General features: G+C 39.2%; 1 protein-coding gene and 1 non-coding gene across 5 annotated transcripts; both read left to right on the top strand.

Moving 5' to 3' along the window:
- The first annotated feature begins 49950 nt into the window (after window positions 1-49950).
- Window positions 49951-50056, top strand: LOC118898640. The gene has a single exon (XR_005020783.1). It is a non-coding gene; the product is annotated as a U6 spliceosomal RNA (small nuclear RNA).
- A 34932-nt stretch (window positions 50057-84988) lies between these two features.
- Window positions 84989-275274, top strand: SATB2 (SATB homeobox 2). 4 transcript variants are annotated; one of them, XM_036858940.1, is made up of 12 exons: window positions 84989-85206; window positions 87278-90496; window positions 91724-91951; window positions 113553-113729; window positions 163033-163159; window positions 164292-164415; window positions 176243-176345; window positions 197069-197541; window positions 218701-218913; window positions 223413-223568; window positions 239686-239883; window positions 274062-275274. In XM_036858940.1, exons 3-12 carry the CDS (start codon window positions 91783-91785, stop codon window positions 274521-274523), a joined length of 2202 nt encoding a protein of 733 aa, XP_036714835.1. In that variant the 5' UTR covers window positions 84989-85206; window positions 87278-90496; window positions 91724-91782; the 3' UTR covers window positions 274524-275274. The 4 variants fall into 4 exon arrangements, with proteins under 4 accessions (XP_036714835.1, XP_036714837.1, XP_036714836.1 ...); XM_036858942.1 differs by lacking the exon at window positions 84989-85206 and having other exon boundaries at window positions 86467-90142; window positions 90329-90496; XM_036858941.1 differs by lacking the exon at window positions 84989-85206 and adding an exon at window positions 90598-90816 and having other exon boundaries at window positions 86467-90496.
- The last annotated feature ends 13084 nt before the right edge of the window (window positions 275275-288358 follow it).

Below are 288358 nucleotides of genomic sequence, written 5' to 3'. Positions count from 1 at the left end.
CTATATTAGAGAAGAGAAAGCAAGCTCAGAGAAGTAGAGACTTGCCCAAAACTACACAGATGATAAGGGGGAAAGCCAGAAATGAATGCATCTTGTGATTCAAGTTTGTTGCTCTTTCTATTAAACTCAGATTGAGTCAGAGAAAGCGTTGGTAGAAAGAAAACCAGATTGAGGAAGCTGTTAGCTCAGGATTAACATGTCTGTCCTCTGGGACTCCCAGACTTAATGCGAATAAAAACCCAAGAACACACATTCGCCACTTCTTCCACAGTGCAGTGGCCCTAAGGCTTTGGTGAATTACCACATCAACTTGCAGCCAACTCAGGATTTGGGGAAATCTCTAGTTAGCTCATTATTCCCACCTACACTGATGAAAAGAAGATGTGATTTGTGCTTTATTAATGCTTTAGAAGGCTGAGCACGGAAGTGATAGTTTAGGTCCCAGGAACATACTCCGAGATACCTTGGATTGACGAAGTTAGGAGAGCAACAACTGTTCGTTTCCTCAGCCTGCCAACAGGAGTCCAAGCAATGAAATACAACAGAATTGTTTGGAAAGACACGTTAACTCAACTTGTGTGGCCCAGAGGCTAATCAGCATCTACATCATAAAGACTAGGCAAAGGTACATATGGGACTCATTCCTGCATTTTTATGGGTTAGAGACATGAACTGTGTATCCCGTTACACAGCAGAATGGCACCAGTATGGGAGAGATAAGGTCCAAAAAATACAGTAACTTTATGAATTATATTGTGATATCTTTTTCACTAAACATCATAGGCAAGAACTGTTCATGATATTTATTTCTTGATTTGGGTTTTTTATTTGCTGTTTCCTATATTTAAAAGTGCCTGTCGCTCTGTTACACTTATTAAATGAGTGTTACCAGAGTGCTGTGACCACTTGTGGGTTCTGCAACTTGAAAATGTGGAAAGGTTGGAGAAGGTTCAGAAAAGACTATGAAAAATAAAAGTGCTAGGAAAATAAAGCCTGAGAGGCAGGGTTAAAGGGATTTATTTCTGCTGAGTTTTAAAAAAGCTTAAGGGTGACTGATGCTGTGATTAGTGATCACAATGAAGATTTTTTTACGTAGAAGGTACAGAGCAATCGTTTTCTCTTTCTATTCAGAAAAAGAATGCAAGAGCATAATCTAGAACTTTGATTTCCAATTTGTGGACTTCAGACCTGGTGAGAAGGACAGAGAGGGAGGTTGCTACTGAATTATTTAAAGAGATCCTCAAATTTATTTTATTTTATTTTATTAAATACTAAATACAAAAAGTATAATGATCTTTTTTTTCTGGTGTGTAATGTTTGCCATTAAAAGGTGGCCTTTGTCTTCGAAAAGGTTGAGAATCACTGAGTTTGAATATAACATTGGGATGTGAGTGTGGTACAAAATGAATTTCTTAGCAATAAGAATCATTAACTGACAAGCATTGTAATGTACTTTGCTAGACCAATTAAATAATTGAGACCATTACTGTTTTAAGGTGACACAGGAATTTGTTCATTTATTTATTCCATTGTTATTCATCGAGCATCATCCACGTACCAATGCATCAAGCACTCTGCTAAACCAGGAGCTACGATAGGGGCAAGGCAGGTAGTGTTTCTGGAATCACGTCACTCACAGTCTCTCGGTGGCTAGTAATACAATATATATATTCATGCCCAGCATGTGAGATTGCTTCCATTCCTGTAATTCTATTATCTTCTATTTAATAGCAAGAATAACAGATTTTGAAAAGTAAAGATGAATATTTACTTGTGAGGCTTACTTCTGCACTCAACATACAATTATAACTAGTAATAAATAAAAGAGCTTCCTTTCAAAATCCTAAATTTTATTTCCCATTTCTGGAACAGCTAAAGAATATTCACTTTTCCTGCACAAATGTCACATGAATGTTTCCTGTAGTCAACAGTTATCTCACACCCCTCCCTCTGTTTGATTTTTCTCTAGGATAAGGGTAAAGAGAGTTGTAGTTTTTTAGTAGTAAATTGGCGTCATTCCATAAGATGATGATTTAATCTCCAGTTACTCATTGAGCTTTCAATTCACTTAGAAGTCTTCGCGATGATAAATTTTCTTTAAAGAACATCTTAAATTTATATTAATGGACTTGCTACATAAAGTCTATGATTACAATATAGATAAGAGATATTCATCTCTTCTATTTAAGGGCTGGACCCCAGTAAACTAATTTTTCTTGAAGTTCATCCTTTTTCCTTTTTCTTTTTGGTCCATTTAACATTGTCTTTAATGGTGCGGACAGCACAAGAAAGAGACGAGATTTGTCATCTTTTCTTCAGGAGTATTAGGAACAGTGATTTTCTCTTTAGCTCATTAATTGAAAAGAGATGTGTTGCTGGCAATTCTGATAGCCAAAGAGACGCCATAAGTGCTTCCTTTAAGTGAAAAGGTGAAAGTGCTGGACTTAATAAGGAAAGAAAAAAAATCGTATGCTGAGGTTGCTAAGATCTATGGTCAGAACGAATCGTCTATCCATGAAATTGTGAAGAAGGAAAAAGAAGTTGCTAGTTTTGCTGTTGCACCTCAGACAGCAAAAGTTACAGCCATGGTGCATAACTGCTTAGTTAAGATGGAAAAGGCGTTAAATTTGCACAATAAGATATTCTGAGAGAGAGAGACCACATTCACATAACTTTTATTACATTATATTGTTATAATTGTTCTATTTTATTGCTAGTTATTATTGTTAATCTCTTACTGTACCTAATTTATAAATTAAGCTTTATCGTGAGTATGTATGTTAGGAAAAACATAGTAAATATCAGGGGCAGTACTATCCAAGATTTCAGGGCAATCACTGGTGGTCTTGGAAGTGTCCCCTGTGGATAAAGGGACACTACTGTTTATCAGCATAGCCGAACATCACAACTTAATGTAAAGTTTAAAAAAAAAACACAATAATTCAATTTATATAAAGTTCAAAACCATACAAGCCAAACAATATAACTTCTAAGGACATAGCTATATGATAAAACTTGAGGGAATCCTATAGACAAAATTCAGGAGAGAGAAAGGGGAATATAATTTGGGAAAGCTATGAAAGTACTGATAGTGGGTGCACAGGTGTTTTCGTTTATTATCATTTTAGCCATTCATATATGTTAATATTTTATATGTAGTATGCTTCCTAATCACATATTTTAAGGAAATAGTATTGTACAAATGCAAGGAAATATTTTAATATCAATACAAAGTGGATTGCAGCAAGATTTCATCTAGCATGCTATAACTAACACTTTTTTAGTTAGAATTTCTATAATGCCTTTTAGTCATTGTTAAGAATTTCTATAATGACTTTAAGTCATTGAAAAATCTTTTGAAAAGTAAATGAATAAATTATGCCTATTATTATAACTGAGGGCACACTTTCTGGTATTCACATTTTTGAAAAATTGTTTACCAGTATAAGAAGAATATGGTGACTATTAACAGCCGTACATGGATCATCACCATCACTCCTCAGTGCCACTGGATACCAGCATTTTCTGGGTAACACCAGAATTTCTGCCATCCTTAGGAAGGATAAACAATATTGTCTTATTTTTTTTGCGACACTTATTCTGAATCAGGGCAGAGTTCACTATTTTTAACTGACAGATTATGGATCATAGCAACAGACCTCAATATCAACCCCAGTCACTCATGCTGTCCCTTCTGGCTTTGGCTGATATAACTCTGACCAAAGGTAGCACCTCTGCCTCACTGCTTTTTCAGATATTCTCACGATCTTGGCTGACTGTTTTTTTTGTTTTTTGTTTTTTGCTTTAGAGTTTTTATATTCTGGGCAATGAACTCAGGTTGGTTTACTTTTTTTTCATGGACCTTTACTTTGTTCTGTAAAGGGAATTTGATAAATTCTAATACCATACTCCAAAGTACCATTTTACTTCATCTACAGATGTGGCAAAACTTTATCGTTCACTGGGGATTTCTAGGAAGCAGACTGAACAACATAAGGTGAGAATTGACAGGCTCTAGCAGGTAAGCTAGCCAAGGACTTAGCTAGTTGACATGGCTATCATGATAACCATTAATAGTATATAACTGGATTTTTAAAAACTTTTCTTTATTAAAGCAACAGATGTTTATTATAGAAAATTAAGATCACAGAAAAACAATTAAATTACCTGTAATTAATTCTATTGGTTGTGTTAACATTTTGTATTATATACTTCCAGTCTTTTCCTCTTCTTCCATTTTTATGAGTAGATGAATACAAAAATTATATCCATCTACAATAAGAACAAAAGAACAGAAGAAGCAGTATAATCCTATACAAGTAGGATTGTACTAAACATAAGATGTGCTACCTCTTCCAGACTTCTAAACTCCTATTCAGTACCCAAGAAAAGAACAGTTTTTAGATGCCATCAATTCTTGACTGTTACTTTTCAAGCATGAGTGTGAATTCAATAGCATAGGCGAACAACAGTGATCTAATCTTGCAAATGCCACATTAATGTTCATATGTGAGACCTGAGTTCTCTACATGTGACCTGAATCCCAAGATATGAGAGGACTCAGTGGCAGCAGTTCCTAGAACCCACTTCACTTGCCCCCATCTCTCACTTTCAGCCCCTCCCACTCTTTCTCCCCTGGCTATTTTCATGCTTGGAGACAAAAGACGTGGAGGTGGAAAAGACAGAAAAGTATAATTTTTTATTCTCTTCTCATTACTCTCCAAGTCCAATCCTGAAATCATCTATGTTGAGGGACACCGAGAAGCAGGAATGCACTTATTCACTCATTCCATCTCAATCAGTGAGTGTCTTTATTGAGCACCTGCTGGTGAGATTCTGGGCCCTTGTAGCCATGCACTGTGCTAGGTGCTAAGAGAAACCCAAAAGCTAGGTTAAATGTGATTCCTGCTGAAAGATGTATCATTTAATTGGAGGAGCAATACTAAATAAATTCTATAATTGAAAAACAATACAAACACACATGTATGTATGTATGCTTATGGAGAGGGGGAGGGGAGGAGAGGAAATGATAAGAAAAATGGAGCAAACATTTGGCAAATCTGGATAAAGAGTATACAGGAATCCCTTGTACTATTCTGCTACCTTTCTATAAGTTTACAATTATATTAAAATAGTTACCCCCCAAAAAAGTAAAAAAGAAAAAGAATGCATACAGTGTATAATTACTTAAAATGTGTAGTACAAATAATAAATGTTATAGGAGTTCAACATTAGCCTTTATTTTAAAAGAAATTTTTCTCTTGAAAGATTCTATGGATCCTATAGATTTTTGTGTTCTGAACCACTTGAGAATTAACCAAGGTACAAATTTTGTTTAAGATAGTGTATTTTAACAAAATAACATCATATTATTTAAAATAACACTTTTTTTGATAAGTAAAATGTAGTAGGTATATTTGCTTAATGCATTCCAAAAATAATGAAAATGAATGAACTACACCTACGTGCATCAATGTGGATAAATCTAAAAATCATAGCTTTGCGGAAGAAGGAGCACTTGCAGACTACACACCAAATATCATTCATATGACGTTTAGAAACAAGCAATAATCAATATATTATCTAGGGATATCAAGATTAAAAAGCATAAGAATGGTAAACACAAAATCAGAAGAGTGGTTATCCTTGGGAGGAAGAGGGTATCATTCAGAGGGTTGTCCAAGACATATATAATGATTTCTTCTTTCCTAATCTAGTGGTGGGTACATGAGTGTTGGTTTTTATTTCTACATAATATATGTTATATTCTTTTGTATGCATGAAACACCTTATGATAATTTTTTTATTGTGGTAAAATATATACAACATAAAATTTAGCATTTTAACCATTTTTAAGTACAGATACAATTCAGTGATATTAAGTACATTCACATTGTTGCACAACTATCCACCACTATCCGTCTCCAGAACTTTTTTAAAAAAATAAAGTTTATTTTTTAGAGAAGTTTTAGGTGCATCACAAAATTGAGTGGAAGATACAGAGACAGCCCTATACTCCCTGCTTCCACACATGCATAGCTTCCCCCATTATCAACATTCCCTGCTGGAGTGGTGTATTTGTTATAATCGATGAACCTACATTGACACAATATTATCACCCAAAGTCCATAGTTTATATTAGGGCTCACTCTTGGTATTGTACATTTTGTGGGTTTGGACAAATGTATAATGACATGTGTCCAACATTATAGTATTATACAGAGTAGTTTCCCTGCCCTAAAAATCCTCTGTGCTCTTCCTGTAACACTGTATTCTAAATAAAATTTTATCAAAACAAACCCAAGAATGTATAAACTGGATAATGTCTCATGACCATGTGGGGTTTATCCCAGGAATGCAAGGTTGTTTTCACATTTGAAAATCAAACAAACTAAAAAAGAATAACCATATGATCATCTCAATAAATCCAGAAAGAAATTTAACAAAATCCAATATCCATTTCCTGATCAGAAAACTAGGAATAGAAGGGAACTTCCTCAACCTGATAAAAAGCATCTTTAAAAAAACCTATAGCTAACATAAAACTTAATGGTGAAAGACTGAAAGCCTTCTCCTTAAGCTCAGGAACAAGCCAAGGATATTCACTTTCACCATTTCTATTCAACATCGTACTGAAGATTCCAGACAAGAATCTTCAAGATTAAACAAGAGAGAGAAATAACAGCCACCCATGTTGGAGAGGAAGAAATAAAATTGTCTTTATTCACAGACATGATCATCTTTGTAGAAAATGTAATGGAAATCTACAAAGAGCTAAGATAAGTGAATTCAGCAAGGTAATTGGTTAAAATCAATTGTATTTCTATATATTATCAACAGTCAGAACTTGAAATTAAAAAGCGATACTGGGCTTCCCTGGTGGCGCAGTGGTTGAGAATCTGCCTGCCAATGCAGGGGACACGGGTTCGAGCCCTGGTCTGGGAAGATCCCACATGCCGCAGAGCAACTAGGCCCGTGAGCCACAACTACTGAGCCTGCGCGTCTGGAGCCTGTGCTCCACAACAGGAGAGGCCGCGATAGTGAGAGGCCCGCGCACTGCGATGAAGAGTGGCCCCCGCTTGCCACAACTAGAGAAAGCCCTCGCACAGAAACGAAGACCCAACACAGCCAAAAATAAATAATAAATAAATAATAAATAAGTTAAAAAAAATTTGTAAAAAAAAAAAAAAAGCGATACTATTTACAATAACATCCAAAATATGAAATACTTAGAAATAAATTTGACAACAGATTTGAAAGATCAGCATACTGAAACTACACACATTGCTAAGAGAAATTAAAGAAGATCTAAATAAATAAAGAGATAAACCATTCATGGGGTTGAAGACTCAATATTGGTGTAAAGATAAGTAGATGAATAGAACAGAATAGAGTCCAGAAATAGGTGCACACATACATGAACAATTGATTATTTTTTACCACAGTGCAAAAGCAACAACTCAGTGGAGAAAATGTAGTTTTTTTCAACAAATCATTCTGAAACAACTGCAAATTCATATGCAAAATAATGAATTTCCATCCATACTCATACTACATACAAAAAAGTAACTAAAAATGGACCTCAGACCGCTAAAAGTAAAACATGAAATTATAAAAACTTCCAGAAAAATATCGTAAGAGAAAACCTTTGAATTTTCATCTTGAAAAACTTTCACCTTTGACCTTGAATTAGTCAAAGATTTCTTGGGTATAACACCCAAAGCATGACTTATAAAAGAAATAAAAGACAAGTAGTACTTCATCAAAATTAAGAACTTCTTTTTGAATGACACTAATAAAAGAATGAAAAGACAAACCCCAGACTGGGAGAAAATATTTGCAAAGTATACATCTGATAAAGGACTTGTATCCAGAATATTTAATGAAGAACTCTCTCAAAACTCAATAGTAAAAGAACAAGCAACCCTATTTTTTCAAATGGACAAAAGTATCAAACAGCCACTTCACCAAAGAAAATACATGGATGGCAAATAATCCTGTGAGAAGACGCTCAGCATCATTACCCATTAAGGAAATGCAAATTAAAACCAGAATAAGATATCACTATATACCTATAAATTGGCTAAAATTTAAAAGACCGACCATAATAAGTGTTGATGAGGTTGAGGAGAAACTTAAACTCAAATGGACCATGGTGGGAACATAAGATGGTACAACCACTTTGGAAAACGGTTTGCCAGTTTCTTAAAAATTTAAACAGCCACCTACCATATGAATCAACTATGACATTCCTAACTATTTACCCCAAAGAAAATAAAGCATATGTCCATATAGTGATTTGTACTTGAATGTCTGTAGCAGCTTTATTTGTAATAGCCAAAAACTGGAAATAATACAAATGTCCAGCAAGAAGTGAATGGATATTCAAATTGTGATACATCCATACAGTGGAAGAGCAATAAAAAGGAATGAGCTATTGGTACATAAGACGACAGGGATATATCTCAAAATAACTATGCTGAATGTTTGAAGCCAGAAAAAGAGTATATACTGTATGATCCCATTTAGGTAAAACTGTGGAAAATGCAAACTATAGTGACAGCTGTTAAGTTGCTACCTGGGTCAGAGTGTAGGGAGGAATGGAAAGGAGGGATTCAAAGGAAGGGGCACAAGAAAAGTTTGGGGGTTAACTATGTTCACTATTTTGATTGTGATTGTGGTGATGGTTTCACTACAGTGTATTTACATATATATCATATATTTATCAAATATATATACCAAAACTTATAAACATGTGCAATTTAAATACATGCCATTCATTGTGTGTCAATTATACATCAATAAAACCACTAAAAATTTTTATAGTTCCTATGACTTCATGCCCTTAATCATTCGAGTTAACCAAAGTCTCCAATTATGTTTAAAATCTCACAATTTCATCCCAATGACCCTAAGCATAATTGGAAAATTGAAAATTCATTAACTGCACTGTGAATTATTTTTAAGTACAGAGTTCAAATGAACATTTATTAAAAATGCCTTTAAAAAACAACTATAAAATAGTATACAGCCCTATCATAAAAATCTAATAGGAACAGCAGTATGTGAAACTCAAACTAGAATATAAAGTGAAAATTATGTACCTGTCCAAACAAAAAATATACATTGGGGCTCTGTATGAAATTCTGAAGGGGCTTTTCTCTTGGTGTGGTTCTAACCCTATGATGAAAAATATCTTTTTCTAAAGTGTATAATTACCCTCTGTCACTCTTAAATCTCCTCTGGTGTCTAAGCTCGCTTAATAATGGTGAATAGATGAGCAGAAATTAAAAATAAAGGCCTTCTACCAATTTAGCACCCTGCACATAATGTACCTATAATGATAGTTTGATTGCCAGTGCCCATTATTTTGTTGCTGCCTTTTTTTTCTATTACTGCACCAGAGCCCTGGGTTTCAAAAAGAATGAAGCATCCTCTTCTGTAAAACCAGAGCAATTTACATGAACATGAGCATTAGCCTGTATTAGAAAGATGCATAGAATAAAACAGAAAACATAATGTAATGCCACGAGGACCATTTAATGTCAGTGGCACTCTTCACTTAAAAATCATATTGCATTTTGGTTAATTTATTTTCCAAAACGGAAAAGTAAAAAGTATGAATTTTTTCCAATAGAATAGGGAAGAAAATGGAAGTGTTTATGATATTAAAATGCATAAGAAAAATATATTGAAATGAGGCTAGCGAGTCCCCCACCATCGTCCCCTCAGTGTATACAGAGCAATGAAAAAAAAAAAAAAAAAGACATTAAAGGAAAAAACAAGACATATGATTCAGCTCTGACACAAAGTAGAAGAGTCTTGAAATACTGTTAAAATTTTTATTATTTTTTGACTCTAAGAAACTCTTTCTTTAAAACTATTCCCTTTAATTACACGTATCCAATCACTTTTGGCATCTTATTCCTATTTACGTTTTTCCCAGGTCCCTGCACATTCATTCAGGAGAGAAGGCTGCCCTGAATCCACTTAACTAATTAGTGTGGTAAAAATAAGTTGTGTTTTGTGTTTTTTTCTTAATAGCTGAGAAGACTTCCCTCACTTTCTAGAACTAAACTGACCAGTCACTTTAGGAAAGGTTGACACAGGCTGAAACACCAGTGCCTCAGTTCCCCGGTCAGGAGAACATGCGTCCGCAGGACGCTGCGATCCGGGCTGAAGTGTGGACACGACTTCGAAGGCTTTGGGGTGAACTGTGCTCCAGCGGCGAAGGTGGACGGGGGAGTGAGGAGGCCGCTGACACGACTTCATTAAAATTCAGCCTCTGCAAAGTGCTGTGCGAAAATCCGCTCGGCAGAACCCCGGTCACCAGGAAACACAGCGTCTGAGCGCAGAGCTGAGGGCTCTATTATCGCTGCTCCCGCCGGGCGGCCGTGAAGGCTGCAGAGCAGCTTGTGGTAATCCTAGGGCCCTATCTAGTGCCAGTGAAAGCGCTCCCTCTCCACAGAGCGAGGGAAGCGCCCACGAGCACCGCGGACGGTTTCCGGTTACCGTGAAAACACGCCGCCCAGGCCCTTCTTGTGCGCGGACCAGCGGCCTGTACGGGTCATTTGTCCTTCCGCGTACGCTTATTCCCATCTGTGCCGGCAGCCCTAGAGCCCTCAGCGTGAATGTCTTCAACCCTCACAGCCTTCTCCCCAGTCACTTCCTTGATTGTATAGCAAGTTTTTCTCCATTTGGCCCCTTGGATGTTCTGGGGCTCGAATAGGAATTTGGATCAATTCTTTCGGGCTCTCTTCTGAGACCGATTCTGTGCGCGGCCCTTGCGCGCTGCTTGTCGGTGTGTGAGGCGATTCTGAGGGGATGGAAGCCCCCCTTGGCCCTCAGGCTCCCCGGTCGCCCGGTGGGGTTGCAGCAGAGAGCACGTATTGACACAGATTAAAGTGGCTCTGCGCGCCTGAGTCCCCTAGAGAAGTAGCCCTCGACTTCCGCATGAAACAAGGGCGCATAGGCTGCAGCTGGCGGGGTGCTGAGGAGGGCCGTTTAGCTGGAGGGCCTAGCGCGGGCGGCAGCCCTGTCTCTGTGGCTCCGAGGAGACCACCTTTCGGCTGCCAAGCGCTGCCCTGGTCTCTTCAGGACAGGTTCAGTGTCAGCGAGCTGGAAGTCATGCAGAGGGAAAACAGCAGAAAGGAAGGAGGCTCAGGGGGGAGCGCCTTGAGTAGGCCCGCCGAGAGGGGGCCGGCCTCTCGGTAGCAAGCAGCGGGGCATGCAGGCCCCTTGCAAAGGTCTGCCGAGCTTCAACTCCGAGGAGCCAGGCCTTACCCGGGAGAAGCCCTGAGCACAGGACGCAACCCATGAGAAGAAACCTCGCCGGCCTTCAGTGTGGCCTGTGCTGTGCGTCTGTCATAAATAGACAGCAGTGGAGACTTCAAGGAGGGGTTGGATTTCAACCTTTTGAAGAGAATCCGACAGCTTCCCGTGTTAGGCGTTGGTCAGTGCCTGGGACACAGGACCTTCTGTTTTTTTGTAGTGCATCTTGCTATCTTCTTTTATCTGCTCCTCGGCATTCACAGACCCAGTAAAGACCAAGAAGGGGCAAATAACCTGCTTTTCAGGTGCTGGGAGACAGGGACATGCCAAGTTGTTGTCATAGCTCTGTCTTCCAGGCCCAGCGGGGAGCCGGCCTACATAGTGGAAAGGATGGTCGAGCTGACCTAATAAATATTTTCCATCCCTAACCTCAGTAATTATTTTCATGTGTCACAGCTCAGCAAGGAATGATGAAAAATAAAGTTTCCCTGATTAGACGAGACCCGCAGATCACTGGTGGTAGAATCTGAAACTGTTCTCTGGGTTTGCTACAAAAGTGACTCTCCACGCTCTTCAGGGCCGTGACGTCTCCACTCCACCTCTGCTCAGTTATACAAAGTAAGTGAATTTGTTTCTTTCCTGATTACACTTCTGTCTTTTCTTTGTCATCTACCCCCGCCCCACTCAAAAAACTACAGTACTGAGATTTTTTTTCTCTGCTCCTTGCTCCCTCCAAGATGTGGAAATATACCTATTTCAATCTGAGAATCTCAGATATGATTCCGCTTGCAGCCACAATGCTTCTCTGTGGGGTGGGAAATGTGGTCGGATGAGTGGTAGGAAAATGCCTTTTGGAAAATTGTTTGATTTGCTACACTCTATTGAGTCCTAGTGGGAAGTCAGCATCCCTTTGCTATTTTGGAAAATTCTCGGAAATGATACTCAAAAAAAAAAAAAAGAAAGAAATTCAGCAAAACATTTTCCATCCTAATAACTTTTCTAGATTGTCTCAAGGTAAGAGAAGAGGGGCCGGGGGAAGGGGTCTGATGAACCAGGCCTCCCCCTCTCCCCACGCTGGCGCTGGGGAGATGCCATCGCAAAGCAAGGCTCTCTCAGCTTAGGGAAGCTTTTGGCCCAGTGAAGGATATGGTTAGCATAATAAAGAAAACCTCATTTAAACTATCTGCATTTAATTTCGGTTCAGACCTCCTCATTAGAATTTGGTTGGCAAGGGGAGGTTGATAACCCCTGTTTATTAGGAGGTCAGATGCAGTAGGCAATCAAAAATCCAAATGCTGGCATCTGGCAGCTTCAAGAACATAACCCCCCTCAGAAGAGCCTACTAAGGTCTTTAGGTTGATTGCCTCAAATCTAATTCTTACTTTAACCCTTTTCACTTCTATTAGGATTAAGGATAAATTCTCTTTAGAGGATTATTGCTTAATGAAACCCAACAGTGACAGGATACAGGCTACCAGAGAAAAAAATCTTTTTCTACAAATCTGTTCTAATGTAGTTTTTCATCAGAGTGTCCAAGAATCTATTTGAGGAAGAAGCAGCCTTCACCTTTGGGGAAACTTTAGAAACTGGGATCTGCCTGTTATCCAGTCTAGGCAGGCAATACGCTCGGTGGTGAAGTGCGCTGGTTCTAAGGTCACTCTGCTTTCATTAGAGCCAAGAGAAACCTTAGGGACCCTCTAGTGACATCCTCTGTCTTTCAAAAGAGGACAATAAGGCCAAGAGAAAAACAGCGATTTGTTCAAATGCTTTGATGGAACTCAGGTCCTCTGACCCTGCTTCTAACGTTCTTACTCAGAAAACCAGCAGAATTAGCAAAGCACATCTCCAAACTGTAGTCCACTTTTTTAGTCTTTGTACAAGAGACGGTTTTGTTTTGTTATATAAATTTTATTGAAATATAACATAGATGTACACGAAAGTGCACAAATCATAAGTGTACACTCAATGCATTTTCACAAAGGGTAACCCCATATAAGCCATACAACCAAACACCCAGGTCAAGAAACAAAATGTTACCAAGCACTCTTCTGCCTTGTGTCCCTTTCTGGTCATTATTTACACCAAGAGAGGCCACTCTTCTGGCTTCTGACGCAATGAATTAGTCTTGCCTGGTTTTGAACTTGAGGTAAGATGGATCAGATGGTGTGTGCTCTTTGGTGTCTGACTTCTTTCACTCAACGTTATGTTCATGAAATTCATATATTGTGTTGTGTGTAACAGTACGTTTTTGGGCATGTAGTATTTCATTGTATGAATACCACAATTTGTTCATTCTCCTGTTGCTGGACATCTGAGTTACTTTTAATTTTTGTCTATCATGCATAAAGGAGACATTTCTGTATGTGTTTTTGATGGGCATATGTGTACCTCACTGTTGGAGTAGAATTGCTGTGTCATAGGGTATGTGTAGTCTAGCTTTAGCAGAAAACGTCCAATGATTTTCCAAAGTGATTGCACCAATTTGTACCTCTACCACCAGTATACGAGAGTTCCAGTTGCTCAAAATCCTTGCCAACACTTGCCACTAATAATGCCTTTCTTAAGAAATGAATTTAGTTACTTTTCTTCCATTTGAATAAGAGCTGGAGGGAGAGGAAAGAAGGGGGGTTTGGATCTCTATTTCTTTTATATCTTTAAGTGTTCCTGAGGCCTCTCAGGCCCCACCCCTTACAGACTTTTTGCTCCAGTATTGCCAGCCTTAGGGAGATGACTACTGCAGTAGTAGCCACACACCTTCCAGGAACTACCTTCTTAGGACCCTGAATTATACTACTATAGTCATCTACCTAAGTTTGTTGCCCTTGAAGATGACTTCCATTGCCTCCTGAAGTCTTTGGCTCTTCAGGAGGGTTCTACTGAGAAACAAAGATTTATCGTCAGCTCACACCATAGCTGACTGTTCTGGGATGACTTGGTGGTTGAGAACTTGATTTTGATTTTGATTCCAGAGAGAGTCACAGAAAGGATATCAGGAGTAGGGATGAAGGAGAACACCACCATCTCGCCCTTGGGCCAACTGCCAGTCTATGGCTTCAACATTTTATTATTTTTTTTTAAATTATTTTTTATTTTTTTGGTCTCACCGTGTGGCATGTGGGATCTTAGTTCCCCAACCAGGGATCGAACCCATGCCCACTTAACCACTGGACCACCAGGGAAGTCACAGGCCTCAACATTTTATAGCTTAGTTTTTCCTAGAAAGTTTCCTTGGCCTATCAAGGTATGGTAAAATCAGAAAGAGGTAAATTGTTAAAGAACATAGCCTTGAAATTGATATTGTAAAAACAGAGTGAATTTTCTTGAAAACAAAACCTCTAGCTGCTAGGTCCAAAATTAAGGTTATATGGAAGACAGAAACAGGTGGCTGCCTGAGGGGAGGGAGGTGAGAGGAGGAAAGAAATAGGTGAGGGAGATTAAGAGGTACCAACTTCCAGTGGCAAAATAAATGAGTCATGGGTATGAAATGTAGAGCGTGAGGGATACAGACAGCAACTCTGTAAAAATCTTTGTATGGTGACATTGTAACTAGACTGATTGTGGTGATCGGTTTGAAGTATTTAGAAATATCAAATCACTAGGTTGTGTATCAGGAATGAACACAGCGGTGTAGGTCAATTATACTTCAAAAACAAGCAAACAAACAAACAGACTCATAGAAAAAGAGATCAGATTTTTGGTTACCAAAGGTGGAGGGTGGAGGGAGGGGGGATGGGATGAAGGTAGTCAAAAGGTACAAACTTCCAGTTATAAGATAAATAAGTGCTAGGGATGTAATGTACAACGTGATAAATATAATTAACACTGTAGGATGTTATATATGAAAGTTGTTAAGAGTAAATTCTAAGAGTTCTCATCACAAGAAAAGAATTTTTTTCCCATTTGTTTAATTTTGTATCTCTGTGAGATGATAGATATTCAGTAAACTTGTGATAATCACATCTTATGTATGTAAATCAAATCATTATCCTGTATACTTTAACCTTATACGGTGCAGTATGTCAGTTATATCTCAATAAAACTGCAAGGAAAAAAAATTAAGGTTATACCCCAGACAGAAACCAATTAATCCAGTGTTTTTATACTACATTAGCAGCACAATCTGGTGAGCCCCATCTCTGTTCCTACCAAAATCAGTAATATTTGAGGCAACACACTATAAAAATAATTTAATTTACATCTCTAATATCTGGGATAGATATAAACTCAGTTAACTTATATTTAACAGTATAAAGTTATTCATTGGGACACAGTGTAAAGTCAACATCAGTTGTAAAATAATCTCCTTATACACATTACCTCGCGTGGTCCTGACCTCTGGGAGAGCTGTGTTGTCCCCGTTTTATGCATCAGAAAATGGATGTGTAGAGAAGTTAAAGACCTTGCCCTTCTATAAGTGGCAGAACAGGGATTCAAGGTAAAGTCTTTTGGACTTTAGGTCTCTGATACTAACCACTCTTCTTCACTGGCTCCTGCAGGAAACCAGAGCAGGGCTTCAAGTTGGAAAGACCTTGAAGCTGTAATATCAGCCCTATGTTTATTCCCATCTCTCTCTTTTTGTCTGTACCCCATCCCTCCCTCCCTCTCTCTTTCTCTCTCTCTCTCTCCCTCCCTCTTCCAGGACCCGTCTAGTCACCTAGTTACTTGCATGGAAGGTGGGAAGGTGCGCGTAGTGCATTTGCTTCTCCTGATGAAACTCGACAGAGAAGGCCTCACAAACACATTTCTGTTTGAACAGACTGCCGAGCACCATCTGCCAGCCCGATAAAGACAATCCTCCTTTAATTAGGAATGTTGAAATGTTGGAAATCCAGGCCAACTTCTAGCATTACAGAGAAAACTTAGGTTATGGAATCCTCAGAGGAGCAAACCAAGAGTTGGGCCCAGATTTTCAGGGAAAACACATGACTTGCCGGAGTTCAGGAGAAATGGGGCCTGTACCCTGTCCTTGGGAGGCCTCCCTGCGCCCTCCAAAGTGGCCTCAGTGGTCACAGGGCCAGGGACCAGATGCACAGGGAGAACTTTTCAGTTATGTTCACGTGTTTCTAGCTTGTTTCTTTCTTTACGTATGTGTGTGGGGTTTTTTCATAATAAGGGCTTCGTCAAAACTAAGATTCCTCTTTTTGGATGTGCAGTTATTGAGCAGATACTAGACATTTCTCCAGCTCTCCCACCAAACTTAATTGCATATATAGTATATATAATATTTTAATTTGGCATCCATTATGGAGTTAAGACAATGTTATTTTCAGTCATAAAAAGAGAATGTTTATTTGAATGTAGTGTGGTTTTTTTTTTGTCAGCCATGCTCTTTCACATATTGTCCATGGCTGTTTTTTGTTTGTTTGTTTGTTTTTAATTGAACTATAATTGATTTACAATGTCGTGTTAGTTTCTGGTATACAGCAAAGTGATTCGGTTTTTTATATATATATTCTTTTTCATATTCTTTTCCATTGTAGCTTATTACAGGATGTTGAATAACGTTCCTTGTGCTATACAATAGGACCTTGTTGTTTATCTATTTATACATATAGTAGTTTGTACCTGCTAATCCCAAACTCCTAATTTATCCCTCCCCCACCCCCTTTCCCCTTTGGTAACCATAAGTTTGTTTTCTATGTCTGTGAGTCTGTTCCTGTTTCGTAAATAAGTTCACTTGTGTCATATTTTAGATTCCACATATAAATGATATCATATGATATTTGTGATAATCTCTAGGTCCATCCATGTTGCCGCAAATGGCATTATCTCATTCTTTTTATGGCTGAGTTATATTCCATTGTATATGTACACCACATCTTCTTTATCCATTCATCTGTCGATGGGCATGCAGGTTGCTTCCATGTTTTGGCTATTGCAAATAGTGCTGCAGTGAACATTGAGGTGCATGTATCGTTTCGAATTATAGTTTTCTCTTGATATATGCCCAGGAGTGGGATTGCTGGAGCATACGGCAAGCCTATTTTTAGTTTTTTAAGGGACCTCCATACTGTTTTGCATAGTGGTTGCACCAATTTACATTCCCACCACCAGTGTAGGAGGGTTCCATTTTCTCCACACCCTCTCCAGCATTTGTTATTTGTAGACTTTTTAATGATGGCCATTGAGACCAGTGTGAGGTGGTACTTCATTGTAGTTTGATTTGTATTTCTCTACTATTTAGCGATGTTGAGCATCTGTTCATGTGCCTCTTGGCCATCTGTATGTCTTCTTTGGAGAAATGTCTATTTAGATCTTTGATTGGGTTGTGAATGTAGTATATTTACTATAGCCAAACAGATTTTTTTCCATTGTGTTAAATAGATTTCAATATATTCATGCCTTCATGAAGAGAAAACAATTTGGTACATTAAAATGACAGATGCAGTTTATTTCAGCTTTTAATATTCCTCAGTGGTTAAGTGTTTTGTTGTTGTCGTTGCTATTGTTCCTAGATTTTAGCTATCTTTGATTAATTTAGGGAATAGTGTTACCTATTATTTAACCACCATGTAGATGAAGTATTTATTTTTTTTAAAAGTTTTTATAACATCATTTGATAGTAAGTGTCACTCAATTCTAAAAAGATCTGTGTCTTGGAATTTAAAATATAAGGCTATATGCAATATTATAATAATCAGAAGAGTAAATACATGGCAAATTTTACCTAATGGAAATTATATAATATCTCAGACAAAATTCTGTGAAAGGAAATCAGACAAGAACCTGACTATTTCAGCATTGCCATGTTCCATTATTGCTTAATGGAAGATTTAGTCATTCATGTCTCTTTAGCTAAAATCAGTGAAGAGCTAGAAATAAGGTGAACAAACAAAATTAATTTCACTTGACTGTAATGGACAATGTCATAAACACACTCACACATACTCTCTCCTAGATGGGCTCAAATACAAGAGGAATGAGGACATAGTTCCCAACGGATATAATACAGGTAGTATTAAGTTTAACTAGCCAGAATGTTGAAATAGAATTTTATTGATTCTTTTTATTCTCTGCATGCTGCAGCCACAAACACAAATACAAGATCCTAATTCAAAAGGATTCAATATCATGCTAGAAATAAACCACAGTAAAAGACAACCCCTATAATGGCATGTCTCCTTAAATTTGAGTCAGGGCTGACATTTTGTTTTTATGAAATGTGCTGTATTATGCATAATGATCATCTAAGACCATTGACCGTAATTACTTCTTGTTAATAACAGTATTCTGTTGTACCTGGTAGAATCCATACTTCCCTGATTTGTCAATGTCAGGCTTTCATGGGAAACATATTAAGTCAAAAGGACAATTTAGTCACCAGCACTGTACCTCCATGTACCAGTTTGATATTCTTGTTATCAAAATTAATCTGGCTTTTAAAAAATCATTTCATAGCTTCAAATGATAGCAACATAAAACATTTGTCATACAAATCAGAAAATCCTGCTTTATGTGTACTTCACAGCAGAAATATTGGGAAAAACTTTATGGTACAGTCCACGCAGTAAATGTCAAGTTTTTATATGTGCCTCTAGGTTATTAGCCCAAGCTATAAATTGTTTGTAAGAATGACATCAGATTTTTGCATACCCTGTCAAAAATCAATCTTATTATAACTGTTGCCATCATCATTTTTATCTTAGTAATCACTAACCCCTGTTGATTCTACCACCTACATTTTCTCTCTGAAATCACTACTTTTCATCTCCATTACCTCTGCTTTATTTATGTTGCTTTTGCAACAGTATCCACACCTATCTTCTGTATCTCTTCCTTACATACATCCTCTAAGCTACTACCTACCATACTGAACCACTAATCTGGTCATGCTAAACTCCTTTAATGACCCTCAGCCAAGCAATAATGGTCACACATTCACCTTTAATTTTCTAGAAATCAACTGTTAGTACCTGAGAGAAGAGTCAAGAGTGACAGACATTACAATTTAAATATTGGAACACTGCAGGCAAAACTTAGGTTCCATTTCACCAAATGAGACCGTGTCCCAGAGTGGGTGGGAGAGGGGAGACGTGACTCTTCTCTTCTTTCACTCGAGAGTTTCTTCCTGCTTTCATGGGGTGGACATCTCACCACGCTAAATGGGATGACAATGTTTAAATATACCTATTTCTTGTACAACATGAATTCAAAATGTAAGCCATTTTTGGGCTTCCTTGGTGGCACAGTGGTTAAGAATCCGCCTGCCAATGCAGGGGACACGGGTTTGAGCCCTGGTCTGGGAAGATCCCACATGCTGTAGAGCAACTAGGCCCGGGCACCACAACTACCGAGCATGCGCTCTAGAGCCCACGAGCCACAACTACTGAAGCCCGTGTGTCTAGAGCCCATGCTCTGCAACAAGAGAAGCCACCGCAATGAGAAGCCTGCGTACCGCAACGAAGAGTAGCCCCCGCTCGCCACAACCAGAGAAAAGCCCTCACGTAGCAACAAAGACCCAACGCAGCCAAAAATAAATAAATGAAATAAATTAATTAAAAAAACAAAACAACAACAACAACAACAAAAAAACAAAAACAAAATGTAAGCCATTTTTTTTTTATCTGGTACTCAATAGGAGAAACAGCCACCTCAATGAATTTATGGATTTTATGTCTAGGATGAATTTATGGGAGATGGCACATGGGCACCCACATGGTGCCTTTATAAAGGACCTCAAAGATGATGAAATCTGTTGAGATTTTTGCCTTGCTCTCTGGCTTTCAGCCTTAACCACTTGACTTTGGACTAAGTTGAGATTCTCTTGCAATGCTTCTCTGTTCCCTCCTTGTGTTTTGCCATTGCCTTCCAACATTCACTGTCTAGAACTTTATGAGCTATTTAGTGCCCCGTGTGCATGCTCTTTTCACGTTTCTGTTTGAGTCAATACAAGGCCTGGCAGGAAGTACATGTTTAATAAACACGTGACAATTTAGAGAAGACCAATTTTAGCTCTAGTGCTATGTCAATAATTTTTACTTAGCATTATGATCATTATATGCATGTGCAGTTGGAACTAAAAAATCACTCATTTGGCACCAAAGCATGACTAATATAATTTTGCAGGAAACGCCCCTAATTTCTCCAAGTACCATGTGGAGGCCTCATGGGCCCAGAGTTCCTGACTGGTCTGAAGGACAGCTGTAGACCCAAAGGAAGGGAACTGTATTATGGGGGCTTACAGGGGTCTCTTTACCAGGTACAAATGAGATTTCCCTGATTATCTTCTTTTCAGTGAAGGGTCTTGCTGCAGCGTTAAGACGAGCAGAAGCATCACCATTTCAGAAATACGAGGGCAAACAAGCAATCTGTCTGTCTGCATAACATTCCTTTAAAGTCAGATGAGTTTATTTAAAGCATAGTAGCCCTGGGAGGAGGGTGTAGACTGGCTGACCCTACCACAGAGCCGGCAGAAACCCAGTGGCCTGGCTAACTTTCCACAAAAGCCTGTGTCAGGCTTTGTTGGGACAGGGTAATGTTTCCTACCAAATAACTCAGACAGAGGATTAAACACATTTCTATGCAACTGTGGCAGATTTGGGTTTTATTTTTACCCTGCAGTCCTTAATTTACAATACCTCTTTTGATGTGGCATATGCACATTGTGTATTCTTAACTGCTCATTTAGATACATTTGGGACTTTCAGAAGTCCTTTTTTTTTTTTTTTTTTTTCATTGTAGATGCCAATAAATATGTCTGCAGAGGGAAAGGAATAAACTGTACTTTTATTCCTGGTTTGGGGATCCTAATAAGGTTTTAAAAATGTATAACCTAGTAACGAGCCATGTCTACCACTGTGTCATATCAAAAGATTTTTATTTTCCTTAAAAGGAAAGATGCAGGATTTTTTAGTTTAAAAATGACCTGCTATAGTTTCCCATCTGGAAATTCTAACTGCCTTCATTGTCGGTATTTCCCTATTGTCTCTGCAAATTAAAATTATGGACAAGCTCCACTGAATGACAGCACAAGATTCCTGGTTAAATTACTTTCCTTTGGACTTCCCTGGTGGCGCAGTGGTTAAGAATCCGCCTGCCAACACAGGGGACACGGGTTCCATCCCTGGTCCGGGCAGATCCCATATGCCGCGGAGTAACTAAGCCCGTGAGCCACAACTACTGAGCCTGTGTGCCACAACTACTGAAGCCCGCACGCTTAGAGCCTGTGCTTAGCAACAAGAGAAGCCACCACGTGAGAAGCCCGCACACCGCAGAGAAGAGTAGCTCCCACTCACCACAACTAGAGAAAGCCCATGCGCAGCAACGAAGACCCAACACAGCCAAAAATAAATTAAAAAAATAGATAAATTAAAAAAAAAGAAAAAGTACCTTCCTTTTTCACTGATAGCTAACTCCATCCTAGCACCACTACATCTTTGTTCTTTCTGCCCCTTGACTTGCAGGTACAGTATTATATTTTCTCTTTGACATTGTAAGTATTAGTGAATGTTTTTGCCATCACGGTGATTCCTGAAAATGCTCTATAATGAGTGAATAGGAATCAAGAAGAGCCAGAAGGGACAAGGAAGCTGCCAAGATGAAGCGTGGTGCACAGTGTATTAGGACAATGGACCCATCCTGGACAGGAGATAGGGGGGTGCGGGTGGGCAGAGCTTAGGAGAACCTGGAATCCATCAAACCCAAGCAATGGGGCCTGACCTCCCTGGCTTCAGGTTAGGAGCCCCGAGCTCTGAGAGCCTACATCTTAATCATGTTTGCATCCACAGAGACTATGAGAGAACGTAAACAAATGGGTAGGGCAATTGATGCTTAACGCTAGCCAGCGACCAAGGTCCCATCAGCTTTGAAGTTCAAGCTTCTGACCTTTGAGTTCATTGCCTAGTGCTTGCAGTTCCTCCTTCATTTGGATTCCTACTGTCTTGGAGACCGTTTAAGTTCATCGGTGACACTTTGATGACTTGGCATATTTGTAGCCTCTGGAGCTTTGTGTGTGAGGGCAGAGGAGGGAAATTGGGATTGTGGTTGGGCCTTACTGCCAAGCATAGCATCGTGTGTTACCCTGACCTTTTCCTGGAGTTCTCGAGACCCTAATCGAGTAATCCTATTAGTGGTATCTTTTAGGAGAAAATATAGCAGAGGAAAAAACAAATACTGTTCCATAATCATGTAGATTAAACTTAATATTATAATAATCTATTGTGAATCATCATGCAAAAATGATATATCTTACTGACTTGGAAAACAAATCATTTGGAAGGTTTATTCTTTTCATTTTTTGCTGTTTGGAATTTTCTACTTCACGAAGTTTAGTCATCCTTTGGGTCATGTCAGATTTGAACTGTCTTATTAAAGAAAAGATTTTGTCTTTTTTTTAAAACTGATTTTCTACTATCTTTGAACTTTTATAGAAATGTTAATAGTCATGATAAGGAGATATTCTTTCAAATCTTATTTGATTCAGCTAGTTAGTCAGCTCCTGAATAAGAGAGTTAATTTCTGTTGATAACTTTAGGAAAACATTTTGTCCTTTGTTCAAAACCCTTTCACATTTTCTGACAAGTTATGTCTGAATTCTAGAAAAAGTAGAAATTTCAGAAAAATAAAATAGACAAGTGTGTGGATTTATGGAGACAGGAGAATGCAATTTCTTAGTTAACATTTGAGTGCATCAAATTCCAGACAGGAAGTCTACTTTGAATATTATTGTGTAGACGGAATGACTGTATGTAACTTGCTTGGTATATTTCTCTGTTTATATGCATGTATGTGTATGGAATCTGTGGGCTTTTTTGTGTGGGTGGATATGTGGTCAAATTATGTGGATGGTCTTGTTTGTTGGGAAGTATGGGTGTATACAGGAAATTAGGAATTAGAAGCCCTTATGGTTTTACTTTAACAGAGGTAAGGATGGATCGGAGTGGCTTTCATTTTTCATATGAAATCTTTTAAGCTGGCATTATTCTCATAATATACCTCAACACGAATTCAAACCGGTTTTAAGAAATGAAATTCTCGCAAAGAAGGTAAGCTTACAAAACTGCGGAATTAGTGTGCATATTTTTTTAATTGGAACTATCTCACCCAGCATGTAATAATTTTATATCTATAAAACTGACTCCCCTGTCATTGAAGAACAACTCTTCTACACCTTAAGTTCTTGAAAACCAGTCTGAATAATTTAGCCCATTTCAGACAAATAGTTACATAGCCATCTGCCTAGATATGCTTTAACCCTAAGCCAATGAGTGTGGTAACCGTGCAGAGCTCCAAAAAGAGTACAGTCTGCACGTAGTGTAGAACTGAAAAAGGACACCAACATCCACAGATGGATTTGCCTACCACATTGAAATCAACATGGCAAAGAGGAGAGGAAATGAAAAGTGTTTATTTCCTCAGGAAATCACATATATTCACTCTGATGGGAACACATCCATGCAACAAACATTTACTGAGAGCCTACTATGTGCCAGACCCTATTCTGTGTGCCAGAGAAGATTCCTAAGAGAGCCCCTCCTGGTCTGTAAGGATCGCCATATACCTGGTATGTGTTATGACAGAGTCTGGGCAGAGCCTGATTGCACCTCCTCAGGCAAGGTGAACCTCCTCAGGGCTGGGTCCTGACGGATGAGTAGGAGTTTCCAAGTGGAGAATGAGGAGGGCATTCCTGGCAGCAAGGTCAGTGCTGAGGAGGGGTACAAAGCACATGGCATGTTTGGGGAATGGCAGGAAGTGTAGTGCGGGTAGAGCAAAAGGCTAGGTAGATAACACTTTCTGGCTCTTACCAAAGAGGTCACAGTCTCAGCTGGCAGACATTTTTTTTTTCTTTTTGGCCCACACAGTGTTTTAAAAATATTTTGAATTAGTTGCCAAGATTTAAAAATTGGAAGATTTCTCATAAAATTCCAGATTTCTGGCTTCTCTTGAAAAAAAAAATCAGAAGATCTGGCAACACTGGGCCCACATTCCCACATGGCAACAAATGACTGGAGCTGAGTAGCAGCTCCTATGGCTCCTCCCTCTGTGAAAGAGGCATGTGCTCGCCGGTTCACACCCCCGCCCCTGCTTCCCCCTCCACTGTCTCCTCTCTTTCGTGTTACGTGCCTGGCCATCTCTGAACCTGCTCTTCACTAGGGCAGAATGCTGAACAAAATGCCCATGATTCTTGTTTGCATGGAGCCCAGACAATAGAAGACTTTCTGGAGAAAAGTGACAGGACAAAGGGCCTTGTATATCTTCCTAAGGAATTGGGGTTTCATCCTATGGGCCCACAGGGAGACAAGAACTATTCTTAAAACAGTGATGCGGTTGTCTGTCCTTCTGAACTCTGACAGCAGAATGAAAGATGACATGGACAGAGAGAGTCCAGGGCAAGGAAACAAGTAAAAGGCCATCACAGCAGCCAAGAGGATTCCAAACTAGGCCATGATATCCTACTTATGACCCTAAAAAAGCTATAATCAAACTTTAAACCATTAAAGCATTCTCCAAAGAGAGGTCTCGTAAAACTTCAAATACAGTAAAACGTCAATGTATGTATTTTCAATGTTCGTATATAAAAAGGAAAAAGAAACTTGACCAGAGTAACATGGCAAAGAAATGCCAACCTTTGAAGTTTTGTAATGAGTAGCAAATGTAAAGCCTCAGGCCTTCAGATTGACCCCACTAAACAGTCTCTAGGCAGCCCCATGGGTCTTTTTTTGCAATTCATAATTCACAATTCATAATTCATATAATTCAGTATAGCATGATCTAGCCCTGCATGGAGGGATTTATATATTAGACCTAGTTGACCCAATTGCAGAGGGAAGTTTTAAAATGATAGACATATTCCTTATACTTTTTCTAGGATTCCCTCAATGAGAGAATATATACCTTTAAATTAGCTACTTACTTAAGAAGCCAGAATTCTGTTCATCTTAGAAACTCTTTAGGGCACAAGTAATTTAAATCTCTGCAAAACGTGCTCAATTTCATTCGTGTTCTGTGGATGAAAGTTCTACTTTCTTAGGGTTCTATTTACCTTTACCTGGAGTTGTCCTTTTATCATTCTCTTCATTATATTCTTTTTCTCAAACTTCTCTAAGTAAGGAAGGGGAAGAAGAAAGTTAGGAAGGAACAAAGAAAGATCGTGAGGCCAATGGATCTTCTACTTAGAAAACTGTGAAGTTTTACACAAATGTACAGTTCTGTGGTTAAAAGGGAAAACAGATTGCTGGAGATCTTTCTTGTAATAACTAAAAATTCTTCAAAACCCTAATGCTTCTACTCCAAGGGGCTCATTGTCAAATAAAGCGGCTCATAAACGCCTAAATCCTCCATCCATTCTGCCAAGCATTCCATCCTTTAAACAGCCTGAAACATGCTTCTTGTGTTTCCTGTCAATATTATTCCCAGAGAGATAAGTTCCATGTCTCCTGTGTAGATGCATGGATCCACCTTGAATGAATGAGATCTCAGAACATATAGCTACCCCAAGAAGAGGAGCAAAAATACCTTCTAAGGTGCCTTGTGACATTGTCAACACTCTGTGTTCTTTTAATAAGATAGTAAAGCCTTAGAATGTTTTATTATCAAATAGTTATTAGATCAACATTCCTTGACAGGCATGACACCAACAGGATATAATGCAAATCAGTGTTCAGATTCTTTTTCTAAGTTCTTGTGTGCAAAGGAATTATATGAGGCTTTTCAAAGTTGAAGCCTAGAGCATGATAATAGCAAATGCTTACTCTCTACCAGTAATATGCATGTATCAATTACTTAAACCTTACAACCCTATCAGATGAGGGTGCTATTAATACCATGATCCCCTTTAGCAGATGAGAAAACTGAGGCACAAGGAGTTTTAAGTAGCTTTCCCGAAGTCTTCCAGCTGGGAAAGCTGGGGTTTGAACCCATGCAGTTTGGCATTAAAGTCTGGGCTTGTAAGCACTGTACTTCACTTCCACGCTATACAGATGTGTCTGCTTAAACTTCCAAAGATATTGATGATGTACAAATGCCAACCCCACCACTCCCAAATCTCATCATTTTGGTTAATCTGGAGACAATTTCAAGGTCCCTAACATCTGTCGTATGAAGCTATGTTGCAAAACACAGTGAAATTTCTTATAAAAATACAAGATAAAAAATGCTCCTCACATATTTATATCTGGCATTGGTGCATCTAGTACAATGGGAAATAGCTTTGCCGTTAGTCTATTTAATGTGAAAGATCATGATAAATAATCTCTTCACTGTGCCATGGTCAAAATAAGCACCCATTAAGTATTTGCTGGATTTTATCCATAGTGAGGAAACGCAGGAGATTATCTCAACCTAGAGCAAAGTTTATCGTGGCTCCCAGAGTGATATGTTATCCTACATAGAAACTTAGTGGCATTCTCAACCTAATTATTTGTTTTCATTTATCTTTTTTTCCCTAAAGCCAGCATGTATTTTCCTTATTCTATATAGTGTCTTGAAATTTATATATTCAATTTAACATTTTTATTCAGAGTTAAAATACTTTCTTTTTAACTTAAGGTACTCAAACACAAGATTGTAAATCAATTAAAAGTGAAATTTCAGAAAAATAATCACTTGACTTTCAATAAGTATCTGTAGTAATAAGTATTCATTAGTGAAAAGAAAAATGCTACTTAAAATAAGACACGTGGTGTTTAACTTTTATCTCTGATAAATGATGATGCCTTTTAGTATATGTCAAGATAAATATACTTTCTTCAAAGAGGAGTCTGAAATGGGATTCTATAAGTGCTCAATATTAACTTCTGATGACATTAAGACTATCAGTGATTCAGATGACTTTGTGGAGGCAGTAAAGTATATTGAAAAAGCAAGGGTTTAGAAATTCAGATTCCTAATGAATAGCTCAGTTTTTTCATATGATAAATGAGAATAACAATGCCTACCTCAGAGAAATGTTGTGAGACTAAAGACACTGCAATGTGCTAGGAAGTCAATAAGTAGGGCTTATTATTATTATTATTATTATAATCATCATCATCATCATTATCTTTTGATCTGTCTGAGAGATGTTTGATTTTATTTCCAGTATGAAGTCATTAATTATATTAAACTGTTCACTAAAAGTGTGTGTTCTGTCTTTGGCAGCCATTGGGATCATCTAGGAAACTAAAACACACTAATGTCAGTGTCCCACACTCAGAAATTCTAAATTACTTGGTCTGGCATTCAGGAGTTTTAAAATATCCTCAGGCAATTCTAATATGCAGTCAAGATTGAGAATCAGCACTAAAATAATTCAACTCAAAATCAACATACAGAAATTAGTTGCATTTCTATACACTAACAACAAACATATCTGAAAAAGGAAACAATCCCATTTACAATTATATCAAAAACAAAATACTTAGGCATAAGCTTAACCAACAATGTGCACTGAAAACTATGACATTGATGAAAAAAATCAAAGAAGACACAAAGAAATGGAAAGATATTCTGTGTTTATGGATTGGAAGAATTAATACTGTTAAGATGTCCATACTACTCAAAGTCATCTGTAGACTCAATGCAATCCCTATCAATATTCCATTGTCATTTTTCACAGAAATAGAAAAAATAATCCTGAAGTTCGCGTAGAACCACAAAAGACCCCAAATAGCCAAAGCAATTCTGAGAAAGACGAACAAATCTGGAAGTATCACACTTCTTGATCAAAATATATTACAAAGCTATAGTAATCAGAACAGTATGGTACTGGCATAAAAATAGAAACATAGACCAGAATCAAGAGCCCAGAAATAAACCCTCACATATATGGTAACTAGTGTTTGACAAGGGAGCCAAGAATACTCTATGGGGAAAGGATAGTCTCTTCAATAAACGATGTTGGGAAAACTGGATAACCACATGCAGAAAAATGAAGTTGAATCCCTATCTTACACCACTAACAAAAATAAACTCGAAATGAATTAAAGACTTCAAAAAAGACCTGAAGCTGTAGAATTCCTAGAAGAAAACATAGAAAAAAGCTCCTTGACATTGACCTTGACAGTGATTTCCTGCATAAAATACCAAAGCACAAGCAACGAAAGCAAAAATAAATAAGCAGGACTACATCAAACTAAAAAGCATCTGTTCAGAAAAAGAAATGGTCAACAAAATGAAAAAGCAACCTATGGACTGAGAGAAAATATTTGTAAGCCATTTATCTAATAAGGGGTTAATATCCAAAATAAATAAGGAACTCATACAACTCAGTAGTGCAAAAATAAATAAATAAAAATGGGAAGAGGACCTGAATAGACATTTTTCCAAGAAAGACCTACAAATGGCCAACAGATACATGAAAATGTGCTCAACATCACTAATTATCAGGGAAACGTAAATCAAAGTCACAATGAGATATCACTCACCTCATACCTGTTAGAATGGCTGTTATCAAAAAGGCAAGAGATAACAAGTGTTGCAGAGGATATGGAGAAAAAGGAAACCTTGTGCATTGTTGTTGGGAATGCAAATTGGTACAACTACTATGAAAAAAGTAAAATATTAAAAATCGTATTATCCAGCAAACCCTCTTTTGGGTATATATCCAAAAGAAATGAAATCAGGATCTCAAAGAGATATATGTACTCCCATGTTCATTGCAACATTATTCACTATAGCCAGGATATGGAAACAACCTACATGTCCACCCACAGGTGAATGGATAAAGATGTGAGATATATATGATATTATTCAGCTATGAGAAAGAAGGAAACCCTGCCATTTATGACAACATGGATAAAACCTTGAGGGTATTATATTAGTAAAATAAGTCATACAGAAAAAGACAAATACTGTGTGATCTCACTTATATGTGGGATCTAAAAAAGCCAAACTCATAGAAACATAAAGTAGAATGGTGGTTGCCAGGGGCTGGGGGTAGGGGAAGTGGAGAGATGTTGGTTAAAAGATACAAAATTTCAGATAAGATGAATAAGTTCTGGAGATCTAATGTACAGCATGGTAACTATAGTTAGCAATACCATATTATATACTTGAAAGTTGCTAGGAGAGCAGATCTTAAACGTTCTCCCCGCACACACAAAAAGAAAATTACGTGAGGTGATGGAGGTGTTAGCTAACCTTATTGTGGCAATCATTTTATAATATACACTTGTATCAAATCTTCACATTGAATAGCTTAAACTTATACAATGTTACATGTCAATTATACCTCAATAAGGCTGGAAAAAAATACAGTAAAATAACTCGACTCAGCAATAGACATTCTTGTATACCATCAAACATTGCAATCAATATTCTAGTGACATTAGGACTTCTGGTTTAAGGTGGTGCCAACCTAAGCAGCCTCTGGTACACAATCCACCAACTGTCCATTTAAAATACCTATTTGGACATCTAAAATTATGCAAACTCATATTACAAAGGAAAATAAAAGTTTACCACATGCCAGAATCTTCCTGGAATTTTCACAAGTAAGAGTGCTGGGGGCCAAATTCACAAACACCGTGGCTTTCCCACTCTGTCCCACTTCTGAGTCAGAATAACACCTTTGGCTATTGAGTAGGTAGAAAAATGCTATATTGTTATTCTCTCTTCAGTGATGCAGAAGCTAGCTCTATCAGAAAATAAGGCAAAAACTACTTCCCCACAACCAAAACATTTCCCTTAAAAGACCAAAACTAAGTTTTACCTTCCCTCCAGCATCCGTGCATCGCGTTTTACGTCCATTCAGAGACCATTACATGGTTTTTGTAAAGAAGGGAAGTGATTAGGGTGCATTACTCTCTGAGAAGAATGTCCCTTTAGATGAAGTGTCCCAACAGGGCCAAGGAATGGTATGTGCTCTAAGACTACAATGCCCAGTATGAAGATCTCTAGTCACATGTGACTATTTAGATTTAAATTAATTAAAATTATACAAAGTTAAAACTTTAGTTCCTGAGTCATACTAGCCATATTTCCAGTACCCAATGGTCACACGTGACTAGTAGCTACTGTGCTCAGCAGTGCAGATTATAAACCATCTCTGTCATCAGAGGAAGTTCTGTTGGACAGTGCCACTCTAAGATAAAATCTTCAATAAAATATGGAATAGTAATAATACCAATTTCATAGAATTTTTAAAGCCTACCAAACAAAGACCACCAGGAACATAATTAAAGCCAATGTTTGTTGAGCTGGGTGCATAGGGAAGGAGGTATTTCAGAGGAACCCTGGGTTATTTCAAGAGGGAGCAGTTAAAGAGTACTTGCAGCATATGGGGGCTTGGATTAATCAAAGGATGGCCTTGACAGGGTAAGTTGCTGAAATAGTCCATGGCCTTTAAACACATGAGTTTGTGCAGAGATATTGCTCGATCGCTTTGTCCATGACCTTATCTCAGAACATACGGGTCTGAGTGAGCTCGTCATAAAAAAAGTTTGAACCTAGATCCCCTGTGATGCACAAGATGGTTCGGTGCAGTTTATTTGTTTTGCAGTTTTGAAAATTGTGCCTTCTGTCTCAGTTCTCAGTATCTCCCTCCCTCCACCACAGCCTAACTACCAGTAAGGACATTTTTCACTTTCTTGGCGATAGATCATTTTCTTTTGGGAATATGATCATTTTAGTTCTGCACCTCTTTTGAAAGTGTAGTACCTAACAAACTCTGAGGTAAAAAATGAATGAATTTTGAGGATCTAATGTACAGCATGGTGGCTATAGTTAATACCACTGTATTGTATATTTGAAATTTGCAAAAAACAAACAAACAAAAAAACCCAACAACTATATCTCAAAAGAAAAAGGGGAAGAAAAGAAATTTGCTAAGAGACTAAGAGAGTAGATAGATCTTGTGTTCTCACCAAAGAACAAAAACAAAAACAAAACAAAACTATGTGAAGTGATGAGTGAGTTAATTAACTTGACTGTGGTAATCATTTCACAATATGTATATATTACATACATATATAAAATCATTACACTGTACACTTTAAATATGTATAATTTTATTATATATCTCAATTTTAAAATAAAGTATGACAAAAATGATTTAAAATAAAAAAATAATAAAAAAGAAAGTATAGGATCTGAATCTATTAGAAAGGATTGAACATTTGTAATGGTAGTTGTTTTGAGAACTGTAGGCATTATACTTCCTAGCTATTTTTGTTGGATAATTATTTATTGAATCATCTGGTATGACAGTGACTATGCAGCAGTATTTAAGACTCTGGAGATTATGCACTTGGCAACTGTACCAGAGATAAACATGGACACAAGGATTATTATTAATGGTTGAAGCATGTTCCAAATGTCCCACAAACTACTTGGATTTTCCTTAGATGATCAAGTGTTTTTTCTCTTTAATTTGGATATGGGTTGTTTAGCTTTGCCAGTGACTAGAGAAGTGGTCCAGTATCTGGAAATTATCAAGGATAAGGGTGTTGGCATGAATGAGGGAGTAGAACCAGCAAGGGAGAATGAGATGGCTTAGAGGATAAAAAACAAATGTGCGAAGAAGCACAGTACTAGTGGCTTCTGGCCCCTGGTTTGGTGGGGAGGGATGGTTTTGAACCAAATCTGTTTACTTTATGAAGCCATATGCTTGTTCTAAGGATCTTGAGCTAGCTAGCTATTCCCATGAACCATCTGCTTCTGGAGATTCTTCAGCTTAATGTTTCCATTAAGTGTGGAAAAAATTTTAATGCTGGAGAATGGATGATGTTGTTTTATCTGGAAAACCTATCATTGGAATCTTAGTGCTGTGTTAGATGTTAACAGCACATGATAAGTTCTTTTCCGGTGAGGTTTAAGTGAAGTCTTTATGGTGATGGTGTTTCCAAAATACCTAAACACCTGATCTAATATGTTGAAGCTGATTAGATAGCTGGCAAGGAAGGCTGTTCATATCTTTTGGTGATAAAAATGAACATTTCATGATAATTTATTATATTACACTACAGTATTTGAATAGAGGAGAGTAGAATTCTCTTTTGAGGTATCACACAAAATTAACCTATAGCGATTTAGTCTTCTTCCTAGGAAGAAGAACATATGAACAGTGAGAACAGTGATAAATATCCAGTGTTTTAATTTATCCAAAAATATATACTATGAAAATCACCAATTGACATTTCCTATGTAAATCTGACAAAATCTTTATGTAGGCTGTTATTGTATCTATGTGTACCTATAGATACATACATCTACATTGTATCTGTATGGTTTCTTTAATATGAAGAGTACACAGTAATTGATACATATTTAGAACACATTTTATTTATACTTAACATAAAAATGCTGAATTTCTCTTTGAATTAGTCAACTTAAAAGAAATTTATCCTAATTTTAATGAAGAAAAAAGTTCTCATAATAATTTTGAGTTAATTAAAATTAAAATTGGCAGACAAATGGAGTCATTCCTATTACCCTTTCCTTTATAAAGGAGAAAATCTTTATGTTACCTGTATCTGTTGATGAATGCAAAGGTATTTCAGGGGTAAAAGCTATCATGACATTTTTATTATTCTAACTTTGGTGTCTAAATTTGAAAATGACAAAATCAAATAGAGTCATCATAGGAGACGAGATATGCTTAAGGCAAGCAATAGTTAAAGCAGTAAGTGTAAAACATCAGTTAGTGAAGGTCATCATTAAGAACTTAAACTTTTTCAAAAGTGAAAAGCTTTTTAAATTATTTAGAATACGTCAAAAGCAAAGATAGTTAGAATAATTTATTTTATTAAATAATTTTATTATCTAGGCACAGAATAATTTAGACATTTTTAACGGAAAGAAAATCCATTCTAGTTCAAGCTTTTAAAAATATCATCCATGATCAATTTGCAGATAAAGACCTGTAAATCTTTTTCTCTTTTGAATAAACCCATCAGTTTAAACAGCTTGGTAAAATTTTTAGCACATTTTTTTCCAACTCCTTTCTTATAGATATTCTAATCCCAAGCTAATAAAGTTTACTCTTCAGGAGAGATTTTCTACACTTTTAAAATATGCTAAAAATCTGTCTTTTATTATTTTTTTATTCTGACATAACCAGATATTTTTTACTTTAGGACAAAATTATTTCTTTTTTAAAAAAATAGTAAACCAAAATATATCCATTACTCTGTGGAAACATCCTCCACTATCACATACTTTTATTTTAAAATGAACACATATGTTAAAATAAATCAAATGTATTTGTGTTTTTTAACCTCTTAATTAAAGACTGCTCTACATGTATTAAATAATAACACAAATGTATTAAAATTATATGCTCAAGTATCTAAAGATTATTTCTCAGTAAAATCAAAATAATATTAAGATTTTAAACTGAGGGTCTTGACAAATCTTATGGTTTATAGCTTTATATAAATTTATCTCTTTTCATAAAGCCTCTACCTATTATGATACAATATACTTAAATATATAATATTCAATTTTATATCTTAAGGGATTAACTAGCAAAACCAATAAAGTAAATTTAGGGAATTCAAATTAGACTTTTTATGAAAAATAAAATCTAGCATAAACTAGAATATTTTGTTAACATTGTTTTTAATATGGTGGTGAAATCAAGGGAAAAACATAAAGCAGTACTTTTTAAAATTTTTTATTGGAGTATAGTTTATTTACAATGTTGTGTTAGTTTCAGGTGTACAGCAAAGTGAATCAGTTATACGTATACCTATATCCACTCTTTTTTTTTTTTTAGATTCTTTTCCCATATAGGCCATTACAGAGTATTAAGTAGAGTTCCCTGTGCTATAGAGCGGGTTCTTATTAGTTATCTCTTTTATATGTAGTAGTGTGTGTATGTCAGCCCCAATCTCCCAAGTTACCCTCCCTCCCAACCCCCATCTCCTGGTAACCATAAGTTTGTTTTCTACATCTGTGACTCTACTCCTGTTTTGTAAATAAGTTCATTTGTACCCTTTTTTTTTAGATTCCACATATAAGCAATATCATATGATGTTTGTCTTTCTGTGTCTGATTTACTTCACTCAGTATGACAATCTCTAAGTCCATCCATGTTGCTGCAAATGGCAATGGAATATTACTCAGCCATAAAAAAGAACAAAATGTAAAGCAGTTTTGAAACCTGAAATGATTAAATCAGCTATTTGCCCAAGGAATCATTTTGATAAGAATATTATATGAAATTTTAAAAAATATAATTTATAAATGTGTATACTTATAAGCCAAAAATTTAAATATTGTAAATCATAGATAAAAGCTCTTGGCGTTTTGCTTTCCTTCTTGTCTTGTTACCCAGAAACTAAGGCCACGTAGTTTGGGGTTTTTTTCAAGACCTAAATATATTGATGTTGTTTTTAAAAGTCAGCAAGAACTTGTTCCATTAAACCTGATTTCTGATATCTTTCCCTTTTGGTTAGATCTATCTAAATTAAACATTCCTAGAGTGACATATAGTGACAACTTTTTAAAGTAATTAGTGTTTAAAGTTTCCAATGAGATGGGGAAAAAATTAAATGAGCCAGCTACAAATATGGAAGGAGTCATTATAGATTGGGTGAAAGGGAGAGTCTGAGGGGTTTAAATACCCCTGTCAGCTAAGTGTAGACACCATGGCAGGACTTCTAGTTGAAAGTGCAGTGTCTAAATCTACTAAAAAGGTTTGTTTCTGTCCTCCTATCATTAGAGATAATTTTCCTTGCTGGTTTAAGGGGTTCGTTGGAAATTAGGTGCTGAAGTCTTGCTTGAAGCCTCTTTATTTTCCCACAGAAGCTTCAAGTTCCTTTTTCTTTTTGGTAGAGTTCAGGGCAGCCTAAAGAATGTATCCATGATAAGTCTAAACTTTTTTTAAAAAATAAATTTATTTATTTATTTATTTTTTGGGTGTGTTGGGTCTTCGTTTCTGTGCGAGGGCTTTCTCTAGTTGCGGCGAGCGGGGACCACTCTTCATCGCGGTGCGCGGGCCTCTCACTGTCGCGGCCTCTCTTGTTGCGGAGCACAGGCTCCAGACGCGCAGGCTCAGTAGTTGTGGCTCACGGGCCTAGTTGCTCCACGGCATGTGGGATCTTCCCAGGCCAGGGCTCGAACCCGTGTCCCCTGCATTGGCAGGCAGATTCTGAACCACTGCGCCACCAGGGAAGCCCAAGTCTAAACTTTTAAATAAACTTTTCTTTTAAAATTGTAGCTATTGGCAAATCTTTTAGGGGGACCGTTTTAGAATCCTAATTGCATTTGGAAGTTTTCCTATGTCAATTAAAAAAAATAAAGACCGATGGATAGTTAAGATTTTGTTTCCTTTTCTGTTCATGTCCAAAGTTCTCCAAAGTGGCCACTGTAAGTACAAATTGTCTTTGATTAAATTATGGGAGTAGGATTGACATATACACACTACCAAATGTAAAATAGATAGCTAGTGGGAAGCAGCTGCAGGGCACAGGAAGATCAGCTTGGTGCTTTGGGACCACCTAGAGAGGTGGGATAAGGAGGATGGGACAGAGACGCAAGAGGGAGGGGATATGGGGATATACGTATGCATATAGCTGATTCACTTTGTTATACAGCAGAAACTAACACAACACTGTAAAGCAATTATACTCCAATAAAGATGTTAAAATAAATAAATAAATAAATAAATAAATAAATAAATAAATAAATAAATAAATAAATAAAAAGACCAATGGATAGTTAAGATTTTATTTCCTTTTCGGTTCATGTCCAAAGTTCTCCAAAGTGGCCACTGTAAGTACAAACTGTCTTCGATTAAATTATGCCATTTTGAAAGATGTACATGAGTTAAAAGTATAATTCAAAAAATACTAAGAAATCAGACGTTTGACCCAAAGCGACCAGCGACTTAGATCGAGACCACCCCATGTGCACTGCAAGAGTCAGTAAGAATGGTGTTTCTACAATCTCAGGTTTCTGGAATGTAAACAAAGGCCAGCCATCACTAGTGGTGAGATTGACAAATCCATAGCTCTGGGCAGATGAAACTGAATAAAATAGTTCTCAGGGGCACAAAGACAAGACTGAAGAAGCCCTTATAAAGGTTTTGAAGGATGACTCAAGGCAAAGTTTGTCCAAAGGATGCCAATGTGATGACAGCTTCTGAACTCCTCAGCCTTGGAGCCATCTCAAATATGAATGCATTGGGCCTACATCTGTCGTGGCTGCTGGGCCTAATGTGACTGACCCAATTCTAATAAATCAAAGACCTTTCTTCCTGGACGGTTAGAAAAGATCCATTCAGGAAAAAGCAGAGACCAAAGATCAAATTTCTGCTCAGGCATATTGACATTGGAAATTTGCCACATAGGTTTATACTCCAAATGTCCAATATTTGAATTGCAATGTAACAACAGATGAGAAATCCATTTGAACCGGGAGTGAATTATATCCATAAATGGATATAAAAATCAGGGTCCCCACGTGTTGCTTTTTAGGCTACCTGAATAGCAGTTACTGTGTCCTCTTGTTTGGAATTTGTCTTTTAGTCTTAGGTGGTATACGATTCATTGTGCTTGACCGAAGTGGAGGAAAGAATTGCAGTAAATCTTAGTATCTCAACCTAAAGACTTATGGAGTAATTATTTTTTTAGAGTCTGAGTGCTATTTAAATTTACTCTTGGAAGATCTGTTTTCATGTACCTGTGATCTGTTTGTACTCCGGGTCATGTGGGCTGGCCTCTGACTCACATGCTGAGCCAGACATCTCCGGATTCCCAGGGTAAGAAGGGGAAAGTTAACTACTCTCCTAACAGCACACATATAGCAGCCACTGCCTGTGTCAGTTACATGTCATAAGTCTGAGCTGGAAGTCTTTGAGAGCAGAGTTTTTGGCATCCTTGACCGATCTGTTCCAGATGTCTCAATGGTCAACACTACCTCTACAGTGCTGCACTGAGGGTCAGGTCAGGGGATTCCAGTCTTATTTCCTCTTCACTCTCTGTGACCTTGAACTTACCAAAGGGAAAAGAAAATAATCGTGCACCCTCACCAAGCCCCCACTGAGTGACTGCTGGTTTCCCAAGTTTCCCAGCCTGGATAGGCAAATTCTTCACCTATCACCTTGGCTTGTTGGGATGTTTATTTAGCAAGAATGAGACCAGCTTCCTAAACGGCTATTATTTCTCTGCACAGGAGGAAACAGAAAGTTGATTAGGAGCAGTTATTAACCTATTGTTATAGGTTGTTATAACAATAGGTTGTATATATTGTTATATACAATAGACTATTACTCAACCATAAAAAAGAATGAAATATTGCCATTTGCAGCTACATGGATGAACCTAGGGAATATTATACTTAGTCAAGTAAGTCAGACAGAGAAAGACAAATGCTGTATATCACTTATATGTGGAATCTAAAAAATGATACAAATGAATCTATATACAAAACAGAAACAGACTCACAGACATAGACAACAAATTTATGGTTACCAAAGGGGAAAAGGAGGGAAGGAGGGACAAATTAGGAGTATGGGATTAACAGATAACAAACTACTACACATAAAATAGATAAGCAGCAAGTATTTACTGTATAGCACAGGGAATTGTATTCAATATCTTGTAATAACCTATAATGGAATATAATCTGAAAATATATATATATATAAATCACTTTGTTGTACACGTGAAACTAATATAATATTGTAAATAACTATGCTTCAATTAAAAAAATAACTAAGAAACCAAAAAAAAAAAAAATCCCCGAACAACAAAAAAAAAACCAAAGAGCATATCTTGCTCTGAAGCCAGTGACCTTCACTGTAATCACCACTGTGGCCCCTGTCCCACGTGCAGAAGGTATGGAGACCTAGACTGGAGGTTAACTCTGGCTTCTCTTCTCTACGTCATGAAGGAAGCAGCACAGTCTTGTCACAGTGGATGGCTGATGGGCCCTGGAGTCAAGGAGCTTGAACTTGGAGCCATCTCCAGCCTCCTCAGATTTTGGATTTGGAGTTCCAGGGTGAGTGTTCCAGTTGTCCCTTCCCAGTGGAGTTATGCAACAGTGTCTATTTCTTGTAGCAAGAAACAACAGTCTGTGGTAGCACACACAGACTGTTGCCAACCAGAGAAGCTCACTTGAGCTTTGGTGTCCACAGATTTTACTAGGGATCAGTCACATAGACATGGTTGACTGGCTCCATCACTGACCTTAGCCTCTAGCCCTTTCAGAGGTTGAGCTGATACTGCATGACTGTATGGTGAGCTGATACCCCACCATAAATTACATTGTTAGCATAGACTGTTGCGGCTCAAGGGACCAAATAAACAAAAACACTTATCAAGCAGGACATTCCGAGGACTTAGAGGTTGCTTCCCAAGAGCTGGGTACAAAGGCCAAACCTCTCTTAGGGCAAAGTTAATCCTTTACTACAGACTATTGATAACCAGACCTCTTTTGCACTATCCGTAAAACACTAAAATAAGACTTCAAATACAAAAATTAATTAATAATTATTTCTTCTGATAAAAGTTATGTTTTTAGCACTTACTATGATCCATATACCCTGATGGGCAATGGAGATTAAAAAAAAAAAAAACTCACTAAGCCAGTGCCTCCCTTAATGAACTAGTGGGAGAGAAAGATGTCAAGACAAATAATTACAATATAATCCACCAAAGTGTTCTAGGAGTCCAATGAAGAAAACACTTAATTTTGCTTGGAATTGTAGGGAAAAGCTACTTATTTCCCTTTGAGAGAATTTTATTTTGATGTTTTTATCTTGAAAATTCGCTCTTTCTACCTTGAAAAATGGCTTAACTCTGAATTATATTCCTAATCTGTAAGCGAGGACTGACAACTATACTCCAGTGATTGATGTGGGTAGTCCCAACTTTTCAAAGCTTCTCACTTCATTGCTTCACCTATTGAAAACTCTAATTAATTCCTGTGCTTCACTTCCCAATATTTTTATGAACTGCTTCAGCCAAGTCCTTTGCTTCTGCTCTTGGGTAGTGGCTCAGGAATAGAACAGGAAGAAACAGTATTTGTTATATGTTTAGGAGGAAGTGATCCTCACAAAATACAAACATTTGCTCCTTTTTATATATTGACTATCTGGATCAAGGATCAGCAAACTCTTTCAGTAAAGGGCCAGATAGTAAATAGTTTAGACTTTGCAAGCCAGATGGTCTCCGTTGCAGCTACTCAGCTCTGCTCTGGCAGTGTGAAAGCAGCCGTCTGCAAACATAAAGGAATGGGCACGGCTATGCTCTAAGAAAACTTTATTTACAAAAATGCAGCTGGCCAGGTTTGACTATGGGCTCTAGGTGGCAGACCCCTAATCTAGGTCATTCATTATCACATGAGTATTCGTGGACTTACCTGATGTAGAAACACTGAGGGATAAAGAAGGGTTTTCTAACAAACGCAGAAACATAAGTAGGCCAGAAATTAGGGGTGTAGTTATCAGCTTTCAGTGTGTTGTGCTAAATGAGATGGGATTCAGGCTATGTGAGTGAAAAGAATGACTAAGGCAGAAGAGCCCAAATCATCTTTTTGACCCATTCTGGCAAGCTCTGACCTTTCTGCAAACTCCATAGGAAACACATGAGAAGTTCCTGAGGCTGTGTCTAGGCCTGCAGGAAAGAATGGAGGATTTGAGAGCTAAAGCTTGTTGTTGTGATATAAATTGTTTTTGGATCTTCTGATTATAGCAGGTCATATTTGAGGCTGAATCTATACAACATGAACGAAGTAAAGTAGAAAATGGGTCATTTATTTGGTCACCATAATGAGCCACATCAGGCGTTTCAAGCACTCTTACTTGTCTACCCAATTTCTTTTTTCCTCCCTTCATCCTTACCAATGGAGAATTGATTTTATTGGGGGAAGCAAAGTACTCAACAAAAAGGAAGTTGATTTTCCAAGCTACCCTTTCAGCTAGTGGTGGCCTATGTGAGACGGTTATGGCCATTGAGACATAAGCAGAATTCTACCGGCAGAGCTTCTAGGAATGCTATGTTTTCCTTGTTAAAAAGGGGCAGACTCAGCTGGCATGCACTTCCCTCTTCCAGCTAAGGCCACAGATATTATGCCTAGAGAGGGAGCCACCATCTTGTAATCATGGAAATCAAACACCATGGAAGATGGAGCAGGAAACTAGAAGGAACCTCGATCTTTGGTGATTTCTTTAATGCTTGTAATGCTTCCTTCTGGACTTCTAATTTATTTGAGAAACAAAACTTCATTGCTTAAGCCACTGTTGGTGGGGTTCTGTTAAATTTAGCCAAATACAACTCTAATTGGATTAATTAGCTTCCAGTTTTTCAAAGCCATGAAAATTAGTCCATTGTCAGTGTTGAAATGCTGTCAAGGACAAAGCATAAAATCTTGACCTTGCTTTGTGTAGTATAGACAGTAGAGTTAAGAGCAGGAGAGTACTGGATTGATCAACGCTCTGGTTCACATCTTGTTACTCGTCATCAGCTCATTAGCAGCAGTTTCGGGATTCCTGGTGGCTACTGAGAAAGGCATTTATGATGGTGGAGTGAGGCCCATTAAGGAGTCTGGTTGGCTAAACACAATCCAGGCGCTACATGTCTAATACAGGCAGTTTCATAAAAACGTGGGGAAAAAGTAGAAAATCTCGGTGCTTGGGAATTAGTACATCACCCCCAAGAGTGTTCCCATATTTTTTGCTGTTATCTATGAGTTAACCATTTCATATAAAAGGAAAACATTTTTTAAAAGTTTTAATTATACATTCCTTTTTCTGTACTCAGCTTTATAAACAAATTCTATTGAAACCATGTTTATGATGAGTAATTCTTTGAAAATTTTCTCTTAAAAGCCTTTTGTCATTAATATTTTAGTTTATTAAAAATGCATTATGCATTAATCCTTTGTTAAACGTACAACAGAATTAAACAGCATATAATATTGAAGTTGAAAGTTTCTTTGGAACTGGATGATGGTTTATTAATGTAAACCTATTGGGGGGTAAGCCAATGAACATTTCATGTTCTGATGTTTGCAAAAGAGATCAAATTTACAAGGACATTATTTTTTTCCTACTGAATTCCTAAACATTACTATTAAAAGACATAGAATATGTATAATACAAACATGTGTATCCCAAGGGACAGTTCAAAAAGATTGCTAAACATGGAAAGTTTATGGAGGAATCCAAAATCAAATTAATATCCCAGAGCCTGGATACTAACTTGGATTTTGGAAATGTTTTCCCAGATTAAAAAGGAGTTTTGGTGTAGGGCCACATATGGAAAACATACATAATTTATTTAAAAGACCAAAGCAAAAGTGAATTCACAGTTTGAAATCTGGTAATTATGCTATAATTAAAGGACTAGTTTGTTTTTTGTTTTAAAATTATTGTCTTCGGAGTTTCTACCAACCCCCTTCCCGCTATTCAGGGATTCAAAAGTTTAGAAAGAATTTTCTTCATAGAACTGAAAGTTTTCATCTTTTCGCTACAGTACAGTAATGAAAATCTTTCCATCTCTTCACTCATTTTGACTTTCCACTTTATAGATTATATTTAAATAAGGCTGCAAAATCAATGACATTGAGTAAACTGGTTTGGTTGGCTACTTGAGTAAATGAATCAATTCCATACAGAGTCATTATACAAAATCATTCATTCAAAAAATATTTCCTATTTTAGATATAGCAGTGTGTACGTGTGTACACTGCTATATTTAAAATAGATAAATGGACTTCCCTGGAGGTCCAGTGGTTAAGACTCTGCACTCCCAATGCAGGGGGCACAGGTTTGATCCCTGGCCGGGGAACTAAGATCCTGCATGCCGCATGCCATGGCCAAAAAAAAAAAAAGTTAAAAAAATAGATAACCAACATGGACCTACTATATAGCGCAGGGAACTCTGATCAATATTCTGTAATAACCTAAATGGGAAAAGAATTTGAAAAAGAATAGATACATGTATATGTATAACTGAATCACTTTGCTGAACACCTGAAACTAACACACCGTTGTTAATCAGCTATATTCCAATATAAAATAAAAATTTTAAAAAATTTCCTGAAATACTTTTGTATGTTGGCTCCAATGGCTATGCATTAAGGATCCAATCCTTGAGCCCAGGAACTTTACAGCCATAGTTGCATAAAAATTCCAAAATACTTCATCAATCACACAACACATCTTAAGAAGCACAATAGATCTTCAGCAGAGACTAAACCCTCAACTTATCTTCTCCCCACATTTTATTAAATGACAAGCAAACAAAAATGCAGTTATGTGAAGGAGGAATAGGAAAATTTTTTCCCAATATTTTAAGATTCTGTGTAATAGATTCCAATGATTAAACATATATTTTAAAATTCTTCCACAACCATAAAGAAATGGAAGTAATTATATATTCAAAGGTAAAAACTAGTTTTGAGGATAAATATCCAAGACTCAAGAAAGTTTAGGCCATATACAGTTGTGGTAGCAAATGAATTTTGGTTTCCACACTTCCACACTCCTTTCTCTCTTCTACATATGTATGTCCAGTGCATATGTACTCAAATCATACAACAATTCTTTATCTATGAGAGTAGGTATTCTGTTAAATGCCCACACAAGTAAATTTTACCTAGAAGGAGTAGTTCATATATTCTTTCTTTTGACATAAATCCTGGAAGAGTTTCTTTTCAGAGAACCAAACCAAGAATATAAAATATATTATTCTGTGGTAACTATTCCTGAAATCAATTTGATCTAATGCACTATAGACTAATGTCCCGTCTCATTGTTCAAACTTGAGTACAAAAGCATGCTACATGAGTAAAAAGTCTGATGATTGAGCATAGGAGAATATAGTTGAGAGATGAAATAAAATATAACATATAAATAATGTTAGTCTGCCACATATTTAATGGTATGCATAAATCTTTGTACTGCATACAGTACAGTGCATAATGCATAAGCAGTTCTTGTAAGGGACAGTAATTAGTATTTTAAAAAACCAAACCTAGCATTTTGGGGGTCAACTGAGAACAGGGAGGAAGACAAAGAGCTAAGAGGTGGACGTTGGAGGATGTCCTGAGATTCCTATGAGGACCTCAAGACTCAACCCCCACGTGGAGTCCACATTCTCCCTTCTCTTGGCTGAGAGCTTCCAGGGAGATGGTATTTCCATCGTTGCTAGTTGGAAGATTCCACCAAGCTGATTATATTGGACTGGGGGAGGCAACCCCATTCTCTCTCTCTCTTAAACAGAGAGAGCCTGAGAACTGCTCAAGGACAGCGCAGTTATCCTGTACGACCCCTAACAGCTTGGTTCACAGTGGGCACTTGAAACATTTTTGCTAAAGGTTTGAATGAATGCAGAGTTGCCTCTTTTCACAGAGAAGCTGATTACCCTGAGCAGCCCAGTTTCAAGTTCCAGACAGGAACCTAAGGAGAAACATGCACTGGAGCGATGAACCATCCCTCCTTAGCCCCAAGACAGAGACCTGAGTTCTTAAACTCCTGCTTCTTCATCCCCATTCACAATACCCACATGGAGATTGAAAAGGTTGTCTGCCAAATTGCTTTATCCTATAGTGCCAAAAAGTCCTCTCGTTAAGGGACCAAACCACCTGTCTTTATATCTGAACAAGGGAAGTAGATTGCTGGTTGGGGGTCTTAGGACTTGAGATAAGGGCCTGGAGTTAGGCTGGGGTTGTATTAAGGATCAGGCAAGGGCTCTGTCTGCCAAAAAACACCAAGGTAAGAGGAGACCAGGAGGGAGATGAGGGGCAGAGCAAGTGAAGAAGCGAACAAAGGGAAGAGGAAGGGAAATTTAAGAAATCAAGAAGAAACAAGAAAAAAAAGTACAAAGAGAGACAAAGTAAGTAATGAAGGAATGGATGTAGGGGCAGCATGGAAACAAAGGAGGTGAGAACAAGGAGAGCGAAGAAAATAGGAGATACTGAAACAGGCCAGTCCTGGATTATGAGTAGCAAGAGAAGGTATCCTCTGAGTCTACATTGTATGTATCTGCTTGAATGAAATTGTTATTGCATTTGACCTTACCCCTTTCATATGACTACTATTTGCTCCCATTATATTACTTTAATAATATAAAAACTCAGAACTTAAATAATTTTTAAAGCTGATTTTAAACTTTCCTACATTTTCTGAATGCTGCTGCTTTCTTATCAGTTGCAGATTGGATTTTAAAAGCTATGTAAACCAGCCTTTTAGGTCCTGCCAAAGTTTAAAAAACAAAACAAAACAAACAAACAAACAAAAAACTAAACTAAAATACCCAGCTCAAATGTTTCACACATTATACTGGTGGATTTAATTACATTTCTAGTCTCAGAAATATAAATGTTTAATAAGCTCATGTTGATAGAATGACATAATCTTTGCCATTTATCAAGCTTTGTTTAAAAGCAACACAGGTGATATTATACTATAGTGTTTATATTATAAACGGGGCATCAGCAAAGTAATTCCAAATTGAAATTAAGAATAAGAACCCTTTCAGATTGAAATTAGAAAGGATCAAATTGTAAAAGATGAGCTGAATCATTGATAACGCAGTCCCAAAGCAAGTCAGTAAATATGTGATTAAAAGAGCAAGCAAAACATAATCAAATTGACCTCAAGAAGGCAGAACTAAAGTGTGATTATAATCAAGAAAGCTTGAAGCAAAATAATTGCATTGTATTCCATCTGAGTACAAGTAAGTTAATCTGGCATATTAATGCACTGAACCCTGCAAATCTCTGAGTCCTAATAAAGATGAAATTCCTGCAAAGCCCTCCTAGGAGGTTCCTCTCAGTTCTCTCAGGCATATTCAGAAATAATTTTTGTTTGAAGATATGTTCACAGATACCCTTCTGTTTGGTATTTTAAAGCATCTCAGACTGGAGATCAGGACCTAGGTTTTAGGCATGTGTCAAAAGGTGGGCTCTCTATGCATTCTGGACTTTATTTTTCCATCTGTGGAATGGGCAGGTAGAGCTAAAAATCACAAAGACACCTTCCAGAGGTGTTGACTCTCCTTCCTTCCTTTTGCTTTTCTGGACTCTTGGAGCTGTCTTCCTTTCCTTACTGCCAACTTTTCTTTTATTCTATTCTGTCTGTTCTGAATGCATCTCATTAATTCATAACAAAAGTGGCTGTTGGATATTAGATGAGTACTTGCAATGTGCCAGGGAGCACTTTGTCTGCTCTATTTCATTTAATCTTCCCAGTAACCAATTACATTGTTTTATACCAATAGGTATTCATCAAAATCATTTCCTATATTGTATCACAACAATATTCCATATTCTTAAATGCCCAAATGTTGGCTAGTTAATCAATTTCCAGTATTATAATATTAGAAGGATAAATATTGACACATATATATTTGTGTGTGTGTGTATATATATATAAACAATGCTATAATAAATGTATATATACATGTGTGTATACATATATATATGTGTATGTGTATATATCTATATATATATACACACACACACACACACAGTTCATTCATTCAACAAATATTTGATAAGTGCCTGCTATGTGCCAGTCATTCAAGTTATGATGATGATCAAAAAAATCCTATCTCTTGGCTTCGAGGACCTTACAGTGCATTGGAAAATGTAAGTAAACAGACAATTACATGACAGAGTGAGTAAATAAATGGAGTATAAAAGAGGGGTGATCAGGAAATGCTTCCTGGAGTGGAGCCCTGAAAGATGAGAGACTACTCATAGAGATATATGACAAAAGGTTCCTGGAGAGGAGAAATGAAGGGTTTTACAGAAACTGAAAGATCTATAGTAGAGCTAATATGCTTTACAAAGTGCTGGTTGCAACCCATTAGTTATAAAACCAATTCCTTTAGTCATGGCCAATATTTCATGTAAAATGAGATAGAATAAAAGAGAATGGAAAATACCAGAGTGTATCACTGTAGAAAGGTTAAATCTTGTTTTAAAAACTTTTATTTCATTATGTGTAGGAACCAAGTCAAAAATATTTGAGAAACACTGAGGTAGATAGAATGTCAAGAATGTGTAGGGGAGACAGCTTAAGGAGTGTCAAAGATGTGATCTGAAATGAATCTTACTATATCCTGAAGACAATGGAAGCCATTAAAGAGTAATTCAGGGAATCTTGTGATCACATTTGTGTTTTGGAAGGATCCCTCTAGAGAAAAGATGAAAGAGGAGCCAGGAGACTGCTCAGGTGGCTATTGCAGTAATGCACAAGAGATCAAGATGGGCTGGCCTGGGAGAGCAGCAATGGGGGTGGAGAGAGAGCCCACTTGAGGTTGACCCTCAATGTATAAAGATACCAATCTGTACTGCTGCATAATTAATTCACTTCAGGTGTAAACAGTAGGTGATGTGCAAGGCAGAGAAGTCAGAATGATTGATCTGCACTGGGGATTTGACCAATAAGTAAGATGAGATGACACTGGGGCTTGGGACTCTTAAGAGAGAACTGGAAGTATTAGGCTGTAAAATCTAACCTGGATTTTAAAAGAAATTAAATCCAGAAGCTGATTTAAATTAAAAATAGTGAGAACAAGACACCTACCAAAATAGCTTAAATTAAAAAGACTAGTATTGGTGAGGATGTGGAACAAGTGAAGTTCTCATATACTGCTGGTGGAAGTAAAAATTGGTACAATTTGGAAAACTGGTTGGCAGTATCTACTAAAGCTTATCATATACAAATCTTATGACCCAACTATTCTACTCCTTGGTCCTCCTCTTCCCCAAAGAGAAAAGCATGCATTTGTCCAAAAAGACATGGATAAGAATGTTCATAGCAGCCTTATTCATAATAATAAAAAACTGAGAGCAACTTGAAGTTCATCAATAGTAGAATGAATAAATTGTGATGTTTGAACATTAAAATATTATACTGTCTCTCTCCCCATTAAGTGTGATTACCAGTTATTAACTGACAACAGTATAGCAATCTGTAGTGCCTCAGTGCATGGAACTGCAGAGGATTACTTTTGTAACATGAGTAGTACAAGATTACTATTCTGTTTCTTTTGATGAGTTAATTTTGCCATTAAAAAGTCATTGTATTGTGGTTCCTTACCAATGTACACTTTTTGATGGCATAGAGTCAGCAATTCAGTGAAGCAAAGTGAGGATTAGAAGGTCATTCACACAAGCAGAAGAAGAAGATGCACTTAAGTAGAAGAAATAGGCCTGTGCCTTTGCTGAGCCTGACACTATGGTCCGGAACAGAAGAGACTTTTAAGGCAAACATTTAAAATCTATATACTCATTGCGTGAACGAGTGACCTCAGTCAGCGTAGATACTCTTATTGAATCAAGTAGGGTTTGAAAATAGAAATCTAGAAAAAAGCATGGACTTGTTCTTTGTTCTTCCATTACTGTAAATATTAACTGGTTTCGGTCTTCAGTTGTAAAACAACCGAGTAATGTAGCACCTGCAACCAGAGGGAGGTTACATATGACGTCTGTGTTGAAAGAAGCCTGGTTTGCATGTTATTGTCATGAGATCACTTTGGGCCACAAGTTCTTTGAGTCTAGAGGCTATGTGTTGTCTTTGTATCACCCCATGGTCTGTTACAGAATATCTAGCATAGTCTCATTAACTGTAGGCACTAAAGCTGTTATGTTAGTCTTAGCGACTTCTTTATTAGAAGTACTTGCATTTTCAGGATTCAAAGGTTGTTTTTAAAAACTGGCTATTATATACTGTGCTGGGTTTTAGTGACAATATAAGAACTATTTGTAATTGATATGTTAGGTGTCCAAAACACATTAACATACCTAAGAACCTTTGGAAAGTTTCTTGACTATTTTAAACATACTCAAAGTAATCCAGTTTACACGGTTAAAAAAAAAATTATGGGCTTCCCTGGTGGCGCAGTGGTTGGGAGTCTGCCTGCTAATGCAGGGGACACGGGTTCGAGCCCTGGTATGGGAGGATCCCACATGCTGCGGAGCGATTGGGCCCGTGAGCCACAGCTGCTGAGCCTGCCCGTCTGGAGCCTGTGCTCCGCAACGAGAGAGGCCGCGATGGTGAGGGGCCCGTGCACCGCGATGAGGAGTGGCCCCCACTTGCCGCAACTGGGGAGAGCCCTGGCACAGAAACGAAGATCCAACATAGCAATCAATCAATCAATTAATCAATCAATAAATAAAAATCTTTAAAAAAAAATTTTACTGTCTCTTGCAAAAACATGGGTTAATCTCACATAATAGAGAAAGAAAGAAGCAGACACAAAAGAGATACCATTTATAGGAAGGTTAAACAGATAAAACTAATCTGTGGTGTGGGAGATCAGAATAGTGGTTACCTTTGATGGAGACCAGTAATGGCTCAAAAAACTTCAAGGAATTGAAAATGTTCTATTTCTTGATCTGGGAGTTGATTATATGAGTGTGTTCACTGTGTGGAAAACCATCAGGCTTTACGTTTAATCTTTGATCAAAATCAAAGATTTTTGATTGTGAAATATGTTTTACTTCAGGTTTTTAAAAAGTAGAAAGTCAACAAAGACTAACTATTGTCATAGAATAAATTCTAGCAGAAGTACAATTTCTGGTTCCATGGACAGGCACCTCAGCTGCCCCAAGTTGAGTTTCTCACACACTTCAGTTCATGGCTTAGTAGTCCAAGTAAGACTTCTCTTATATGTTATTTCATGCTATTTTTATTCTCTTTATCCCCCATCTTCCTCTCTCCCAGGTACCCATTCTAGTGTATTTAATATCTATCCTTTAAATTCACTGTCCATTCTTCTATGTAGAAATATGTGTATCTGAAGAACTCATCGTGGTGGTGTATATATGTGCTTTTAAGATATACAAGTGATGCTGCTCTAAAAATCTCATTTTGTTTCTTACATGTTAACCTTAAGTACTATGAATTTGAGACAGGATCATGTTATATGAAAATATAGCTAATTTATTATAATTGCTGCATGACATTCCACTGTATGCATGCATTTTACTTCTTCATTCCCTAATAATGGACCTCCACGTTGCTTCCCACTCCTCACCCCATCCCACAGACTATACAGGTTTACTCATGGATCTGTGTGAGAGTTAATGAAGCACATTGTACAAGCTTTTCATCTTTATCATCAATTTTTTTTCCAGGAAGATTCAATCACATTCCTATCAGGTTTTATAATTCTTTTTAATTTTTTCCCCCAATCTGATAAGCAAAAATTCTCAATATATCTTAATTTGTATTTAAAAATAACTTAAAAAATTTAAAATAAAAAAAAACTAGTAAGATTAAATCTTTTTTTCATATGTGTTTTGTTCATTTGTATTCTTCTTAGTCAACTGCTCATTCATGCCTTTAATTCATTTTTCTTCTGGGATTATTTTTTTTCTCATTGATTCTTAAGAAAGATTCATATATTAACAAAATTGACCTATGTTCATACATTGCAGGTATTTTTCTCATTTCATTTTGTCTTCTAACTCTGTTTATTATGGTGCTGCTCGTGGTAATTGGGGAGTTTATTTTGGTTTTTTTGCTGTTTTGTTGTTTAGTTTGGTTTGGTTTTGCCCTTATAGCTGCCTTTTTGTTTCCTTTAAAAAAATTTTTTTTTGTATTTGTATTTGTATAATGCCTTTTTATGGTTTTGGTTTGGGGGTAATACTCAAGAAGAGCAAAAAAAACCTTCTAATTCAGTTATACGTTAAGAGGTAAGGGAAATATAAGCGAGGGAGACTAAGGTTGAGAGGAACGTTAATCCTATCAAGACACATCAGGGAAGAAAGTAACCAACCAAACCAAAAGGAACTGTATTTGCAAAACAAATTTTTGATGTTAGAACCCACTTGGAATGTTTAAGATAAACCAAAATAGTGCTCGCTTTAGCAGCATATATACCAAAATTGGAATAATACAGAGAAGATTAGCATGGCCCTGTTCAAGGATGACGTGCAAATTCGTGAAGTGTTCCATATTTGGGGGGAAAAAGGTATTTGGACCACAGTAAGAATTCAATAAATGGCAGCAGTTGTTAAGACAAAAAAAGAAAAGATAGACCAAAATATATCCAGGATGTTGTTTTGATTGTACCTACCCTCTACTCACCTATACAATATGATAGTCTTGTTAGGCACTGAAGTCAGGGTAGGTTCCAACTGTCGTGACTGAGATCCTGGGTCCTGTGTCATGCAGTGTCAAGAAGCAGAAGTGGCAGCCTCTTGCCACATTGGCTGCCTAGCATTGGTGGGAATTTTAGACCACCAGGCTGATATCATCTGCAGTGTGTCACATGGTGAAGAAAGCAATGGTTCTTCTCTGGTCAGCATAACTGCTGAAGAAGTACAGTTACTTCTTTTTCTAGATACTTCAGTTAGAAATTCAAACCACGCCTTATTGAAAAGGGGATTTGAGATTGCTTACATGCAAAAATATAGTGCAAGATTAAAAGAGTAGATGAAGAAATTATGGAAAAGGAAAAATTAGAGTAGGAAAAATAAGATAAAACCAGGGATAACATTATTACGCAAAATGTATACCTAAAAGTTCAGTACAAGTTGTGAAATAAGGGCAGGAATTTGAGCTGCCTCGCATTAAAAGCAAAAAGAGTGAAGCCTTTTCATGAAAGTTGTTAATGAAAATTACAATCATTCCTGATACTGAGTTCTGAGAGAAATTTCTCCATTGAGTAACCATAAAGAGAATACTGCCCCATGACCTAGTTGATAAGACCCTCAGCAACATATAAGCAGCGAACAGTATAAGCCCTCCGTGTAGGCAACTAAGGGGAGTACTTGATATTTTTACATCCAGTGAGTCACATACAAAAAGAGTTGAAAATGTCTCCCCTTTCTTGATTAGCAGATTCTCTTAGATAAGGAAGAAAGATGTTATGAATGTTCATAACATTCGGTTCAAAATACACGTGGCAAATTTTGTTCCTTTGAATTCCTGTAGTCACATTTTCAATGTTGCAGGGCAGGCTTGGATAGGAATTTTGTAGCAAAAAAGGACTTTCACATTAAACCGTGTAATTCCTTGCTGGCTTTTTATTCCTACCCAGTGCAAGCTATCCTTTTTATAACTCTGCAGGGTACTTAATAAACAAAATTTTATTGTAATAATGATTTGAACTACACAGTTGATTTGCTACCCACATGACTACTTTTCTCTTCCTTCTATTAAGAGTGGTTTTGTATGTGTTTTCAAATAAGTCGATTGAGCAATAAGCGTGATGAAGAGGGTAGCTCTAGAGGAAAAGAGTTAACAGGAACTAAAGGGAGGATGCGGCACGCGTTTTTATGGCATCTTACTTTTGTCCTGGTGCTCTTACAGACAGAAGTGGAGCGAATGCACACTTTATGGAACACAATCGGCCTGGGCAAAAACTGTCCTGTATTTGGAATGAGTTTTGGAAGCAGAACAGAGGTGTGTTTTTCATTATGCCACATTGGATTTTTGCATTCGAGAGTATAATTACCAAACCCAGCCCTCAAACCACTGCAAAAACATCACATGTTTCTTACACACATTTTTTCCCTTCAAACTAGCACTCAAGTGCCCACCAAGGGCCCTGCCCACAGTAGGGTTCGTTTAAAATTCTTTTCAAACACAGTTGTAACATGGCCCTCATCCACAAAACAAGTATTATCAGCAGTTAAATCATAGGATTATTCTTACATTACAGATAACTAGGTACATTCAATGTATAATAGTTGTTATATTAAGACCTTGGGCCAGGCTCTCCCTGTGTATAAAATTGCCATCCAGAGGGCAAGCTCTCATCAATGCACCAGTATCTCTTTCAAGCTTGTAATGAACCCGTGCTATAAACTTGAAGTTTAGAAAGTCAATTCAGTTTGGAGTTTAACTTATATTTAAAGTTTAGAAGCAGTGCTAAGGAGAAATAAAGACAGAAAGAGGTAGATATTTTATGCTTCTTTTTTTCCCAGAGAGCTCTTTTGGGGTCAGTGAGAAATTCTAAGCATCAAGTTCTCTTACGATCCCCCTTCCTTACTGCATATTGCAAACCCATGATTCTCCCCACTCACCCCTGCAGGCTGGGGGACAGCAGTTACTGAGGCTTCCTGGGCAGGAGGAGTTTCTAACTGAATTGTGTTCTAGCAGCTTAAAGATTTAATGCAGCTTTTTGAAGAACCTTAGTCAAGAGGACTAGCATGGGAAAGGGAGTCATTTATCACCTATGGGTTTGTGTGGAATATACACTAATATAATGCAAGAAGTTTACAGGTGTTACATTAGCAAACACATCATTTTAATAGTTAAGTGTTTACAATAATAATAATTATTGCATTTAAATAGTACTTACTATGGGCTAGACATTATGCCTTATCTCTACTAACTCATTTAGTCCTCAGAACAACTCTAGGAAGAGGGTTGGTGATATTATTGTCCCCTGTTACAGATGAGGAGACCAAAGCACAGAAAGATCAAGTGATTTGTCCCTGGTTGTTTAGGAAGTTACAGGTAAAGCCTGGATCTGAACCTATATAATCTAGCTCCAATGTCTATGCAGTTAAGCCCTCTCCAGCTCTTCTCAGCCATATCGAGGGCATCCATTGTGTGTAATGAATTGCCTCCTCACCTATGCGTCTAGAATAGTAATAGCTATGTACCATCCTTGGGTGCATAGTGTATATCTAATGACTTCAGAAAAATAGTCGCTTAAATAACTTTCTGCTTAATTCTCTCACATAACCCCAATTGGAAAAAGCCATTTGATTATACAGTATAACACGTATTAGAGAAATACATAACTAGCTGTATTAATTATTGCTATGGACTGAATGGTGCTCCCCCTTCATATGTTGAAGCCTAATCCTTAATTTGATAGTATTTAGATGTGGGGCTATGGAAGGTAATTAGGTTTGGATGAGATCATGGGAGTGGAGCTCCCATGATTGTATTAGTGCTCTTGTAACAAAGAGCCCAGCGCTCTCTCTCTCTCTCTCTCCCTCTCTCTCTTTCTCTCTATCTCTATCTCTGCCATGTGAGGACACAGCAAGAAGATGGCCATCTGTGAAGCAGAGAGTAGCCCTCACCAGACACCAAATCTGCTGGCACCTTGATCTCAGACTTCCCAGCCTCCAGAACTGTAAGAAATAGATTTGTTGCTGAAGCCACCCAGCCTATAGTATTTCTGTTATAGCAGTCCAAACTAACAAAGACATTTATCCATTATTGTATTAAAGATTACTCCAAAACTTAATGGCCAAAACAGCAAATATTTATTATCTCATAATTTATATGGGTCAGAAATGAAAACTTATGTTTACACAACTTATGTTTACACAAAAACCCATACACAAATGTTCCAAAAACTGGAAATAACTCAAATATTCTTCAAAAGGTGAATGGTTAAGCAAACTGTGGTAAATCCATATTATTGAGTACTACTGAGCAACAAAAAGGAGCAGACTACGGATACACGCAGCAACTTGGGTGGGTATCAAGGGAGTTATGCTAAGTAAAAAAAGCCAATTTCAAACGGTTACATGACTTCATTTACATAACATTTTCAAAATGACAAAATTATAGAGGCATTTGAGAACAGATTGGTGGTTGTCAAGGTCTAGGGAGGGCGAGGAAGAATGGTGGCTGTGCCTGTAAAAGGGTAGCACGAGAGATCTGTGTGATGGAACTGTTCTGCTTCTTGATGTGACGGTAGTCACATGCATCTACACATGTGATTCCAATTACACAGAATGAAATACACACAAAAGGAGTGCATGCAAATCTGGTGGATGATATCAATGTCAATTTCTTGTTTGGGATATTATTCTATAGTTATGCAAAATATTGTCGTTGGGGGAAACTGGGTGAAGGGTATATAGCATTTCTCTGTATTATTTCTTACAACTGCATGTATAGCTCATTTAAATTAAAAATACAACAGTCAACTTATTTTTTTAATCAATAAAATGAATAGGACGAGTACATTCTGAGAAAATCTACAGAAAGTAGGACAAAAAAAGTAAAGATGCAAAATATAAGAGACAAGAAAAATGATTATAGAATCAATCCAGGTGGGGAATAAGGAATGGCTGTTATTATTATGTGGTTTCTTTAGGGGGTGATGAAAATGTTCTAAAGTTAGTTTATGGTGGTGGTTGCAGAATTCTATGAATATACTAAAAAACGATGAATTATACACTTTAAATGGGTGAATTTTATGGTATGTGATGCTTTTAAAAATAAAGAAAAAAGAATCAATACAGGAGCGTTAAGACCAGACTAATAGAAGTTCCACAAAAAGAGAACATGAAAATACTAGGGAGGGAATTTTCAAATAAATATTTCAAGAAAATTTCATGGAATTAAAAGATATGCTTTTATAGATTTAAAAGACCTATGTAAAAGACTTAGAACAATGAAAATAATATGCATACCAATGCACAACAATGTGAAATTTTAGAATACTAGGCACAAAGAGAAAATTCTAAGTTTCCCAAAAGAAAAAAAGTCACAGACAATGGATATGGAGTAAGGATGTTAACCAGATTTGTTTAAATTTATTTTTTTTAATTTACATACAGTAAAATTTGCTCCTCTTGGAGTATAGTTCAATGAATATTGACAAATGCAGAGTCATGTAACCACCACCACAAATGAGATACAGTTCTATCACCTCAAAAATTTCCTTGTGCTGCCCCATTGTAGTCAGACCCTCCTTCACCAGTATGCTCTGACAAGCACTGATCTGTTCTCTAACACTATAGCTCTGCCTTTCCCAAAATGCTATGTAAGTGGCATAATGCAGTATGTAGCCTTTTGAAATTCATCCATGTTATTGCATGCATCAATAGTTGCTTCCTTGGGGCTTCCCTGGTGGCACAGTGGTTGAGAGTCTGCCTGCCAATGCAGGGGACACGGGTTCGAGCCCTGGCCTGGGAGGATCCCACATGCCGCGGAGCGACTGGGCCCGTGAGCCACAATTGCTGAGCCTGCGCGTCTGGAGCCTGTGCTCCGCAGCGGGAGAGGCCATGATGGTGAGAGGCCCGCGCACCGCGATGAAGAGAGGCCCCCACTTGCAGCAACTGGAGAAAGCCCTCGCACAGAAACGAAGACCCAACACAGCCATAAATAAATTTAAAAAAAAAAAATAGTTGCTTCCTTTATGGGGCTGAGTTGTAATGCACCATATAGATGTACCATAGTTTGCTTATCCATTCACCAGGTGAAGGATATATGGCTTCTTTACAGTTTTGGCTAGTATGAATAAAGCTGCTGAAAACATTCACCTATGGGCTTCTGTGAAAATATAAGTTTTCGTTTCTCTTGAGTAAATACCTAGGAGTGGGATTACTGGGTCCTATGATAAGTGATTGCTTGTAAGAGACTGACAAACTGTTTTCCAAAGTGGTATTATATATTTCCACCAATAGCGTAAAAGAATTCTAGTTGTTTCCCATCATCTCTGTCACTTGGTTTTCTCTCTTTGTTCTGTTTTGTTAAATTGAGTCATTCTAAAAGATGTGTACTAGTTTCTCAGTGTGGTTTTGATTGGTATTTCCCCAATGACTATTGATGATCAGCATCTACTTTGAGGAAATGTCTCTGCAACTATTGCCCATTTTTTACCAGGTTGTTTGGTTTTTATAGTAGAGTGTTGAGTTCTTTTTATATTCTGGGCACAAATTTTCTGTCAGATGTATGTTTTGCAAATATTTTATTCCAGTCAAGAAGTTGTCTTTTCATTCTCTTGTGTACTGCATGAAGTAAAGATCTAAGTTTTGCATATGGATAGTCCATTGTCTCTGCTCAGTATATTGAAAAGATTATCCTTTCCCCATTCCATTGTTTTGGCATGTTTGTTGAAAATTGACCAATCATAACTGTAAGCATTTATTTCTGGACCTTTTATTCCATTCCACTGGTCTATATTTTTATCCTCATGCACTATCTTGAATATATAGCTTTATAGTAAGTTCAGGTAGTGTACCTCTTCCAACTTTATTCTTTTTCAAAATGGCTTTGGTTATTTTAAATTCTTTGCATTTCATGTAAATTATAGGATTAGCTTGCCAATTTCTTAAAGAAACAAAAAACAAAAACAAACAAGCCTGCTGGGATTTTTATTGGGATTGTGTTGAATCTATACATCAATTTGGGAAGAATTGACACCTTAACAATATTTCATGAACATGGAACATTTCTCCAGTTATTTAAATCTTCTTTCATTTGTCTTAGCAAAGTTTTGTAGTTTTTAGTATACAGGTCTTGCACTTTGTTAAATTTATTCCGGAGTATTTTATTCTTTTTGATGCTATGGTGAATGAAATTGTTTTCTTATTTTCACTTTCAGATTGTTTGTTGCTAGCATAAAACAATTGACTATTTATATTAATCTTGCATGCCATGACCTTGTTAATCTAGTTTATATAAGTTCTAATTGTTTCACAGATTCCCTAGGATTTTCTACCCAAAGGATCATATTGTTTGTGAATGAGGATGGTTTTATTTCTTTCATTTCATCTGCATGCCTTTAGCTTTCTCTTACCTTATTATACTGGCTAGAACCTCTAGTACAATATTGAATTTAAGCAGTGAGAGTGGAAATCCCTGCCTTGTTCTTGATATCAAGGAAAAGCATGTGGTCTTTCACCAGTAAATATAATGCTAAGTGTAGGTTTTTCATAGATGCTTTTTATCTGGCTGAGGAAGTTCTCTACTATTCCTTGTTTGCTTGTAATTAAGAGAGGGCATCCTAGCTATATATGGGAGCTCTTTTCTCTCTCTCTCTGGATTCAACATAATTTTTCTGCCTGTTGTCATTTGCCCACAGTTATTCATGAGAATTCAACCTGAAGTGCTAAATTCAAAGAAACAGTCAAGACATGTTTAGTCTCTTCACTGTGGACAACATGGGCTTCTAAAGCAAATACAGTCTGTTCTTCTACAGCTTATTTTTCTTTAACAAAAACTAGCTTGTATGCAATTAGTAATTAGGATATCAATATAATGCAGAAGCTGTGTTCACTTAAATGTAATTTTTCCTAGGATGTTAACATTTTGTGCCAACAAGTAACAGCAATTGAAAATAAAGCACTTAATACAACTGAAGACAGGAAAGCCATGGGGGTACAATCGCCCCACAGTCTTCTCCTTGGCTCAGTTTTACCTGATTGCCTGTTTCTCCCCATCACGGCGTATTTTTCATTCTTTGCTATAGTTCAGCAACCTCAACAATTCCTTTCAGATATGTTTCATTTATCTATTGCTGTATAACAAGCCACCCCAAAACTTAGTGGTTTAAAACAACATAAATGTTTAAATTACCATTGTTCGGGCAATTTTGGTGAGGCTTGGAAGGAACATCTTCTCTTTGTTTCACAGTACCTGGGGCCTCAAGATGACTCCAGTGGATTGGAGGCTGGAAGAGCTGAGAGCTGGCTGGGTTTCTCTATTTCTGTCTCTTTTTCTCTCTCTCTTCCCTTTCCACATGAATAGTTCAGACTTCCTCATAGCATGTTGACTTCAGGGTGGTTGCACTTCTTACAGAGCAGTTGACTTCTCCCAGCAGCAGCATTCCCAAAGTCCGTGGTGGAAGCTCCAAGTTTTCTTATGATCTAACCTCAGAAGTACTAGAACATCACTTTTGCTGCATTCTGTTGGTCAAGCAAGTCACTAGGGCCAGCTCAGATTCCAGGAGAGGGAACTAGACTCTGCTTCTCAATGGGAGGAATAGCAAAAAAACTGTAACCATCTTGCATCTACCTAAAGCCCCTTTCATCAAAACTATTTGACTTTTTTTTAAGTTTAAATTCCATATTTACTAGAATACTTTTTATTAGGAATTTATCATATCTTTTGAAATTTGGCTAGTATATTCATTTTAAATTGTGCTAGTTATTCATTTAGATGGTGCTCTAATTATCAAGTTCCATAGATTTTGGGTGGTTTGTGCCAACTATATTTTGTCCACAAACTTTGTTGTTTTGAGTGCAAGATTTCACAGAACTCAACATTTTCAGGAATACATATATCATGTATACCCCATTACAGCAGAAACACCTGTAAATGCATGTGCTTACAGTCCTAGGGTCTTCATTGAGTGTTCCAGGCCTCTGCTTAGACCCAAAATTTCTTAAGAAGCCCCAATTTCTTATTTTACCCCTTGATCCCAATGCAGAAGGACATTGTTACATCAAACAACACTCATTCTTCAAGCAGAAACTGCCACAAAGAGGCAGTAATAAAACTGATCTTCTGTGATGAAAATGCAGGTTGACTTCAAGGCAAAACTGGGAAAGTGATTTTTTTCAGATTATTGTTGTTTCTGTTTTAGTCATTTAGCACATTGTTATGTATGTGGCATGGCAGAGAATCTCATGCAAGATTAGCTGAAGACATGTAAGGCATTCAGTGGGCATAATGCCCAGAGGAATTTGTGTGTGTGTGTGTGTGTGTGTGTGTATGTGTGAGAGAGAGAGAGACAGAGAGAGAGAGACAGAGACAGAGACAGACAGAGACACAGAGAGACACAGAGAGAGGGAGAGAGAGACAGGCTGGCTGATTTGTCATTCAGAGCTCTGCTGAATTCTTTCCATGCCTACTTGCATCTTCATCACTTTTTTTTAAGTACTTTTCAAAACACAGGAACACTGTAAGGAAACCAAATACCATTTACAACTAAAGCTAAGATTGATTTTTCTTCCGGCCACATTCTCTGTGGAAATAAAACCACACGCACGTACATGCACATGTGCGGTCGCGTGCACGCACACACACACACAGAGCTTAGAGCTCAGAACTTGAGCACCACCGATGAAGGGTAGGTCCTAGCACCAGATTTCTGACATAAAATTCCATATCAAGATAAGAGCGTTCATAAAAATGCCATATGATTGACTAAATTAGTAGCACTATTGAGATGAAAGTCATGACATCTTATAGTGGCAGACCAAATTTCAACAAAAATTTCTTGACAACCTGCTGTATGTTAAGCACCATATGAGAAGGATGTACGAAAAGAAACAAGAATTCATTTCCTATTACTCAGTTGCTGAGGCCGAAAACCTAGACTCCCCTTTGACTTCTCTCTTTTCAAAGCTCTCGGTAACTGCTGTAGAATCTACCGTTCCGAACATATCTAATCCGGACGCTCCCCACCACCTTCTTGTGCTGCCTTCTTAGTTCAAACCACCACCTTCTCTTCCATGGACTATAGCAAGAGCCTTCTAATTGTTCTTCCTTCTCCCACCCAACTTGGACCACATACTGTCTACTCTCCCCACAGCAGCCAGGATGTCCTTCTTAAAAACGAAATCAGAGGGACTTCCCTGGTGGCGCAGTGGATAAGAATCCGCCTGCCAATGCAGGGGACACGGGTTCGAGCCCTGGTCCAGGTAGATCCCACATGCCGCGGAGCAACTAAGCCCGTGCGCCACAACTACTGAAGCCCATGCGCCTAGAGCCCGTGCTCTGCAACAATGAGAAGCCCATGCACTGCAACGAAGAGTAGACCCCGCTCGCGGCAACTAGAGAAAGCCCGCTCGCAGCAACGAAGACCCAACGCAGCCAAAAATAAATAAAATTAAATCTTTAAAAAAAACGAAATCAGAAGGCTCCAACAACACTCAGAATAAAATCCCAACTTCTTACCATGTCCTTCAAGGCCTCTGTCTCTCTCCTACCTCATCTTTTGTACTTTGCTCCTAGCTCACTCCAGCACACTGACCTGCTCGCTGTACTCTGAACACACCTAGTTCATGTTCAGTTCAGGCCCTTTGCACTAAGCTGTTTCTTCTGCTTAGAGCCCTCCTCCCCTCACCCTACCTCCTGCCCCCAGACATTCACTTGATTTGAGTCTCTACTCAAATGTCACTTCCTCAGAGAGGCCTTCACTGACCTAAAATACCATAGCTTAAAATAGGAGAGACTGCCAACTCCTCGCTCTGTCCCCTTACCCTGGATTGTTTTTGTCTTCCTAGCCCTTCATGTTAAATATTTCTCTTTGTTGTCGTTTTTCTTCCCCACTAAAATGAAACCCCAAGAGCTTCGTCTATCTTAACTGCTATCATCCCAATGCCTAGAACAGTGCCTGCCACATAGTAAATACTTAATAAATCTTTGTTGAATGAATGCATGCATGAGTGAAAACCTGTCCTGGCAGAGCTCTGATCTGTACTGGAAGGCAATCTTGGAGACAGCCATGGTCATACGATGTGATTGTGCTGTGACAGGTGCATGTGCAAGGTGTTTGGGGAGCTCAGAGGACTGAGTCACTGGCTGCTTAGGGAGGGAAGGGCCAGAGTTTTTTCACCTGGATCTTAAGGATGCGTAAGGGTTCACCAGAGGAAGTCTGCAGAGGACATTTCAAGCAGAAGAAATAGTGGATGCAAAGGCCTGGATATAAAAACATAACACGCAGGGAAGCTCATCATTTCGTTGTGCCTGGAAAGCAGGATGTGCAAACATGCCACAGAGGGAGATGAGAGAGAAAGTCGCAGAGGTGAGTTGATTAGCTCAGAGCCAGAAATGACTTTGCAAGGAACCTGGAAGGGCCATTGGATTTGAGGAAGATAAAATGATCCTCAGTGTTTCAGAGAGAGTTTACTGGCCGCTATGTGGTGGATAGTGTGAGGCAGAACAATCATCACAGGGGGAATGGAGAGAAGGTGATGGATGGAAGGTGCATTTTGAGAGAGTGTGGAGGGGGCTTGGTGACCTAGTTGTGGGGGACAGTGGAAAGGGAGGAACAGGCCAGCAGAATTTTAAACTTGGGTGACTTGATGACTGTATCCTAGTAAGGAAACCCAGGTCTGGGGAGTAAGGAAGAGAAATAGTTTCCACCCACATTTGCCCAGTGTTCTTCCTCTCCAAGCCCCTGGATAACCATCTGCTACTTACCAGCCGTCCGTTAGTGGGGGAGCCCACCTGCCAGCTCCACAGCAAACTGCACAGGGCTGGGCTCACACCTGCTCATCCCTTCCACCCACTGAGCCTCGGGGATTAGGTCACACATGTGTGCCTGCCTCTCTCTTTCCTTGAGACAAAAACCTCTCTCTGGTGGCTCTTTGTCTCAAACATAGATTCCTAGCAATTCTGCTCAGACACGCCAAGTCCCAGCAGGGCCAAGACTTAAGCTCAAGCCTAGATACACCCAAACTCAAGTCTAATACTACTGAACTTTTGTTATTATTTTATGTAATTTTTAAATTATACAACTAATACATGAATACTTTCCCATTATAAAAAAATTCAGACAATACGGAAGTACACAAAGACTTGAGAGTTCCTTTCATGGTCCCCCCTTGAAAAAGAAAAAAAGTACACTCCCCCTCCTAAGAGTAAGATGTTTCTCTTTTTCAGTCCTTTATTACACGCACACACACACACACACACACACACACATTTATATACACACACATACATACATACATACATACATATATACATATAGAAACAATATATGGTTTTATATGTTATCTTTGGACTCAGATTATTTTGAAAACATTTTCACTTAAATATATGTCTTCTAAGATTTTCACATCAGTAAATATAAATCTACTTCTTTCTTTGCAAGCTACTGAATAGTATTCCATGGCAGAGATGTATATATTTGTCACTGAATCATTCCCCTTCTCATGGATACCTGGGTTGCTTCCAAGTTTGTAAGATTTTAAACAGCGCTACAGTGAGTATCTTTGTACACTCTATTTTGTACACGTTTGCAAATGTTTCTCTAATGTGGATCCCTGGAAGCAGAATTGGTGGGCCATCCTAAAGGTATTCCATTTTAATTTTGCTACAGGCTGCCAGTTTTCCTATTCTATCTTATTAAGTGCTTCCAGATGTACTAAAGCAAGAAAATTTCCTGAAATTGTAATGTCAGTTATATCTTGACAGGATCCTTAACTGAGGCTAACATCAATCCAAGGACAAGCCCAACACTCGTGCTGATAGATGTGCAGTACCCCAGAAGGCTAGAGACGCTGGGCTACAGGCACAGTTCTTAGGGTGTTATAGCTTTTCAGGGGCCTGCCAAAAGGTTTGGAATCTGAAAAAATGGTTTGCTTCAGTATATGAAAAGAAAAATAGAACATTGAGGTTAATACAGATTTATTAAATAATTATAAAATGTAGCATGTGTCAACTTCATTGCTATTAGATTTAGTATTCACAAATGTTTCCTTATTGAGCAACCTGGTATTCTCCTAAATTCTTTCCCTGACCTTCTCTACTCCTTAGTTTGAGGGACCAGCACCAGCCCTCTTGGCTTGTCCTTCTCATGTTCAGGGAAGAGATTCACCCAGAAAATATTATCAGGGCTTCCTTTTTTCCCTTCCCTGGTTTGGGGGTCTTTCCAAGGGGATTCCTTTGTGATCCTCTTCAGGAGGGAGGCAAGTTTAACTTGGACAGCAGATTGAGGAGGGGAGCTCCTTCTCCAGGAGGGGGCAGTATTAGGGAAGGAACTGCATTTGTCAGGTGTCAGACACCGGGGGAAAATTCTTCTCTCATCTGGGGGAGAAGACGAAAGGCAGTGAGGGCCTGGAGGGACCAGTCCCAAGCACTCAGTGGGTGGGTGGGGCAGGGCCTCTGGGTCACAGACTCTCTGCTATGGGGATGAAGAGGCAGGTATAGTTGGGATCTCTCTCTGACCTCAGCTTTTATTCTGAATATCAACCTCTTTTTCAATGAATTTATTTTCCGCTAGTGCTTAATTCCTGGTATGGCAGTGACATTGCACCTTACTATTTTTCATCACTAAAGTATCATATTTCAGCAGCACTGTGGGCTAAACAGTCCTTGCAGGACATGCTGGGGACCTGATCAATTATAACGTTTCTATGGGAAAATGCTTTGGGGTTTCCAACAGTGGACTTAACAGAGGAACCTCTGGAGTACATCCATTCCTGACTGAGCGCTGTTCACGTGGCCTTCATATGAGATGACCAGACGTTTCTGTTTTCCAAGGAAGTTCCAGTTTGTGATTCCCTGGGAAATGTCCCAGGTCAGGGAGTGTTTTATTGAAGTTTCTCTGTACTAAACTACATAGTACTGTGGATGTGAGATGCCTTATGGATTGACCTGGCTAAATTATGTTGTTTTTTTAAGCTGGTGACTTTGTAGTTTACAAAATGACCCATGGAGTTTGGCAGCGTGCAAGCCTTGAAAGCTCGAGATGCATTTCTAAGAGTATAAACATTCCCTTTGGCCACTTGGACTATAAAACCCAACAGGTTCCCCTGCTGGGGATTGTTGGTGGGCTTCCTTTCCTCCTTTTCTATTACTCCTACTTTCCTGCAGCCCAGCCTGGAGCTCTGGGGTCTTTAAAGATGTAGTGAACTAAGATCTGTTGAAATTCTAGCAATTGCCCAACTACTCCTCCCGATACCCTCCCTGCCCTTCTCCCCAGGAAAATGACCTGATTATAAAACTCTCTTTATAGATACATTCAAGATGTGGTGACCTCAGTTCCCTCCTTTGTTAGACAATGGAGGTTGAGTCGAGGTCTTCACCCTGGAATTCCCTCCCACACACACTCAGGAGAGCTCCACCTGGGCATGAAGGGTCCACTAACGAATTTCATGTTTGAGAAAGCCTCCCAAATGTTTAGTTATCTGAAATAAAGCCGCACAGGAAAATGAAAACATCAAATGTCTTTTGCTTTTGGCTGAAATTGTATAAACTCACCAGTTGAGACATTGACCATACGGAGATGAGGAAGAGAGGGTCCTATTTTCAGAGTTTTCACTGTCTAGCAGGATACTTGGTAAGTACTAAACACATGCTTGTTGAATTAAAATGAGAGCCAAGAAACACTGGAGGTGATTACATTCACCAACTCTGCCACCCTGAAATTTCCAGAACCCTCAGTTATTCCTTGTCTTGACCGCTGCACTCAAAAAAAGGTAGGTAGCTGCCCATACCTTTTGCTCTGAGGAGCCCTCAAAGGGCTGCCCATACTCCCAGCACATCTGTCACTATCTCCACACAACTTGACCTGAAATTCTCACCTTAATACCACTTTGGGGGGTTAAGCCACTGTTCCCATTTAAATACCTACATTACCAGGAGGAGAGGGAGGAACCTGTGTGGTTCAAGTATGTGTAGAGATGCGTGTGTGTGGTGTGTAGTGGTTATTAAGGGAAAAGGAAGAGGAGAGAGGCTGGATGCCTGTAGTTCCCTCTTATTACCATTGAGCCAAAGACCGTTTCTGTCGGGTTATCTCATTAGACCTTTGGAAGCCTTAGAAACTTGGCTTTGAGGATATAGAGAACGAAATGGCACTGGGTGGTGCACTTTAGTGCTACACTGTCCAGTCCAGTAGCCACCAGCCACGTGTGGCTCTTGAGCTTTTGGAATTCTGTTCCGAATTGAGATGTGCTGTAAATATAAAATACACCAGTTTTCTAAGACTTAGCATGGAAAAAAACCCATAAAATATCTCATTAGTAATTTTTTTATATTCATTACATGTTGAAATGAAAAGATTTTGGATATATTGGCTAAATAAAATCTATTATTAAAATTAGTGCTAATTTGTTTCTTTTTATTTTTTTAATGATGGCTACTAGAAAATTTTAAGTTGTGTATATAGCATTGTATGACTACTGAACAACACTGCTCTAGTGGTAGGAGGAAATATCCCACCCGAGAGGGCACTGAAATCCAGTGCACCGGCAGAGGTGCCAGAAGAATGAGGCTGCAAAGGCAGAAATGTCACTAGGGGGAAAGGGTGGCCTCAAGGCAGGGGGAGTAACAAAGGCTCCCTTGTGTGTCTGGTTGGCAGCCTGGCTAAGCGCACAGGGACTCCCACCGTCCCTTTCCATCCCAAGGTCTTAAATCGGTTGGCTGATCTCCCTCATGTTGACTCCTGTGGGAGGGGAATGGAGCAGGGAAGAAGAGCAGGTCCCTATGGCTCTAAGATTTGGCTCGGGGTTAGCTTCTGGGGTGATCCCTGTACCTTCTGATTCCCGGTTCTATATGTAGAACTTACGTTGTAGGTTACTGACATGCTAGTTATGAGCTCGATATCCCAGTCAGGCTTGGGAAGACTAATAATTCTATTGATTTGACTGATTTAAACATTTCAGATAGTACATTTTAATTGTAAGACCTTGTTTTACTGTTTTCCTAAACTGACTTTGCAGATCAGTGCATAGACATTGGTATCAAAGCAGGAATAACTGGATTTTTCATAGTGGTTTACAGTTTTCAATGTCCTTTTCAGCAAATTATCACTTTTTATTGTCACAACATCTTGCAAGGCAGGCGAGGCATGTATAGATTTTTATCCATATGTTATAGCTAAGAAACCAAAAAAAAAAAGGTTGCCTTGACCAGCATTTGAAAGCTGTTAAGTGACAGAATTAGGAATGGAGCATGGATGATCTCATTGGAAACCTTGGCTCTGGTCTTTGGTGGTTTCTCCTGGTGCACAGAGGATCACTGAGTTGGGCCAGGGCATGAGTAGTCAGCAGCTTCCTGAATTCAAGCAATTCTGCCCCCTTAAAGATCAGGAAAGTAATTTACAGGGCCTGCACATGAAGATTTGGAAAGATGCCATTTGGGGATCCAGAGAAGGAGCCTAATTGGAGTACCACCTTCCACTCAGCAGGAATGCCTTTGAAGTCCGTGCCTCTGTTTAATTCCCTCAGGTCACCTCCCTGGTAGCACTCAGAAAGGCCCAGCCAGTTCCTCTGCAGAGAAAGGTTCTGAGCTGCAGGCAGAGCCCAGCAGAGGGTGCTGAGAGCCTACTACTTCAGGGTGAGATTGGTGGGGGGGGCATGGAGAACTGTCTGCTTTGCAGGGATGGATGCTGGAAGAGGAGGAAACTTAAGGAAACAATGGTTATAAGAGATTTCCTATCCAGTAGAGCGATGAAGATGATGATGGTGAGATGATGATGAGGAGGATGATGATGATGGTGATGGTGGTGGTGGTGATGATGACAGTGATGATATAAGTGGTGGCCAGGATTCACCTGGTGGATGTGGTGTGATTTGGAAATGTTAGAGGATCTGGAACAAGTACTAAGTTTCCACCATATGTTTGAGTTAAGGCACCTAGTTCTGCGTTGGCAGCCAACAACAAGCAGGAAATGTGAGGCAGAGAAATTATAGAATCAGAGGCCTGGGGGGAATAGTATAAATGATCTCTGGGTCAATGCCACAGATTATTTCATTGGTCTTGACTGTATTGTACCTTTGTGATATTTTTAGAGATCACCAAGATCACTGACATACTCCATGCTGGGAAGATAGTTTCAGTTATTTGTCTAGATACTCACAAATCATCGCACAACCAAAATTAGAGCGACAGTTATTCAACAGAATGATGGAATCAAAGGGGACCCAAGTGACGTCCAGTGCCTTCATTTTATAATTAAGAAAATGAGATCTAGACATGGGAAATAACTTGCCAAAGGTCACATAGCTACCCATGACCTTGGATAAGAACTAGAGACAGTGAAGTATCAATATTACGATCAGGAATACAGGCTATGGAATGAGATCTGGCTTCAAATCTGGGCTCTGACAATTATTTGTTCTGTAATTCGGGCAAGTTATGTAACTTTTCTGATCTTAGTTTCCTCATCTGTACAATAAGGATTTTTAAAAAGTATCTACCTCAAAAGTATTAAGTGGGATAATAGATGTGAAGTATTTACATATTATATGCTAATTGCAAACATTCAATAAATAGTAACTGATATTAGTATTAGAATTCAATTTTTCTGACTTCCAGGCCAGAATTCATTCTTTATTAGGCAGCCTTCTCCAATCCTCCTCAAGTCTTTGGCATGCTTATACAGTTCCCTATTTATAAGTTCTGCTGTGATATCTCCATGGAGGATTGTTTGAATGATATTAAGGAAGTTATTTGACTCCACAGTTTCCTTACATACAAAATGGGAGAAAACTATCTAGGCTCAGGCCAGCTGATATAACAAAAAGACTCCTAAATAGAGTGGCTTAAGCAGAATAGGAGCTTGTTTCTCTTTCATGTAACAGTTCAGAGGTGGCAATACAGGATTGGTAGGACAGCCTGCCATCCTCAACATTTGAATCCCATCTTTAGCTTCAAAGTGACTTCTCCAGTTCTTGTATTTTCTCAGGCAAATAGGACCAGAAGGCACATGCCTGACACTTTCACCATCATTTCTCTCATTTATTTTTTTTATTGAAGTATAGTTGATTTACAGTATTACATTAGTTTCAGGTGCACAGCATAGTGATTCAGTAATTTTAGTTTATACTCCATTAAAAATTATTACAAGATAATGGCTGTAATTCCCTGTGCTTGTACAATTTATCCTTGTTGCTTATCTATTTTATACATAGTAGTTTGTATATGCTAATCCCCTCCTTCTATCTTGCTTCTTCCCCCTTCCCTCTCCCCACTTGTAACCACTAGTTTGTTCTCTATATCTGTGGGTCTATTTCTATTTTGCTATATACATTCATTTGTATTGTTTGTATTATTTTTTAGATTCCACATATAAGTGATATCATATAGTATTTTTCTTTCTCTGTCTGACTTATTTCACTAAGCATAAGATTCTCCAACTTCATCCATGTTGCTGCAAAGGGCAGAATTTCATTCTTTTTTATGGCTGAGTAATATTCCATTGTATACATATACCACATCTTCTTTATCCATTCATCTGTTGATAGACACTTGGGTTGCTTCCATATCTTGACTGCTATAAATTGTGCTGATATGAACAATGGGATATATGTGTATTTTTGAATTAGTGATTTTTTTTTTTTCAGATATATGCCCAGGAGTGGAATTGCTGGGTCATATGGTAGTTCTATTTTTAGTTTTTTAAGGAACCTCCATACTGTTTTCCATAGTGGCTGCATCAATTTACATTCCCACCAACAGCGTACAGGGGTTCCCTTTTCTCCACATCCTCACCAACATTTCACTTCTCTCATTTAAATGTCCAAAACTTAGTCACATGGTCACACCTAGCGGCAAAGGGAGCTGGGAAATATAGGCTTCAGCTGGGCAGCCGTGTGACAGAAAAAAGAAGAATATTACACGAAAACCTGAAATTTGTCACAAAGTCCTTACTGTTATAGACTTGGGAGTTGCTGCTAATATAAGTGCTGATATTTCTAAAGATCTATTCACCCCACTTTTCACAGAAGAAGCTAGAAAATTCTCTTCTCTCAAAATCTTCTGATTTTTGGCTTGTGATTCAAAAGTAATTTACAGGCAAGGTGGTTGCTGGTGGTTATAGAAAGAGTGATCAAGGATTACTAATGTAAAATTGAGCTGAAAAAGGAGTGGGAAAGTCATGAAGCAATTGAGAGAGGTGATTTTTTTGATGGAGAGGCAGAGAACAAACAAGGAGGTGCTGTGCTGTGTTATGAAATACAGATGCTGCTTTGACCGTTTGGGGGTTACATTCCCTTCCAGGAAGGAGATGCCCGTCCAGCACATGGCTGACCCAGAGACCCTCTACATCTGCTTAGTCTGGAGAAGGTTTCTGCAGGCCACTCCAAGAGTCTGGATCCATGAAAATTTTTCTGAAATGCTGGAAAATAGTTTCCAGTTTATTATTCCAGCAGATAATAATTTCTAGAACTTTAGCACCCTTTTGACCTACTTTGGGGCCACCTAACCAGGATCAGACCAGTTTGTGAGATGCTGGGTGATCCAGGCTCTGGAAGAAAATGATTGGGATGGGAAAATCCAGGTAAGGATTCCGGAGGGTATGCCCTGGGGCTGGACTCCAGTAGGCTCAGGGGACTTGCTGTGCCATTTCCGTTATCAGAAGAATGCCTGCTGGTGACCTCCTCTGGAAGGTCTCTCAAATTCAGCCTTTCCTCCCCATTCCCACTGCCACTGCTCTAGGGATGGCCCTCGGGATTCTGTGACAGGCTTGTTATCCTGTTTAACTTGTCTCCTTGCTACTTGCCGTTTGTTCCTCAAAGCCATCCTGCACATTCTTGCCATGATAATTCTCCAAAATCCTTTTCATGATGAGCCTTCTTTACCTTAGACTTTACCAAGTAGAATTATTAGGGTTCTTTTATATTTCTCTCTCTCTCTCTCTGGAGCTGGAGTTTTTCTTATACGTACTTTTAAAAGCCTCTACAATAAACACATATGATTTCTTTAATAATGAGAAGACAAAGTCAGTTTTAAATGCCTTAAAAATTGGGAGGGAGAAGTTGGGAGCCACTGTGACTCTCATTTCTTCTTCATCAAGTCTGTATCCTTTGGGGCACTATTTGAGGCCTCCATAGATAGTCCTACCCTAGCTACCAAACACACTCTATCTCAGTTCTTCAAATCTAGCCTGTTATACTTTCTTCATGGCACCCAGCTTCTGCTCCTGTCAAAACCTGTCTTCTCAGCCCACTTAAGTTTTAGCCATCTTTCCAGAGCCAGTTAAAATTTCACCTTCCTGGGCTATTTTAATTCTAAAACTTATCTATCAGTTCTTTGACATTTTATTTATGTCTGTACCACACCCCTAGAAAACTGATGATACCCTTTTAGTTGTGACCAACTATTTTACGTGCATGAATCTTGTCCCCTAAGTGAATTCCAAGTTCTTTGAGGACAAGGGTGAGCTCTTGTAAATTCCTTGCTTTCCTCTCACCATCTGGAATAATTTTAAATACATAATAGGTAATCCATTGATAATTATATTTTGAGAACTTTATTCACATCTTAGCTAAATGATTTAACATGTGTCAGACCACTTCCTACAAAATATTTGAAGGAGGATTTCATAGGGATGGTAATCAAGAACACAAAGGAGTAAAAAGCTAATGGGGGAGTTTGGGGTATCAGTAACAATCTGATGGTGTGGCCTTGGAAGACATCACCTTTGCCCTGACTTGCCAGCCAGTAGCTCTCTACGTAACTTGTTTGCTCTTCTGACCACTGCCCCGATGAGTTCCTTGGCAGATTGGGAACTCACTGTCTACACCAAGTTCCTGCCCCCGCCATTGTGGACAGCTCCGTCTGTTCATTTGTCTCAGTTCCATCAGCATTTGAGGTACCCCTTTCTCCAAGAGGCAGGCTCTAAATGCCGTCAGTAATCACACGTCCTCTAAGCCCGAATTTCCAAAGAGGCTACTCTTCTGCAGTTGTCACTCAAAAACAGGAACTTGTGTCAGTGTACATTTGGATATAAAATCTGTTTGCTTACCCATATATGTTGTCCATGATCTGCGTGGTCAAGCAGGATATGGTTCTATTAACAGTCTTAGATTGTCAGTTCTTAAAGGGTATTCACATTGTATTTTTTAAAATGCCTGGCCTATTTCCTGATCTGAAAACACCCTTCCAAAAGATTGGTAAATGGTGCCTTTAAAAAAGGTCACCTGCATAAAAACTCATCTCTGACTCTGCACTGTTAGGCTGATGATGGAACCAGACAGAAAGTCTAAGTAGCTCAGATCTACTCATTAACCCACTCCTAATTAGCAGTGTGACCTTGTGCCAATTATGTAACTTCTCTGAACTCACTTTTGAAAGTGAAATGTGGATGATAATAGTACCTATCTAACAGTATTGTTTTAAGGATTAAATGAGATAATGCATGTAAAGCATCTAGTAACATTCATAGCTCTTATTTTTGAAGTTGTCTCAATTATTCCTTGAGATAGAAGATAGCTGAACAATGGAATGTACGAACCAGTAGCTTCTCAGTATATTTGTTGAACTGATGTGGCTCTGAGTCCTGGGTTTTGAAGTCCCCAATGTCAGCAGAGACCTGAGCATTTTGGTCAATCCAGTTTGGTGGCTATCGTCCAGATCCATTCCCTTTTGCTTCTCCTTCTCCCTTCCCCAGGACTGAAAATATAAACAATACAGGAACAATAAAAACAAATGGCTGTCATGCAGAAGGGGAGGCAAAGGGTGAGAGTTGCTACCTCAGGCTGCATAGCTGGGCTTTAGTTTATAATAACTCAACCCACCCCAAAGAGCCTGAGGGGTTTCATCCTGGGACAAGGGTTCCCCGTGTGTTAGTGGTGTCTTCCCTTAAGCTGCTGTAGAGAATTGATTGGTAAAAAGCAATCAATTTGTGTTTGGTTTGTGGGAGTGAACACCTTCTGGAAGGTCATTGAAATTTTATTGTATGAATGTTTCAAACTGATGTAAATATCTAGGCAGAGCTCACAAAGGACAAAACATTGAATCAAAGAGAGAACCATACAGAACAGAGACTTGGGTGTTTCCCTTCCGAAAGCCTCTTCCTGGGCCTCACGACTCTGCATTTTAACACTTACATCTGAAGTCAAAGGCAATGGTAGGCCAGGTGTCTAACCAACCTGCCGCAAGCTGATTTGGCTTAGTGTGTGGACTTCGAGAAATCCTCCGGAAAAGAGACACAAAGCCGCAGGACAGAAGAAGTGGGTCTTTGGTGGTAGCCCCTACAATCTGCTCTGCTTTTGCGAAAGGCTGGAGAGGCCGCTCCTTTGAGGCTTCAAGCATGGCCCCCACGGTTTTGTGCTTGGTCTTCTAGGTAAGTGAAGAGAATGCTGATTTGGTGTTGCTGCTCCTGAATGCACGGCTTTGTCATTGCCCCCTTCTGGGGCTGCTGGTGGTCTCAGTGTAGCTAAAAGAACACAACCCAGAGAAAAATCTGACCACAGTGAGAACAGCATAGAAATTTATAAACTGGATGGAGAATACTGCCTAACCCAACAAGGTATGACCATTTTGTTCTCTAAAATCAGATGACCGTAATAGAGAGGAAAATGTAATAGAGAGGAAATTTTATTTCTTTGTCAACAGCAAACAAACAATACCGGTGCCTGGGCAAATTTAATGCAGAGGGCAAGAGAGATGTTTCCCAGAGTAAGCCTAGGTCTTCTCACCATTTGGTATGACAGCCTGTGTCCCTGTAGCAAGAATCAAAGAATCTTGCATTTCTTTTTCTTTACCCTGGACCAATATAATATCGCAACTCTGAGGCCATATGATAAGTCCTACCTGCCTGAGCATAGTCCTCTGAAATGACCTCTTGGAAGATAGTCCTGCTAACCTCTGCCCGTCTTGCCCGGCTGAGGAGCCTCCAGTGTAGGGGAAGAAAGAGTACAAAACAGCTGAGGAAAAGGCTCTAGACAGATGCTTAATCCAATTCAGAAAAATCTCCCTGGTGATGAAGTGGTATAAGGTCCTTTGCATTATTTTGTCTTAAAAAAAACTGGATCTAAGAGAACAATGTGATCTAACCTTCAACTCCTTGCTTACTCACCTTCAATAATTTTTCAGTATGAATTAAGAGAGAAAGAGAGAAGGCCAATTGGATTAGGAATTCCCACATCATAATAATACAGTAAACATTCTCAAAGTTTTTACTATGTTCTAAAAGCTGTTTTAAGCAACTTACATGGAGTATTTCATTTAATCCTCTCAGCTTTATGAGATAGCTATTAGTATCATGCCCATTTGACAGATATGAAAAATGAGGCTCCGAGAGGTAAGTTAACCTCCCCAGGTTTACACTGCTAGTTAAGTGGCAATGACAGAATTGATGTACGCTATAGGTTTAAAATTCTGAAGCATAATGCTTCATTCCCCCCAATATTTACATTATTTTAAAGAATTTTTCGTAGTCATTAAAGTTACCATTGCAGGAAGATGGATACTATTGTTTAAATACGTTTAATCTTTTTAAAAAGAGACTTGTTCCTGCACCAGCTCCCAGCACACACTGGCATAACCTCCTTAAGGGTGGTCAGAGTTCTCCTTTCCTTTCCATCATACTCCCTACCCAACATCTTATTCACCACCAGTCTTCTGGGTGAGGAAAGAGGTGCAGGCAGTATTCCAGATTCTTCTTCACAGGCCTCTCCATCCAATGTCTCTTTGAGAAGAGAATGCCTGGAGTCTAGCCGCAAGGAAGGGTGAGGGGGCACGACCAGGGTAAAGTGAATCACCTGTTCTGGAAGCTCACCCCTCTGCTGGGGGAATGAGAGAGAGAAACTCTCTTCACCATAGATTTCCACCCACTCCCACAGACACAGGTGGAGAAACGTGGACTCACCTTATTGAGAAGGGATTTCCTAGATCATGGTGCTAAACCCAGAGGATTGAGCTAAATGAATAGAAAGCTGTGGAAGGCAAAGAGGTTCAATTCTTCTTGGAGTAGGGGAGGGAACAGGAAAAACAAAGTAGCTAATACGCAGTTGTGTTTAGAATGCATTATAGTAAATCTTCCCTGTTATTCAGCGCAGCTCACCCACACGGAGTGCCAAGGGAGAGGAAGTCAGGTTTGTTTTTATTCGTATAGTTTCAGCTTTGCTGTAGATACTGTTGTGTGTGGTAATTCCTAGGCAGAGGTTACAATGTAGAGTTTCTCCAGGTGGTTTAGTTGGTATTTTTAAGAGGACTCGGATTAAAAGTCTTTCTCCTCAAAAACCCGTTCAGTGATTGAGGCTGAAAGGAGCCTGGCTTTGAAAACCTCTCCTACAGAACCAAAGACAATCAGAGCAGCCTTATATTCTTTATTGCCATGAGTCTGCTATGAACCATCACAGGTTTAGGCCACAGGAATCTCTCAGACCCCCCAGGTGGGAAGTCACTCCAGCCGAAGGACCATGGAGACCCCTTGTGAGATCCACAGCAAGTGTCAGTCTTCAGGGATACAACGGAGCTTACAGGGCCCTAGAGCAGGGCTAACGGGATTGTGTGTTTGAAAGCAAACGTGTCTATTCTGTTCCCTTCCCAGCGAACCTCCTCTTTTTCTCTTGTTGCCATTGTTGTATGCAGGCTAACTGAAAACTTGGTGCTTTTTAACTTCTAAAAGACTGAAATGGGAAGGGCAAATAAAATGACTGGGTTGGGGGATAAGCAGGTTGATGAGTTGAGTTGCCTCAGTGTCATTCCATTATGAATTTCTATAAGCAGTGCTTCTGAATTGTCAATGTTATCAGCCAAATATAATTTTTGTATGTGTATGATAGAATAAGTATCGCACATCTCAGCCAACCTATGCTTTTCCTTCTTCTTCCCAATTCCCAAAGGACTTTGAAGAAGGGAAATCAATAAATCAATTGGTACCTTGTCCAATACCCATTTCAGTGACATCACAGCGCCATTTGCTAAAGATCAGACGTTAGTTACGAAAGAGACTGAGACATTTCCATTTGATAATGTATCTCTTTGCTTTTGTGAACCAGATACAAAAAAGTAATAGTGGAGTGTCCTTGTAAATAATTATTTTTGTGCTGACCTTATCAAAAATTAATCAGAGGGTAATTACGGAGAGAATGATAAAATATCATTTATATCTCAGGGTTTATTACACAAATAGTTGGGAATGTTTTCTAGGCTTATCTGATAATATTTCATTCAAGAAATGTCCCTACTGTGGCTAAATCAACGTTTTAGTAATTAGATTTTTATTTTTTTTCAAATCTGATTTTAGAAATGTATGTATTCTTTCCTCTTGGTCCTTAAAAATGACACCAGAATTTAACATTTACAAGTCTATAAACAAACACTTAAATGCACTAAATTAGTTCTGATTTTTGGAGGAAAACTATACAACTTGAAAGAATGCCTTTATAATACCAGTAATCCCACATTTTTTTGTTCTGTTTTGTTCATTCAGACACATATTTGCGCATATCCAATGTTCTTAAATTGGGATAAAACAATACTATTTTTGTTTAGTCTTTCCCCCAAATGCTTCAATGCTATATGTAACTTCATTTCTAAAATTTCCTCCCTTTGAGCCAATACTCTTTTCACACAGACCTTGCAGATTTTATTATCATAATATATTATTAAAGGATTATGCCTTACTAAGAACCCTAAAATATGTGGGAACATAATAATTACAAGGATAATGACAACCGTAAAGTGCATATCTAAAGCCCCATAGTCAAACTGTACTGGACTGAGGGTCAGAAGAGGCGACTTTGGGGCATTTGGGCTTTCCCACCTGGCATGTGATTCTTTGCCTGTATTCAGCTCAAGTTCCTCACCAGCAAACTACAACTGTAAGAATAGATGGTCTTTAAGTTTCCTTCCAAGTGTGAAATTCTTTGTGTTTGTGATTCCCCGAAGAGACTTTGATGACTTAGCATTAGGAGAGCTCTTATGAGGTAGTTGTGAGTTCCTGGGGGAAGGCTGGATTTTGTATTGGACAGCTTGCAGGCTTTTACCTGTGGGAGTATTGACCAGGAAGTCTCTGGTCCCTCAGCACTCCTGTGGGCCACACTGGGCACAGTGTGGTCGTCTGTGGGTTAACAGTCCAGCTAACTGCTTTCCTCTTGACCCTGGATTAGGGTTGTTCTCTAAACATTGGTCATATCTTAAAATGAAAGCTTCCAAACCCTTGCTTAAGCATATGGAGTCAGAAAGAAAGAGAGTCTGTTGTGATACTACTACAGCAAAGCCAGCAGGTCTCCTCTGAGCTCCTAGTTTGTGCTGGGACCATCTAAATCTCCTGGAAATAAAGGACTTGGAAACACAGTGAGAAGGGATTAGATCACCTCAAAATTTGTGGAACTAAGGACAGTCCTTAACCACTGGGGGCGGGGGGGTGGGAGATGGGGGTGAAATCTATATAATGAATATATTTCCCATTGGATATGGGCAAAGGTGGTAATCTCGTCACCTACAAAGTTCTTTAACTACATCTGGATCTAAAGAATATACTTCGGTCTCGCTTATGTTCTTTGCTATGCAGCAACCGGGAATTAATGGGCTTGGCCCTGTGATCCCTTCTCTGCTGGCAGCTCGCACCTGGAGAGCAGGTGAGGCGGCCGCACGCGCTCCGCGTTCCGTTTGCCGCTGGCGGCAGGGCCAACTTGAGGCCTGGACCCGAGCTGGCCTAGCGCCTGAGGCGGCTCCCCCTACCGGGAATCCGGAGCAGCGCCGGTGGCTGAGCGCAGGGTGGCAAAGCCGCCTCCCTGAAGCCCGTTCCTTCGTGGCTTCGCGGGTGGGATCCGCGAGCTGCCGCCGGCGAGGTCCGCCAGCGCAGGGCGGAAGCGTTCGGTGCGGGTAACGAGCATTTTCCTGCATAAGCACTTGGCTCTGAATAAACATCTGAAACGGTGGCTCCTTAAACCGAGTGGCTGCCGCGCGCCTCTAAGTGGTGTGGCCGCGGTGGGGCGGGGGTGAGGGTAGGGGTAAGACAGGAGAGTGGAGGGAAAGATGCGAGGCAAAGGAAGGAGGTGCGTGCGTGCGTATGTGCGTGTGTGTGTGTGTGTGCGCGCGCGCCCGTGTGTGTGTGTGTGCAGGGAGCTGCCCCAACACGCGGTCCCCGAGTTCAGAGGCGCTTCTTAAGTTACTAACAAGTCAGGGCCGATCCCTGGAGAGGTAGCCGACCGTCCCCGTTACACGGCGCCCTTTTCTCCGGCCTGCGATCCGCTCGCGCTGCAGGTAGTCAGCGCAGCCCACCTCGGCTCCGGATGCCCTCGGAGACTCGGCCCCCAGGATCGAGGGCCTCGGCCGGGGCGCAGCTACCTTGCACTCGTCGGCTCTGATGCAACCGATAGTTCACTGGGGCCTTCGAATGTCTCAAGTTCAGGTGAGCAGAGGAGTTCCCAAGCTCCAGCCCTCGCCTTCTCCTTCGGGACTTCTCTCCTGGATCTTGGGTTCTAGCAGTGCACCGAAGGCAAAGCCGTTTGGAGTGAAAGACAAGAGGGCGAATTCATTTCAAAGTGGGAGAATGCTTGCACGTGCTCGGGGCCCCCAGCTCGTTTAGGAGCGCGCGGTGCTGGAGCTCAGACTAGGGTGCATTTTGGGCGCGCAGATTTGAGCGATGCGCACTCCTCTGGGCCAGAACAGCCATCAGTTCTGCCTGAGAGCTGCCGTGGGAATCCACGTGAGAGGTGGGTGGGTCGAGAACCGAATCTTGAAGATTGGTCACCAGGGAAGCCAAATTTGCAAAGCCTAGCCCAGTCCTTGAGGCATTTTATGTAGGCTAAGACGCTGGAATATAGCAGCCATACACCTAACAAAGATGGGACATGAAAAAAAATGATAAGGAATAAAAGGGTGAGGGTTTGACCTGCCACGGGGCATCTTGCCCTTGCCTCCTTCTCCTCAGGCCGAGGGCAGCCCTGGAGGTAGCGCGAGGCGCAGTGGATGTCACCAGACGGCGCCCGGGGTTGCTGAGGTCGCACCCCCCTCCCCCCCAGGCAAGAACCCGCCAGTCTCGGCGCAGCCAGAGGCCTCCTAGGCAGCCGCGGCCGAGGCGGGGCCTAATCTAAGAGCCCGGGTGGGTGTCCGCAGCCAGACTCAAACCGCAGACCAAGCTCCAAGGAGTCTAGGGAAAGGAGGCCCAAGCTCCGGGCATTGCGGGCTGCTTCCCGGGAAGTCTCAGGCAGGGGCTTCGACCTGTGAGTGGACAAGGCGCCTCAACGGCTTCAGCTGCAGGGAGGTTTCGTGGGTCAAGGGTGCCGCAGGAGACTGTGCCGACCTTCTCCAGCCGCCCGCGCGTCCTTGCCCACCTGGGGCTGAGCCGGAGCGGGGAGAGCTGCTGGCCTCCCGAGCACACGCTCAATTCTCTGCCCGGGCACCTAGGCTGAGGGCGCTGGGAGGGAGCTGGCGGGGAGGAGGAAGGGATTCGTTTCCCGCCTGCTTCCTCTTCCTTTTCAGAATAAGCCAGCGATGTCGTGGTTGGGCTGTTACAGAGACTGACTTTCTAAACTTCCCTCCCTCCCCAGTTTTTCTTGAAGGTCTTGCAATATCCACCACCTCCCTAAAACACGCGCGCGCGCGCACGCACACACCTTTCTCCAACCTGCTCCTGCTCCCACTTTCGCCGAAAATGTAGTATGTGTGAAAGGCAGCTCAGTCCAGTGTCTATAGCAGAGCCGAAAACTAAGTGCTTGGGGAGGGGGCTTCCCTGAAGTTGCTGATATACCCCCTTGCAAAGGAGCTCGGTTTGTTGGCGAGTAAAACTCGAGCCCCGGGGTGGGTGGGGAGGGGTGGCTGTGTGCGCCTCTCCAGAGCACAGTCTGACCTCCCAGTCGCTGGGCTGGAGGCCCCTAGGCTCAGCCAGGGGCCAGGATCAGGTTCCTAAGGTAGCAGATGAATCAGACAAGTAATCTCGCTCCCTTATCCTCCCCCGCCTCCCACCCGCCCCACCACTTTTCCTTTTTTTCTTTTCGTAGACGGGCTGTGCAATAGGCAGGTAGCCAGAAGCTGCGATGTAGGAGTGGTGAGCGATCCCGGGGCTGGCACTGCCCTCTTGGCGTTAGGAACCGTCTAGGGATGGAGGAGGGTCAGAGGAACATCCGTTTCTTTTGAACGAGGACGCCGTTTACTTCCCCCAGACTGCTTGCGCGGGGAAGAGCTCGGAGCTGAGGGCTCTCTGGGATGGCTCTCTGAGCAGGTAAATCTGCGGCGGGGTCGAGAGCAGGTGACTGACACTTTCGGTGATGGCAACCAGGCCGGGCAGCGCCCTTTCCGGTTATCAAGAGGATTAACCTCCGGGCCTTGCCTCTGGTGGGATCTCTGCTCCCCCTCACAGGGATTAGGGGGCGCTCCTTTCAGAGGAGGACCCAAGGGTCGCGGCCTGGGCCCTTCCTTACCTCCGAGCGACCTCTCCTCTGAGCAGGGCGGAGAGAGGAGGGGGCGGCACGCAGCCCGGTCCCTTCTTGTCGCCCACCTCGCCGAGTAGGGTTCACCGGGCCGGTCCCCCGCGGTCCCCCGGGTCACCTTCCCCGCCCCCCCACCCCGCAAACACTTGTCTGAAACTTACCAGATTCCAACCTTTAGGCAGAAAAAAAAGTGTTTCATATACAAACCGATCAGGGTATTTGCAGATAATTGCGAATGTCAAATACTCGGGCGTGATGACAAAGTGCAGAGATTGCCAGGGCCCGAGCTCCGCCTGAGGGGCGGGGGCTGCTGGCGGGGCTCCCGGGCCACCACACGCCTGCTCAGAGGAGGGGAGGGGGCAGTCGGCCGCAGCTGCCCGAAGCCCATTTAACCGGGACGGCTATTCCTTAGACCTCTCCGCCGTGGAGCTGCTTCATGAATTCATTCACTGCGTCCATACTCGAGCCCCGCGCGGAAGGGCAGTGCGAGGCTGGGAACCACACCAGCCCAGTAACCCTCACACCCCCAAGAATGCACAAACACCCCAGGCAAGAGGCACACACGAGCGGGGCTACTGGGCCTCAGTTGGACGCCGAGGCCCAACGCCCTGCCAGGCTGCGTTCCCAGAGCTACTGCCAAACTGCCACCCTCTGCTGCCTGACGCACGGGAGAGGGGCGAGTCGCGGGTTACTTTGGGGCCAACTGCTGCACAATTTTAGCGCCAGCCATCAGCCCTCTACAGAAATAAAGACAAACTAAACTAAACTCAAATAAAAGACCCCCCCTCCTCACACACACACACACACACACATACGCACACTCAATTCTCCACCCCAATCCTCCTATCCTGGTTGCAGGAGGCCATGGTGTCGGAGAGGGGGTGTCCCTGGAGCCAGAGCACGCAGCCTGCCAGAGCTGAACCTGTCCAGAAGGTGGCTGCGCTCAGCAGCGTTCGGGACAGGTCCTCTGAGACCTCCTGCGGGCATGCCCAGAATGTTTCAAGCGCCCCAAATCCTAAAATAATAGATAAAGTTACCCTTGTTAAATTCCAGATCTACTGAAAACCGAGAGGAGCCATTATACATGGGATGATAAAGTTAGTGGCAGGTCTGCAGCTTCCCGGCGGTCAGAACAGCAGGGGTGGTGGGGTGATGGGGATTTGGGCGCTGGCCCCGGGGGCTGGAGAGGAGCAGAAGTGCGCACAGTGCGTAAGGCATCGTAAGGAGCACCTCAGGCAACCCGGCGCTGGCTCTTGTGTGCTGGGAGGAGACTGAGAGACCTTGGCGCGATCGGTCCCTTTCCTTTCTGAGGGCCGAAGAAGTGGCGGGGATGCTTCCGAAGGCCGGGCAGAGGGGAGGGAAGGGTGGAGGAGTGCGTGGGTGTGTGCAGCTGGGCTACAGATGGCGGCAAGTCCAAGAGAGCGCGTTGGGACGTCTGTCCTGGGCGTCCCTGTCCCCGACCCTCACCCCGCCCCCCCTCCTTCCATTGAATGCCTGAAGTCAGCATATCCCTGGAAGCCCTTGAAGTTTTACACTACAGTTGTCTGAGGTTTCCAACGACGACAAATTAGAAAAACGCTTCGGCTGCAACCCAGTACCTCAGTCTGAGAGTTGGGGGGCGGGGATGTTACTAGATGCAGAACTGGGGAAAAGGAGAGACTGGCCTCCCCAGCTTTCTGTGCCTCTAAAGCTGCAGGGTTGGGGTGAGTGAGGGCAGGGGACTAAGGCCTGGGGCCGGGGAAGCTCTTCCGCAGTTGGGAAGCCAGATCCGCAGAAGCTGGGCGCTTGGCTACTTAGCCAAGGGCCACCAGGAGTGCTCTGGGAGCTCAGCTTTCCATGTCCTTCCCAGGAAGGCCTCGATCTTGCCGGAAGAGCCAACTGGAGGTCACCAGGGACAAACAGGGTGGCAAGCTCTGCAGGGGACTCATCCAGGTCCAGTGAGGCTGGTGTAGACAGACAACAGTGTCTGTCCCCAGCCTGGGTGGCAAACTGGGGCCCCACGAGTTCAAGATGTGATTCTATTTGACTTTCCAAATCAAAATGCATTGACTGGGGCCCAAAGAGTTCATGGCACATAACTATCTTAATTAAACCTGTTATAAACAGACAAATCACTTCTCCTCTTGCACACAGAGCTCTGGGAGGTCGCATGGGGTCTGGCAGAAGCCTGGCTTGGGGGGAATGCTCTTTTTTTTAAAGGAGCGTGAATAAGTCAAAGAGAAAAAGAATAAAAGTGGAGTTTCCACAGCCTCAGAAAACAGGTTAACTGAAACCAAAACATAGGATGGCAGGGAGGTAATGGCGGGGGTAAGGGGGTACTTAAAAGCCTAGGCACCACTTGAGTTCACAGAGCAGCTCTGACAGGAACCCGCAGCCCAAGGTGGGACCTGAGTGGAAGGGAAGGGAGGGAAGGGGAGGCCCCGGGCTTTTGGGGGAGGCTGAGGTGCCCATTGCTGAGTTTCTAAGTTACCCTACTCAGCCCTTTCCTTGCTAATCCTTCCATCTTTCCCTGCCACTGTTTTCAACTTCCTGTCACTCGGAGGACTGCACCAAGAGGACACGTTCTTCCTTAATGTGGTCAGCTTGGGGGACAAGGGAGCACCCCTGTGAGTGCCCTGAGCACTTGGAGCCTGGAGTTGGCAACACTGGGGAGGATGGGCGGGAACTGGAGGCTGGCCCACAGCAGATGGTAAGGAAAGTTGTCTGTAACCTTCTGGGAAAGCAGGGGATGGCGTGTATACACCCACAGCTCAAGGTTCGCTCCCTCTGCAGCGAAGCACCAGCACTGGGGCATTATCTGGAGAAGGGAGAAGCGGGTCGGGTGCTCTGATGCCCTCAGCCTGCGGGTGCGGAGGAGAGGTTGGGGAAGTGGTGGCTCAGAGAAGAGTCGGGTAAGACGCCCTTCTCCGCTGGGAACGCGCAAAGGGCTGGGTCTATCGCCAGGTAACTCTGGTCCTCCGGAAGTTACAAGGCAGAAGGCTACCTTCCGCTGACTTTGGGTCTCACAGACTAAAACAAGCCGAGCTAAGGAAAGCTCATCAAATTTTAAACTAAAAGTGGAAAGCAAAAGTTCTCCACAGTGTGTAAACACTGAAGGTGTGAGCACACAGGTTGGGGTGTGTTCCTTGGAACTTCAGAAGCCGGTTTCCCCCTTCCCCCAACCTGGTTTGCAAACTTGAATTCTCTTCGCTTTTCACTGAATAGCTTCTGACCTCAACAATAATCTGGTTCAGCAGTACTCTTCATTTCGTTTAGGCTGACATTGGTGGGCACTAGCTATGTTGTATCTAGTGGGGAATTTAAGTTCAGGTAAATTTTAGCATGACACTTTTCTTTAAAGTATTTTAAAATACTTTTTTACTTCCATACAACAGAGATGAAATATATATATTGCTGTGATTGTAGAGAAACATGCTTAGATTGCCTTTAGATTTCCGAGATTTCGTGTAGGCGCCAACACCTCTGTGGACACTAACGAATGGGCTATTTGCAGTTATTCATGAAAGGTCTTTTATATTTTTAAATTGAGGCTTGTTCCCAGGTGGAAAAATTCCTTACGACTAAGAATATGCTTTCAAAAAGATTAGAAAATCGAAACAAAAAATTAGATGGAATTATAGAAGTCTTTACTGAAAACAACAGATATCATTACAATCTAGGAGTTGAAGTTAAAATGTAGTGAGACTTAATTAAAATGCAAACTATTAAGGAAGCACTGCAAAAGTCTTTGTCACATTCAAAGGGAAAAATCTTAAGGACCCCTGCCCTTCTTATATTATACGTGTATTGTGAGACTTGAATTGTTGTTAACATTTTCCTCCTCTGAAATAACAACAGTTCACCTTTCAAAACTCTTCACCACAGAACGACAATGATGATTGTTCTCCAGGAGAAGGACTTTTGAAACAACTTCTTTCACACACTCGCACACCTGACACAAACGCACCCACAGTTGCCGGTTTTTTAAAACATTGCTTCTGAATGAGAGAGAGAGGGAAAGAGAGAGTAAGAGGGAGAGAGAGAGAGAGACTGGGAAACTCGAGCTTAGGTAACCAACAAACCCAATTACTAGGCTTTATTGATACTAAAAGGAAAAGTTCCCCTCGTAAAATGTCTCTGAGCTTATTAGTTATTTAAATCAGCCCCAGGGCCGGACGAGCGACGCCGCAGGCTCCCGCTGTCTACTCCTGGAGGAGAGCAGACGGCGTCTGCGCCCTGAGCTGCCGCCCCTCGCTCGGTCCTTGGCACCGGGGGTAAAGGCAGGCGCCGTAAGCAGAGGTGAGCCACTTGGCAGGGGTGCCGGGCCTGGCCCGCTTGGAGACAGCTCTGCGTGGCCTACGGGGATTAGATTTCAGAAATTAGAATTCAGAGACAGGTGATAAGGCGTGGATGAGCAGGCCAGGCGGACGCCCAGCGCCGGAACTCAGCAGGCCGGCGCAGCTTCCCTAGGGCGCCGCTGGGCACCGGCCGGGGCTGGAGCGCGCGAACTGGCGCGGCTGGCCGGGCGCCCTGCGAGAGTGCAGCTTCTGGCCGCCAGCCGAGCGGCCGCTTGGGCGTCCAGGGCTCGCTCCTCTTTTGTGTGGGGCTGGGAGCTTTGTAACAGAGTGGGCACCAGGTGAATTTCCACCTTTGCGTCGTTGTCCTTTTCCATAGCTGACAGTCTCAAAACGTATGTGCGTGTGTGTGCGCGCTAGGGCGCGCACGGGGAACAATTGAATTTGTTTAAGATAAGCCCCAGCCTACCCACTAAAGTCCTCTAAGCCCGACGTGGTGGCTCTGGAGTCCTGACGCAGCGGCCGGGCAGCGCCAGGTGATGCCCGGTTCGGCGGGGCTTAGCCTCTGGGCTCGGAGGCAAGGCATCGCGGGGTGGGGAAGAACCGAGCCCCAGGACACTGTGAACCGAGCTCCAGGACACTAACGCTGCCTGGGCCTTAGCCCAAGGGTCAAGCCTTGCCGGACTGAGAGGGTGGGGCTTTGGGGTTCGTGAGACCGAGAGAACTGGCGAGTCGCCAGCCCAGAAAGCCCTCCAGGTTCCACGCCACTCCGGACGGCTTTGGGCCGCCGGATAGACCGACACCCGCTTGGTCCTCGGTCCCAGTAAGTGCCTGGGACCTTGGGTCCCGCAGCAAGCGCTCTCGGTCTCTCTGGCGCGGTTCGAGACCGGCGTGGGCCCAGAGCCGCGAAACGCTCCTGGAGCCGCTCCGTCTTGGGCTGCCTCGGATTCGGCTTCCTGGGCTCGCTCGCCCCAGCTGGGGGTGGGCGCGGATTTCACGACGCGGGCCGGCCTGCCTGGAGTTTGGGGTTCGGGTGGGGCGCCGCGGCCTGGAATTTCCAGGTGTGCTTTTCATTACAAGGGGTTGGGGCAAACTGAGGGCGCAGATGTTGTGTCTGCCGGGCGCGTTTTTGTGTTGGGTGGTCCGGTTGTGCCCGGGGCCGGGGACCTGTCCCTGCCCCGCCGCATTCTGAACCCCAGGACTTGCGGCGACGTGTAAGGCCGGCTCCGGGACGCAGCGGACTGAACCGGCGCCGCAGGTTGGGGCTGCAGCCCACGCGGTGGCGCTGTCGGGAGAGGACGCCTCAGCTCAGGTCTGGGACACGGGTCTTGACCCGGGCTTGAGGGTGACGGGGCCGCGACGAAGAGTCGAGGCCGTGGGTTTCTTCGCCGCCACCTTGGGCCCGGGATTTGGAGATGGGACCGACCATCTTCTTCTTGGCTCAGTGTTTCCCGACAGAAAAAGCAGCGGGTCCGGAACGCGACTCTGGGCTCCCATCCCGGCCGCCCCGGGGTGGGGGCGGGGAGGTAGCGGCGGCTTCTTTGGCTTTTCGTTTTCTTTTCCCCTTTGCCTTGTTACCCCGTGGTTGAAAGTCGATTTCTATTTAAAACAACAACAACAACAACAACAAAACCCCAACTAGATTAGCAGGGCCATCGTTCTCTCGCTGCGCGGCTGCAGCAGGAGATCCAGCTCTTAAGCTCTTGGGTCTGAAAAAGAATGAAGGGATCCGGGAGCCCCGGGGGCGTTGTCCTGTGTCGCTGGAGTAGTGCTCGGTGCCCGCAGGCCCTCCGCCCTCCCGGGCCTCCCGGCCCGCGGCCACGGCGAAAGCACACCCAGCGACTCCCCTTGGCTTCGAAACCTGTCCACTGACTTTCCTTGCTCCGGGCAGTCAGTGCCCAGCCCCGACGCCCTCTCCCATCCCCTACATGTGGGACCCTGGTGCCGAAAGCTCTCCGTCTTCGCCCGAGGCAGCTCCGGGGGCCGACCTTCGCGCGTTCCCTCCCGAGCTCTGGGCCTCTGCACTGTCTGTTCCCCTGACCCCCGACCTTCTGGCATCTTGGGTGTTCCGCTCACCGTCTAACGCGGACTAGTTGCTCACCACCTTTCCCCCATCAGCCGTCTCCCTGGGACGCATCTCGCTGTCCGGGCTGCAGGGGCTCGTTCATTTGAGGATGGGAGCACGACCTCCACTGCCCCTGCCTTAGGCGGCCCGACGGTCTCCTCACCGCTCCGCCCCCGCCCAGGCCCCTGGAGCCGCTGGGGGAGCCAGGAGGAATTTATCTTTGACTGGCGCGGGCTGGGATTTGTCCGGCTCTGATGCCAACGAGGAAGACGTGCGGGTAACGAAGTAAGTGTCCCCCGCCCCTGCGCTCCGGCCAGTCCCCAGACGCCCCGGGGCAGCCTGGGAAAGGGCAGGAGCCCACCCTGGTCGATCGGTCCTTCTAGGCGCGTTCCCCACGGGGCATTCTGGCGCCGGGCCCTTGTCCCCTCGGCGCATCCAATTTCCAATCCAAGACCCGCGCAGTTATGCGGCCTGCGAAAATGTTGGTCACCCAGCTCTCCTCGGACAGTCAGTGGCGGAAATGGGCTTCAGAGCTGGTGTGGGCTTCAAGTGAAAGGAACGATTCCCTCCCGCCTCCTCTCGCCCCCAGCAGAGCAAGCCCCGGGCGGGGGGGTGGGGTGGGGGAGAGGCAGGCCCGCGTGGGTTCCTAGGAGCCGTCAAAGGTTGTTGACGCTGGCCATTCCCATAGAATTTTCCTCCTGTGCTTGCGGCAGTGGAGGGAAAACGCGGCACAACTTTCCGGTGTTCTCTAAGATGCAGCGCACGGCCGGGAGGGCCTCTTGGGTGACCAGACCTGAAATCCTGGGAGCCTGGTGATAAATGCTGGGCACAGGCCACGGCGGCCCAGCAGAGAGCCAGGATCCCACGCCCAGCACCCGGCACCCTGCGCCGGGGCAGTAGGGCCTAGGCCGTCCCGCGCGGGCATCAGGGAAGGAAGGTTGGCCAGAGTCGACAGCTAGCACAGCACAAACCTCGGTGTCGAGAGACAGAAATCAAGAAATGTTGTCATTAAAAGTGCAGGCCATAAAATAAAGGAGAAGAAAGGCCTGACGAGAGATAGAGAGAAAAAGGGAGAACATGGAAATAAGAAAAAGCATATATACTTAAGCCCAGCGTATAAAGACCCGTTGATTTTTTAAAATAACAAATCTCGGTGTGATTATGAAAGACAGACGACCTTTGACTAAATGACATATGAAAAAAATTGGGAGTGGGGGAGGAAGGGGGGAAAAGTCTGAGTAGATTCCCGACAAAAACGTCAGTGAGAAGCAATCTGAGGTATAAAAATGTCCCCCAAAGTGAACTTTATGCTTTGAGCACCAGAGCAAACTATCATGTAATGCGCAAAAATGCGTTTGGGATCAAATTATTTTTTTAAAAAGTAATTAAAACCAATTTTTTTCTTGAGTGTGATTTTGTTTTAAAACTGTTTGGAAATAAGCCACTTGAGGAATATAAAACAAAACCAAGCAAAACTTTTGAATCATCATAATTTATTTACTGTTTTAAAAAGTAGAATATCCTAGCAAAAGGTAAAAATGTTATTTAAAATTTCGTATTGTCGAAATTAAACATGCTGGAAATAATCACTTACTTCAGTTGAAATAAGGTCAATACAAAAATTGTGCAGTAAAAAGCTTATGTAATTTGAAACAGAAAAGGCCTTCATTAGGGACAAAACTCAAGGGGAAAAAAAAAACCCCATACCGGGCATATATCACAAAAATCCCTAAAATTCTTCCTTTTTAAATCGAAAGAAATTTGTAAAATTTCTAAACACATATCTCCAAACATTCAAAATACATTTCTGGTATTTGACATTTTCTTCTACGTTAAATGCAATTAAAATTTTTTGAGTTCTTTTGCCCCAAATGATAGATTTGTTCATTACCAAAAATGATCAAGAGTAAACTCCAATTAAGAGAAAAATCAATGAATTAAAAAGAGTGCAGAATCTGAAAACAAACTAGCCACAATGTACATTTAATTGTACTTAACTGTAAATTTTATTTAAATCGCCCGTCTCAGGGGTTTAATAATTTAGAATCAATAGTTCCTTTCAAAACATAATAAAATATTTACACTTTATAAAATATTAACCGATTAACTATACGGCTGTGTTGTTTATAAGAGTGTAACTGAAGTCCCCATAATCATGCTGTTGACATAAGCCTGTGAGGTTAGCGAAGTGATCCTTCGCAAAATGTAAATGAAGATCTTCAGACAGTGGTGTTTATAAAATAGCTCATTAATGACTTAAGATTGAATCGCTCCAACCATTCGCATCATCAGATATAATAATAGTGACGAATCAGACAGGAAAGATCCTGGCTAAACCATTTGCATTTTTTTCCAGAAGTACTGAAGTCCTAATATCACCAATTCTTCTAAGTTCCTGGACATTGATCCGGAGGAGGATTCCGCAGTTCAACACCAAGGTAAGGAAAGAAACAGCATTATTATCGTTGTTAAGGTATTAATAAGAAATGCGCCTTTTCCCCATTTTGAAAACGGGCTTAAACTTTTGACAGTGGTAGTAGTTGGCTTTTGCAACACCCTCTTCCCATTCCGACTTGATATTACAGATTTTTAAAAAAAGTTTGTCAATCGAACTTACAGTTTGTTTCTTTGCAGCCCCAAACCTTTTAGCTACCACCACGAAGTTGGTTTGCTAGAGCCACTTTGTTCTCACAGACTCCGAATTGTGCGTTTTCTCTAACTCGTTCTTTTGGGGAGGTGGGAGGGGGATGAGGTTGTGGAGGGCACAGGGAAAAGCAAACGCAGCCTAAAACCCCCAGGCTGGCTCCCCGAAGCTTTGCTATCCATCTCGCTTCCTTTCTCCGCTCGGCTCCCACCGCCTCTCGGGTCGCCTCGCGCTCCTTTGGAACTTGGTGGGCGGCGACTGGGTGCGGGGTCCTTCGGATTCTGGGCTCTGAGACTTAGGCCGGGGGCAGGTTTCACTTCTGGGACCCTTTCTCTTCCAGAGTCTCCCCCGCCTCCCAGTTTCCTGCTTTTGAGGGGAGGCCAGGTGCACGCCGCGCGCCGGTTGGGTGCGGCGAGTGGACGGCGGCCTGGCCCCGGGTACACTGGGCTGACGCGGCTTCCCGCGGCGGGTGCACCCGACCCGAGATTTCCATAATTGCCCCCCGAGCGCGTTTCCCGAGATCGAATTTAGTTTGGCCCTCTGGCGCCGCCGTAGAGTCAGCGCTTCTTAAGGGAGACCGGCGGCTCAGGCGACGAGATGGTGGGGAGTCCTCGGGGTCCTAGGGGTTAGGAGGGAGAACCAAGGTGTGCGGGAGCGACTAGAGATACCGCCAGCTCAGGGGGCTTCATTGGCCTCAAGACGAGAGGGGACGCGTCCACATTTTCCCGCTTCAGGTCGGGACCGCGAGTGTCAGCCGGCGCCCCCGGGGTCTCGCGGGGGCCGCGGCTCCTGCCCACGTGCTTTCTTTAAGGAGGTTCCGCGTCCAAGAGGGATCTTAGGGACAAAAGCGCGGCCAGAGCCCGGCCTGCTCGGCTAGCGCCCGGGCCACCTTAAATGAGCACCGCGGCTGGAGCCGGGCTACGGGCGACTGCGGCCGCGGGAGTCGGCAAAAGTTTGTGGCTCAGTTACGCCTTCGCGGGACCTGCTGGGGACGCCCCCGCACGGCCTCCCCCGGGATGGGGAGGCCGGGTCCCCACCGCACAGCTCTGACCGCGCTCTCAGCCTAGGGCCCGAGCGGCTTGGGATCCCAGGAGTCCCAGCCCAGCAGCCAGCGGACAGGGAGCCCCGCCGCCCTCGCTGCCACCGCGTCACGGCCTGCAGGCGGCCCGGGCTGCGCCGCTCGAGATGTCGCCGGCGCTGCGAGCGCTCCAGGGACGTCATCCAGGGATGCTCCCCGCCCTGCGACCCTCCTGCAGCCCCCTTCCCTGTGCCACCCGCCGCCCGGCGGGCAGTGCTGGTGCTCCTGCCATTCGGGACACCCGGGCTATTGTTCTGGACCCACGGCAGTGCCAGCTCTGAGGGAGAGTCGGCCTTCCTAGCGCGTGCGGCGGCGCGGCGGGCCCGGACGGCTGGCTCCGCACGGAGGGGGAGCTCGCAGGCACCGGGAAAAGTTGTTCGGAGGGGCGGAGGCGGTGCGTGGTGGGCGGAGGCGGTGGGTGGGGGAGGTGATAGCCCTCCTATCTCCAAAGTCGAAAGTACTCCGCGTAGTTAGCAGAACCCGGAGCCGAGGCAGCCGTGATTGCCTCCTGCGCGTGGGTCTGTGCCTCCGCCGGGAGACGAGGCAACCAGCGCCTGCCTTGCCGCCGCCTCCGAGCCGGGACTAGTGCGCCTCAGGGCTGGGCGAGGCGGCCGCGCCCTGGACCCGCCGCGAGGAGGAGGAGGAGGACGAGACCCCGGGCCCCAGCTCCCGCCTGCACCCGGGCGCACCCACCCACCAGCCGCGGCCACCGCCTCGCGCGGCACTCGGTTCCCTGCCATAGGTCCCCCGCCGCGCCGCGCGCGCGCGGTCCTCGCCACACCGCTCTCCCACCGCCGACTCTCTCCTTCCTTCTTCTCCCTCCTCCCTGCTTCCCACCCGCCCCTCTCCAGTCCCTCTGCCTCCTCTGCAGCTCCGCCGCTGTTCGGTCGCCGGCCTCACAGCGATTGATTGATTGATGTTTAATTTCCTGCCAGGCGGGGCCCCCTCCCCCCGCAACCTCCCCGGCCCTCCTCCCCGCCCCCCCACTCTCCTCCTTCAATGCGGTGGACCAGTCTGGCTCGGGTTTAGATCTTTCCCCCCCAACCCCCATCCCGAAATAACCCAGAGACTTCCCCTACCCCCACCCCAAATTATTATTTTGAAGGCGCTAGATCTGGGGACGGAAAGGGGGAGGGGGAGAAATCGGAAACCGAGGACAACCCAAAAGGACTCACTTTGCCTGATGACTCAACGCAACTAATAATCATCTCCCTCTCACTGTGTCTCTCTCTGCGGCTTGTCAGTGAGTCCGGCTTCGGCTGCTGGCGGCGGCGGCCGAGAGGGGAGAGGCTGGAGGTGACAGCTTGGGCGGCCGCCGCTTTTCCTCCCGCGTGCGGTCCCAGGTCCCTGCGCCTTCTCGCTTCTCGGTGGCACCGGCCCTACGGCTCCGGCCGCGCCTCCTCGCGAGCTAGCAGCCCTGCGAAGCGGCAGCCCCGACCCGCCTCCGCCGCCTCCCAGTTTTCAGCCCTTTCTCGCCAGAACGGGTCTCCTTCCCGAAGGTGTGAAAAGGCTTTTTCAGCCTCCTTCTCTCTTCTCCCCTCCTCCGTCGCCTCCTCCCGCGCTCGCTCGGGTGTTCCTTTGGAGGAGCCCTCCTTTCCCTCTTCTCCTCCTCCCTCTACTCCCCCCACCCCCCATCATCATCATCATAACAACCATCGCCGCACTAAGAAGACACCCTGACCCAGGACCCTAAACGTTTGGACCTGGGAAAGAGGAAAGGGAAAGGAGTAAAGAGAAAGGAAGACTAGGAGAACACTGCAAGGCAAATCACCAGAAACTTTCCACCCTGGATTCTCTACTTTTGCTCCATGGACAGAGCCCCAGCCAGCCAAGTTACAGACAGACTGTGAGCAGTAAGTACTCAGGGCGAAGGCGCCCGCGCCAAGCTCGGGAGTTCGGGGAAGCCCCGGGTCCTGCTAAGTTCCCTCCCCGCAGCTCTCGCTCTGTTTGTTAGACAGCGCAGCGAGGGAGTCCGGGCGGAACCTTCGCCCTCAGCCCTGGCGCTCCGTCTCTGCATCACTCGCATCTCTTCTCACTTCTCCTCTGCCACCCCCACCTTGTCTCCTTGAGCCGTGGCGACGCGGCTTCTCCCACGGCCAGAGCGCCCGCGAGGATTCCCAGCGCACTTTGTTGTGCCGGGTTCCTCCTGCTTCTTGGGGATGTCAGTGACAATGTGAGTGCCGTTTCATCAGGTGTTTCCTCCTCCTCCGCCGCCCCCCAAAAATCCGGGGGTGCCGAGATCTGCGGGTTCCGTGAGGAGCGCGCTGCCAGCCAGGCGACCCAGGAGAAAACTTTTTGGAGAGATTTAAAAATTGGGGTTGATGAAGGCTGCTCCCGCACCTAATAATTTAAATGCTTTTGCTTTTGTAATTTATGTGGAAGAGCATTTAAAAAAATCACTCAGGATCGGATGAAGATTAGAACATTCCAAAATAATAACGATTGTAGACCCAGCTTGAGGTTATTCTGATGAATACCGCCAAGTGTTCTGGGATGCTTATTAATGTGGAATCAGGGTTGATTTTGTGCAGTGTGTGTGTGTGTCCCAGGACGTGCTCGGTAAAGGTAAAAAGCGGGGATTCAAGGGTCTTTTTGGCAGGCCTTTGCCTACTGCCCCGCGATTCAGAGCGCATTCTTCTTGTGGTTAATTTGTTTTCATATGGACTTACGTACACCCGCACCCACTCCTTGAGTGAGTGAGATGTCTTCTTAGGAAGTTCACTTCTTCCGCAACCCTGACCCCCCGACAGCAAGGTCGGCGCACCGGAGAACGGTTTATGTCAACCCTGTCCCATTGAATGGATTACTTCTGGGCGCCCTGGGCGGACTTCGTGACCCAGAGCTAACTTCTGGGAGCAGCGACTGGGCAGAGTCGCGGCACCCCAAGTTCTGGGTTTCCTTTGGGCCGCCCAGTGTAAGGTTGGGACCGGCTTCCCTGTTCGGGCCCCTCGGGCAGCGTGGGAGGAAGTTTGTGTGGCTTTGGTGCAGCGCTCTGCCACTGGCCTAAACGTCTATCACGTGTGTGAGCGGTTTTCCCTCTTTTTTTTCCCTCCCCCTTTCCCCCCCCGCCCCCTCCCTAGGTCCCTGTGCATTTTATTGCGACCTGCCGGTGGGAACTTTGTCTCCGAGTCGGAGCAGCATGGAGCGGCGGAGCGAGAGCCCGTGTCTGCGGGACAGCCCCGACCGGCGGAGCGGCAGCCCCGACGTCAAGGGTCCTCCCCCGGTGAAGGTGGCCCGGCTGGAGCAGAACGGCAGCCCCATGGGAGCCCGCGGGAGGCCCAACGGCGCCGTGGCCAAGGCCGTGGGAGGTAACAGCCCGGAGCAGGGAGGCGCGCGCAGCCCGCGGCCGGGTGATAAAGGCCCGGGTGTCAGGGTTCAGGTTGATTAGGCGATGTCGCGGTGTAGGATTACAGGAAGTGAATTCCAGGTTGCCAAATAATGCCCCCGTCGCCTCTCCTCTGCAACTGGTAGCTTCATCTCGAGTTAAAACAAGAAAGTGGTTTACCCGGAGGGTGGCATTTTTTGGGCACTTTGCCACTGTGTGCTGAGGTGTTGGCAGGTTTATGTCACAGCCAGCTAACTGTTTCTAGATTTTCCTAGAGAGCTTTTTAGTGATTTAACTCTTTTGCCTTGCCTCAGAGTATCTGCTGTAGGGATGAAGTTTAGGTGCCTTTGCTTTTATGGACTAATGTTTAATGCTCAGGTTAGTACAGGAGCAAGTGTTGGTGTTACTTTGTAGTTAGGACAGTGCTTCGAGACAAATGATTAACAACTGGGAATATTTCCAGCCACATTTCAAGTGGGAAATAAAGAATCACTACGAATCTGTCAGGCCCTTAGAGACTTTAATGCTACCGTTTTTTTAAAATAAAGTTTAAAGTCATATGCATTTGTAACTTTGTTATGAATTATAGCACAACAGGTAAAAATAGCATAGTAGTCTTATTGACTACGTGCTGTTTTTCTTTCCAAGAATTTAATATTACTTAAAATCTTTCGTAGTTTTTGCTACTTAAACAACCACTTTCTTTTAAAGTGGTTAGGGAAAGTAATTTTATAAAATAAAGATATGCAAGAAATTTAAACATTATTAAAATATTTTGAGGTTTATTTGACATCTCCTTAGTTGTTTTTTAAATGTAAATGCACAGTTCTACATGGCATGCAGTTTTTTTGTTTGACATAAATTACTAGTTTAATCTTTTTTTTTTTTTGCTTCTAAAGGTTTTTTTTTCCCCCCCCTAATATTTTCAGTAGTAGCCTGTTTAATATAATTCTTATATTAGCCAGCCTGAAATGAAACAAAACCCTGGCAAAAGTTAGTGATAAATTCCCATGTTGTAAAGAGCCATAGTTTGTATTTCCAAGTAAAGCCTTAATTCGAAATATCCAGTCCCTTTTAAAGACATTTTATAAACAGACAACAGACAATTTATAAAAGAACAGGTTTTTATTTTTACTTATTTTGCTATTACTATTTCTTCATGGTAGACATCCAAGATGGTTTGCCTTAGTTCCTTATATTAATCATCTCCCTTGAGAAGCACTCATTCTCTCAGTTTTAAACGCTTTAACAAAATTATTTGACCATAGATTGTGGCTTATGTATCTTTCATTTTAGGGACTTGAAGATATACTTTAATGAAGCAAAAGAAAACTTGGTAGTTTTGTGACTCACTTTTTAGAAATAGTGTTTATTAATGTGTTGTCTTGAGAGTGAAGCAATAACTTCGGACTTTTCGGATCATTTTTTAGTATATGCATATAAGAAAGAAAAATATATGGTGAATATGGTGGGACCCAATGTGAGGTGGTGTGATAAGTGCTGGTAATGTTGGATTGAAAAACTTTTGGAAGTCCTTGGAGAGGATGTGTTCTCAAAGTGGCCTTATGCATTAAAGAGAAAAACCTGGACTGAAATTTTGGTTTCTTTCTAAGCTCACTAAATTGAAAGAAGTCTCTAAACATTTTAGAATGTAATGGTTACCAATTGTGCTTCCCTACAAAAAGTTTTTTTCCCCCGTATATCTTACTGAAGGAAACTGCCTGATTTTGTTGACCCAGGGATACCCTCAGTGTAAAATAGTGGTTACTTTTCATATTTTCTGAGACTGTAATTCACATTTGGCCACTTACCATAAATTTGATATAGACAAATATTATTAAGTCTTGGTGAGGAATAATAAATTTGTTTCGACAAGCTGGTATAGTCACTTTTTTCTGAGCTTTAACTTAATTTAGTAATATCAAAGGTCTTAGCTGCTTCCCAAACTGAAAATAAAGATGACATTATTTTGTCTCAGTAAGTACCATTTATGATACTTAACAGTAAAGTGGTTACAATAGTTTACTTATGGTGGATTTTTAAAGATTTTTTTTAAAAGAAAGATTTTACTCGATAGATCTTAATAGATTGTTTGGAAAGATTTTAATTTAGAAAGCTTTCAAATATATCAACTTAGAACATAAAATTTCAATAGTACAGAGTTTTCTTATGAATGTTAATGATTATTTTGTGGGTTTAAGTTTATATAGTTTCCAAATGTACATTGAGATGTTAATAATTTTATTTCATTATGACTTTTAATCATGTATATAGACTGGAGAAAAGGAAAGCCTTTTTAAAAATGCACATTCTAAATTTTAAAAATGTTTAAAATATATTTCTAATTAGCAGTTCTTTTATAATTGAAATAAGTTTTTTTTTTTTTAGAACAGAGTAAATATAAAATAGATTATATTTCTATCACCCTACCTCCTTTTGTTTAAATTTTCTTTATGAAGCAATATAATAAGTATAGACAACTACAAAAATATTTGTAGCTCTGCATCATTTATTACCATTTTCAGATATATTGCAGTCTTGTCAATGTTGTAAAGATGGCTATAATAATATATATTTTAAAAATAGAGCTCAAAATTTGGGAGGATGTATTTGTCAATCTTTAGTGATTCTCTTTTTAAATGCTCTCCCCATAAAAATAGGGGAAATCATTAAGTTAATTGGTTGCTCAATAAAATGTCAGTTTATCTTACGCTTCTGATAAATAGGTGAATAAATGCTTCTGAATGCATTGGTTGCCCTAATAAATTCTGTTGCTGTTATCTACCTTTTTTAGGGAGAGAGAGTTTGCTATGTTTTTGATGAGAACTAAAAAAAAAAGAGAGAGACATAATTTTAGTGTCTGGATTTGACTGGATGAGGTGGTAGAAACACTGTCACAGTCTTCAGGGTTCTGTTTTAATAGGGGGCTTAAGAGTGTGTTGTTTACAATGTGGTTAGCTTTAGAAGACTATTAGAAAGTAGATCAGTTTTGTTTTGTATTTCTAACACTTTGTAGGCTATATTTGCTCTTATCTAAGCAGTGCGTTTTAAAGCATGTATGTAATAAAATATAAGTGCTCAGATGTGTATGACAGTCAGCTTTTATAGAAGGTCCTGGAAAAAAAAAAGGCTAATATCTCTTTAAAAAACATATGAAGGCTGGGAGAGAGTTTAGAGCAAGCAAGAGCACCATGGTGTTGACAGCTTTATATCCCTGCTGGGTAACATTCACTTACTAGAATTGGCGTCCTCTCTCAGCTAGTAATTCACTCCATAAGGATTTTGAAAAAGGATGATTAATGGTGGGGAAATTTATATTTGTGAAATTGTTGATTAAAACTTACAGATCTATTTGAAGATTTAGAAAAAGAAAAGATTATTAAGGATGATGAATATAAGAATCAGATGATCCTTTTACCACCATTAGCATAAGTACCTAAAATGTTCTGCTGTATGTAATGCTTCAGCCACACAACCTACAGCATAAAATGAAAGTGATGCCAATCAAGTTTCCAGAGGAAGCAAGGCATTCTGCTTTCCTCCTGGACTGCTGAAAGGCGCTGGCCAGTTGTGCTTTAATAGCAATAAATTACTGTGCTTCATTCATTGTTAACACAAGCATTTTCATTTTTTAATGTTTGGCTTAAAGAAGAACTTTTCAGACAGCTTTATTTAAACTGAATGAACAGCGCTTGAGTATACCAGATGGTGTATTTGCTGATAGGAGGCATTAAACATCAGAAATCTTTTTGATATTTTTCATTTTCCTATGAATTTTGATGACTTTTTTTGTGTTAGATCTTCTAGAGTTCAAGGAAAAATGTTTAAACACTGAGAATATCTTGATTTTTTTGAAAAAAATTAGCTTTTGTGGGAAAAATTAGTTTTTAAAATAACTTTAATTTTGTTGAAGAATTGTCTATTGAAGTTATCTTGTAACTCTTTGACCCGAAGTAAACCTATTCTTCTTGCTACCAGGCAGCCTTTTCAAGAACATAACTGTCTTGTTGCAAGGGGAAAAAAATCATTATGCAATACACACTGATGTACTCAAATAGGGAAGCAAATGTGATCATGATTGTTGCGCAGGGCCTCATTTAGAGCTGAACACTGTCTACAACAACAGTTAGTTTAATTGTCTGCATGTGGAACATTTCCTTTTAGATAAGAGTAAAAGAAATGCAGTTCAGGTCAGGTGTAGTCACCATATGAGCAGTTGTAGAGAGATGTTTTACTTTTTGAAAGGAGGGCAGATATGAAAGAGTGTAGATATTGACCTATTGAAATGTATAAAATATTTAGAAATTTGAAACGTATTGTCAACATAGGCAAAATGGAGAAAACTCATTAAATTCATTTTAACCTAGGATGTATACCATTATGCTTGTAGGGAAGACTCATGTTATTACTTTAAAAGTGAAAAGGTTGTATTTCGGTCTTGTACTCCACTTTTTTTTTTTTTTTTTAAGGGTTTAAGATCTTTTAAATAGAATGAACTTAGGCTTTGGGGTCATCCAACAATCTAGCATGTCCTCTGTAGTTTTGCTGAGGTAGAAAAATAGCCCTCTCTAAAGTGTTTTCAGTCCTTGGCCTGTTATTAAAATAAAGATATACTTGGTTAAAAAAATATATGCAATGGAACATACACATTAAACAGAACATAGGGTATCCGCCCCTCAAAGTCTTGAGCATAATTTGATGTTTTGAGTAATTTTGGAAGCCTTATATTCCATCAGTAGAAACCCCACTGACCATTATATATTCAAGATCATCTGCAGTGAAATGTGTGTGTGTGTGTGTGTGTGTGTGTGTTAGAACTACATAGATGTCCCTTAAGGCATCTGTTTTTTAACCACTGCAGACAATAAGCAGTATCCTCTTTTTTCAGGGGGTTGTGACTAAGAGTATCAGTCTGTACATATTAGATATCCTGTGTTAATTCTTTTCTCCTTGTGTGAATGTGTGTATATATTTTGCCTATCTATCTCTGTAGGGAGGGAAACAGACTAATCATAATTTATTAGATATCTAAGAATATTAATTTTGAGTTATTTTAAGAATATGGAAATCAGTCTTATTCCAGGCAAGACATGGTAATTTTTTGGTATATCTGACAAGGCGTATCTGGTAAGCAGTCAAATTTGGTGGTGCTACTTTGATAATTTAAAACTCTTTTTTTTTTTTTTTTAAGATTCAATGTGGAGACAGTTTATATGATATATAAAAAAGACAAATTGACAGAGTTAGATGAGTTCAAATTGTATTATTTTCTTTGGTCTTTTTAGAGTGTTTAGGTTTCTTTTTTTTTTTTTGACTGAAAATAAGGTAGAAAACTTTATGTTTCCAGTATAGAGCAAAATGACAATTTCTCATCACTAAAAAGTTTTTTGTAACTAGTAATCTCACATTAGGTGCAAAAAATATGTACATAGTTTATTTCATTTCAAGAAGCCATACTTTATCTTACATAGCATGTAAATAAAGTTATTTATACTCTTTTACCTAATAAGTAGGCTTTTTTTTTTAACCTATGTAACTAACGTGTGGTAACATAGCTTTACTATCTTCCTTACATGAATGCTGAGATACAATGGCATTTTGGAACATATTTAAGGATGGAGCATTTGACAAAAGTTGTATGTGTAACAGTTTGTCAGTGGAAAGTGACAAGTGGGAAATGACAAATGAAATGTTGGCATCATCACTCTTTATTTTGATAAAAATGTCTCAATTTGCAGTGATATAATACTGTTTCATATTATTTCATGAGTTGTGTGAGATGCATAAGGGGAATTTAGATTTTGTGAACGGAAAATTAGCAGCCTAAACTCTCTTTTCTGAAGCTTTGGCAGCAAGTTCCCCCTTCCCCCCGAACTCCCCAAGAATAAGAACAGCAGTGAAATGTTGGATCTAACTCATACATTTTAACTCATTACTTTTTGGAAAAAAAGAAAGAAAGAAAGAAAGGAAGGAAGGAAGCAGGGAAGGAAGGAAGGAAGGGACAGGGAGAGGGAGAGAGAGAAAGAAAAGAACTGAAAATGGTTTCAAGTAGGAGACATTTATGCTTAGCTCAAAAAATGAAGAAGACAGTTTGCCTTTTGTTTTCTTTATAGCGATTTAAAAATGAGTGATTTCCTTCTGCTGACTTTGTATTGGGCCTTTCTCACTTCCAATTATCACTGCTCTCCATCCTTAATTTAGGGTGTCAATGTGGAGAGCCGTGAATTCCTTTTATTTTAAGGTGCAACAGAGGTTTGGAAATGTCTATGTGTTAAAAACTGATTTTTATATACAAAGGATTCATCATCCTACTACTTACGGGTAATACGATAGATATTTCAAAGTCAAAGTAGACCGCCCTGAGTGGAATTGAGGTATGAGTTGAAACAAAAGCCAGTTGAGGACTTACAGATTTCCAAAAAAGTGCAGATGTGGCCTCTATAGTGTGTGATTTTCTTTATTTTCTGAAGTCAGTGAGCAACCAAACATTTATTTTCTTCTTTTACATGAAACAAGCCCCACAAGGACTTCATGCTGTATAGTGTTTATGTAAAAATGCTCTATGGTGGAGTTTTCAAAATCATCGAACTCCATCTATACATATAATTTTTTTTGCTTTCAATTAACAGAATTGTTTTGCTGTTTAATAGCAAGTGATTTAAAAATTATGGGTAAAATCAGTATAATTACGAGGCAGTGAAAGGCTGCATCAGAAATTGTCTTCTACAACTTGTCTTTGGCTTCTCATTTGCAAAGTTTTACTTATTCCAGATTTTTTATTAACCAGGTAAAAATGACCTAAAATGGAGTAAATGTGCCATAGATATACAATTATGGCAATTGGGTTTATGGTGTGTATTTTTTCCATTTTTAATTGATGTGTATACCTTTAAAAATTTTTTAAATAAACTAGTGAATATTATAGTTACTAGTTTGACAAATGCTTAAAATGAAGAAAAATCCTTAATAGAAATTTCAAGAATTTGAACCTTGCAATAAAGTTATGAACAAATTATGGCAGTCTTATATTGTAGTAAGAATATTATTTGTGTTTATGACACATTAGGGTAGTAAAACTCTCTGGGGGATGTATATTTCAATTTAAATTGCTCCCAGTATTATTACTGTTGGCTAGTGGGTGAGGCAGATTAGGTTCTGCCCTTAACTAGTTGCCTTATCATTGGAATGGAGTTCTACCTTAGCACAGTGGGCTGTTAAACTATAGCATAACGTAACAAAAAAGATTAAAAAGTTAAGGGGAAACCCTTCAAGCTACTGTATATGAAAAGGGGTACATTTCACACCAGAGTAAATGTTTGGTGCCTACTGATGGTTGCACAGTTATTGAAATGTGCACAGCAGCTCAGTGACTTTCTTTGTTTTGTTGAAGACTTGCACAGATATGAACAAAATTAATAGAGACTCTAGTTAGAGAAAATGTTTTCCAAAGCACTAAGATCTGACAGAGGTGATTTTCACTTTTCATAGAAACAATTTTAATTTCATAATGTTAAGCACAGATATCTTTTTATATCTTTTAAAAATATTTTTTACTTTTTAAAAAAAATTTGGCTAGAAAGCAAGTGTATCCATTCTTTTATAACTGACTAAGATTGATTTTCAAATTTCCTGATTATTCCCCGTATTAAAATTGCATGTTTTTCTTGCATTTGTTCCAATTATTTATATATACATATAAGAAAAGCAAAAATTGATAGCTTGTAAGGAAAACGCATTCATATCAAAACTCTTCAAATAGCAATGTTTTCAAAACATTATTATTATTTCTTTTTGGTTAACAGAACAAGAGCTTTCTTTAGTCATAACCCAAAGATGCTAACAGAGCGGCATGATAAATGTCTCTTTAAGTGTCGTAGTAAAAGAAAATGACATGCCTTCTGAGGCAGTGGAGAGTTTATGTTGTTTCGGACCCATTTCCCAAGCAGTGATCGAAAACAGATTACAATAACAATTATACAGTCAGAAGATGCAATATCCATTTCTGCTTTAATTGAGTGAAAGAATAATAAAAACATCATTAAGAAAAATGAGGGGGACCCGTCACACAACGTACAAATTTTTAGTCTTGAAGAAGATGCAGAATAACTCAAGTACTTTTCACTTACTTTGCTGTATTTATTAGCTAAAATCTGTTTTGGGGAGAGACCATTTGGTTCTTGCTTCTTCCTGGGAAGTTCAGAGAGGAGCCCCCGGGAGGTAGTTGCTCAGGAGACATGAGAAGTGCTCACTGATTTGTCTTCGTATACAGTTTACGACGGGAAATCAGTTTCTTATATTCTACCTGAGGTGTAACTACCTTCTCTCTCTCTCTCTCTCTTTCTCTTTTTCACCTATGTAAATGGAAGTAAAAAGTAATGAATGTTCCTCTTGTTACAAAGTCCTGCAAAGTAAGGGTTAGGTGTGGTCCCTGGATCTGCTGTTCTTCCTCCCCTGGCTGAAGGGGAGGGAGAAAGTTGAAGGTGAATAATGAGCACCCTTATTTCTTCTCGGTTCACGTGGGGTTGTTGGGGACCCCGAGTTTCCACATGGACACATCACCTGCCATTCATGTAGGTGACATAGACTGTCACCTGAGATGCACAGGCTCTGGCCTCCATCTGCAATCATTGGAACCAATGAATCGATAATCCTTCACACTGCTGAGCCTCCAGCCCTCGTTACCCAGAGTAGAGCTTTCAGCAACCTGGAGCGAGCTGGCTGGCAGCCGCTGAAATCAGTGGCTAGCGGTCTTTCACCCTAGGCTGTATTTCTTACTCTATTCATAGAATTGCGTGTGCCTGGAAACTTGGGTGATGAAAGTGGAGTTAGCCCAGACAGTGGAGTTAACCCCTGCTCGTTGTGCGGATACTAAAACCGCAAATGGTGTTGGCCATCAAAGCAGCTGGAGCCCAAGGTTGGACTTAGTTGACAGAGTTAGAGGAGACTGTTTCTTTGGTCTGTAGCTAAGAGTTTTCTTGGGTTCAATATTTAAAAACCTTCCTGAGAGCAAAATGAAAGGAATAAGATAGGCAGTAAACCCTTCCTGGTGGAGGTCTCATGATCCCAGAATTGTCCCAAGCATAATCCCTTTCAGACTGGAATTTATGTCATACAGCTCAAAAAGCTTCTTTTTTTTTTTTTTAAAATTCAGTTTAGAGAGTCTAGTTAATAGTGCCTTCATTAAAATACTTTTTGTCAGCAAAAGGTTTTTCAGTTTTAACATTTACATAACCTAACATCATCGACGAATGCCACGAGCTTTAAGGGTCTATTAGTGGTTCCGTTTTTTTTCTGGGCTTTATAATTTAAACCTAAACATTAATTCTGGGTGGAACTTGGCATAATGCCTTTTTGCCTTGGAGGGAATTTTTGTTGTACAATCAGAAAAAGCCCCCCTTTTTTTTTTTTTTCATACAGTCACCTTCTCCATGTCTCCCCTCCCCTAAGTAAATAGCAGTTAAATAGTCAAGGTTTTAAAAGGGCTTATTTAAATCAAAAAAAGAAGTGATTATTTTAGGTGAATTTAACAATTTTCCATTAGTTCATATTGCAAACTAGTGCTTTTGATATTAACAAAAAAGATCTGTGAGGCTGCTAATGCAATGAAAATATTTTCCCCTCTCTCATACTAAAGTCATGTGGCAAATTTTTCTTAATAAAGTTATATTTGAGGACCCTTGAAACTTACAAATCAGTTACCTGTCTTATTTATTAGAAGCTGAGAGATGTAAAAAATTCTTTATGTCACCTGAAATTATAGCATTGACTAGAAGGAAAGAAGTTGGGATCTCAGTATTAAGTAATAAAGGGACTAAATTTCCCAGTATTTGTTATTTTGGAAAATATACTTAAACTAGGATTCTTAAAATGATCTTTTAAATATATGATATTAATACTATGTTAAAGTTGAGTTATTATAGGAATCTGGTTACAAGGTAATTGTGAAATTAAGAAACAATTGAGGAAACCCTGTGATGATCAGTTGTCATGATCTGCAAACCAGAAAGTGTTCAGAACGCTAGGAAGAATGCATGCCTGGAAATCGCTCATGGAGGAGAGTGAGGCTAAGCCAGGCTTCTCCTGAAGCTTTGCCGGCTTTCAGCTTACCAGGCTCCATTTAGACAAGATTTTGTCCTGTATGTAGGTTTGGCAGATGTGGTATTAGATGACCAAACACCCTTCATTATTGAGGAGCAGTATTATAAGAGGAGCAAATCGTTAGTGAAAAGGGAAGTTATTACACGTTTAAGACCCAAGTAAAGACATTTTACAAGGGTAAACCAGGTGATTCTGATTTTTTCTTCCTTCTCAAATGGATCTCCAGGTAATATTCAGCACAACTCACTCTATTTACAGGTCCATTCATATAGTAAGCTTGAGCCTTTAGCACGTTTTTACAGGTAACTTATAACCAAACCCCACTGCCCCCCAAACTAGAGCTTGCTATTGAAAGCCTGCCAATGCCATCACAAATGGCCATTAGTTCCCGAGAGACTTGGAGGAGAAAAAGAACTGGAGGAAAATGCCATGACTTCAGTAAGAACCATTTTGCTGCATGTGTATATTTTTGCTGCCATGGCAAAACTGTCTGGGGGCTGACCTTCATATTCAGAATTGATACTGCACACTCTCCCATGGAAATGTATAGAATTCCAATTAGCACAGGGTCAGAGTATAAATGTACCTCTTTTCACACTGTTCCAAGTGGTTAGTGGAAAACAAGCTGCAAAGCAATTCCCTCAGTCCCCCAATAAAAAGATTTATAGCTAGATAATTCTCAGCTCCATAATGGGAGTGTTGTAGGTTTGCGTTTGATATTTATAAGACTGAAATACAGTCCATGTACCCAAACTAAGCATTTATTGTAAACAAGTTAACTGCCGAGAGGTTATATTCTGTCAAACATAATTATATTGAAGATTGATGTATAGCTTGAAAGCAGGTTTGAGGGAGACAGTTCTTTTTAACCAAGGAAGGCTTCTGAGACGCAGCTCTTTTCTTCCTTTGATGTGAGTCAGTGAAGTCGTCTTTCTCACAGCCAGCCTCTCCTGTATATAATAAACACAGGCTTGCTCTCTGAAAACATATCTGTTTGTCGATCCTACTTCTATTAGCAAAATAAAGAAATGAACCTATATTCACCGAAGCTGTTCGGTATAGTTTCTTTTATCATCTTTACCTGGACCTGGGCAGTGATGGTGCTAAGATAACAGCGTTGCTGTCAGTATGGCAGGAGGTTGAAGGAGTTCAGCCACAAGCCTAAACCTACACCTCTGAGTTAGCCTCCAAAAGAACCCCTTTCTCCTTTAATGCAAATTTTGAAAAAGAGCCTTTGCCTTGTCTTTCTATCTTGTGTTGAGCTTGTGAGATGAGAACTATTTTGAAATTGTGGCCTCTCAGGGGATGGGGAGAAACTATACTAATATGCTTCATTTTATGGCTCAGAAATTATTCTAGAGTTAAAGAGCTTGTGAATCCAGGGAATCTAGGGAGAATGAAATCTTTCTGAGGTTGAGATATTCCATATCTGGGATTACCCCCAATTTAAAATAGTACAGTGCTCTTCCAGGGTTTCTGTGCTTTAAGGAAGGTAGAAACTTAACATTTTCTTTAGGATAAAGATTTATGACTTTTTTTTTTCCAGGAGAAAAAAAAAAAAGGTTTTTTGTGACACTTTTCAAAGAGTTAAAAATGGAATAACATTCCTCCTTTGGTTGGGTGGTATCCTTTAGATAACATTAAGAATGAGAATAAGCGTTTCAATGGATTTACGTGCAGTGGCTGAAATGGTCTCTTTGGTTTTTTAATATCAAACTTAATAGTGTCTTTTGGAAATGATATAAATTATAAAGGGGATGTCTTAGAATCATAACGTGAAAAAAAACAATATACTAGTTTTCTCTGTTCTGTTTTTCTTGTTTAAGTAATTGCTATAAATTGTACAGGTACATATAAGCTTAAAATATCTTGTGTGGGAAGTATTCCATCAGTGGGGACCCGAGTTTCCCCAGTCTGTACGCTGGGTTTTATTAACTTCATCTCAGTCACAATAATAATATCCTATGTATTGCCATCCAGAGGGCCCAGTGTCCCCTTAGGGAACTGCAGAATACACAGCATGATTTTGACTTTCTTGCTCTCTCCTCCTGTTCTTTTCTTTTTCTTCTCCCAGTGTTAGCCGTTTCAAGGACCTGGTTGCTATTACATCTCAGTGGAGGCATTTGTTGGGTGTAAGAATGAGAGTGGCTTTTAGTGGTTGGGAAAGGATGGTAATGGCTGCCTGTCTGTTTAAGCTCGGCCTTGTGACATCTGCGTTCATTTCACAGTGACGATCTTTATACATCTATTAAACATCCATATATGTTTTGCTGTTTGAACCCTAAACATAGACAGTAGGATTTCCTCTTGTAAGGGAGAAAGTCTTTATTTTTCACTATAAAAACTTTACCTTTTCAGGGTTTTATTTGATAAAAATCTCTCCACTCTAGTATGATTTCCTTTGGGGCTTTGCACCAGTGTTTGATCTCAATTTTTAATAATTTTGGTGAGTTAAACTCCCCAAAGAAAACATGCTTGTGCTCTGAAATATTCCCACTAGAAATCTGGGTAGTCTTGTCTTATTGAGAGCCGAGTGCTTGATTCCTTTATTAATTCCTTGCTAGAGAACCTCAGTACAGTTAAGCTTTCCTTTCCAGTACACTGGAGAAATTAATCAAGGGTTTTTATTTTAATTATTAAATTAGATAAAATAACATTTAAGGCAGAGCTCAAAACCTGAGATGACGAAGCAAATGTTAGTACAAAGATAATTTTTATTAACTCCTTTTTTGACTCCTGGGGCTCTGAGTTGCAAATAGCTTTTCCAGAGAGGATAATAAGAATGAAGGGAGTGGCAAGCACATCTCTAGTTCAATACTATTTAAAAAACTATCCTCCCAGAAACCTCCAGAATAAAATTCTACTTAACGGAGGAAGGAAATCCTAATGTTGATGAATTATGGTATAGTCATTTCAGCATGCCATTGAGTCTCAAGGCTTACTAATATATGCATTTCTAACCCAGTGAGAAAAGAACCTCAAGAATTTAGTTTTGAACTTGGGAATACTTACACAGTATGCCATATGTTTGAACTCTTCTTGATACACAAACTTGCATATTCTACTTCTTTCCTTTTCTTAAATTTTCTTTTTTTGATTCTGGGATCAGTAAACATTTTGTCTCTCTGTAGTTACTACACTTAGAAGAGATGCCGCAGTCCTTCAGTGCAGGACATGGGTAGGACTGCAGCTAAGATGCCCAGGGCTCCAGGATGTGCACAGTCACAGAGCACAGCGCTGCTACCCAACAGAGTCCTACGCCAGTTGACTGTGATGCCTTCGTGGTGATAAACCAACAATTTCTGTGGACGGTGGTCGTGCAGGGCCCTGTGGTCTGGTGCGCTTCCCCCGGAGAACATGGAGTGAGCTCCTGAATCCACTTGTGCGGATCCTTTCCTAGAAAGCTTTCCTTGTCTACCAATGCTGAATGCTGTGTAGTCGGGCCAAAGTGATGTGGACAAGTTAGGTGGCTAGGGAGTCATGGGACTTCCAGAACCGACACTGCCTATTAATGGTGGTTACTAATGTCTAGGTGGAATTAGCATTTTGTTAAAATAAACAAATATTTCTTTTGGGCCTGCTGCAGGTCAGCCTGGGAGTGGAAGGGAGAGTGGGAGGGTGAAGACTTAATCTAAGTCCAGTTCATGTTGGAGAAGGAAAAGACTGGCCTCTCGTTCACTCTAACTGGACATTCCTGACAGCTGGGAATTTAGTTCCTTGGGTCAGGCTTGCTGTGGCTGTGTTCCCAGGTGTAGCTCAGGCATTTTTGTTTAGATAAGTAGCCACACTGTGCCTCCTGTGTGCCTGTAAAATCCTGTTTTGCAGATTGCCAGGCCAACTTGATCCTGCCACTGCATTTCTATAACTGAAGAGTATTGAGAGACCTGGAGTTTATCCTTCAGCCTTCAGATCTGACTTCAGGTTGAATTGTGGCCTCTCAGTTTGGGGACAGGCCTGGAATCAGAGGTCTGGAAGACCAGAACCCATCTCCCTTCCCTACCACTTTAAACCCAATTTGAGCCTTTGAGGTGATAAGTGAGAGGACCAGAGTTTACTAGGCTATCCCTACCCCTGGCCTATTTTTTGTTCTTATCTACCAAAGTTAAGATCTGCCCCAGGGGCTGCAAAGTAGTGTCTGGTTTTACTAGAGAGATTTCTGAAAATAAAATATTTCTTGGTAGTCTTACCTCTCCTCACCTCCCCATAGAGGAAGTGGCATCAAGGAGCTATATTGTTAAAACTTTACTCGGAGGCCTAATTCTGAGGTCTAAGCAACTGGGTCATGGATGAACGGGAGATCGAATTTCTGCATATGTGGCTTCATTTGCACTTAGAGTAATTATTAAGCGCATTTTGCCTTCTCCATAATTGTAGGATTGACTGGTCCTCCACCTGTTAAAGACCCAGGACTTTCAGCTGTCCCACCTCTGTCTCAGCTCCTGCTTCCTCTTCGGGAAGAGTTAAAAACAAAACCAACAACAAAAACAAATGAATGAATCCTTCTGAGAATCTGTAGTTCACAAGCAAAAGACAGAAAGGAACTTTGGAAAGTGGAGCAGTTTAGGGGAGCTTGGAGGTCCTCTGGGCCACCTGTGGGTGGCTCCTTTGCCCCCAGATGCTTTTGCTCTCCCCCCAAGACTGGTGAAAGCATGTTTTTCTTTATGACAGTACCTGAAATTCTTTCCATTAGAAGTTAATGTGGGATACAATGTACTTCTTTTACAATGAAAATATATCTGAGGAAATTAAGGGACTACCAAGCCATTAAAACAGCGAAGTGTAGCATCTCTTTATCTATTAATCTCTTTGGAATTTCAGCCCCTGGGGGAATGGGAGGCTGGAGTGGAATGTGGAGCCTGGGGGCACCAGAGCTCAGGAGGTTAGTCCCTGGGAGTGAAGGGCAGGAGCAGAAAAGAAGAGAGTAGGGAAGACACACTTGATCCATTTTGAAATTTTGCCTGGGACCCCAAGAAGGAGGTGAGGAACCCCCTATCCTTTCTTTCTATTTCCGGGAGCAATTCTTGGCGCTCAAACTTGCCTTTATTGTTTTAGGGTGGGAGGAAGCATCTAGAGGTTAATATTGGCGAGTTCTTTCCATTCTTGTCTGTGACGCAGGGTGTGTGTGTGAATGTGAGTGTGTGCTTGTGCGTGTGTGAGAGAAAGAGAGACAGAGAGGGAGAGGATATGAGGTTATAGAGCAAGGAAGTGGTGGTTTTGTTTTTCTAGTAAATTTGCAATAAGAAAAGATAGTTGCCACCCCTCACTCCCTTCCCTGCCAGTCCTCTGGAAAACGCTGTATTATTCACTTGCTTTCCGGGGTAGAATTTGTTTCAGTGTTTCTGGGGTTCTATGATTTATTGATTGTGGTGGTTGCTGAGCGTGATGTTTTACTCCAGGTTCAGTTTTATACAAAGAACAGATACATATGAGAGACTCTGCCCTAAAGTCTTTGTAATCTTCATTTAGCCCAGGGACCTTCTCAGGTAATAGAACCAGATCTACTGCCGGCCCAAGGGAAGGGAGTGGGCCCTGTGGCTGCCTTCCTTTTGGAAACAGATGGTTTTAGGAGCCCTTTGAAAGAGGGGAGGAGAAAGGCTGGCCTCCTGTCATCTCAGACTGGCTCCTGTCATTCAGGGGGCAGGTCCAGGAATGAAGGTGGACCCAGGAGGCGAAGGGGCTGGGGAGGAGACTGGAGCCCGTGCGCACCACACTAGAGAAGGACCCATTATTTGAGCCTTTCTTTGTCTGTGAGTGACTGAAGGGCAGGATCTGTGTTTGGTTCCTCCTCTGCGCCCAGCACAGTGCCTGACAGGTGATAGGCCATTGAAAGGTAAATTCACTTACAAGCGACGCAGGTCACTCACTGGACACAGCAAGTGTGGTGAACGGTCCTTTACTAAAAGCCCACGCCTTTAGATTTCTGTGGACATGGGTTTTGGAGTGTTGTTTTCGACCCCCAAGAAAGCTGCGTGCTTGGGTTTTAAAGTTGGTTGATCGGAGCTGCTCTATTCTTTCCTCTCTTGGTTTCTTTGGACATCTTACTTATTTTCCTGTAGTTTCAGCTTTCTCATTTATCAGATGAGAGTAATAATAACCCTCCCACAGGGTAAACGTGGGGAGGAAACAAAGGTAAGTATGTATGTCAGAGTACACGATGACTTAGGAGGCCCTGTGCAAATGAGAGTGTTGTTTTGTGTCCAGCTTTCGCAGAAGGCGGTAGAACCCTGTCATCTAGACCCCCTGCCTCTGGACCTTCTTTCATCTTTCTCTGTTAGGTTAGATCTAGCCCATTAAAGAGTACTTGTTCCTCGGATCACATTCATGCCAATGTCTTGTCATTTCCTGAACACTGTAATTGTTCTCTAAAATGAAGGGAAGGGGAAAAAAAGCTTTTCTTTAATAAAGAAGTTGGATTAATATAATTAGGAATTAAACAATAGCCTACAATTTGCTCAGTGATGCGGAGAAGATATCACGTTAGATATTGGAGTTTAACCAAGAATACATCTGTACTCAAGTCTCCTAAGATCTGGAACACAGAGGAAAGATAAGTGAGGGGCATCAAGACAATTGCACAATTGTCCTGCTTATCAGTTTGTGGTGTATTTATCCTGGGTCAGAAAAACCGTTGTATATGTTGGTATTTGGCAGATTGCTTAGAGCAGCTTTGTCTGATCGAAATGTAATAAGAGCCGCGTGTATAATTTTAAATTTTCTTGTAGCTTCTTTTAAAGAAATGGTAAAGAAACAGGTGAAATTAATTTTAATAATACATTTTGTTTAACTCAATGTATCTAAAATATTATCTCTACATGCAGTTCATAAAAATTTTTTTTGTGTTAAATATAATTATTTTTTTATTTTTTGGTATTAAATTGTTGAAATTGAGTGTGTATGTCACACGCCACATCTCAACGCAGGACTAGTCAACATTCAAGTGCTCTGTCACCACTTGTGGCTCCTGTATTGGACAGGCAATTTTAGAATATATTTTAGAATATAAAGTATGGTGCTTTTAACACTTTTCACCCTTTTGCTGTGGGCCTCTTGAACATTTTAAGCCTTTATTATTTGCATCTTCAGTAATTAGGCCATTCAGTGATTATTAGTATAATTTTTATTCTGAAGAAATGCTTTTTAGGAAGTATCATGGGCATTGATTATGGACCCTGAAAAAAATGATTGGTCTCTTTTTTTCCTCTGTAAAGTGGTATTAATACTGATTTTGTAAAAAGAAAACCAAATAGGGACTTCCTGGTGGTGCAGTGGTTAAGAATCTGCCTGCCAATGCAGGGGACATGGGTTCGAGCCCTGGCCCGGGAAGATCCCACATGCCGCGGAGCAACTAAGCCCGTGCGCCACAACTACTGAGCCTGCGCTCTAGAGCCCGCGAGCCACAACAACTGAGCCCGCGTGCCACAACTACTGAAGCCCCCGCACCTAGAGCCCACGCTCCGCAACAAGAGAAGCCACCGCAATGAGAAGCCCGCACACCACAAGGAAGAGTAGCCCCTGCTCACCGCAACTAGAGAAAGCCCGCACGCAGCAACGAAGACCCAGCACGACCAAAAATAAATAAATAAATAAATTTATAAAAAAGAAAACCAAATAGGTTTCATTATTTGAGGGATACCTGTCAGACAGTTTAACTACCTTCCACTGTTTAATTGTCGCAACCAGTCTAAGATGTAGATGCTGTTGTTCGCATTTCAGCTGGGAGGAGTTTGAGCCTCAGAGAGGTCAGATAAATTTCCCAGGGTCACTCCCACAGGTTAGTACGGTAGTGCCAGGACTCCACCTAAGAGCGCCTGCCCCCGGGTGCAGAGCCGCCGTCTCCCTGCACGCCTCTGTTCCCTCTGTTCCCAGGGCTGTGCTGGTGAAGACCAGGTTAACGCTTCATCATTATGCGCGCTTCTTCAGAGATCATGTCATAATGAAAGTGACAATTGAGCATCGTAACTAATGACAGTTGGGAAAATGCGTTTTTCCAGTAGAGAAAGTCCCGTTGCTTATTTTTCCTCTGTGATAACAGAATTAACCATTTATCCCAATTGTCAGGACAGCTCTTAATTTTTAGCAAATGGCTAGGGCTGTGTGCCTGTCCTCTAGATTAAACCATTTGCTTACCTCCTGCAATTGTAAAAGGCTTAGCGAGGCTTATAATCAAAAGGTTCAAAGTTCTCTACTTGATCATCTGAAGATGGGTCTGTGCTACAATAAAAGAAAAATAATGCCATAAGCTGTAGGTGTAGGGCTAGAACAAGAGTGTCTTTCTTTTTCTTCTTGATCATTTCTGAATTTTTATAGATGCAGTTTAGTTTTATTGCTGTTATTCTTTTGTTGGAACTTGTCTATTAATTCTTCCCATTCTTTATTTTTTGAAGTGCTTTCCACGTACTCACCCTATCCTTTCATCCATTGTCACTTTTTTCTTTTTCTTCCTTTTTTTCCCCTCTTTTTTCCTGGAGCAAATGGGGGGACAAAATGGATAAGTATATTTTTTTGATATATATTTCTACTCATCCTTTTATAGTTTTCTTTCCTAGGGATTTGCTGTTTTTAAAGGCATTTAAAACCTATGCCTTAATTTTCTTCTTCCTTACATTTGACTTCAATTGTACTGCTTTAGTTGTTTTCATTTCTCTTGTCATTGTCACTAGTAACTGCATCTATTTTTCCTGCCTTCTTCTTCTTTTGTAAAAATTGCGTTTCATTGTAAAGATTTCATTGTTTAGGTTGATCCAATTCTACTAAAAAGGTACATTTTTTAGTCATTAAATATAACCTGTTTATGATTGTTTTTGGTATCAGATGTATATGTGCTTTCAGAACAGATTCTATTATTGTACACTTCTGATTAATACTGTTTTGTTTTATAAATGACTTCAAAGTCCTTTTTTTTTCTTCTTTTTTTGAAAGTAGGTGATTGCCTATGAGGGACTGGTGCTTGCTTTTTGACTGTGAGGAGTTATTGCTGTCATGTCATAACAATTGCTTCCTTTACTCACTGAACTAAAATATTTAGGAAATATTTTGGTCATTGCCATTTTCAAAACATAAATCTCTGCATGGTATAGATCCTTGTGCTTTAGTATTGTATTTCGTCTCTAACTCATGAACTGTTAATATTATTAAAAAAAATTAATGGGGTCTTAAGTTTTTTCAGTTGACCATAGACTTGAGGAAGATTTATGGTTCCTAAGTAATGGATATATGATAGCTTGTGGAGCAACTGGATTCATTTAAAGGTCTTATCTGTGATTCCCAGATGAGTGACACTTAGATGTTGACATTAGGAACTGCACATGGATTTTCAGCATTGAAACTTACGTACACACAGGTATTAGTGGTGAAGTAGCTTATGGCACCACTGACTGCACGGCCTTATGTGTGCTTACGTTTAAATCATTAAAAACAGAAATCAACCTACTTCCTTGGACAAAGATCATATACTAGTATGTAAGAGTTAAAAGGTCTAAATGGGGGCTATTCCCTGCTGGTAAGGACTCTCATGAATGGGTCCTATAAAATGCCATTATGCTTGCTTAGGAAGATTTTACAACACTTTTCAACTGCATTGAGGGCAGGAGCAAGGTAAGGCTTGTTTTCATTTGTATCACTGGAGCCACGAGGGATAGCTGGCACACAGTAGGTGTTCAGGGAGTAAGAGTTGGATAAATGAATGACCACAGAGATAATTTGGAGGAAATCTATTTTATATTATTCACTACATGTCTTACACGCAATGGGGAATAAACCGGACATATAAGTAAATAAGCATTTGATATGCCAGTGCTGGTCACAATTAAAAAAAATATTTTGTAAGGCACCATGTGGCTAGGCTAAATTCTCCTCTTCATGTAAAACAATCAGTCTGCTCCACCCTTATTTCCTATGTTCCGTGAGTCTGTACCATGGATAGTATATGAGCAATGGACAATAATGCTGCTTTGTTGTTCCTTGGCGTGAACCCTAAGTTAATAGTTGTCCCAGGTCTGGTATTGTGTGGCTTGCTAGTCTGTCGTGCAGGCTTAGTAATAATTACTGTGATCTTTAATGATAACAATTCTTAATGAGTATTATTATTGTTAATAATTATTATATTTAATAATTACATCCAACACTTATTATCTTTAATAATAATAATTAGCACATGGGAACCAGTTGCACCATTGTATCATCTTTAGAAGAAAAATCTAAATCTGTGACCTGGTAGTTTGCAGAGTATCTGTTCCCACCCTCTGCTTTCCAGATCAGAGTGAGTCAGGAGGCTTCTAGTGTCTGGGCAACAGGGAGGGGCTTCTAGAGAAACTCCTCTGCATTCTGTGTGTGAGAGGCCATACTTGCACGTGTCATTTTACACAGAGGTCTTATTTTTATTGTGAAGTGCCATCATCATGAACAGCCAGCCCATCTTCCACCTCCCCCATCTCTCCACCTGCCCACTCATCCTTCATAACCTTTGATTTTTCTTGCACGAAGAGAAGACCTGGAGCAGATCCTTACTCTGTAACATACTAATTTGTGTCAATTATGTAGGGCAGAGTCCATGTTTATTACTCGTATGTTGGTAAAACTTTGATCTTCTTTTGCCATGGCTATGTTTAGATTTAAATACGTGTATGGCTTTTTAAAAAAATAAAAAACATTTTATAAAACACCTTTGGTGAATTAAACATTTTTTAGCTTTCCACATATTGATACAAAGGAGAGAAATATTTCAGTGACAACAGATTTCAACAGATTTTCAACTACACTAATTTGTTTTATTCTTTAGGGTAGTTTACTTCTTTTCTTTGAAAACCAGGCAGAGATATTCCTTTCCAGTGATAACTGGTGTTATTATATAAAATAATAATTTTTTAAAAAAACAAAGTTTCATATTTGTATGTATATTTTGACATAAATTAAATGTCAGTTAAGACTTAACATGAGCAGGGTATTTTCAGGTTAGTTGATGGCCTGTTTACCAGGATTTAGAAAAAGAGAAGATACAAGAGGGGCTTCTTTTAAACTCCTATTGATTTTCTGGTACATATTCACATAATAGCTTAGGACCATTACTAGGTATCTTACAGTATTTCTAGACAAAAGCAGATCTGATCTGAAAATACTAGTCCTGATTAATAGTTAATGATAGGACCATAGATACGAGGATGCTAGGGTCTGGAAGGTCACTTTGATCTCACCTATGCGCCGGCTGTGAACTTGAGGTCTCTCAGTCAGGACACCTCTGATTGGTGTGCTCCACTTTTTAATGACTAGACTCTGAGGGCTTCTGCCACTGCTCGGGGCAATTCTGCTGCAGTCTGATAGTAATAATGGAGGGAAAAAACCCCCACAGTTTTCCCATTAGGCCCATCTGACTAAGAGGCTTGTTTAATCCAAACCACTGTCCACAGATGATAACTGTCTCTTCCCTTCTCATGATGACTGGGGTTTGCTTTGTAATGTTTGTGTTTTGCTCTTGGGTTTTGTCCCTGCAGGTTTGATGATTCCGGTCTTTTGTGTGGTAGAGCAGTTGGATGGCTCTCTTGAATATGACAACAGGGAAGAACACGCGGAGTTTGTCCTGGTTCGCAAAGACGTGCTTTTCAGCCAGCTGGTGGAGACCGCGCTCCTGGCCCTGGGCTACTCCCACAGCTCCGCGGCGCAGGCACAAGGTATTCTCGCGTCTCCCCTCTCCTCCCCGTGCCTCGGGTGTGTCATGATTTGAGGAAGAGTGTGTTCCCTGAAATAATTCTCCAAACAGGGATCGGAGGAGAGTGGTTACATCTAACATCTTTCCCAAACAGTGAACAGCAGGATGTTTCATGGAGAGTCTGGTTTTCTGGTTGCATTGGGAAGCATTTGACCAGTACCTCTAGAGCCACCAAAATCCCATTTCAAGCCATCACTTGCATTTCAGAGTGATCATCATGGGTTTTGTTGCATTAATAACTCTCTTATTTTCTCTAAGTCCCCAAATCGGTATTCTCAGAGTGCTGAGACATTTGACTCCTAACTTATCCAAACTTTAATATGTGAATTATAAGCTTTCAGTTTTCTAAATTTATTTATTGCTTTGGGCCTGCCGCTTTTGCACATTATGATCAGCTTTTAGTTAAATAGAAAAAAAATGTATGCCTCTTATATACTGTACTTTTGTATCTTTGAAAACCTCTCTGTAGTTCTGATGTGGTCCATTCATTAAAAAAAAAAAATGCTCAGTGTCTTTGTGATCAATTCATTTTACCTATTTAATTAAATATAATTAAATATTAAAATTGCATCATTATTTCAGTGTGAATTGTACAGCACTGGGGAATCCATTGTGAGCTTGTGTTGCCCATTGTTCTTTTATGCCAGATAATTGACAAAACAAATAGCAAAAATATCCCCAAACCTTAGAGAATGGAAAAATAAATTTTTGACCCAATGGAATGATTATCTTTATTTTTTAGCTGAAATTATTGAACTGTATAGATTATGATAATGGTTAGAACTAAAGGATAGAAACAAGTGACTTACAGGTCTTATTCCATATATTTATTTCCTTTATTACTGTCCTTACTTAACATTCGTGTATGTGCCATGGATTTTTGCTACTTTTTCAAATGAATTCCTCTTCATGTACTTCCTAAGAACTATTAGTCCAAGCCTGTATTTATTGAGAGAAGGAAACTATGAGAGATTAAACAGTTTATAAAAAGTTACAAAATATGGTGACCAAGGACATGGGATTTAAATTCCCCAGCTCTTGACTCTGATTTTGTAAGCAGATTATTACTGTTTAAAAAAAGTTTTAATTAAATGTTCAAATTATATCTTAGTTCTATCAAGAAAGCAACTCATCTGAAACCGGGAGGTCAAGAATGTTTTCCCAGGGCCGTGGATTATTGTGAGTTGAAGTGCAGTCTGAATCCCAGCACTTGGCCTGTCTGGGTGCAGTAATACATACAGCTGAATCGTAGAGTCCGCTGCTTTCAAAGCAGCGTGATAAAGGATGATTCATTTCCTTTCCCCGACAACTTTCCTTCTCGTGTGAGGGATTCAAGATTTGATCCCGAGCAAATTGCATACTGGGCACCACTGCTTTTATTTCATGCTATGTACCTAAATGAAATAAAAGAATCCCCCCTCCTTCCCCCACCGTAAACTTTTCATGCCATTTTAGGGATATTTTTCTCTGAATGTAAAGGTCATTGTATCCCACTGCTTGCATCCTGGTGTGCCAGCTTCCTGTTTGACAGGGCTATCCATCTCAGTTAGCGTGGCTGCTCAACGCGCCGTGAGCTCACATGTGGAGCACAGAGCACTAAGTGGCCAAGATTTGATTCTTGGCACATGCTCAGGGAAGGGGCTCTCAGGAAATTTGCACGAGGGAGCCACACTGTTCCATTCAGTGGTGTGGACTGAGAGTTTTGCTCACCAAGGTGAGATCCACTAGCAAGAAAGATATGGTCTACAGTGGAGGATTAAAGAAGAAAAAAGTCAAAAGTGAATATTTGCTTCCCCAAAGTTTTTGAAAGCCATGGTTAAAAATGACTAAATATTAACACTTTTTAAAAGTTGAATCAACATCCTGAAGGTGCTCTAGATCATGATATAGTTTATTTTGTAGGTGAACAAGGGTTTTATCGCTAGGTCCTGTACTATAATTTTACAGAGGGGGAAGAAAATCACAGTTTGTTTATTTTGTTTTAAATTAGATTGCTGATCTCTGTTTTGGGTAAATGGAAAAACTTAGAATTGTTTATTTGGAAATGAATGTATTAGATCTTTGTTGTCATTCAGATCATCACACTTGTGCATTTTGCTGCATATTTATTATAGATGAAACAGAATGCATGATAAGACAGGTCGTTCATGTGCTAGAGAAACAGCAGAGTGGGAGGAATCTAGAAAAGAAGGCAGAACAAAATGTGACTGCATATCTGAGGCCTGAGGTTTTATGTGTCTAGTTTTTTGTTTTGTTTTGGTTTTATTTGTTTGTTAGTTTAGATAATTCCCCCAAGATGGGAAAGTCATTGGGTGACCTGCTAGCAAATGCATTTGTGGCAGAGAAACTGAGTGTTTCTGAACCTCTTCTTCCTGTGTTGGAAAAGTTGGGCCAAACTAAACTTCAAGGAGAGCTGGTTTCGTGAGCCTATTTTACAAATTGAGACTCTTGAAATGTGATTTTTCATTTTGACATGACCAGAAAAGAGCTTCATTAATTGAATTGGAGTAGTATTCAGATTAGCAATGTCATTATTTTGGAGTGATACTCACGTTCCAATGAGAGACAGCATACCCATGTTCTTGTGAGCATAGTATAGTCAGTTTCTTTTTCTGAGATGGCATTTCCTCCAGGTGAGCTGAAGAGATTTTATTAAGAAAGAATATTTGCTTATAAAGAATGATAGAAATTCCACTAAAATGGAATTTAGGGGTTTCCAATCCTGCCCCCCCCTCCCCATTTTACAGTACCTTCTTTATTTGAAGCCAGATATTTGGACCCAAGAGAGGATAAGGGCACAAGATAATGTCATAAATCATGGGCATTATGTTTTTAACTGACCTAAACCCTCCATATCCCAGAACACATACCATTTACTCTCTGTGATTCTCAAGGATATGAGATGCAGGATTCATCTAACCTGCTGTTTTGCATATGCAAAAAGCCTAAAGATGGCAAGCTCTTGGCTTTTTCCGGAATAGGTAGCCTAAAGTCTAATGAACAACAAGCACGTTTTATGTTATATGTTGAACTATGAGTCAATATATGTGGATCAAAAGTAGTCTTCCAGTCTTTTGGAAGAGGAGTATTAACCTAGGGAACTGCTCTGCAGTAACCGTCCCCCACTAAACTCTTGATTCCCTTTATTTGTCTTTCTTGTTTCCTTTTCATCCTTTCAGTTTTGCTCCATAATGCTTTTGGTAATAGTCATGGGCCTCTCTGCATTGTCGAGAGAGTTCTTTATCTCACTGATTAAGTAGCTATTTGTACTTACCAAGGTGGTTGGTGGACTCTGGGAGGTGGCAGTGATGGCAACGTGATTCCTCACTGTGTACATTTGACTTAATTTGTAAATGGATATCGTATCTTTTTCCTGCTTCCTATTTAAAATTTATTTTAAAATTTATATTAAAATTTATTTTTGACAAGAAAATTTTATTTAAGAACAAACATGCTGAACAATAAATAAGCAAAAATCCTTTCTGGCTGGTTATTTTTGGGGTCATGAGTATGTAAAAGTCATGAGTTCAAGAGGAAGTGTTATTAGTCACCAGTTTTTCTTATTTGTGTTAGAGTAATTAAATGTATATAGTCATTTAAAATGATGTTTTTAACAAGTGACACAAAAATGCGTTTAATACAATGTTATGTGAATCAAGCAGAGTGCCAAATACAGTCTCAATTATATAAAATTTCACTTATATGCATAGAAAAAAACGAAGGAAATATATTAAAATATCAACTGGGTGGGTAGTGGGATTATGTGGGATTTTCTTTTTTTTCTAATCAGAAAAAAAAAAAGTACGAAATTCCACTTCCTCTATGAATTCCTCTCTGAATAAGTGGGAAGTTGTTATTTCCACCATATTATCCAGTTTTGATAAACAGTTCACTTTGTCCCTAATTTGTCCAGAAGTGTGAAAACTTGTACATGATACAGATGCATTTCTGTTGTTTTTTCAGTTTAATATTAAAAAAAGAATCAGTAAGTCATTAATGAGCCCCTGTGATGTATAAAACAAGGGATTTCTTAGAGTTTTTTAAAAAAATTTATTTATTGAAGTATAGTTGATGTACAAGGATTTCTTAGAGTTTTAATAATGCTAGGTAACATAAATTGAGCAATTGCTATTTGTCAGACACTATTCTAAGAGATTTACATGTACTGACTCATTTAATTCTCATAACAGCTCTTTGAAGTAAGTTATATGTTTCCCATTTCATAGATGAGGAAACTGAGGCAAATAAAGAGAGAGAAGTAACTTTCCCTGGTGCACAGGGCTAGTGGGTGGAAGAGTTGAGATCTGAAGGCTAGTTAACCACCTCCTGAGTCAGAGTCCTTAACCACAGGGCTGTCCGGTGACAGACCTGATCACTGGGAATGTAGACTTGGGGTAGGAGTCCATTCTTATTTAATGCTTGTTCTTTTGCTCTTTGACATAAGGCCTGAAAGGCAGGACTTTTTGGATTGGGTGCTTACTAAATATATAATGATTATATTTATTTGATAATGATTACATATATTCAATAATGATAAATTATATATATTTCATTTCCATGATGAAATATATAGAGATATTTCTTCAAGGTAACTGAGACAGATTTCATTAAAAACAGGAACCTCACAGAACTGTTTATTGAAGCCAACTCCTAAAACTAAAAAGCAGGCCTACAGTAGGTTGAGTAATTCAAATATACATTTTTTGCTTATGAAGCCAAAATGATTCCTGATATGCAAATAAAGCATATTCCTTAGCAATTCTCATCTTCAAATTAATTAATTCAGTAGTATGAAATGCCTGCTGTGTGTCAGTCATTGTTCTAGGTTCTGGGGATAAAGAACTGAAAAAAAAAGTCTTGCTTTCATGGAGCTTACAGAGAAAAGTTTAGTATGTGGATGACTAGTTGATTTTCACCCTCTGAGCTCAGAAGTATTGAATATTGAGGCTCAGAGAATAGAAATGCATATAAAATTTGTTTACAGGTCTGGTGCTAATTTTTAACTAAATGTTCATTTTACTCCTGAAAAAAACACTTAAGAATTTCTCTTCCTCTTGTTAGCTTTTGGAAATAGATGACGAGATGGGAAATAATGGGTTAAAACTTCTAGGAAATCTTACTTTGCTTTATTAAAGGAAAGCTGTTTATTTGCCTCTTCTGTCCATTGTTGTCTTCATTTTAAAAATAGGCCTAATGTTGGCTTTGATTTTTATTGGTGAAACTCTTCCGCTCTCACAGGCCCATTTCTTCAGAACACAAGGGTGGTACTTGTGCTAGGCATTTAGTCGATGTTAGAAGAATGAACAAATGAACTTGAAGATATTTATTACCCTGGAGAAATATGGATTCCTAAAAAGTGCCAGTTTACTGTCTTTAATTATTAGATTTGGACTTATGAACTGGAAATTATTTTGTTCCCTTATAACAGAGTGATACATAGCACAATGTGAAGTCTGTAGGAATGCAGTAATTGTTTTCTGACTGAATGAAAACAGTTTTTAAGGTTCATTTTTGCTAAACTTTATCCATGAAGAATTTTTGTGTGTGTGTATCACTGTGAAGTTGGCTCCCATTCATTAGCTATTTTTATCAGAACTGAAATATAATTTAACTCCTTATTGATCAGCTGTCACCATTTCCAGGTTATTCTATGTCATCATTCCATAGTCAGTGATGTTTTGGCTATGCTCGGTGTGACAAAACACTCCAATAATAACTGTTAGACTCAAAGAAGTAGTTATTCAAAGGGTACTTAGGGGATTGCTGAGATCCAGATTCTTCTGATCAAAACTTAGAGATGTTTTGTCAGTATTTATCTGGACCTCATCTGTTTGAAGGCATTGTATGTAGGGTGAATAATTTCAGTCTATGAACTAGAAACTATGATAAGAATAAATAGAATAAGATTTAAAACCAAAGCAGTGAGAATATTTATATAAAAAAGAATGGAAGTAGCGTTCCCTGTGCTATACAGCAGGTTCTTATTAGTTATCTATTTTATACATATTAGGGTATATATGTCAATCCCAATCTCCCAATTCATCCCCCCCCGCCCCCGCTTTACCCCCTTGATGTCGGTATGTTTGTTCTCTACATCTGTGTCTCTATTTCTGCCTTGCAAACCAGTTCATCTGTACCATTTTTCTAGATTCCACATATACGTGTTAATATATGATATTTGTTTTTCTGACTTACTTCACTCTGTATGACAGTGTCTGGGTCCATCCATCTTCTCTATACAGTAGAAACTAACACAACATTGTAAAACAACTATACCCCAATTAAAAAAAAAAAAGAACTACCATATAACACAGCAATTCCACTCTTGGGTATATATCCTAAAAACACCCCAAAAACACTAATTCTAAAAGATACATGCACCCAATGTTTATAGTAGCATTATTTACAATTGCCAAGATATGGAAGCAATCTAAGTGTACATCAACAGTGAATGGATACAGAAGAGGTGGTACATATATGCAATGGAATACTACTCAACCATAAAAAGAGAACGAAATTTTGCCATTTGCAGCAACAGGGATGGACTTGGAGGGCATTATGCTAAGTGAAATAAGTCAGACAGAGAAAAACAAATACTGTATAATATCACTTATATGTGGAATCTAAAAAATAAAACAAACTAGTGAATATAACAAAAAAAAGAAGCAGGCTCACAGATATGGAGAACAAACTAGGGGATACCAGTTGGGAGGGGGAGGGGCAATACAGGGATGGGAGAGTAGGAGGTACAAACTATTGTACAACTATTGGTGTAAGATAGGCTCAAGGATGTATTGTACAACACAAGGAATATGGCCAATATTTTGTACTAACTAAATGTAAAGTAACCTTTAAAAATTGTATAACAAATTTAAAAAACCTTTTTAAATAAAAAATATTTTATATTAAAAAAAGGAATGGAATGGCTTAGTTTATGTATTATTTATTTATTATTTTATATATTATTCATTTATTAATTATCATATACTTTCCAGTGGACTAGCTCTACAACATACCACATATTGGGAAGAGCTTTACATAGAAGCTACTGTTAAGGTAAATTTCATCGTTAGAAATGAATACACTTTCATTTTAAGTTATTCAGTGCTTGAAATGCTCTGTTCTTAAATTAATTCCCTAAAATGTTTTATTATGGGAATATATAACATATACAAAGTTGAGAGACTAGTGTATTAAATACTCACAAACTCATCAGCTAGGATCACCAATTAGCAATTTATGGTTGATTTTGTTTCATCTATGCCTTACCCGTTTCGCACCTCTCTCCCACTGGATTATTTAAAATAATCCTAGACCTCGTATTTTGTCCATAAATATTTTACTAAGTGTCTCTTAAAGATTATTTTAAAAACATAACCACAATACCAGCATGACACCTAAAAAGAAAGATAATGATTCCTTAATATCATAAAATATCCAGTCAAGCTTCAAATTTTCCTAATTATTTTATATATATGTATATATTTTTAGTGTTTATTCACATCAGGAACCATACAACTCTATACATTGCTCTTGGTTGATGTCTCTTAAGTCTTTGAATCTGTGGGTTTCCCATTCTCTTAAATTTTAAAAAATTCTAAAACTTATGTTTGCTGCTTTAATTCATAGTTATTTTTATTTTGCTAAACTTAATGAAAACCCTAATCCTATAAATGCCTGCAAATACTATGATTTCAAATAAAAAATTAATAAGCTTAATCATAACCTTGGAAAGGAATTCAGAAAAATCACTTTCCATTTTTCTTTTTGAGAGACGATAGTTAAAAGACATATGTTGTCTAGAGCTGAAAGGTTTTTCATGTTCTAAAAGTTTGACATTCTCCCTACTGAAAATGTTTTAAATGATCTCTTGCCTTGTCTTCCTTAGTTTCTTTCTTTGGTTCTCTCTCTTTTTCCACGTTTTCTTCTTTAATTAAACTCTTATGTTTGGGAGACTCTCAGAAGTTTTTTCTTCATAAGGGCAACGTTGAAAAAAAGGTACATATTTAGAAATTTCAGGCCTTGGAGCAAACTTTTAACAAACAAGCTGCTTTTTACAAAATTCTGTGGCTCTCAAAAAAGAGCTAAAGAAGTTACCCAAAATTGCTGTTAACCATGTTTCAACCCTCATTAGAGCTGGATGGGCCAAAATATAAAACACTGGCTGGGCTGACACAAATCTCTAACAAGCCCCCATGCTCTTCCCTCCTCTGCTATATAAAATTAAATATTCATGTATGTGTGTGCATACATATTTGTTCACCGGCACATAGCAAAACCTGAAACACTACTTTTTAACTAAATGCCAGGGGAAAAATAATGCTCATCTTACTTCTTTGTCTAATATATACTTAAAAATGAATATCTAATACAAGTGTTTATAGTTCTGTATTCCTTATATTTGTTTATATTGTCATAAATATGTTATTTAAAATATATAAATGTGTAATTATGGCTCATTTAAAGGTCAGCTGATGGAATTATTGTCTACAGGTAAATTTGTAGAGGGTGAACACCCCGTCCAGTTTGATTTGTGGAATGTCTAGCTGTTGGGTAGGAAGTACTTGATAAGAAGTGTTAAGGGCAGTGAATTAAAAAAAAGATCTTATCTCACTTTACATCTGACCTTGCAATTTCTGCCAGAATGTACAGTTGAAAAAATCATTATCAGTGGAAATAATTCATTTAAAAAAACAGGCTCATTATTTTCTCTATTATGATGGAAGGGTTTAGCAACGTTTACAGTTATCTGTTTTGTTTGGGGCAATTGGCCATGGTGGCCATTAGCTTTGGTGTATTTTTAAAACTGCTTAAAATCCTTCTTTTTGGAATTTGGGCATTAATACCTATGACCTGGAGGGGACTGATCATCTTAGTTCTGCGTTTTGACATTCATGTAAAATGATCCAGGTTAAACAGATTGACCCACAGTGATATATAACTTTTATTTAATAATTAAAGTATGTCCCATTAAAAATATATAGCTCTTGAGGAGTTATGAGTAGGAAACCTACAATCTAAAACTGGTGATACTCTGATACAATTTATATTGTGATTAATTTTTTATTTTATTCCCTTCAAGAGTATAACTTTCTTTTACTAATGTATAGATTTAAAATGCAGGGTAGAGTCATTTGCTGAAGACCCACTCTTTTTGTGCTTTAAGAAGATGCAGTAGCGATTCCGTTAAAGGAACTCATTTGGTAAAAAGCACATTCAATAATGATACAATAGACAGTGCTGTTACCTTTTGGGTAGATCCTTTATATTTAAAGCTCTCCATTGGTACAACTCTCAGTCTTGGTGCTATACTAATCATATTCCAACTCTTAATAAAATCTGTTTTGACAATTATGATAAACAGTGAAAAATTCTTGGCCATAGAGCATTTTGTAATATTCAAACGCTTTTTAAAAACTCCCTGCTTTCTTTTTTTTTTTTCCTTTTTTATGTGGATAAGAGCTCTGTCATCTAAATCTTGTAATTTCAGTTAATTCTTTGCGAAATTGTGAAATTTCAGAATCGTAGGTCCTTTTACTTCTTATTTTAGTGTACATTTTACTTTATACTTTGAATGTCCAAATTTTCTCAGATACAATTATAATTGTATTTAAGCATTTTTATGGGATATCGACTCCACAGTAATTCATTCATTGCATAGTGTCAGTAGGTGGGCAGCTTATTTGTGACTTATGTAGGCACCTTGGCACACGAAGAGGAGCCCTGCAGTATCAGGGGCCCCTACTGTCTGCAGTGTGACAGAGCTCAGAGGCGGGCTGTGGGGAGGCAAGGGTATAGAGCAAGCGTGCAGCTGGCCGTTGGTCACTCAGAGGCTCCTTGGTTTGGTTTCCGAGGTGCCACGTAGATTTCACATGATGGTGATGAGCATTTAAAATCCAGTGCTTTGAAAAGCAATTTTTTTTTTTTTGACAGTAGCTTTGAGAGTTTTAAAGAGTCTTATATCAAGGTTCTACTTGCTCAAAAGCAGTAATTGGCAAAATTATTTGCGTGTCAATGAGGGAAAACACAAAGGTTTTTCCCTGTCTGCCCCTTTTTGGTTTGAAGAAATACCACCCAGGACAGAACCGCGAATCTGCGCTCTTGTTTTACAAGCTCGTTACTCGGGTTGGAAAAGATCGCTGCAGGCTATATGCAAATAGTGCCGAGGTTTCTCCCAGTTTCCAGCTCCAGCTCGGCAGAGAAATGCATCCAACACATTCTTTCTGTCGGTTTTGTAAATCAAAGAATGAGATGCTGGAAGGCTCATAGCACAGTCAAACCTCTGTCCTCAGTGATTTGGCTCTACAAGGCCTAATAATCTCCCAGGTGTGAAAACTGGGCCCACCATCCTGGGAGCCAAGTTAAGAGGGTGGTCTGTTCTTAATCAAAAGCTTTGACCAGTTTTACCAGCTTAAGGTGATACTCCAGAGCCAGAGTAATAAATAAAAATTTAAGTGTCGTGTTTTATTATTATGACTACAGTGATTCCTTAAGGGAAGGGGGAGACTTCTTTGAAAGGACGTCTGCTTTAGATACTCTGCAAGGGAAGAGAGATACCAGAATTATTTGGGAAGGAAGCACTTTATTAAGATCGTTAGTCTTTTAGAGCATCATTGGAAGAAGTGTAGTTGAGTTTTACTGTTCCCTTTTCATGGAGAGGAACACAATACAGAAACTTTTAAAGATTATACCTTAATTTTCTGGTTCTTTCACACACTATGATATCATTCATTCACTTAAATATTTCTTGAGTGCCTATTATGTGTTGGGGACACAGTGAAGAACCAAACATACAATGCCTCCGCCCTCAAGATACATTCCAGTAGGAAAGATAGAAAATAAATTATACATATATAATAAAATGTTTGGTAGGACCTGGCAATAAGTTATGCTTATGTTGACTCTGTTCTCTCAATCTTGTCTAGAAGGAGATTTTGGCAAATTTAGGCTTCTGGAAAGTAGCCGTTTAGCCAGAACAAACTTGAAGGTTTTGAATGGGGTTTGAGGATTAAAAATAAAATGATGTAGGTACTGAAAAGGATAAGCCTCAGTTTTCTGAGAAATTTACCTATTTGGACTATCTCATGTTTGGAATAGGATAAATGTAATATGTCAGAATTAGCTTAGATTAAGCCATGGTTTAGTTTTTGCGAGGGAAACTGAAACTTTTACATAATAGACATGCTATGAATATATTTGATAGAGTTAATATTATTAACTGATTAGTAATATTAAGCTCTACTATTTATTTACTGCTTCTTATACACCAGGTACTGTTCTAGGTGCTTCACATATATTTGCTCATTCAGTCCTCATAATAACCCCCATGAAGTACATGATATAATTGTCCACATTTTACCAATGAGGAAACTGACATTCAAAGAGGTAAACAGCTTAGCTGACACTAAAAACCAGCTTCAGGGAATGTGTACTTAACCAATATCCCATTCTGTGGCATTATATTTGTAGCCTGCCAATTTAGTCTAGAATTCAAACTAATAGTAACTATATTTTACAGGCATAAACCAAAGATTGACATTTTGGAATTGGTAACTGAACATATATATGTTTAAATTGAGTGGGGAGTTTGTTTTGAGTTTAAATAACAAAATTGAACTTGCTGTCTTGGGATGGCATTTTATGAGAATTTATTTTGTGAGACCCCCATTTTTGTATACCTAAGCTCCTTATAAACTTATAAATTAAAAAACAACTTTTTCTAATAACAAACTAGTGCTTGTTAATTATAGAAAACTAAAAAATACAGAAAAAGGAAAAAGAAGACAAACCCCCCCCGACCCCCCCATTGGACCAACCACCTAGAAATAAATGTAGGTAACATTTTAGGACACTCCTCTTTAGTTACAGTGCTAGGCATTTTTTTACATAGTTGAGGTCATATATGCAATACTTTCATCTGTGGTTTTTCACTTAATATTATAATGTATGATTTGCATATTCTCTGTTATTATTTCTAATATTTTATAATAGTCAAGTTTTTGGTTTTCAAAGCAAATGTGAAAGATTCATTTTCTTTTGATGATCTAGAAGGATTTAGGAGTGATCAGTAAATTAGGTGTTAAGTACAGACGCTGTGCCTAGGCCATGCTGGACAATCAGAGTGACCAACTCCACTGTTTATGTGAGAACATAGTTATCCTTTGAAAATAACTTTCTTGTAAGTTATTTCATTGCAGGGCCTTCCCTGGCGGTCCAGTGGTTAAGACTCCAAGCTTCCAGTGCCGGGGCCGTGGGTTTGATCCCTGGTCGGGGAACTAATATCCCACATACTGCGCGGCCAAAAAAAAAAAAAAATGGCTAAGTTAGTTCATTGCAGGTGAAAGGCTGATTATTTAAAAAATAATTTTGGCATTGACCTGCTTTCTTCCTTACCTCTGCCTTGTGGTAAAGAGTTAAGTTTTTTAATGTGGGAGAAGAGTTAAAAGACATTGTGTCATTCAGGAAACCTTAGTTAATTGATTGCATATTTTGTTTTTATAATAGTCTCGTTCTTACCACATTTTGGTCATTCTCCTCTTTAAAAAACACATACACAGCATTGTGTGGGTTAGTTACTGAGCGCTTACTAGTTTCACAATGACAGTCCTGTGTTAACGATGTCCCTTGGCCCAGGAATTAATAACTGATGACAGTTTGTCTATTTTTTAGCCTCTGGTTTTTGCTCTGTGCAGTAAGATGGAGATTTTCTGAAAGAGTCATTGGGGAAAACTCTTAGGGAAGGTTTCTCCTGTGTTTGAATTGATTGAGCACAGCTCACTATGGGAGGTAGGGAATTTGTCAAACAAATCATGAAAACTCCCAGGCTTGCAGGAGCAATGAGCTGTAATCCCTTTTTGGTGGTTTGTTTCTAGAGGACCTCAGATCCTGCTGGGCATGGGAAAGAGATGATCATCTCTCCGTCTCCCTTCTGTATTTGATAGTTCTAAGACTGACCCAGCTTCTTTTCATGGACTTCTCTGTAGCTTAGAAGGTATGAGATGGTCCTAGTTAGAAGTCAAATGTATTTGGCCACCTACCCTGCACCCTTTCCTAACAGTGTCATTGGTACCATTCCGATCATCTCCCTTTTGTGTGCTTTTCTGGAATCATTCAGCTCACACTGAGGTCTGTCCTCAGAGGTAGGGACCACTCTCTTCCTATGTGATTATGTTGGTGGCTCTTGGATAGAGAGAAGTATTTGACTGCAATAAATATTTAGGTGGGTTTTCATAATGGGCATAGCAAGGATTGGTCAGGATTCATGTAACCCAAATCAGATAATAGATGTTAAAATGTACTCATGTGACCAAAAATATCAATTCATATGAACAAAGAGTTTTAATTATGAAACCAGTGTTTTATCGTGAGATATCTTACATAACACATTAAGTTATAATTTGCTACTATTTTCCTTTTTTCACTTGTAACCCCTAGTGGATATTAAAATGCACCCATTTGCAGTTTAAACAAATGCAGTTAAGATCAATAACTGCTTTTCTGTCTTACTTATTAAAGGGAAATTTCCTGTTGTGACTAATAAGATTATGAATTTGTCTGAGTCTCTCAGCAGATACTAATTCAGCCAGGTAAATGAAAAAGAATAGGCCCAACTCTGTTGTAAATCAGGGGGATTAAAACACTTACGGGTGTGGTGTGTTCCCCCAGGAGACTGAGGTGTCATTTAGTACTTGGTAAGGAATCTTGGCTGCATTGTCTTGAAGTTTACAAAAATAACCAATTTATCACCCCAAAAAGGACACACCAATAGGATATTTTTCTCTTGTCTATCATTGGAATACCTCGGTATTAATCAGTAAGACATAGTTTTGTTATGTTTTCATGTATGTTTAGTCCTTCAAAAAAAAAAAGAAGAGTGGTGTGCATATTGTTGCTAATTATAGTGCTAGTGAACACAGAGCTTACTGTGTGCCAGGCATGTGGCACATTTAATGCTCACAAACCATGTGTGGCATAAGTACGATTATCTACATTTTACAGCTGAGGAAACTAAGGCACAGAGAGGTTAAGTGAATTACCCCAGGGCGTCCAGCAAGTAAGTGATGGAGCCAGGATTCAGATGTTCAAACCCAGGCGTTCTGCTTCTTAAGACAGTGGCTTAGTCACTATCCCCTGCCTCTCTATGGCATCATTAGACATTGTTGTGATAGTGAATATAAATAAAAGCCTCTACAAGGCCTGATATAACTAGACTAACTCATTAAAATGCTACTTATTTTCCCCTCTTTTTCCTTTATTTATTTATCTTTTCTTCTTGTAGTAGATTGGGAGACAAGAACTTCAAAGACATTATGAGTACATTCTACTTAATCTGAAATATTTTGATGCTTCTGGAAAAGTGAGATGACTTAATTTCATATATAATTGCATGAGGAATTATAAATTATGTTTTCTAAAATACCTATGACACTAAACCACAAAATGAACAGATAAAACTGATTTGTTCTCTGACAAACGAAGATATATGGCAGTGTTTTCATTGCAAGTGCCGTTCGTGGGGATGCAGCAGCTGAGTGTGCTACAATATGACACAAACGTTCCCAGGCAGCACTACTTTCACACGGGCATCCCGAGGTGATTTACAACCTGTACTAAAAATTTTTTTGAAACAGTGTCAGGCAAAGCCCAGGTTGAACTTCTAAAGTCATGGAATGCAGATATATTTTTCTAACTGACCTTCTTTAGCATTAACTTACTCTTGAGAAATAAGGTTGTTTTATCCTGTGGAGAGAATGTACTATTTTCAGGGCCCTGGGGGAGTGACATTTAGAAAATTCTGTCTTAAGTGCATTTAATAGTTTCCTGGAAGGTATGTGTTGTTCTTCTGGAGGGTAATTTATTCATAGTAAGACTGAGTAATCATTCCTTTTTCTTCCCACTGGACTAAAAAGAGTGTTTTGTAGGTCTCTGTGTGGTGAAAGGCTAAAAACTCAAAATTTGGATGTTGTGAGTTCAAGCACTTCTCAAAGGACCTGTGTCTGCAAGCTGCCACAGTCATTTGTTTGCCCTGAATTTTTAAAAGTCTTTGAAATGTGTGGAACCAAAATAGTTCTGTTTGTAGTACTAGGGAATCTGGGAAAATAAGTGTTGTCTTCTGTGTTGGAGAGATTGATAATGGGTTGATTGCTGGTAGCACCTAATCATTGTGTTGGTTTTGTTGGGCGGTGATGGATTTTTCACTGAGTCTGCCAAAATCACTCACCTGGTCCCTTTTGTGATCCATGACAGGTGATTTATGATGGGTGGGTAGGAACAGGAGGGGAGATCAGATCTTCGGGTCAAAGACAAAAACAGAACTCCATAAGGCAGATCTTGGTTTATTTTGTATGAGATTCCAGCCTGATGGATGAATTCAGACATAACAGGAGATGTTATTGTGTATCACTAATACTTGTATTAGATGCTTTATTTAATGTTTTCTTGTTGGGTACATTTTTTATTATGTGTAACAAAAAGGTGGTTGAAAATGGTTGTCCAATTTAAATGTGAGAGTTTATTAAACAAACCAAATCAAACAACAAATAGTATTGTACAACACTGTGAGGATGTAGAAGGAAACCAGGCTAAGTTTTGAAAGTAAAAGTCACTGATAACATTTCACAGTTGTACATTAGTTTTAAAAAAAGTATTTAATTTCCAACTTAACGAACATAAATGGTTAAAAGCATATGGATTTCCCAGTTTTTCTTTAAGACATTGTTAGGAATTGCTCGTGGTGAACAGTTGATCAAGTGTCTCCTGTCAGACCAGCTGAGAGCTATCTAATGTGGTGGGACAGGGCCTTGGGCCTCCAGTTCTGTGTCTTCTATGCTGCTGCTCTTGTTGAGGACAGGATAGTAGAGTGTGTTGTTAGGTGTTGTGAACTCGGGAGAGTGACTGCTGGCCTTTTAATCTTGCTTTTACCACTTCCCAGCTCTGTGACTCTCTGCCCCTCATCCTCATCTATAAAGTAGGGGTAACAGGGACTTTCCTGGCGATCTAGTGGTTAAGACTCCATGCTTCCACTGCAGGGGGTGCGGATTAGAACCCTGGTTGGGGAACTAAGATCCTACACAGGGTAAGAGCTGGGTACCTGTTAGTTGCTAGTATAATTACTATTGTTATTATTATTACTTTACAAAGCAGAAGCTAGACATAATGTGTTAATTTCTTTTGTTTTCTGTGGTCTTCATTCATATAGCCCCTCATTCTGAGATTCTGGATGTGAATTACCAATATTATTTCCGTAATCATTTTGATTTTCTTACAGTATAGGAAGAATAGATCCTCTGATATTCATTGTGTTTTGATCAACAAAATCCTATTCCATGGCTCTGCATCAACTTGGAAAAGAATTGATTTCTTTTTTTGTAGACAAAGTATTCTGTACTACATTGACTCCACTTTCTTCAAAGAATTTAATCTGTATTTTATATATGCTGACAGAAATTTTATAAAATTTCTTCCCCCAAGTCATCTGGTTGAAATTGTGTATTTTAAAAAATGAAATTGCCTTATTAATAACAAATTTAAAAAGTTTTACATTTCACTAATGGCTTTGTAATAAAATGAGCTAGTTTTTAAGTCAAGTGACAAACACTTTGTGTCTGTTCAATCTTCTCCTTCTATAGCGTTCTAAATCTCAAGTTACCTCAGTACAAATGCAGCTTGACTACAGTGAAACCATCTAGTTTAACATAGCGTTTCCACAGTTGGATTGAAAACGAGGCTATTTCCCCTCTCATTCCTCTTCCAAAATAGTTGTTCATATCTTTTCTTCTGATGTGGTTCCACTTGTGGAACTGCCTCAAAGCAAATCTGGGGCTGTGTGCAGCGGAAGGAATGTAAATGTTTTCCCTGGGGACACATTGTCAATAGGTATTTGTGTCCTAGAAAATTTGAATGTCATGTTACCTTTGAATCACGGCTCCTTCTCATTCTCCTTCCTGGAGCATCTCACAGGAGATAGCTTCACTTTAGTACACTTTTACCTGGACTAAATGATCTCAGCTTAAAGAAAAAAAAAGTAAATAGTGATATTTGTGCGACTAAAGAGCCCAACTAGATAAAGATATTAGGTCACGTTATGCTATATTCAGTTACGTTGCAGCGTGATGCAGTTAGCTTGTAAATAGGGCAATAAGAAACGAACCGGCAGTGAACTCCAAAGTAGCAGTTTTAATTTATTGTGATTTATTAATTTCTTTCCCCTGATTTCTGTAGTCTTCTTCCATTCTCACCGTTTCTCTCCCTTTTCTTAGTATTTAAAATATTCCTGTCTCAATGTTACTCTTCTGATTACATAAGTCAATATTTCTTTTTTTTTCCCTTAATATTGTTCTTTTGGGTATGCCAGATCCAGTGTCAATGTGAATAAAATTCAAAGTTTAAATCAGAAAAAAAAAAATTCCTGTCTCCCCTCCCTGCCCTTTTTTGAGCAATATTCTATTATTAAAAAAAAAATTAAGCATGCATTTATTACTTGTGGGGAAATGCAGCATTTGAAGACCTTTTCCCTGCCAGCTAGTAGATGTGTGGTCCCACTGTGTTTTGATGCGTGTTTATTTTAATATTAGAATTACCAACTGAAAGCTATTAATACGCTAAGAAAAGTATAATTATGAAGGTAAATCTGTATCAAAAATTGCATGGTGTACCTCAAAGTCAAATATAATTATTAGGGGATAGTCTCCTATTTGATAATTATCCATTCATAGATTTGTACATAAAGTAGTGTTTTTAAAATTGTGTATTTTTAAAATTCATTCAATTTCCCACAAAGTATAATCCACTAGATTTTAAGCAAAATAACCCACTTTGGTATAATAGAACCACACCTATATCGAAATAACTAAAACACACTAAAATAGAAATATAATGTTTCTTCTGCCAAATATTATGATGACTCCTGCCAAGTCCTGGTGCCCACTGCCTTCTGGATCCAGTTGTCCTATTTTTAACTTTCCCGAGTACTCACCGCTGCCGAGGCCTGTGCATATGACAGCTACCTCTTTACCCTGTGGCCATTTGCAGTGGCAGTGGGAGCAGCGGTGGTGCTACAAGTCGGCTGACAGGCTTGATGGGGCTGGGAGCAGCCCGCGGAGAAGGGCAGCTCACAGGGAGTGGTGCTGGGCCTGGAGGCTGCCCTCAGAGGGCTTGGAGAGTAGGATGGAGTATCAGGTCAGGAAGCAGACAGGCTAGACCAGGAGGGGCACAGTGCAGGTGTCACGGGGACTAGCTTCGAATCATAAAGGTTTACATGGCCACCACAGACCTGTGGGGGAGGCATTAGAGAGGTAATGGGTCACTGGACACCTAGCAAGCACAATCTCATTTGGGGAGTGAGGGATGAATTCATTTAATGCAATTTCTCATGAATGAAGGAGTCACCTTCCCATCAAATCAAATATCTACAGATTTTAATGCAATTTTGATATTGGTGTATGTTATTAATGTTCATTCAGTTACTTTTTAGCCAGCATGCATTTAGTATTAAATGCTTGTTAAAGCAATATCATTTTTAATTATAGTATACATAGTAGCTAATAAAACAATACTATATAGCACCGTCAGTGATACATATGGCTAATGATTAGCAACTTTTCTCAGAGATGTACAGTAATATTGATGACTTAGTCTCCATTCGAATTAATAGTGTATGTAATAGTGTACTTTGTTTTAGCTTACTTTGAACACTTACTTGGCCATTGGGCAGATGACAAACTTAACTCTTCTGGTGTTTTTTTCTTTTTGGCTGTGCCACATGGCTTCTGAGATCTTAGTTCCCTGATCAGGGATTGAACCCGGGCCCACGGCAGTGAAAGTGCTGAGTCTTAAAACCGCTGGACCACCAGGGAATGCCCAAACTTAACTATTCTGTTACGGAAGGTAACATTTTCTTTAGGGACTTGCAGTCGCGGAGCTAGTACGAGTTATAGTAACCCTGTACTGCGAAGAAGGACAGCATGTTTCTCACTTCAGGTCCTATATTTTAATATGTAGATTTTATGGCTCTCATTCTTATTTGAGTTATTTTGTTTTTTAGATTGTATTCAAATTGCACAGGCTCTCATCCTGTAGGTTTTTCCTCCCAGCTTTTTGCCGTCTGAACTGAATGCTTCCTCAGTATTGCTGAGGTGTAGCCTTTACTTGATCACAACACGCTGTTCTTCTGCCCTTGGCCACCACGTCCTGCTCTTTACCCCTGTCTAGCTGCCGGGGATCATTTCTGGAAGGACAGGTGTGTGCTGACGGATCCCTGCTCCTGCTGGAATCGTTCTGTTTCATTTGTGATCCACAGGGAGAGCAGTGACCAGCTAGAGGCTTTTCTTAAGCAGAAGCCACATGGTGCTCCGAATGGAAGGTTTTTGCAGACTGGGGTTTGTTACAGGCAGGAGAGGCTGGCGCAGGAGTCTTGAGTGAGCGCTTTGACACACCGAGTAACAGCCCATTATCACTTGTGCTGGTGTCAAAACAATACCGCAGTTTGAAGTGCAGCTCAGCTTACTCCTGCTGTCACACATGCTCCCTCGTAAGTCATTAGAGTGTTGGCGTGGACTCTTTCCGGGAGCAGTCAGAGATGCATTAGGAGAGGGGGAAGTGTTTATTAATTCAATTTAAGAAGTGCTATTCATCATCTGCTCTGTGTCAGGCACTGTGCCGGGGTTGGAGGTGGGGCTTCCATGCCAGAATGACAAGGTCCTGCCTTCAAGGTGCCTCTTGCCTAGGAGAGCACACGAGTGCAGGGGCTGTCGTAAAGAGTAATCTTGGAGGGGGCAAACAAAATTACTTTGAGAGTTCAAAATGGGGAGAAATCTTACCAGGTTGGAGGGATCCATTTAGACTGATGAGGGAAGTGATATGTGAGAGGAGCCTTGACAAGACTGTAGGATTTTGATGGGCAGAGATGAGGTGAGAGAGGCAGTTGGCAGGGAGTTCTGTTTAGCTGGTAGGCAGGATGTGTTCAGGGGCGATATCAGGACTCAAGAATCTATCATAAAGAGCTTTGGATGCCAGGTTGAAGAGTTAATGTTGATTTAGTGGTCTCCTGCTTGAGACCTCCGCTGAAAGGTTTTTGAGTCTGGGCAATGATATGTTAGGAATATGTCAGTGCATAGTAAGATGTTAGTTTAGGTATTAATCAGTTAAGATTGCAAGTGACTACATGTAGCAGAAACTCTACGGTGGTAGTTTAACCAAATAGGGGCTTTATTTGTCTTACGTAGTGACCAAGCCAGGATAATACAGTATTTCCCAGTGCTGCCAGGGACACAGCCTCCAGCTGTCTTCCTGGCTTCTCTTCTTATGTTTGCAAAATGGCTGCTGTACCTCTAGACATCCAGTGCAGATTCCAGGCAGGAAGAGGGTGGGGAAAGAAGGGCAAAAGGCCAAATACCTCTCCTCATGAAGCTCTGTCTTTATTATTCTGGAAGGGATTTCATCCCCTAGGACTTTGTCATTTATCTCAGTTTCAGGTCTAGAGAGCCTGGGAAATCAAATTTTTTATTTGACACAGTGCTTCTAAGAAAAAAATTGGGATTCTTTGGGAAGAAAGAAAGGGAGAGTGGATATTGGGTAGATAAGTAGCAGTGTTGGCCGCAGCTTGTTTGTGAATCTATCATGGGAAATCAGGGAAGACTGAGAGCAGAGGGGCAGAAAGCTAATCGTGCCAGCAAGGATTTCTGATTAGATTCAGAGAGGAAAACTTCAGAGTTTGGTTTCAGTTTTAGGTTTGCTTGGTGAAAGACTATGGGACAATGAGTTAGGGAAACTAGGCTTTACATCTGGCACTATTATTAAAAATGCATGTTTTTGAAGAAGTCACTTCTCTGAACTTCAGTTTTCTTATCTATAAAATTGAGGACTTCAAAACCTGTGAGCCAAAATCTATGATGCTAAGAAATGATTGCATATGTGCTTTTGAATACTATTTTCAGATTAAACACTGAGTAAGTTATAAAAATAAACATACGGATTATGAGAAGATATAAATTTTATTTAGAAATGTTTTCTTCTAATTTGAGGAACCAGAGAGCTAGCAAAAGCATTTCATGTATTAATTTTAAATAAATTTTTTAAAACAACATTGTAATATTCCTTGGCACTGGTGTTTTCTGTTATCAACTATACTTGCATTTAGTTACGGTAAGGGAAGTAGGAGATAACAGATTCACCCCTGAGCCCCTGCTCTAACAGGATTATTTATAATGTGACAATTTATTACACGGTCTTTTCCTGATAAATAGCTCAATTACATTCTCCATGTATTTTACAGTTCCATCTGGGACAGCTCGTACCATGCAAAGCAAACTTGCACAGTTTCTATTTTTCATCTGTGACTTGTTCCCGTTAGGGGAGGTGTTGTCTCTTTTGATCCATCCCTGATTTCCTCCCAGACCCACCATGACAAGGTACACATGCCTAGCTCAGATGTGTCCACATTGTTTTAAGTAAGGAGGGAGATTCAAAGAAATAGAAAACCTGGCCGCTGCCCTTGAGGGACTTATTACTTAGTTGGGAAGAGAAGACAAAGACACATAGAATTGAGAACAGTACAAAAGACGAACTAACGAAGTGCTGGAGCAGGCGTTGTCGTCCCTGTGTGTTGGGGGGTGATTGTGTGTTAGTGGGGCGAGGAGCCATATGAGGGGTCCTTTCCTGGCTCACTCACTTGCTTACTCTCTCACCTTTCTGGGGGCTTTGCTTTTGTCCTGAGAGTTCTTGTAGCTTTGATTTCTCCCTTTCTGTCGCCTCTTTCTGTTTGGTCTACAGAAATGCTCAATCAAGACGGCCCCAAACTGAAACAGAGATTCTCAGTATTTATTCCCTGACTCAGGCTACCACCATATTCTATCTTTTCCTTGTTAAGTGTATTCAAAGTTTGCATCACTCCATTCTTCTCATCTAGCTTCCATCCATCTCAAATCACTTTTCACAGTGCTTTTCTAGTCACCAAAGTTAGGGGCCCCATGATCTAGCTTGTCTTCTTTTCATCCCCTTCCAATCATGTAACGGCTTGCGTTTTCTGCCCTCATTCAGAGCTGAGTTTCTCATTGTTCCTCAGATGCTCCACATTCTTTCGTGAATCTTTGTCTTTATGCATTTCCTGAAATGTTTGCTCTCTCTCCAGGTTACGTGGATCGCTTTAGAACCGATTACAATTGTAGTTTTCATCCTAGGAGGATCATCCACTGTCCATTCACCAAATAGCATTAATTAGTGCTTTCTTCTCTATGCTCCTAGCGCACTTATCTTTGTAACAGCAGTTAGCACGATAGATTATAGTTTATCTGTTTACCTATCTTTTCTCCCCTGGTCTGTGAGTTATTCTGGTCTAGAGACCATGTACTATCCACACCCACTGCTTGTCATACAGTCCGTACTTTTGATACATTATAATCACTCTTATTGCTAAAATACTGGCTTTAGAGTCACACTGCCGGAGTGCATATGTTGACTACCACTTGCTTGCTTTGTGACATTGAAAAAGTGTGCAAACTTCCATGAACCTCAGTTTGTTTATCTGTAAATAAGAATAGTACCTACCCTCATAATGTTGTGAGGATAAGATGACATACAAGTAATGTTCTTAGCATAGTGACTAGAACATGGTAGGTATTCATGTTAATAGAATATTTGTCAAAAAATATGTTAATAAATAGAACAATACTCATTTGGTGGTAATACTGTCTACCGCCTCTTTCACTTTTTGTTTGAATGTAAATATAAGCAAGGAAAATTAAAGGGGGTTGTCATGCATAAATATGCTGGGTGAGCTTCTGGATGACAAACTCTACTCAATAAAGATGAGATCTTTATCATAAGAAGAAAGAAACTACACAAGATCAGTAAATGCCATTTATTAGCAATTACTATTTGGGCTTCTTTAATTAGAAAAAAGCCGCTAGGCATCTAAGATCACTAATAGAGCTTTAGAAGTACGAGGCACAAAGGACTTTTATGACTTTTTAGAAAACTTTTTATTTTTGTATTTACAAAGGTGAATGTAAATATTTTACCAGGCCTTAAGTGTATGTTTTGATCTACTTTTACACTTTTTAACTGCTTATAGTAGGACAATTCATCATAGGTTTTAACACTTGCTTTTATGATAGCCTTATGATGTCATTCTTGTGTAGTACATTGCATTAAAAAATAAAGTGACCACCCTGAGAAGTCAGTTAAAATAATGGAGCATTCATTCTTCTTGAACTGCAGCCTAAAGTATTCCATAGTTAAAGTTATAACAACATGCACTGGGAGGTCAGTTTTTCAGAGTTGTCATCTCCCTTCAAGATTGGAAATTGGTAAAGATGACAATCCCCAGCATTCTTTGTCCAATTCTTTGGGAAGATGATACTGGAAAATACTGAGTTCTGATAAATGAGACATTAATAGGTCCTATTCTGACTGTCAGGTTATTTGCATTGAGGAATGGGTGGGTGATCTGTAATAGCAGTTTAACTCAAATACCAATTGAGATGAGAGTATTCCGCCCCAGGAACAATGGCTCGTTTTACAATGTGGCCACAAAATTCAGCCTGGTTGATCCTAGCTGCCTCAAATATCATTAAACTAATCTCAGAGGCTGGGATTAAGTTTGGCTGACCAAGTGTCCTTTTCAGGTCAGAGTTCAAGGAGTCCTGGTAAAGTTTCAGGGAGCAGGGAAGACAACCTGCTCTTGATATATTTTCAACAAAGATTTTGTTCTACAGAGTTTTAACAATCCCTCAAATACCCTTAACTGCTAAAATAATACAGAGAAAGGCAGTTCATAGTCTCTAAAGTAGTCTGTTTACACAGGTTATTAATGACTCTGGCCTATAGAGTGTGTACAAACCAAAAAGAAAAGTCAGTGGGGTGGGGGATGGCATTGATGGAGAGAGAGGGAGCTGTGCTGACGCACTTCCTCTCCGCTTCATTCTTTGCACTCCTGTGATTAAATCCAGACTTAGCAGCGGTATCATTACATTGGGAAGATGAGCCACAGACTCTTTTGAAGTTGAATTTCTTAACATTACCCCCTGCAGTAGAAAGGGCATTCGCACTGTGACCAATCTTTAAAAACAAACCAATGCTAAACAGCATGCATATTTTAAGCAAAGATTCCTCCTTTATAAAAACCTGACATTTGTTGCAGGTGGTGTTATAACACCATGGTATAGAAAAATCTAGTTTTGATTTTTTTAAGTAAGGTATTGAAAATATAAAGTAGGCAGAGCTGTAGGGCACAGATTAATTTAGCCATGATAAATGTGTTAATCCACCATCTTGTCCATGGAAAAAGCTATTCCTCAGGGAAATGGTATTAACTGTGCAATATCTTATAGCTGAATATTGCTCTGTAAAATGTTGGAGATTTACACACGATCTGAATTCAGCTTTCTACCTATTATTTTATTCAGTGCCTTTTGTACATCAATAAATCTACTATAAATTCCCTCCCCCTCCAGTGCAGTGTCGATCACAGCTGAGTAGTGTGTAGGGCTGCCTGTGAAAAGGGAAAAACTGGAATGGACTCTTAGGATTGGGGTTGAGCCCTAAAACATAATTAGAGATCATCTCTTCCCACCTCCCACCATATTCAGGAATCTCCTCCAGTTTCTCTGGTGGAGTGTTACTAGCCTGTGCTTCTAGGGATGGGGAACTCACTCCTTGTCGAGGCTATAGATGTCTGTCACGTTGCTCTAGTTTTATCATTTCCTGAGGATTGTAAAAGAAAAAAGGAAATAGTCTTCAGACAGAGTGTACCAATACTACTTCCTTTGTAGGACAGCTCAGATATTTGGAAAGTAACGATCATACCCTCTCTAAGACTTCCTTTCTGTCGGCTAAACAACCACAGATGTCTGCGTGTATATTTGGTCCCTTTTCTATCCTTTCATGCTCTGTATCACCCTTGTCTTTGGTTGCTCTCTAGTTGTCCATGGCCCTTTGAAACTAACTCATCTCATTACCTCACATGTGATCTTGACTTTCTAGAAATGCATTAATTGTTTCTGGCAGATGTTCACAGTAGTGGCTCATGTTGAATAACCTTAATGTAATCAAGATTTTTGTTCTTTTGTTTTTTCCGCAAGAATTTAGAGAAGGTCAAAATTTATATATATATATATATATATATATATATATATCTGTCGTATATATTGTATATATATCAGTATACATGACACTAATATATTAATTCTTGGTAAATTTCATTTTGCCTTATTTATTCAAGTGTTAATGGCCCGCTGAGATAATTTTTTAATTAATTAATTAATTTTTTGGCTGCGTTGGGTCTTCATTGCTGTGCGCAGGCTATCTCTAGTTGTGGCGAGTGGGGGCTACTCTTTGTTGCGGTGCGTGGGCTTCTCATTGCGGTGGCTTCTCTTGTTGTGGAGCACAGGCTCTAGACACGCGGGCTTCAGTAGCTGTGGCTTGCAGGCTCTAGAGCACAGGCTCAGTAGTTGTGGCTCACGGGCCTAGTTGCTCCGCGGCATGTGGGATCTTCCCAGACCAGGGCTCGAAGCTGTGTCCCCTGCATTGGCAGGTGGATTCTTAACACTGCGCCACCTGGGAAGTCCTGAGATAATTTTTAATCTAAATTATATTATCAACTATATTGGCTTTGTGGACTCTACACATTTTATAAGCATCTTCATCCAAATCATTAGTAAAATGTTGAATGGGCAGGGCCAAACACAGAATGCTGGGTCATAACCCTGAAGACCACCTTGGAGGCTGACTGTTTACTTGGAGACTAGTTATTATTGAGCAAGGCATAAACTACCTAACGGTACTGTCTGTCTGGTCCACTAAGGTATCATGAAAGCTTTTCTCAAATATTTCTGCCATTCTTATACCCCTGGTCAAAGGACATGATTTTAATTTGGCTTTATACTTTCTTTGTGGACTGAACTTTTTTTGATTCTTACATTTTGAACTTGGAGTTAACAGTTTGACTTGTTCTGGAATTCTTCTATTTCTTCATGGTTTTATGTATGTATGTATTTACTTATTTTTACTATTGGATATCACATGTACAAATTCCTCCAATACCCTGGGATGTGAGTTTTCTGGGCCAGGAGACTTACACTCGTTTACAGCAGCCCAATGTTCTTTTTTTTTTTTTTTTTAATTAATTAATTGATATATTTATTTTTGGCTGTGTTGGGTCTTCGTTTCTGTGCGAGGGCTTTCTCTAGTTGCGGCGAGCGGGGACCACTCTTCATCGTGGTGCACGGGCCTCTCACTATTGTGGCCTCTCTTGTTGTGGAGCACGGGCTCCAGACGTGCAGGCTCAGTAGTTGTGGCTCACGGGCCTAGTTGCTCCGCGGCATGTGGGATCTTCCCAGACCAGGGCTCGAACCTGTGTCCCCTGCATTAGCAGGCACATTCTCAACCACTGCGCCACCAGGGAAGTCCCCCAGTGTTCTTTTATGGCTTTATTTCCTATATTAGCTTTCAGGGCCTTCTCAGCCATTGTTCTAGCATTTCTAGTTTGAAGCTTCTTTTGCTTTAGCAGAAGAAAATGGGGATAGATGGGTAATTGGGTAGTTTTGCCTCCAGTCTTTTCATCTTTTTACATGATATCATCTTCCGTAAACAGTTGTCCTGTCTTTTCGTAGATCATCATTTGGTCCCTGATTTTACCAAACACCTTTGTGAATGTTAGCAGGTTTCGTTTGTCTCAGGTGTTTCTGGGCTGTGACCTCTTCGTTAAGATTCTTTTAGAGATTCCTGCTTATTTCTCCACTCTACTTTCTACACTTTTTATGTAATTTTCAAGTTTTAAGCTCATAGGAGAACTTCCTAAGCAGCCACACAGAAGGCTTTCTAGTGCAGTGTTCAGATCCTGACCTCACTTCTTACTAGGGGAGCTGACCTTAGGAGAGTACCTGAAATTCTCTACACTTCATTTCTAGAATGGGTTCAGAGCCCACCTTACTTTAGGACAGTTTTAAAGATTAAGTGAGATTATTTTAATGACCAATGAGTGGCATCATATTCAATGAATGTTATTCTTATTACTATTATCTTTCATGACGAAGCCCATTCATATTCTTTCCCAGTTTTGTGACTGTACAGGCATTTTTACAGCCTCACATCTCTTTTAAACCATCTCCCTCAAAACAGCACTAGCCACAGAATCACTCCCATACTTTCTTTCAGCTTTTTGATGTCTGCTTTCCTACGCTATAGACTACATACCTCTTTCTAACAATGTCATTGCTTAACGTACTGTAAGTTTCAGGAGAAGCGGGCTTTTGTACTTCTGAGACTCCTATGGCTCCATATCTTTCAAGTTTATTCTTTTGATTTAAGCCCAGCGTAGTTTAGCTTCATAAAGGTGTTCCATGTGCTTTCCATAGTGAGTACCATGAGCCAGATGACTTCTGGGGGTGGCTTATGGCTCTTAAGATACTAAGCTCTCAGAAGGCTCTGTGGAAACCTCTGTTCTTCAAGGGGGTAGACTGCCAGCTGAGAATGTTGGTATTTCCCTGGGTTTTCTCACAAAGGACTGCACATGGTGAAAACTAAACGTATTATTAGCATGTAGGGCTGGGAATTTAATGGGCTTAGGGAAAAATAAGTAAGAATTGTGGAAACATAATTATGAAAATATAGGGTTTCACCGTGTTTACATTTTAACTTCCTACCTTGTTAGGTGTGTTAATTGTAAAGACTGCCTGCTTTTTATCTGTAGTATGCAGAGAATAAATAATAGTACTTACCACGGACCATGCAATATTCATATAATTAAGCATTCCTAAATTTTTGGAATTCCTAAGTAAGAATGAATTTGAAAGTGTCTGGCCCTGAGAGCTTTTTTCTTCTTTTTTCCTTTTTAAGAATATATATTTATATATAGAAATAAGCATGTGGAGTTTGATTTCTTTACCATGAATAATTGTACTAAAATATTTCTAGGACATGTTCTAAGTTTGCAGCTCTATGTGCGAAGGTTCAGAGAATACTTTTGAGGAAACTCCTTTCGTTTTCCCTGAAAAAATGATAGTGGTGGAGTACTTAAAAAAAATGTAGCTCCCCTCTCTCACCCATCACTTGCCTGTTCCCTCTGGCCTTCCTACACTTCCCCTGGGGAGACACTCTCTATTCTAGTATCTCCCTGAGAGGCCTGCTTGGCTGTGAGGTAATTCTGTAAGTGCAGATTCCTGGGCTCATCCTGACCTGGTGCATCCTGTCCCGTGGTGGCAGACCACAGAATCTTCATTTTCGTAAATTCTTTTTTTGGTGGGGGGGGGGGGTCTCATGTCCCCAAGTTTTGAGAACCACCTCTCCAGTCCAATTGTCGTTGGCTTCTATAATGTCAGATGAAACCAACATTATGCAGTGTTCCTTCCGAAGTGCTTTGTTGTTGAAGAACAGGCTGCTGGTGGGCCAGAACAGATTGTCACCATGTAAATGGGGTGTCAAGGGACATAATTTTATGGGCTCACACCTATCTCTCAGCCAAAGACATTTCAGGTTAGTCGTGTGCCTGCACTGGTAAAGGAATATAGTCTCATTTGAACTGGGACAACCCTAGTTCTGGGTACATTCTGTGGTATTATATTTGCCAACTCATATTCAGCCCATGCATTTATAATTACTCAACTGTTTCCATGCATTGAGTCATTGCAGAAAAGCCGCTTCTTTGTAGAACCTCATTAAGATTTCAGCTGCTAACAGATTTTATTTTACAGTTCCAGCTTTCATGATATTAAGATATGGAGATTTAGGCTTCTGGGAGGGGTTATTTACAAGTTTAAAGCTCTTAGCTATGGGAGCATCACAGTTATTTTAAGGGCATAACCAAAAAGGGGAAAAAATGGGTAGTCCGGTATTCTAATCAAAGTAATATAATACTTTGAAGGCAAAAATAAAGAATGCCAAATAGCTTTTTAAAAAATTACTTGTTTGGGATTTGCATGATTTTATTTAAAATGTCTTTTAATTTAACGCAATGTTTTTATAAATGTTATTTAAAATTCTGGGGGCCTAAAAAGACTCACATAGCATTAAGCACTATTCACAGTGTTCATATTTTTTTAAATGAGTATACTTTCTTTATGCTAAGTATACATGGTAAATGAATAATCTCTGGCTTAACTGGCATATTTTTCTTTTGTGGTTTCACCCAAAATTATACTGAGCCATTTTATATCCTGTATTGCTCTTTACCATGGTATTTTAAAACTTTCTTCTAAATAATGTGCACTATTTTAATTAAGGTAAGTAACCATTAACTGAGAGTTATTGGTTATGTCAATTAGAGCTGCCACTTATATTTTATCTTCTATCTGTTAACATAATAATCATTCTTTAGGCAGCCCACAAAGGGAAGTGAGCTAAATCAGAGCAAGCAGGTCCATGTCAGGCGTCAGGAGTGTTAGCCTTTGAGAAGTTCTTATCTCCTTCCTTGTCATGATGTTACCATTGCTTTCACTGAATAGGCATTGGCTGCTTGTCCTGTTTGGTAACCCTCTTTAGTATTTCCAAAGGGGAAGTCTTACTCATCCAGCACTCAGGGGCCCTTCTTTCCCTCACTGGGCATCCGTCCAGGGATCATTCACTTGCTGATTTGTCCCTGGTGTCTTTGCCTTACCTACTCTTTCTCCAGCCAGGTGATAAGAAGCCCCTTGTTGACAGACATTGTTTTCTGACTTCTGTGTCCCCCTGTGGTCCCAGGAGGCACCGTGTAGATGTTGGCTGAATGGAGGATGAAGACTAGGAGAGGAGTAACTTTCTGCTAACTGACCAGATTGATTTAATTTGTTGGTGTTCCTGTCCAGCCACTTTGAATATCAGGCTTTCTTGCTTAATATCCTTTTAGGCAACGTCGGAACTGTTCATGTTTCTATCTAAAGTTTTCTAAATTGGACGATTTCTCATCTGAAAATAGTCTAGAATGTATAAAAGAACAGAGATTTCTGAATGCAAATAGCTTCCTTTCGTGTGTAGGTTGTTTTGCTTAATAATTTGCAAGGAAAGCACAGAATTTTAACAGTAATAAATTCATCCATTGTAGGAAGTTTGAAAAATACAAAACAGTGGGAAGGATAAAGTAAAATTGCCCTTTGATATCACCTGTGGTCCAAGATATTTCTTATCTTAAAAGTTTTGCTGATAAAGTTAAAGATTTCTACATCCCTTTTAGTTTCTTTTCCTTTCCCTCCTCATGGGCACAGGACTATATCTGTGTATACTTAACATAGCAAACATTTTCCGAGGCATTAATTTTTAATGATTTCCTAATGTTGATAGTGTGGGTTATACCATAATTTACTTAACCATCCCGTTTTTTTAGGCGTTTAGGTTGTTTAGAGCTTTTCATTTTTACAGATAACTCTTTAATAAATATCTTTGTATTTGATGTCCTTCTATGTTTATGACTAATTGGAGTAATGTTCAATACTTTTTAAATTCTCGACTATATTCCCAGGTGACAAATTCATGATTAATTTTCACTGATATTTAAGATGTTAAATTGTCAGACTTCAGACTTTAAATTTAACTTAAAACTTAATGAGTTTTCTTGTTATTATAGTTAATTTAGAAAATACTTTAAGTAGAATTCGGGCTGGTGAAGGGCTTTATTGTCCTGATTTAAGGGTCAAACTGAAGAATTTATAAAGCATGCCTGCAATTACAAGACAGCTATATCTGAGTATTCTAAGGTATAGCAGTCATTTAAAATGCATAGCATTCATAATATTTAAATGTTTTATTATGAAATATGCCACACACACAAGAATATGTCATGTATACGCTTAACACTAAAGAGTAGATAATAAGACAAGTACCCTTGTATTCACCACTCTGCTTAGGAAATAGAATATTACCAGTACCTATGAAACTTCTTCATGTTCTCAATATGATTGGTGTTTGTTGTCATCTGTGTTTGTGTTTGTTTTCAATGTCAAGGAGCTCAGTGATACTGGGTAAGAAGATTTGTAAATGTTTAATCGTCTTCAGTTCCACTGCTTCCATCTCATCCAGTTGACCATCCCTTCTCACCTAGCCTGTTGCAACAGCCTCCAAACTGGCTTCTCTGCCTTTCACTCCTGAGCCACTTTAGTTCAGGACCTCAACACAACACTGCCTCCACCCCAGCCTGCCAGAGTCATGGCTTAAATGCAAAAACTGAATAATGCCATTCATCTGCCCAAAACCCTTCCCTGGTTTTCTGTTTGATTTAGACTAAAATTCAAATACTTGCTGTGACCTGCAAAGCTCTTTCTAACCTGTCCTGGCCTCCATCCTTAAGCACTTACTCTCCCCATTTCTGCTCTCAGCCACACGGGCCTTCTTTAAGTAAACCTAGGCCAGATCTTTCCTGCTACATGACCGTATACATTCTTTCTCCCACTTTTGCTCACTACCCTGTTTTCACCACGTTTTAGTGAAAACTTTCCTTTTCATTCCTTGAGCCATTTTCCCTATCTGATTATTCTTTCTCATAGCATCCTATTATTTTGTGCTTAGCACTTGTTGAATTTTTCATTTTGTCTTTGCTTATTGGTTAGACCTAGTAGACTCTTAAGTTTCATGAGTGTAGGCACCATGCCTATCTTGTTCACTACCCTGTACTTCTAATACCTGGGTAAACACTCCAGAAATGTTAAAACAATTGAATGAAATAATTTACTGCTGCGTTTGGAAGAGAATATTAATATTACAAAGATTTTTATGTTCAAAAATGATATATGTTATTTTGGTCCAACAAAATACAACTGATTCAGTTCATTGAATTAGGTCTACATCCTTGTACCTCCTTTTGCTTGCATAAATATATTATTTTTAATTCTGACTGACCCATTTATTAAATGTGAGCAATTTAGGTTTAAATACTCCATTAGGGATTTATTTTCTCTCAAGTGCTTATCATAAGTATTTAAAATAGAAAGATTTAGGCAACATAATATAGTAGAAAGGATCTTGATATAATGGAAAGAATGTTGACTTTGGAGTCATAAAAACTTGAGTTTAAATAGTAGTTATGCTGTTTGTTAGCTGTATAATCTTTGGAAACTACTTAACCTTTCTGTCCTCTGGTGTTCTCATCTGCAAAATGTGATGATAACATCTACCTTATTGGTTTGTTGAGAAGATCAAAGGAGGTAATATATGTTAAATCCTAGCGCTGTGCTTCCCACAAAAGAGGCACTTAATTCATGATATTATTATTTTCATAATTATTATTAGAAACTATGTGCCTATAGCAAGCTGCTTAATCTTTTCCTGCTACTATTTCTTAATCTGTAAAATGGGGATAATTCTTACTTTATGGGAATAACTTGAGGATTAAATGATACAATGTATGAGTGTATTGATGTAGGACATCTAGAGTAATTCTACCTGACTCATAGTTGACCCTCAATCAATGAATAAGGGTGATTGATAAAAAAGGACTTGAGATCAAGTTACTTAGTGGGAATTTGGAGTCTTTAAATTCCATTGATTCATTCAGTACATACTTATGGGGTGTCTGTTTTATGCCAGGTGCTTGGCTCAGTGCTACAGCTGCAAGGATGGCTAAGATGAAGCTCCACTGAGTGGCCTACAGTTTAATGGGGAAAGGGGATTTTACATGAACTGTTTAGTAATTTATCTCATGAATAAATACCAGCATAGTGAGATTAATTATCTTGGGGGGAATAGGAAAAGGGCTGTTCCATCTGGAGGTATTGTTGGAGTTGGATTTCAAAGGCTAAGCAGGAGTTCTTCAAAGGGTAAGAGGTGCCATGATATGGGGAAAAAATATCGGCTATGGCATCAGGCAAACCTGGCTTCCAGTCTCTGCCATTTAACATCTTTGCGATGTTAGGCAAGTTATTTAGCTTAATCTAAAATGGAGCCTCTCATATCTATGTCATAGGATTTTTGTGAAAGTTAATACAGTGAGAAAGTGTTCAGCTCATAGTAAGGACTTATATATGTGGCTTCTTTGCAACCACCTGGAATTTTGTCCTGTATCACAGGAAATTACAAAATGACCTCCACTCCCATGGGTCCATAGTTATACTGTCTTTATCTGGTCAAACATGAATTTTTTTCACTTGGTTAAATCTTTTTTAGATCTTTGTTTTTAAAAGTTCAAAGATTGACTATTCATCACCACTTCAAATTCAATTTGTTAGAACATTTACTTGGCTCTTTAGGAGTTTCACTCTCACTCATGGTCAGAGAAAAATACCGTCCTCCTTCCTCTGGGATTCTAAACAAGAAATCAGTCATTTTAAACTCTTTGTCATCCTGCTTACTCTTTATAACGTCAACAACAATGGCAGCTTACATTTGGTTAGCAGTTTAGAATTTACAGAGAACCTGAATTCATATTACTTCATTGAATGCTCTCAACAACCCTTGAGTTGGAGGCCATTATGATCTTGTTTACAGGGGAGGAGATGGAGAGGTACGGAGGGGTAAATGACTTGGTCTTCTGATTCTAATCCAGTACTTCTAACTTGATAGCACACCTGCCTTTCTCTTTTGCCTGTCTTCGGATCCCATCATTCCTTCCAAGGTTGCCAGCATTCATCCTCCTTTTTCCTTTAGACTGCAGCAGTCTTGTTTAGTTCTGTATGGCCCGGGTTATGCAGCAGTCTCCTATGACCTAGATTCTGTAGCTCTAGGAAAGCTTGTACCTGCCTTTTGTTGATTTTGATAGATTGGTATTTCTCTATAATTTCTTGATGCTCTCCAGTGGCTTCTCATTGCCCCATGAAGCAACTTCAGGATACTTTTACATTCCCCCTCAAAACCACCAGTGATTCTTCATTTCTTTTTTTGTTTTTAATAAATTTTTAAATTTTTATTTATTTATTTATTTTTGGCAACTTTGGGTCTTCGTTGCTGCGCATGGGCTTTCTCTAGTTGCAGTGAGCGGGGGCTGCTCTTTGTTGCGGTGGGCGGGCTTCTTTTGTTGCGGAGCACAGGCTCTAGGTGCACGGACTTCAGTAGTTGTGGCTCGCGGGCTCTAGAGCGCAGGCTCAGTAGTTGTGGCGCACGGACTTAGTTGCTACGTGGCATGTGGGATCTTCTTGGACCAGGGCTGAAAGCCGTGTCCCCTGCATTGGCAGGCGGATTCTTAACCACTGTGCCACCAGGGAAACCCCTGATTCTTCATTTCTTGACCTTAATTCCACCACCTTGTTGAGGTATGGAGTGTACTTAAGATGTGGCTTCTCTGAACTGGAGCCATTTTTCTTGTAACACCCTTGGGCTCCTCAGCACCCTGCTAAGCACCGTCTACATGTCTTTCTAAAACAGCAGAAACCAAATTCTTCCATGATGGCTCTCTCTTGGGACACCCATGTCTACATTAACTCCATTTAAAAAAATTATTTGATATACTTACCTTTGTGAGTTTATTCTTTTTTTTTTTTTTTTTTTTTAATTTTAAATGCTTTCAGTTTAGCTTTTCCCTCGTCTGTTGTGAAATGTTCTTTTTTTTTTTTTAATATTTTATTTATTTATTTATTTATTTATTTATGGCTGTGTTGGGTCTCCGTTTCTGCGTGAGGGCTCTCTCCAGTTGCGGCAAGTGGGGGCCACTCTTCATCGCGGTGCGCGGGCCTCTCACTATCGCGGCCTCCCTTGTTGCGGAGCACAGGCTCCAGACGCGCAGGCTCAGTAATTGTGGCTCACGGGCCCAGCTGCTCCGCGGCATGCGGGGTCCTCCCAGACCAGGGCTCGAACCCGTGTCCCCTGCATTGGCAGGCAGATTCTCAACCACTGCGCCACCAGGGAAGCCCAGTTTATTCTTTTTTTCTAGATTTTGTGTGGCTTACATTACTCATCATTCATTATTGCTGAGTTATTTTTCAGAGTCACCCAGGCTTGAACTGAATGACTTAGATTATAAATTCTTGGGATATAACGAGCACTGTCATTTTAAATTATTCTACGAGCAGCAGAAGCCAGTGTTGAGATGATAATGGTGATACTTAATATAATGTTTTTCTCTGTTAGACAGATCATAGGTTTATAAATAATGATTAGTCTTGGAATCTCTGCTAGCTGCAGCTTGTTTCCCACATTCAGGGTATATTTCCATTTAGCACGTCTTTACAAAATATAAAAACACTAAATTCAAATTCAAATTGATTAAAAATTACACTGTAGAGGATGTGAAGATCTATTACAAGATATGACTTTTTTTTTTTTTTTTGAAGCATTTGTGATCCCTGCCCACTCCTTTGCCTAGCACCTTTTATTTTGTTCTCTTTGTTTTAGTACGTAGGCATTCAGGAAGACGGTTTTGCACAAAAAGAATGAAAATAAAGGCATGAAGGAAAATGTATGCACTACCGTCTCCTTGTCTCTCCCTCTGAGATTTTATGTATGCTCGGCTTCAAAAACCAGTTTAAAAATAAAAAAGATGAGGGCGGTTGCAATCTGCTCCATTTTATGCAGATTAGGTATGGCCCTCAGGCACCTGCCAAATTGCTAATATGGCCTTCCAGTTGGGTCTGATTAGTGTCAACCCAGATCTTCTTTTCCATTGAAATAGAAATATATTTGCTGGGAATAAGTTAACAACAGAGGTGATATTTTCACTAATAACCGTGGGTATAACCGTGGGTATAACCGTTATACTTGGACAGTTTCTCAGTGTAGATGAAGCAGACTAACCTGGGCATTTAGGATTTCCTTCACTTTATTTGGCTTCTACTCCCTGAGGACTTTGGGGTTTCCAGAGACCAGTGAGACTGTGACTTCCCTTTGTGCTATGATGACTTTGAAAGGTCATTTTCCTCTGCATTCCAAATGCAAAGTGTTATTGTCTTTTTTTTTTTTTTTTTTTTTTGGTAAAACACATCTGTAGGCTTTACATTTGCAAGAGCAAATACCTTAAATTGTCCAGAATGAATGTTTGTTTAAGGATACCCACTCTGGGCAATTGAGTTTTTGGATTATTGCAACAGTTATTTTCAGTGCCTCAGGGTGAAGCATTAATTATCTTCCAAAAAGATAATTGAGACAGCAAATATGGAAATCTCAAGCATCTCTTATGTCTCTATTAGAGCAGATTTTAAGGACATATTTTGATAGCAATGATTGCATTTTGTAGGAAAAGAAGAATAAAAGGTTTGCATGACCAAGCAGGGGCTGGAAGTTCAGGAGGAAAAAAATTGGGGCCCTATCTCCAGATTTGGGTGCATAAAGAGTTATAGAAAATAGAGTCAACTTTGTCAGTCATCTAAATCAAGCGCATTTTGAAAATTGCTGCATATTTAATGTGAGCAGTATCTCCTATGGAGTCATTTTGTAACTCAAATTATTTTTTTGCCAGTGGAGGAGCAAGAAACATATTAAATAGTTGACGTAGTCTACGTCATCATGACTAGACCAGAGAGAGAAGTAACTGTGCCCCAAATACTGTAATAAGTTCTTTACGTGGGTTTGCTTCACATGGAATGGTTTATGGATGAATAAAAAAATTTGTTTTTTAGAGCTCTTATTCTGGTTTATTATAAGCATTATTACATGCACCACTCCACCACAACATTTTGCATAATTAATTAATTACCATCAGGTAATTCAGTAACAGGGACAAGAATTACAAAGCTCTTGTTGCTAATTTCTTTATTTTACTTGGTAAAATGCAAATTGAATGCTAAAATTAATAGTCATATAGATGTGATTGGGGAAGAAATTTGTAATCATTTTTGAACTCATAGTTCTTAGAACATAATCATGTTTCAGTATTACTATGCCAGCATTTTTTTGAGCCTCTACTAAGTGCCAGTCATCAGGTGAGGGCACTCAGATGAATGAGATGGTCTCTGATTGATTAAAACTAGTTATGAGATGTTTCCAAGTGTGTAAAAACCACAAATTGATAAATAAATGTCCATGGGCATTTAACTTAAGTACATTTAATGAACTGTGAATGATATGGAAAAGTATTTTATCAGAACTTAAAATTTAATAACTTATTCTTTGTTTCTGGTGTGAAATAATTTTACTGTGATATTGGATAACTTGGTTAACTGCTTTCTTCTAGTATAGCAACATAGCAATACCATGATAAACATAACATAAACACCCAGTTTATTGCTGGATCATTATAACGTGAATATGATAATATACTGTTGAACAACTAAAATGAGCATAAAAAGAAAATTTGGGCCCATGAAGGTACATGCTGCTTATTAGTATATGAAAGAGTAGACATGAAGAAAACCAGTCTTCTTGTAGTGAATATTTTCTATACTCCTCCCATATATTGTGGAATATATATGTTAAAACAACAAAATAAAATAACGAAAAGTGAAATAAACTGATTTTTTTTTTTTTAACATTTGACTTAGTGACCTGACTATGTTTTTAAGATTTGTGATTCTTCCTTCCTGTTAGAGGTGGGAAGGTGATGGTGGCTTGATATTAGAATCAAAACGAAACACCACTCAAGATGTTTCAAGAATAATTGAATTAAAAGTCCGCTTGATATCACAGCCCCTGTGGGCTTCTTTCCAGCCTTTTTTTCTAATGGAACACAACAGAAAATTACAGTATTAGGTCTCATATAATCCCTGTCTTCTCCTTGTCTTCCTTACCGGTTTTTATTTTTTAATGCCCTGAATAAAAATAAGTCTGTTTACATTTTGAGGATCTTGTGTATCAATGATTCCTAGGGAATTTCTTAGTATTTATAATTAGATAGTTTTGAAATTTCAGTACCTTGCTCTTAATTTTCAGAATACTTCCTGAATGAATTAGATTTATTTACTTATGTGGGTTATGCTAGGGGCTTAGTTCATATACAAATATATCTTTAAGGAGAGGAAATTACTTATTTGTGGAGGTATATAAACACTATATTTCTTCTGTTTTGTGCTATGGAAATGCAAAATTGATCTGAGTGTAACTTACTTTTCTAATAATTGTGTTATTGTCTTTCATTCACATAAAATAACCCCTGGGGAAAGCCACTGTTAGCTAATAATTTTAATGTAAAGAAGTGATGAGCACAATTATATTTATTCAGGTAGTAGTCCATTAGTAGTCTGTAGGCAGCAGCTTTTGTTATTTTAGTTAGAAGTGCAGTTGGCAGAATGATATTCAGTTAAAAACAATCCTGATTGAGCCACGTTCCCTTTTTTGGTTGATATGAAAGCCATTGTTGTTTTGCTCACCAACTGGCAGACCTTCAATTATCCTGAATTTAGAAGTTGTTTACTATACTTTGAAAGTTTAAAAATGAGCCCTCCTTGAGAAACAAAAAGCTGGGTGCTTGCCATTTTTTAATTTTTTTATAGAAAAGTAGAATTTTAATGAAAGAAAAATCAATCCACCAATTCAATGTTGAGTTTATTTTCACAGTTTTGAAGTCTTAATGTGTTTTTTAAATGATAGTAATCAAAGCCACCATTATTGGGCCCCAAAGTATTCAGACAGTGTTTTGACTTAGAGTGTCAGAGCTGCGAGGGGGAGATCATCAGTAAGTCTCTGTGGGTGGGGTGGATTCCTTGAGAAGATTTGGCTTGAGGGTTTCAATCCCTCAGGCCTTTCTCCGTGGCTTCAACAGCTGTCTAGAATATCTGGTCTTCCTGGATGTCCAGGGTGCCAAGAGTGTGAGAGCTCAATTTTCTACTTGTTGAGGGTTAACAGGATGCTAGGGATGGAGTCCGGGTAGGAAACATCAGTTGAACCTGCCAGGTGAGCTAGTGCTGCCCATGGGCCATTGGCAGAGTGGCCGGCCCCCTTCCCTCCTTCTTCCCTTCCCATCTCTCCTTCCTCCCTTCCTCCCTCCCTTCCCATCTCTCCTTCTTCCCTCCCTCCCTTCCTTCCTTCCTTCCTTCCTCCCTTCCTCCCTCTTTCTTCCCTCCTTCCTCCCTTTCTACCTCCCTTCCTCTCATATCTTTGTGCCTCTACCGTCTGCCAGGAACTGTGCTTACAGTCTAGTGAGGAATCGAGACAATAAGTATTTACAAGTGCAGAGGATCTCTGGGATGCTTTGCAGCAGAGGGCAGGGGTGAGATGCAGTTCCTGACATCCCTGTCAGATTGCGGCCACTCCTAAAGATGGTAAGGTGGAAGCTCAAAGAAATTAAGTGACTTGCCCCAGTCACTGAGAGAACAATTTCCAAGCCCAGGCTCTTTTGACTACGTCAGGTGACTTGCCATGTTGGCCAGTGACATTTTAGACGATTCACGTTTTTGCTTAAGTAAAAACATTGTAAAAAATATAATGCTTACCTCTTTTATGTTAACTTACAATTCATGAACGCCAGTGTATGTTTATACAGCACTTTATAATTTTCAGTGCCATTTAGCTCATGTTATTTTATTATAATTACCATTTTGTGAGTCAGGCAGGGGAATTTTTGTTGGTGGTGGTTTTATTCTGGTTTTGCTTTTAAATCCCCATTTTATAGAAGAGAAAATAGGTGCCCAGAGAGGTTAAGTGAGTTCCCCATAGGTGCAGAGCTACAGCCAACAAGGTTCAGATCCAACACCAGACCTGGGTATCCTGATTCCCAGTCTGCTGCTCTTTCAGACAGAGTGGCTTTCTTGTTTCATGACTGTCATGCACACCCTGTATTTTAGGCATCCTCATGCTTATGGGGCTGTAGCTAGGGTTGTATGAACAGTTAAACTGACAGGGCCCTTGCCTTCTGGCAGCATATAATCTAAATAAGGTAAAGAGTTTCTGGAGTTTATGCCTATACAGGAAACCGTTTTCTTCTGCTATCACCTATTCTGCCCATGCCATATCCTGCAAACTTAAGGGGGTCTGTAACTTTGTTACAATGCACTCCTAACTCTATTTTCCTTCTCACGTGCCAGAACTTTCTCCTTTCTCTTTGCTTATCCTCCTTGACAGTAGTGAGGGTGTTTGCTGGTGAGTTGGAAAAAAGGAATCTGGGAATCTCTTGGTTTCCTGCCCTTCTTTTGAGGAGAATCAGTGGATTGATCTTCTCCTTGCTCAGGTTCTCATTTATACTAGACGCTTGGGCAGTGCTTCCCAAACCTGGCTCATCCTCAGTATCTCCAAAGATCTACTCTGGAGCTCCTGTTCCACAAGTCCGGGTGGGGCCCACAACTGCTCTAGGGATGAACTTGATCTTGAATGCTTTAGCCATTCACTTAATATGACCACTCTCAACAGGACAGTCTTTACTAAACTGCAAATTCCTGGGAATGGGGAGAAAAAAAATCCATTTCTGACCTTCCCCTACCCTCCAGATCATCTGTAACTGTTCAGCCCAGCTACCATGGGATAACTAGACATCCTGTCAGGGATAATTGCTAAGTCTGTACTACAGTTCAGTTACGCATTGATTCATATGGCATCTTTCTGACGTGGCTGAATATTTTAGGGGGCTCAAATAGACCACTGTCATTATTCATCACCATGTATGTTGTGACTATAGATCTACCTTTTATTCACTTCAAGAAACATATATACCTCATATGTATTGGGCCTTTCGCTTCTTTAGTATAGCCGTTAAAATGGTAGTGCCATATTTAAAAGTTTGGTTTGCCGCTTTTAAATATGACATTTCCAAAAAATGGAAATCAAGGAACTATCAGAACTTCTTTGAATGTAAAATATCTGAAACCTGCAAACCATGTACATTTTTAGATTTAATAGTAGAGTATATGTGAAGATGTACTGAAAGTAAAAATTATTAAAATGTTCTTAAAGGAAACCCCCAAGAATTTAAACAAAACAAAACCCCTCCAAATTAATAGCAGTTGCCATTTTGTAATCATTATAGCTGTATTTGCTTCCATGTTTTGTAGTTTCTTAACAAATTACTGTGAAATTAGGTTAGTTGGAACATGAATAAATGTACAACATAAATGAGTATACTTTTGTCTTCATATTATATGGCGACATTTTCTTTGATAATCGACATGCCCTCATAATATTGCCCTTAAGATCAGATATTATGTAACCTTAAATTATAGGAAACAGAATATGCCTGAAGGACAATTCTGCAATATATAATTGGGAGCATGCAGTTGATAGAATTTCCAAGGGTGCTGAGCCCAGTGACAAGGTACCTGGAAAGCTGGGTCCTTAGGGAAAATTTGTTGCAGCATTTGAGCTTCCATCTGAAAAAAATACATGTAATTAATTAAGATGGGAAATATTCATGCATAACTGTATTTTTAGATCTTCAGTGCATACTTCTTACCCCAGAGGATGCAGAAACAGTGGCTAAACCTAAGTTATGAATAGCATCTGCTAGAATATAGCAAAGCATGTTTAAAAGAGTATACATTTTCCCCTGTGTCTTTGATTATTGAAGATACTTTAGGGGGACAAATGCTAGAGGAAAATCTCTTTATGCAAATGTATTTCTGAGTTGAAAGGAGGAGAAGAGAAGTTTGTGTTACCTGCCAAAATTAATCATTTAATTCTAAACTCTTTCAGATAATGATTAAACTGAGAACAATAATAAGAAAATATATACCAGATGAAATAGTTTTTAAGCAGTGGCAGAAGCTTAGAACTGATCACAAATAATTTCTCATAACGCTTTTCTTTCTCATTTGTCCGATTCCCCCATGTAATAGTTTTAAATGGCACTCTTATGAAATAAATAACTAAACACCAACCATATTTTTTTCATATCCTGAACAATATTTTGGCTGTTTTTCAGAAGAATCGGAATTCTGAAAATTAAATAAAGGTTTCTAAAATACCAACTTCAGAAAGTTTTATTTAATTTGTGGAATAATTTTGTTCTCTCTTTTTTTTTTTTTTCAATAGGGTCTTTATTAATTTAGTCTAGTTACTTAGTGCTTATATTAAATAATCTAATAAAAGTAAGGGTTATAACATAACGTTTCCCAAATGTGAAGCAGCATCTATTACATGAGACAAAATCTTTATGCTGCAAAATGTAAAAACCATGTATAGAGTTACAAGGCATCAAATGGTACTGTATGTATTTTTTTAAGTAGAACATTTTTGTAGCATAAGGGGGTAGTCAGCTCAAGAAAAGATTGGCAGACAGCTGTGTATCACTATAGTTTATTCAGAAAGTGCTCTAAAATTCATATTTCAGTTTTTCAAGGCCAATAATATTCCTTATGATCATTTCTCCTGATACAGATATGATTTAAGATTAAAGTTAATGTCCTAAAGAGTAGAAACCTACCTTATTTGTGTTTGTCACTAATACCCAAATTGCTGCAGGTAGAGCTTTCTCTGTGTGTTTGTTTGTGTGTGTGTGTGTATTTTTAGATAAATTCATTTAACCAGTACAGCCTCAGTATTTATTCTGAATTGTCAAATCATCTGTTTTGGTCCAGTGTTTTCTTTTGTATTGTTATAAATACAGGATTAATGTATTGTAGGTTCCCAGACAAGTATGTTTTGAGGTTTCATTAATTTGTGTAAGTTATAATGGTACTTGAATAATGTAAAATGCTGGAAGAATGCTATTTCATTTACCATTTACTTTTACCTCAATGCAAGACATTTGAAATATAGATAGTCTTTAAAATCAACACTGAATGTGTAGGAGAGTTTCAGTAAATTGTACTGGGGTACTGCTAAGCTATGGATTAAAAAAGGAAAATATGTACACTTCAAAAACCATTTTTGTTTTGCCTTTTTTCTCCTTCCTCATTGAAAAGTCATTCCTACCACAGGTTTCACAATAATAACTACAATTTATGTCCTTATGCTGCTACAGTTTGATGATATACCACAGTCAGGCCACAGGTTAGAAACACAGGCTGAGTTATTATATACTGCTGGGTAGTGATTTCCTGTGAACTGATTTATGGATAAATAATTCTATGTTCTTATTATATAGGACAGTTTTTAATTTCTTTAACAAAGCATAGCTGAACAACAGAAAATTACACGCTATAGCATAGGGACACGACCACTCTGAGGAGGATAAACAGATGCGATCAATGTCATGAGTTCTCCTATTTTTAAAAGGGGCCTCATCAGCAGTTGGTGTATTGTGGAAATAATACCGCTAACCAGAAGCCCCAAGGCTTAGTTACTCTGAGACTGGGATTTTTTTTTATTGATACTCTTTTGCTGAGATCTTTTCAGGGAGTTAATGAAATGTATAAACCCTAGCCTTTAGATATTAAAGCTAATGTCTCATTTTTTTCCCAGGCTGAGTTTTCATTTTGCTTTGAAAATTAATGTTAAAATGCACCTGGAATAAAAGAAAATTATTCACTGAGCTGTTCTACAGGAATACTGCTGATATCTTGCTGGTTTCCTATATCTGTCTCACAGATAATTTGTGGGCTTTATTCTACAATATACCCAACATATACCTATTTTATCAGCATCTATCTCTATGCTACCACAAACTGTGAGGGCTGTTCTCTTGTACTTTATAGGTGATCTGTTCCAGGCCTTCATGAAATAAATATTTCTTATATTTGAGGTACAGGGGATAAAACTATCATTTTGGTTTATTTTAAGAATGGTTTCACTTAACTATGTGTTTAGTAATAATAAGCTTCTCTACTCAATTGTGAGCTCCATAATTACAGGGATAGTGTGTACTGGGTTATCTTTGCATCTTAGTGACTTATGCTGGAGACACGAAAGAAAAATTTGTTAAATGAATGATGATTAATGCTAATACAAACCCTTGTGATGTTTTATTGCTTATATTGTATTATCGGCACATTTTATTTATCACTCAGAAGTGATCGACTTTCTAAAAACTTGAATCAAATATTGATGAACTCTAACGTGTATTATCACCACTCTTGTTTTCACATAGTTAGAGGTACGAATGATATGAATGATGCATATGAATTATGCATCTACTGAGAAGAGTATTTGGTTTCTTTGAGATAGATAGGTTATAAACTGATAAAAATAACAAATACATATGAACACAAACAGCTATTGATATTTCTCTTTGTGATACGTCCACTCTGGCAGAATACTGCATTGAGAGAGTAAAAAACTGGTTTCCATTATTGCATCTTTTTTTTTTTTTTTAAATTATTTATTTATTTAATTATTTATTTATTTATGGCTGTGTTGGGTCTTCGTTTCTGTGCGAGGGCTTTCTCTAGTTGCGGCAAGTGGGGGCCACTCTTCATCGCGGTGCATGAGCCTCTCACCATCGCGGCCTCTCCTGGTGCGGAGCACAGGCTCCAGACGTGCAGGCTCAGCAGTTGTGGCCCACGGGCCCAGCCGCTCCGCAGCACGCGGGATCCTCCCAGACCAGGGCTCGAACCCGTGTCCCCTGCATTGGCAGGCAGACTCCCAACCACTGCGCCACCAGGGAAGCCCTATTGCATCTTTTTAACTTTAGACAAAAATTGCCTCCATTCCCAACCTAATTTTATGTCACTAATGGGAAATTTACCTACAAATGCATTTTGTTATTTGGTCTAAAAGCATTACATGAAGAGTGGATTGGTCCTCTGTATTTTAGTGAACAGATTTGTCTAGATATAAACAATTTTATTTATATTATGCTCAATTCAATCATGTTAACATTTGTATGAATTTCAACCCCAAAATAAAGGCCCATAATTTGGGACTCAAAGACCTTGAAATTGCATCTGTAATAATCCTCAGCACCAGGCATTTTGTAAATGTTCACAGATGATAAATTCTTTGGAAATAGGAAAGATGATGTGGGAAACAATGTTTATGTCTGAAATGGCACTGTTGAGGGAGACGATTTTTTCCAGAGAAGCTGGCTCTTCAGGCCCTGTCACCTGTTTGCTCATTGGTCTCATATGTTCCTTTGTTTAACATTAAATGTCAAGACCCTGCCCCATGTGTGACTGTGTGATTGGGCACTGGCACACGGGCAGAGCTGAGTAGAAAGGATATTGGTCCAGGAGTTGGAAAACTTGTCAGATGAAGCCCTGGGGACTAGTTCTGGCTGTCACACACAGATGTCCTGGAACACTCACTCTTCTCTGATCTTCACCTCACTTTCAGGTGTAATACTGACCCCCTGCTCTCCTCGTGAGGAGGGACTAATGGTTTGGAAAAAAACACTTTGTAAACTGTAAAGTAACATAAAGGGATATTGTGATAAATTTAAGCTCCTTCTAAGATACACAAACTAACCAAGAGTATTTATTGTGCAGCTGTATAGAGAAAGGAGTTACTTCAGGCTGGGTTGATCAGAGTTGGAATTATTCTTGGTGCAGAATTTGAAGAATGTGTACGATTTCTAGAAGTGAATGCATGGGATCAGTACTCCAGACAGAGTGAGAGTGTGATATATATTCAGAGAAGAATTGGGAATTGCCATTTATTGAGCATGTACTGTGTGCCTGGCTGGGCTTGAGTGTGTATGTGTGTGTGTGTGTGTGTGTGTGTGTGTAGAGTACTATCTAATCATCATTAGTTTTCCTCATATTTTGGATTGGGGCTATAAAACCTACTCATGGAGTGTAAGCATTAGAAATAATTCTGTATACTTATAGTTATGCTGTTTTTATTGAGATTTCTCCAACACGGCGAGTCAGATATCCCCAGTGGGAACATAACCTCTCTTCCTTCTTTGTTCGCCTTCACTGTACTGAAGCATTTCTTGGGGTCCGTATCCCTCCTTAGAGGGAGCCAGGAAGAGGCTGTTATAGATGTTAGATACACCTATCTGGATTATTTCAGCTCTTTTTTTTCTCCCCTCAGAATGCTTCCCTTTTTTAATCCACCTGAATTCCAGTATAGGTTAATCATCCTAAAGCTTTGCTTGATGGTGTTACATCTACACCCAAGAACTTTCAAAGATCTGTTTTCCCCTAACTTTTACTGAGCACTTATTGTGTGCCATCCCACTGCTACATTCTGGTTCTCATTTTAAGCCTCGTGGCAACCCTGAAGAGTAGGCACTGTTATTATCCCCATCTTACAGATAATGGAAGCCAAGCCTTAGAGAGACCAACTAAATAACTTGCCCAGAATCTTGCAGCTGACAAGCAGAGGAGGCTGGGCATGGACTCACCTCTGACTCCAGGCCTTGCTCCTGACCTCTGACCCATACGGTGCATTACTGAGCTGGGCATCTGAGGCCTTCCAGACTTGGAACCAAGATCTTTTCCAGTCTTTGCTTCTGAAGTGCCTCACACTTGAACCAGTATGACTTACAGGCTACTAAGAAGAGCGAGTGATTGATGTACAGTCTTCCTTTGTGATTTAAAATAATGAGGGCCTTTTATAGGCACTTGACTAAATTAAAGATTAAATGATATTGAAGTCATCCTTGAGTAAATATTTTTGAAATAAATTGACTGTATCTTTCTTTTAGGGAGCATTAAAAGATGTCTAAATAATTACTGTAAATGATTAATTGTTGGGATTAATGATATCCAGGCTCTGTACTAAGGGCTCTACATTCAATCTGCACAATATTCCTATGAGGTCAGTACGTTTATTGTTCCATTTTACACATGAGAGGACTGAGGCGTAGAGAAATTAAGTAACTTGCTACAGTTACATGGTTAGTAGGTGGAGGAGGCAGGATATGAACAGAGGCAATTTGACTTGGAAGCCGGAATTCTTTGTCACTATGGTCTACTGCTTCCCATTTTGATTTCCTCAATTAACACTCGACACCAGCCCAAGAAATATTTTTGTCTATTTTATATCAGGGAAGGAGGACTGTATTTCCAAAGAGGGTTAATACTTTAGACAGAGACCTTATTTGGAGGAAAGGCTTATTAAAAAGAGTTACTCCAAGTCCCTGCCAGGCTGGAGGATAGCAGCCTCTGGACACCACTGTCCTACCAGATCTGGTTCCTGCAGACTCTGGTAGGTAGTTGAGCAAAGAGCATGACTTCTAGGTGCAGGTTAGTCAATATGGTGCGAAAAAGAAAAAGCACACGCACTTCGCATTGCCTGAAAATAGCATGTGTCTGCAGCTCTCTTCCAAGATGTAGAAACCACCCTGTAGCAGCTGCTCTCTGTGGAGGCATTAAGTGTTGTGAAGACACCTGTATGTGTCTAATTCCAGCCCAAACAAGTCTCCTTCCGGCTCATCAAGGTGGGGAGAGAACTTATCTAAATGGAGATTACTATTTTCAATAGAGTGACTTGTCTGTCACTTCCTGTAGAGATTCTTCCCCCTCCACCTTTTTTAAAATTGAGGTATAATTTACATACAATAAGATATATGCATATTAAGTGTTCGGTTACATGAATTTTGACAATTTTCATACCCGTGCAACCACCAGCCAAAACTAGAAAATCCCCTTTATGTCCCTTTCCAGTCATGCCCCTGCTGTCTGGAGGTAACCACATTCTGACTTCTCATAGATGAGTCTTGCCTGTTCTTGTATTTTATATAAATGAAATCATTCAGAGATATTCTGTTGTCTCTGGCTGCACTGTGGTATAAACTTACAGCGAAACACTCCTCAACAATAAAAAGGAATGAACAATGACACACACAATAGCATGGATGAATTGCCTCTAGAGTTATGCGTTAAAGTTTACGGGATTCATTTGCTTCATGCTACCTTCATATTCTTAGTAACCAAAATGACCCACAAAATTGGCTTCTTCGACTTGCCTACGATAGTGTGCAATTGCTGACTTCATTTTTTCTCCCTCTAATCTCTTATAATAAAATATCATCTTTAGAAGATGGTCTGTTTATACTCAACTTGTGGGCTATCACGATAATGACGTTTTAAGGGGATTAAAATTGTGGAGTGATTTTTTTAAAAAGGAACTATGTTAGGCATGTTACGTGGTATCTTTTTAGTACTTTCAAATGTCAGAAGGAGTAAGGGAAGCAGCGAAGCAGACCCAGCCTCTCCTGGATGGCTGTCCAGCGGGCCCTGGATGTTCATTTTCATGACTACTGCATGCTGTGTGCTGTGCACTTTTCATTGTCATGAGAGAGAATGTTAGGAAAACTATCCCCACAAGAACACAGCTTTTCTTGGCAAGTGAAATATGACTTAAGGAGCCAGAACTGGAGACATACGGTACTATGAATGGGAGCTGTGTTACTTTATTGGATGTGAGTCCAGGCACTATTTATACTGCAGCATATTCAGCACCAGATTGTTAAATCTTAATACTGAAACAGTGCATCATTTTAATATTTTTGTTCTGTTTATTCCCTGTTTTCAAGCATTATGTCAAGCATTGCGCATTCATTGATTTCATCTTGGACAGGACGTGTGCCCTGACCAGAAAGTTCATTTCCTATTATTGAAATTTTGCCCCATAGCTATAAAGCAGCATTTTGTGAAGCTTTTAAAAGTTCCCTTGGGTATACAGGTGTTCTCTGCCTTTGGTGATAAAATATATTTTTTGAAAGAACAATGTAGTTGGACTCACCTGCATTGTCAAAAATAAAAATAAAAATGCTGTTTCTCTTCTAACGCTAAAACATAGCTGTTTTGGATGTGTGACAATTTTTGATATCCTGGGGACCACTGGATTTTTCATAGCATACAAATAAAATGTTTGTTGCTGTGTTGTTTGTGAAATGGGCTTCTCTTTATTTTTCTTCATCTGTGTTATGTGCGCCCTGTGCACCAGATAAGATGGGTCCGTCTTGTGAATAACTTAGCATTTTCACCACGTGTTGCTGAAGCTGTCCCGAGTCTGCCCAAGTTTGACCAGGATTTTTATTCTCTCTCCATTGTCACGAGTGTTTACCATATGTAGCAGGAAACCCGCAGGGAAAGGGTACCACTGTCACTGTGAAAAGAACTGAGGAATTAAAAAAGGAAAAAAAAAGGAAGTTGAAGGCATCTCTGCTATTTCTGATCTGTGGTCAATCATTGTGCTATGGAAAACAAGCCCTCTGCCTGGTGAAACGTGAATGTGGAAGTGAACTCTCACTGCGTCTTCAGCTCCAGATGCTATTCGCACTGGGGTTCACACCACAACCAGGATGTGACTGTGTGTGTGCTGAGCCCACACACAGGAATTTTCTTGTACAATTCAAAACCGAATCTTATATTTACTTAAGGCTTGCTTTTTTTTTTTTTTTGTCTATGAAATCAGCAGTTCGGTATATTTAGCATCAGTCTTAAGTTAGACTGTGAAACAAGACTTTGGGGGAAGGAAGTATCCGTATGGTTTTCTAAGTAATTTAAGAAAGAGGAAAACATAAAAAAACTGATTGTCCATGATTAAACCTCATCCTTTCATTCTCATCTTCCTGTATAGTTCACTCAGTTGTCAGCCAGAAAGAAATAGTCTATTGCACTGGGTTGTAAAATATCTCTGAGTGGGCCTTGAATGTTGACTATTGGATGACCTTCCTAACGTTGAACAAACAATGGGAGGGTTTAATAAATAGCAGATATGTGTTTATTATGTTTTTCTTCCCTGTGCAGGAATAATCAAGCTTGGGAGGTGGAACCCTCTTCCCCTCAGTTATGTGACAGATGCACCCGACGCGACAGTGGCCGACATGCTGCAAGATGTCTATCACGTTGTGACGTTGAAAATCCAATTACAAAGGTGGGTGTCTCTGAACATCTGCCCTTCCTAACTCTCAGAGCTGCTCTGTTGATCGTAGAGTCGCTACAGAGATCAGCTCATCCTGTCCTTGTTAATTTCTAGACATTGGATGAAATGAAAAAAAAAGAAGAAGAAGTGGGGGGGGGGGAGCGTCACCAGGCATCTTTATAGTCCGCATTCCAACTGTTTTATGTTTTGTTTTCAGAAGCAGTGAAGTGGTAACCTAGGGGAAGCTTGATAAATCATTAAAAATCTGCAGCCTTTAAAGGGGAACTTTCCACAGCCCCTAATTTAATGAGTCCTCTGGTTAAATGCTTAGCACATAATATTTGAAGAATAAACACCTCTGCTGTTTCAGGCTTGCGTTTGAGGGGTGAGTTTGGTGCCCTTGTAGCCTGCTTACCAAGAAGGTGCTGGCACTGGACGTCTCTTGCTTTCCTCTCTGGTGGCCTGCAGAAGTTCCGGGGATGATTTCTTTTTTTCAGATACAGCATCCAGAACAAATTATGCCTCTGAAGAATCTAGAGTTTCTCTGCAGAGTCTTGTATTGTAAAATGCCTGCAACTCATGTGATTTAATGAATATTGTCCTTTACTGTAAAGGTTTTGAATCTACCCCTTTCGGAGAATTTACACTTTAATAGGGACCCACCATTCCTGTCCTTGTCTAGGAATGCTTTAATGTCTTTTCTTTAGTTAGTTTTTTGTTAGCGAAGTGACATCTCTGGATTGTTCTATGAGGGTGAAGGGTAGGCCTTCAAATTTGATGAAGCATTTGTTTACATTTAACCTTAGGAATGTCCAATAATTAAGTTTAAATTGTGGAAGTTTATAATCACACTGTCATGCCATTTCTTTCAGTAGATTGGAGAAATCCTATTTTTAAAAAAATGGCATTTCTTCATATCCGAAGTGACCGGTTTTCTCAGGCTAGTGTGATAACCAACTGAAAGAGACCATGATGGGCTCTATCAAGGTCCTAGAGAAGCAGTTTTGCTCCCTTTCCCTCATTTTGGGCCCACATTCAACCCTGTTCTTTGGTGGTTCTCCTAATGCTTCACAGGACCCAGGGGTGACTGCTGTACTCTGAATTTAAGGGTTTGCATGTCATTCATTCTTGCTCTGTTTTCCAGTTGTTCGAAGTTGGAAGACTTGCCTGCGGAGCAGTGGAACCACGCCACGGTCCGCAATGCCTTAAAGGAACTGCTCAAAGAGATGAACCAGAGCACATTAGCCAAAGAATGCCCTCTCTCCCAGGTCAGTGTCTTCAGGAGAAATGAAGAAGCCAAGGGTGGGCTGTCTGGCAGGAGGGGCACTCCTGCTCAGACAGCTGTCTTTTATTTATATTCACACTACATCTTAGGTGGAAAAAAATATGGAGGTTGTGGTGCTTTTTTTTTGTAGAGGAGAACTTATCACTTACTGAGAGCTCTCATATAGTGGGAGTCACATTAAAACATTTTAAACTCACAGGCTTTAACTTCTCACATATGTCGTAGGAGGTAGGTATCAGTGTCTCCATTTTATAGATCAAGAAAACAAGGCTCAGAGAAGCACTGTACCTGCCTAAGCTTACTCAGCTGGTTAAGTGACAGGTTGCAACCCCAGCTGAGACCTCCCTTGCCAAAGCTCAGGCTCCAAATTACTGTGTTATTTGGTCAATGAAATGGGTCAGCCATGCCAAACCCATCTTAATTTGTTTTTATTTGTTTATTGAGCCTTTTCTGGGTCTAGCAGAGAGAGATGATCTTTGCATCATACACACTTGTAGAGATATGGGAGTGAGTTCACCACATGAAAATGCATCACGAGAAAAAGTGGTACTCTGTTTTTACTGAACTGATCATAAACTAAAACAAGCCACAAAAATAAGAGATTGAGAGGATCAAAGGGAGGAACAGCAGAAGAAAGGGCTTGCGGTTCCATTTGTGTTCATGGGTGAAGAAGGCCCCACTTTTTCTAATGATAAGATAATATTTTGGTGGCTATGGGGAGTGGCTTAGAACTGCTGTGAAATGAACTCAGGTTAACATTATTTAAAGCCATGAATGGAAATCCGTTTTCTGGTGTGAGTTGCTACACTTGATTTAAGACAGTAGACTGACTACATGTCTGTCAAATTCAAGGGAAGATGACAAGAACCATAGAAACTTGATGTGTCCTGAGCTATGTTCCAGGATAATAGTCTTTGGGGGAAGCAGGAAGCCTAGTGGTTGAGAGCTCGCATTGTGGAATCAGTCAGATCTGGATTCTTGTCCTGGCTTACGAGCTTTTGTGACCTCATCTTTATGAGCCTGTTTCTTTGTATGTAAAACCAGGAGAGTAAGAGTTCTAAGTCATATAATGAGGAGCAATGAGATAAATCACATAAAATCTTGGCCTGGTACGTCGCATACAGTGATACTCCATAAATAGTACCAGCTGTTATTCCTGAGACGTGATATTATTGGTGTGAACTGAATAATTTTTATATGCGTCTTGGAGAGCGTTTTGGAATTTAGATCCTCTGAGACAAAGCCTGCTATTAATATTTTTGCTTCCAAAAAATCAGGACGGCATGTACCTGAGTGGTAGATTGAAGGGGACACCATCAGTTACATCCCTACTTTTGTGCTTACACCTTTCACATAGGCCATTTCAATACCTACCTGTAGGTATGTACATAGGTGCTGAAGCTTGTTGCTAGAATTTTGATTTATTCCAATGTGATTGCTTATGAAGTTCTAAAAATAAATATTTTGAATTATTCTGATCATATACAGGGAATGGATAAAGAACAATTTAGGGAAAAAAAATTTCAATCATTTCTCCTAAATTTTACAGTTAGTCACAATTAATTTTCTCTTGGATTTACTTGAAAGTCAAATTGGGCTTTGCCTAGAAGTGGGCAAGCTCCTAACAATATCACCAATTCAGAATTTTATCCAGGGCTTTTGAGGCCTATGGGAATTTGGTCAAAATTGATCTATTGTGATTATTAGGTTTGGTTATAACTATAAAATGTGGCTAGAGGGACAGCCTGAGCGGAAAGAACCCACATTAGGGGCTGAGCACCCTGAGCTCTCATCTCAGTAATTTTTTGTTGTTTTTTTTGGCCGTACCACGTGGCTTGTGGCATTGAACCCAGGCCCCGGCAATGAAAGCGCTGAGTCCTAACCACTGCACCGCCAGGGAATTCCCGAATCTCAGTTCTTTTATGTTGAATGTGTGATCCTGGGCAAGCCCATCCACTCTCAGAACCTCATTAAACTCATCTGTAAACTGGGCATGATTGTATCCACATATGTCACATAATTTGCAGGGTTGTCTTGAGATTCAAATGAGAACATCTTTACCCCTGCTGTAAAAATCCTCTTTTCTCCCCCATTTTCTGTTCTCATTGCTTGCCCACCTAGTTGCCCAACCTAAAAAGTTTCTTTGCTGTCACTCTCATATTAGATATAATGGATTCTACCACCTCTGTATCTAAAATCTTCCTCCTTTGTGCCATTGCCTTGTTTAGACTTTTGTCACCTCTCCTGTGAAATATTTTCAGTCATCCCGCATCATAATCTTTCTCCTGCCACCTGCTTCTCCAAAGCTAACATTGTGCCATTTCGTCGTCTACAAGCCTCCAGCGGCTCCCCCTGCTCAGCCTGTAGGAAGAACAGACTGCATAGCATAGCCCGTGTATACCGTCAAGATGCCACTAACCTGATTTCCCACCAGTCGCCTTCCTCCCTCTACCTGCATCCACTCTGTGTTCCAAACCATGCAATTAATTGTTCTGAAACATTTAACATTGCTCAAACTTCACCAAAATATTCCCAAGGGTGGGAGCAACCTAATTAGTCCCATTAGCACTTCAAGTCGGACAAAGCAACTTCTTATGTTACTTTTACAATTCATGAAAAGCAATACACAGTTTACTCCATATACCTGTGTTCTTGCTATTTTTAAAAATGCCATACAAATCGCTTTACCTGTTAAATTATTAACCTCCCCTGTCCACATGAGAGTAGTCCTCAAGGGAGATGTGCCATGTTAATCTGTGGCTTTGGTGGCCCCTGCACACAATGATGGTGACCTCAGAGTCCTTCAGCGTGACACTACCTTGCTTTTGCTATGCGATTTCTCTTGGCTAGCATGCGCTACTCTCTTCTGCTTGAGGAAATCTTTCAAATTCCAGCTGGAAAGTCACTGCTGGTGAAGAACCCTGACCTTCTGATTAAAGTAGTTGCTGCTTCTGCTTTTAGTAGCCTTTTGGACACACCCCTGTCACAGCACTTATCACAGCCTGTTGTCAGTGTTATCTGCCAGTTCTCATCACTTACTGGATTGCCCACAATAGGGGAAGCCATCTCTTATCTCCGTGTTCTCAGCATTCAGCACAATGTATGTCTTGCATGTTGTGGTTACTCTAATGCAGGAGTTCTAAACTTTGGCCCAGTTGAGCTTCGGGGCTGGATATTCTCAGTGGTGGGGGAATGTCCTGTGGTCCTGTGTATTGTGGGGTCTTTAGCAGCATCCCTGATCTCTATCCACTAGACGCCGGTAACATCCCCCCTACCCAAACCCCCCGCCCTGTGACAACCAAAATGTCTCCAGACATTGCCAAGTGTCCTTTGATGGGAGGAAAATCACTCTTGCTTGAGAGCCACTGCTCTAGTGTATTTAATACATTCAATATTAAAATGTTTTAGAAAGTTTTATAAAATGTAAAGTTTGATTATTTACAGTGTTCTTGGCAGCTCTAAAATGTTTTGAACGAGAAACAGTGAATACAGTACTTTGGTGGTTGATGCCCAGTACATTTTCAATCAACCAGGGGCTCAGTTCTGTTGCTTAGATATGGAGGAGCTTTGATTTAGGCTTCTGGTATGCTGTGTTATTATGGAAAATCTCACTGGGGTAGTCCTTCTCAGCCAGCATGGGCATGTAATGTGGGCGCCTGAATTAATCCTATGGCTGTTACCCTGAAACGTTCCGGATTATTCACTTAAATTGCATAGCTGGATTGCATTTTGGTGTGGAGATAAGCTCACTCATTTTGTTGGTGGCTGTCATAGAATAGGTGCATACATTTTTGTTCAATCTGTGCAGTGTGAAAAAGAATGAATTTTTGTTCTGAGACAGTGAAACAGTAATTAAAAAATGTATTTTACCAGCTTTAGTGGAGTCCCAGTTAAGAGTCAAGTACTTTACAATGGGCTGGGGGTACAGAGGTGAGGATGAGAGAGAGATGAAGCTTTCAGTGTAGGACGAAGAGAGTGGAGCACCAAATGCTACTTACTTTAAAGCAGAACGGTAGATTATTGGGCTATCTAAAATATTCTCAGTTCATGAGGAGAAGATGCCTGCTTTTAACATAATTCTCCCTTACTACCCCCAAGCCAAACCATATTAGGTGTTTCCTCACTTAAGTTTGGCAATTGCATAAAAGAATGATTCCGTGGCTAGTATATATTTTCTTGAACATCCCAGTGGTCTACATTTCAAAAGAGCAGCCTTGAAGGCAGAAGGAAAGAGTGGAAAAGTCCATAAAAGGGCAACAATTGTAGGCTGAGGCATATATATTTAAAGGGAGGGAAGTCATGATTTAGCTGTACTCTGTCTGGCCAGGTGCTTGGAAAGTATAGGTTGTATTTGTGTGTCTGTGTATTTATTTTTGATTTCACCTTTCAAAATGTGTTTAAATGCTGACAGCCTCTTCCTTTTCCTCTGATGTCCCCCTGAGTCACCACTTCCAGCCTCTTCCATCAGCCCATAGTCTGTCCCAAGCATCCTAATTTCCTATACTTTAGACCCAGGTCTCCCTTATTAAAATGGTCTCTAACTGTTCCAATTTGAAAACATTATGAACACATCTTTCTATGGCTCACTAATTTTTTTAAGGAAGGAAGAGTTAAAAGACAAAACCCCATGTCCTCAGGGTTTCAATCCATTAAACTAAGAAGAGCTAACAGTGCCTGCCTTGATCACCTCATAGGTTATTAGGATGATCCAATGGAGACAATTTGCAAATGTAGGCTCACCTTCCGGTGTCCCCCTGCCTCCCCTCCTAATTTTATCTCTGCGACACTAGACATGCTTTAAAAAAATTTTTTTGTGGTAAAAATACATAACATGAAATTTATCATTTTAACAAGTTTTAAGTTTACAGTTTTTAAGTTTACAATTCAGTGGTATTAATTACATTTACATGTTGTACGACCATCACCCACCCGCCCCCTCCTCCCCCGATCTATTTCCAAAATTTTTCATCGCCCCAGACAAAAGGTCCGTAATCATTAAGCAATAATTACCCATTCTTCTCTTCCCCAACAGCCCCTGGTAACCTCTATTCTGTTTTGTGTCTCTATGAATTTGCTTATTCTAGATGTCTCATAAAAGTAGAATCATAGAATATTTGTCCTTTTGTGCTGGCTCATTTCACTTAGCATACAGATACGTTTTTAAAGCAGCTCTGTCCCATGCCCCTAGTTGAGGTTTTATTGCCAAATATTTGAGGAGCAAGAGGACTGATGGGAGTTTTTGAACTGTGAAAAGGTTACTAGATTTCCAGTATGATGGTGATGTAGCGGTTATATAGTCTTTTAAAGACATAGATTGTAGGATAATGATTTCTGCCATCCTAGGCAAGTCTTGCCCATTTGGGGATCATTAAAGGAACAACTTAAATGTACAATATGCCAAAATAATGAGGCAGTGAAATCAAGCAGCCAATTGGGTCAATAGAAAAGAACAAATTGATCATGCCCTCATCTACAGACAAGTGGCTGATCAACTGCCTGGACCAGTATTGTCTTAACCAGTTGCCAACTGTTCATTTCATTTAATCTTAAATTCACGGGTGTAGTGGGGATGCATCCTGTCCCGTGTTAACGAGGTGCCAACTGTCCATTTCAGTTATTTTCGTGCAAGGTTGTTTTGGATCATGGCCCAACCTCATGAACTCTTGTTGAAGAGGGCTCACAGGTGACAACTTCTAAATAATTCCCAGTGGGTGATTGAGATGACCATCTGAAATGATTGCATGAAGAGGAGAGAGCTGGCGTCCGCTGGCTCCACCTCTTCTGCGCTAAGCCTTCTATGCAGATCAACTCTGAATCCTTACAGCCTCTGAGGCAGGTATCAGTATTCCCCTTTCACAGACGAGGGTGCCCCTGTCAGACAAGCAAACCATTAGGCAGTCCCCTAGGGGAGGAGCTCTCGAATCAGCCCAGAGGAAGTGTTTCTTTCAGCTAGAATGGCAAAAGCTTTCCATTCTGAGAGTATAACTCAGAAATGGGGATGGAAAGGGATAGTAGAAAGTGGCCAAGTAACATTAATTTTTCATGAAAAAGTAATTCCTCCAAATTACTTTTTTCCCTTTCCTATAACCTTAATTGGAGTATCATTATGATCTCATGTTTAATATGTTATTTAACATATTACCAAGCAGAATGACAAGGCTGAAAACAAGCGAAGAATGCATATATCATTCATTGCCTGCATCACGCTCTGTCCTCTGTGTTCAGGTGGGAAGGGAGGCCGTGAGATGCCAGCTTGTCCCCCTACTTCTTGCTCAGACAGGGCATTCTCACCTATGGAACATGTAACCATTCACTTTGGTTTTAAAATGTTGTTTTTTACAGTGAGTCTATTATGCATCTGCAGTTTAGCTACTCTTAGCATAATTTTGCTGTTCAAACAAATCTCACTAAGCCAAAGGGAAAGTGGTGAGAGATACCCAATTATTTTATCTTTCTTTTTTGGGGGAAGGAAAAGGGGATGCTCAGATCTCTGTCTTTCCAAGTATATTGTACAAATCATCTTAACCTGTGTTTATTGTTTTGCTTTTTCTATTAAGTTTTAAATTGCCTTTAGGTTCCTTAGCTTTCTCTGATTCTACACTTCTTAACTCATATAAGGGGCTGAAACTTTTTGTTTTATTTTTTGTCACCTTGTTTCTTGCTTTGTCTAAAGCATTGGTTGCAGAATCCACTTTGAGCTTGTGCTAGCAGATGGAGATGGTGATGAACATTTCCCATGAAATAGTGTGGCCTGGTGTTAGTGTCTCTTTGTGGTGCTTCCTGCTGCTATTTGACTTTGGGCAAGATGCTTCTTCATTCTGAGTTTCTGAGCCCTTGGTTTGAAAAATGCAAGCACACTTATAATCACAGGTGACGTCTCTTCTCTGGGCTAGTCAAAAACAAACAAGTGAGTTTAAAATTTGTCTCAGGAAGCTAAAAGAAAATTTATTTTTCTTAGCTATATTTCTACTTAGCTGTAGTAAGTATTAATAACAATACTATAATATTCTCTTGCAGTTGGCTTAGAGCAAATTCAAATTAGCTAATAAGCTTTGCAGTAACTAATTCTGATATATCTTGATTCCTCAAAACCTTATTTTATTAAAAAATAACTTTTAAATATAAGTGGCAGATGTGTCAGAGTGACCGCAAATGAGGAAACTTAGATTTTTATCCCCCATCTACATTCTTCATATTTAAAATTCCATGATTGATTACAAAGACGCCTGAAACTTTCAAAAATTTTTCTGTAGTTAGGAAGACATGTTAAACCTTCCTATTTATTTTAATACGTAATATTTTTCATAAAATAGCTTTGTCTACAATCACTGTCTGTGTGCTATTTATGGCTGTGACTAAGGATGAGAGGGGTTGCCTCGATTGCCCATCGCACATGTCCTCCTCCTTTCTTTCTCACATCCCACCACCATGAGAAGTGAAGCATGCTTCCTAAATGCAAAGTCATTTTAATATTATTAGTCATTGAATATTAGCCTATTTAATTATAATATAAATATTGATATTTAATAAAACATAGTCCCTTTGTTTAAGTGTTAAAAATAACAGCACACATATCTTCTGGGTTATTTGTATCAGTATTGCTTTATATTAACATGGATACTGAGGAGGTGGTTGTATTCTGGATTGAAAAAGTGATTCATATCGTGTTCATTTATCAAAAAGGTGGAGGTATTCTAAAAGTCCAATTGTATGGTTGCTCTTGAATGACTGGAAAACATAAAAGAGCAATGTAGACTACAAAATTATATACATATTTTTAAAAGCAGTGAATGGAAATTAGATATTTTTTGGCAGGGTGGTAGGTGGGAGAGATTTTAATTATTACTCATCCCATTTTGCAGCAACTGTATCTCATCAGGTCTAAGATGCTACTGATTGTAAGATGCATCCCAATTTCAGTGATATTAAAATACAGTCAGGGCTTCCCTGGTGGCACAGTGGTTGAGAATCTGCCTGCCAATGCAGGGGACACGGGTTCGAGCCCTGGTCCGGGAAGATCCCACATGCCGCGGAGCAACTAGGCCCGTGAGCCACAACTACTGAGCCTGCACGTCTGGAGCCTGTGCTCCGCAACAAGAGAGGCTGCGATAGTGAGAGGCCCGCGCACCGATGAAGAGTGGCCCCCGCTTGCCGCAACTAGAGAAAGCCCTCGCACAGAAACGAAGACCCAACACACAGCCAAAAAAAAAGTACAGGCATCCTTTGGTATCCCAGGAGATTGGTTTCAGGACCTCCACGCGGATACCAAAATCCTCAGATTCTCAAGTCCCTTGTGTAAAATGACATAGTACTTGCATATAACCTACGCACATCCTCCCATATACTTTAAGTCATCTCTAGATTAAATGCTATGTTAATAGTTGCTGGGGTGTGTGTAGAAAATTCAAGTTTTGCTTTTTGGAACTTTCTGGAATTTTTTTTTTTCCCAAATATTTTCAATCCACAGTTGTTTGAATCCCCGGATGAGGAACCCATGGATATGGAGGGATGACTGTATTTTTAAAACGTGGCTGTAGCATGGATGCAATGTGGTAAATACAGATTCTCTGTGCCCCAGGACCTCTGGAGAACACTATTCCTTGTAGAGTAAAAGTCAGCATGTGCTGGGTCTGTGTTAGCCCCTTTCAATTTTGTTTATAATGAATTAAGTTTTGATGTTTTAAAAGTAAATTGACATAACATTAAGATGACCTCGTAGTGTGCGTCCAGAGTATTCTAGCGAGGCCTAGTGGTTCAGACTCAGGCTTTGAGAATATAGCAGTCTAATTTAGGGTTAGAAAATATTCATAATTGAAACTGTAATGGTAAGATATAACATGACCTTTCATCTTAAATATCCCCAAGATGTACCTCTTCTGTTTTTAAAGCTCTCTCAGGTTGAATTATAAAAATTTGTATCAGTAGAGCTACTTTAAGGGTCAACTAACTGTAAAGACCTGCAGGGAGTTAATATGAATAAAAGGTGCCACACATTTGAAGAGACATTTCTGGTGACTAAAGTTTCTCGTGTTATAGGAAACTGTCTTTATTTGCTACCCAGTTCCTTTGCTCAGTTCATAGCTTAAACCTATTTATTTTTTGTTCTGTGGTCAGCAGAGTTAGAAACTCGCTTATAATAATATGGGGAAGAGAACAAACCTGACTGAGTCTCTGTGTAGCCAACTCCTTTTTTTTCCTATTACCTTTTAATTATTATTATTGTTATTATTTTATTATATAAGTTTCAGACATACAGCATTTACTGTTTGACATCTGTGTGTACTACAAAGAGATCACCACCACAAGTACAGTTGCCATCCATCACCATACAGTAGAGCCCCTTCACCAATTTCACCCACCCCAAAACCCTCCTCCCCTCTGGTAACCACTAATCTGATCTCTGTATCTATTAGTTCGTTTTTATTTTATTTTTATTTTTTTTAGGATACTACGAGTGAAATCATACAGCATTTGTGTTTCTCTGATTTATTTCACTTAGCATAATGCCTTCAAGGTCCATCCATGTTGTTGCAAATGGCAGGATTTCATTCTTTTTTTATGGCTGAGTAGTATTCCTCTGTGTATATATACCACGTCTGCCAACTCCTTTTTAAATGAGTGTGAACCGACTCTAGTGTAAGACCATCTGGTGATGAAACCAGCAGAAGCCCAGGTATTCATTTTCTTGCCACATAGATTGACACTGGCCACTAACACAAGAGTGTTAATGAAGATGCATCTGGAGCAAAGACAAAGTAGGACGTCCAGGGAGTGGGGGAAATGTGGATTATCTGAGACCAGAGTAATATGGATTTGTGTCCTGGTCTTATGGGCCAGGAAGAGTTGAGGGGCAGCTGCAGGCAGTACTTAAAACACTTTCCATTTTAATCTGCTTTCTAGATCACTTTGTGATAGAAGGTTTAGCTCTGGCTTCTGCCATGGCTATATATCTTATGCCTTTCCAGAGGGTAACATTCATACAAACAACATAGAAAGATGACAAGTACATTTGCAGTTATTCACATACACCAGAGTAGCTGGTGCATCTGTTATTAGGCTGCTTTCATGTTAAATTTTTCATTATTTTGACATTTCAGTTTGGCATTTTTAAATTTCATCTTTGTCCCTTTTCATCTGTTATATTTCAGTGACTCAGATATCCCACATCAGAACCGTGTTAGACACAAGGGAGAGAAAAAAAAAGAAACAGACAGAGTCACTGTTCTCAAGGATCTCACGAACTGGGACAGAGAGAAAAGCTCAGCCCAGAGAGGGAAGGAACTAGCCCAGCTAGCCAAGAGACTTCTCTACTCCTTTGTTTTAGTAACATACAAAGCAGAACCCTGCCTCAGGAAGATTAGGATTCCATTGATCCTCTAAGGCAGCAGGCAAGGCTCCAAGTTCTGTGATACACTCAGGTGATACTGGCTCTTTGTGTTCCAGGGCTGTGTCCAGATCCTCAGATTAAAAGAGTTCCCTTTACTATCTCCCCTTAGGGAACAGAATTGTCATTTAGAGATCAGCAACTGCAGGGAGGATAGCCATCTGCTATATAGAAAGAACCAGAGGTTTCTGTGAATTGAATTAGAACCTCCCTCCCCCATCAGTACTGCATAGTGATTAAAAAAGAGGGAGTCTGTGGGCTCAAAGAGGAAACTGTCTTAAATGGGAGTCTATGCAGGACTGTCTACTGGCATTTGAACCTAAATAACTTGTCAATGCCTTGATTTATTGTTATCCTTTTTATCTTGACTACTTTGTCGAAATGACATTAGAAGTTCCAAGATTTCCCTCAACTGTTCCATATCTGGGGAAAACTTTTTTAAGAAAGATGAGATTTCAAGGCAGGATATAAAGCCTTACGTAGCTCATTTGGATCTCTTGACTCGTTTATGTCCATTTGTTTTTAGACAGAATTTGCAGAAATAAAATCTATGTATAAAACATACACATGTACTATCACAGTCATTCAGGTATAAGTTAACGTCTGCCATGAATGTTGGTCCAAACATGCCATATTGACTGAAAACATATCTCTGTATGAAATTGAATTCAAGGTGTGCAGTTATAATTTTTAATTTTTCAGTGGTAAGTTAGGTTATGCTCCCTTTCTCTTTCCTGTTAACTGCAATTTCACACAAATCAGCTAAAGGGTTGAGCTGAGGAGAGAGAGGAGTATGAAGAACAAGAAGGAATCAGGTACTTAAACACTCAAAGTTTTAGCTTTGATGCATTTTTGCTTGAAATACAGAACAAGTGTTATGTTTAGTTTCCCCTGCTCTAAAATAGCACTGTTAATTTTTTCATTTGGTGAATTTTCACACAAGTGCTAATCACACATTTCTATAAATCATATTAATTTAACTTATTTCCCTAAATGTTGTTCTGTAGTGTGTAGCACGGATGTTCTCAGATTCTTGGCTGTGTAAGCTTGGTGCAGTTGGAAGCGGAACAGAAACATCTGAGAGGCATTATTTGGATTACAGATGCAGGAGCATCTGATCTCACCTTTTGCTCGGGTTCCTAAATCACAACTGTTCTTTCCCTTTGCATTCAATCTGTGTGTCCTGCGCCCTCCATCTTTGACATTGCTCCAGGGTTGGTTTTATGGAGAATGCACTGTCATCGTACAAGTTAAAGGGATAGTAAGTTTTGTTAATCATATTTAATAGTTTAGTTTGCAGGAGGGTGACTGCTTCCAATTTAAAAGACAGAGGAGATTGGTATGGACTATATAATGTGCCTTTTCTTGTCCCTGAAAAGGAATACTCATATTTATGGAAAAATAACTGTTTTTTTTTTCTTTACAGAGTATGATCTCATCCATTGTAAATAGCACATATTATGCCAACGTGTCAGCAACCAAGTGCCAGGAGTTTGGGAGATGGTATAAGAAGTACAAGAAGATTAAAGGTAAACTGACTTTTATTTTTGAAGCCTATTTTCAGTTTCTTAGGTCAAGGAGTTGTTGATTCTTGGGAATTTATGCTAATTTAGATACAATTGTTAATAAAATTTTATATACTTTTTTATAAAGGTAGGATTCTTTTTTTTAATTGTAAGTATAGTTGGTTTACAATATTGTATTAGTTTCAGGTATACAGCAAAGTGATTCAATTATACATGTACATATATATATATGTGTATTTTTTTCAGATTCTTTTCCATTTTAGGTTATTATAAGATATTGAATATAGTTCCCTGTGCTATACAGGAAAGCCTTGTTATTTATCTATTTTATATATAGTGGTGTTTATCTGTTAATTCCATACTCCTAATTTATCTGCCCCCTTCTCCTTGGGCAACCACAAGTTTGTTTTCTATGTCTGTGATTCTGTTTCTGTTTTGTAAATAAGTTCATTTGCATTATTTTTTCGATGTTCCACATATAAGTGATATCATATAATATTTGTCTTTCTCTGTTTGACTTCAGTCAGTATGATGATCTCTAGGTCCATCCATGTTGCTGCAAATGGCAATATTTCATTGTTTTTCTGTGGCTGAGTAATATTCTGTTGTATGTATATACCACATCTTTATCTATTCCTCCGTTGATGGACACTTAAGTTGCTTCCATGCCTTGGCTGTTGTAAATAGTGCTGCTATGAACATTGGGGTGCAAGATAAGATTATTAATATTTCCATCAAGAGATCCAGATTAGCTCCCTTAAAACTAAGATGGTGTTAGAACTAAAGTAAAATTCTTAGCATAATATATGAAGTGTGTAGTTTTCACAAGAGATGCTTGTGAAGGCTGAGATCTTTAAAAATATTTTGAAGTTGTATATTTCAGATAGGCATGTCTATTTAAAAAGCTCAATCAATAAATCATTTTCATTAATTTATTAATGAAAAAAGCAGTCATTCTAGGTTAAATCAGCACTTATAGTTTAAGTACCAATTAGCAAATTGAAATGACTGTGTGGTATCAGGAAATCTTTGGTCAGAAATGGAGTTTTGATGTTGTGTTTATTTGGAGACAATTCCAGAACAGTGGTTAAAGCAAAGGGACTCTGCAGTCAGGAGGACTTGTATTCAAATCTTTGTGTTCTGTTTACTAGCTGTGTGAGCTTGAACAAATTATTTAACTTCACCAAGACTCAATCTCCTTATCTGAAAATTGGAAGTAATAAAAGTAAGTAAGTCACTGGCTAGCTGTGAGGACTAAATACGTTAATACTGGCACAAAGTAATCTCTTAATAAACAATAGCTATAATATTGTAACAATAATTAATAGTAGTAATTCTACTAGCAGCAATATATTATATATAGAATTATATCTGATCCTGAATATACCATTCTCATATAATAAATGGCATGCTATTTAGGCCATCCAGCCCTTTAAATATATGTGATATTTTGCCTTTGCAAATTTGTCAATGCTGGAAAAATTCTGTTGTTCTCACCCCACTTCAAATGCTATTCAATTCAAATGCTACCAACCCCTGAGGGGATTGGGGGATATTTTGGTAACAGAACAGGTTGATGTTTGAGGGTCCTTCGAGTTCATATTTTGCATGATTATGACATCATTCATCGTGCTTTATTATAGGTATTCAGAGACTTGCTGATGGTTCACTGCCCCTGTTGAGAGGGTTAAATGACAATTTATGGTGGGCAGGTAAAAGTAAAGGATTAATTTATTTGTTTTTACTACCTGTAGTTTTCCTCTAGGGAGACAGTATGGAAGTAATGCCTCTTGGCTGTTGAGTACTTGGGAGTTTGTTTACAAGGTTACCTTTGGAGAAAATGAGCTTTATTTGCATTGGTGGCACATTTCTGATTACAAAGGAATGAGAGCATTTTATGCTAAATATACAATTTATAAGGAAAGTCAAGTCGTTGAACTACCCAGGAGAAATTAAGTTCACTAAAAATTGAATTAAGATCCATTCCTTTTCAATATATTCTAAAATTCTTAGGACCCTCTAGTTTCTGGCTTGGGTACTTGCTTTACAATGTTATTAATATTAACTCTTGTACAGGATAAGATGAATAACTCCTTCTCATTATAAGACATGATTGTGTAGTTCGGAAGTGTTTCTTTTCTGTAAGTGTTGTCTCCAAGTTTTTCCTTTAAAATCAGATTGTTAAAGTGCTTGAACAATATCCTCTTTGGCTAAAAATCAAAAGAATCACGCAGCTTCAAGGTCATTTGTTAGATCCAATTTACTTTCTATTATAAGAGAAAGGAAGAGAGCGTTCTCTTTTAATAGTCTGGAGTATAATTCCAGATTCAGAAAGACTGGAAACTCTTCACTCTAGTGTTTTCAGAATCGCCACTACAGAATCTGTGTGTGTGTGTGGTTTGTGTGTGTATAATATCTGTTCACACACACATTAACACTTATGTCTTCTACTTTTCTCCTTTCTTTCTTAGCAAGTCAATTCTTCAAGCTCTATTTTTTTCTTCAAGATAGTAAATGCACAGTTAAATCTTTAAGTGCCATAAAAGCAGACTGAGACCTTGATTTCAATCAGGAGGTCAAGGATCCACACCTGAAGAGGCGGCCAGCCGCTGTGTACACATGCTATTCAAAGAGATGGAGCTAGTCGTTGCTGTTAAAAAGTGTGTGTGTGCATGTGTGTGTGTCAGTAGGAGGAGAAAAGGGAAGGTTAAGGTATGTGTGAAGTAAACACAAGCTGCCGTAAAACAGTTCAAGTGGTGTTGATTCATCAACCAAGGGAGTGGGAGGAAAAACAAAGAATTCATGACAGGTATAATGGTGTAGAGAAAATAAACACCCCAGAGAAGTGCATTTTATTAACTTTCCACCTTCAGAGAAAAGGAAGTGTTGGACCTATACAGGAACATTTCAGTCCTTAGAAGCTTTATGCTGTGAATAGATGTCACTGTGGGAGTTCCTATCTAGTAGAATCCATTTCTCATGAGAAAGCAATGATTTTGTTTGTAAAATTTCTATTTGTGTCCATCCATTTTCAAAAAAAAAAAAAAAAAAGCAATGAATTTCAAATCTGGAAATAAAGTAGCAAAACCAGAATTCTACCTTAGGGCTCTTCCTGAGAGTGCAGAAGTCAGAGTTCTCTGTCTTTCCTTGTCTCCCCTCCCCCACCTTGTTTCCATTCCATAGTTACCAGTTTACATGTATCACTGCTGATATTCAGTATAGAAGAAAATCTCAAGCTAGCTTACTGATGTCTCAAACTAAATGCAGGCTACATTGTTAAATATGTTTCCTATTATCTGCTAATGTCTGTTTTAATAAAACAGTGGGAACTAAATGGTTGCTTCTTAATCAAAACCATGATTTCCCAAACATAAGCTATGTGATTCTGTTACAAATTGCCACATATAGATCTCCTAGGTCAAATTTTTTTTCTCTTCTCATAGAAATAAACAGTAAAATAATTATATACTCTGAAAGATCAAAGTAAACATGACTAAAACCTGGCAAAAATAAAAGTCTACTGAAAGGTTTTAGGAAAAAAAGATCAGATTGCAAATTCTATAGTTAATGCTTAAATAAATATGAGAAAAATGAATAATCAATAATTTGATATCATTAAAAACAGATGTAAAGACTATATACAAATGGAATTGTCTAAATTTTGAAGTAAACATTTTAATGTGCATTTTTTGAATTTGTTGTTATTATAGCTAAACTATTTACACTTATTCTTTAAAAAGTCTTAAGTTGGTTTGGCTTAGCATGTTAACGTTATTTTCCCCAGTGATCACAGCAAAGCACATTCTGTTTACCTTTTTCCTTTAATTTCAAAGGCAATCATAGTTGACACAGACATATTTGAGTTAACATTAGTGTTAATTCAGGATAGATGGGGAGACAGTTTGTGTACTCTGGTTTTAAAGTTCAGAACCATGAACCTGCTTCCCAGGAGTTTTCGATACTGAAGAAAATGAAGTGGTTGAATGTGGTAGTTGGTTGGTTCAGATGGCATTTTTTTAATTGCTGTTCATCTCATACTGTAATTGCTTCTGGCCTAGATTTTACAATGTAGCTCTCATAAGCTCCCAGGATTCAGAAAAATACATACATTTTGTGGAAAAACAAAACAAAACAAAAAGACCAATATTAACGGTTGTTTAATGTGTAGGAGTCTTAGTGTTGGACCCAAGGATAATCCACTGGGACCTAGAAACATTCATGCTATTAATTATTTTCAAGAATTTTGGGGGTTATGTGGGATTTACCTATCAATTTTTCTTTCATAGGTTCTACGCATTTTATTAAAACAATATTTTTAACCTCACTCTTCTTTTGGATTAAATCTATTTAGACATACACTTGCCCCATCAGTTTTATGAAACTAAGTGGCAATTGTGTGCAGTACTATTATTAATTATACTATTATGGCAATCTAATTCTGCAAGGGATCTTATAAGAATAAGAAAGTACCTTAACAAAGAAGCGCTCATATGTTTTAAATGTTTCCTAATTAAAAATTAATCAATTAAAAGAAAATAATTTTATATTTAAAGTGTTTTTCATCTGGCACCAAAAGCAAAATGAACTGCCGTCTTTGGTCAGGTCGGTTTCAAGTATTTAATATGTCACAAGAATTAAGGGGTCATTGAAAGTTCACACAATTCTAGTGGATATCTCAAAATTATTTGTGTCATAAAATAATACCACTAGAATGAATGGACCTAACCAAACCCTATACTGTGGCCAGAAAGCAAAATTATCCCCATCACTTTCCTTTTCTCAGTCATTGCTCAAGGAGCCCCTGTTTGCTAGTTGTCTTAATTCTGTTTGTTTATTTGAGCTTATTTTGCAAAATATTAAAAAGCTGGGAGAAATGAGGATTTTAAAAACCAGTGTTACTTCCTCAAGCCTGGTTTATTCTAGTAATCAGTATTTTATCTGACCCTGTCTGATCTAGTCTTGCAAGATCAAACGTCCAGGCCAGCAAGCAGACAGTAAACAAAGCCTGTGAAGGGTTTCAGTAAACACAAAGATTAGATGTTGAATGAAAATTAAACTCCTTGAACTAGTTCTCTGTACTAAAGTGGTTAAGTGGGTTGTGATTAAAAGAAATAAGTAATTATGATCATTATAGCTGAAATGATATAATGTTACCACATTTAAAGCACCTCTTGTACCCAAAAATGATTGTGTCATTTACAAAGTGGTGCCTCCAAGTTGAATAGAGAAATCAGTGTCCCCTGACCTGGTTCCATAAGGCAGCCCTTGCTTAGCCATGGTGGTCAGGACAATGCCTTTAATCAACTGCTGGTACTTCTGCCTCTGCTGTTGTTTAGCTCTGATGAGGTAAAAGTAACTTAACTTTTTTTTTTTTTTTTTAACATCTTTATTGGACTATAATTGCTTTACAATGGTGTGTTAGTTTCTGCTTTATAACAAAGTGAATCAGCTATACATATACATACATCCCCATATCTCCTCCCTCTTGCATCTCCCTCCTACCAGTAACTTAACTTTTGTCTACCTAATTCTTCTGGGTCATGAAAGAGATTTGCTTTCAGTTTTGGATCTAAATTAAGGTGCTTGGCAAGGAAGTTTGTCTGCCCTCTGCCTATATTGCACCTTGTCTAAAGTAATGACAACATCAAATCCTTGAATTTTATATATATATTAGATTCATTGATGTAGAAACATCACTTCTGCAAACAAGCACTTTCCATCTTACTGGTTTTCCAAAAATTGAAAGAACCTTGTGCGTTTACACTGGTAATCACTGATGTGCCTTCATTGATCACCTTACCCTTCCTAACCTTCCAATTAGGAGCTTATTGGTAGTGTCACCAAGTGGAAGAATGGTATGTGGGGAATGCCTTGGACCCTAAGCTCAGATGTGGACTCATTTCTTGCTTGGATCTTAAGAAGCTTATTCTAGCTGTACTGGTAGCTGCTTCTTTAGCCTGAATGTGTTTATTCATAAATGTTTAAAGAAGTAAAAACAATCATTTGTCAACAGTGTGGTTTGTAGATGGAAAGAAACAAACTTGCTATCTTCTCATATTTATAAGCCATTTAAAAAAGAATGGAAAGGGAAAAAGGATCTGCTTTTCTAACCCCTTCCTTTCTTCCTCCATCCATCCATCCATCCATCATCTATACTTACTATTTGAAAGAATTATAAGACACAATTCCTGGTTTCAAAAAGCCTACGTTCTCTGTGAAATAATTAACAATATAACATATTTTACTACTATTCAAAGAGAAATTTGAGCATCTACTATATATACCTGGCAGGATTTTAAGTGGGGATCATTACCTAGTCCTTCCTTGCAAGAAAGTTACAGTTACAATTAGATAATTAATTTTAATAAAATGTTTAGTGAGTATCTCTACTACAGCCCATATTCAGTGCTAGAAGCAGTGAGAGACATTCAGAAACACTTAAGATATGGTTCCTACCTCTAGTTGTGTCGCCCTCAACCTAGCAGGGAGGTGGCCGTATATCTGGCAAATATATAACAGTGGTATAAACTAGTATAGTGGTAACACAGAGAAAGGTCCATAAATTATACCTGCTGGGTGTCAGGGGATAGTTCGAGAAGAAGTAGCACATGAGTTATACCTTAAGGACAAATAGAGTTTTGCAGAGAGGACAAGGAGAAGGAAGAACACTTCAGGCAGATGCAAGTTCATGAGTATAGATGCAGGGGTGCAGAAGAGCATGATATATTTCGGAAATTATGGGTGGTTGTCCAGTATGTCTAGAATGGCAGTGCATTTATCATGATACTGTAATATAACATGCCCAGAATGGCCAAGAATTTTGATTGGTGAAAAGGAAAAGATAAGAGCATGGCTGGGTGTGGGACTGATGGTGGCACCAAACATTGGTGAAAGAGCAGAAATGTTTGGGACCTGGCTGTGGGGAGCGTTCGTGTTATAGTGATGAAAAATAAAGTTGGGAAGGTAGTAAACACATCTTAGGGAACTCTGAAAGCCCAGTTGAGATAGTCTGAGAATCACTGAAGGTTTTTCAACAATGAAGCGATAATGAAAATGGCGGTTTAAAAAAAAAAAACCAAACACATCCTCTAGAAGCCATCTAAAACCATGTATGGATATGAATATGTTTATGGCAGGAGGGGAGGCAAATGGGAGGGAGAAAGGGTGGTGTGCACACCCTGGAGGATGCAGACAAAATAGAATCTATTGCAGTAGTATGTGGAAGTGAAGATGGTGAGGGAGGTAGAGCTTTGGCTCTGGTGGCAGGAATGAGAAAGAGAGAAGTGGCCAATGCAATACGTGTGTGGGAAGAGAAAGGGAAATCAAAGTGGAGTCCAAGGTTTTGAGCTTAAGTGACTCTTGATGGTTTTGACAGAAATGGGATGATATAAACTGAGAGGAAGTTGCTGATGCTTCAGTGAGAGTTGGTGAACCAGGTAGAAATACCCACTGGGCTGTTCAAGGTATGAAGCCACTTGACCAAAAGACAGGACTAGAGAATAGATTCTGGAGCTAATTTTTTAGATGTAATAGTTAAAATGATACCAAAAGAGGATTCTCTGAAGGGGAGAGTGAGGACAGGGGTTGGAAACTTTGAGAGGTAAAAGGGCCAGGGGTTAAGAAGACATGGTTAGGAAGAAAGTGAGATTTCATGGAGGCCAAGGGAAGATGGGTTACCAGTGGAGAAATGTTATCAAGGGTGACAGGAGGAGGAAAAGGAGAAGAGGTGATTGGAGGGTCTTAACTTTGGCAATAAAGGGACCATAATGACACTAAAGGGAGCTATTTCCCTGTCGTGTGAGAACAAAGAGAAACTGTATGCATCTGAGATGGAAGATGGCAAGGAAATGAGGATAGCAGATACTGAGTGAATGAGGAAAGGATATAAGAGCAGCTAACTGCAGCATTAGGGTTAAGTGTAACCCATACTTCCACCCCACCCCAATACTCAGGAGAAAGACGATGGAGCCACAGGAGGCCAAGGGCTCTGAAGGGGAAGAGGGGTGGTAAGCAACAGTTCACAAATTAGGAAGGGATGGGGCACAGAGGATGCTTTGCCTTTGAAAGAAAGAGAAATAGCTTTGCTTCAGAACCTGGAGGAAAGGAAGGAAGATGGATAAGGAGACAAGTTTTTGGAGATGGAGTGAGTGGTAGAGAATGAGGCAGCTCATGCCATGTGGTAGGGGTGGGGGTGGGCTGTTGTGATTATCTAGCAGTGAAGGAGAGAATGGTTGGTATGGGGGCTTGGTGGCAAGCCCTGAAACAGGTTCTGGTCCAACAATGTTTGGGAAACAATGAGAGAGAAGCAGGGAGTTGAACTGAGATGACATGGTTAAGTGTTGTGGTCCAGGTCTCTTTAGATCTTAGCTTTTTCTTATAGTGAGCTTTAGATTTCTCATAGTTTCAGATTTCCTTTTGTCTTGCTGAGAAACAAAATTAAAAACTCAAAAACAAAGATCTGGCGGTGCTTGATGAAGAATCTACAGAGTTGTGAAATGAGAGGTTTTGTGTGTAGACCAGGAAATATCCAGCTTATTTAAAATCTGGTATGATTGTGGTGACATCCTCTTATTTTGGGGAAACCCATAGGTTAAAATCAGAGAATTCTCTTGGTCTCTTGATCGACTAAATAAAAATTATTATTTGCGTTTCCTCAGATGATTTACAGAGTTAAAAGCTGAAAAGCACTTATGTTTGCAAGGTGCTTGAAGCTCTTAAATATAAGTGCTATGTAAGATGCTAGGACTACCATGACAATTGTCTATGGTAGACAGTTGTTTAACTTGCTCTTTGTCTGACTGGTGATATGATTCTTACCCTATGCAAGAATTTGAGATTATCTGACCTTGGACTTCTGAACTCTCAAGGGAATGGACATAAATCTAGAATCATCTAGAGTACAAGCCAGGCTATGAGTTCTAACATTTGGCCTTTCAAGCTGTCACCTTCCAAGTTCCATGTTCCGTAGTAATTTTGATTCTTGAATAATCTCCCTACTAGACCAAAAATCCCTTGAAAGAACATCTGGGGGACTCATCCATTTTGTGCCATCCTCCAAGCCCTGTGAACATAGGACTTTGTATATTGTAGATGCTTAGTAAATATTAATAGAATTGAATGTAATATTGATGAATTTATTTGAACATATGCACTTAGAACAGTTTTATTTTTGCACATATTATATTTTTACTAAATCTTATTTGCTATCGGACGTCTCAGTTGAGAGAAGAAAGAAAACCTTTGTCTTGTTCCTGATCTTAGTGGAAATGGTTTCAGTTTTTCACCATTGAGAACGATGTTGGCTGTGGGTTTGTCATATATGGCCTCTATTATGTTGAGGTAAGTTCCCTCTATGCCTACTTTCTGGTGGAGCCCTCATCTCCCAAAGGTTAGAAGAGACTTATGTTAGGAGTGATAAGGACTTGCATTTGGAAGTCAGTGGGTAAAAAAGGAATATTCTGTGGGGACTTGTGTCAGGTTTGGAGGTTGGGGCAGAAGTGAAAGATGTCATAAATACATGAAGTCTGATGAAAGTTGTAACATGATATAATCACATATACATGTTCAGAATAAACTCAGAAGGTCTGGAAAAAAATATATATTAAAAAAAAAAAGAAAACCTTTGCTTGTTTAATTCATATTACAAATGTCCTTAGCAAGTTATCGGTTAAAATATTCTTTTTTTCTGTTAATTAGTTATTGAGCTAAAGATTTAGCAATTGTTAATCAATTCCACTGAAAGAGACAGTAACACCTTTGTTAAGTAAAAATTAGGGACCATTTATGTAGCCTAAGAAAAACATCCCTTTGAGGTGTTTCCAGCTAGTTTATTGAGTATTTTACTTAAAATAATGGCCCCAAACATTTAAGTCCTGTGAAATCAGAGAGAATGGCCAATGGAAAATAATGAATTATGGATTGATTATTTCTTTGATTCACTTTTCCTTATTAGGTTGAATTAAAGAATTAATCCACAGAGAATGCTCCTGAATGATAATGTTAAGTTTCTGAAATGTCATTTTTTTCCTATCATGTGTGAATTCACCTCCGAAATTATAGTTTTAAATTAAAACAAAGAGTAAAAATCAAGATATTATTAGATCTAAGTAGCTTTAACCTATACAGAAAGCTATAGGAATATTTGAAATGATCAGTGTTATCAAACTATTATAAAGCATTGTTTGAAACCAAAAGGGACAATGGCATTCAGACACAGTAAAGGTGGACAATGCTTACTTTTTCCATGGAACATAATGGGTCCTATGAACTTTTATTGTCAAAAAACAAAGTGTTCAGCTTCAAGTTGCTTTATGGTAGATAATATGTATTTTTGTGGATCTTAATATGATGGAAAAAGGAAGTTGATAATAAGGGGAAAATATACCTAAGAAAACCAGTCATATGGTATTATCACAATGCCGGCTGGTACACTTTGCTTTTGGGGCTGGAAGCATTTTCCTTCCAAGTCTTGTTTTATTAGGAGTTAACAAGTTGGCTCTGAATATCTTGCTCTAGGCAGAGACTTTGCAAGCAAGTTCTCAACCCAGAGACAGATTCTCTTTAACAAATTTAGAGGAAAAAAAAAAATCTTTAGGGTTCATAGTCCTAAAAGACTTATTTTTTTTCTTTTGCCCTTCAGCCCTTTCAGACTCCTAATCTTTTCTTTAATTATATATAGTGAACTCTTCTGGTTATAGTTTTGTTTTTAATTTCCAATAGTGTGGGATTTATATCTGGTATATATGGAATATTGGCTTTAGCTCTTGAGATCATGTCTGTCTATGTTTGTGTTAACAGAAAAGCAGTTTTTATATAACAAATTGACTTTGTACCTACAGTTATTGACTAGGAGAGAATAAGTCAGAAGTATTTTCAGTGATTGGGCATGTTCAGTGTTGGCAGACAGGATGCTGTTCTGGTTTGTCAGGAAAATTAGTGTTATGTTTACATTCTAAAAAGAGTTTTAACTCAGTGAAAGACTTTGGGTGGACAGTAGGGCTTTTTAATGTTAATGTGTAGCCTAGTTCAGAGAGAGGAGTCTAAATAAATATCAGGTAGAATCATATGTAAATGCCATTTTCATAGGTCAAAATTGTTGTATGTCACCAATTTCATATAGTAGTTCAATCATATATGAATTTATTGTGATTGCCTGAGATTCTCAGGTTATTACCATGTTATATGAGTGTGCATACCCCATTTTATTTTTTGTTGGGTACCTGTTTCAAACAAACACTTCATATTTACAGAGTTTATAAAGAGTACTTGCAAGAGCTCTCAGTTGCGTGATTCATGTCTTTCATGTCAGGTGGGACTCCGTGCTGATGACCCTCATTTGGGGATAAAGCCTTTTGGCTGCAAGAAAAATAAAAGAATGGAAGGATTCATGAAAATAAATATAGTGAGTGTGAAATAGTATTACAGATGACTAGAATGAGCTGCTAATAAACAACAAAATAGGGATTAAAAGGAGCTATGTTTTATCATCAAATAGAAATGCATTTTATATCATAGGCAGTTGTTACAGGCCCATCTATACTCAGTTACATTGTCTGAAGCAAATCTATAGATGGAGTTCTTTCATTATTCAGTACTGCATCTGTAGGGGCTGTCATCATTCTGGTACATAGTACATATGATAGATTAATAAATATCTATCATATGAATTTAAACAATAAACAAGCAAACGCAAATAATCCTATTTTAGTGATTAGCTCATTCATTTGGGAAGAATCAGTAATTTCCTCACTGTTTAGAACTGACCGGTTTCTGTAGTCTGTCACATCAGGAAGGTTTACAGGGCATAGAGTGGAGGCTTCAGGTTGAGCCCTCACCATTCAGATAACTCGCCCACTCATCATGTCACCTATGCATTTTCGTGCGGCATGTGCACATGCACACATACATACAAACAGAAAGCAGGGCTTGTCTGTTGGAAAGTTGATGAGTCCTGACTTGAACCCCAAAATTAATAACAACCACATGTCCCAAGTTGGGCAGTTTAGCGTAAGCCGTGGAACAAAGACTTTAAAGGTCCTAAAGACATTGGTTTGATTTCTGCTACTTGCTTTAATAGGTTTGCGACATTGTTTTTTTCTGAGCTTCAACTTCTCTTCAATAAAGTGGGCATAATAATATCTATGTCATACAATTGTTATGTGAGAATTAAATGACAGTGATGTGTAAAGGGTTTAGCTCAGTGCCTCAGCTACTATATAAATGGTAGAAGGCTTGATGTTACCTGCAATGCACTTATAATAAAAACATTTTTCTCTAAAGGAAATACAACAAAAGTACTTGTGAAACATTTAGGCCCCGAGAACTTCACTTTGAGTTATGCAGAAGAAGAGAAAAAAAACCACTAGTTTTCACTGGTCTCGTGATTTGTTTATTATGCTTATGAGGCTAGAGCCAGTAGTCCTAATCATTTTAATTTTTCCTAAATATTTGTCTACATTTGGACTGCTATTTGTCCCTGAACAAGTTCCCTGACTTCTCTGGTATTAGACAGGATCATTATCCTTAAAATTGGGGTCCAATGTTGGGGTTTAGTGTCACAGGAGCAGGGAACTTGGGGTGGAGGTTTGGAAGTCCAAGGCAATGATATGCTCAAGAATATCTTTTCCCTACGCTCAAGGTTTGGGTGCCCATTCAAAATTGTCGATTTGATTGGCAACTTTCCCACCAAGAGTGCCAAATGGCCAGCCTATGTCTTACCTTGTAGAATCACTTCCAGAGTACTTTTTGAGGCGGAAGGAGCCACAGAGAAATGCACTATCCTTTTTTATTTGGCTTATATTCTTCTATCCAGGGTTTCCAGGATTTGTTCTGGGCAATACTGCAGTGTTCGCTTATTAAGGAATCCATTAGCACTCATTCTTGCTAATCTGTTTACATTTGCATAAGCATCTTAATGGTTTAAGGAAAAATCCATAGGCCAGAAATTCCAGAAATTTCTCAGTGCAAAGCCTTTAACCCAGTTCATTTCTTTCCACTCATTATAACTATGGACAAAACCCCAGGGCTTAGTTCTCAAAGGCAATTGTGTTAAGGTTTGCATTGAAACACTAGGTTCATAGTTCTGGAAAAAATTATCAGTCTTTTAAGCAGTATTGATAGGTAAACTTGCAAGAGCAATACTACAACTCCTGCTATTGCCACTATAATCTACTGTTATTCCTGTTGCATTGGGGAGTTTCACAAAGAGAGATATCTTGGGAAAGTCTTGAATTTTTGCCGAAGAGTCAAAAAACAGAAGCAATTATTCTGAGAAAGGGAATTGTTTTGAAAATCCTAGCGGCAGCACTCTTTAAGATGCTATCAAGATGCTGGAAGGTTGCTTTAAAACCAGTTTGCAGGTAATCTTTCTCATTTTACAGGTAATCCCAAGATCACCCAGCTAGTTAGAACTCAGGTTTAGGAATCCCGGTTTGCTCTTCTTTCCACCTATCCTATGCTATCTTGCTTTGATTGACAGACATCTCTACATATCAGATGCTTTACCTTTTGCTCATAAATCCTCTTCAGAAAGTATACTTTGGGGCATAAAGTCATTGGAGTATATTTGGAGTATTGAAATTTTACTGGGATTACTTTACATAGCATCTATAGCAAATATAGATGTAATAAAAATAATGAAATCTAACAGAGAAACACTAAACTGAAGAAGAAAAACGTGTGTGTGTGTGTGTGTGTGTGTGTGTGTGTATTTCTTTTAGTTAGGACCTTTTTGATACCTACTCATTCCCTGGAAAATAAAAGCAATCCATTAAACATTTGCTTTTTTAAAATACTGTTGTAATAAACTATAATGGAAAAGAATAAAAAAAAAGATATATACATATATATGTATAACTGAATCACTTTGCTATACACATGAAACCAACACAATATTGTAAATCAACTATGCTTCAATTCAAAAAACTGTAGGACACTTTCCTTCTTTCTTTTGGTTAATGTAAATGTAACATGTATACATTCAAAGCATGTTTTATTCCTTAAGTTTTCTTTCCATTTTTTATTTATAATAAATTTTGAAACTTAAAGCCATGTTTATGTAGCATTCCTGTAAATTTAATTTCAAGAGTTGTGAGATTGTCATTTTATTTCCCATCGATTCTGCTGTCTCCTAATTTGAAGGTCAGGATATGAACTATTAAGCCTCATTTGGAGAAGCTGAATCCAACATATTCCTGCATATGCCATGAAGCATGTGATTCTAAATTGACAACGAATTCTTCTAAATTGTAGGGATTTGTTTAAAAAGTAACATGATGTAACATGGCATAGTTACTTAAACCAAAGGAAAGGTTGCAATTCTTTAGATGACCTTTGGGAAACAGCAGACATTGGTCAGAATGTCCTAATCAGGAAATTTTGAAATGTCAAGCCTAATCTGTTAATCATAATTATATAGATATTTTCTGAAATTTATAGTAGCACTTTAATAAAGATCTTTCACATAGACACTGATCATCTAAAATTTACTCTTACAATTCTAAGATAATAATATTTTCCCTATGGCAAAACTGAGATCCAGAGAATCTCCAGTTTGCTCAAAGAGACCCCACAGCTAGTAAGAGTTAGAATGTAGATTTGAATGCAGTTTTCTAGTATCAGGTCCAGTCAATGCTTCTTCAGTATAACAAAAACTAAACTAATCATCAACAAAACTAAAAATATATCATAGAGAAGAAAATTTAAAATGTTTAGATACATTTATAGGATAGTGAATGTTCAGTCAGATTGAATATGACAAATGGAATGGAAATGACAAAAAAATGGAATATGACAGTTATAAATGTCTGGTATAATCTCAAAAGACAACAACAACATAAAAGCAAAGACAATATAGAACAGTGATTCTCAAACTTTAGCATGCATAAAAATCACCTGGCAGCTGTATTTTGTATAATCTCAAAAGACAGTAAGTAAAAGCAAAAATGATACAGACATTGATTCTCAAACTTTAGTGTACATAAGAATCATTGGAAATTTGGTGTACATAAGAACTCTAAGAGATCCTGAATTTGTATTTCTAAGAGTCTTCCAGGTAATATGGATGTTGATGGTTCAAGGGACTATATTTTGAATATCTCTGACCTAGCGCAAAACTGAAATGTACAATTTACGTCCATCCATCTATGCCAGTACACACACAGACACAGACACAGACACACACAGGCAAGGTGAATGTAATAGTAATGGTAAACTGCATAGTGACAGATACTGTTCTAAGTGTTGATATATATTCTCATTTAATCACACAGTAATCCTTCATGGTAGGCATAAGTTTTAACCCACATTAAATATACAAGGAAACTAAGGCACAGGGAAGTTAAGTAAGCTACCCGAGGTCACACATCTACCAAATGGTAGAGCTGAGATTTAAACCCTGGCAGTTTGGCTTAGAAATCTCTGCTTTTAACTATTATACCATACATCTTTCCCAACAGCTGAAAACATATTTACCCAAAATTGCAGTAAAGAAATTATAATAAAAATTAAGTGCCAGAGAGGAATATAAGACAAGATTTATATATAGACATACATTTTTTTGAGTATTTAGAATGTTCTTGCAACCACCTAAAATACATATGTATATATCAGGGATTTGTGATTATTAAAATAAGTACTTGACTTCAAAATGTACTTAAAATTGCATGAAATAAAATCAGATTTTTGAACCAAATATCTTTTCATTGTACTGTGGATAAATCCCTGGGGAGGAGTGTCACTTTCTTGCCTGTGAACAACCTGCCATAGCCAGCGGTCTTGGACATTGAATAGCTAATGTTCGTAGGGTGCTCTTGGTTAGAACATCAACTCTCTGAGTTTGGGAAGGCTTCAGAAGCCCATGGGATTCCAATACAGGGCTGCAAAGGCCTCTCCTACTTTGGAGTTATATAGAACCCCAGAAGCTCAGAGGGTGGTTACATAATTGTTTCCCAGTCTTTGCAATTTTCACTCAATCACAGAAAGCTCAAAGGAATTGGCAAGGTCCTACTGGAGCTGGGAGTTTCTCAGAAACCTGAGCAGACTCCAGATCTGAATTATCCACCGGCAAGGCCCCAGGACTGGGACCCTCCTTCAGAGGTTAAAATAGCTACAGAGGGCTTCCCTGGTGGCGCAGTGGTTGAGAATCTGCCTGCCAATGCAGGGGACACGGGTTCGAGCCCTGGTCTGGGAAGATCCCACATGCCGCGGAGCGGCTAGGCCCGTGAGCCGCAATTACTGAGCCTGCGCGTCTGGAGCCTGTGCTCCGCAACAAGAGAGGCCACGATAGTGAGAGGCCCGCGCACCGCGATGAAGAGTGGCCCCCGCTTGCCACAACTAGAGAAAGCCCTCGCACAGAAACGAAGACCCAACAGCTAAAAATAAATAAATAAATAAATAAATAAATAAATAAAAAAAAAAAAAAAAAAAAAAAAAATAGCTACAGAGAGCTGCTCAGCTACCCGATGTAGAAATATTTCAGCCCCACTTGCCTCAACAGCCTCAAGCCACACTCTGTTTGGGGACTTGTACTTGAAGCTGGGGTAATCATTCCTTCCCAGGCACTTCCCACTCCACACATTACCTTTAGGACTTTGGCAACCGTAGAATCAAATTCACTGTGAATTAAATTGCAGCTCTGATGTAAAGTCCTGGAAGCAGTTGTGTTTTTAATGTCTCTTTAATAAGTAAGCATTTTGGCTTTATTGAGAATATTTTCTGTTGTGAATGTGAACATTGCATTCGTCACGAGAGGCACTGCTGCCTTTTATCCTTCATGTTTTTAAGGATTTCTGATCCATGGCTGAGTATTGCAGAGATAAGATGGGCCCTCAGAGCCAGGGAGTTACCTTTGGTCTTGGTTTAGTTTAAGATAGACTTAACATGATGTTTTCTATCAGAATGAAAAAGCAAAACACAAAATCAGGCACTGCTGTTAGGTCTACATTTCAGTCATTGTGGTTACTTTCAAATAATTTAAAAAGAAAGAAAGAAAAAGGGAGGAAGAGAGGGGGAAGGAGGGAGGGAGGGAAGGAAGGAAGGCCAGAAAGAAAAGGGAAAAGAAATACTGAAGGCCCAGGCTCAGTTTTCAGATTGAGTCTGGTACATTGTGATGCTCCTCTGACTTTTTTTTTAAGCGTTTGTATTTCATCTGCTGTGACATAAGAGGTTAAAATATATTCTGATATTATCTGTATAAGAGTGGCAGCAGAAAAAAAATAAAAAGTTTTTCAGATTTGGCAAAATCTGTGCAAACCGTTCCTGAAACCATGAACCGCCTTGGTCAGGAGAGATGCAGCCTGTTGGTGAGCATTTGATTTTTAGGCATCCTTAAAGTTGGGATGATCAGTTTTTTTTTTTTCTTTATTCTTGGAAGTAAAGAACTTGGCTTTTATTGATAGAGCTGTCAGGGACTGGAGAACATTGACAAAGATTCTTTGCTTGACCAAACTTTAGACAGGCTCCTGAACCTTCTCCTAGGTCCATCTGTGCACTTCCTTGTAAAATCCAGTTTTACAAGAACCCTGCTAAGTCAGTTTAACCAGAACCCCCCAGCCTTGTATCTGATCACCCTCGGTATCTCATTCTCATCGGGTTCCTCATCCTCCACCATCCCCCAGGTGATGTCTGATCAGCCTGGCCTGTCTTTAGCAAAGAATCCTGTTAGGTTGGTTTAGCCAGAATCCCACTTACTCCTGATGTTTCCTTTTAGTAATTTTCCATCCCCTGACCTCCACCCTGCTCCTTGGCTATAAATTCCCACTTGCCCATGCTGTATTTGGAGTTGGGCCCAATCTCTCTCCCCACTGTAAAATCCCATCGCTGTGGTCCCTATACCCATTGCGATGGTCCTGGATAAGGTCTGCCTTAACATCTTCAACAAGTGTTGTTGAATATTTTTTTCTTTAACAGCATAGGGGGTGTCTTTAGTCTCGTAGGCAAAATTTTGACACTGGTAGCCCATGGATGGGCAGGATCTAGTTTTCAGAAATGTTTTGTTTGGCTTTTATTGTGTTTTGAAAATAGAATTATTTGCCAATACCTAAATTTAGGAGCTATCATGTAAAAATCCAGATTTTTCATTTTTTTGAAAAAAAATCCAAAGAAATGACAATATGAGAAAGACAACTGGCTGAATCAAGTTAGTGGCTGCCTTGTTTGGAGTGGGCAGGGTTTCTCTCTCTCCCCCTAGTATCTCTGCGGCTGGCTTCTCTGGCTGTTGTGCTCTACCTGCATGTGTAGGCATTTGCATTTGCAATGCCTTCATTACGGCTTACTAATCAGTTAGTACTACATGGTGTTACCACATGTCTCTAAGGATGCTTCCATAGTTACTGTTCTTAACTATATGAGACTATGATGCTCTGGGAACTCATAAGAAAAAGGAGAATTATTATGTATAATCTTAAAGGACTGTGGACTGACATTATTCTGATTCTTATTGCACCAATTTCATAGAGGTTTCATGGAGCTCTGACATTTGTTTTTTTATTAATGATGGGATTTAGATGTATCTTAAGAAAGTAACTCAAATGTAATTAAGTCATTGAAAGATGAAAATACTGACATTTTGGAAAATTGGCTTTTGATCAAAGAATGTATGCATTAAGAGGGTGTTTCTATGCTCTTTAAGTAGAAAAAGAAATGGATAAACCGTCTGCTTCTTAAGTACCCGAAAACATAATTTGCTACTTGAATTTACCTTTATCTTGGCTGAATTAAAAAGCAAACAAACAAACAAAAGCGAATCAAATGTCTACCTGAGGGCAAATATTTCTGCCTATAAAGTATGACTTTACTCTGGAAGCAGTCCGTGGTCTCTTTACTTCTTTCAATAAGGAACTTACAATAGTAACTTCTGTTCTATGAAAACTGTGTTAGATTACCTTGTTTAAAGGCTCTTGACCATTTGCTTGGTTTGGTTTTCCAGACTGTATACCTTAAGGTTTAATTAATACAATGACTGAAAAATGTTTGCCTTTAGAGAATAAGATTAAAATAATTTGTTCACCTTGAACCTTATGAAGGAAAGGTGACTACAAACTATATGAATTACATTGAAAGGATTAGGTTGGAAATTGAACTCTTAAAGAAGTTTGAGGTAAACTTTTGACTTATTTAGGGGTTCATAGGAAAGTTAAGCAATCACTCAGTTTTTTTAGAAAGCAGGAAGAAATACTGTATATGTCTGAATATAAGGTGCTCCCAAGATGTGGATGTTTATCTATTTTCCCAATGAGAAGTTTTAAATATATAAAACCTTTAGAAATATCGATAAAATGATCAGATATCTATTTACATGTTGTTAATGTATTAATTTACTTCCACATATGTATTTGAAAATCACATATTACATAAAATATTAATTTAGAAATATCACTTTCCTTGCCTTTATAGTTCATTGGTTGATTTTATTCAAATTTTTTGCATGTGATTTGGTTCTAGTGACTTTGTCATCACTTTACGTCATCGCAACTAGTTTTCCAGCACACATAATTTCCTAAATTTTTTGAGACACAGTACTTTTTTGATCAAATATGATTCTGTCACTGTAAACCATATACCAATTTACAAGCACTATTTGTGTATAAGGGGGGCAGTTATTTTAAAAATTTGTCTTATAGGTGAATAGTTTTCTGCTCTCCAGCATGTAACCACTCCAATGTTCTTTAATGTTATATTAATACGCTTTTGCATTATCATATCAAACACTTTCAATTGTAGGAAAAATTTACTAAATCTGTGAGGAATTTTTGCTTTAAAAAACAGATTTTGTTAGATTACATCTATAAGCATTTAAAGCTAGTAAGGATAGAGATTGTTTCAGCCTAATGTGTTTTCCCCAAACAAACCTTTGCTTTACATAATAATGTAATACAGAGTTTTAGGTAAGGATTTGACTCTGATGTGACTCTTTCCTGAGGAATATTCCTGAGGGAAGAAAAGAATCTGCCTCATGTATGAACATATATGATACTTTCTTTTTTTCTCCCTTTCAAGGTTATTCCTTAAATCTTTACTAAAGTTCAACAAAACATAAAAGATAGATAACCTGGAGAAAGGGAGAATTTTATTTAATGGCAAATCAAGACGATGTTATTAATTTTGTGAGACTTTTTTCTTATCCTAGTGCATATCACCATCATTAAAATATCCATTTCTTAAAGAAATATTCCTATAAAAAAGATAGCAAGTGAGGAGATGAAAGGATATACTATGTGACAGACATTTTGTATAAATGTTTCCATAGCTGGATAATAGTATTTATGTGAGATTTTTATTAGGAGGTAGCAGTTACTTTGACAGGAGACGTTGTCCTTGTCATTTCCTGATAACCATGAACTACACCATTAACCACAAACTACAGAAGATGAAAACAGCTGGTGTTTTTATCACAGAGGGAGATGATACGGCTTGGGAATATCAGAGGATTTAGAATTTGTAATGGTTAGTGGTTTCTGGCTTGGCTATTTAATAAAATGCCTAGTTTTAGGAATTAAAGAAGATTGAAGTGGCAAATATTTTTACTTTCATATCATAACCTATGGAAAAATCTATTATTGTAACATTTTCCAGGAAAGGATAACTCACTTTTACTCCGGGGCTTCCAGCTTTGTATGAAAAAAGTCTACGTCATTAATATACCAAAAATATAATTTAATACTACATGTATCAGAAACAAATTATGCCAATGTTGATAATGATGTAGTATCATTTTTATCTTTTAACAGTGGAAAGAGTGGAACGAGAAAACCTTTCAGACTATTGTGTTCTGGGCCAGCGTCCAATGCATTTACCAAATATGAACCAGCTGGCATCCCTGGGGAAAGCCAACGAACAGTCTTCTCATAGCCAAATCCACCACAGTACTCCAATCCGAAACCAAGTGCCCGCGTTACAGCCCATCATGAGCCCTGGTCTTCTTTCTCCCCAGCTCAGTCCACAACTTGTCAGGCAACAAATCGCCATGGCCCATCTGATAAACCAACAGATTGCCGTTAGCCGGCTCCTGGCTCACCAGCACCCTCAAGCCATCAACCAGCAGTTCCTGAACCATCCACCCATTCCCAGAGCAGTTAAGCCAGAGCCAACCAACTCTTCTGTGGAAGTATCTCCAGATATCTACCAGCAAGTCAGAGATGAGCTGAAGAGGGCCAGTGTGTCCCAAGCTGTCTTTGCAAGAGTGGCATTCAATCGCACACAGGTACCGTTAGCAATGAACATCACAATTGGTGATTCAGAATAATACTAAGGACAGATTGTGGCAAGTATTAGTTCTTTCTTATCTCTTTAAAACTTTTTTTATGGGTCTCAGAGCATGTAGAATTAGAGTAATTAATAATCCTCGGTTCATGAAATACTATCACCATTGATCCATACTTGGCCGTAATTAATTAATCAGTTTCAGTAATGTAATGGATGTCTGTGAACCCACCACCCAGCTCAGGACCTGAAATGTTACCAATGACTTGGGTCTCTTTATGTGCTCCTCCTCTCCTCCCTTTTTTTCATTTGCTTTTCCCCGGACGTAACCCTGATCTTGAATTTTGTGGTTATCATTCCTTGTTTTTTAAAAAAACTAGTTCTAGAACTATTCATGCCCAAACAATCTATTATTTACCTTGTCTTTGAACTTTATAAAGAGAATATCACTATATGTCATCATTTCTATAATTTTTTAATAAACCCTTCAAAATGTACAAGTTAGATTTAAGATATTGATAAAGTAAAAATGGGTAAATTACTCAGATTTTTAATGTTTTGAGGGAATTATGTGCCAAAGTAATATTAAATGATAAGACGGTAAACAGTTTATTTATTTATGTCTTATTTTATTGAGGGCTGCTTATAATTAAGAAGTTCTTTCCCACCAGTGCTAAACGTGAGTGTGCATCAGAATCACACTGTTTTAAGGCAGTTAAAACACAGATTGCTGGGCCTCTTCCCAGAGTTTCTGATTCACCAGGTCTAGGGTGGGACCCAGAAGTTTGCATGTCTAACAAGGTCCCAGGTGATGCTGATACTGCTGGTCTGGGTCACACTTTGCGAACTAGTAATCTAGCTCTTATACTGTTGTCCCTCTGATATCTGCAAGGGATTGGTTCCAGGAACCCCCCACGAACACCAAACTCCACAGGTGCTCAAGTCCCTTATATAAAATGGTGCAGTACAGTTGGTCCTTCATATCTGTGGATTTCACATCCGCAGATACAGAGGACCAACTGTATGAGTAACGAAAAAGTAAAAGTGCATAATCTTAAGGAGCTAACAACCTGGTAGTGAAAAAAAAAATATACGCAGATAATTAGAGTAAAATATGAAGTAAGGTGAATAATGCAGGATAATGTGAGCAGTGATTGCAGGGGGTGTTCATGAGGAGTCATTAGCTGCCAGTAGAGTGAGTATGGTAAGTCTTTAAGAGGATGGTGGGTTTAATTAGCCACCCTACTAAATGCAAGGCAGGAAGCCAAGCTCTGTGCAGATGCAAAGATGAAAAAGATCGTGGGTGAGCACATATGTGAACAACTGATTTGAGTATGAGGTTGCTGGGCAGTTAGACCTTGAAGGATAAATAAAATTTAACAGGAAAACATGGAGAAGAAGGGTATTTTAGGCTAAAAAAATTCACAAGAAGTGTTGATTCAGAAAAAGGCGGGATTAGTTGGTAGTTGATAGCAACGCTAGATAATAAAACTAAAGGTGGAGGGAACAGATCTGAAAAGGTCTTGAGGCCGTGCTAAGAACTTTGAACTCTATTTAATAAGCACTGGAAACCCTGAAGGTTTTACGTAGGAATATGCTATGATCCAGTGATCAGAATTGTATCTTAGGAAGACTTTCTTCCCCTTAATGATAGCAAGAGGGTTAGGAATATCATTTAGGAAGCCGCCTTAAGTGTCCAGCTGAAACGTGTAGAAGTTTTGAACAAGACTGACGGCGATGGAGTAGACGGTACAGTCAAAAAGCATTGTGAGAGTAAAGTTGACAGTGCAACTGCCTGGAGTGGAGATAACACCAAGGTTTGAGCCTGGTGACTGAGAATAAAGTGAAATTATTTAGAGAATCAAGGAGGGCGTTGAAAGAGATGGTTCCAGTAAGGTTAAAGTGATTATTTTGGATTGGGCTATTTTGACTTTGAAGTGCTAGCAGACTTCTTAAGTGAAGATGTGCAGCAGTCATTGAAAATAACAGTTTAGTGCTAAGAAGAGTTGTCAGGGTTAGAGAAAGAGATTAGAAGTTTATTCACAGAGCCTGGGATTTAAAGAGACGGGGGATGGAGGGGAGAGGCCACCAGCACTACTAACACCAGAAAAAGAGACAGAGAAATGCCCAGAGAGGTGGGGGCAGGTGGAGGTGGAAGAAAAGGGAGATGCTGATAAAAGTAGAGAGGACCTGGGTAAAGAGTTTCCAGAAGGAGACTGGTCCGTGTCTGGAAAACTAAGAAGTCTGGGAAGGGGAAGCTTGAAACCGTGCCATGAGATTTGGCGATTGGTTGCGAGAGATCTTTGGCAAACTTCAGAGTATAATTTCATTAGAGTGGTGAAGGCAGGAGAGAGAATTTAGGAGTTCAGGAGTGATTAACTCTTGAGGATACAGAAGCAGTGGCTGCAAATTACTCTTTCCAAAATTTGGTGTTGAAAGGGAGACCAGAAATGGGTTGACAGTTTGAATGTGAGAGGGAGTCAATTTGAGATAGAAGAATTTGTGAGGTAGTTTGGGGCCTCAGCTGAAGTCAAACAGCATGAACTAGTGATGGAACCAACCACTGTGGTTTGGTAACAGTCTTCAGCCACGCTGGAACTGCAGGAGTAGGAGCAGGGAAGAAACGCAGTGGGATTGTTTGAGGTTTGGTGCTGACAGCTTAGGTGTGGCAGGAGACCAAGAGGGGTGAAATCTCTTGCTCCATGACTCCTAGCTAACTTATACATTCTATTATTGACAGAGTCAATACATCATTTGAAAATGAGTTTGGAGGTTCACAGAGGGCTGCACATGTTCCAAACATCACTCCACCGCTATTCTCTTGTGACTCAAAGTACTGGGGCTGCATTTGTGTGTCCACAGTTATCTGAACTGGGGTTATGAAGAACTCTGATCCTTTTGGGCAAGTCTGTTGCATACTATTATAAAACACAAAGTAGAAGGTTGTGCCTTTTAGTCTGTATCTTGCAGTTCTCTGTGTGTGTGTGTGTGTGTGTGTGTGTGTGTGTGTGTGTGCGAGTGTGCATTCTTTCATCTATCATTCATGTTCACGAATAGGCATTTCAAGGCTAGCCAACATTTTATTGCTGGTTATTTATACCGCTCCTTTGGATAAGGATAAAATTGAGAGCATGGTCGTATTGCTTTGGATTTTAGAATCAAATACAGTATACATTTAATCCAAATAGCATGAAGCATGAGACAAGAAGACTCACGATGAGGCTAGACAAAAGGCGGGCCATGTTGGTGTGAGGAAATGCTCTGCCAAGGCCCTAGACTCCTGGAGGTCTGTCTTCTCCTGCACAACTCCTTTTGTCTATTTTTTGGGATTAATGATTTTTCTTTGGCATTGCCATCTTTCAAGTGCCAAGTTATAAAAGGTCTAATTGAAGCATGGAACGCATTTTATTATTTTCCTCCTGCCATTAAATTTGTAAGATGGCTACACCCAGAAAGAAACATTCACATTCAATCAACATGACCTTGAGTTCATGGGCGAGCCTTGAGGATATCAAATGGAAACTGCATAGGAATGTATGAGTATTTCCTTTTAAATTTCTGCTTTTAATTTGGGAAAGCTTTTCATCCCTCTGGGATCATAACCTGTTGTGTATAAAGCCCAACCTAATCAAGGTAGATGGTATTGACAGAATGACATAGTTTGAACTTAAGCTGGAGGTCAACAGACAGATTGTTTCTGCTGTATATACTGTAGTCACTAACAGCAAGGTTGGACAGCTAGGTTTCACCAGCAGCATTGTTAAATGGAAAATATGGTGTACTATGCCCCATGAAACCAACTGTGGATTTTCCAAATGGTAGGCTTTTTTTTTTTATCACATGAGTGGTAAAATGATTTGTCAGCTATAATAAACAAATAATTAACTTTATGGATAATAACATAAACAACTTGTTAATCTTTGGATAGAAAAGAATCTCAACATTTTTTTCTTAAAGCAAACAAAATCAGATTTTAGATGAACACCTAAGGCCAATATTAGTCTTGTACTCAGTTGTTTTACTGATATGTAGCATATCCTCAGCTTACTGAATATTTTTCAGAAATAGTTCATGATAACTATTACTCATTTATTATCAAATTCAATAAAAAGCAATTTGATTTGTCACCCTATAGTTTTGCTCCTGGATTTGTTCTTGATGATTAGGCTAAGAACAAATCTAGCAATTAGTTCCTCTGTGTGTGTGTGTGTGTGTGTGTGTGTGTGTGCGTGTGTGTAGAAAAAAAATCACATGCACAACATTCATAAATGAATCTAGAATTGTAAAAAAAAAAATAGTCTAGTTTTTCATGTTTAAGACTTCCAGATGAAAAGCTCAGATTCATAATAAATAGCATTTGAAAATAACAGTTCTTCAAAGAAAAATGATTAAGTACTTCGTGTGTCTGATCCATTGCCACTATATCATTTGGTGTTGTAAAGTAACGTAATTAAGGGAATGGAGCTATATTTCCAAGAACTTGCTTTTTAATACATTTTAATTTTAATCAGTGTGTCTTTTAAAAACATAAAATATATTTGTTTGATAAAATGATCCCCTACCCATACTTCATGGCAAGGTCATGACTTCTGCCAGAGTCAGAGATAGACAACCTTTTGCCAATCTGATTTTATTATTTATTATTATTTTTTACATTTCTCTATTGGTTTCTTAATACTGTCCAAACTAAGAACATAAATTAAGTCACATGTTCTGGGCAAGGGAAACAGCACGTTTGAGATCATGTAATGCCAAGATGTCGAATCTTCAGCTTGGACATGAGACTAATGTAATTCTAGATGCAGGAAGTAGCAGAGCATCACATCCTATCTGAGCCATCAGCATAGTAGAAGCCTATTTTTGTCCTTATGACCTTATATAAAATATACTCGGAGCACCATCGCTTACTTCTTTGCTAGACTTTTGAAAGAAAAGGTTAGCCCTACTTTTCATGTCTCTAAAGACTTTTATGGCAAATGGGACCCTATGAGAAGAGTAAGATAAACGTGGTGTTTTCTGACCTGATCATTAATATTCAGGCAATCCTATGACACATTTCTAAGCATTTCTGTTACCTGTGGTCACAAAGTAATGTGATACACCAGAGGAGGCTGAGGCAGATAACAAGCCTGCCCTTTTTTCCATGCTTCACGCCTCCCCCAGCACCACCCCCCACTGTCCCACCCCATGATTTACTTCTTTTTTTTTCTTTTTTAAAAATTTAATTTAATTTAATTTTTTATACAGCAGGTTCTTATTAGTTATCTATTTTATACATATTAGTGTATACATGTCAATCCCAATCACCCAATTCATCCCCCCCCCCCCACTGCTTTCCCCCCTCGGTGTCCATACGTTTGTTCTCTACATCTGCGTCTCTATTTCTGCCTTGCAAACCGGATCATTTGTGCCATTTTTCTAGATTCCACATATATATGTTAATATACAGTACTTGTTTTTCTCTTTCTGACTACTTCACTCTGTATGACAGTCTCTAGGTCCATCCTAGAGACTCTACAAATGACCCCATTTTGTTCCTTTTTATGGCTGAGTAATATTCCATTGTATATATGTGCCACATCTTCTTTATACATTCATCTGTTGATGGACACTTAGGTTGCTTCCATGTCCTGGCTATTGTAAATAGAGCTGCAGTGAACATTGTGGTACATGACTCTTTTTGAATTATGGTTTTCTCAGGGTATATGCCCAGTAGTGGGATTGCTGGGTCGTATGGTAGTTCTAGTTTTAGTTTTTTACGGAACCTCCATACTGTTCTCCATAGTGGCTGTGTCAATTTACATTCCCACCAACAGTGCAGGAGGGTTCCCTTTTCTCCACACCCTCTCCAGCATTTATTGTTTGTAGATTTTTTGATGATGGCCATTCTGACCGGTGTGAGATGATATCGCATTGTAGTTTTGATTTGCATTTCTCTAATGATTAATGATGTTGAGCATCCTTTCATGTGTTTGTTGGCAATCTGTATATCTTCTTTGGAGAAATGTCTATTTAGGTCTGCTGCCCATTTTTGGATTGGGTTGTTTTTTTTTTGATATGGAGCTGCATGAGCTGCTTGTAAATTTTGGAGATTAATCCTTTGTCAGTTGCTTCATTTGCAAATATTTTCTCCCATTCTGAGGGTTGTCTTTTCATCTTATTTATGGTTTCCTTTGCTGTGCAAAAGCTTTAAGTTTCATTAGGTCCCATTTGTGTATTTTTGTTTTTATTTCCATTTCTCTAGGAGGTGGGTCAAAAAGGATCTTGATGTGATTTATGTCTATTAAAACATAGGCAGAGTGTTCTGCCTATGTTTTCCTCTAAGAGTTTGATGGTGTCTGGTCTTACATTTAGGTCTTTAATCCATTTTGAGTTTATATTTGTGTATGGTGTTAGGGAGTGTTCTAATTTCATTCTTTTACGTGTAGCTATCCACTTTTCCCAGCACCACTTACTGAAGAGGCTGTCTTTTCTCCACTGTATATTCTTGCCTCCTTTATCAAAGATAAGGTGACCATATGTGCGTGGGTTTATCTCTGGGCTTTCTATCCTGTTCCATTGATCTATATTTCTGTTTTTGTGCCAGTACCATCCTGTCTTGATTACTGTAGCTTTGTAGTATAGTCTGAAGTCTGGGAGCCTGATTCCTCCAGCTCCGTTTTTCTTTCTCAAGATTGCTTTGGCTATTCGGGGTCTTTTGTGTTTCCATACACATTGTGAAATTTTTTGTTCTAGTTCTGTGAAAAATGTCATTGGTAGTTTGATAGGGATTGCATTGAATCTGTAGATTGCTTTGGGTAGTATAGTCATTTTCACAATGTTGATTCTTCCAATCCAAGAACATGGTATATCTCTCCATCTATTTGTATCATCTTTAATTTCTTTCATCAGTGTCTTATAATTTTCTGCATACAGGTCTTTTGTCTCCTTAGGTAGGTTTATTCCTAGATATTTTATTCTTTTTGTTGCAATGGTAAATGGCAGTGCTTTCTTAATTTCACTTTCAGATTTTTCATCATTAGTGTATAGGAATGCAAGAGATTTCTGTGCATTAATTTTGTATCCTGCTACTTTACCAAATTTATTGATTAGCTCTAGTAGTTTTCTGGTAGCATCCTTAGGGTTCTCTATGTATAGTATCATGTCATCTGCAAACAGTGACAGCTTTACTTCTTCTTTTCCGATTTGGATTCCTTTTATTTCTTTTTCTTCTCTGATTGCTGTACCACATCTTCGTTATCCATTTGTCTGTCCATGGGCATTTAGGTTGCTTCCATGACCTGACTATTGTAAATAGTGCTGCAATGAACATTGGGTTGCATGTGTCTTTTTTTTTTTTTTCAGAATAAACTGGATTTAATCAATTTTATCAGGTTGTTTCATGAGTCTCAGATATTCTTGTATCCTGTATTATCTTTTTTTCTTTCAATTTCCATATATATATATATATTTAACATCTTTATTGGAGTATAATTTCTTTACAATGTTGTGTTAGTTTCTGCTGTATAACAGAGTGAATCAGCTATACACATACATATGTCGCCATATCTCCTCCCTCTTGCGTTTCCCTCCCACCCTCCCTATCCCATCCCTCTAGGTGGTCACAAAGCACCGAGCTGATCTCCCTGTGCTATGCGGCTGCTTCCCACTAGTTATCTATTTTACATTTGGTAGTATATATAAGTCCATGCCACTCTCTCACTTCGTCCCAGCTTACCCTTTCCCCTTCCCATGTCCTCAAGGCCATTCTCTACATCTGTGTCTTTATTCCTGTCCTGCCCCTAGGTTCTTCAGAGAGCTGGAAATGCTTAACCAATGTCTGATAGGTGCAGGAGGGTGAAAACCCAGCTCCTTGCCTCCATAGCAGGGACAGCACTGAAGTGTGACTTCTCCTCCAGAGCTCTTTGCAGGATCGGGCTGAGGCTGGGACTTTGTTTGGATCTCCTCCCTTTTCTGACCTGCTTCTCCCACTCCTTCACCAGTTTCCCTCAGAAGCACTTCCTGAATAAATCACTTGCACAGGAATCTTTATCTCAGGATGTGCTTTTTATCCCAGATTATAGATCAAGGTCATTGCTAATCTAATTGGCATTTGGTTATGCCATGGGATAGTAGTTTGAATAAAACTTATCTTCAGTTTTATACCTACTACCTTCACAAATCTAAGGCAAGATGTTATTATGGGAATAGTATAGAGGTTTTTATTGTACTACTTTGTTTTGAAAATATTATCAGTATTGTTCATAAATCATGAGCAAGATGTTGTTAAGGAAATAATATAGAATTGTATAGAATTTTTTACTGTACTACTTTCTCTTGAAAATATTATCATTATTGTTATTTTAAACTGAGTCCCCTGAATTCAGTGGGCTGATATTGATATTAGCCAGATTTACTTGTGGATATTGAATGTGGGGGGGGGTTGGTTAGAGGGATGGGGGAGAGAGAGAGAAGGAATAAGACAGAAACAGACATTGAATATGTGGCCCTATGAGATCTTTCAAACTTGACTTAAAGCCATCCTTACTGAGTCTCAAAGATGAATTGTGTGATTTATGTGTGTTTCAGAGTAACTTTGCTTCTCAGCCCTGCCGCATCGCCAGTGCTCTGTCAATGATGCAAATGGGTCTGTTAGGCTGATAATTTCAAGAAGTAATAAGACCAGTGCTCTGTCAGGTTTTATTTTTTTGCATATTCATTTTTCCTTGCTTCTATCCCAAATTTATTTCAGTGTTGGCACACTTTCACTTGTCAGTCCTATGGACCTGAAATAAGTTGCTTGGCTATTTACTGTGTTTACATCTTTGCATTTTGACAGTTTAATTATGAATCCTAACCTAAAGCATTCTTTTGCCCCTGTCACTTTATGGACTTAAAAAAAATCAATCAGGGGCTTATGACTATATGGAAAGGTTTGTGACTATTTTACAAGGCTTAATATTGCCCAGGAATGGTTAGGGGATGTCCACTGACCTATAATAAGAATGGTTTCATGAAATATGTACAGTAAATCTTCCTTAATAGATAAACTATTCTCTAATTTATTTAAAAATCCAATGACCTACATATTCATATGTTCAGAAATCCCCCATTTACTAACATTATTTCTCCTCTGAGACCTTCCATCTGAGCAAATCTGTTAAATGAAGTAGAGGAAGCTTTGATCGAAACTAGGCTAAATCCGTCGGAACGAATGCCCTGCCACGTGTGAATGGGAGCATTAGAATGCCAGCAAAGGGAAATGAGGTATGATTCTCTGCCCCTGTCTGCACCACTATCCCCTTACCTTGAAGGTGGGGTTCAGGGAATATCCATACACAAAGAATTGGCATTAAGAGGTTTGTATTGTTTGAAAACGAGACTTTTGCCACATTCGTTATTTACACAGTGTAGTTATTTTTCTTTTTCCTCTAGCAGATTATGCCATAACTCAGAAAGTTCGGGTTCATTTTGTGTCTCAGGTAGCTTTCCTGAGCCAATTCTTAGAAACATGTTTTCAGTAGAAGCTCTTGTGTGTTTTGCAAAATGTGTTATTCTTCTGCAACAGAAAGGCCTCTAATTTGGTGTCTTGCTCCTTCTTTAGTTTGATGAAAAAGTCACAAAGTTACACAATTTACAACCTTTTGTCAAAGACCTTTTTTGAGAAAGCTGTTCATCTTGGTTTTACCTGATAGAGAAGAGGATTTTTTAAATCCTTTGGGAACTCATTTGGTTGACCTGTCCTTATTTGCCTACTTTTTATTTTTTATGAGACTTTGTAAAAAATCTGCTGTTTACCTATCAAAGCCACATCATTTGAAAAAACTTAAGGCCAGGGTCATAAATACAGCTCATGAAGTCACTCAGCAACCAGAGAATGTTTTCAACAGATTGGAAAATTAAATTGAATTATGTATCAGGAAAATTGGCAGTAAGGTCAACAGCTAGAAATGTAAATGTCTTTGTGTGAAATGACATGGACTTTGCTTTTATGCTTTATTGGCACTGTGTTTATAGTATTTGCCCACCCGTATTATTAAGGTTAAAAATGTCTAAGGACTTACTAAACATATTTCGAAGTGGCACAGTTAGGAAGAGATGTGTAGCAACAAAATGAAAATTTTAGCAACCAAAATATTTGGAAGTCTGAGCTTTTAGTGTGTTACCAGTTAGTTTTTTTGGGGTTGGGGGGATCTTCTCTTCTAACTTTGTGTTTGATCTATACATATTGTTAGCCAAAGGTAGGCATGATTTAATTACATGTATGGTTTATATTTGTAGAAAACTTGACCTCCAAGATATTTAGAATTCTTTCTCAGCTGACCTCTGGTCTCAAGTCATTACTTCTCAATATCCAGTAGAGATATAGGCACTCAGCAAGTCATACAGGAATAGAATACAATGTAAATCCAGGGGTCCTGACTCCATGGTCCAGTAAGCTGGTTATAAAATGACAAGGAAACCTGTGAGAAAAAGGAAGTCCTCCAGCTGAAAGATGGGCTGTAAATATGAAATGCTGCAGATCAGGCATGAACATGTTATTGGGTTTTGAAGCAAATAACATACCCTCTTTTGATTTCAGCATTAAATTAATAAAGTAGGAAAAGATGGCCCTGCAAGCTTCATAAAATAGGTACTCTTTCATTTCAGAATCACTGGCTTGAATTCATAGATTTAAAGATTGTAATAATATTAATATCTCCTAGGATAGCAGTGTCTCAGAGTTATTCAGTGACTTAAGGATGGCCCTCTAGATAGTGGTCTCAATTTAGTCCTCCTTACATATAAAGACTATCATTAATTAGCACTTTTTAGGCAATTTCAGCCAAAAAGCGTGGGGGAGATGCTGGTTCTGTTTGTGCTTTGGGTAAAGAGAATGTTGATTCAGTAGCTGTCAGACGTATGCCACCCCTATTCCCATTCCTAAATCTAATTGAAATAGAGCATTTTATGTAAAAGAAAATATGAAGACTCCTTTTTCCCCGTCCTTCACAAAACTTGTACCGAAGAATCAGAGGAAAGAAATATGACAGCACACTCTTCTATCTATTCCTTTCATCCCTGATCAGTGTGCAAAGTCCTTAAAAATTAGTTGCTGAACTATTATAGAAAATTCAGGTTTTTCTACTTTACTCAAAAAGACTGCCTTTTGATGATGGTTTTATAAGTTTTTGTCACTATTCTCTAACAAGGAGTGATTGACTCATTTCACACAGATGAGGGGGTCTCTGTCCTAAATAAGGTATTTCACTTCTAGTGAGTGTGTCTCAGTAGAGACCTGCACTTTTAGTGGGAAAGCCTAGTTTTATTATTTAACTAGTTTCTCCAAGTCCTGGGTGATGTTTATAATTAAAGTAGAATTTTTATAGAAGAAATATAAGGAAACACTAGCTTTAGATTCCATTATTTATATGCTTTTCACCTTTGCTTATTCAAAGTAACTAGAAAATACATAAATGGTTCCTTTTTTGGCCATTGATTGAAATGATGACCATTTGGCCTGGGGTTAAGTGCATGTTTGTTCAAATAAAGTGAATTAAGTTTAAAGGCCAGAAATTCTGTGAGAAAAATATAACTGAATCACTTTGAAGTCATTGGAAATTACAAGGTTGTTTAAATTCTATCTGCAAGTTTTGTGCCTAAAATTATTCCTGTAGACAACAGTATTTACTTTCAAATATCTCTGACTGCAACACCCAGTAAGAAGTAATTTTTACATCATGAGCTAGTACACATACACACACTCACACATTTGTTCACATATGTATGTATGTCTGTTTTGAGTTCTATCTCATTTCCAACTGTATCTTTATCTGTCTGTATATTTATTCATGAAAGAAAAAAAAAGCCTTCATGAAACAATACGTGTATGAAGCACTGTGGTAATTTCTAATCTATTTAATTGCATTTTGTTATAAAAAACTAGTTATGATATGCTAAATTAATTTTATCATCCACTAATAATTGTGACCCATGCTTCAACAATGATGCAGATTAAGGCTGATTTTAAAAGTTACTTAAGGAAGGAAAGTGGTTTTACTTCCTTGAAGTATAAATGAATATCTTAGTTTAGTGCTGTCCTGAATGTCCATATGGTCATTTTGCTTTAGATAATTTATTAAATCTTGTTTTACATTCTCCTCTATCCCAAATAATTTTAATTATTATACTTCCTAAAAATTTTTTTTTAATATTTTCTGTGTTCTGTATGGGAAGACATCTAGCAAAATATAAGTGGAGGGCCTTGAATATTTGAAGTTGCAAATTTAAAATAAGAAATGTACTTTGATGTTAGTTCTGTCTTTATTTATCCATTCATTTAACAAATATTTATTAAGCATTCAGAGACTATGCTAGGGTTATAATGAGGGCTAACGGTTATTGAACATTTAACACATACAGGGTACAGTTATAAGCTCTCTAGGGAATCCTATGAGGGAAGTGCAATTATTATCTCAATTTTACAGATGAGGAAACTGTGCCATAGGGAGATTAATTAATCCTTGTCCAGTTGAAGCCCAGTTTTGAGCCCGGCAATTCTAACTTCAGAACTCATACTCATATCCCCTTTTTTCTCAATCATTTCTGTTATCATAGAGCAGAAAGACACAGTCCCTCCTTCAAGGAGGTACGAGGAATAAACAGACTTTTAAACCAGTAATCCCATTGTGGTATGATAAGTACTGTAATATGTTGCATGTACTGTGTAAGAACAGGTGCTTTTGACACTGGAGGTGATTGAAGCTAAGGCAGAAAATGTTCAGCAAGAAAAAATAATGTTTTATAATTATTTCAGGACGGAGTCAACTCATATGTTAATAGACTGCTTTTCTTCTTATATCTGAATGCATTTGATACATTTGAGATATAAATATGCAATAAATGTATGTTTTTGTTTTGTTTTGTTTTTGAAAGTACTATTTTTGCCAATGTTTTGACAAAGTAGCCAAAGCTAGTAAATTTTTTGGAAGTTTGCCAACAGTTGTTTCACAGACTACTCATGGAAACTAGGAATAACCAGGGCCCAGCACTTTGTGAATTCAATAGTCATGGTGCCAGGTACTTGAGGTGTTAGTAGAAACCATGTATGTGCCCAGAGCTGAGAACACCACTGGTAAATGTTTCCAAAAGGAACCTGTTCAGTTCTGTATTTGCTTTTGCTTTTTGGTGCTAATGTGTTTAGAAAATTTTGACTTAGATTGTGCACCATCCCCCATTCCAGTACGTAAGACTTCCTAGAGATAAGAAGGGAAGGAAGAAAATTACATAGGACTGTTTATTTAATTGCATCTATCGTTGTATAGATTAGGTAGGTAAAAAGTAGTAAAGTTGCCAGGAATCTGGTTTTGGCTAAGTTCCTCCATGGTACATGCTGAAGTGTGGCTTGGACAAGGGGATTGCAGTTAAGAAAGCACAGACTGCTTTGGTTTCAAGAATGTTCTGTTGCACCTACTAACTTTGCTTTGCATGCTTACAGTATTCTGATGTGTCAGATGGCACAAGCGAAGTTTTATTATATATACTAGAAAGAAACCTGTCTGTGAGGGAAGTGTTTTTCATTTAATAAATTGTAGGTTTGGGGTGCATGGAATATTTGTTCTAAAGTGGAGTTTGCATGGCACAAAATTTCAGTATTTATTATCTTATCGTTGTCAATAGGTTGTATGGGAAGATCTTGAGTTATTGTGAGTTAGGCTTTTAATATGTGGTCCATCAGGGCCTGCTGCTGACTGTTTAGCAAAGATGGGACTCCCACTTCCAGAAAAATGAGAAATATGCATTTGATGCTTTCTTAGGGCCCTGTATTCCTGTATATCCCCAACTAACCACTAAGCACAAAATGTACAGATTCTCCTCCCAAGGAGTTTACTATATGATGGGAGAAAGAGGTTTTATAGTTACACAATGTAAAGATGATAAGTGTCATAAATGTGAAATAGAACTAGTGCCATCTCCCTTCAAAGGAGGGAGAAAGTATTGCCAACTGCAGTGTATATACATATACAGATATATACATAGTCTTTTAGTGCATTACAGAATACATCTCTACAGCAACAACATTTGTCTGCAAATGTTACTTTTGTATATGCATTTATATTTGCAGAGTACATTAATTCCCTTTAGATGCTCAATTCTATCTACCCCCATGGTACAAAAGTGCTATATGCATAGGCTGTCTTTTCTAATAAAGAAATATTATAGTAAAAGAGAGGTTTTTATTAAACTAATGCAATAACAGCATTTTCTTTGAGGATTTAACACATCATTTTTAATAATAAAAATCAAATTGTCATTGTTGTGCCCTGTATACCTTTTATTCAAATCAGACTAAGTACTCTGGCTTCATGGCTAAGCGGTACTCTAGGGGGTGATGGGGGAGGTGAGTATTTTTTAGCATAACACAAATGAATTTCAGCAGTCAGCTTTGTAGTGGGGTTGTAGATTATGAATATGGGACCCAGGGAAACCTGTTTATATTTGTGAGCAGAGGAGAACATGCCTCTCAGGAACGTCTAGAAGGAAATGAGACTGGAGGTTAGGAGAGAACTGATTCCGTTAGGTCAGCTTTCAGGTGGTAGGATGTCAATACTCTCTTCAGCCAAGAGCTGAGTTCACAGCTTCAACTAACTGTGCATTATTAACCACTGAAACTGAAGAGTTCACTTTGTACAATTAGGCTAAGAATTTGGAATCACCTGGTTTTCATAAGAGGATACCATTTTTTGGCTCTCATGTCAGCTGGAACCAGACATTTCAGAATTGTCTAAAGTTAAGGCTGACCAATAAGCATGCAAAAGGGGTGGTGAAACGTGAAGAGTACCTTCAGAGGGAACTATGTAATAGGTCATGCTCAGTGGCAGGATATGGGGTTAGCCCATATGGGTGCCAAGGCCGCTTCCACCTCTGACCCTCTGTAATTTTAATCTGTAAAATGGGGGTATATGTGCCTTTGAAACTTGATTGGTTAGGACATCATTTGTTTTAAGCAAATGATGAACTAAAATGTATTTTCAGACTCACTACTACAAAGTAAATATGTTTCAACCCTTCCCCCCTTAAAGAGATGTAACTTGATTTCTGAAAAGGACCTTCATTTTAAAAGTTTATGTACTTTATCAATACATCCAACAATTAATAATTAAAATACATTATAAAGGAATAGGGCTAATTTTCTCTAAAATAACTAGTCCAAATGATTCTGTAGAAGTGGCAAGCGTATATTTTTCCCTTTGGCATTGCAATCAGTAGTACATATAAGCTTTCTTTGGGATTTATATGACATTCTAATATCTATCTTTGTTTGGATTGGAACCTAACACTCTCAAACTATGATATGCTATGTATGTTATATGATATATGAGTATTTCGGAGGTTAACTTCAAAAGTTTATGTTAGAATAAATATGTGAACAGAAATATAATTTACAGAAATGAAAATAGTCTCCGGCTAGTTTGAGGCTTTTTCCAAAGAATAGCACTGGGGTTTGGCTGGGCCAGTTTTTTCAATACACACCTGGTGTATATCACTTTAAAAAGTAAATTATGCCTCATTAAATTACAATTAAATGGAATCATGATCATTTGTTTTTCTGGAAGGAAGATGTTTTGCATATTGAAAGCCTAATTTGTTGCAGGTGACAAAGAGGCTGAACAGATTATCTAATATCACTTCATTTTGGGGGTAGTGTTTGCTGGTTAGTTTGTGTATACTCCAGTAGTTCTGAATTATATTAATGTGGACTGTATTATTTTCACTTCAAAAAGTCTTCTACCACTTCATCAGTTTTTGCACTTTTTTTTTTTAAGCTTTTAAGGAAACAGAAACTTCTCTTGGTATTCTGGATTAGTCATGCTCTTTCTTTTTCTTCAAGTGTTCTAATACTGTCCAGTCCCTCATTCGCCCTCCCCCTTCGCCTGGTCTCATCACTATCTCTATGTCTATGCATTATGCACATTTTGAATCCCCGCCAAGTTAAATACCACCTCTTCCAAAACGTTTTCCCTGAGTCTTGCGATTGGCAATACTTTCACTCTCTTTTGAACTGAGATGGTACTAGTTCTGTCTGAAATTTATGACACTTATATTTCACATTGTGCTTCTGTAAACCATTGTATAGTAAACTCCTTGGCAGCAGAATCTATGTCTTATTAATCTTTCCATTCTTTTATGAGCTTTGTACCAAGTTGTAAATAGGGAGTGAATTACTAGACTGATCTGTCATTTTTTGGCAATAGGCGTATTGAATTTGGGGGTTCTCTAGATAATCAATGGGAGACGTAACCTAATCGTAGAGAATTACAAATGTCTAGGAAGTATGAAGAAGAGATATCTGTTAAAATCTAGTCAGTAATGATCTTCAGTGACCTCTCCTCGAGTGACCTGGGAGGTCTGATGGGCTCAGGCTCAGATTCCTAAAACCTGGCCCAGGCTTGGGTTCTCTTCTTGCTCTCTTAAAGGATTTAAGAGGATTTAAGGGCCGATCAAAGGCAGTTTCTCACACGTCCCAGACGAAGCCTCAAGGGCTAGTACAGAAACTTGGAAGTAAATTTTATAGAGCCAGTCATGGTAATGTTTCCCAAATATTTCTGAGTATCAGCATGTATTTTACACACTAACGATTTGGAGCAAACTATATAAATTGTTGAAGGAATATGAAAATCATAATAATAAGAAAAGCTCTTCAAATAAGAAAGCTCTTCAACAGAAATTGCAGATTCAGAAGCTCTAAGGTCATTTAAGATGTCACAAATATTATTAAAATACTAGTAATAATAAGCATAGCAATTTTTTATTTAAAAAATTAGCCCTAGTTCTTTTTTTTTTTTTTTTTTTGTGCCACATCACGTGGCTCGTGGGATCTTAGTTCCCCCATCAGGGCTTGAACCTGCACCCTCAGCAGTGAAAGAGCCAAGTCCTTACCCCTGGACCACCAGGGAATTCCCAGCCCCAGTTCTTTGTTTTGTCTGTAGAGATAGCCTGTATTAGCAATGAAGCTAGATGGCATTATATTATCTCTTGTTTTGTGCTTTGAATTTTTTTGCTTTTATTAAATTTTTCTGCCAACCTCGTGTATTCTTTGCTGGTGCTGGAAATAATATGGAGCTTACAAAATCCTCCACTAAAAAGACTAGGGAGAAGGCCAATTTGAGGCTCTTTTTGCCCAACTCCCTTCTTTTTTCAGTGACCTGTAACCCAAGAGCTCTGGTAGAAGGTGCCTTTCTACCCTGTGCAGAGGATTGTTCTACTCCTTTTCAGTCAACATGTTTCCTGGTCTTACACAACCTCAGCTAACACCATGGAGAGAATTGTTTATAATCTCTCCCTTGAGAAGGCTCTGTTGCCTATGATGAGGAAAATACTTAATGACCACTTTACTGAATACTTGCAATATGTTTTAATAAGATTACTGATATGAAATTTTAATAAGCAATATCCTGGTTAATTTATTAATTTCCCTCAATTTTCACATTCTCAATATTCATGACCTTTCTATTCATAAAAGTACATCTTTTTTTCAGTGCCCAGGTGCCATGCCATGTTCTCTATATCTCAGGCTGCATAATGGGAATGTCCAAGTGACACCTCCTGCCTGGCTGGTTGATAATTAAATGCCAGACAACATAGTAGCAAGGGCTTTAGAAATATTTATGCAAGATAAATTATTAATTTATGTTCTATTCAAGACAGTTTCAATATGATAAACATTTACTTATCTTGATAATTAGATGGGGTGATTTGTGGTATATTTAAGTTATGCCGTACATTTTTCTTCTGATCTGTTTCCCCTATGATGATTTTAAACTAACTAAATAAAACGTGCTTTACATTTATGTGCCTGCAGAATTTTGACTATGTTTTTAAAAATCCCTGCTTAAGTCATTAAAAGCACGTAACCAAAATGAAGAAGGCTCAACAAGACAACTAAAACTCTTCTTGTACCCACCAGTTAGCCACTTGTTATTGAAAATGTCTGCGGTGAAAAGAATCTGCTTTGGGACCAGGGTTACACAGATGAGACTTTAAGTAAATAATTCAGAACAGTGTTCTCATTCTCTGGGGCAGCAATGGCCACCTTGTTGGTTTGAGACTTTATCTTCAATTAGGCGAATAAAACAGAGGCCGCAGTCTATTCCACCAGCCCCTTAAAATACAAATATTGTGTCTCATTCACTTCAGAAGTGATGCTGATGAGCTGTCATTTACAAGGATGCTTTGTCTTGATTTTTCTTAGAGATGGATTCATTTCCCTGTAAGGTTGTCCAACATGTAAAAAATGCAGGGGAAGGAACTCCACAATTTCAATGTGGGAAAAAAAGGTAAACCAAGCTGAACAAAAAAATAAATAAAAGAACTCTATCCTTAGGAGGGATTTTGTTTTCTATTGATTAGGAATAAACAGACTTACAATTTTGAACCTGGTCCATTAGAACAATATTTTTTGGTTTTTCAATGTTTTGTATGGAAGATCTTGGCCATAGTGTCCTCCACAATTTGTGAAAATAATTTCACGGAAGAAAGAGTTTACAGACTTCGCCTTTGAGAGATCTTAAGTGTAATCATATAACCAGGATAAAGAATATATCCATGTAGATCCTAAAACTTTTCCAGATTTGGTAGTCTGACATTCAGTAAAATGCTAAAGTCACTTATGAGAGAGAGAAAAAGACAGAGAGAAGGGGAGTGGGTACCAACTTGTCCTTCATGTGCAAAGTTCATTGTTAAAGAAAGCTCAGAAAATATCAATCTTAGTATCTTATTAGTATTGGAAATTGGTATTGATCGTCTTTTATGCTTTAATTTTTTATTTAATTTTAATTTTTAAATTTTATTGAAATATAGTTGATTTACAATGTCATGTTAGTTTCTGGTATGCAGCAAAATGATTCAGATATATATTCTTTTTTCATATTCTTTTCCATTATGGTTTATTACAAGCTATTGAAAATAGTTCCCTGTGCTATACAGTAGGACCTTGTTGTTTATCTGTTTTATATATAGTAGTTTGTATCTGCTAATCCCAAACTTCCTCCCCTGCCCTTTCCCCTTTGATAACCATAAGTTTGTTTTCTATGTCTGTGAGTCTGTTTCTGTTTTGTGAATAAGTTCATTTGTATCATATTTTAGATTCCACATATAAGTGATATCATATGATATTTGTCTTTCTCTGTCAGACTTACTTCATTTAGTATGACAATCTCTAGGTCCATCCATGTTGGTGCAAATGGCATTATTTCATTCTTTTTTATGGCTGTGTAGTATTCCATTGTATATATAGGAAATTGGTATTGATTTTAAATTCACATCCCTCTTTCTTTTGCACATATTAATTTGGAGAATTTTGTCTTAGAAACAAATTTGTTATTAATATTTCAGGTTGCTTAGCCCAAGTGGAAAGTAGGATAACTTAAGGCAGAGCTGACTTTTAATTTCAGAAAGTGAATTAATACTTAGATTGTATAACATATTCTAGAAGACAAGTGTCTCACTTGTTGCTTCTTTCTGAAAGCATGACAAGAAATCAAGATTTTCTTAGAATCATTTCAGCAGTAGGGTAGTTTTATATACATGCCCTACCTTGACCTTTCCTTGGGCACTCACGCACACAGACACACACTTGTTAACATTTTTTTCTAGCTTCATTGTATGGCATATTATAGTCTCATTTGTAAAGACTTATCAAAGTAATGACAACCAAACTGGCAAGAGGTATCAGATGGCATGCCTCTTGTAGGTTCCTTATAGTAAAATTGTCTTACATGATGTTTTGAGTGGTGATTACTCCCGAAGCTGATAACTGTGTGATGCACATTCCTGTAAGTGGCATTTGCTTCACTATATTGTAATGCATTATTTTTTTAAACAAAAAACCACCTACCTTACCCTGAGGATTTTTGGCCAACTAGAGATGGTATATTTCTTTGGTATCCAATGCCTTTTTGGCCTATTGGCCAAATACGACCTATTTAGCCATCTATTACAAATCTGATAGTGTTTCTTTGCATTAATATCCCCTAAGTGGAAATGCCTTTGGCATCATCTACTTTTACGATTTGGGGTTATCCCCATCTGTTGTAAGATACAGAGGTTAACATCTTAGCTTTTTCTGGGGGATAATCCTAGGCCCTGATCTCATACTGCCCTGAGAAGGGATGTTAGCTGGGAATGTAAAGTGATGCCTCTGTGTGATAATCTAGCAAGTGTGCAGAATGGAAATGGATCTGCTTTTGCCCCAAGTACTGCAGTGTTCTAACTCAGGTCTCTAGCCTTTTTTTTTGCGTCTGTACTACTTTTCTTTAGACTTGTCAACATTTTTCTTTTCTTTGTGAATTCTCTGTCAGCAGAGCACATGAAAACACCAGTTTTTTTTTATGTAAAGCATTCTATTTGGATGGTTCACACAATCAGAAAGTATCTGAGCCTATCATGGCATTCTCTGAGGTGCGCTGTGGCCTGTTACCGGATGTGACTATACTTCCGTTGATTTAATGGTGGGATTGGAGCGTCCCCATGAGGGCATCTCATAAAAAGGTTTGGGTGCCCTCTAGTACATATGCAAGGAAACCTATTATGTGTGTGGATTGGGAAGTTAATAGAGGCCAAGTTATAGTCATTTGCTTTGTGTCTTTTTTTTCCTTCTTCTTCTTGCCATAAGAAACATCTATATTGAAAACAGTGGCCGGTCACACAGAAATTCAGCCAAACTTTTTTTTTTAAGTCGATGTAAATCTCCCATGCTGTTTAAATGTCGGAACTAAATTTACCAAACTTGGCAGATTTGTAAAGCTGAGCAGGACTGCCAAGTGTTCCCAGTTTCAAGCAGAGAGAGTTCTAACAGTTCCTGAAATACTTGTAGGAGGCACCTGGTGGTAATTGCAGTTTCACAATTCTTCTGAGCGCCTACCTTGCTAGCTGGCATCTCTGTACACTGATGATTATTACAGTGATGATAAAGTGTCAGAATAGAATGTTCCAAAATAAGGCACAGCCCCCAGAGAGCAAGCACGTTCCCACCAAATCTTCCTGCTGGAGAAACCTCAGGAATTAGACTGAGGTTCTTGACATCACAGCCAGCTGGTTACACCAAACAAATAAAGGGGAAGAGGGGCGCAAGGCGGAAACCACACACGCATACCTGCAGATATAACTTGGCCTACTTTTTTTTTTTTTCCCACTTAATCAGGGATTGTTGTCTGAGATTCTGCGTAAGGAAGAAGACCCTCGGACAGCATCTCAGTCTCTTTTAGTAAACCTGAGGGCTATGCAGAATTTCCTCAATCTGCCGGAAGTGGAGCGGGACCGCATATACCAGGATGAGAGAGAGCGGAGCATGAACCCCAATGTGAGCATGGTCTCATCGGCCTCCAGCAGTCCCAGCTCCTCCCGAACCCCTCAGGTGAGATATTCGCTCACTGACTTTCCACTCTTTGCCTTGGAGATATCTTGCCTTCACTGCTACTGTGTTTTCCCTCAAAAACTAAGAGACATGATGCCAGGACTTTTTAATCCACTGAACATGTGGGTCAGAGGATATGAACCTCTGACCATATGCTAGTGGTTATCTTTTACTATATCATCCATGCCATTTCTGTCCCTTTAAGAAAGTCCCATTCTTCCACATGTGGCAGGAGGGCAGGAGTGGGTGGAAGGGTAAGCACTAGATGTCTACATACAGCTGTTTGGTTATCAAAGAAGGGGCTAGGGGATTTGTATTGAAGCTGAGTTTGCGAAGCATTGCTTTTCCTTCAATTGTGTATTTACTTGGATGAGGGTAGGGTAGCTGGGAGCAGGGGACAGCTAGAGTAGTCCAAGTTCTGCTTGATGCAATCTGAAAGAGACAAAATCAGGGAGGAACCTGTGTGTGATGGAAACATGCAAATGCAGCGGCTAGATCAGAATGTCTGGGAGCTCATTCAGTGATCCCTTAGAAAATGGTAGTGGAAATGTAGGCCTTAATTATTTTCCTTCCTACAGTGATGTCCACAGGACCCTGACTCAGCTTTCCATCCCTCCTTTCTTCACACTTTAAAAGCATTCTGTTCTCAGGTCCTCCTGCAGATGCATACATCTAGTAATGTTGTGTGATTTAAAGATTTTAACTGAAGGGTCAAGGTCTCAAGTCAGCCAAGAGTCATTTCCAATTCAGATCTGAGCCCACTTATTTTTAGCCTACTCCCTACTTCGCCTAAACTTTTACTAATCAATGGATTTATGGTAAAGCCACCCCATTTACTGTTGCTAGCATGGTTGCAAGTTCCTTCTTGAGTGATAGTTTTCAAAACAAATATTTAACAGGTACACATTTGTACAAATCAGAAAAATGGGTACTTTGAAAATAAAGGGGTTTTTTTTTTTTTTTTTGCTTAGATACTATAGTTTTGGGTTTAGGAGTTTGTTTTCTGGTAAGTTCTAAGGAACTGATTAAGCAGAATCTTATTCTAATAGAAATATTTGAGCTTTTTCAAGTATATCCATTTTTTCACACATCTTAACTCTTTTTATATTTTGCACTCTGCAATAGATTTTTTAACTGAAGATAATTTTCTATCGTGCACTGCCAAACTGTGATACTTAGACTTTAGTGTTTAGTGAATTATCAATTTTAGTTACTGTTAAACCAAAAATAAGTCTCTTGACTGCTTACTTTGGACCAGTGTAACCAAGCTTTTTTATCTTTATTTTTACTTTTTAAAAACTTTGGGGCATACCTGTTGAGCTATTGAGTTGGACGAGTGTTAATTTACACTAATATTTACTTCTATTAAATTCACCAACATTTTTGCCACTTTTGAAGCCCATTAAACCATTACAGGAGAATCCAGCCATGCTTCATGGCCATTTAATTGGGCAACTCTTCTCAGAAAATCACTCCTCCTTGTTAGAAAATCACACAGGTCTGTGTGTTTTGTTTTCCGCTCCTTTGTAATATTTTTCCAACAAGATTACATCTTAGGCATCTTTTCAAAGACCTGGTAACTTTCAGAGCCAGACCAACTTACAACACCACACAGTTAAGGTCAGTATTTTGCTTTTTTAAACAGCAAAAAATCCTGTCTAGAATATTCCTAGATAAAGATGCCCTTTAGGGACAAGTATAGCAGGGAAATTGAACGTTTAATTTCACAGTTTGAGATTTCTGAAAATAAATATAAAATGTTTTTCTCAAAATAGTTTTGAGAATACAGTCATGGCACTGACATTTTTACATTGTCTGGAACATTCTTCTTTTTCTGTTGGTTAAACATTGAGAAAGTTACTAAAGACTTTTAAAATATTTCATGATTACCTACTTATTCAAAATTCTTTACAGAACTATCTCAGTAGCAAAGATCCATAGTACTATAAGGCTTTCATTGTTCAAGTAAATGTCAGAGGGGTACCCACTGATTCAGCCTTTGAGTTGGAGCCAGCAATGCAGGGCACACACACACAGAACCTTGCATAGGTCCATGGAGATTATTTTCCAGACTCCGTCAGTACTTTGTTATCGGTTTAAAACAAATTGAAGACTTTCAAGTTTCAAATTCAACCTCCAGAGCCTCTTCTCATAACCTTCAATTGGCCAGTATTCCTCAATGTACTTAAAAATAACCAAACAACAATACAAGTATAAGAATGATCATTTACTGAGCACTTATTGTATCAGGTACTGCAAACATTTTGCATGAATTGGATCCTCACCATTTTGCACTGTTGTTCTCATTTTACAGATGAGGAAACTGAGGTTTAGATGGATTAAATACCTTGTGTAAGGTCACATGGCTGAGTGGTAGAGCTAGAATTTGAACTCTGGTTATTCTGATTCCAAGGCTGGGCCCCTAACCATGTATTTCAATGCTTTGACTTTTGCCCTCAGTGTTCTAGAGAAGATTTGACCAGTCAGGTAAGATTAGTTAGTCAGTGAGGCTAATAAGAAACCTGCATTGAGAAAGGCAGAAATGGTATGCTAAAATATGCACTTAACAGGAAAAGCACTGAACGTTAATTAGAAGTTTTAAGAAGAAAAGGGAGTTTTCTTGAAAAAGATGAGAGAGGATTGGACTATTACAGGAATAGCTCAAACTTGAGGGCAAGAAGAAACATGTAAAAACAGCACCAGTATGAATTGGAGGTTTTGGAGGCAGGGTAGCACAGTGATTCCTGAGCCTGTGCTTTGGAGCCTGAGAGACTTGAGTTCAGATCATAGTTATTTCACTTGCTGCTGCATGTCCTGCCAGCAAGTTAAATATCCTCTTTTATTTTCAGTTGTCTTCATCTGTAAAGTGAAAATAATAATGTCTAACTCATTGTGTTCTTAAAAGAATAAAATGTGGGCTTCCCTGGTGGCGCAGTGGTTGAGAATCCGCCTGCCAATGCAGGGCAGACGGGTTCGAGCCCTGGTCTGGGAAGATCCCACATGCCATGGAGCAACTGGGCCCATGAGCCACAATTACTGAGCCTGCACGTCTGGAGCCTGTGCTCCGCAACAAGAGAGGCCGCGATAGTGAGAGGCCCGCGCACCGCGATGAAGAGTGGCCCCCGCTTGCCGCAACTGGAGGAAGCCCTCGCGCAGAAACGAAGACCCAACACAGCCATAAATAAATAAATTAATTAATTAAAAAAAAAAAAGAATAAATTGTGATAACAACAACAAAAAAGCACTTTTTGGAGTGCCTGGCACGTAAAAAGTACTACATCAATTATTCTTATTATTACTTTGCAGTAATTAGAAAATAGTATGAGACAGGAAATTCAAAGGAGAATGGCAAAGGTCACTGAGCGCTCGTAGGAATCAAAGCCTTCCTGGAAACTTAGGACATAACTCCGGCTTCAAGACACTGTTGAGAATGACCCCATGGTGTCCACCCTTCATGCCATGTCTTTCTCCAAACCTGCATACTGTCAATCCAGCAGAGGAACAACAGCTCAGGACATCCACAGAGGGAACATAGTGGTTTAGGATTCTAGGGTGGGTGGGGATGAAAAGAAAACAAAATCCACTTTAGACCAAATCAGCTGGCCATGCTCAGGAATCCAACGGTTGGCGCAGACTTTTCCCTTTGTCCTGTTGCCCGGGGTTCTGAGAAGGCTGCCCAGCTCCATCTCCTTACACACCAGAGCAAATGCTCTGTAGTCTTTTGGATCAAGTAGATTCAAACGTTTTAGGGTTATCCTAACCCCAAGAAGTACAGACACCTTCTATATTGTCCTTCATTTGTCTCTGAAGCTGATGGGAAATCATTCAATTAAAACGAGCACGGCAGAATACATAAAACCACAATATGAGTTTAAGAAAATGAAAACGGCACTTCAAAGGCATTCTGAAGCCTCGTTTTATGAAATGAAATTTTGTTTCATTTCCACTGATTTCCTAGGTGAAATTAGGTGACTGTCTGGGTAGCATAATGATGATAATGGTGGGAAGCCATACATACTCGAATGACATACGTAAAGCTTTAATAAAGAATGAGAGGCTCAGGGGAGTGCATTAAATTGAGTAATAATTTATTATTTAGAGACCTCTACCCATTTACTCATTTTTTTCTGGAAGAATTGGCTCTTCCTCCAAGGTGTACTATTTTCAGAAAGAAAAAGGTAACTGTGTGTGTTCTGCATGCTTGTGTTGCAGTTAAGTGATCGCTTGAGTTTGGTGCCCAGAGTAGCCATCGTACCTGTGAACTGTCTCAGCTACTGTGAGGGAAAGAACAAGGTTGACAGGACTCTGCATGTCCTATAGGAATGCACTGCAATTATTTCCAATCACAATTAACCTGATTAGAATAATGGACAGGAAGTGTCCCTCTGTAGCTAATGCAGTTTGGCATCAGCTGACTGAAATCCTTTGATAATTTCTGCACAGATGGCTGGGCTGAATGCAGCACTTTTTAAATTATTATTTTCATGGTCTCTTGGTAGGCCAAAACCTCGACACCGACAACAGACCTCCCCATTAAGGTGGACGGCGCCAACGTCAACATCACAGCTGCCATTTATGACGAGATCCAACAGGAGATGAAAAGGGCCAAGGTGTCTCAAGCCCTGTTTGCCAAAGTGGCTGCAAATAAAAGTCAGGTGAGTGGTTTTTAAAAGAGCAGAAGTGAGGGCTGGAATTAGACCGTTCTCCTCCTCCCACCAATAAAAATACATCTGTTCCTATAATAATAATAACAACAATAATAATCCCTAGAGAACCTGTCGTGTTTTGCATTTTGCTCTACGGTTTGCTTTTATTCCCATCAGAGTTCAAAATAGAGACTAAGTGAAAACCCAGTTTTTTTTTCTTTTAAAGAAATTTTTTTGCAAAAGGAATCAGCCTTGAATGATTTCTCTCCTAATTCTGAATATTGCTATGTATCCTTTCTTTCTTTCTTTCTTTTTGGTATTTGAGCAAAGCTTAGTGTGTCCAAAACAGCATCTTCCTGAGACCAAGTTTTAGCCAGGTCTCATCACCTCTCTTATTCCCACCAGGGAAATGGATGACTTTGTTATAATAACTGCTTTTCCTCAGCCCCAGAGACACCTTGCAATGTCAGGTGTTTCTTTTATGTATAGAATACAGTTGTTTTTCCAGGAGAAAACACACATCGGCGAGTGCAGAGTGAGTGCTAAAATCTTTAACAGAAAAACATAGACGCTTATCCAGTACAATTTTTCAGAGTGCTGGGATTGTGGGGAATGGAATGCTCCAGGGAAAAGGGTAGACAGATGCTTAGGTTTTTTATTTCTGAAAGCAGTAACAGTTGATGGGATCTACTCTGTTTCAATTCATTTAAAGGGACAACTACCGCCCTATCCTAGAATGGGTTAGGTTGAGGTGCCTACTTATTTACCCCTGGGTTGAACAATTACCCAAATGCAGGGTAGAGGAAACAAAAGTTAGTTAAAGCTTAATTTTGAGAGTCCTTTGATTCTGAGCTTGATTTCCTCTGTGGCCTTGCATGACAAATGTTTTCGTCCCTACATATGTAAATGGTAAAATGGTCCACCATCACCCTAACAAATCTTCTGTTGTGTGCTATAAAGGAAGGAAGTTACTGAATATTGTATTAAGCAAGGTGGTTTTTAATGAAAATTAAGTTTTTAAAATGATAGTTAAATGCTATATTTATACTAATCATATGGTTTTGGGAATAGCCTTTTTTACCTGTGGTTTTGCAGTAACCTGACTTAAGTTATTTTTCAGATGTTAATAAAGGGAGAGCAGTAGAATATCCAGCAATTTCGAAGAGGATTGAAATATTGGTTTCCCATTTCAATTTTGATGTAGTAATTTTTCCAGATTATTCTTTCTCTCACAATGAAGTCATTGAAATACAGTTTGCTAAGATATAATGTCCAACCATAGTATGAAATACATGAAAAGAAAATACCATAGAGCTTTCTTAAACTGTTAAATGCATAAAATCCCGTGTACCACATGGCAAAATATAATGAGAGTTGGAGCTGTTAAACGAATAAAGCTGTTAAATGCATAATGCCACTTGGCAAAACTACTGTGCATTTAATGGTTTTCCACTGTGTAATAAAGGACATATGTGGTAAATGTGCAGTAAGTATAAACCTACACAATTGATTCTGCAAACCTGCCCCTTAGTTGTGACTTGACATAAATATCAAAGTTTCACTCAGTCCTCCTTTTATAAGCAGCTTTCAAGAAAAACTGAAGGCCACAGTCTGAGAACTTGACTCAGAATGCTTGTAATCTTCCTGTTGACTTGGCACTATTGCTTCTGGAAATAGTGATGCCTCCAGCCTCCCCAAGTAATTCAGGTGACTGATTGAAAAGTGTGTTTGCCAGTTGGACAAACTTAGCTCTCCAAATTTTTGTTGCCTCCTGAAGAACTCAGTAGCCCTGTTTTTGCCGAATCTGGAGGAAAACATAGTACTAGGAATTAATATGCTAAAGGATGAGATTGAGCCTAAATGGGGATAAGATGCTTTGTTTTTCTTTTTTCCTTTGGGACAATGATTTCATTCTCATTTATGAATAGGGAACTTTATTTGTAAATAGCTGACTAGATTTGCAAATCAGGCATTAAGTTTTTTAAAAATGGCATTGCCAAACAAAATGAACTTAACTGACAGTTTCAAAGGCAATTTAACATAAGTTATTCACTCTACTTTGTAAGCACTACCAGCATTTGCTTGATAAAAAGCATACTTAGTGAAATCAATTGATGTGGTACTTTGCACATGTATTTGGTGTGTATCCATAAGATGTGTGTGTGTGTATGTATGGAGTGGCTAAGAAGGCAGACGAAGAGCAAGGGCACTCCATTCTCTTGGAGGTGAAATTAGGAGAACCTTTAACAGGAACTCTTGTGAACTGTAGTAGGTTTAGAGCCTGGGAGGCCCAGTTCAAACATGTATAGTAACCCCTCCCCTTCCATTTTAAATGTCTTTTAAAATAGAAAGGAAACCCTCATAAAATCTCATTCACTGCGTGGTGTGAATTACTGTCACCATATTAAGAATAATACCTAACACTGCCTGTGTGTTAGGCACGCTTTGAATGAAGAGTAGGAAAAAGGGAGGAAATTTTTAGAGATTAAGGGTGGTGGGCCAAGATGGTCCTTGAGGGCTGTAAGTGTTTAGGGAACAGGCACAGTTGGAGGAGGGGTTCAGAAAAGGAACTGAAAGAGTGACAAACGTTTGCAGTTTTGCCTGTGGTCCTGTTGGGGAAAATAGTATTACTGGAAAGCGTGTGTTTTCTTAGTGGGTGGGTTACATCAGGGCGCATTTGTAGGGTCGTAGACCACCTGTTCCTTTAATTGGGCTTCAGCTCCTTTGTCATGGCCAGGCCAGTCCATCATCTGATTCCACTGAGTGCCTCCTATCTGACCCTTGCCCCTTTCTTCATGGGAGAGAAGTCAAAAACGTAAAGCAGGGGTAAAAATAAGAGGGAAAAGTATGCTTATGCACATTTCACCTTTTACTTTTGCTTCATTTTCAATTTAGGATCAATTTTAGGTGTGTTGTGTGTGTGTGTGTGTTCTGAAGACGGTTTTCCTTTTCTTTCTGCAGAATATTCAGATTATTGGTCTTCATGGGATAGGATGTACTGTGGTCCATGGTTGTTCTCTGTGAACTAGGAGTGGGGGTCCTCAGTAGGAGCCATAGTGCAAAGGCATACGGCATTCTCTGCACACCTTCAGTATGGCCCTTACATACAAAGGGCCGCCAGGGAATGAGTGCCCCAGCATGCAATTTAAGTGGCTACGGGAACTCTTTGTCCCTTGATAGCTTCTTGTAATCTCCCTGTCCCTCTTACTCAAATTCTGTAGGGTTACTTTCTCCTTTCCTCCGCAACTGCAGCTTATCAAATGTGATCTGGGCAGTGGAAATCCAGTAGGGAGCAAACACAGTGACCGTGGGCACCCTCACTGCAGTCCTCCAGGGCCGGCCATGTGCCTTGTGACAGCATATTCAGCCACATTTCTTTCCTTTGACATCAGTTGCCCCCTTCCCCAGACATTAATTCACTGTTTCTCTCCTGCCCTCTTCTCTTTTTTATATTGCTTACAGTATTCAGCTCATGGAATGCTGAGGATCATCCGAGGCTGGTTTTCTTTTGAAAAGAGAGTGAAACTTTCTTTGTTATTTGTATACCCAAAGACCCAACTCTACGTATATGACTGTCTTTTCCTACTAGGTTTGGGTGAAAACAGATTAGGTAGAGGAATGGGAAGGGGCTTATTTTAATCCCTGTTCTACCTTGCCCCCATTAAAAAAATAAAAACAAACAAATGAACAAAAATGTTAGAAGGGCACTGGGTTTGCTTTCTTGTTTCTTTTCTTTTCTTTCTTCCTTTTTTTTTTTTTTTTTGCGGGGGTGGGGTCTTGCTTTCTATATTAGGAAGGTAGAGAGAATCTGAGACATTGCAAAAAGGAGAAATAGACAACCTGGTTGTAAAGCTCAGTTGGTGGTAATGAAAGGGCCAACCCCAGAGTCTTCTGGGATAAAAGAAAGGGAGTGATCTGGGAATAAATGGACCCAGAGGGGTCTCTGATGAGATGACATTGGAGGTGCCCCCATCTCCACCAAGATTTCAAGACCCCTGCCAATCCTCCAGTTCTCCTCCCTGCCATGCACACCTTCCCAGGCCCACAGGCTGCAGGAGCTACCACTGGGATCAGGAATGGGGGAGTCCTCACTCCTACTACAGAAGAGGGAGGGAGGCACAATTGTGATCCCACTGCATCTGGGGAGAAGGAGTTTCTGGCCTTCAGTATACAATTCTGAAATCATTTCCTCCATAGAAGCTGTGTTCTTCATGGTGATTGGATTTCAGTGTGTCCTATGCTTTACGTACGTTAGGATTAAATAGATTTTGTGTACTGACTGGCCTTTATTCCTTATCACTGTCTCACCAAAAAAAAAAAAAAAATTCCGTGTTCTCACCTACTGACTTAACAAGTTATAATCCTAAATAGAAGGCTTCTTAAGCTTTAGATGTAGATTACAAACTCAGATTTTATGGACATTCTTCTTTATTGTAAAATATCTCCTTACAGATGATCTAATTTGCTTTACAGGCTAAATGATTTAAAATATACATGTCTTTCAGACATAGAGAATGGACTTGAGGACACGGGGAGTGGGAAGGGGAAGCTGGGACGAAGTGAGAGAGTGGCAAGGACATATATACACTACCAAATGTAAAATAGCTAGCTAGTGGGAAGCAGCCGCATAGCACAGGGAGATCAGCTCAGTGCTTTGTGACCACCTAGAGGGGTGGGATAGGGAGGGTGGGAGGGAGACACAAGAGGGAGGAGATAGGGAGATATATGTATATGTATAGCTGATTCACTTTGTTATAAAGCAGAAACTAACACACTATTGTAAAGCAATTACACTCCAATGCAGATGTTAAATAAATAAATAAATAAACTAGAAACAAATATATACAGGTCTTCATGGCAGATCCTTTTATAAGCAAAAATAAAGACAGACAGCTGTACATAAAGAAAAATAATTGGTATATTATTTGGTTTGTTTCCTTCCTTTTATCGCTCTTTGCTATTGGAGTTTATATCACATTCAGTATATGTGCTAACATAATTTTTTCATTCAATCATGGGTTACTATATTAATCTTTGCTTTTGTGTCTCTTCTTAAAAATATCCCAGGCACAAGTTAGTTGTACATATTTCCTTTTTAAAGAAATAGCTTCTATTTTATGATTACTTAAGTAAAACATCCTCGTTTCATTTTGTATTTTTTATTTTTAATTCTCAAAGGCATTTCTTTTCTTCTTTAATGTTATTTATTTTGAATAGGTAGCATATGTTCATTGTACAAGCTTGAAAAAGAAACAGAAGCGTATACAGCGAATAGTTCTCCTCCATCCCTCACCCCCTTAGCCATCCTCAGAGGCAGCCACTGCTAACATTTCTCCTCTATCTTTGGAAACACAAATGTATATACTTTTTTTGTCCCTATGCACAAATGACTAGCATACTTTACATGTGATTCTGCTTGATTTTTTTCTTATAAATCTCAAAGATCTTGCCACATCAGCACACAGAGCCCCTTCTTCTTTTAAGCTGCTGTATAGTATTCAGTGGAATGGATGCATCATGATTTATTTGACTCTCTTCCTTTGGTGGATATGTAAATTGTTTCCAGTCCTTCCATATTAAAAAATGATGGTGTTTACATTCCAATTGACCTCCTTGCCAGCGATGCCCAAGAGTCCCAGCCCCTATACCCTCACCTAAGACATTTTAAATGACTCAGCTGACTACAGTTTTGGCAAACATAAAACATCTACAATAAACAAAAACAGAACAAAACAAAACCCTTAACGACTGGAACCTCCCACGTCTCCCTCTCCCATGAGTTGGGCCCCTGAAAGTGAAGCTAGGGCTCCCCCAGGCAGGTCCCAAGCTAGTGGTCTGGTCTGGCTCCCCTGCACGTGCAGCGGCATCTGGGGATGGAGCCGCACGCCGCCCTACTGCGCTCCTGCCGGGGCCCACCTCCCCTCTGGGGCCTGTGGGCCCATGCAAGCGCTGCAGAGGCCCATCGAGATGAGTGCCACCTGCCATTTGTGGGGCGGCAGGCGACAGGAAGAGACTGCGCACCCCCGAACTGTCACCTGCATGCCCCAGCTTCATTTTTAAAAATTTAGAAATTGAAGAAAACTGTAAAGGCAAAAACATGAATCACCCATAATTCCACAATCCAGAGATAGTTGCCATTAACCTTTTAGAGTCTTCTAATGTGTAAGTGTGGGTTTGCACATGCGTGTTTATATCCTAGTTGGGATCACACTGTAATAAGACAAGTTAAAACTATAATTTTCTTAAGGTCAACTTTTCATGTGGGAGAGTAAATTTATGAATTATAAAATATCTTCAGTCTCATTGTTTTGTTTCTTAGCCTTTAGAAACTATTGCCCAAGGATCGGTTTTGCCACTTTGCACAAAAAGTGGTTTGACAGTTACCTTATTTATTAAGTTCTCTTTATGGAGATGGCTTTATTGGGGCTGGGATTGCTCAGGCTATTGGAAGTAAATGTTTGATTACCCCAATCTCTGGTATAAAAAGTGACAGGAAAAACTGGCCGTATGATGCCAGTTGGTGATGAGTTGGTGGTCTAAGTCTCACTTGCAATGCTTTTGCTTTTGTCGTCTTGTCTTCAGTGTGTAAGGCAGATTAAAATGAGGCATGTGGCCTTGACTGAGTAGCTACCCCTTCCTGCTGGGCAGGTTTCTTTGGAACACATTTTGACAACCTATCAAAAAGCAGTTTCTATTCTTGTCAACTGGGGCATATATACTACAATGTCAGATCTGTCCACCAAATTCAAATGAAAAAAATTAATATATTTACACTACAGTTACCATTTTTAAAAAACTGTTATACCAAGTAGTGAAGAAGTTAGGCTTCTCAATATTCTCAAATGCCAAACTAAGTGGGCAGTCAATACAGTGATGCCTAAGTGTCAAGTTGAACCCTTCACTTTCTTCCTTTATCTCTCAGCATAATTCAAAGGATTAGATTCATTTGAGAAGTGATCAACAGAAATTCCCTCAAGATCTCAGTTTTTACATCAGTCTTATAATGAGGAATTGGGTTCTTTTTACCACTCCTGCAATTAATTATGTTAATGTTTCATGCCCTAAAACTAGCCTTTATGGGAACCCATAATTAGATATCAATGAAGGTTAATTACAGTTTGTATGCAGTTCATAAAATGTCATATACCTTTATCCATTGCTAAAGTTTCTGTACTGGTTTTAAGCACATTTTTATGTACTGCAGAAACCCTTGAGTTGCATTATTTTGCCTGTTCATGACATGGCACCTTTAGGAACTTGCATTTGACTTTGAAGCAAATCAGGTTGACATATTAGAAGCCATCTTTCTGAACTCTACAGCCCTCTTTCAAAGATGACATTGAGTTAAACCATGGTTCTTACAGTTGGAGAATGTTGGTGCCTGTGAGTGGTTCCTACTGTTTTGCTGTAGAGACTGTTTAATCATCTTGCTTGGGACTTCCCTGATGGCGCAGTGGTTAAGAATCTGCCTGCCAATGCAGGGGACACGGGTTTAATCCCGGTCCCAGAAGATCCCACATGCCACGGAGCAACTAAGCCCGTGCGCCACAACTACTGGGCTTGTGCTCTAGAGCCCGTGAGCCACAACTACTGAGCCTGCGTGCTGAAACTACTGAAGCCCGCGCGCCTAGAGCCCATGCCCCGCAACAAGAGAAGCCACCGCAATGAGAAGCTCGCGCACCGCAACCAAGAGTAGCCCCCACTCGCCGCAACTAGAGAAAGACCGCGTGCAGCAACAAAGACCCAACGCAGCCAAAAAAAAAAAAAAAAAAAAGATCATCTTTTTTTCACAGGGCCAAGACTAGGGTTAGGCATGTAGGCTTGCTAGGTCTTCGGGTGCAAAATTCAAGGAGGCACACACTTTCAGAGTCACATTCCTTAAATTTTGCACATTAGTCGCTTGCTTGCCTCACTCTAGTCCCAGCCCTGATCTTTCAAACAAGTCTTATGCCTGGTTTTCTGCTGTGTCTGCTTTTTTTCCCCCCTGCACTTATGAGTTTTTGAGGCAGTTTTGTATCATAGGTATGCTGGAATTTGGACCTGAAGTCAGGGACTAGAAGTGTTTTGGTTGTTTTCTCCTTGATATTTTAGTCTAGTACATTTTACTGTTAATATCTTTCTAGTATTTAAGTGGAGAAGACTCCAGGTTCATTCTTTTTGACAGATATGGATGGTTTTTTTCAGGTACATGTTCTCATCTACGTGTATATGTATGTGTGTACATACTCATATAAAGTCATACTAAATCTCTGTACTATTATATAGCTATGTATAGCCCATATTTCTACGGTAAGGAAGGCGACAAGATTTTATGAAATCCCCTCTTGACTTGGGCCCTTTATAACAGAGGTTAAGGAGTTGTTCAGAAATAAAATTTTCATTACTCTCAATTACAGCTTCACTCTTTACAAACACATCCATAGAAATGTGAGACACATGCCCAGAGACAGCTGAAAATTAGTCCCCGTGAAAATACAGTTTAGAACTTAGTGTACAATTTTGAGAAATAAAAAAAGAAGTAGATAATTTTTACTTACTACATTCAAGGTATAAAATAATTAACCTTGAACTGTAACCAAATGCTCAGCACAAATCTTTTTTCAGGTTTAGATGACCTCCTCGTCAGGGATTCATTGAAGCCCTTGACAAGTCTCCCTTGCAGTTTAGCCTTTTATCCATTTCAGTTTTCTTGATTAGGTTATCTTGAATCATTAGGGGGTTTATTTATTTTAATAGACACTTATTGGATTCATGAAAGGAGAATTCGGTGACTGAGAAACAAGAGCTGAATATTATCTGGCTCATTTCACACTTCAGAAGAGTCTCAACCAGCTGAAGAGAAATTCTTTCACAGTTACAAAAGTTTGTTTGGGGACTTTATGTGCTTCCGTTTAGAAAGTGAACTGCCTGTGGTTAATAATACTAATTTTCTTTTGAGACGCTCAGAAAACATTTCCTTTTGGTTACATATGCTGACATTTTCTGTATTGAAGATGTGGGTGAGTAAATGGCCTTTTACATTTCTGTTGCAAGAAGCCTTGTGTCATTCTCCTGAAGAACTGTTCATTTGCCGACTTATTCATTCATTGGGGTTCCTAGATGGGCAAAGGGGGAGGGGGCTTCTTACTATTTGTAGATTGAGTTCACTCGTCAGCTCTGTGATAGGTACATCAGGGGGAACAGTAATGACTGTGACAAGGTCTTCCTTTCAAGGCCAGTACAACCTTACTTAACAGGAACAAACGTATTTACTACATCTCTTTTTGGAGATCAGAGCAGACTGTGAACTTGCATTTGTTTCTTAGCAAGTCCTGGTTTGTATTCGGTTTGAAATATTATAAAAACTAGGAAATTTGTCACTAACACAGAACTTAATTTTCTTTTTAAAGGAAAAAATATGGGAACAGGGACACGTTGGAGTTATTACCTGTGTCCTAGGGTAGGAAAACAAGTAACTTAGTACACAATGAAATTTCAGTACCACGGACAGGAATCCCACTCTTTCCATCTCCTTCCCCTCCCTCATCACTTAAACCTAAGGCTTGGAGCTAGGATTCAAACCCGTATCTGATGGGCTCTAAATTCAGACCCTGGGCTGTATTATTGTCTTCTGAAAGACCTCCTTGTTCATTTGAATAGTCTCAGCATTTGGTATGTAGTTTGGAGAATATGTCACTCATTTATTATCTACTTGAATTTTTAAACCTTTCAATATTTTTATAAGTGTAATAGATATTGTCCTTCCTCATTCATTTTCAATGTGAGAGAGCTTTAAAAATTCTCATTTGAACAACAACAACATACACACGCACACACACATACACGAAAATGGTTAAAATGATGAGAATAGATTTTTTAAAATGATTGATATAGTTTGGTGCTTATGATATATGTCATTTTTTTAAGAATGAAAACTTCTGGAAGATGAAGCTTACCAAGTATGTAATTTACCACTAGCAGGCTGCTGTGGGCCTTCATTGGTACCCAGCAACATGATTTCACTATGAAAAAAAAAAGATATCTAGGCTAGGGTAAGTGGTGTTCTTGACTTTATCATAGTCTTTTCTCGAAGAGCTTCTTGTTAAAAAAGAAGGAAGGAAGGAAAGTAGGAAGGGAAAGGAAAGAAGAAAGAAAAGAATTCTTTGTCATGTCAGTTTAAAAGCCTTCAATAACTCCCATGGCCCATAGGATTAAGATGAAATTTCTTTGCATGGTATTCTTTATGACCTGACCCCCACCTCCATTTCTAGACTGTGCTTTAGCCCCACAAAGTTGTTTCTGATTCCTTGAATGTAATAATTTTATAAGCCCCTGCATTTGCTGATAATGTTATCTCTGCTTGGAATGTGATTCCAATCACTTCCTCTCCCCACCTGGTGAAATTCATCTTTATCTTTCAAGGCCCACCTTATGAGTCCTGTTCTCTGTGATCACATATTCCCTGAACTTCATGGTCAGAATTACCTACTTAAGCTTTGGTGATCTCAATTAACCTTTTAAGTAAAAAGCATGGCCCACAGTAGATGGGTGATCAGTGCAAGCTTATAAACTAATGTTCTGAGAGACCTCTGTCACTGTTTGCATTTATATAATGTGGTAAGTTGGATCACCCTCTTTTCTTTATCTTATTCATGCATTAGAGATGGGGGAAAAAGAGCCCTCAGAATGTTGACAGGGTTGCTTTTGAAAACTAGTGCTCTCCCCCAACACTAACTCTTTTAAGTTGAGGCCATGAAACATTCGTCTGGGCTAATTTCTATGCACTCTAATAATTTCAGTTCAATCTATTGAGCATTTATTGAACATCTATTATGTGCAAGAAACTATACCCTGAAAATGCTGAAGTGAGTAAGAAATCAACAATTTCACTCCACCCCCATTAAGAAGCTGACTGTTCTGATAGGGGTGCAGGCATGCCCAGCAGTAACAAAAATAATCATCAAATTGTGAAAATGTATAAGCAACATGCTTTCAAATTATGCAGGAGTGAGTAAGCAATTCTTACAAGAGATCAGCTGAGACCATGTCAGCTGAGCCTTGAAGTACAACTTCTCATAGCGGGGCTAGAGGGTTGAGTAAGATTTTCCAGGAAAGGGAGTAACATGAGCAAAAGCATGAAGATGGGAATACACCAAGCCTATTCAGGGACTGTGCGTAATTCACAGTGGCCGGAGGACAAGGTCCATGGGGAAATTGAGGGGAGATGAGACCATGAAGGAAAAACAGGAGCCAATTGTGGTTCTTATTGTTGCCTCTTCTAATGCTCTTGAATTGTGAACTAGAGGTGTCTCATTTAAGTAAACCCTCAATAAAACTATCAGTTTACTAAAAGATAAACTATGGGGTTATTATTCATCTTTCAAAAAGAAATAATGATACCTTTCTTCAAGTAGTAAGGATTCCTAATACATTTACAACATTATTTGCTTTGTAAATTTAGATTGACGTACAACTTTGTAGGAACATGTGGATTATAAACAAAATATATCTTGACTGGTGTGAGTGTCACCTCACCTGCATAGTTGAGCAAAGGTGGTCAGAGTTGTTTTTTCTACTGAGGGAAATATATTTGTTTAAGAGGCTGATGAGATGACTAAAATGAGATGTTAATAGGTATTATTTGCTTATGCCCTGAATGCTTGGGAACTCTTTATCCGTTGATGACAAGGATGTAGCCTTTGAACTTACATTCTTTCTCTGGGTTCAGATTTTGAAGGTAAAAGTGTTTTAATCATAAATTCCTTAGCATCATTATACTTAGGTTCCATGTACATTTTCCTATGTAAGTTCCAGGTATTCTCTGTAATTTTTTTAACTTTTTATTTTGAACACATTTTAGACTCACAGATTTTGGAAAATAGTACAGTTTCCATATATTTCTCACCTAGCTTCCCCTAATGTAACAGCTACATCACCGTAGTGCAATGCTCAAAACCAGGAAGTTAGCATTGTTTTAATACATTAACTAAACTGAAAACTTTATTCTAATTTCACTAATTTTTTTAATTAACATTATACTAAATATTAATAGTATTTCCACTAATGTCCATTTTTTGTGCCAGGATCTCAATCAGGAACCATATTGCGTTTAGTTATTTATCCTTAGTTTTCTGCAGTCTGTGACCATTCTTCAGTCTTTCCTTTTTTTTTTTTTTTTTTTAAATGATCTTGCCACTTTTAAAGAGTACTGATTGGTTATTTTGTTGGAAATCTCTCAGTTAGGGTTTGTCATGATTGGACTGAGGTTATGCATTTTGGGCAAGACCTCAGATACTATGTTGTGTCCTTTGCAGTGAATCATATCACAGAGTTCATGGTTGTGAATATGTCATCACTGGTGATGTTGACCTTGATCACTTGACCAAGGTGGTTTTATTCTTTGTACTTTGACCCTGATGGCTAATCATTATCTGTTGTTTCTGACAAATAACAAGGTAATAGATCATGGAATGTGAACCTGGAAGGGAACTTAGAGATCATCTTTTGTAAACCCCTTCTTTTATAGTTAAGCTTCCAGAAGATCCAAGAGGGTAACCACTTATCCAAAGGTCACCCAATAATTTAATGTCAGAGCAGGAACTTAGCAGTTTGGTCTCCAAATTGAATATTCTGTGCTTCCTAGCTGTGCTCTGGCACACGTAACTTACTTAGCCTCAGTTTTCCCATACTAAAAATGCGAAACTGACTATATGACTATTCAGCCAACCTTTGGTCAAAGCTTACAACCAGACTAAAAGAGAAATCACAGCTAGCTATATACACCACAGTTCCTTGTGCCCGCTCACAAGGCTGGCCAAGGCTGGAAATCAGATGAACTTCTGTATCAGCATGTCCGAAATGAAAATAATTCTCCTGGAATGCTCCACATAACACATAGGGAGCAACAACAAAAAACCTACTTGAGATTTTAACAGAAAAAGGAGATTTGTTTATTAATAATTCATGAGTTCCCATTGAACATGCACGACAGAAACAGTGCTATTCAATAGAGAATACTGTCATCTGTCACTGTTTTATTTGACATTTACACTTTTTTTTTTTTTTTTTTTTGCCTGATACTGCAAAACTTTCTTGGATGGCATGCAAAAATTATATAAATGAAAAAAGTCCCAATGTGGGGACTCTTTATCTCTTCTGTGATGGGTTCACTCGGTTACATACGTGTGTGTTCAGGCAATAGCGTGGCACTTTCTGGCACATTCATTAGCCATCAAACAAGCTAATAAGAGACACTATCGAGAAAACAGAGATAAGCATCCCAAGTGGGCTGGTGGAAGGATCATGTGAATAAAAAGATGGAGGATGAGATGGGAAGTGAGGTGGAAGAATAGATTTCCGGGGGATAAGCGGACAGATCCGTGGAGTGAGCAAGTGAGTCAGAGTGAGAGGGGAAAGCGAATCATGGCTGCCGTGAAGAAAACTGACAAAAATACACTGCCATTTCCGATGCAGAATAAATATTTATAGATGGCATCAGAGGAGCTCCACCCGCAGGGAATATCGGAATTTAGTAGAAGAGCAAGTTAGAGTTAGGAGCACCTTGCAGTTTTGTGCCACTGTTTCTGCTCAGTAGGTTAGTTATTATTTATAAAAATCACAGAACCAGCTGATACATTCATAAGCTAATTATTGAAGCAGCTGGGTACACATGGTGCAATATGTCCAAGGCTGTGAAGTATCACAGATTTCTTGGGGCCTGCTGTGGTGAGGGTGCGCTGTTGAAGGCTCAATCCCTTGATCTGATCAGCCAAGCAAACACTTTGTGGGGAAACTAGATTAATAACCCTCTAAATACCACGAATGTGCTTCGTCTTCAAAACTGGGTTCCCTTAAACATGCTATTAGCTCAGCTCCATCAGGGACTTGAGGAAGTTCTCTGGTGCCCTAAGAACAGGGTCTTGTTGCCTACCTCCCTGTGCCAGAAATTAATTTGGTTTGCTTATGTCTGCACACATGATCACACTTGTGTCTAATCCGCTCCCTAATAGCTTCAAGGTCAGGACCTTGCATGTCAGTGGGCAAATTGAGCTCTACACTTCTTAAAGACTGATGGCAGACAGCACACAGTCCATAACGAGGTCTGTAGTTTGTTCTAAGTGGTTGTAATGAGTGCAGATTATAACAGCGCATATAAATCAAATGCGGCAATGAATGTTGTGCGAGACATTCCGAGTATCATAAGTGGAGATACCACTCAGCTGTCACCTGTCTCCTTTCAAGCTGCGGCTTCCCACAATGCAGTTCACTCCTCATGCGGAACAGCAGGTGCTGTCCTCCTTAAGGTCTGGGTATCTCAGAACTTCATCTTTTAACAGATGCAGGTTTTTGTTTTTATTTTCTGTTAAACGATTGGTCTCCATGCTGTAGCCTCCCCTGGGAGATGTTAAACATACCTGTTTGAAACATTTGAAAGAGTTCAGCTGGAGACTTATTCAGATCTGTGAAAAGACAGAGAAATAGGAGCTTACTTTTTCCACAGATGGTTTGTTTTCCATTTCAAGAATTCTTTGCTGTGTACAAAGAAACCCTTGAGGAAACACTTTGGGACTAGGAGGTTTTTAAAAATATAATTTATTTTCTGATAGGGATAAAAATTTAATCGTCTTCAATTTTCATATATGTTGCACCTTGAAAATCAACCATTACCTGTCTCTCAATTGAGTTGGAAAAAAAGAAATCTATGAAAATACTTGGAAAAACATTTCCAAGCAAATGATTAGATATCTTGTTTTCATTCTTCTTCCTAACCCTCTAACTCTCCCCAGCTCCCAGTTTACTGCAAGAAAAGATCAGGTCTGCACAAATGTGGCCTCTCACTTGTAAAAACAAGGCAGTGTTGTGTTACAGATTAGTTTATAAATCCCCAGTGGCTTCACAGTTCAGTGCCTACAGCTGCTGCAGATGGGCCTGGGTTTTTGTCTCTTTGCGGTGCTGCAGCCGGCAGTTGAAGGAGAAAATGGAATGATCAGGTTATTAACATGGAGGCCGCGAGGAAGAGGCTGCACAATGAGAACAGCTGGTGTTGCTGTCTTGGCTGATGCAGCGGAGATAATCAAATCTTGCCTTTTTTTGGGTAAAGGCAGAAGACACAGTGGAGAGTTAGACAAACAACAGCTTATGATATTATAAGGGGTTTTTATAATGCGTGTCAGGAACTTTCATTGGCTTACAAGTTATGATATAGAATTTGTTGAGGTTCGGGATTTAGTTTTTACAAAGTCGTTTGTGTTTACTTATGCACCTTTTTAGAAAAATTCTTACCCTTGCAGGAGGCGTGATGTGGGACAGTCCTTGTTTTAAAAATTAGCAACGTAGCTTGGAAATGATGGGTTAGAAAGCTACTGGGTAAAATATTTTGACATGAGTCAGTGAGCGATGTTGACAGCATCCTCTGTATTATTTTCATATAATCCATCATTATTTGCATTACATTTTCTTTCTTGTGCAGTTGCAAGAGAACATCCGGATGCCAGAGTTGGGAGGCAGACATTTGCAGGTGTGACCCGTCCGACTGCCTACCTTCCTGCAGGTGTGGTTGAGGCAGGAAGGTGATGGTTAAAAGGGCCTGGAGCCCATGGCATTCAGAGATTGAGCAGGAATACAGTTTTTCATTCTAGCTAAGGTTGTTAGGGAGGAGTTATTGATAATTGTGAGACTATTTCCTCCCTATTAATACTTAGGTATTTTTTCTTCTTTAGAATTTGCCATTTTGCAATACATATTTGTTCATCTTCACTTTTTTCTTGGAATGGAGTACTATCCAATTGGGTAATTTTTAAAAATTGTTGCTGACCAACATGAATTACTCTTTCTGAGAATTGGATAGCTACAATCTTCCTTGAGTATCTTTTACAAAGGAACTGTAAATTAATTGAGAATATATTCAATAGGAAGGGTGATAAGATAATTAATAAAGACCAAAGATTCTCAGGTATTGGTGTAACTGTATGCGTGGTCCTTGGTTGGTTTTCAGAGTTGTCAGGCTGTATCACTATTTTCCCAGTTTGGTGAGAACAAGTTTGACGTAAAAATATGATAAACCGGTATGGTTACTTGACTGCACTCAAACCCCCCTCTGCTGCTCTGCACTCTGCAGGTTAATTCAAGTGACCTTCTCTGTTTCTAGGGCTGGCTGTGTGAACTGCTCCGCTGGAAGGAGAACCCCAGCCCAGAAAACCGCACCCTCTGGGAGAACCTCTGTACCATCCGTCGCTTCCTGAACCTTCCCCAACACGAGAGGGATGTGATTTATGAGGAGGAATCGAGGCACCATCACAGCGAGCGCATGCAGCACGTGGTCCAGCTTCCCCCTGAGCCAGTGCAGGTGGGTGTCCCCTTGTCCCCCAAACCAGAACAAAGCTGTTGGTGCCAGTAGCCATGAAGGGTCAAAGGGGCACACCACATCACCTCCCCTCGGAAGGTGTCTCATGCCATGTCCCCAAAAACAGAGGGCCCTGTTTTCACAGTGGGCACAGTGTGTGTGTGTGTGCATGTGCACACATGCTCTCTCACTCTCTCTCTCTCTCTCACACACACACACACACACACACAAATGACTGAGAAGTCTAATCCAAAGGCAGCTGCTTTCCTGAGAGCATTTTACTTGTGGGATTGTGAAGCCAGAGAACTCATGGAGAATTAAATCTCCCAATTAGAAACCATAGTTCATTGTTTCCATCAGTTCATTTTCTAAAGAAAAAACTCTGAAGTAGCCAATGAATTGATCCAAAATTCCTCAAGGAATATTTCATTAGGCTGAGGAAAAGAAATATCCACATGAGCTAGGGAATACCACTGAACTCAGTTGAACCTTTGAGAGAAATTGTGACAGATCTTAGTATTTTTTAGATGAGTTCCTGCTGTGTTTGGTTTCCTGTCTTTTAGAAATCTACCTTCATTTGGGTTGCATGTTTTGTTTGCTTAGATTTTTGCTCTCACTGAGAGAAATAATATTTATTTCTGAGAGTCATTGATCTTAACTACCGACGCTTGCTGTAGCCTAAAGTCAGTTACTTTCGGGAAGAAATATTAATGAAGTTTTCTACGGTTACACCTCTTCGAGTTGTGCCACAAATTGTTTTGTTGGACTGTGAGACTTGTCCTCCTGCCCAGTACCACCAATCCCAACTGCCACCAAAGAGGATCCTCTAAGGCCTGTCTGAATCTCCTTGTGCGTAGCAAGAAGAGGGCCATTGAGGCAGGAGTGCGTGCACGTGTGCACATGTGTGTGAAGAATGGGAGATGAGGATGAAGGAAGTGTGGGGCATGGGGTCTTGATCAGAGAGCATAGGAGAGGTGGTAAAGGACACAGTGAAATGCTCTGCCTGAGGTTTCCTGTCTCCTTTCCCCTTGCTCCACCCTCACATCCCCGGGGGAGAAGCCAGAAGCCAGTGGGACCATTATATCACTTTTCATCCAAATATTGACATCTCAGTCAGTGCTCTCATGCTCTCATTGGTCACTTTCCACAGTCATGGAGTGAATCGCCCAGATCATTAGACTCATGAGTTCATAGAGCTATAAACACATGCAGGAGTCTCTTATAATATCCACAGTGAACTCAGAGGGGAGGTAAAGAGGGGTACTTGGTTAATAAGTGGGAGAGCCCACTGTCCAGGCTCTGGATTAGTGCTTGGGTGACTCATTCCCCAGAGATGAGCCCCAAGTCTTACCCTTCAGGACCAGCCTTCCCTCTCTTGTCCTTTCCCGGCTGGGGCCTCATCCAAACACCAGGGCACCTCCTTATCGATAATTAGACCAATGTGCTGAGTCACATGGAGTGGTGGTTTTTAGATTTTGGGATTTAGTAGAAATTAAAATTAAAGAGGGGCACATTGTAGGTTCACCAACCTTTTACTTTAGAAAATAAATTTATTCAAAAAATTCAAGGTGGTGGAAGTAAGAGCAAATACTGAAATGGAATGTACTTTAAAAATATTACTTTGGCTGAATTAGAAAGACCATTAAAATTAGTTGTTATAAAATATATTTACAAATAAAACTCAATAAAATTGTCTAAGTAAAAAAAAAATTCAATGGGCACTCACATTTGTTATTCATGTACTTCATACAATAAAATAACAAACAAATTAATGAAAAGGATAGCCTTAGGCAAAAGATCTTACAAATGTATAAATTCAGTCATATGAAAAACTCACCATCACCCTTGTTTTTCTCATTTTGATGTGAATTGATCCAAACTTCTGTGTTGAACCAACACAGGGCCAATGACTAGCTTCAGGAAACTACTGACTTTGTGTGGACTTTTCATTCAGGGTCCATCTTAGTCAATCCAAGCAAGCTGGAAACAGAACAGGAGTGAAAAAAATTGATTTATTGTAGACATTAATAGCATTTCTTTTTTATCATAGGATGATGACAAAGTTGAAACTTTAGAGAAGTTTGAGATAAGAATACTAATACCTGTTTTCCATTAAAATGAGGACCTCCCTTCATTTGGATGATGGCTCTTGTATATCCCTGTCTCCACTCTGTCCAGAAATTCTCATCTCTGTGAGCTCCCTGTGTTTAGGTAGCTAAAATGACATTCAACATCATATTTTGTCTTTTAACTCACCATTCTGAGTAAAGTAAATCTTAGAAGCAGACAGCCAATTGATTTATGAGTTTTATTACCTTTTATGTGAGTGTGTCAGAACTAAAGTGTGCTAACAATATTTAATGGCTAAGAGTCAGTCTGTAATTTTCCTTTTTAGTTTTAAGCAGTCTGTGGCTATTTTTTTTTTTTTAACATCTTTATTGAAGTATAATTGCCTTACAATGCTGTGTTAGCTTAACATTAACTTCTGATATCACTAAGAGAATTCACTTATTTTATAAAAGGTTATTCCTATCACTCTTTCCTCCCTAAAGAGTTTACAAATAAGGTAATTTTCTCTACACTGACTTTGTCTTAGCCATTGACCTTGATCCCATAACAACTGTGAAACTCTCCAATACATCACTTTTTTTTTTTTTTTTTTTTATGCCATGCCTGTCTCAGTGACACTGCTTTGAATGCTGTATTTCTCTTTCGTGATATGAAAAGTGAAGAGAACTTGAACTAACCAGCAAAACTCGTGAGACTGGAGAATAGAGTTAGCACAGCCTCTGTGACTTGGGAAGGACTATATTCAAAAAGGTCCCAGACTACTTAAAAATGTCTGTAATTGTCCAGAAGTTAAGCCATTGGACTCAGGGTTGGGATTCACTTGTGCCTTTGTATCAATTAAAATTTTAGGAAGATATAATTGCTTACATGTTTTAGGAATTTAAAAATTCATATGTCGGTAATACTAGTTTGGTGACGTTACATTTTGTCTAATTAGGCAGAAAACACGCCATTTTTAAATTTAAAAAAAGTTTAACCTCTTTATTGGAGTATAATTGCTTTACAACGGTGTGTTAGTTTCTACTTTATAACAAAGTGAATCAACTATACATATACATATATCCCCACATCCCCTCCCTCTTGCGTCTCCCTCCCACCCTCCCTATCCCACCCCTCTAGGTGGTCACAAAGTACTGAGCTGATCTCCCTGTGCTATGTGGCTGCTTCCCACTAGCTATCTATTTTACATTTGGTAGTGTATATATGTCCATGCCACTCTCTCACTTCGTCCCAGCTTACCCTTCCCCCTCCCCATATCCTCAAGTCCATTCTCTACGTCTGCGTCTTTATTGCTGTCCAGCCCCTAGGTTCTTCAGAACCATCTTTTTTCTTTCTTTTTTTTTAGATTCCATATACATGTGTTAGCATACAGTATTTGTTTTTCTCTTTCTGACTTACTTCACTCTGTATGACAGACTCTAGGTCCATCCACCTCACTACAAATAACTCGATTTTGTTTCTTTTTATGGCTGAGTAATATTCCATTGCATGTATGTGCCACATCTTCTTTATCCATTCATCTGTTGATGGACACTTAGGTTGCTTCCATGTCCTGGCTATTGTAAATAGAGCTGCAATGAACATTGTGGTACATGACTCTTTTTTTTTTTTTTGACTCTTTTTGATTTATGGTTTTCTCAGGGTGTATGCCCAGTAGTGGGATTGCTGGGTTGTATGGTAGTTCTATTTTTAGCTTTTTAAGGAACGTCCATATGTTCTCCATAGTGGCTGTATCAATTTACATTCCCACCAACAGTGCAAGAGGGTTCCCTTTTCTCCACACCCTCTCCAGCATTTATTGTTTGTAGATTTTTTGATGATGGCCATTCTGACCGGTGTGAGGTGATACCTCATTGTAGTTTTGATTTGCACTTCTCTAATTATTAGTGGAGCACCCTTTCATGTGTTTATTGGCAATCTGTATATCTTCTTTGGAGAAATGTCTATTTAGGTCTTCTGCCCATTTTTGGATTGGGTTGTTTGTTTTTCTGATATTGAACTGCATGAGCTGCGTGTATATTTTGGAGATTAATTCTTTGTCAGTTGCTACATTTGCAAATATTTTCTCCCCTTCTGAGGGTTGTCTTTTCATCTTGTTTATGGTTTCCTTTGCTGTGCAAAAGCTTTTAAGCTTCATTAGGTCCCATTTGTTTATTTTTGTTTTTATTTCCATTTCCCTAGGAGGTGGGTCAAAAAGGATCTTGCTGTGATGTATGTCATAGAGTGTTCTGCCTATGTTTTCCTCTAAAAGTTTGATAGTGTCTGGCCTTACATTTAGGTCTTTAATCCATTTTGAGTTTATTTTTGTGTATGGTGTTAGGAGTGTTCTAACACCATACACAATTTCATTCTTTTACATGTAGCTGTCCAGTTTTCCCAGCACCACTTATTGAAGAGGCTGTCTTTTCTCCATTATATATTCTTGCCTCCTTTATTAAAGATAAGGTGACCATATGTGAGTGGGTTTATCTCTGGGCTTTCTATCCTGTTCCATTGATCTATATTTCTGTTTTAGTGCCAGTACCATACTGTCTTGATTACTGTAGCTTTCTGGTATAGTCTGAAGTCAGGGAGCCTGATTCCTCCAGCTCCGTTTTTCTTTCTCAAGATTGCTTTGGCTATTTGGGGTTTTTGTGTTTCCATACAAATTGTGAAATTTTTTGTTCTAGTTCTGTGAAAAATGTCATTGGTAGTTTGATAGGGATTGAATTGAATCTGTAGATTGCTTTGGTTAGCATAGTCATTTTCACAATGTTGATTCTTCCAATCCAAGAACATGGTATATCCCTCCATCTGTTTGTGTTGTCTTTAATTTCTTTCATCAGTGTCTTATAGTTTTCTGCATACAGGTCTTTTGTCTCCTTAGGTTATTAAATTGTTAAGTATGGGTGAAATCAGTGATTATTAAGAGTCTCTGATGATGCAGCATATTAAAATGCACACAGAAGTCCACCCCACTTGTGGTCACAGAAAGGTACCATTTAAATTTCTTTAAGTAGTTAGGGTACACTATTCCCTAATTTTTCTTAAATTATAAAGATATGAAGTGGTGACCTTTGTGCATAATTACTCACCAGATATAGTCTGTTAAATTAGGGCTCCACAGATGTACTGGATAAAAGAAAGAGCTTGGAATCACCCCCTCCCCATTCAGTGCTTTCTGTGATGTTGAGAAGTCCCTTAGAGTCAGAGCCTCTTTCCTCACAGAAGGAAGGAAAATTTTCTTGCCCTTTGTTTGAACGTAGTTTACTAATTGGTAGTCTTATATTGTATGCAGATGTGTTTCTTTTTTTTAAGCCCATGAAAGGTTTGAAAAATTCAAGCCCACATTTAGAAATTAGGAGATTTCATTTAAAATCTGGATTTCACATAACAATCCAGAAATTCAGAAGATCTGACCCACTGGGCCACATGGCTGGAGCTGACATACTCTATTCAGGGCACACGCTTGCCATCCTGCTGCAGGATCCCCACTGCCCACATGCTGTTTCCATGTGCATATGTCCCATCCACTTTGTTCATTTAGGCTGCTCCTGTCCCGTCACTCTGTCCCAGTGAGGCCAGCTTGCCCCACAAGTCCTACATCCGAAGCTGTCACACTAAAGCCACACACGCCTTTGCCCTGTGCTTCTGATTTCTTCCATGGTAGCCATTGTGTGCCATTTATTTTTATAATTTTAACACCTAACAATCCTTGAAATGCATATTTGATGGAATTTCCCTTCAGGGATGAAGCTAGGTTATAGTTGGGTTTGGGGCCGCTAAGGGGTATAGTCGGCCCCAGAGACTTGGGGGTCCTGGAAGAACGAGATGTTTTTTCCTTGGGAATTCAGGTCTCTCCAGGCGATGTAGATTTGATGTCATATGGAATTATCCCATTTCTCCAGTTTTCTTTCTGATATTCTAAATCTCTTTCAAACCCCCATTTAAGTTCCTGCTGTCTAAAAGGTGATTTTCCAGCCTCTGAACACACTTTGCAAACTAGATTCACCTACACTATGGACCCTCAGTGGGGGCAATATTGCCCCAGGGAGTAAAAATTGATTCTTGGGGGCATAAAAATCTTGTTTACAGTTGTTTATTGCCCTCCAAAGGGACATAGTACATAAAGAGATATTCTGTATATCTGGTATTAAAATTTCATGATGCAGGGAAAATGATTAGGAAAAAATGCCTACAAAGGCTCCTTTGGGGAATAATAATGAAAAATAAATGTTGCAAAATGCTAATATACGTAATATTTCTAGTTCATGTATGGATAGCACAAAGACCAACATAGGTGAGATGAAATGGTATGACAAGCTAAAACATTCCATGAAAAAGGTGAAATAAATTCCATCTTTTACACCAAAAGGTTGGAGACAAAATTATTTCTTGTGGTTGTAGTGATTTTACCCCTAGTGGTTATTATGACCTGAGGCCCTATAGCGAGGGGATATCCTCAACTTAGAATCAAAAACTAGTTAGGTCAGGGTATTCATTATTACCAACTCCATTTTACAATTGGGAAAACTGGAGCAGAGACGAAGAGCCTCGCCTGAAGCCAGGATCGCCAGCTGAATGAAAACACAGGCGTTTTTGGCATTCAATCTTTCCTCTGACTTCACTCTCAGTGCAGTAGAGAAGAAAGGACATTGCTCATGCTATGACTAGGTCACTGAGTGGGGTTGATTGGGAAGCATTTGCCAAACTGTTCATGTCTGTGTAGTTTGTGCTTTATTGCTTTATTATATTTCCACCACAGTGTTTCCATGAGTTATTTTGTAAGTTCAGGAATTCTGAGCTTGCTGCTATGTGGTTTCCTGACAAGTACTTGTTTTAAAATTCCATGCCGTACACTGAGTAAGAATGTGAGACCTGGTGGATGACAGCTGACACCAGCTTTATACTTCAGCTTGTCTGGATTGCCACCCACTCAGGGGATTCTCAGCATTTTCTAAGCTACCGAATCCCTGTGCTGATGTCAACCAGTGGTTCTCAACCAGCGGTGACTTTGCCCCCATGGGATATTTGGCAGTGTCTGGAGACATTTTTGATTACTGTAACTTGGGGATTCTACTGATATCTACTGGGTGGAGGCCAGGGATGCTGTCAAATGTCCCATAATGCACACGACAGCCTCCCCACCAAAGACTTATCTGTTCCACAGTTGTCAATAGTGCTGGGGCTGAGAAACCCATGTAGAAACCCCACCAGGGTTGGGGGGAGCAGTATCTACTTTCACATGTGAGAAACTGAAGCTTAGAGAAGTTTAGTAACCTGCTCAAAGTGGGACCTTAAATCCACATTAGTCTACCTTCAGCGTCTGACTTTTTTCTCTGTGCCAGAAAGAACTGCGAAACATGCAGCAGCCAACGTTCCCTGAATACTTGCCCTTAGCTGTCTGATATTAGGCAGAGCTGTTTATGTACATCATTTAATTTTTAATCATCCTACTGAATAGATCTAGTTTTGTTAGCTTCTTTTTTACAGGATATTCAGTGCTGTGAAACCTGTAGCTCATTGGTGTGATGTCAAAGAACTGATGTGACTGAAATGTGCACTTTTTGTTAAGCTTCTTCGGCATTTTTGAGGTAGCTTTGGAATGTGACTCTCATTGCTAGTGTTTAAGGGTATTTGAAATCTGTGATTATGATTAAGCCCTGAGAATTTGATCATAGCTTTCTGCTTCAGCTGTAGGTATATTTTGATTTGTGAATTTGCTTTCAAAAGGACAGTGTCTAAGGTTATAAATAAGCTAATTAATTAATCAATTAAGGATGTTTGCAAATTCTTTAACCATGTTACTAGAATTTCCCCCATTTTGGATTCATTCCAAGCTCCTATTCAAAGCCTGCTATCTGAATGTGGCTCTAGAGGTTTGAAACTCTACCCTAGTTGTGAGGAAATGTGCAGATAGACACCTGCCATTTTAGATGAAGTATTACAGCAGTTGGGTATACGTAGGTCCTCAGTTGGGAAAACTTTGGGAGTCCCTGACCATCAGTCAGGACCCACACTAGCCTTTTTCTTATTAACATTATGCTATCCTGCATGCATTTATTCAACTTGGAGAGCGTTCCTCATTTCTTTGTTACCAGTTAGCCTTTCAGCACATCCAAACTTTTAAATTTGTCACCGGGAATATAGAAAGATTTGGAGGTTATTTACAACTAACTCTTTTTATTCTAGGGCATGGGCATTTCTATCTTGGGTTCAGCTTCTTCCAAAGTGTAGTGAACAGGTTTCTCTTGGTGGTGATGTGAAAAAGTTGAATAACCTCCATAGAGTTGCTAGCTGATAGATCGGACATTAGCTATGGCTTTGTTTTCTCTAGAGATTTAAGCAAGTTGCTTGTCTACTTTTTAAATTTAAAGTTTCTTAAAGTAATTTTTTTTCTTTTGCAAGACATAGAAATTCCAGCTTAATTATTGGAGATATATTCAAAGAAATTGAGGGTGAAAGAACTTCATGAAAATCCAGGTGTAGAACTGTGAATATGGGTAGGTTTCTCTGAACCTGGGACTTGTAATTCAGCAGCTACAGTTCATGGATTCACCCCCTCCTTTGCAATCCTGGATATAACATACCCCCTCCCCATATCAGCTTCTTCCTGCTATCAGTCTTTTTCTTTCTGCTATCATCTGATTTACCATTTACTCTATATTTGTCTACCATATGACTTCTGCTTACTATGCATAGTTTCTCTGAATTATAATTCTACCTTCTCAAAACCTTGGCCTGCCCACATCCTCTGCTCTACCTCATGACTTTTTTGTATGCCTTTATGAAATCCAGCTTCTGTTACCCACTCTTATTTATTACTTTAAATTCTTATAAGAGAGAAATTGGCTGGTCCACCTTATCCCCATGAAGGCAAACTTTCTTGACACTTAATGTCCAACCAGTAATGTGAATGCTTAATTTGGAAGTCACTGCATTTTAGAGAAAGAGCTTTGTTGGGCACAAGGCTAGAATAACCTCAAGGAGCTTGGGAAGTAGAAAGCTAGCTGGCTGCAGACCACCTACAGGTAACCTGTGAATGGTATGTCCTTGGGCTGGAAAGTTAAGGCCGTTTAGGAGCCCTGCATTTATCAGGATAGATGGTAGCAGGTATGATTAACAAGTCTAATATAAAATTCTTGTATCAAGGGAGATTTATATGACTTTTTAAATATAAAGTGCTGTGGACATGTAAGCAGTAAGAAACTAATGCCTAAGAGTGATTTTAAGTTTGTGTGTATCCAAAGTATTATGCCTTTATATTTCATTGCAGTTTTTCTAACATTTATCATGTACATCCATGCTTTCAGGCACTGTGCTATAGATCCTGATAGGAATTAAACTTAAAATTTTATAGTACTCTGTTCTGGGTCTGCCTATTTACTGCTTTAAAGCAGGTTCAACATTTTACCAGGCTTATCATTTTAATAATTGGAGTTAGCTTTCTATTTCTCATTCTTCATGAGAATACACTGGTTATTCCAGTATTTTTGCCAAGCAGAGCTTGCCCTATGAGTGCTAAATCTTCACAACACACCACCTTCCAAATTAAACATCCAGGGTTAGCTATTGGTTGGAAGTGAAATGTCAAGCAGCTGGGTTCCACTTCTCCCAGTCTTTTCCTGTCCTGTGGCAGCATAGAGAACCTTGGTTTCCTGAGTAGCTTGCTCTTCCATAATTGCTGTGTTCTTTAAATAATAGTCTAATTGCATTTTTGAGAGGCAGCGCAATCCCTTCAGCTCATGCTGTGGGTTACTTATATACTCCTTGTTTCTCAGATCCTAAAACTGAGTAGAAGGCACTTAGCCCAGTGCCACTCTATAGGTGAAGGGGAGAAGCAGGATTAGCTGTGTCACTCACATCAGGACAAATACTCCTCACTGATATGAGTTTCTGCACTGCTCAGTGCTCAGAAACCACTAACATCACTAATATAAATTACATTTATTTATGTCTGTTTTTAAAGGTTTTGGGACAGCAAGGTACTCCTCATACATACTGTCATATTCTTTTCCTTCTGGTAAAATTAAAGTAAGAATATTATAAAACCTTTAGCACCATGGCCTTTTCTTGATGTTCTGATAGAAAATGAGACTAAACATAATACTTTTGGACATAAAGCTTAGTTGTCTTTTAAAAAATATGTATTGCTATGGAATAGTTAGAGAACGTTCTTGCTATTGTTCTATTGGCCAACTCAATGTGGCTATTTTCTCCCTCCCTCCCTCCCTACTTCCTTCCTTCCTTTCACTCTCCTTTCTTTCCATAATCTGAAACATCTGAAACACTTTTTTTTTTTAAGCTGAGAGAGCTTAGGGCAATGACTAATAAATTTTGTGATGGGGCAAACTGATTAAATATGAGCAATGTGGAGCAAATTGAGAAAGAGAGGCAAAATAGACCAAGTCAGTGCATTCACATGCATCCTGCCTTCTTCCCCACCCACAAAAAAAACAACAATAAACTTAAATTAAGGCACTTGTGGACATTGATGTGTCATTGTCCTAATGAAGGGCCTTGCCATATTTCATCTGTGAGAAGGAAAATACCTTCCTTTATACTTTTATAGATATCTAGCAAAGTCTGGCTTTTGGCAAGGATGATTAAAATTGACAGATAAAACTGTTTTCAGACCCAAGCTGCAGACACAATTGAGAGGTTGCCATTTTTATTCATTTATTCAACAAATATTGGTTGGGTTCTTTCACTGTGCCAGGTAGCATTCTAGGCACCACGTATTTAACAGTACATAAAACAGAATTTCACACATCTAATGAGCAGCTTTCCCCTTTACTCACATATATTGCATTTTTAAACAAACTTCATTTTCCCTCTGGCTGCCTTGCCTTAACCTAGAATTCAGACTACGATTTAGTGGAATCCATAGATTGTATTCCTTTCTCCGATCCCGACCTTGGGTGCCATCTCTGTGCCTCAGTTTTTCCAGCTGTTTCCCGAATGTACTGGGTAATATCTTTAAAACACATAGAGCCTCTCAGAGATGACATTATCTTAAAAAAAATGTTTGAAGATACCAAAGCTAACAGATCTTCTGAGTGTATTCTCTAGAGTCCAAAGAACTTCATCCATGTGGAGAAGCCCTTCTCTGCAGATGTACATTTCTGTTGCTTCTGCAAAGACAACGAATACCTTTCATATCAACAATTAACTATGAATGAGAAGCATTCCAGTAGAAATTTTAAGGAGATAGTGAGAAGCAGCTCCCATAGTCCTTGAACAACACATTTTCTGCCGCAACAAGCTCATTATTAAGAGGGACTAGTTCACACACCTGACCCTCCAGAGGCCCCAGCTTTATCAACACCAATGAGCCAGGTGGTTGGTTCAAAACAATGAATTAGCCCATACCCCAGTGCCAAATAATAAGGTTGCCACTTGGAGAAATCACCCTGGGTGGAGAGAGAGAACATGACCAGGACAAAAAACGAAGTGTCTGTCTGTGTGGTCGGGGTGAAATTAGGGGTGGAGTAGACATGCTTATTATTATCCATCTGTTTTTCATCAAAACTGTCTTTAAAAATGCTACTTGGGTCACTAATCTACATATGCAGTTCTTTGTAAAACTATGTTAATCACTTCTGTAACACATTAGAATCCACAAAGTTGTGAAGATGCAGTGGTGATGTTTTAGTCTCTTTGGTCCAGTATTAAATAAGCATTTACTATCAGCAGCTCTGTACAGGCTCTGATAGACTTAAGGGGAATGAAATTTTCTCTGGTCTTGAGTCGCTTGGAGGCCACCAGGGAAATGAATACAGACTTCTGCAGAACAGGCTATGTATTCGTAGGTTGAGCAGAGATACAGAATTTGCTAAGATCTTAAGACAGTCTTTAATGGGTCCCACATACTGAAAATAATAATGGGTGGTTTTTGTGTTAAGTGATTCAATTCCTGGCATCACGACCTGGAATTCTACCTCTTTCCCTTCTAGATAAGCAAGTAAACAGAAGAGGAAGTATGTATGAATAGTGTCATTGTAGAAGAATAGAATCAGTTCTAATTTACCAAAATCAAAACAAAGGTAAAAACGTAAAACATTTGCAAATTTTACTATTGATGGTAACGAATTATTTAAAGTGTAGTTCATGACAAATGTGTCATGAACTCCATGATTGAACGACACAGGGTTAAGAACCTAATGATAAATATAACCATTTGATTTTAATTTCGAAAAATCATGATGCCTTGCTCACATAATGGTAGAAACAAACATAAATGATTCTTTTGAAGTCAGCACCTTCTGGTTATAATTTTTAAAAGCACATATAAAGTAGATGACTGGGATTTGCTTAAATCTGAGTGTAGTTGAAAAGTTCTTAAATACAAAAAATTTTTCTGTATATGTTTGTTAACCCCTAAGCCTTTCTATTCAGTGTTTCAGGAACTAGAGCATCTTGTAAAGAAAGAAACTACTTTCTATTTTCAATGAACCTTTGACCAAATGGGAAAAAAGATGATAAGGTAAAGAAAAGGGCCTGTAAGTAACATTGACTCCAGTCACAGGGCTGTGACCTTGGACAAGGGGTTTTATCCCTTAGAATTTCCTTTTACTGTTTCGTAAACAGTTATAACCTGGATTAGGTGATCGCAGAGACTCTTCCCACCTGAAACACTCATTCTGTGAGTTGGTTCATCTATTTATGATCCCCATTTGAGTATTTTCATGCAAATGTAAAAAACAAAAAATAACACAAAAACACATGGCCCCTGGGAGGTTTACATGCTTTTTGGAAAAACAAATTAGCAACAACATAACAAATTATGAACACCTTATATGGGCTCAGAGAGATCCAGTTGATTTTCTTATGATTGATAGTTACGACAATTACAAGATAAAGCCAGCCACTGAGTTTTAAACTATGGTAGCCAAACCTACCTACTGTGGCTTCTCAGCTGTTTCTGTTTAGTGTGGAAATCTAATGTAGCTGAAAACTACTGCTGATTTTTATTAAGTTGAAGTCTAGAACTTCCCCTTGTAATGACAGACAAGCATACTTTCAATTAAAGGAAAACTGCCAAAGTCCTGAAATTCATTTATTTTATTATTACTCGGTTTAACCCTAGAAATGGGAGATCAAGCAAACTAGATAGATTTGACAGTTCCGAGGTCACAAGTTCAATTTCCTCACAAGTTGTTTCTAGATCTAATTCACTGTAAATCATATAGCCCTTCACCTTTTGATATGGAAGCTTTTAGGGAATTGTATATCACATCAAGGTCATCCTAACCCCTTTGGGGCTGGGAAAATGACAGGTAAGTTGGGCCAGGTGAAGGAATTCCAGTGACCAAGTCTGGAAAGCACAGGATAGCAGATCAGGGTCTGCTGGAGTAAGCTTACACCAGTTAGCAGGAACTGATGGTTAAGTTTTCAGGAATTTTGGAAGCTGGTTTTTACACCATTAGTAGAATGCAACTGGCCATGGTTGAATTATTCACACCACAAGAACTGGCAAATGATTCAATTGGAGCTTTTTTTCTGTAGAGAGTCAGTTGTTAAACATTTACCAACACAACACTGAATAGACTCCAATTAGCTTTTTTTTTTTTTAAAGCTCTGTGGATATCCATGTATTTATTTTTCATAAGTAAGACATGCCAAAAACCCATTGTATGAAAGAAAGGTTTAGGTGTTTCCATAGCTGAATGGCTGGTTGGTATTACAGCTAACTTGATCACCCAGGTATCAGAAATAGTTACATATTTAAACAGTCGTTGTTTCTACTCTTTCCTCTTCATGCTGTCCTTTAGTTTACATTTATTGCTTCATGTTCATGGCATTTGTCTTTGTATTTCTTTCTGTATGTGGTATACAAGGCTCACTGAAGTACCTGGTTAGATTCATTTTGCAGAATCACAGCCATGGAACGTAATGAGTCCAGAGTCTGGGATTCCCTAGTGCCAAACACCCAACAGATTTGGGTAGAACACTGGGGAAGTTATTTTAACAGAGTTACTTTGTTAGATATGATGAAGTGAACACTGACAGTGCACTTCAAAATGAGGAGTCGATTATTTTTTAAAAGTACTCTAGACTTAGGGAGCTAAAATCTATGATGTGAATGCTTAAACATATGTGGATATGGAAAGGTCTTTTTATTTCTATTATGATCTAAATGAACAGAATGTGCCAAAATGAGCATATACTGTTTAAGTGCAATATATACATGCAAATGATTTCTTAAATATAGTTTTTCTCATTTCAGTTTTTTGACAATTCATGTCAACAGTGTACTCAAAACCGTGGTACTAGAAGAGCAGAAAGGGAATTGTGGTCGACCCATGTCAAATATTTCCATGTAGGTATAATTTAGGAGTATACTTTTGAGAGAAATCCTTATTTGAGTTTGTGCTTCATATGAAATGAAAGCCTCCCAAAGAGATAAAGCTAAAATAGTCAAACAGTGTGTGTAGTAAGTTAATACAGTCATTTCCTTAGTAATGAAAGGAGAGAAGCAAATTGACGGATTCTTTTGCTTGTAAAACATAATCTGGATCAAATGCATCAGTATGTTCTATCAGTTGATGATTCTTTGATATATCTTTCTTTTAGAACTACTGAGGTACCAGAGGAGAAGTTTTCTTGTCACTTTATTTGCAAGAAATCAACCAATTTATTTTGAGCTCCTAGAATGGATATGCTAGAGATGGCATGCTGTACTTTGATGATCTCTTCACGTTTGCATATGTGAAGCACAGTTGCCCAGTACACTCTATGAACATGTAATGTCCTCTGTGTTCTATGTCACCATTACTCACGTATAGAACGTGTATGTAATCAGTTCCTATTTTATGTCACATTCATCTGCATTTGCAGCATTTCAAAGACTAGTCTGAAACATCTTGGCACAGATGGGGAAAGCAGAGTTGCTTATAAGTTCCAGAACTACAAAGACACAGATCAAACATATGATATTAATAAATAGCTTGGATGGGGGGAGGGGAAGGATTAAAAATTAGGTTATTTATTTAGAAAGTTGAAGGTCTCCATTTGTGATCATTACTCTGTTCTTGAAAGGAAATAGGTGCTGGATTTTGTGTTTTATTTTTTTGCTCCAATCCTCACGTTTCCCTCCTCCCCCTTCCTCATGGTTTGAATTAAAACCTAAAGACAGACTGAAAGAGTATATATAACTGCAAAAAGGATGTGGTAAATCATGGCAGAAGTTTGTGATCTCACAGACATGGTGGTGTCAGGGGCTGAAGACCAAAGGCGAATCCTTAGCTTCCAGTGGATTTACTTGAAATCCCTCACCCTTGTAGCCTATCATGGATAATAGCATATCATGGATAATTACATTTTTACAAACGGTAGAGAAAATCATTTTGACACACACATAGTATTTTCTAGCCAGACCAGCTTTTCAATCTTTTACAGCTTTCATGCATTAAGGCTCATATTTTCTTTGTTTATTTTTAAAATATTATCATTAATAATAGGTTTGTTCTGCGGTCAACCTCTGAGTAGAAGATACTGAGGAAGACCCTTTTTTCCCTACTTGCCCTAAGTCAAACATTCGATACCTTTTCCTTTGTAGAAGTTTGTGTTACTTGTGTTTTTCATTTAAAAAGTTATGGCAACCAAATTTTCATGGAGATTTTTAGGAGTTTTGGTCATTTTTCAACTTATTGCTATGTGAAACAGAATGAATTATGTTTAGTGACCAATCACTGGGGGAAAAAAAAAACAGAAGAAGAAGTCATAGAAGAAATACTGTCATTGACTTTGCACTACCATGAGATGATGTGAATTCTGACCAGGTGAACCTAAAGAAGGCTGTCCCCATTAGCCACTTAGCTGCTTCAAAATTCCAGGGCCCAGAAAAAACTGGGGGACAATATTCACTTTTCTTAACCCTTTCTGATCAGATGTGGTATTTCATTTTGAAAATGAAATTAATTCCCCGGAGGCCTTTGAAACTTTAATAATACACAATAAATAAAATCATATCTAATAACTCAACAGTTTCATTTGGCACCATCATTGTCATCTAGATGTACTGCAACTGCAGAAACATAAATACTTGCAGGCTTCGAAAGCCCAGTTTCTATTTGCTAAATAAACTTGGCTGCTTTAAATTCCTCTGTGTATAGTCATTAATACAATCCACTTTGACAGCATTTAATTAAAGTGCTTTTCTCTATTAAATTCATTAAAAGTTCTCCCCCAATCCCACAATGTGTATAACTGCTTTCCAGATGCAGAGTGGCAGGGACCTGTGAGGCTCACTTTAAATAACTTCTCATTTCTCCTTGAAAGTGTTCATTACATTCAATTTAGAAACTGTTAAAAAGTCAGATTTCAGGACATGCTCATCCCTTCAGCAATTTCTTAAAAAAAAAAAAATTAGTTTAACTCATCTGAATAAGCGTTTATTATCTGCATATTCTTCTTATACTGTGTCAACACTCCTAGGCACTTAAGCTGGGAGGTAATAAAGATATGATTTCCATATCAGGGTTGGCGAATTTGCATTAGTTCTCAGCAGGTCTTGGCTTGAATGCCTTTTCCTGCAGATTCAGGGAGAGTGAGCTGAACAGTCCAGTATTAATAGATTATTGACAGTTTAATGTCTTGGCACCTACTTAGCCCATGAAGTATAATAACCAGGAAGCTGTCTGATATGAAAGCAGTCAATAGCATTCAGTCAAAACCTTTCAGTTAATTGCTGGCTGACCTTAGAGATTTCCTTTAGGCAATGCCGTCTTCAGTTTAGACCAAAAGGACTGTATTTATTTGTAGAGTTTATTCAGAGATGATTATTTAATATCCATTGCTCCAGTATATGTGGTAAAATTTGCCTTTTCTGTGTCTACCAAATGAATTGTCTTTTTGGCAGTGCTTTTCACAAATATTCCCTTTACCAGCTCTACTTTGAAAATATCTCATTAAATCTGTTCTCTTCTCAGAAATAGAAAGTTGGGAATCTTGAGGGAACACATGATCAAGTGTTTTAATATGATAATAGAGTTTTGATAGAATTCTTTGCTCAGTCTGGAATTATAATTCCAACAGAGAATCTGACAAAGCTAAAAAGTATGCTCTCAATAAGGGTAATTATATAATACCTTAAAAGCACTGCACCTGAAAACAAAAATGTTCTTTAATGCCAAAATGCTTTTCTGGTCTCTGTAAGTATAAATGAGATGGCTTATATTTAGTTTCTAGATTCTTTCTTCATGGATTTTTTTCCCCCACAGTTTATTTAGTTTTAGTTGAATGTTTCTAAAAACAAATTTTAATAAAATCTAAATAAACTACAGAGGTGGCCAGGAAGCAGCAAAGGCCATTTCTGTCCCTAACTTTAAACCATTGGCCTTACTCACTTTGGACTGTGTGGTGTTGGAACCACAGTGGTTGACTCAAAGTGGCGGCAAAAATACATACTTTGAAAATAATTTTGTTACTTTCCTTTCTTTGTTGGTTCTTCCCACGCGAGTTAACGTCATTCTTTCTACTCTAAGGATAGGCATTTAATATTTGTTTTGGAAAAGACCTACAGTGCTTTCCCTTTCCATAGCATTGTGTAGATAGGCAGCATTCCTTCGCGTTTCATTCCATTGAGGGCCATTACTGTCTCAGGCTTTACTGTGCTACCTATGATCCACTTTTAAGCAAATACATCTAGTTTTTATAATTTTCTCTCATTGTTACTTGTTGTTTTGCCGCCAGCAGCTTTTTTTTTTTTTTTTTTTTGTCATAGAAACTGTCTGCTGCAGGCCTTTTGAATTCTCTTGATAGTAGAAATATTTCTGGAGATTGGGGAGGGGGGCAGTGAAGCGAGCTGAGGAATATGTCAGTTTTTACCCCTGACAACAGTCACACCTGAAATGCATGCCTCTGAATGTCAGTAATTTTCAGGCAGATAATTGGGGGGGCGGGCAGGGGCGGAATTAAAGAACTGCTTGAGCTGCTGTATGGTACTGGTGGCTTGTGCCAAGTGTGTGTGTCTGTGAGTCTAGTAAGTCATTACGAACTACTGTGATTTAGCCCTTTTCAGTACTAAGTGTATTTTTAAATGAGTGTCGGTGTGAACTGGCCACATTTTCCCCCCCTTACAGCTATTAGACGTGTTCTAATTTTTAAGAAGACTTTTGGCCTATATAATATGGCTATTACCAATACAGAAGTATTCTGGAAGTTTTAGGATAAATTTTAAGTTTCCACTATTCTCTCAAAACACAGTGCCTGACCCTGTGCTAAGTGCTGAGTGTGTGGAGGAGAATGTAGCACAGAATCTATCCCTAAGGAGCTCACAGATTCGTGGAGAGGCAGGTGTGTGGACAGATGACTGTAGTACAGCACGTAAGTAAGTACAGAGAAAGAAAAGCACAAAAGATGGGCACATATGCCCAAAACCGAGTGGACCGGAGGACCCAGAAGGCTTCCAGGAGATAGTGCTGCTCAGGGTTCCTTACAGAATACCTCACTGGAGGAGCTTTCCAGGTAGAGGGGACAGAGGAGGCAAAGGCACTGAGATGAGAGGGGCAAAACAGCATGAGGGTGGGACCTATAGCTTTTAGAACCGTTGGAGCACAGCCTGAAAGGCAGGGTTGAGGAGCAAGGACGGAGCAGGGTCACATGCTGCAGTCAGGTCATGGAGCTTTCTTGGATGTGCGAGAGGCCTTGACCCAGCTTGAGACCACTGAAGGCCTTTCGCAAGATGCTGTGTTGGCTGTGGCCGGGAGCCTTTTGCGAAGTAATAGTTACTAATTCAGGCAAGAGGTTTTAAAGCCTAAATAACAGCAGTGAGAGAAGAATGGAAAGGGGAACATTAACCCAGGAACTATTTAAAAGATAATCAACAGCACGTGGGATCGGCTAGATGTGGAGGCTCAGATGAGGGGAAGGAGTCAACGAGAACTCTCAGATCCTAGCTGGGGCAGTGTGAGGTCTTGGAACACCAGTTGAGAGCAGTAATGATTAATTCCCTGATAATGTCAGTTGTAAGTGTGTTTGTTTTGTACTGAGTTTTCAGCTATTAAATTAAATCCACCCCTAAGCAGATTCGCATTTGGAAGTGTAATGACTTCACAGTTCTAGTTTCTGAGGACGACCTACACAGGATAAGCAAATATGCTTCGAAAAGCCAAGGCAACGTGGCACAGAGACAAAATTGGACTTGCTTTGTGAATCTGAGTAGACAAGGATGCTGCACGACCGGCCTCACGGGAATATAATGGTTCATCTGCAGCTTGGAGACTAGAGTCTTTCTTGTGGGAAAAGGAATTGCCAATCCAGTTACTTTGCCCCGGGGAATTAGGAACTGGGATTTCTCTTCCCAGTGACCATCCTTGGTACCCTGGGAGCAAAAGACTTATTTTTTTGAGTAAACCACGGTCTGAGTAAGAGTGCCTGGCCCTGTCTGCTTTTCATCTCGCACCTGGTGTATTTACCACAAAGTTTAGAAGCAAAAGTTTCTCCATACCTGATTACCGTTAGTAAGATGATCGATGTGGACATTGTAAAACCAGTATCCTCGTAATGAATTAAACGTGGTTTCAAATTTAAAAGAATACTCTAGAATTAACCTTTCAGAAGTTTCACCTCACATGATTTAATTTTTCCATATTCTTTTTTCCTTGAAAGAAAATAAAACCAAGGATGCCAGTCTCTGATGAAATTAAATGAAATTGAGAACTAAAGGCTGTGTTTGATAAGCTCTCATTTGACACCTTTTCACTGCTAAGCCACAAGGAATCTCTGCTGACACTCCCTAGAGGTCAGTGGCCCTTACGTCACAGTCTGAGGGGAAAACCCTTCTTTGATCATTTGACTTTGTTTACCCAGTTTGGACGTTAGGGAATAATAAACCATAATATGTCCGTGGTGTGGTAATTCTAGATACTTTGTCTTTTACCAGAGGGGTTGATTATAATGCACTGCTTAAGATTTGCTTTCTATAAAAGGAATATTTGTACTTTTATGTGTTTGATTCACACAGTGCAGTTTTCTCAAGTCCTGTTATTAAGTGGTTACATCCAGAAAGCAAAAAATATGCTGAGGTAGTATTTTGTTGGTGAACATCTAATATTTTCACTAACCATAACTGTCAGATTGTTCTGACTTCTGAGTGCCCCAACTGTAAAAATTATACAGAAAATGTGGCCTATCAAGGGATTCTAAACAGCCCCATGTGAGACCTCAAACACATGGATTACCTTCTTTCTTACCCCCACCCCCCTAGTAAAAAATCTAATCCAAACACCCTTTCTCCTTAAATAATTTAAACACTCTTCTTTAAGAAGCTGGAACGCAACATAACTGCAGTGTCACCAGTGCCATTACAATTATGGGGATTTTTCATCTTATACTGAGTCTTGGCTGAGTTGTGTCAGGCAAAATCTCTCTTTTTTGTTCTGGCAAATTTTGACAAAGTTGGGTATACATATATTTTTAAATGGTATCCAAAGATAGAAAAAGTAAAAATTCCTTTATTACCCGCGCAAAATTAACATTTGGGAGAGGAGCTTCTCCATAATGTATTATAAATTTTCTTAACTTGTTTGTCTTCACTTTTAACCATACACTTGAAACACTGAATAGTTTCCTCTGTCATTTTTAGTGTTATTTTTATATTTTAATTGGAAGGTGTCTATTCACACTAAAATGAATTTTTGTTCAAAACTTTTAAACAGAATAATTTTTGTATTTTTCTCAATTTTCCAGCTAAACCAGCAGTAAGGGCATGTTTGTTATATGTTAGACTCAGGGGTTTGTGATTTGTGGATCAGAGTTCAATTTTGTGTATGCATTTTCTCATCTGAAGAGTAAATACAACAGGACCTATCGCCATTGTGAGATTAGTTTGTTATTGTTTTTAAGAAACAAGAAGTCCAAAGGATGGCGAACCACTTTGAATACATACTAATTATAGGATTTGAATGATTAAATTTAACACACGACCCCCAACTCACATCATATAATATGTATGTAAATCAGGAAGAATGATGCTTTAGTTCAATGAAGCTTATTTAATTTATTGAGATCCTATGACTTAAAGTGTACACATTCTTTCCCCCCATATCATCTTTGTTTCTAAGTCATTCTTTACCAAATAGGTGTTTTCAAGTTATTTTTGTCATTGGATTTCTAAATAGTAAGAGATTTCTAAGTGGTTTGAATTTTGACTCTAGTGCTTTACCTCAGGAATCATTATTTTAAGTCTTCGTTGATGCAGTTCTTGGCTGCCTACAAGATGTTTGCTCTTGTAGAATATATATATTCTCTACCTCCTTTAACTTAACATGTTTTCACTTAAAAGGAATTGAAACTCAGCTCTAGTTAAACTTGTTGGATGAAATTTATTTATCTGAAGCAGTTTCTGTACAAGCATAACTCAGAGATATTGCCAGTTCAGTTTCAGACCACCACAATAAAGCGACTATCACAATAAAGCAAGCCACTGTATATGAAAATGATGTTTACACTATACTGTAGTATATTAGTTGTGCAGGAGCATTTTGTCTTAAAAAGAAAAAAAAAAACAATGTGTATACCTTAATTTAAAAATACTTTACTGCTAAAAAAATGCTACCCATCATCTGACAATGTGGGGTTGCCACAAACATTCATAAAAATTGCGTTGTAAAAAACGCAGTATCTGAGAAGTACAATACAGCAAAGCTCAATAATGTATTCTATTCTTTCAAGCTTACCTTGAATCTGTTTTAAGAAGTCAAATTTCAGAGCTTACTGGGTCATGTATCACTGGCATTTGATGAAGTTGTTTTCATTTGGTTTACATTTTACTTCACTTGAGAATTATTTAGCCAACTGGATTAACTGTTTAAGAATTCTACTGGATCGTCCTTATCCTGAACCTTTGCACATCTTTCTCTCTTGCCCTTTTGCCATTGATGAAGTGTCATGAATTTCCATGTTGATTCTTTTAATACCATTATGAATTCCAGGTACGTATATCATCCTAACGTTTTACACTCTTCATTATCTTTAACTTAACTTTAACTTGATGTAGGAGCTCTTCTTTCATCCGTGCTGGTGCAAAAGCCACTCTTTTCTCAACTATACCAATGAAACAAGTCATGCAGTCATTTAGAAATCAGAATCCCAGAGGTAACTGTCAGCTCTGGTCATGTTACTCTTTACTCATTTTAACTCAAATATAAGGTCTTTAAAGACACTTTAATATTATCTGTACCTTGAATCTGATCTTCAAAATATATGCCTTCTCTATTCATTTTGAGGCAAAGTTTTGTGATTTGAGACGACATTGGGAAGGGTGGTGGAGGTGTATGGAAACAGGAGGAAATGGATGCTCATGGGTGTCGGGCAAGTGGGATTGGGGTGGGTGGGCTGGGAGATGGTTTCTCCCAGGAAGAAGGACACATGGTTGTGGCCTGGACTTTCCTGAAGAGTCTGCTCTTCCTGAATTCTCCCATGAATTCTGTTATGTTTGTGGAATGATTTTGGTCATGTTAGGTCCTAAATGGGCAAATAAACCTATTTATCATATGACGCCGATGAAGGGAAAGTTATAATTGCCATTAGGTTCAGTATATGTCTATGTTTTATCTCTCGTACATTCTAATAGGAGAGAGAATTGTTTTTTATGTGTCATGGAGTCTATTTGATTGAAATATAGCTACTCCTCTTGACCCTGCTTAATTTGCTATCAGCTCATCTCCTTATATTGGAAAAGTTCACGCAGCTAGATACCTCTTCAGGCTTTACAGATTCTGGCCACTCCCCAAAGTCAGATTGATGACTATGACACATTTTTTAACCCAAACCATACCAAAGTCGTTGGTATAGTTGTTCTCAATTTGTTACCAAAGAGGAAATGATATAAGCCAAAGCCTGTTTTAAGAAGCTTCCTCTAAACCCCCAAGTTTATTTTAACAGATTATTGTGTCACAGTGTTTTTATGCTTTCATCTTTGGCCAAAGTGTTTATTTTGAGAAACAATTATTAAACTGCATTAAAAACATACACGATGTTCCAATACCATCTTGGTTACAATATTAAAGGAAACTCAGACTAAGGCTGGATGAAATTGAACACATATTTCCATGTTAGACTTCCTACCATTTTGCTTGTTTGTATTGATTTCTCTCGACATGGTTTTCTTTTATTGAACTCTACTCTTTTTTTTTTTTTTTTTGGTTCTTATTCTCTCCCCCGACCCCCGACCCCCAACCCCCTTCCCATAGCTGTATGTGCTAAGAGCAATTGTAAAAGGAGACCAACTTATATTAAACCTGCCTGGAGTCAAAATGTAATCTAACACCTGTAGTCCGCAATTTGTCATTGCTTCATGGATACTTTTTTTTTTTTTAATAACAGATTTCCTGAGTTTTGACCTTAGGATACTGTATAATCCAAAAAAAGCAACAAAACTAAACCACGGTTTTTAATAAGTCTTATAATGTTAGGATGTGAAATTACAACCATAAGAGCCAACTCAAGTAACATCATTTGAAGTTAGAAATAGTGCTGAGTTGTGTACCTAGGCGGATATGTTTTGCCTGTGAAAATGTCTCTGAGAGATAAAGTCAAGAGGCAAATCGTAATGCATGTGTGCTTTCTCCTGCACTCGTTCTTTCAGACTTTCCTAGGTGACTGAGATCAAGTAAGGATGTTATTAACTGTAAGGTCCATTTTGTATTTTATAGTAAAGTGCTTGGTTTTCATTAGGGGAAAGACAAGGCTATATATTCAAAGCGATTCATGTGGTACAGAGTTTTCAAACTTTTTGGTGTCAGGGTCCCCTTTCACTCTTACTATTAAGGACTCCAAAAATGTGCATATCTGTCAATATTTACCATATTAGAAATTAGTTCTGAGCAATCTTTTAAATGTTTGTTTGAAAATAATTATAAATAACATTTACATGTAAATGATATATTTTTATGAAGATAACTATCTCTAAAACAAAAAAAAATAAGAAGAGTACCATTGTTTTACATATATATTTGCAAATACTTTTAATGTCTGACTTAATCGAAGACAACTGGATTCTCATAATTGCTTCTCATTCATTCTGATACAAAGTGTAGTTTTGGTTGAAGTAAATGAAGAAAATCAAGTGTCACACAGACATGCAATTATAAAAGGAAGGGATATTTTAATAGCCTTCCCAGGAAATTATGATCATTCTTCTTTGATACAAAACTCTACAAGTGGTAGTTTCTTAAAGGTTAGCTGCAAAATAGAATCTAAAATCATATCAGTGAACTTTCATACTTTTTTACATTGTAATTCATTGGTCTGCCTTGCACTTTGAATGGATCTTTTACCTATTCATAGTTTTATAATATCATGCATTGCTCATTTGGAAAATATTGATATATTGAGTTATTCAGATCTTCTAAATATTGACACATTTCATTGTATGACATATTTTTTAAAATTTCTTAAATCACCACCAATATCATCAGGGAAGTCTTTAAGTATTAGGGAACTGTTAAGCTTTTAGTGGAAGCTACAAGTTTTCCAAAATTCTGATTTTTGCTTGAAAGGTAAAATTTGATCATTGGCAACAAATACTACCAGATTTTTTTTTTTTTGAATTGACAGGCTTACTTTATTTTTAAGAAAATATCTGCCACATACCCAAGTCTGAATAATCATAGTTTGCCTGTTGGTTGTTCTTTCAAGTAAAAATGATATTTATTCCAAGACAAAGGTGCTAGTTCAGCTCTCAGCTCATACAATCTCACAAATGCTCTTTCTCATGAGAACCACCTTAACTTCAGTATGCCACGGAATTGCATTATGTGTACTTCCCAGTTTCTCACACAGACTATTAAAATGAAGTATACTCAAGAGTTGAGATTTAATATAATTAATACCACATTACTGCTTCATCAAGGATATTCTTAAATGAAAGTTGCATTTTTACTGTGTGTATGTGGCAGTGAAGAACACAACTACTGGTGAAGTTTGGTGCCACTGACTTGACTTATGCTAACAGGCCAGCAGTTTCCCCACCATTGCTTTTGTACCATCAGTACAAGTTTTAGCACGGTCAAAGAGGCAACTAATGTCTGTTTTGCTATGAAAATAGTTTTGATTCATGGACCTCTCTGTGGGGATATTGGGATTCCCCCAGGGGACCGTGGATCACATTTCTAGAACCGATAAAGGAGGTCATCTTAAGAGGATCCCAGGCTGTGCATATAGAAGGTGTCACCCTGAAAGAGATTATGATTATGAGGTGTAATTCCATGTGACAGATGCTTTAGCGGCAACTTCCACGTGCTAGGTGCCATGTGGAAGAACAAAGATGTGTGCACTATATGGATGAAAGAAATAAGACAACTTATTGGTGGACTTTCTCCTTTGTAGATCTGTAGATTTTTGGAGTGAAAAGGACAGACAAATCTCTGAATTTGTTGCTAATTTTCATAATAAGTGTAGTTACAGAAAACTACATGAGGCATTATACTGCTGATTCTTAAATCCTCCTCTCATTTTTTAATGACAGAAACTACTTCCGGAAACCTTACTTATGACAAGAACTCTGCTAAGTACTTAGCATGCATTATCTCACTTAATCCTCATAAAACTACAAGGAAGATTTTACAGATTAACAAACGCTGTGGCTCTGAGAAAGAAACTTGCTCACAGCTGCAAGGCTAGTAAGCAGATGTGCTTTTGGGGATAAAGATTGGATTCAAAACCAGAACTTTGTGACCTCACAACTCCTGCTGACAAGGTTTATGTAAAAGCAATCTTAAGGATTATGTGATGCCCTGGAATTGTTTTTAACACAAAAAAAATGGTTAAAAAAAAAATTTATATATATATATATTTGCTCTCAGATACCTGCTAGATGTAAGTTCCTATAATGAGTGACAGTTTCTTTACTTTTAAAACATAGTTTTGCTAAAAATGAATAATAGAAAGAAAAAACAATAAGTTGTACAGAACAAAAATAGTAACTGGTCTGCAATTAAAGAAAGAGAGAATATGGAATTAATCCAGTACAGCAGAACAAAGGTGTACTGAGCACTTATGTGTGCCAATATGTAGCTCAGAGTCCAATAATGAGATAGATGTATAATAGTTCTATTAATTATTAATTACTAAAGCTAAATTCTCCCCACTGAGGTTTTGAGCTAAAATTAATAGTCTTAATTGCTGATTTTGAAAAAAAGGGAAAATTAAGGGGTAGAGCTAGGTTGCTGAAACCTAAGACAAATAGCTCAGTTATATGGTATTTTATATATAGTATATTTTAAAAATAGCAGCACTTATTCATTAAACAAATTCAAATTGAGTTATGCATGAGGGCTTTCCAGTTGTTCTAACCAATTGTTCTTACTGCCTGGTAAATATATTTTCTCAGGATTTTTAGCGGAAGAATGCTTTCCTTCTTCGGATCAACTATATTACATTCTGTTATTTTAGGTGAGGTAAAATTAAACAAGTAAAACTAATTCTGATATTAACTCAAATGCGGTGAGAAGTCATCTCCTATTGATGCGCATCACCATGTAGGACCTGAAGCTCTGGTGAGGCTCGCTCCTATGGGTGAGGCTTGTCAGAGAGAGGGGGATGTGGCCACCTGGGAGCCGATTTTAACCTATTACCTATGACCGCACTGGATCAGCCGTCCTGTACAGTCACCTCCTTAATAATTTCTCATTTTCTCTATATAAAAAAGACCACAAAGTCTTGGCATATTATAAGTAATCCAGTTCACCCCATAATGATACAGTGAATTATATACTTTCCTAAACTTAATCATTTAGGATCTCACTTCCTTCCCTGCAGGCAAAAGCCATTATTTTTTACACATGGCTTCCAGCTGGTTTTCATTGAGGCCTTCAAAATCTATTTGAACACTGAGCGGTTTAAGAAGAGCTGCTTTATCTTTCTTAGTCAGCTTTTGTCACAGTACCATTTTGTCCTTGTGTTTTTTAAATTTTCAGTTTCGAAGGCAGAAAAACAACGTATATCCTTATTACGATTGTGTTTTGTCACTGGGCGAGGAGGTGTTGGGTTTTATTTAGAAGTTGATATCTCTTTTGAATATATTTACAACCTTTTCTTTCTTCATCGCCATCTTCATGTTCATTTATACACATGTATGTCATATTTCAGCCTGATGAGATCTTAGTGAATAAATAGGAAGGCAAGATTTATTAAACTTCTAAGTTTCTATTTGATCATGTCTTACCCATAACTTATTCATCAACACCCAACTGTTGGAGACAGGACTCCTTACTAGAAAGCTTTGTAAATTAATAGGTCCAGTTACTATAGACACTCCATAAATATTTGATAAATGGAATTTTTTTTTTTTACTCAACCCAAGGTCGATGGTTTTAAACATAATTTCTTTTAGACATGATAAGCACTTCTGATGAAGAAGGCAGCCATCAGTTAAATGTAAGTTTACCATTCTCTCTTTTTTATTCCCAATTTATTTATTTATTTATTTATTTTGGCTGCATTGGGTCTCCGTTGCTGCGAGCAGGCTTTCTCTACTTGCAGCGAGAGGGAGCTACTCTTCGTTGCAGTGCGTGGGCTTCTCACTGCGGTGGCTTCTCTTGTTGCGGGGCACGGGCTCTAAGCACGAGGGCTTCAGTAGTTGTGGCACACGGGCTCAGTAGTTGTGGCTCACAGGCTCTAGAGCACAGACTCACTAGTTGTGGCACACGGGCTTAGTTGCTCCGTGGCATGTGGGATCTTCCCAGACCAGGGCTCGAGCCTATATCCCCTGCATTGGCAGGCGGATTCATAACCACTGTGCCACCGGGGAAGCCCCCATTCTCGTGAGGATAGAAGTGCCGATGCATCCTTCTGGTTGTTTTTATGATAGTGTTGCTATTTGTGATACTGTGTTGAAAGTCCAGTAATATATTGATATTATGAGCTGAGTATTTCTTACTTAGTATGTGGATACATGAATATTTCTCTTCTCTCTAGTGTTAGTGGTGGTTTCAAGTCCTACTGTGTTTTGGGCTAGATCAGAGGACATGACTGCAGGTCACAGTAAGGGTAGACCTTACTGACAGTAGAATGCCAAGGCCCTGCTGCTCTGGCTCTGGCCCTGGCAGCCCCTCAGTTGTCATTTCTCTCCAGCGGAGGGCTGTCCGAGCTGTTCCTGTGATGGCAGCGCTGGTGGCAATGTGCTGTACCTGTGCTGTCTAGTATGGTGTTGCACAGAGTGGTTATCTAGCACTGGAAACGTGGCTCGTGTGACTGAGGGAACTCAGTTTTTTCTTTTTTTAGTTTTAATGAATTTAGATGTCCATAGCTGTATGTGGCTAGTATCTGTTGTACTGGGTGGCACGGCTCTAACACGCTGCCTTCCTTGCTGTTCTTCAGATATACCAAGTGTACTCCTGCCTCCCTGCCTTTTCGCTTGCTGTTTCCCTTCGTCTGGGATGCTCTTTTTCATGGTTTGGTCCTCACTTCCTTCAGGCCTCTGCTCAAATCCTACCTCCTTAGGGAGCCTTCCTTGAACCACCGAATCTAAAATAGCTTCCTCTTCCCCCAATTCTCCTCCTTATGCTTGGCTCTGTTTTTGCTTATAGTATTTATTACTACCTGATATCTTATTTATGGTCTGTCTCCTCTACTCTAGAGCCTTTGTTCAATTTTCTTATGTGATCTTGCTCACAGAAGACAGGAGAACATAATGTTTAAGGGCATGGGATTTAAAATCAGATATGTTTTGAATATCCAGTCCTGCTAATTAGAAGCTATGAGGCCTCACACAAATTACCTACACTCTCTGAACCCCAGTTTTCTCATCATAAATGGAGTAAAAATGCTTACTCCAGGATTACTGTGAAAATAAAATATATTTATAGCATTTAGGCCAGTGTTAGGCTCATAATAAACTTTACATGAATGCCAGCACCTATTATTAATATTAATAGTATTATCATTATTATTGAAGCTACCTTGATATTTCACTGCTGCGAACCCTAAGAAACTAACAATAGAAGCTACAAAAAAAGAAAGAGGCTTTTAAATAAACCCTTTAAAACTCTCTTTGTAGAAATTATCAATATCAGAAATGAATTGCTGACCAGATTAATTTAAGTTCAGTTGTGATGGAGAAAAATCCAAACCAAAATGAGATAGGATGAATTGTCAGGCTTCAGTTTGCAAAGGTCAAGAGGAAAGGGATGGATAGCTATCTTTACAGAATGATATATTCTGTTATTTGGGAAAGTCATGTGAAGAGAGATGAGAGACTTTAGGAATAGAAAGGTCAACTGCTGGGCCCATTTTGAAAAAGGGGAAAAAGGATGAGTCTGGAAAGTGTGCAGACTTGGGCAGATTTACATAAATATCTGGGTAGCTGCTCCATTATACTTACCTTTTTAAAAAAATACCAGAAAACAATAATCTGGGCTTGGGAAGAACTTGTTAGGAAAGAGCATATCTCTCTTCAGTTGGCAAGGCATCCTCTGTCTTGGTTGCAGTAACTGTAAATTTTGTGGTTTCAAAAAGTCAATCAACGAGAAATATATGCCTGAAATATATGCCTATATGTTCCTCAAATGAGCTGAGGAACAGGATGGCGTGTAGGCCATCCAGCAGGAATCAATGACATGGCCTCAGGCCGGAGTTACTCAGGGCACTGGCTAGGGACAGGGACCAAACTTGAGTCATTCTAGTTAACCAACAAGGAATTTCAAACATCTCTGAGAAGTTCAGACAGAAAAACTAAAATTCAGTTAAGTGGGTGTTCAGAAACCTGTCCTATGAAGAAGAGACTAAAAGAGTTGGCATTAGTTAGTCAAGATGTGGGAAAGTGCAGAAAAGGTGACTTGATCCCGCTGTTTAGATGGAAGATTTGGGGAGAGCATTGGACTGATTTCCCCGCCTGGGGAATACCACATTGTAAGCAGTAGGCTCTACTCTGCTTTTGTTCGAGTATTCACACCACTGGAAGAAGCATTACACGACAGTAAGAAGAATTTCCTGATTGTCATAATAATAAGCTACTGCAGGTGGCTAGTGAGGAAATGTATGCGGTTCTTTTTGCTAAAAATTATGTAAGACAATAAATAACTCTCTGCCTGGAGTAATCGGAACATTTCAGGGGAATGAAGTAGTTGGGACAGAGTAACTTGGGGACGCTTTTCATCTCAGATATTATGAATATTGTGCTCCTTCCTATCTGCTTGAAGATACTAGAAATATTATTTAACCTTCTTCATGCAAATATTGTCATGCCTCCCAACTCAATATGGAACATTGTCTGGCCTGACACAGGATATCTCACTTTGTAGATCATTTCCATTGCTGTTAGTTCTCTGAGAAACATCTTCCTCTCCTATGATGGCAGCGACATTGTCATTGTTCCGTGGAAACCTACTGTCTTAGACTGACAGCTCTCTGTGTTTAAAATTTCCAATTTTAAGGGTGTTCCTGAGATGCTCCATGTTTCTAGGTTGTTCTGGATCCAAGTAGCACCTTCACAAGGAACTGTGAGGGCTAAATGAGTTAATCCATGTAAAGTTCTTAAAACTGTCTGGCACAGAGTAAGCGTTCAGTAAGTGGTAGCTATTATGATTATTGTTTCTCCATTTCATGTGTGGCTTCTCTGTATCCGTGTGTTACTACTGCTAGGTTCAAAGTTAGAAGGGGGAGTGAAATAGGCCACTTGGTGGGACCTCAGCAGAAGAACAAACCCTATCATGCAGAAAGATTACAGTAACTTCAAAGTATAGTTTTGGAAAATCTCTTTAAATCTAACCAATGCACAATGGAAAACCCCTAAAGAACCAATCTAATTATTTAATTAAGTGGAACCGTTATGCTGACTTTTACTACAGAAGGCAAGCATAATTTAAAAAATGGGGCATTTTAATTCTCTTTTGTTTTCCAATTAACGCATTTGCTCTAAAAGGGGGTCCTTGTGCTTGAGTATACATGTTCTGTGAGTACATATTCCTACGTAATTTCAGTCTCTCTCTCTCCTTCTTACCAACCCCCCCAAAAGAAATCTTCACCTGTTGATGTAGAGGTTCATTTATTACAGTGCTCAAGCTGCCCAGATTACAACCTCAGAGCAAATATCTTCCTGCCATCAAAGCTGCCATGAGCAGCGTGGGCCCACCATGCAGATCTCCTCTCCCTGCCAGCTATAATTAGGATGTTGAAGTAATGGAGCTCTCACTTTTTTGCTGATGCCAGCTTACCACAGCAGACCACATGCGTTTACTCTTAGTTGAAAGTGGTAAAGAAAATGCCAAGAACATTCATTTTAATTGGTCGACACTATATGGACCTTTAGTGCCACTGTTTTATGGTCTTCTGTTTTAGATTTCTTTCTGCCACCAGCCATCAGCTTATTATAATGGGTATTCTTATTTGCATTTGATTATCCTTTTATTGTTATTTTGATTGTTACTTGTTATGAATTATTATTTTAAAAGTTTCATCCTCTTCTGTTACCTAAGTAACAGTGTCATCTGCCCTAATATCTATTAAATTTTACAGAAAAGACTGACATTTTCACATCGGTAAGAAACTAGTTTTTCATCAGGTAGTCCCTGAGACTAGGATAAATGGCAGAAATTGTTTTCTTAAATGCTTGCTTTGATGTTGATGTTTTGTAGTTTAAAAAAAATTTGTCATCTGGGTAGTGTGTGGTGGTGCTGGTAGTGGTGGTACCAATGTTTCTCTCGTGTAACTAGACATGTTTTCTTCTTCATTGATTGGACTGAATTCCCCCTGAGCTTTGGAAAATGTTTAATTTGTTACTCTAACATGGAAAACACCACCTAAAATAGGAGAGAATGGTAAAAGAGAAACATGTGTTTTTTAAAAAGTGAACTCACTATTCTTAAAGGTCTTGGGAACTTCCAGGACGTTAGACACTGATCTGAGTGGAGGAAATTCGGTCTTTGCCTTTGGAGTTGACATAATACTTTCTAATGGGGACCTTCATGGTAGCCTTTTACTGTTACAGCACTGCTGCTGATGTTGCAAGGCGTGAGCAGCGGCTGAGTTCCTCTTCAGGGTCCCATGCGCCCTCTCCAGGAAGCCCTTCTCACATAGGCCTCTGAGGGGGACAGGGGCGAGTTGTTTGGACGATCTCCTCTGTATTGCTTTCTCTTTCTTTAGTCAGATTGAAAAAGTTCGTAAATACATACTAAAATGGGAAACTATTTCATGCAGAGATGACGCTGAAGAAGCAGTTATGAGGATCAAGAATAATTTTGCCTAACGAGTGTCAAATGACAAAACTAAACCAATGTAGTAATCAGTTTGATGTCCTTTATTCAAGGGGAACAGTCCATGGGTTGTAGTGGATACAGTTCCTCACAAGCAGTGGAACACTCTTCCGGAGGGATTTTGGGCCAGTTTTATAGAGCATTAGAAGTGGCGCCACAGAAAACAGGGCATGATTGGCTGGGGTTGCATATCTGACCTTATTTAGAAAGATCAGAGAACAAAGAAGTAAGTATGGAGCCCAGAGCTGGCGTTGCATTTGGGGATTTGCTGACAGGATACTGTGTTTCTGGTCAAGCAGAGCATTTATAGCAACATGAAAGTTCAATCTGCTGATGTGGCACCCCAGGCAGGAGTGGCTCCAACTTGGATCTAGTATTTAAATACTAGAGGGTTTTTTTTTTTTTTTTTGGTTTGGTTTGGTTTTCTAATGAGTGGGGAATAGGTAGAAATGAAAGAGAAATTTAAATTAATTACAACTAGAAAACCTTGACATGAAGGATAACACAAAAAAAAGAAGTGGATTGCAGAACAAAGGATGAATAGTTTGTTCTCTAGCCTCTGGTGGCTAGGATTCCTGGTTTTCACCCAGGCTACCCAGGTTCAATTCCTGGGCAGGGAACCAAAATCTCGCTTCAAGCCACCACTCACTGCTGTCTCCTCGACATCAGTAATATTGAGGAGGTCCATTTATATGAGTATAATCTAGTCATTTAAAGGGCATAATTTAATGAAAAATTATATCTTTTAATTAATTTGGAAGTTTTTATATTTTTAAAAAACATTCTTGTTTAAGGATTAAGATCAGGGCTAAAGGAAAATAAACAGAAGTTGTTCCTAATTTTATGGAGAATTGATTTTCTGACTCAAATACTGACTTATTCCACTGTTATACTCTAAGAGTAATTATGAGGCTGATATAATAATGACTATCATTTATCGGATGTTTGCCCTAAGCCAGAGGTGAACAAACTCTGGCCCATGGACCAAATCCAGTCTGCCACCTGTTTTTTGTTTTTTTAAATTAATTAATTAATTTATTTGGCGCATTGGGTCTTAGTTGTGGCACGCGGGATCTTTCATTGCGGCGCGTGGGCTTCTCTCTAGTTGTGGTGCGTGGGCTTAGTTGCCTTGCGGCATGTCGGATCTTAGTTCCCAGACCAGGGATTGAACCCGAGTCCCCTGCATTGGAAGGCAGATTCTTTACCACTGGACCACCAGGGAAGTCCCTGCCACTTGTTTTTATAAATAAAGTTTACTGGAACATAGCCATGCTCATTTGTTTATATTCACACTATAGAGTTGAGGCATCACAATAGAGACGGTATGGCCCTGCTAAGGCTAAAATATTTCCTATTTGGCCCTTTGCTGAAAAAGTTTGTCAACCTCTGGTTTAAGGCAAGCACTGTTCTTTACATGCATTATGTAATTTAATCCTTCCAACATCCCTAGGAAGTCAGTGTCTTATCTTTCATAGATGATGAAATTGAGGCTTAAAGATGTTTAGTGTCCTGCACAAGGACACCCAGCTAAGGGGAAGAGTCTGGACGTGAGCCCGTGTGATCTCATCTGTAGAGCCTGCACTTTTCCTCTGGGTCCAGTTTCTTTGTCATTGGGCTTCAGAGAGGTAGCACACCACTCTGGTTAACAGCAAGGCCCTGGAGCCACAGATCCTTTGAATTTGAATGACCTTTGGCAACAAATGACTTAACTTCTTTGTGCCTCCGAATGGAAACATTACTATTATTAACCTCTTGTTTTGTAGATGAGATTCTGAATCTCCAGAAATTCTTTTAAGTTTTCAGAAGACCTGAACTTACCATGACTACAGCATCACTACAGTGCTAGCTAGACAACATGTATTTCAGAGGGACGATGGCTTTTGAAAGGTGAGATTGTGAATCACATATTAATTTTGTTTAAATTTTAATTATCAGGTCCTTCATAGACAGCAGTCTCAGCCAGCCAAGGAGAGCTCCCCTCCCAGAGAAGAAGCGCCTCCCCCGCCTCCTCCGGCTGAAGACAGTTGCACCAAAAAGCCTCGGTCTCGCACAAAGATCTCTTTGGAAGCCCTCGGGATCCTCCAAAGCTTCATCCATGATGTGGGCCTGTACCCTGACCAGGAAGCCATCCACACTCTTTCTGCTCAGCTGGATCTCCCCAAACACACCATCATCAAGTTCTTCCAGAACCAGCGGTACCACGTGAAGCATCATGGGAAGCTCAAGGAACACCTGGGCTCGGTGGTGGACGTGGCCGAGTATAAGGACGAGGAGCTGCTGACAGAGTCGGAGGAGAATGACAGCGAGGAAGGCTCGGAGGAGATGTACAAAGTGGAGGCTGAGGAGGAGAATACGGAGAAAAGCAAGGCTGTGCCTGCTGAAATTGACCAGAGATAATGTGAACTGCCACCAGGCAAAGCAATACATCGGTCCAAGGATTTTCTGTTTTAGTTTCTTTAAAAACATTTTTTTTTTTTTTGCTTTATTTTATTTTTGTCTTTTTTTGGTCTGTTTTGTTTTCCTTACCTTTTTTTGACATCTCTCTGTTGCACAGGATACACCTGTAGACTGAATAAGTTCAGTATTTCTGAATCAGACATCGCCTTGGCAAAGACACTAAAGTGTTACGCTTTACAATGGACTGGATCATAGTCATTATAATCACAGGAGACTCTGCCTTCATTATCCTTGCACTTATGGAAGAGACACCAGGCAAGTTCCAGGATGGAAAGACCTATGAAATAAAATGAAGGAAAGCTACAAGTGTGTTGTGTATATGTATATTATATATTCTATATATTTACATATATATATTAAATTGCATGGGACAGAGAACTTACAATCCGAAAGAATAGACTGTGAAATGAGTTCTTAAAGAAGAGACTTGTTTATGTATTAAAAAAACCACTTCACAGTGAGTCGCTTTGGCTTTTTGATAAACTGCGGCCTGCTCTCAGGGTGGGGTGACTATTTTTGAATTCCTATTTATTTTCTGTGTTTGTCCCTGATTTTTTTTTTTTTTTAATTCTATGGCTTCCTATCTGGCAGCTTGATGGGTAATTTTTGAGGTATGTATTTAACAAAACAAATCAACACTGCCAAAAAAAAAAAAAAAAAAAAGGAAGAAAGAAAGAAGAAGAAAGTAAAGTGAAAAAAAAATCAGGGCACCTTAAAATGATACCAGTCAAATTAATCTTAAAGACACAATGCACACTTAAAATGACTCGCGTTCCGTTATTCAACTTGTCGTTACTGTAGTGAACAGATGCATTTCTGTGGAATTCCAAATGAGTAAAGCTGAAATTCAGTACAGAGAAAACTTGTCCATTAGTGCAGTCTCGATAAAATGACATACTGATGTCAGACAAATGGAATTCACAGTATGAGCCACATTTTATTGTGAAATTTATTTACCTGCTTGTGGCTTCAGATCTTAAATTAATAAGCCTGCTCATTTAAAACTGTTTATTGTTGCTGTTTTTCTTTTCTTTTTTTTTTTTTAAATAGAAATAGTTCAATGTAATATTAAGTTAGAAAAGAAGTTGCTGCCCAGTTAAAGGGGCTCCCTCTCAAATAAATCTCCATCCCTTCATCTCCCGAAAGACGTTTCTCATTTCTGTTTCACTTTGGGCTTCCTCTTTGTACGTATTCCGTCCACCTAACCAGACGTTTTCAGTCCTTGCTCTCACGCGCCTCATCCCTTCCCTACTATGGGGGCAGCCCTAACAAGAACCCGTTTTTGAATCATTGTGCAGCTCCAGGCAATAGAGTAAGCAAAGCAATTTCAGTGGAATCACGTACTCGTCATAAATGGAAACATTTTCCCAGTTACCTACGTAGCAGTTACCTTACATAAAGCAGAACTAATGCCGACTGGCTGTTTAGTGGAATGAGCATTAAAGCTGCAATCTACTATAGTCCTTCCACCGCCTCTAGCTTCCCATCAGAAACCATTACTTCCCACTTCTACTTCTAGTCTTTGCAAGAGGAGACCTCACCTTCAGGACTGGCCAAGTGAAACTAATCTCATGCTTCAAGGTGGCCGTCAAACAGTCCCACACGGTTGGATTTTTTTTAGAGTCGTGCTCTCATGCAACCTTTTCAAAGACCTCATGCAATATCACTTTGAAAGTTATTTTCTGTTTACTACACAAACATTGTAATATAACTGTTAATACTATTTATATATTTGAAAGGTATAAAAGGTCGGAGTTAAAAAAAACAAACCTCTATGTGTAGATATTAACTCAGAACTTAACAATATACAGGGAGAAGACATGTTGCAATACAAGCTAATTCTAGCTGCTCAGTAACCTCTGGAGTTTTTAAAGGGACATTTTCCTGTACTTTTTCAAATAATGATGTTTAAAAAATTATCTTGACATGAGCGTCGTATACCTTTGCAAAAGGATGGTTGTTTGCAGTCAAGCCCTGGGCCCGTCCTTCCTATTTTCTGTAGTATGCTGCAGCTTTAATCAGAACGTCCATGGTTGCTGCTTCCTAATATCCGAGTTACTCTTTTCCAAATTGTCTTCTTACACTGTTGCTGAAGGTCACTCTGTACACGTAATGGAAACTGATTTTGCCAAGCTCTTACAAGGTGGTTCATCTATTGATGGCATCCGCATTTGGTATCTTTTACACTTCAACCAAAAATTTATTAGGTATTTTTCAATGCTAAGTCTTGCCTTTTATTTTTTAATTTCACTGCCAAGTTTGCAGTGGTTCTAAGTGAATCTGTGGGCATTTTAGCCTGTGGTCTTGCCAGATCTTTGCGAATTACAATGCATATATGTCTATTTATTCAATATCTGTCATATAATATCTATTTGGAAGAAGAAACTTTCTCTTGTAGTGCCTCTTGACAAAGCACAATTTCCCGCCTTTTTTTTTTTTTTGTGAAATGAAAAAACAAATTGTGTTTTATTGCGATATCAACAATGTGAATAAGGATTAACATATTGTAAATGTTCTTTTTTCCATGTAAATCAACTATCTTTGTTATCACTAAGTGATAATTAATTTTTAACTTATGTGCATTGTTAGGCTGTTAGAATTTTTTGGTTGTTAAAATAAAATGCATTCAAAAAATATGACTTTGTCAAGTATTTTACTGGGCATTGCCCTCTTTCCCACTTGATTTTTTGTGTGGAATGAGACCTGGTGAGTGTAAGGAAAATCCATTCCTTTATTTACAAGACAGCTGTACCTGCAATTACAGATGTTTGAGTCCTGTCCAGTGCAAGAATTTAATTGCACATGTGAATGTATGTGCACCTCTGTGTGTTTATAAACGTATGCATGCTCACATCCTGGAGCTGGCAACTGGGGGAGTCATTTGCCCAGATGTTTTGTTGTATACAAACAAAACTCAGTTTATAAAGATATATTTATGGGCTTGCTTCTTTATTTTTCTAGTGAATATTTTCTGTTTATAATTAAAAACCCACAAATGACTGCGTGTCAGGAAACTTTTGGAGCACATATGTCCATGGTTAATGGACATAATAAAAGTCTTTTATATTTAGAGCCGGGTACCATAATGTGAGCATAGAGGAATGCCGGAAGGATTGATGTATCTGAGAAATGTGTGAAAATGATTTTTTAGAAAGTGCTCACAACGGAAAAAATTGCTCTAAAGACTAAAGTTAATAAGGAAGGAGCAAGTGCTTAGCTTCAGAACTGACAAAGAGAATGTCAATTCAAAAGTGTTTTTTTTCTTTTGATATGGTAAATTGTTTTTCCCGGGTTTTCTTTCTTTTTTTCTTTTTTTTTTTCATTTGGTTGGCATACAGATGTAATTCTTCTTTCCTTTCTTCCTCAGTTTCACTTGCCTTTTTTCACATGATAGTTGACAGCCCGTGGACTGTGTAGATAAGTTTTAAGGACAGTTTGTGGAAACTGGGTGTTTGCAGAAAGGCAGACAGCCCCACAGCACAGTGCTAAAGGTTTTTAAAGAAAAATTAGAGATTCAGTAGAGGGTGAAACAAGTTGCTTATGCAAATGTACATGAATTCTGCATTTGGGATAAAGACATAGAAGTAAAGCATGTGTGAGATAGTCTGCCTTTTAACACAAATGCTTTCCACCTGCCTGAGGTTGTGTTCTGGGGGGTCATAATTCACTGGAGGTGACAAACTCAAAACCGGGTGGCTCTGCCCACGGATGGATTGGCTTTGGCCTAGAAGGTGGTCTCTGTGCTAACAACTTTTATTTCCAAGAAAACAAAGTCAGAGATTTCTTGACTATATGTTAAGTCATGTCATCTCAGAGCCATCACTTTACGGGTTGAGTTTTTGTCTTGTCTTTTTTTTTTTTTCCTTAGAAGAGATACTTTCCTTTACTCTGTTATTTCGCTTTCTGCAAAGTTTTAAACAAAGATTTAAAAGTCCCCACATTTTTTCTAAAGAGCAATCATGGCATAATTAGACAGTAAACACTTACTAAACATGTACTCTATAGCAGATAATTTACTAAGAACTGAGGTGACAAGGAAAACTATGATTTAACGCTCTCCCCTCAAGGAGCTTATAACTTACTGGACATGTATGATATAAATCCAGGAAAAGTGATATTGTCATTCAACAGTTGTCTCCAGACAGATGTTTATTCGTTTAGTGAGTGGTACAAACGTGCTATAATGTAGAGAAAGAAATTATCATTATCTGTGAACTAGAATGGTCTTGAAAGTTGCGTTACTTAGGATTGGCTGCATATAATTTTAAAAAATACAAAGTAATCATAAGAGAAGAGTTTACCTATTTCTTACATAAAAGAAATTGCTGAGGTATTCTGGCTTCACGAAGTTGTCAGGGACTCAAACTCCTTCCAGCTCCCAGCTCCATTTTTCCCTATGTTCCTGTGTTCCATCTTCCTCTTAGTCCAGGATGATTGCTAGAGCCTCGCCATCACATCCACCTTTCAGACACCAGGGTGGAAGAAGAAGTAAAGAATGGCATACTCCCTTTCTTTTATGGGACTTCTTCAAGTCCCCCACCTAAATGCAAGGGAGACTGGTAAATGTTTCTAGCTGTTCCATTAATTCCAGAGAGAAGGGTAGAGTGGATATTTTGGTAGGCAACTCACAGCCTCTGCCAGAGAAGGTATCCAGAAGGATATTGAAGATAATAGATAAGAAGATAGTGAAAAGGCACATTTATCCTGCTGCTACTTCTGGTACTTTGTACCTCTTCCTCCTTCCCACCCTGAGTTCTTTTCCTTGCTAACTTTAGGAATCAGTCCAAGCACCACTTCTTCCAGGAAGCCTTTCTGATCTGCCCTGCCAGTGTGGTTACAAATCCTCCTGTGCTCACATAACATTCAGAGTATTCCACCATCACAGGACTGTCCCAGTTCTCGTGGCATATTGTGGTTACTGTATTTGCTCAGTGGGAAAGTGTGAAGTTTTTCTTTGCATTTATCCATGCAGAGAACGGGGGTGGGCTGGTGGAGGTGGCATGAGCCCTGGGGAAATAGGTGTGACAATGTTTCCTCTGGATGAGCATGTCTAGGACTGGCACATTGAGTTGGAGACAGAAATGAAGAATGAAAAGTGCAGGGAGGGCCAGGTGATTTAGAACTCTGCCAGCTCAATATTGCAGGGAGACGGTAGAGCTAGGACCTAAAGCCAAGCCTGCATGTCTCCAAAGCTTACATTTCCACCCCCAGTATCACACCACCCCTCTTTATGTCCTAGTGTGTCCTAGAAAGGCTGTATGAACTGAACATCAATTTATTGGCCAACATATTTTGTATGAAATGACCTTTTGACTTCTCTTCACACACTTTTTCATCATCTTGTCTGAGTATGACATTTCTGATGGAGTTTTGTTCTAAAGGAAAAACCTATTTTAAAAAACACCATGTTCTGCTTGTAAAACTGTCCCAGAAAAAGTCTAGAAGTAGCTTCTTAGGAGACATTTTAAGAGGTTTAAAGTGTTACCTTCACATATGGAGAAATAACTACAAAAATATTCCATTAGCACTGTAATGAATAGTGCAGAGCAATGATTAATTAAAGAGAGAACTATAATTTATTCACTATCCATTAACAACCATAATCCCGTTTTAACGCAAAACAGCACAGACTAAGGGAGTCCTGGTAGTCTCTGTAGCAACTTTGGACTGTGCAGTCCTAGGAGCCCTCTCCCACCTTAAGGAAAAGGTAAGGAGAAAATTCTTTCTAGATTTACTCTCTCTCAAGTTGATTGTGAGAAGGCAGTGAGCTATCCTAGGTTCTATTTCTTACCAGTTTTGCAGCTTGTTATTTTTCAGATCCTCAGTTTCTTCATCCATAAAATGGGGCTGATAATTCATAGATCTCAGAACTGTTGTTATGATTAAAGAAAATAACTAGGTAGAAGTATCTAGAACAAATCCTTCCTTCCTTCCAAGAGAGAAAGAGAAGAAGGATATAATAAGATGCTATAAATGACTTAAAATACTTCAGATGAGTTTTAGAGTAGGATTAAGTCTAATGTTTTTAGAAGTTGTTTTACACTATTTAAAGCATTTGTGCCTGAAGGGCTACTGTGTGTGCTGTTTACGTCCTGCTTTTGTCCCTCCTTTGTCCCTCTCTTTCTTCCACTGTCTCTTATTACAATCTCTTTCTGTCTCTCCCTCTCTTCCTCTCTTTCCTTCTTCCTGTCAAGAGCTATAATATGGTTTTCTTTCTAAATGAAAGAGACGGTTTAGTAGCCTTCCGAAGTCTTCAAAATTAGATGTTTAAACACGAATGGCACCCACTCTCTTGTTTTTCTCCTGCTTCACTCCTGCTCGGTTCTGCTGTGTTCTGCGGATTCCTTCTTTTCCCTCCATGAATGCTCAGGTGCTGCAGGTGCCTTCTTTGAGCCTCCTCTTCCCAGATCTACACTCCTTCCTCATCCGCTATCGGGACACTAAGTGTCCCCGTGTGCCGATGACCTCCACTTTCTACCTGCAGCCTAGACCTTTTCCGGGTCTCCAAACTGTCCAGTTGTACTGCCTGCCCACACTTCCACCGAACATGTCCCCAGGTGACCTTATCTTCCTCCCCAGATTTGGCCCACCCAGCTGATGGCAACTCCAAACTTCCAGTTGCTTGGACCTAAAACCTTGGCTTTATCCTTTATTATTTTTCTGTCAGCAAAGTTCTTTTGGCTCTACCTTCAAAACACATTCATAGTCTGACGGTCTCTCACCTTCAGTACCACTACCAGCTCGGTCAGAGACACCATCCTCTCTCACCTGATCTGACCCTCTCTAACCTCCTTCCCTTCCGCTTTCCTCCTGCTTCCTGGGCTCCAGCCACATCGGCCTCCTGGCTGTCCCTGGAATACAGGGCTCACTCTGGCCTTAGGGCCTTTACTCTTCTCCCTCTTCACTCTGCCAGGAGAGCTTTTCCCCCGGACAGCTGCACGCTCACTCCTCAGTCCCCCTCAGTCTGCTCAGACATCGCCTCCTCAGTGACAACTACTCTGACCACCGTATTTAAAATTGCAACAGGGCTTCCCTGGGGGCGCAGTGGTTAAGAATCCGCCTGCCAATGCAGGAGACACTGGTTCGAGCCCTGGTCCGGGAAGATCCCACATGCCGCGGAGCAACTAAGCCCATGTGCCACAACTCCCGAGCCTGCACTCTAGAGCCTGTGAGCCACAACTACTGAGACGGCGTGCCACAACTACTGAAGCCCGCGCACCTAGAGCCTGTGATCCGCAACAAAAGAAGCCACGAAGAAGCCTGCGCACCGCAAGGAAGAGTAGCCCCCGCTCGCCGCAACTAGAGAAAAGCCCATGCGCAGCAACGAAGACCCAACGCAGCAAAAAATAAACAAATAAATAAATTAATTAAAAAAAAATTGCAACAGACCCCACGCCCACCTTCTGGATCCCTTTTATCCTACCCTACCTTATTTTTTTTCATAGCTTCTAACATAATGTATAATCTACTTATTTTTCATGTTTTTGTCTACTTGTCAGTTCCTTAACCCCAGTGAAAACTCCAGGAGGGCACAAAGCCTGTTTCTTTTTAAACCAATCAATATTTAAGTGGACTACATTTCCTAACAGTTTTCACCTAGTTGGATTTTTCAATTTTCCCAACTTCAGCCTGGATTAAGGATTTCAATTACTTTCTAGAGATGAACTTCATCTGAATATTTCTTTAGTGCATAACCAAGGTACCTGAGGCCTCAGGAACTTCCAAGACGGACATTTGTAAGCCCACATTTGGGTAATTTACGGCCCCTGATTCTATGCTGTCTTGGAAGATAGAATCACTGAAGCACGGATTCTGTTGTCTAGCGCATCCTCTATTCGAAGCAGAAATCCCTTTTCAGGTTGGCGGCGTCTTCGGCTGGAGGCCAGGCAGTCTTCGTCCGTCCATAACTAGGAGCTTATGACTGTGGGACTCAGCCCAGTCCACCTGGGGTCAGCTCTGCTGTCCCTGAGCTCTTATGGATGCCGCCTAAGCCTGCATGGGCTCTTCCAGTAACCACCTCACGTATTTGAACTCACATTGGATTTAGGACCACTAAATCCCTTAAGTTCTTAGGTTTCTTTTATTAACCATGTGATGTAGCCACAAAGAGAGCTTATGTCATTCAGACTGCAAGAATAGGGATACACCGCTTAGGTCAAGGGAAGTGATCACCCTATCCCCTTCAAGCCTATCAGGCCACATTATGGCATTATTTTCAATTCTGATGACATTTTGGAAATGTATCAGTAAACTGAGGTATATTCAGAAGACACAGGGTGATCAGGATGGCGAAGGACCTGGAGAGCTTATTTTCTATTAATTTATTCGATTCAATCATTTTCTTATTCATCGACCAACAAGCCAAATATATGAAATGTCTATTGGATTGAAATCACTGTGGGAGAAACAAAGTTAGGCTCTTTAGTTGACAACAACAGAACTAACTCTAGCTAGTTAAGCAGAAAAAGGAATTTACTAAAAGACATGAGAGTGCTCAGAGAATTTCTGGGAGGGTCAGAAAATCAAGTTCAGAGGTGATGGTCAAGGTCTAAGACTACTCCAGTGGAGACTACACTGCCGCCCCATGAGGTGCAGGCATCAGAACTTGCTCCCTGATCTGGGGCATGGATGTCACCTGTAGAACCTCTACCCTTGCTGCCTCTGAAGGAAGGGGCTCTGCTACTGCCCTTTACAGAATGGAATCCACGTGGCACATTTTTCTTCATTCCACTCCCTTCCCAGTCAATGTCTCATGCAGATGCGACTGAATGAAATAGTCTAAGTCATATGAAAGGAAGGTTGGGGAAGTGAATTTCTGTCTTCTGTCTTGGGGAAATACAGATTCATAGGTGGGAAATTCTCTAAACATAGGAGAAATAGTCAGAGGTACTCAGGGCCCCAAAGCATGCCAAATGCCAACAGCAATGAGATTATTAGACTGTGAGCTCTTTGAGGAAAGATACTGTGTCTTATTCAGACAACATGGTGTTTGGTCTGAAATCAGAAAGATCTGGTATGAATCCTGACTACTCCACTTCTTAGCTCTTTGTGACTTTGGGCTATTGTTTAACCTGGATTTCAATTTCCACATCTGTAAAAAGAGGAAAATAATACCTACCTTGCAGAATTTTTGTGTTTGAGAAGCATGGTTAAAGCTTCTAAAGCACAGTGCCTGCCTATAAATGAAAGTTTTCCCTTAACATCTTTATATCCCCTTTACCAAGGATGGAGCCTGGTACACAGTGTTCAATTTTTTTTTTAATGTGGGAATGTTTGTAGAAGTCATGGTATTTGTCTTCAAGAAAAATATTTCAGTGGGTAGGTAACATGTAAACCCCAAAATACTAAAACCCAAGATGGAACAACTTAGATCCACTGTGGATGGGAAGGTCAGTGTCCTCCAAGGTACTGATGACTGCTCTATTAGCAGAAACTAGGAGTGGCCTCACATCATACTCAGTCCTGCTATCTCACTCCTGTAAGTGTGACTCAGTGTGCACTTGGTCAAAGGTAAAATTATCTCCATGAACCATTCTTCTTCTTTCTTCTGTATTCAGTTCAATCTACTAAATATTTCCTGATGGCAGGCCAACTCATTAGATTATCTGGGAACATGTTTTATAACTAATTCCATGGTGGGCAAGCATCAAGTTGGGGTGCTTAATAGCAGAAGGATGGTCAAAACATAGGAGAATTTTTTCTATATCAAAGACAAGTCAGAGATGACACAGCTTTGAAAGCCTCCGGACTCAAATCATGGAGGGAATTCCCTGGCGGTCCAGTGGTTAGGACTTGGTACTTTCACTGCCGGGTCTGGGTTCAACCCCTGGTCAGGGAACTAAGGTCCCACAAGCTGCAAGGTGTGGAAAAAAAAAAAAATCGTGGAACAATGGGGTTTCAACAAATTGTGTGTCAAGATGTTTGCACGTATCCAACATTGCTTCCTTCTTGAGGCCCAGGTCTGGTGGCAGTGAGGAGGCCCAGCCCTGGGAATAGTGGGGAGACTTTGCAATCTCCAGCATCAGTGTAGAAAGATGCACTTATGCCCAGCCCTTGTCAGCAAGTATGGCTCTCAAATATTTGCTATTTTTGGAAATCCTATGTTGGGAAGATAGTCCATGGTTATCACTGCCAAACACTGGGATTTTAGGGAGCAGTAATAGCCACCCCCTCAGACTCGGTGGCCAACAGTGTTGTCAAATTCATATTGGCAAATAAAGACATTCAACAAACAGTAAAAATTATAAAACTACCATCTGCTCTACCATCATTACATCAGAGAAAGGACCTTTAATCTCTCCCAAATTTGGGGCACATACTCTTACAATGAAATAGGTCCTAAACAAGTGAGGAAAGTTAGCCAATTTGCAATGAAATGTTTGTGTCTTGCTCTTCTTTTTCTCCTTTTTCTGGGGAGGAGTGAAAACTTTGTCACCGCCCAGAAGTTAACTGCAGATGGACATTTGAGAACCACCGTTCTCAGTATTAGGCTGGATATTTACTTCCCCAGAAACTCTTATCTTTTGATTGAATCAGGCACCAAAAGATCCACAGTGAAGCCAAAATTAGCTCAGCCTTCTCAGAATTGACTCAACTGCGCTTTGCTGGTATCAAGGTTTGTTACAAGAACCTACTTATATGGACCTTGCTATTGCACTTGCTGTTACATTTTTGATGCCACTCTTGCCTGTAATGTCTCTCAGTGGCTCCCAAGTGAAATCCCACTTGAGAAATTTCTTTTCCAGTTGAAAGTAAAAAAGATCTTTGTCTCTCCAGTAGAATGGATATGCTATTTACTTTTTCTGTTAATGAGAGCAACTGAACTTCTTGAGTTGCCTTTTTTTGCCCTAGCCACTAGGAAGCTCAGCATTAACTCGAATGTGTGCTCATAGCTGCTGAATTACCCTGACTTCTAAATGGGAAGGAGGTGACACCTCGAATTACCCAGAAAGCTGAGTTTGGAGAGTACAGGGGTTTTAGTAGCAAATCATTAAAAATTTAACCTAACAAAATTTCTTCATACAGGCAAATCCATTCTTCTAAAGAAACCAAAGAGCTCCCCCAAGTTCATACTCGGGGCCACCTCATATGAATGTGCCGTTCTTCATAGCACAGGTGTGCAGGAAAAGGGTCAAGTGGAGGCTCACCAAATCCTGTGCTCTGGTGTGGGGTGTGCTTCTGACAGAGAAAGGGGCCCTTCTCTCTAATTAACACCAAGGTACAGAACGGGCCAGGAGTGCCTCTGCCTGTACTCGTGCACAATCCATTTGTGGATATGTATCGCATTCCAGCATTTGCTCCTCCGAGGTCAGAATGCCTCATGTAAAGATCTCATGATCTGTGAACAGGGAGCTCTCCTAGGCTGTCTTGGGCTTTGCACTCTGTGGGGCGGAGCTACATCTCTGCTTCAGTGGACTTTGGACAAACGACAGAGCTTTGCCTGAGTGAAATCGCCAACCTTCTTTTTTTCTTTTTTCTTTTTTCCCATCTAGGCTTTAGTAGACAGGCCAAGACAAGAAACAAGAGAGCTACCAAAAGCAGTGAAAAATTGTTAGTCAGAACTTTTGACTGATTGGTGCCTCCAGTTTCCCGCAACATGCCAGATGTACAGCTTCTTACTGTATGTAGTTACATATGTGTCCTTTGCATAAAACCTCTCTGGCTAAACCTCAATCCCTGACTATTATATATTCTGAATAAAAGCGAAACATCTCAGCATTTGCAAAAATTCAAGATTTATCAACATATTGAGCTTTTACTAAGTCATGAATTCTTGATTTGTATTCATAGTGCTTTTGCATATTCATAGCCCTCTTTAGCCAAAGATCTTCAATATTCATTTACTATGGAGTGGTAAGTATATATTATTCAACTCCATTTACCAGTGGGTAAACTGATGCCCAATGCAAGGCCTGATCAGAGAAGCCGAATAAAGAGCAAGATGCTCTTAGCCCCTCAGAGAGGCGCTCCAGCTGTCTCCCTCCAGAAATAAAGGCCCACGGCCTGCTTGTGATTCTCACTTCGCAAGCATCAGGGGAATCAGGATTTTTTTCCTTCTGGATTTGTTGGAATGTCTTGGATAGAGTTTTCTCTTAAAGTGCATGGGACAAAAGGATAGCCCAGGGAAATGAAAAATAGCCTTCTTCCAAATTGCTTCGAATCCATGATGCCAAAGGTTAATTGACCAGATCAGTGCCTCTTAAACCTAGAGGAGAACAGGTAAAGAGAATCATTCGTTTGCTCCAATAACCAATTAATGGCATTGATTGGGCTGTAAGGATCCTGTCTCTCCCACTTTTATTAGAGAAACAGAGGTCGATTTTCTTAATACCTTCCTTTAATACAATCTATTCCTTTATTTTCTAAGTAATTTATTGAGGATTATAACTACAGATTTACCAGGTGCTGATTGAAGAGGAGTGTACAACATAAATAAATATTTCTGGCTAAATTTAGAAAATTATAAGAGAAGAGATCAAAATGATCCCTTGAAAGTAACCAGCTTCTAACACACATGACAAAAGAATGTCGACTTATGATTATTTTTGAAACTGTACAAATATGTATTAAACATTTCTCTATGGAGATTGCATTTTGCAATAACAGTTTTTTTAAAAGAATGCCTTGTGTGATATTGAAAGGAAGACCACCTCAAAAGGTATGTTGTTGGGAAAAATGACTATCCAGCTTCCTAAAATGTTAACTTGAAAGCTGGTGTCAGAAAGCTCAGTCTCTATTTCCCCTTAAAAACAAATAAAATAAATGTAATTGCTCAGACTATCAACTACACAAATGCCTGTTTTTATCCACGTGTGTTGCCCTTTAGACAGCAAGAGTGTGATGAGTAGCATTACTGTTGGTTTTTATTACTAATAAACACATAATGTAAACTGAGCTCATAACAATCTAGAACAATGCTCTCCAATAGAATTTCCTGCAATGATGGAAATGTTCTACATCTTTGTTGACTAATAGCCCCTCACACATGTGTAGAGTTGCCAGACTGAGCAAAAACAAAACAAAACAAAGCCTCCAAGTTTAAAGAAGCAGGGCACCTAGTTAATTTGAATTTCAGATAAACAACAGACATTTTTTAATATACATACGCCCCATGCATCACTTGGCTCAATAAATGTTAGCTATTATTATTGTTATTGAAAATTATTATTGATTCATTTGTTTGTATTTGACTGAAAGGAATCTATAGCTATAAAGTGCAAAAGGCAGCAAAGTCAAGTTCTTTGAGGTGATTAAAAAAAAAAGAAACTGAAATCAAAGCCGTACAACTTGGAATAGAATGGGACTTATTTTCTTCTGGGCTCTGTCGGCTTTCACTATTTAGTAGCTAAAACCATGGCTAGAGACCAAGGTGCATCTTTAAACATTTCTTTTCTTCAGCATCAAACTACAATTTCCAGGATCCCTCAATTTATGCAAACAGGTGTGTCTCCTGAAAAGTTGCTTTAAGTCTGTTTTACCTGAATCAAATAATTCAGGACTTACTCTCTGTTTAAAGGAATATTAAGGGAGTGGATATGTAGACAGATGATAGGTAGATAGATGATAGATAGGTAGATAGATGATAGATAGATAAATATGACAAGTTATCATATATAACAAATAATCAACCCCATCATTTAAAACATCTTTGATATCCATATTTAATTTCTTTGAAGTGTGGTGTTTCTATGAATGCCTGGGCAGGGAACAGATAGCAGATGCAAAGTATTTAACCAAAATGAGGTTAATGAAGGGCCTGTCTATAAAGGTGTGGC

Source organism: Balaenoptera musculus, chromosome 7 (genome assembly GCF_009873245.2).
Source record: "Balaenoptera musculus isolate JJ_BM4_2016_0621 chromosome 7, mBalMus1.pri.v3, whole genome shotgun sequence".
In the NCBI taxonomy this organism is placed as follows: Eukaryota; Metazoa; Chordata; class Mammalia; order Artiodactyla; family Balaenopteridae; genus Balaenoptera; species Balaenoptera musculus.
Note: the sequence above shows the minus strand (reverse complement) of the source record. Positions and strands in the feature narration are given on the sequence as shown.

Excerpts from the sequence above, each read along its gene's own strand:
- SATB2 (XM_036858940.1), top strand. The coding sequence starts at position 91,783 with ATGGAGCGGCGGAGCGAGAGCCCGTGTCTGCGGGACAGCCCCGACCGG. Across the intron at positions 113,730-163,032 it reads CTCCGCGGCGCAGGCACAAG|GAATAATCAAGCTTGGGAGG; the intron begins GTATTCTCGCGT and ends TTCCCTGTGCAG. Across the intron at positions 223,569-239,685 it reads TGGCTGCAAATAAAAGTCAG|GGCTGGCTGTGTGAACTGCT; the intron begins GTGAGTGGTTTT and ends CTCTGTTTCTAG.